This window comes from Aquila chrysaetos, chromosome 3 (genome assembly GCF_900496995.4).
Source record: "Aquila chrysaetos chrysaetos chromosome 3, bAquChr1.4, whole genome shotgun sequence".
In the NCBI taxonomy this organism is placed as follows: Eukaryota; Metazoa; Chordata; class Aves; order Accipitriformes; family Accipitridae; genus Aquila; species Aquila chrysaetos.
The window spans coordinates 55,279,136-55,522,928 of record NC_044006.1 but is presented as its reverse complement, the minus strand read 5'-3'; the positions used below and the strand labels follow the sequence as shown (position 1 = coordinate 55,522,928).

The following is a 243,793-nucleotide window of genomic DNA, read 5'->3' as shown; positions in this document are numbered from 1 at the left end:
TGTTTTATGATAAGCAGGAGTAAGATCAGATGATCTGTATTTGCTCATTTGGTCTCCTCTGTGAACTGAATAGCCTTTTTGTACCTACTTTTCTTATAGGACCGAGCTTTACAAATAAAGCCTCCAAATTCTCAGGACAAAAAGTTGCAGTGTCTATACCGTATTTATCAACTCTCAGAAAATGTATTTGAACAACTTAACGGTAAAACCAGAGTGAAATATATTGTAAACAATTGGAGTGTCTCTAAAAAGGAACAGGAAAATCAGTTTTAACACTTCTGGGGCACAGGAATTTCATAAAATTCATAAAAGCCTGTAGCTCATGGTATAGCTACTCTAGTCAACCACTGGACTGACAAAGTAAACAACTGTAGTGCTTTCTAAAAATAAATGTATAACGCATTGCATTTTTATGGCAGATTTCATTTAAAAATAGACGTTACAAATAAAACCTGAAGCTTTAAGACACTTCTGTGAGAGATTAAACTTGTAGGTATACAAACTTCAGTCTTACGGGCAAACGGAAGCATTGGCAGGGTTTGGGAGCAGATCGTGGGAAATCCACGAGCCGGCGGGGCAGAGGCTTTGCTTTGCACAGCTGTGTAAAGACTTGCCATAATAGCTGTCTGTAGCAGCAGTCCCTGCACTGGAGGAAACACGAGGAGTGCCTGTTTTTCCCCCCTACGAAGCATAATGCTCAGCAGAGCCCAGGAAGGGAGGAGTGAGTGCTATGGCCTTGTATTCTGTCTCCCCTGGCCTGCAGAAAAGTACACCGAGAGATGCTCTTACGGGTGGTGCAAAATAACACCGGTGAGAAAGCCCCCAGGGAGACTGTCCCTGCCCTTGCTGCCGTTTCCAGAGTGCTGCTTCTGCCGTGCCCTGGCCGGTGCAGCGGTGGGAGGCCGCCACGCCGCCACTGCCGCGTCCCCGGGGATCCTGCGAGCCCCTGGCAGAGCCCTGGCTCACCTCCACCTTCCATGCCACCGTTTCGACCCTGAAGTTTGCCTTGCTTGTGCAGTTTGCGGTAGCATTTTTTAAACAATTTTGTATAAAAGCCAGTAGATGGATGCATTTTCTGTTGTTCTTTGGTTGCCTTTTTTTTTTGTAATTTAAAAACCGCTTTAAATACACCACCACCAGCAGCAGCAGCAGCAGGGGAGCGGGCCGGGGGGCCGTGCGCGGCAGCGGCGGCTGGGCCGCGGGGGACCCTGTGACTCGACACGTCTCAGCCGTGCCATTATAAGCCACCACGTCCATCTTCCCCCTCGTCCCTCCCGCTGGGCTGCGGCTGAAGGCGAGCGAGCCGCCGCGGCGGGGGACAGACCGTACCACCGAGGAGGCCATTTTGCAGCCGGTGAGGGAGCGGGGGAGAGTAAGTGAGAGGGAGGGAGGCAGGCAGGCAGGGAGAGGGCGGCGGGCGCGGCCGGGCAGGACCCGGCCCCCCGCGGCAGGTAAGCGCAGCAGCACCTGGCGAAGGGGAAGGGGCGGGCTGCCCGCCCGCCGGGGCCACGCGGCTGCCCCCGGGCGGCAGCCGGTCTCGGTGGGCGACGCGGCTCGGCGGGGGCCCGGCAGGCCCCGCTGATCGCCGGGGAGCCGCAGCCCCTCGCCCCGCGGCGGGCCGGCAGGGCTGGGCTGGGCTCGGCTGGGCGGGGCGCGGCCGGCAGGGGGCGCTGTCCCGCCGGGCCCGCCGCGCGGGGCAGGGGGTTCCGCAAAGGGTTAAGGAGCGGGCGGCGGAGCCTGGCCGCCCCTGCCGGGAGACCGGGGCGGGGGTGGGGGGGGAATAAACGGGGGGGGGGGGGCTAAAAAATAAACGCAGGCAGGCAGCCGGGGCCGCGGAGCGCTCCCGCCTCTCCTTCCCCATCCCCCCCACCCCGCCTCCGCCGCCCGCCCGCGGGGACAGCGCGGGACGCGGAGGCCGGGGCGCAGCGGCGGGACGACAATGCAGCAGGCGGAGAAAGCAGGAGGGGCAGCGCACGGCAACATGGAGGGAGGCGCGGAGCGGGCCAGCCCCTGATGCGGCTCTTTCTCCTCCTCCTCCTCCTCCGGGCAGCGGCTCCGGCGGCGATTCCCTCCCTGGCGGCGGCTGGCGGCGGCGGGTGGAAATGAGCAGGTCGGCGGCGCTTCTCCTCTGCCTGCTGGGCTGCAACGTGTGGAAGGCGGTGACCAAAACCTTAGGGGCGCCCGAGGCGGCTCAAGGTCGGTGCGGGGAGGGTGGCGGGACCGGCCCGCTTTGTGCGGCGGCCCCCGGGGCGGCGGGGGGCTGCATTGTGCGGGCGGCGGCAAACTTGGGGGGCCGGGCCGGGGGCTTGGCGGGGGGGGGACGGGGACGGGCGGCGATACGAGACCTCTCCCGGCTCCCACAGCCCGCCGGCTGCGGGGCGCAGCGGGGGCGCCGCCTGCTGCAGACACCCCCCCCCCCCCCCCCCCCCCCCCCAAGGCCCGGGGTGGTGAAGGCAGCCCCGCGGCTGGGGAGCTTTTGTTAACGGAAGGGGCAGGGGCTGCCGCTGGCCTCATTGTGCTGCCCCCTCCCTCCCTCAGCGCCGCCGGAGCTGTTGCATTGCGTCCTTCTCGCCCGGTTCCCCCTCCTCCCTGCCGTGCCCGCTGCAGGGCCCGACGCGGCGGTGAGAGGCGGGCCGAGGGGCACCGGCGGCCGCGGGCCCTGCCCCCGGCCGTGCGGGGCCGCCCGCCTGCGGGTTCGCCCCCCGGGCTGGCGGCGCGGCTCGGCCCGCCGCCCCGGGACGTTTCCGGGCCTCGCCCGGGCCTTTTGTTCGGCGCGGTGGGCTGCCCGCCGGCCGGGCGGGGGCCTGTCACGGCGCCGGGCGGCCGCTGCGCCCCTCGGCAGCGGGGGAGAGACGCTTCGCCGGCGGAGCAGTGTCGCCCTCGCTCGGGCGGGAGCAAAAGCGGCAGCGAGGCAGTGCCCGAGCTCCCCCGGGAGGCCGCGGCGGCTCCCCCGGCACCTGGGGCAGCTCCTGGGCCGGGCCAGGGTCCGGCCGGGGGCTGCTCTGCCCTGAACTTCACAGGTGCCGTGGTGGGGCGTCCCCTCGGCGGCGAGGCACACCTGCCCTCCAGCCCTCGCCCCCTGTGGAAACTCGGCCGGGGGGAGACGCTCCCCCGTGCCCCGCTTGCCCTTGGCCTTGCGTGTGGTGGCGGGAGGGCAGCCCCTCCATCGGCCTCCTCCTGCCAGGCTCCGACAGGGATTCTGCGCCAGCGTTGCCCCTGCCGGGACCACGGCCGCGCTAGGAAGCGGAAAACTTGTCTACCTAAGGGTACGCAACGTGCTGGGAGGAAATGCGTCCTCCCTGATGGTCAGTGTTAGCCTCGCGGCATGGCATGTGTTGTCAAGTGGCTAAATGGACTCATCTGGGATGAGAGATCGTACGCCGGCTTAGCCTTCGTGGCCATGGGTTGGCAGCGTCCTTCCCGCTGCGGTGGGGTGGAAGTACACCACACGAAGAGTATACTTACGTCCCGTTTCCTCTAAGCTTTCCTGTCTCGCATGTCAGTAAGAATCAGTAAGCGATGCTTGCCACAGGAAGGAAAACGTTAAAAGTAACCTTTTTGAACTCTTTCTTTCATGGTTGTATTTGCAGTATACTAAGTAGGATCTAGGCGGGCCTGTGCTCTCATACGGAGTATTCAAAAGGTATTGGTATCTTGTAGCAAAACCTACCACGCTAGGCCATCTGACGTCAAATGTAATGTCAGATTCTGCCTTTTTTTAAGGACAAAACAGTAACAGTTCTGGAATAAGAAGTATTAAACTATAACTCAAAGGCCAGTAAACTCAGGACTATACTGAGTTTATTGATAAGCGCTCCAGAAAAATAGAACTGTCTTCATCCCTTGAAGCTAGCGCTTCAGATACCAAGGTAATATCAAAATCTATTGTAATTTCTGTATCATAAGGAAACTCTATTTCATACATGTGATCAAAGTGGTGAGGTATTGGCAAAATTAGTGCCTTTCAACTGCCCTGTCGATCTCATCTTCTATTGTCAAGCGCAAATCATGGTATGTGGAAAGACTTGTCTCTATAGCTACTACATCCACATCAAGCCTGATTATTTAAGTAATAGCAGCTATGTCAGTGAGGAAAGAATATTTCTATCTAAATAGAATGGTTTAATTTTATCTTCCGAGTAAGAACATCTGAGTTTTCATAGATAGCATCATTTTCCAAAGTCTAATTATGAGCCCAATCTTTACTCTTTGGACATGTACATTGGTAAGTGGATATGTAGAGCTAATCTCATATTGAAGTGTATTCTGCTCTCTAGTTACCAGCTACTTACCATGAGTGTTTTGAAAGTTTATGCGATGCCAGCTTGTAACCTTGACTAAGTTCCTAATCATCAGGTGTGAACATCTTCTGGGGAAAAGAGTTTTAGTACCAAGCATGTTCCTTGTTTGTATACTGAGCACAGTAAGTGCTAAATGGTTGTAAAACCTAAACCAACTGTTTTTCCCTCCTGCCCTTTTAGCACTGTGGTGATAGTTGTAGCTACAGGTGAAGGGCCATTGCAAAATTTCAGGGATGTTTGCAGATGACTGCCCTTGTGGCTGGGAAGAGACTAGTGAAAAACCAAGGGATTGGAATAAGGTGGCGGTGAGAAAGCTGGAGGATGCTATCGGGGACTAATTGCTTCAGCTGCAGTATTTACTATTGGACAGGTTACAAGAGACTAGGGCAGAGAGCCCTCCTCATGGTGGGACACATTAGAGGAGACTCAGTTAAGATTTGGGTTAACAGACCACATAGGTCTTGGGTTTGGAGCTATTTGAAGGTGGGTTTTGTAGTCAGTGTTCTGGTTAAGGAAAGGATGAGGAGCAATGCTTTGCATTGAGCATTTCTCTCTTTCACTGCTCCCAGCTGTATGTTCAGACAGTCCCAGCCTCAAATTCTGCTCGGCCAGACTGATTACATAATTTGTGAATATGGGAAGTACTGGTAATTAAGCTCTGCATTAGCACTCTATTTAGAAAATTGGATGACTTTGGCAGGCTGTTACCTTATTTGATCCATTACGCAGATCTGTTGTGGCCTCTGAAGGTCACAGAGGTACCCTCTAAGTTTCAGTAACTTATTTACTTTAATATGGTAAAATCCACACAGATGAGTTGTTCATTTTTGTCAGTGTTGATGCTTAGAGCCCCAGCAGTGAGGTTGTTAGAAGTCCATGAAGGTACACTTTAGGATTGGTAAGGCTTTACCTCTTTAACTTCTCTCAAATACTTAAAACTTGACAAGTGTTTCAGATGAGGACTTAAATGATGGATTTGAAGGTTTTTTGGTGGTTTTGTTTGTTTGGTTTTTAGTTATTCTATCAGGTATTCCAGAACTTAAATTGGTTTGAATGCTGAAATGAATGTGTAGAAATTTTAATTAAAACACAAAACCAAACCAACCCTTAAGCTGCATTCCTACTGGGGACTGGTGATTTGTCTGGGTACAGACAAAATACACAGTGAGTTTTCCTCATATAAGCATATCCCTTTTAAACTTAGGGAGCCTTGGCAAATAGGAACTTAAGAGTTATATGAAGAGGTAACACTAACCCAGGGAGAATGTAAGCAAGATCAGTGTAATTTGAGAAGGGGTTAAATTTCTTTGTCGCCTATAAACTTAGCTTCCCAGTAGATGAGAATGATTCGTTCATAGATGCTAGGGAGGCTCTTTTAAGAGAAATCCTAGAATATTGTGTTGTAGCGCGGAAGTCCAGTATGGCTTTTGTCTGCTGCAGTGGGTTTAATTCATGTCTTCATTGGTCTTCATATTTCATTAGTCATTCAAAACAAAGAAGTTATGAATAATAAAATAATGTGTCTTGAGACAGTGTTAATTGCTATATATTACCTAACACAAAGGTTAAAACAACCTTCTCCCCCCTCTCTTGTTGTTTTTTTTCTTTAAACCTCACACTGATACCTCTTACTGCTTGTGACTAGAATCTAGTTCATGAAATTTTTAGGGATGGCTGCTTTCTGTGCCAACTTCTGGCCAAGTGAATGGTTTCAAGTAGCAGTCCCCTCTCTACAGGAGAGGCTTCTGGTAGCAATGAAATGCAATTTTACCATATGTTTGTTAATGTAACAGAAGCCTGGGTATAGATATTTGTGTGCTGGGGAGGAAGAAGGATTGTGCTTTCAGGTTTGTTGGAAAACTTAAGAAATCTCCAATGGTTTTGGTGCATGGAGGAGCAGAAATGTCACTCTGCCTCCTGTTAGTACAAACTTCAAATTAGTTTTTTACTCTTGTCTTCTGTGGGCAATGACTAGCCACAGTCTTGGTGCATGAAGAAAACTGAGAGGAAAATGCATGGCAAGGAAACCCAATGCATAGGTCGTGTCAGTATAGGTATGTACAGTACCTGGCAGCTTGGTGGCAGCTTTAATGGCATTTCTTAACAACCCTGCTTGAAGTTTGGCTGTTAGCAATATGGTTGGGAATGATGCTTCTTTCCACCTATCTCAAATTACTTTAGTACAGTTGATCAATACAATTGTGTCGTGTACCTTGAGCTTATAATTTAAGGAGAGTGTTATTTTTCCAGTCAGCCAAAGACAAACTAAATAATCTCTCCAAAATACCTGCAACTTGAAATCAAAGTGTGCACTTTCAGTATTTCTGTTACCTTATACCCTCATTACCTTGTGCAAGCTGCATTTGTTTGAGGATTAATTTCCCTTTGCTCCAGTATATATCAGTTCTGCACTGTCAGTGTTCTGCCTCTCCCACAGGTCTCAGTGGTTTTACTACTTACCTGTCAGGGAGCACAAATAAGGGAGGCAAGAAGCCTGTATAAAGGGTTGTGTTTACTAGAACAAGTGACTTTAATAATACTAAATATAATACACACTAATAATATAAGCTAAAACATTTTGTTTTGGGAAATACCAAAGAGAACTGAGTGCTGCTTCTGTTTTAACTTCAGAAATTCCAGAAACATTCTCCTGTAAGCTGGTTTACATTAAGTTTTCAGTTAATGTAATATCTGGCTTGTTGCGCAAGGGTAATAAGCACTATACTCATCCTTTTTACAAACACCATCTTTAGTTTGATTGGAAAGTGGAAAGATATGTATATATTTGTTAATACAGAGTCATAAGAATGTGAACATACTGTATTTTCATATTGCTTTTAATAAGTGCATTGAATCTTTCACTTCAAAATATTAAGACAGAATCATGTTTGACATAATGGCGAGTCTGAGCCCTTGAAAGTAGTATTTAGGTATATTTCAACATAGAGCTACATTTTCATTTCATGTAAAATGCCAATGTTCTGGTTCAGATGTACCCATGTCACTTTTTTGCTAGCTTGAAGAACAACAGATATTGAGACGATCTGAAGGAAAAAATCATTTATGCACAGTAGAGCCTGTAAATTTGGCTCCCTCACTAGCTACTTGGGGGATTGGGTATATTTAAACATAACTGCTGTGGATATAAAGCATGTTTTGAATAGACGCAGTCTCTGCAGGCAGGGCACAAAAGTCCCTGGAAATCCAACACCGAAGCTACCTTTTAATTGTTCCTCCTCTTAGCTTTTTGCAGTTCTGTGAGCTGTCACTGCCTGTGCCATACTGTGGAGGCGTACTAGGGAGCGAAATGCTGTCTTTATCCATTATCTGTACACCTTGCACACCAGGAGGTGAAGCCTCCCTGTCACTGTGAGTAGGAACCTGCACCATGGAAAACTCTGCTATGCTGCTGTCATGGTTGTTTTTCTGGTGGGGAGGCAAGAGCACATGACAGTAGAGAGGACCCCACATAAGCCTTGCTGGACTTGTGGTGACCCTTGTAGGGGCCACCCTCAGCTTCTCTGCCTTGTGGGAGCCAGGCTTTGAGGAGACACAGCAGCAACTGCAGTTAGCAGGGAGGAAATGGGAGCGTGGGGGGCAAGCCAAGGGGAAGGAAGGAGCAGCATGCTTTTGGCTTGGGGACGACAAAGGAGCTGAATCCAATAAGGTGCAAAATGCTTCCAATTTTCTTGAGTTCTAGCTGCAGAAGTGCTGAGAACTACTGTGCTGTGTGGTAGGTGTGAGTAATACAATAGCAATGTTTAACAGTAAAGGGGAGCTTACCTTGACAGTCAGTAAATGCTAAGGTAAATAAGAGGCAGAGGCATAAGGTACTCCTGCTTTGTTAAACAGAGGCCTTTCTTTGTGCAGTAATTAACAGAGGTGATAGCAGTGTGGGAGCCCCCTCTTGTTTTATCCCACCTTTGTGATTGTCATTACTGAAAAAACGGTGTCTTTCATCCTTTATAAGCAAGGGTGTATACTAATACAAAAACAAGTATTTCTCAAATAAGTTGTGAGACTTGCTTGATAATAAAGCAACAACAAATTAAGGTAAATGCTGTATTTGGACTGCTGCTGGGAGGAAATTAATGTATCAGCAGTTTGTCCAGCCTTCTTGCTCTCCACCATACTGTGAACAGTTGTGCAAAGTGAAAGGTTAAGATCCAAACATCTCATCTCTCAGTCTGTACTTGATATGTGAATGTAAGACTTCTCATGCAAGGGATATGCAGCTGTCATCCAGGGTAGGAGGCATCTCACCTAACTCAGGTGTCTGCAGTCTGCAAGTATCTACATCTTAGCTAGTCATCCACGGTCCTTTTACAGAGATGAAGATCTAATCTTTTCAGCTAATGGAGCCAAGTGTCACTCCTGTCACTAGGAGTAAGCACATTTGGTCAGATGAATTGTGCTGTGTGGATCTCCACTGAATAGCACGGCAGCCTAGACAATGCTGTTGTACTCCCATTTAGTCAGATGAATCCTCCCTCAGATACTGTAGCTGGAAGTTTCATCAGCGTGGTATTGCCCTCTGGCTCAGCCTTAGAGCTACTGAACATATACCATGTAATAAGCGATGTGAAGGAACACACACTCTTGGATTACCTGGCTGGGTTATCTTGCATTTCTCAAGACTCAAACAAGAGTTATTGTCTATTTACATTTCTAAACCATTTGTCTTTGTAGCAGTATGCTTATGAGCCTAAGTGTTTTACTCCCAAGAGTAAATAAACAAAAAGAAAGGTTCAGAAACAAGTATGGAGGCTTGCAGAGTTGTTTGGGCTTGTCTAGGTGTTTTTGCCATGTTTTTAATTAGCTTTGTATTCCCAGGAGTTGATTTATTCTGGAATAAGCTGCATTGTTACTCTCACCTTTGTCTGTTTTCTCTTACTGGCATTTGTGTAGCAGTGTGGTAAACCAGACTGGGGAAGTTATGCAACTGAAAACTCCTGTATGCACCAGTTCAGTCTTCACCTGGATCACTTTCCCAGTTGGATTCATCAGGAATTACAGAAATGCTGTTGCTGGTGCAAAGGAAAGGGCTGAGAGGAGCTGATAAGGGAAAACAAGGACTTCATGGCAACGGTGTCAGTTGATGCAGGATTAAATTGTTTGTAGAACTATAAAATGAGATGTAGGGCACAATATTTAGCAAGTTAACTGTTTTAAAAGTTACTGCTCAAAGGACACAGCTATTGTCTGAAAATGTGATACCACCCCATTGCTCAAAGAAAAAGCATAAAGAATTTATTGAAAAATAATTTGCCTACAGTAGATGAAAAAACTGCATTAGAGCAGTGAATACTGGCAGACCTGGACCTAGGTACTGGCAGATGATTTGAGACACTTTCAGCTGTGACTGTCTCCATCAGGACAGGTTTATGTCCCTGCCTCAGATATTCCAGTTTGTACCCTGCATGGGAGTTTAAACAGGGCTTCATCCACAGTTTCAGCTCAAGCGAACTGTGAGATGTAGTGCATATGAGTTTCTCCCACTTGTAGGGTAATGGGTGGGTTAGTACCCAAGTCATCTTTTCTCTGCTCTCTGGATGTCCCAAATGGCTTGAGAGGAAATTATGGACTTTGGCCCGTTTAAACGCCAAAGAAATGTGGAGGGCAGTACTGGGCGCTTAGTGTAGCATTCTGGTAGAGTAACTTTTGTCAGCTAGCTGTGAACGTACGATTTGGCATGATTAGCGCATGACGCCTGATAGTGTCTGGTCATTCCTCTCTGAACTGTCTGTCAGCCAGAGCGATTCCCACTTTCTTCCAGATAATTGCCTTGCTTTCCTTAGTTACTGCCCTTCTGCACTGATGTCTTCTAGATTATGGTGTCTGCTGAGAGATAAGAAGTTTTCACTACTTATCCTACCCTTCCTCCTGTCCCTGTGTTCGCCCTCATGTATTTAAAGGCTTGGAGTGCTCTTGCTGCAGACCAGCAGGTAAGTCTGCTAGGGAGTGTTCATGGCTGTTTCTTGTTTCTGTTTGAGTTCAGCAAGCATTGCTAGGGAAATAAATAGGTCCAGGAGCTCTGGAGATAGGACTGATGGTCTGCAGGGGGTGAGGCAGACAAGGGCGGGAACAGGCTGCTGGGCAGCAGGGTGATAAACTTGTCCAGGCGCTGCATTGTGTTTGCAGAATGGGTGGCATCAGCTCAAGATGGGAGCAAGGGTTGCTCTCTGCTTCCCTCTGAATTGTGCTTCTGGCAAGTTCTGAAACCCACTGAGTAGCATGCTGACCTGGACAAATATTACAGTAGTTTAAGAAGCTACTTGTGGTAATAATGTTGACAGACACATTGAAGCACAGCAATATACTTGCTCTTTTAGCTTTACTGCTAGTACCCAGAGCATTCTTGCAACTCAGCTTATTTCAGCATGTGTGCTGTAGTTGAGGTCCTGGCAAATAACTTAAGTTTGAGCCAGTCTCTAGGTTCATGATGTATGATTTACAGGAGCCAGGAACACAGATGTTTGAAATGAGCTGTATTTTCGTTGTTTTGCAGAGTGCCTGTGTGTGGGGACTGTTACTTTTTTACCTACTATTAAAAATTTAATACAAGGAAGCTCCTTTTCTTCAAAAGTTAAAATTTCCTTTGTTCTTACAGGATAGTTATTTCATTCTTTAATATACTGCTAGTTAAAACTTTTTAGAGGGAACTATGGCATTAAACTTACTTGATGTAAATATTGTTAGCAGTTTACGTGAAAATTAAAAATACACTTTCTGCAAGCAGTCTGAAGCAGTAGGAGCAAGAGCTTCTAATGGGATGAATTTCAAGTTTACTTATTGCTGCAAGCTATTGAGTTATGACTGCAGCAGGCTTTGGAATATTAAACTAGTAAAAACACTTTAAAAATCAGTTGCTGAAGGAAGAGAACCTGATGTACTAAAATTCTTGTTGAAAACTATTAGTTTTTCCAGACATTTGATTAGATAAGGACTTCCTTCTTTATATCAGATATGAGTAGTTATCTGCTCTGTGAAACTTTACCTCAGCGAAAACTACTTGGCACTCTTTATCTATGTTCAAAATCTTGCTGTAGATCTTGTTTTATTTAGTAATTTTACCTGTGAGTATGTAGTTAGTCTTTCAGTAACATTCTCCCCCCCCCCCCTTTTTTTTTTTTAAAAGCATGGTTTACTATTGCTGCTGAAATAGCTGAGTGAGCCCTCTCAGCAGATGTTGTCATTAGAAAGGGGATCGAAGCAGTGTCATGTCACAAGCTAACTTTCTGCACAGAAAAACCCTTGGGTTTTGAGGGGTGAGGGACTAGGTAACAGACAGTAAAGCGGTTTCTGTGATGGTGTCATAGAAAGGTAATGGTTATTCCCATGTGCAAGTTAATGCATGCTTTTAAGTGAATGCTCCATACTTTCATAAATTCTTCTATGGTGAAGAAAAATCAAAAAAGAGTGTATTTAAGCTCTCAGGACCAAACTCTTATAAATGATAGACATGTAGATTTCTTCAGAGCAGTAGAGAATCTTTGTTTACCACAGATGATTGCACATAAACAAAGATGCTTTTTAATATCTGATGCATTCAAGTATTAAGTCTTGCATCAGTTAGGCACTCAGAATGATCAAATGTCATCTTCCCTTACCCCTAGCCTAATTGCATGGTAGGAAATATTAGAGCTCAAATTCTTGTGGCCAAACTCTCTCAGGTGTTTCTTCAGTCCAGGTATTATTTAATCTGCAAGCCCGTGCCTTACAAATCTGTGGTGATTTTAGCATTTCCAAGAAGGTATATATTGAATTGGAGGAAGAGCAAATGCACAGCAGTGTTTCCTGACCATGATGCTGACATGGGGCAGAAATTTCTTTGCCTCGCTGCTACTTCATGCCATTCTGTCTACTGCTATACAGATTAACGGCTAGTAAGGATATACTCTAAATAGTCCATCATGAAAGAGCTATGGTACATCTGGGGGCTGGCTATGAACAAATAGTATCTGACAGTATCGGGTTGCAGGACTGATCATTGCTTACATTCTGGTGTGTCTTTGCGGAGATAGTAAAGTGCAGCCTTCATTACTCCAAATCTTGTTAAAATTCAGAAGAGCTTTCAACAGTCCAAAGGCTTTGAAGGAAATGCATACGTTTGCCAAAAAGAATAGCGCAGAAGATAAGGTCAGGAGTAAAGAGAAAGTGCAGTGATCAAGATGGCACACTGTCTAGGCCAGGGCTGGGAAGGAAACCAAGGCCACACAAGAGCCTGGTCTTAATTCATGCCATTTTTACTTTAATGATTAGGGGGCTTTTAACAAATTTACTGATACTCAGTCATGGTGGTTTCTTCTTGGACCCTTGTGAAATAATTTTCAGATTTAGTCACCCTTTTCTTGCCATTTCATGCTTTTCTTTGTCACGCTTGCATGAGTGTAAAGGGTAAAGGCAGAGAGCTGCCTGGCAGTGGGCAGCACAGTGGTGTGTCAGCAGTCTGGGCTTGCTTTCGGCCTCCTGGGCAGGCAGACAGCCCCCACCTGCTACACTTATGTTCAGATTTGAGGATAATTTTTTGTAAGTAGATGCACAGCCACTTGTCCCCAAAATGGGTGGCAAGATTGGTTTCTGAATTTATATATGTGTAATGAAAGTACGGAGAGGGAAAAAAAAAAAAAACGGGGCGGGGGGGGGGGGAGAAAAAACATAAAGGTGATAGGATGGCATGTTAAAGTTCCTATATAGGAAATGAAGTTTGAATGGCTTCCAGCCACAAGTACTAAGAAGCTTCTTCCTTTTCCTTTTGTTCTTTCCCTCACCTTCCCTTCCTTATTGAGTTGAGCTTAATTTTTAACTTTATTTCAGTCTGTCAGAAGACAACGTAGGTTTTCAAAAGTAGTCATGTAAACAAATCTGTATTTCAAACATACTCGCAAGCTTGATGTTGCTAGTAACATCAGAATCTCATTTCATGTTCTTAAGCAGCAGGAGGATAAAACACCTCAAAGCCAAGGTGCTGTTAAAAAGTCAGTACTTGTCTGTAGTTACAATGCAGAAAATACCATAAGAAGCAATTATTTTAATTCAAAGAGCAAGGCAACACAGGTGAATGTTGATTTCAGAGAAGTTTGCTGATAACTAATTGAACTTGTAAATAATATTCTCTGTGCTCCTAGTATAATGTTTTGTTTAGCTTTTTTTTAAAATTTTAAACCCAGACTGATGAGCCATGATTTTGTGAGGTAGCCATGTATTGCATTCACTGGACCTTTTTGCCTGAGGGGGAAATAAAAATATTGTATGTCTTATACCATGTTAAACAGAATAGGGGAGAAGAAAAGAACTTAATAATATGTCCATTGATCTCTTTCCTTGATGTGAATTATTCAGATACTAGTGTGATGAGTTTTGTTAGGTTTTAGCAGGTTTTTTTTTCAAGCCTTGTAAAGAAAAGGGCAAATACACACAAAACTAGGTATTATTTTGATAGTAGGTATTTTCTTCACACCTTAATTTATCTCAGTTTGTGTTAATTACCAGGTTTCTGAGACAAAAATAGTGAGTATGATTAGCTTTCCTGTATGACTCTGAAAAACTATGAATTTAGTGTTTACTGGAATCTTCCTGTCTTCTTCTTACTTCTGCTAGAAGACTGGGATGGATACAATTGCGGGTTGGAGACCTCAGCTTTTGTGCACACGTGTGCAGACGTGCACACATGCTTGTCTTGTAAGGCCATATGGTATGAATCAAAGCTTACCTCACAGCAGTAAAACTGTAATGCATTTTCCACCATTTTCAGTTACGTGTTCATGGCATTGTATTCTGTACTTTGAACAACTTGCAGTGATTTTCCTTTGTCATTATTCTATGAAATTAATGTGTTATCCAGGATACTTGGCTTCAATTTTGTCCTTGGATTGCTGTGGCTGTTTCAATAACACCAGAAGTTGTGTCTTCTTTTCTGCTCACTTGCTTTGTTCAAAGCAGCTTTGGCTTGCAAATGTATACAGATGTGTTTGTTCTTTCTTGTTCATGGCAATAGATTTGAAGTAAACCCTTGCTAGCAGATAGAAGGCATGTGAATTAATTGAGTGTATGAGTATGTGTACTTCCTTGTTTAAGATTTTTAAACAATCTGTTGAGGCCTCTAATTAAGCGTCACAGGCTTCTGGTCTTTTTTCCTGCAGTTTTCATGGTATTTGCATACTATTATCAAGAGTTCTTATGAATTTCCAACTTTCTCAGGAAAAGTGGATTTTAATATTAGACTTTTAAATCTTTTACATAAACCTGTACCGCTTAGAAATTTTTTCTCTCATTCTAATAGCTCAAGACAATTCAGCCTTTAGTCTATGATAGTGCCTTCAATGCCATTAAAAGTTATCCTTTCTAAAACCACAAATATTCTTAGCATTAAAATGGAGAGCTGACCTACTTCATATCTTTTTATCTGTATTAAGATAAGTAGGGTTCCAGAGGTAGTTAAGACACCCTAAAATATGACCAGATGTTGACTCAGATGTATTTACCCAGAACTGGTGAATTCCATATATTTCTATTTCTTTTTCCCAACTCAGTGGTGCTTTGTGCTAGAGCTTGTGTGATTCTGTATTGATGCTTTGGGACCAAAGAAGACAAAATAATACCATACGTCCAAGATGATATTACCCTGATGTAAGGTAAGACATTCAATTAAAGTCACAATACCTTGTAACAAGAGAATGAGAACTTCATGGATATTTTTAATACAGGTAAAAGTGACAGAATAATGTCTTACTCTGCAAGTTATATTAGTGAAAATCAATACTAGTAGGTTCTTTTCTTTGGTACCAATAGTAGATTCTTAGTTTCTAACTACTCCTGTACTCTCAGTATACCTGTTTGGAACTGATATGTTGTCATGTATCAGAAATATAAAGTATCAAACAATATCATGCATATTGAATGTAATGTGTCTTCTACATTGATCTTTTTGTACAGTTTGTAAACATTCTGATCCTTCTCTTCTGAATATGTCTGGTGGCTGAACCTTCTGCCACACTTGTCATTTTTGACAAGAGGACTTCTGTTGCCAGCAGCTGTGGTATAGAAATTGGCCTTGGTGGAGTGGCCACTAACTTCACACAGTTGTGACCACCTTGACTTTCAGAGGAGGTGAACATCTGTCCTCCTCAGCGTGCTCCCACAGTTCTCTTAGAGCAAGGAGCATACTCAGGCCAGAGTATGAAGGAGATGAATAGTTCATCAGGGGAGTTGTGCTAAGACTTACTTAGTTGTTTCCCGATTCTTGTTTCTGGAGGCTGTCCATGCTCGTGGTGATTCTGGAGGCATTTTATGCTTTGTCAGATTCACTTGAACTTGCCTCTGACTGGTGTTTCCAACTGTGCCTTATAAAAGTTGCATTACCTGGGTGTTTACTCATGAGTTAGTTGTCCCTGACAACTTGGCAATGTTTCAACCTGTCCTTCCAGTTGCTTGAAATACAGCTGTGTTTCAGCTTCTGGAATACTTTCCTCCATGTGTCTTGTTCTTCTCCCAGATTCTTAATCCCTATCAGAAGAGATTGAGAAGGATTTGGTTGCTCAGTGGTTCCTGTAGTGAGAGATGCTGAATGTGTAGGCGGTATAAGGCATTTTGCTGGCCTTTACTAGCACACAGGGATGTGCATAGATGGGGCTGCAGCTAGAACAGTGTGTTTCTGCATGTGTTTTTCCTACTTGAGGGAAGCATGGTTAGCTTGACAGCCATGGCAGTATCTCATGGCTGCTAACTGTTGTGGTTTCGGCCAGTCCTTTTTATTCTTTTTAATACATTGCAGCCAGACTTAGAAAGGTCTGTCATGTTGGCTTTCTGCCAGCTGAGGATCCTAGACTGCAGCTTCTTCGGTGTGGGCTCATGTGGCAGAACATACAGCAGTGAGCAGGCTCTGCTGCTCTTCCTCACACTCATCCCAGCCCCACGGCTGCTTCTTTTTGAGGAGCTCTGTATCCAGGTTGTATGGATCTGTCCAATAATTAAAATAAAAGGATGATTCTTACGAACATTTTTTGAACTCATTGGGGGAAATGAAGAACAAAATCATCTTATTGGCTTCCATTCAGAAGAACAGTGGCTGCTGTGCAGTTGTTTTTGCCTTGCTGTGTGAGCTTGGAACAAATGTCTCATTGTTTTGCTCTTGGTGCTTGCAGGAGGCAGATGCTGGGCTTGTACTGCATACCACCACTGTAAATTCTTGCTTGGCTATTATATATCTGTAAATGGCAGTAGTGCATGAGGGCCTCAGCTTGTCGTTGGGGTTCTGCTGGGCTGTAACCTGTCAAGTTGTTGCTTTTTTCCTTTTTCTGTTGCCAGGAAGCTAAACAGCAGAAGTTCTAATGCTGTAAGCTGTGCAGTAGGAAAAGGCAAATAAGGTAGAAACAGAGGAAAAAAAGTTCATATGAAAACACAAGTAGTTGGAAGAGGTAAACAAAATAGAAGAGCATACATGAAAGGTACCCATCTGTGTCTTACTGGCTGTGGCTGCTTGCTCTAAACCGGTAAGAGAAGAATGTGTCCACCCTTACTTGCGAAAGGCTGACATGCTCAGGACTGCTTCAGAGCTACTATCCAGCAATACTGAGTAGGAGCCAGCGGGTAGTTTACTGTTCATTAGTTCTTGCTGACAGCTTGGGATTAATGAAAGTGGATGCTTTTAGAGGAAGTAAATTTAGTGCAAGGTTATGAAATGATGTTTATCTGTCTTTAAATGTTAGTTTCTCTATCTGCATTGGGTTTCTCTGCTTTAGGGAGGTTTGTATTGCCTAGATATAGGGGCTTGATGTAGCAATACGTGATATTTGTATGATGGAATAGCCTTTCTCCATAGGTGCAGAAAAGAGGAGCTTATCGTAAAAAGGGTATTTATTTGAAGAATTATAAACATAAGCATTTCTTTTTCTTACTCAATTGTGCAAAAGCTTCTGTCTTGGATATTCTCTTCAAAGACAGTCTCTGGTTGCTATGTGGCGCTTCCCCTTCAGATCTTGCAATGCTGACCTCATGTCTGATCTGATTTCACTGTGGCTGGGTTTTAGTGCTATACGTTGGTCTTTACTTTCTGACCACCTTCAACAAGAAACTGGTGTGTTGTGTGCTTGAATACCACCTCAAACTGCTCCTTTTTAATAAGAGTGCTCAAGGTTTTATGCTCTTGTTTGTCCCTTTCACTGTAGAGTGCCATTTGGCTCTGTCCTTGTCCCTCCTCTCTGCATATCTTCCCCCTATAAGAAATCATACTGCTCTCCTCGGCCTTACCCGTCACATCTATATAGGTCATATCTGATTCTACATACTCTTAATTTTGATTTCTCTGTCTGTTTGGTCTCAGTCAGCTCCTGGCTACACCGTAATTTATTACAAGTGACAGATTTGGAGAAGAAGGTCCTCTGCTGTATTGTATCTCTGATTATTGTACTGATGGCAGAAGATTGTGCTGTGACATTCCTCTGCATGGGTGTTTTAAAGTTCCAGGGTGGAGGAACTGACATGCTCTGCAAATTTTAAAACCCAAAGGAGTTTAAAGTAGCAGATGCCAAACAGCTTTAACTCTTAACTTTCTGTCTTGGTTTATATTATGAGTGAGGAATAAAGTGAATATTTTTTTATGGAAAAAAAAAAATCAGACTGCACTGTGAACTGATGAGAATCAGATGCTAACTTTTTATTGTGTGATTCTTTAAAGAGTTAAAACATGATAGCAAGGGTGTTAATCTAGGAAATGTCTTCTGTTCATGTTTTAAACCCAGCATGAACAGAGATGGATGTTTTTAATAAAAAGACAGATATTTAATTCCAAGAAATATACAGGTCTTATGCCAGAACAAATGCAATTTGTGATTTCTGGTTAATTTTTTATTATTATTATTTTAGAATTATTTCCTCAGGGGCCATCTGCAGTCTTTGGAGCACTCCGTAACTTTCGGTAATAGCCTCAAGATTTTGTGTATTACATAAACTTCAGATTTCCTTGCTAGTAATCTGTGTTTGTTTGACTTTCTGAAAGCCATTAGAGGCACCAGCAATAGCCTGTACTTGATTTTTGGATTACTGATTTTTTTTTAATTATTATTATTATTAAACTTTTTTCCCCCACTTCTTTGGTCTGATAGGTCTACCTTGTCTCCTTTGCTTTCAGCCTGGAGCAGGATGATTGTTAACTGCAGAACATGGAAAGTAAATATTTGCTAGCTAAAAGTAAAGGGAGGCTGTCTTATTTCTCCTTTTTGGTGTGCAAAATGATTGCATGTTGTTTTCGGAGTGAGTAGCTTGGTCTGCGTGGTTGAAGCTGGTGCTTGTATGCGGAACAGAAGTGGGGACTAGGTGAAATTCCTTAGTGTTATATTGCGGATCATACCAAATGACCCTTCTGCCATCCGATCTGTGAATGTATTACTGCAGAAATTACAGGTGGTATGCAAGATGTGACCACAACTCTCTCTGTAGATGGGGTGAGGTAATGAAGTGCAGCAATATGTTAACTTCTGTGTTTGACCTAAATATGTGTGGAACGCAGTTTTGAATATGAATCGTGAGCTCGATGAAAGTGTAGGTGTATGGGACTGGAGCAGACTGGATTGTTATCTCTATAGCAGGTGCCATGTGAGCTCTTCTTGAATCTGATTGACCTCATCTTAAAACTGAGTTCTGCTTGATTCCACCATTTGTGAATCAGAGGATGTTTCAAAGCATTTAACTGTTATTAGTAATTTTGTACTATCCAGTGCAAAATTTTCCAATACTTTTTATCTGCAACAGCAACTAAAATAGTTAAGTCATAGCTCATGAGTGAGCCAACAGCTTGATCCATCTGGCTGAGTTCAGTGAAAGTAGCAGTTGTACAAATGCCCTCATGTTTTAAAAAAAAAAAATAAAAATGCAAAAATAAAAAAAATTTACAAACTAAAAATTGGGCACATGGGGTCACTGCCAACAGAGATGCTGAAAACACTTTGCGGTACAGAGCCACAAGTGTTCAGAAAAAAAAAAGCAAATAATTCATATCCAGTTGGTATTCAGGAGAATTTAGGTAACTGAACTGTAGTGTTAAGCTAGTCTGAACCTGATAATCCCTTATACTTTCCTTCTCTAGTCTCATCCAAATGAATGTAGCTTGCACATGGTCCTGTTTCTTAGAACGGTAATCTTTCAGACCAGCTTGTGAAATAGAAAAACAGCAGACAAGCTTGTAGGCATAAAGGTTTTATCCATGTTTCAGACAAAGTTGGCTTTCCAACTTGTATGTACCTCAGTACAACTGCTCTGACTTTAATTTGGTTAAGTTAATATCGAGACGAGTTGAAGGGGGGGATATAAAGTACAATTAACATCCATCAAATTGGGGAAAGGGAGGCATTGAAATAGTGGAGGGCTAGGATCAGAGAATCACAATGATTGAGGTTGGCAGGAACCTCTGAAGGTCACCTGGTCCAACCCCCTGCTCAAGCAGGGCCACCTAAGGCCGGTGGCCCAGGATTGTCTCCAGATGGGTTTTGAGTATCTCCATGGATGCAGTCTCCACAACCTCTCTGGGCAATCTGTTCCAGTGCTTAGTCATTCTCACAGTGAAAAAGTGTTTCCTGATGTTTGGAGGAAACCTCCTGTGTTTTCCGTTTGTGCCCATTGTCTCTAGTCCTGTTACTGGGCACCACTGAGAAGAGCCTGGCTCCATCATCTTTACAATAAAGTACGAGGTGAGGAAAAACTGTGACACATGATATTAGCATAATTATGCCACATTTGAAGCTGTTTTTTCCAAGTTGAACTTGGCTGGAAGGTGCTGCTACTGATAAGACCAGAAAGGGTGGAAAAACTTTTGTGTTTGAAAAATTATCAAACTTTCACTAATTATTCATTCACTAGAAGATATCTGACTTGGAAATCAAGCCTTGCATGTTTCCTTAAAATTATTAATTCCATACTGGAGCCAAGAAGTTGCCAGTATGCCAGGTTATTTTGAGTGGAGTTGCTTTCATAGCATTTATTGTTAAAACATGAACAGTAAAGATACAAGGTGGACTGCTGGAAATTTTGGATGTTTAACAGTTGCCTGTGATCTAAAATGTCTCAAGGACAATGTTTTCACACTGCATCTGTCTATCCAGAGCTGTGGCTATGTAGAACGTAATATACAGGGAGTTGTGGTACTACCCTGCTTGTATGGTTTTTTTAGTGCCATATGTGTTGACATCTATATCTTACTTGATAAGCAATTTTATAACATACTCCTTATACTGTTTCCTCCTTACAGGTGAGATACGATCATATTATCCTTCCAGATCTAGCAGGATCAGCTAGTTAGTGAAAGAGTGCTATTCTACTGTTTGGATAACTTCAGTTGATTTTCACCAAAAACCTGTCAGTTGTGTTGGTGGATGGAGTCACTGCCAGGCTGCTTTTGCGTGGATATAGATGAGGTGTGCTCAAGTAATGCTCTGCAGTCCTTCAGCTGTAGAAGTAATAATGTGCAGGTGAGGGATGGTGCTAGGCAGCTTGGGTATGAGCATCTTCATCTGCTACTGATGTTTGTGATTATGCCATTTCATATACCTTTGGTATCCATGGTGAATAGTTGTTATAACAGTATTTGATCCCATTCAAAAGGCAGTCTTACTTTTGTGGCTAATCAGAAGTGAATGTTATTTACCTATACAGAAAAGGTTGCTGTTGCTAGCCTGAGCTCACAGCTTTGTGAAGCCATGTGGGGCTGTGTTTATTCTCTTGATGTCAGTTTGTGCCACCTGGCACAGCTCCATTGCATTCAATTTTTCCTCCTTTCCCAGAAAACAGGCGCTTCAGGCCCTGAATAATCATCTAAACATCAGTGTGTGATGACGGGAGATAATAAAAGAATTATTAAACTTTATTTCTTGTTTGTATAATGTTCATTGCTACCTAGCTTTTGAACTACAGATGAACTTGCTCAATCATGCTTTTTTTCCTCATGGCATAATTAACTTAGTTTTCCTCTAGTACATATTGCTCACATAAATCATTTTATATGATAGATTGTATCAGCATGTCAGAGTATATCATTGCATTCTTTTTTGACTTTCAGCTTTCTGTGACCTAATGCTGCATCCCACCCAGTACTTGCAAAACTCTTAGATGTCTGTACCTCAAAAAAAAAAAAAAAAAAAAAAAAGTTGGGGGTGTGTGTGTGGAGAAAATTGAGCTGGTTGTCTGAAGGCCAGACCCTGCCACCCTTTCCACTATTTTGGAAAAGATTTTGGATAATAGCAGATGCTTGAGTTCCTGAGCGCAGTAGGAATTATTGTTACTGCCTCCTTGCAAGAGTAGGACCTGTAGCTGGAAATTCCCATCTCAGGTGCTGAGCATGGAGCTGGGGACTTGTGCAGTTGGGGTCCTGGCTGCTGGATGGCCTGGCACAGAGGGCTTCTCTTAGGGTTACAGCCTGGCTTTGCAGTTCTTGAGAGTGGACCACCTTTTAAAAGCACTTTTCTTTTTGTTGTCAGTTGTAAATCCCTAAGATTCATGGAAACATCACAGTTCAACCTATTTACAGCATTTATTACTGTAATGCTGTACTTCCAGTTGTTAGAAATAGGAAGCTAATTCTCATATAAACTTTCCTAAACCTTTTTATCCCAAGATCTTTGTATTGTTTTGCTTACCTTACTGTCCTTCATGTTCTGTGGTCTTAGTTACACAGTTCTGCTTTTCTTATGGAGTTGAAATGCTCTTTTCAAAGTTGATTACCAGAAAAGTATGTGCTTGCTTTATGCTGTTTTTTTTAAGGGCAGTCACAAAATGAGCCTCATCATATTAATATTAAACAACATAAATACATCCAGTCATATCCCTATCCTCCACTTAGCATATACATTAATGGTCTTGCTTTCTCATGCTACCATTTATTTCATTATATTTATCAGGAGCACTTTTTAGCAATTTGAATCTTAAATTTTCACTTGTAATCTTCTATCTAATTTTTAACTTGATAAAAGCTTCAACATGTCTTCAGACTGCATTTGTATTTAGGCTTCCAGAACTGATGCCTTGGGTTCATGGTTTTGGTTTTTGGTTTTGGGTTTGTTTGGGTTTTTTTCGTTAGGGAAGTTGTCTGTCATTTTATACTACTTCTGCTCTTTTATTTGTAAGAGTCGGAAAATGGCTGTGACAAAGAACATTCATGACTGTTTTCCAGCTGTTTTCTACAAAGCTGAAACTTTGATAGATAGACTCTTGTAAAAGCTATTTTGGATCTTTCTCTCTAACATGTTAACATTGCACATAAGCTTCTATTAATAATTGAATGGGGCAATAGTGCTGTTCCTCTTCAGCTTATGGACCCCAAACCTTACCATACTTGCAGTAACAAAGCTGTTAGTAATGTTTCATGAGGATTTTGCCTTCCATTTGGCATTACAAAAGTATTCCTGTGTGACCAAACACACTAGCCTGTGAATAGATACTGAATATTTTTACTAGTGGGTTTTCATTCACACTTCTAATAACATTTATAAAGCTTTAATTTTATAACATTCTTTACAACATGAGGCAACTATATTACAGTATGAATTTGTGTATTTTGGGACCAATAACAAGAATTTTTAAGTTGGAGGCTCATCAGTTGTTAGTCACAGAGGAAGAAACAGGTGGAAGAGTATTGATCAATCACAGGGTGTTTTATGAGCCACCAAAGTGATTCTGCTATGGAAAAAGCAGATGTGATTGCAGAATGTGTTGGGTGAGTTCTCCTCAGCAGCAAGGGTGATATTAATGCTATTGTAAAGACATGGGGAGCACCTTCTCTGAAATTCTGGTTACCATTCTGTTTCTTATTTGGAAAACAGTTCAAACATTTGATAATACCTTTTAAGTTGAGAAAACAAAAGAGGATGCATCTCAATTAATGGAGAACAGAAAAAAAAGGGGACTTAGCAAAATGAAGAGTGACATGTGATTGCTCTCTGCAGATGTAGAAAGGACTTGTTTAAGGAAAGAATGACATTTGACAGTTTGGCCACAAGAAAAGTATGCAGATAAAAGATGTAGCCATTGAATGGGCTTCTGGCACAGCAGCCAAGTGTGTAGGGGTGTAAGATGTGTAATTACCTTTTTAAGATGGAACTTGAAAAGCTTGAGTTTTTTTTATTATGCATGTTTCTTGTGGTGACAGAGGCCTGGATTTGACTACCCGCAAGATTCCTTTATGTCCTTTATTCTAATTTAAAACATTCTTACTAAGAACAAGTGAAAAGAATAGAAACAGAAAAGATGTAATAGCACAATGAAGATCCAGCTAAAATATTTTTCCTTTGGTTTTCATTTTTGGTTTTCAGTGGAATACCAAAAAAAAAAATCCTTTTTTAAAACTGGCCTGAGGTGACTTAGTATTTAAATAAACTAAAACCAACACAGGAAGTTGAAGAAGTGACTCTCTAATTTCTTGAGATTTACACTTCCTTTTGTACTTGTATTGCAATTTATTAGGGATTGTATGTTAGTATTTCTTGATAATTTCTGTACGGATTACTTTATTTTTTTTTAAAGTGCGAGTCACTTTTGTCCCTTCTTACTGCAAGAGAGCTCATACTCTGTTGAAAATAATTACAGTTTTATTCTTGGTGCACATGGAAAATCATTAATGTGTGGATAAAGGACTGAAAGGAAAAATATTGTAACTGCATTTCAGTGCTGATTTGAATGACTATTGAATATGGAAGAATTTGCTTTCTTGTTTGTGGTGGGTTTGGTTTTTTTTTTTTAATCACAAATACAAAACCACCACTGGATAGCAAGAGGAATACCAAAAACTAACCAAACTTGTAAATGCAGCTCCTAATTTTGGGAAAAGTTAAATAGCTGTTAAACGCCTATTCTATGATCACACAAAGGTGTAACTACTGCAGATGTTATCTTAATGAGTTGGTGGAATGAAATTTATATAATGGTGGCTGTGTTCTTCAGCAAACCTGCTTGCAGAACATCAGTCTGGGTTTCTTTGTGTTCATTTGTAGTGTAAAAGACTTGGGTGATAAAGTGGCAAAGGCTGAAGCTTTAAATAGACTATCCAGGTATTCTCAACACTTGGATGAGAACAGAGAGCTACTCAAACTTAGAGAGCTAATTGATGCAGTATTTAGCTATAGTTTGATGTTATGACCACCAAAGAGGTAATTCAGAACTTTAGAAACATTAGATTTTTTTTGCAAAATGTCTGAAGTTTTAATAAAGCTTAGCTCATTTAGTATACAGATCAAATTGCTTTTGAGAGGAAGTGGTCTGATTTGTTTCAAGAAGCTTTCTATGGTAGTTTGTTCTTTGCCATTCATAGTGCCAAAGATGGGACCCTGGGACAAGTATTGGCTTGGGAACATTGTGTTGCTGATTTTCACAGGGGAGCAACAGAAGTCTCTAGTTTCTGTCTATGGAAAATCATAGAATCATAGAATGGTTTGGGTTGGAAGGGACCTTAAAGATCATCTAGTTCCAACCCCCCTGCCATGGGCAGAGACACCTTCCACTAGATCAGGTTGCTCAAAGCCCCATCCAACTGGCCTTGAACACTTCCAGGGATGGGGCATCCACAACCTCTCTGGGCAACCTGTTCCAGTGACTCACCACCCTCATAGTGAAGAATTTCTTCCTTATGTCTAATCTAAATCCACCCTCTTTCAGTTTAAAGCCATTACCCCTTGTCCTACTACATGCCCTTGTAAAAAAAGGGTATCACTACATGCCCTTGTAAAATGTCCCTCTCCAGCTTTTGTTGTAGGCCCCCCTTTAGATACTGGAAGGCCGAATAAGGTCTCCCTGGAGCCTTCTCTTCTCCATGCTGAACAAACCCAACTCTCTCAGCCTGTCTTCATAGGAGATGTGTTCCACCCTCTGATCATCTTCGTGGCCCTCCTCTGGACTTGCTCCAACAGGTCCATGTCCTTCTTATGCTGGGGACCCCAGAGCTGAATACACTACTCCAGGTGGGGTCTCACAAGAGCAGAGTAGAGGGGGAGAATCACCTCGACCTGCTGATCATGCTTCTTTTGATGCAGCCCATGGTCTCAGAAATAGCTAATGTTAGTCTTTCCCTCTGAAATGGTGTACTTTGTCCTGGGAAATTCAGTCTACTCAGTGTGCTCCTTTACCTTTATTTCACATCCACATTTAAAATTTAATAATATTTTATTTTAGCTCAACTTTTCTGCATGGTTCTTGGTGGGAATTGTACTTACGGTATTTTGCGAGAATGCCTTGGATTATGGAATATCCTTCTTCGCAAAGTTCCCTGCACAGCTAAGTCTGTCCAAGTTTACTGCAAATAACTATTTAACTATTTTCAATAATATTTAATGTTTTAACTATTTTTCAGCCAAAGAATGTTCTGTTTTTACATTTGGTTTGACAAATTGGTTGTTAGTTGAAAACCGATCCCAAGTGAAATTGCAATAAAAGCAGATACCAGGAACAAGTTCTTTTTCTGCTGTGTGGCCTTGTCTTGTGCCTTGCTTACTGCTCCAGTGTGGTACGTACAGTCCACTATGGCTTGCCTGCAAGTTGATCTTTTCCTGGACAATTCTTTCAAGCAGTTTCGTAGATTTTTTGGAGGGGGGGGGGTGGCTTGGGTTTTTTCTGGTTTCTGCTCTCTCTTTCCTTTGCTTCAGAATTTTGTTGGACTCAACAGACCATACAATGCCATTACATGGCCACTGTGTCTATTTACAAGAAGGTAGATTTTTAACGTAGATCAGTCTGAACTAAGCAGTTTTTTGCCTGGGAAAGATTTTTTTTTTTTTCCTTTTAATTCCAACATCCATTTTATTAGGATTAATTTCCTGATGATTTAAATAATTTCCTCATGGGGAGTTTCTTGATAACCATGAAACATCTTAAAGGATATATGTTGTCAGGAACTCTTTCCATCTCCCAAAATGTAAAACCGAGTAAGAAAAATGAGTACACTGGTATTCCTGCAAATGTGAAAATCAGGGTACACTCCACTGTTCTTGATCTCAATCACTCATCTGTCTTCTGTACCACCTTTTGGCTGTACTGGCACCACCACTACCCACTACACCCAGTCAATGACTTGATCTGGGTTAAAAACAAATCCTCCCCTTCTTAGTTAAGTTTTTTGACTAGGGTCTGTTAACCAGCCCATACATGTGGGGAAGTGGGAGGAATTGAAGGCCTATGGAGTTTTTCCCTACAAAACTCTTAAGTGCAACTGTACCCTGGTAAGTCCCTTCTGTAACCACATCTGAAGAAGGTTTCTTCTTGCACCTACTGGAAAGTTGTGGGTTTTGGTTTTTTTTTTTCCTCATCAGTTCTTTTAAAATTCCTTTATCAAATATAAGTGCTTGACAGATGGAGCCCCATCTGTCACAATACCATTATCTGTTGTATTTCTAAATTTTGCTCTTGCTTGTAGTGCTTGTGAGAATACTTTGGCATTGTTCTTAATTGTTCCTTGGACTGCTTGCAGAGTTATAACCTTGAACAGTGAATTAACTCTTGCGAAACTGCATAATTTATTACATGACTTTATGTAAGACAATACGCTTTCCCTTATCCTTTACTCTTTCACTTTTATATACATAAGTTATGCAACTTTTTTTTTTAATTATGCTGACTTTGTCACTTTCTTGCCAATCTGTGCTATTGAGCCAATGCCAAAGGCAAATACCATGTTAGATACAGTAGTGGCCTGATCTGGTGTGGCAAATCCTATTTCCATTCTTTAATGAATGTTTTTTTTTAAAATATATCTGTTAGCATAACGTCTGATTTACCTAAATCCAAACCACAGTGAAATATTGCTAATTACTTTGTAATACTTCTGTATCTTGAGGCTGATTGTAGATTAAGTTGTGTCTAAAAGTATAAAGGAATGTGTGGCCTTTGGGAGTGTCAATATAATGGTTTAATCAGGTGAATAAGTCAGGTTTAATTATTTCAGTAGTCACACTAATAAATTGCAGAACCCAACAAAAGATAACGCAGCTTATAGGCTCACTGGCTCAAGTTCAGCCCATATACGTCATTCAGGAGTCCCTGATCTGTAAAGTAGTATTTGCTGCTACCATAAAAAACCACCCAAACTTCCTGAAGGCACATTCTAGTGGTTCGGCCTCATTCCCCAGCTTTGATACTTGGTTTTAGTCACAACAGTGACTGAGTTCTGTCACAGAGCATCTATCAGGTGGACTGTACCTACCCTCTGGCTCTGGATAACCCTAAATTTGTATGGCTAAAACCCATCTCAAATACACAAACAGAAATCAATGGATTAGTCAATTTTCTGCCTTGCTTGTTGTCAGTTAAAGGACACTGTACCCTGTGTTGCAGTAGGGAAATAATTGGCAAATGTTTTTGTTGAGGACCATACAGTCCTATTTTTCAAAAAGTTAATGCAATAGTGGAGTTGGTTTACTTTTAATGTTTTGCATCATTTTTGTCAATATCTTGACAAATATAAAACAATTGGCCAGTTAAGAGGATATCTGGTTTTAAGTGCTTAGTGGAGGTTGATGATAATTCATGGTCCTCTGTAGATGTTGCTTTTGCTGTCAAGATATAACTTACCACGCTTTACAATGACTTGCATCGAACTTGACTTCATAGACTCCTAGGACTGCGTGGGGAATAGTTTTCTTATTAATAGTTTTCTTATCTTGAGAAAATGTCCTTTTCAAACATCTTATGGCTCAAGAGACTACAAGCTTCTTCCGGTTCAGTGACTGGAACTGGGATGTCCATTTGTCTCCTTACACCAGCAAATGTGTTCATTTTGTGCTCTTTCTAACCCGCTGAAGATATATTCACTGGCAAGATGATGAGGACATGTGGAATATGGAAAAGTTAATATTTAAAGTCACTAAAACAACTATCATGACTCATAACAGGGACATGAATCTATGTGAGGACTATTGATACACTTTTATCTGTGTAACTCAGCAAAGGTGCAGCCCATCAGGTACTCTTTCAGACTCTTCTCTTTCTGATAACCAGACAAAGATGCAAGTTCAAAGTTACTGAAGTTAATTGTAATGACTGTTCACCTGCCTGTCTTTGCAACTGTTCAGGTCTTTTGTAGCTCTGGTGGATACGCTGCAGATGTTGCAGTGATACTGAGCCCCATCTTGTCACTTGGTAATACATATGTGCCTAAGGTACAGAAATTGGACTTTCTTTGCGGAATCAGCACAGGGAAGCAGCAATTTGAGTAAAACCAACAAGAGCTTGACACTGCTGCTTTTTTATGTAAATGATATTGCTAAGAAGTAGAAAAAATAGCTTATAGTTGGACATAAGCAGAGAGAGGAAATAGATCTTTCTATCTGGAAAAAATGAAAGATCTTTAGACTGAATTGGAATCTCATCTGGAACCTCATGAAGGTCATCATGCATCAGTATTCATACAGGTTTCCCTCCTGCTTTCCCCCCCTACACACACTCACTCACTCTTTTTAGTAACAAGCCAAGGCTTGGAAAAAGTAATAACCGGCTTTCCTGAATGCGAGATGTAGAGGTCTCCTTGTAGCACTACTTCCTGTAAAGTAGGAGAATTGCCTCATAGGATCATGAGGCTACTAAAAGGATAAATGCCTTTACTTAAAATACCTATGAATATTAACATTCTTAATGGAGTTTTTCCTCCTCCTGTCCAGACTGTATAGCCGTATTCAGATAGTGTTGATAAAGTTACTGAGCAAGACAGGTGCTGAATGGACAGACTTACAGACCCTCCAGATCTTTCTAACCAAACTTCCTTTAGAGAAAAGGACTGCCTTAATGGTTCATTTCCTTGATGTTCATCCTTTCTGTGGTGTGTGTTGTCTGATCTGGAGTCCCAAACTGGATGGCATCTGTGCACTATTGCAGGAGCTCAGAATAGTTCTGATACAGCCAAATATGGGGTTCTGTCCATTGCAAGTTGACTTGCTTGAAATGCTAGTTGGGTTTGTACTTACCTGTCATCAATATCGTGGAGAAAAAATGTGGCCAGTTTAAAAAATGGTAAAGTCATTTAATTATACCTCAAAATCCTGTATGCTTTGCTTCCATGTGATTATTGCATCAATGCTGTTTTCCAGTGGTGCATGCCAAGAGGAGGCTTCTGTCCTCAGGAGAAGGAAACTGTGCACATTCTTTCCTTTTGTCCCTTTCCCCAACCCAACTGTCATGGTTTAACCCCAGCCAGCAACTAAACACCATGCAACCCCTCGCTCACTCCTCCCCTCTCTCAGTGGGATGGGGAGGAGAATAAAAAAAAAAGTAATAAAACTCATGGGTTGAGATATGAGCAGCTTAATAACTAAAGTAAAATAAAATATAGTAATAAAATGTAATAATTGTAATGAAAAGGAATTTAAAAAAAAAAAAGAGAGAAATAAAACACAAGGAAAGACAAGTGATGCACAGTGCAGTTGCTCATCACCTGCTGACCAATGCCTGAGCAGTGATGGGCCATGCCCAGCCAACTTCCCCATTTATATATACTGAGCGTGATGTTCTGTAGTATAGAATATTCCTTTGGCTAGTTCAGGTCAGCTGTCCTGGCCATGCTCCCTCCCAGCTTCTTGTACACCTGCTTGCTGGCACAGCATGGGAAATTGAAAAGTCCTTAACTTAGGATAAGTGCTGCTTAGCAACACCTAAAACATCAGTGTGTTATCAACGTTATTTTCACACTAAATCCAAAACACGCTGTACCAGCTACTAAGAAGAAAATTAGCTCTCTGCCAGCTGAAACCAGAACGCTAACACACGAAGGCAGATGAGGGATAAGGGGTTGAGAGCTGTAGTATTCTTGTATGTTGTATACCCAGGAGAAAACATCTCTTCAGTCAAATGTTCATGCAGATCATTGAAGACATTTTCTGAAGATCTGAATTTGCTCTTTCTTTACTCAGGTAGTGTTTCCCCCCCCCACTCCCCTTCCAAAAGTAGGTTGTCTGAAGTCACATGTATTGTGTAGCTCAAACGCAGGCTAATGTGGTTAGTGAGACTTTTCTACATTCAGCAAGAAAGTCTAATTGAAGGCATCCATTCAATAACTTTCCTAAATATTTACCAAAACTGTGGAAGTTTTGGTCATTGACCATAATGGTTAAGTCAGCTAACAGCCTTAAAAAAGAAACTTTTAAGAAAGCCCACAAAAAACAAGGTAGTGATCTAAGCCAATTTAAGTTGGCTAAATGTGAAAGATTATATGCAGTATTTCGTAAAAATACAATTAAGCAATGTGGGTTTGATTTATGTTATTCTTGGCAGGTAAGTGGTGTTGCTTTTGCATTACCATATTGCCTTTTCACTTGCTTGTATCGTGTTGACTTGTGAGCAACCATATTAACTTTACTTGAAAGTGAACATTTCATTGCACTTTAAGCCCTGTTTGTGCAAAACATGCCTTTAATGAGCATGCGCATTTAACTGTAACTGATTGAAAACAGGAGGACTCTGAGCAGAAAAATTTGTATTTTGAAAGCTTGCCCACTACTATCCTTTGTTTCCAACACTATGGTAAACTAATGCAGTGTTACAGCTCTGGCTTCTGCTTGTGGTTGGGCTTTTTTTGTTGTTGTTTTTTGGGGTGGGGGATTGGCTCTAATTAAGGCAATATATCCATTATATTCACGTATAGGAACAGTTAAGTAAGGTACTTTTACCTTCAACTAACATTTAATGTGTATGTTAACTCAAATGTCAAATGAAATTGAGGTGCAAATGCAGTCATTATTGAAAAGGTCTTGAGGAGGCATCAGGAATGAAAGCACCCCAAGGAGAAATGGAATCCAATTGATTTTAAAAAGTGGCTTGATGACGATAATGTTCTGTTTTAAGCATGGAGGAAAAAGAGATTGCTTTTTAAACCAGTTTCCAGGCTGCTTTAGTGTTATGTCTTTTCCATACTACTCTTTCACTGTATTTTCTCAAAGGACATCGTTCAGCAAGACCACTCTTTCAGGATGGTTTAGAATAAGATAATTTATTGCAGCGCAATTTGAGTGAGGAGCGTTTCTTGCTATATAAAATCACACAGTATCCACTTTGCTTTCTCTTTTAAACACAGTGGCCAGCAGGCAAAAAACATATGGTTGCAAGATATGGGACACCTCAACTAAAATCTCAACCCTATTCTTTTCTAGGTGTAACTAAAAGGGGAGGGGAGCCTATCAAATGCAGGAGGCCTAATTTTGTAGGCAGGCTTGTTTGTTATCAATGTGTTTGTGGATTGACTTAATGAAGACTCTAGGAAAGCTGGAATTGGACCATCTGAAAACTAGAATGTCACTTCATTTCATTGCCTCAGTGTATTCTCTTAATTAGGAGATGATTTTCCTGGAAAAATATGTGGGGTTATGCATTGCTTTCACCCTCATAGTGGTATCAGTATTGATAACAGGCTGATTAACTACATTTTTAGTGACTTTGCAGTGGTCAGAAAGCAAAGGGAGATAATACCACTAAGGGTTAAAGATTGCTTTGTGAAATTACTCTAAACTGACAAATAATGGTTTGCTGTCTTTGACATCTGTTAAATAAATGAATACAGCTGAATTTAAGTCAACTAGAGGGAATGCTGCTCCATTAATCAGTCTCCCTTTCCCCTTTGCTTACCAAGTACTTCTTGGAGAGACAGTTTGACTACAAACTTTTTTTTCCAATTGCCACATTATTTTTCTGCATAAATCTTCATGTAGGTACATGGAATGAATGTTTTTCCGTATCAATTTTAAGCTAGTGTGGGCTTTTAACTTGCTTGCAAATCGAAGTAGCAAAATAAGCATACTGTATTCTTTGCATTATCACTGGAGAAATGCTGACCTTCCGTGGAGGTGGTGGATTTGAATGCTTCTGGCAGCTTAAAACTTATGATATAAGACCCCCTCCTTAAGTCTCCACTGCAGATTTTTACACTGTTAGAGCTTTACCTGATAATTGCAACATTTTTGATCTGCAAAGAAAAGAAGTCAGAATAAGATAAAAGATCTGAAAGGCAAGTCAAATGTCAGGGAGTAGCAGTCCTGCATTGAACAGTCCTGTGGCATTCTTCTGGTGACGAAACCTCCAGAGCCCCTGAGGAGCTGTAGTCATGGGGAACAACCCTAGTAGAGCTGGAGAGTCACCGAAGACCATTGTGGTACACTCGTCCTGCTCATGGCACTGTCTTGTCAACCACACGTATGTGCTGTCTGGTTGACAAGGAGGAAAGGGGGATCATCACAGAGTTCTGCTTCTGGCTCTGTCACTGTAGGATTTTACATCGAGGTAATTTTTTTATCAGTGGGTATGCTGTGCAGGGATGGTGTCATTCAAGCAGCCACACCACATTGCTGGATCCATCCTGAGGTGTGACATATTTCAATTCTTAAATATATTGTGTTCATATGGTACTGCATAAATATTCCTGGTTTTGAGCTACAATATTGAGAACCTTCCAGTCCTCAAAATGTCAGATACAATAAGTTTTTGCTTGCCACTTAGCAATTAAATGACTGCCAGACTGAATGGTGCTGAACTGAAGTTTGCCTAAAATTGTAGTACGATTAAGGCCTTTCTGGTCAGGTTTCTTAGCTCTGTATTAATACCATATGATGAAGTGTTCTAGCCCTGAAACAAAGCCCACATGAAGTGGAAACTGTGGTTTCTTGATTTAACTGCAAGGAAGTTGGTCCTCTCTCTCCTTTATGCATCTGAGCCAATACTTCTATTAAAGATGTAATGCATAAGGAGTGTAATGCATAAACCCCACAAAGTTTTGTAGGAAGATAATCTCCGAATTAAGAGAATACACTGAGGCAGTGAAATTAAGTGATATTCTCATTTTCAGATGTTTCAATTCTACCTTGTCTAGGCTGAAGGAAATTATAAACTTCCCATTTAATTGTTTCCTTCTTAATAAATGACTCATCTTAAACATTCTTTCCTTGTCCTGCATGAAAATATAATTTTAAGATAGGTAGTGTGGTAGTATCACTAATAGCTGTAAGCTATGTGAGGGTGTATACTAACAAAATAGGTTGAATTCCTGTGGTGGCCAAGTTTTAGTCTGCCTCTGGCACAGAGCATAACAAAAGCACTTGGTGTGCAGCAGCAGGCTTTTAGTGCATGTCCTGCTGTGGTGAACTGTTGCATTCTCCTCCCTGTAACCACAGATGCAATAGTAACCTTCTCAGGAGGGAAACTGCTACTTTTAAAACACCACCCACAGATTCGGTTTTCTACATTGCAAAGTCTCAGCAACCTATTATCTCTTTTACTAGCTGTCAAGGTATTGACTGTGTAAGTTTATAATGTAAAATTAAAAACTCTGTATCCTTGTAGAGTTGTCAAAAAGCTGCAAATCTATTACAAGTAAAAAAAGCAAAGTACAATTAGATGTCTTAGTGATCTGCACCGCCTTTCTTTGCCCTCCACCAATTCTCTCTTTTCTTCCTTCTTTTTTTTTTTTGTAAAGTGAAAAGAGGTAACAGCATCTCTGTGTAAAGCTAGCCCAAATCGCAATAGCAGCCTTTATTTTCCGTTGAGGTGCTGTATAAGTTTATAGGTCTTCCAGTCAGCTTAAGGCCGTGCTGAGAAAGCAGAGATCTCCTCAAAGGAGAAGAAAAGTCAAGAGTATTTTTCTTGTCTAGTATGGCCTTGGTTTCAGGATGGCAGTTTCCTTTTGCCTGGCTCTGCAGGGTAACCTGGGGCTCCATGTGCTGCTGAGGCTTATTAATTGAGAAGATTTGCATAAAGAAATGTTTTGTTTCTGTTTATGATAAACCCAGAATAACTCCTTTATTATTCTTTTGATATCTTTGCTCAATTAAATTTAAAAAGAGATAGTCAGCAACTCATCCTTGCCCACAAATCAGACAATAACCACTGATCAAAATGAGCCCAGTCTAAAACATTGCCATGTAGAAATCAACTTAGATTTTTTTCATGTTGGTTGGGAGTGGGGGGGCAGGGGTGTGTGTGTTTGGGTTTTTTTAAGGCTGGGTAAGGGGAAGAGCCTCAAACCGTGTCTTTGGGACTTGAATGTGGTTGAGCCCACAAGATGGTAGAAGGGTGGTTCTTGGTTTCCCATCTGCTGTTGGGGTCTCTTGGTTTCAGTAATGCAAGGAAATCCGTTTTCAACACTCCCACATGATAGTTCCTGCGTTGCTGTGGCAGCAAAGCAGGGTGAGAGTTGGCTTCCGAAACAGGCACATGAGGGGTTCTGCAGTTTAAATTCAAGGCAGCGATTAGTGCGTCACCAGATTCCTGCTTGTTCTCGCAAAGAGGTTGTCATCCGCAGCCCACTCACCCCATTGTGAGCCCTCTTGAGCTAGCTTTGAATAAAAGAGACATTGTGAACGTACTTGCCTGGGAGGGAGTCTCCCCTTCAGCACAATGACGAAATACTTCCATGTGGTCACCACGCAGTTCACAAAATATCAAGCCTTGTTGATCTCTTTTATTAAAAACTAAAAAAATAAAGGACGTTAATAGAAACATCCATTCCCCCTGCAGTTACCTGGTCCCGTGTGTCATACTGTAGTATCTCTGTCACACTTCCCTGGAGGAGCAATGTGGGAAAGAGCACGTTGGCTAGATGTGCAATACAGCCAGGCTCCTTGGCATGAGGAGTGTTTAGAACTGAGAAACTTCTCCCATGTCTGCCCATGGTCTATTCCCCTCAAACCTCAGGAGTGCTTGTCATCCTTTCTTCATTATAAAACTTTAGCCAGTCACCTTCCTGCCTGACTGTCTCCAAGTCTGGGCAGAACCCAGGCTGGAAACTGGAGGGGTCTGGTCACTTGGTGAACTTCACAGCTGGTTTTCCTACATTAAAACTACTATTAAAGTGGTATTCTTAGAATTAAGTTTCATACACATCAGATGATTTAGGGGTTTTTTTAAATTTTTTTAAAGATCAAGTTCTGTGAAGAAAGGACTTTCTTTACTAGATGTGAATATAAGATTTTTTTCAGACCAGATATAAGTGAGAATAATTTTACATACCCTATTTTGTGGGGGTTTTTTGAAGCTCTTTTGTAAACTATGAATTTATTGTGTGTGTTCTATTTAAAAACACAGGTTGATTTAAATCTTCAGATTGTAGTGTATAAGGCTTGAATTATAACTGTTTATTAATAAGCTGTCCTCACTAATGATGCTTTTGAATCTCTCAAAAATCCCAGTATAGCCAAAATACTGCAAATGAAGCCTATGAGTCTGTAGAATGTAGGTATGATAGGCAATGCTACTCACACTTCTAATGCTGTTGACCTTGGTGGTGTTGTCCATGTGTTCACACCTTAAAAGCTTGCTTTTCTGGGTACTCATTTATGGTGGTCTGGCAGCTAGACGTGAGTGTAGAACCAAACAACTGCCTGGTAAACACTTTCTATATTCTGTATGGTCTCTGACACTTCAAAGTAGAATTGGATTAGTGTTAAGAACTAATTATTTTCTTCGTGTACTAACCTTTAAACACTTCAGAACTAGTTTGTTAGAAGTATACAGGCAGGGCATTCAAAAATACTTGCCTAACCTTACACTCCAAATGTTGCTTGACTTTTTCCCAAAGGTATGCTGGTGAAATAGGAGCATGAATCCTTACAGCCTCTGGCATTGTGGAGGTGTATACAGACTACTTGAAAAACTTCATTTTCCAGACTTGCTAAAGCTTGCGGTTTCTGAAGTAGCTTAACCTGGAAGTGAGAGAGTCCTACAGTTGTCCTTTGCAGCACCAGTGAGCATTTCAAATAAAACTCTAATGGAAAATTCCTGTGTAAAAGCTATCAAATGTTTTACTGGCTTTGAGGAACATAATTAAACTAATGAAAAAAAATATATATAATCATCATCTGTAGTCATTTAACATCCAAAAAACCACGAAGATTTTGTGAGTTAAGGCAGCTATGACATATTTTGCATTTAAGCATACTGTTTTTACTAGCTTTCACTTTAGGTATTGCTTCATATCTGATTGCTGATGTGTTTCAAAGATGTATAGATGTTTTTCACCACCATTCACCACTGTGAGTGACAAATCTATTCCGTTTAACTTTTTTTTTTCATAAAGCAATATGCAGATCATCTTCTAGCACTTACTTAGCTGCTTAACCTATGGGTTACTTAAGTGTTTGTGAGAGCCACGTTAGTGTTAGATGCCTTTCTCATTGCAACTTGCTCTGGTTTTATCTTGCAAACTGCAGCAAGCGTCCCAGATGCTGAGTGCCGTCACACAGGCTATGCCAAAGATTCAGAGGGAGAGGGCTCTATCATGTGCCTTGCAGTTCTGGCTGGGGTGGGACACAGATGGGACAAAATTTCATCTTGTGGAAAGCAAGCTGCAGAAGTCCTAGGTCTCCTCCCAGCATGGGACTGGGATCTGTTGAAGCAGTGCATACAGACCTGAGAGCCAAGAAATTTCCCTAGGTCCCATAGCAGAAGACTGGAGTTGGTGGTTTTGCACAACTCAGATGGTTTCAGGGCATGCTGTTTGATATACCTTCCCCTCACCCCCCATACCCTGCTGCTGGTTTTGACGCTTGCATGATGTGCAGTCAATGTTTGTATGAGTCACTCTGTGCCTCTGGAGGGAGGGAGGGATAGAAGGGTGTAATATTCCTGCAGTCCCTGAGCAGCATCAGAGCACAGTGTGTGGGTAGAAAAGTGTTTGTATCTCTTAGAGCCTGTCTTGACTGCTGCAAAGGGAGAAGGCAGAGCCTTGGATTATTTTTTCCTCCCCTCTCCACATCACTTCCTTACCCGCTAGCTGACAGCCCTGAGATGGTGGGGTGAGGGTGGTATCTGTGGGAGATAAGAGGCCAAAATGACCTGGTGGGCAGGAGAGTACACCGGCTGCTGAGCAGAGCTGCCCTGTTCTGCGACCCGGCTCCACGACAGCACGGCTGTGTACAGCCCTTGCACCGAAACATCTTGGGCCACAGCAGTAACGTAGTCCTGTGCAAATCAAAGGGAGCAGCCTGAAATACTCAACCTTTTTTTTTTTTTTTTTTTTTTTCCCCCCAATACTCCCACATCCAGTGGGAGATGATACTTTGCATATACAAACCCCACATGTGTAGGAGGATCTTAAACTTGAACAGCCAGCTGCTGTAATAAATAAAACATAGCAAATGATCCCAAAGAGAAAGGGGAAATGGGAGTCAAAAGGCCAAGGTGTTCTGGCCCAAAGCAGATGTTGGCAGTATCTGGGGTGGACGTGCTGGAAGAGGAGTGAATCTTGGATGATGTCAATGAAGTGCGTAGGTCCAACGATGGGGGATGGGGCAACCCCCCCAGCAGAGCACTAAGGAAGCCCAGCTGCTTTTTGCTATCTGTGGGGAACGTAGCTTTGCGCTGCCTCCGCTGCCTTACACCTCAGTCCTGAAGAACTTGGCAGGTAAGGAAAGGGGTGCAATGGGTGTATCGGAGAGCAGGGCCTGTGGCATGGTGTAGGTGTTATTCTCTCACTACTGCACCAAGGAAAAATTTTCTCTGCATATTCTCATGATGCTTTTGGATCAATTTTAAGGCAAGTCCAAGTAAGAGCAAATTGCAACAGTCAGTCTAGAGCTGATGGGAATTACTGGAATATGATAAGGACTTACAAAGGAAGGAGAGACCAGTATTCAGGGAGAAAAATGCTTATTTTTTTTAAATACTCCAGCAAGACAGAGGGACAGCATCTGCAGACCTGTGACTTTCCCATAAGCATCTCTTCTCATTCTTGTTTCCTTGTTGCAGTGGATGGAAACTGTCCACCTCTTCCCATGCCTTCCTGTCCCCTCCCATCCTACCCAGCTGACAGACATGGCAGGTAACCGGGTGGCCTCCCAGCTGTGTTAGTTGTCTGTGCCTGTGGTGTTAAAGTCCATTTACTACCCACCCCAGCTCAGCCCAAAGGCCTTTCCCTTCACAAGGATACATTCACTCATCTTTTTTATCTAATAGGAGGTGAAAGTCCCACTGAACATGAAACATTGTGTAGATCCTCTGCAAGCTAACAAATTGTTAGAAGAAATTTATTCATAGGCATTAATTTAACTCATGCAAAAGCTAGATGCTCCCCTATCTTCCCCTATCCCACTAACCTTCTGTTAGTGCACTATTTTTCTTTCTCCGAGTTTGGAGCTCCTTTTTCTAAATAGAGTCTGTGAGTATCTGTTTCTTAAGAACCCCAAACGAAGAAGCAACCCCACTGCTGTCTTAATAGACTTCCTTCATCATTCAGCAATAGTTTTTAGCCTTTTTGCTTTTATGGATCCTATTAAAAATATTAAAAAATCCGGTAACAGTAAAAAAGCCAGTGTAACACTGGTAGGCCTTATGCGTTAACTCTGGAGCCCCTGTACCAAGGGGTCTTCCTGCTGCTCTGAACTTCATGATCATACCATGTTCCAGATATTCAAAATATTGTGCTACGTGATTTTGTGAGCTTCTTTTAACTCTCGATTTAATTGATTTGGGAAAAAGGTTTGGTAACTTCAGAACTGAGCTGCTACACTTGCCTGAATCAGGGTGCCTACTGTCACTGTAGCAAGTGATCTGAAAAGGATACGCGTTTTCAAGAGGACTCTTTCTGGGAGCAAAGTAGCAAGGGTTGCAATGAAGCTGTTGAAAAATGAGCAGTCTTAATTTAAAAAGCAATTTCAAATTTCTGTGCACTTTGTAGGATGAACTTCTGAAACCTGTTTTTCTCTACAGATTGGTACAATCTTATGTGAAAATTGGGATGGGTTGTCCCAAATTTTTGCAGAGCACCAGAAGTAAAATATACGTGCTTTGTTGGGATTTTTTAACTGTGGCAGGTCTGCTATTTAAATGTATTTGCTATAATTTGCTATCACTGCTACTTAAATAAAATTAAGTTTAAACAAGACATATTGCTCTAGTGTAAATGCATTTATTTCAGGTTTTTAAACTTAATCACTTGACTGAATTTACCTCTAGCACAGCTTTCTATTTTTCTTTTTTAAAAAATGTGTATTACTAAGTGATGGAGTTTTGGAGTGGGATGACAGCAGGGCAAAGGTACCTAAATATGAAGCAAGATGTTTGATGAACAGCTCTGAAAATTCATGGCTGAGGTACTAAACAAGTCATGTCATCTCGTCCAAGTTATTTCAGCAGTAGCTCATTAGGCCAAAGAGGCAGTGGTTTTAAGCCAAATGAGAGTTCAGCACAAGAGTGGAAAATAACCTGGACCGGGATTCCTGGGTGACACCATCGGCTTTGAGCACCATCTTACGCTGCGCCAGGAGCCTAGGCCGGTGAAGATGCTCTGCGACTGCCCTGCCTGCCAGAGAGCCTTGCTGGCTTGGAGCACAGCTGCCTTTCGCAGACCCTTTCCCCATGCCCCCTGATGTAGCCTGGGCAGCAGAAACAAGAGAACTATCAAGGCCAAGGCCACATCTTCAGAGTCTAGGCCTTGTTATGGCTGATGTAGCAGGCAGTCCCCAGGGTATTTTGCGAGGAAACACCTCTAATTTGCGGAAAAGGATAAGCATGGCGCAAAAGTAGCGTATGGCCCACAAAGCCATCTGCTCCTACCACTGTCTGTGTTGACGGCAAGTTTAGCACTGCATCCCTAAGTGAATCATGAAATCTCACCCATTATGCTTCACAGGTACCTATTTGATTTTCTAAAAGTCCCTCCTACCAAGGTAACTGGAGCAGTGGCTCTAGAAAATGTTTGCTGAGGTTCCTAGTTGAAAAGAGATTTTAAGAAATTCCACCCACCTCACTGCAGTTTTAACATGGCAGTAACAAAAATGAATTTCAAAAGCAGCCTCCAAAGTAGGCAGCAATATTTTATATGTAAGCATACCAATTTAAAAGAATATGAAATGTGTTTTGCTTGGCTTTGGTACCGCAGGTAACATAAGAATCACCATGTTTTAAATGAGTTTCTATACACTATGAGTGTCTATGCTTAGCTGAGTGATTATCTTGCATGTTTTGTGCTATTTGTGATCCCAAGCATTTTGTGGTCCATGTGAATATAACCACAAAATAATTTCAGCCCAATTTTAGTACTCATTTAATGGCTAGAAAGATGAACTTAAAGTTCAAATATTAAAGGTTGTTTCATTCGCATTATCTATTAATGATTGTTACTTGCCATGCTTTTTCTTTATGTAACTACCCACTTAGATGGGAGTATCTGATTGAATGGTCCAAAGCCGAAATTAAAATCCTTCTTGCTCACATTGAACATCTTGGCTTTAGCATAAGTCAGTCATTTCTGGGTGAATCTTGTGTCTGCAGATATGCTGTTTTATGTTGCCACTTAAGGCAATTTGGTTTTTAATTATTTTGTCTCTCCTATACTGCATCCACGTGTATGTGGGTAGATGATGTCAATGTGCCTGTATAATTTTGTTGTAACTACATAGAATCAGAACTGTCACTGTTTTGCTGTGCTGTGTTGGCTGATACTGTACTAGAGCAGTGGACCTGGAGTCTTTTTCTCTTTGTAAACATCTAAGGCGACTCAGCTGATTGTCAGCATCCTTGGAGTAGACATCCAATTCCTACTGGATGAGTGCTGCCAGATTTCCTAACCTCTCTACTTTGTATGCTCTTTAAAATGATGCATATTGTGCTCTGCCAGCTGATGTCTAGAAGTCTCCATCATGCTAGTATGGTAGCACAAGGCTGCCTGGGAATTTGGGCGGGCTTTGAGCAATAATAGCAATCTCCTGTCCTTTTACTCTTCCCTTAAGTAATTTCGTAACCTCAAGAGAACAAGACCAGTTGTTGAAATAAATACATCAGCTTTCCTGTAAAACTGCTTGCTGCGGGTTGTGAGTGTGTGTATGCACACACACATCTATTGGTTTATGTGTTTAGTTTTTTTTCCCAGGGCCTAATGTGAAGAGGGAAAAAAAAGTGAAGAGCGATTTTGATTTAGAACATATGCTCAGCAAAGCAGGAAGAATATCTTATTTTTGTATTGCAGAATGTTAATTTCCCAAATCCCAGGACATGTTGAAATTATCTGAATTTTAAAATTAAGTGTATAATAGTTCAGAGAAGTGGTTGTCAAATAAAATAATATGTAGCATGAAATGATACTGAATGTATTGCTAAAAATTGGTATTTATAGATTTCCTAAAGCTGTTAAGTCTCAGAAGGAAAGATGAGGATTCTGTATTTCTATTTTACATATTTACAAGGTGGTTAGCACTCCTGTAGTACTCACTGGAATTGTATTTATGACTAAATATGGTAGAATAGGTTTTAAATTTATTTGGCTTGTTCCTTTAATATATTGGTTAACTGCTGTATACTGTTATTTTTCTTAACAGTTCATTTGTAAGTGTGAGAACAGAATTAACTGCAAACAAACAAAAAGGTTATACCACTGTGTGAAATACATATTTTCTTAACTTCAGGAAAGTGTCTGTAAACTTCTTAGAATGGGTTTCAGGGCAGTGATATGGACTGATAGTGTCGAGGAAACTTTTAAGTAAATGCTGTCATTTTTAGTGTGATTAGCTGTACCTTGTATTTTCAGTTTAATTTAGCTTACATACATGTGTGCATGTGTGCATAACATACATGAACCCTTCATCTGCTAACCTTATATTCATCTTAGGCACAACATAATAGAGTATATTTTACCCTTTCAGAAGTTGATTATTGGTCTTGTACTTTTTCATTTGCTTCCCAGCAAATTCCCCCAGCACATCCTGTTAATACAGCTTCTGTGTATAAGTTTAGTGTCTGTATGGTTTGGTTATTTAGAAACTCCTTCCTCCTGCTTCCCCTTTAAACATTGCTTGCACACAGTAGATCACTTTCCAAACATACAGCTGTTTGTTTAAACCAGTATAATACTTTAAAATGCTTGCTTAATGCATAGACTAAATGGCCGGCAAAATATTCGTGTTGCTGTCTGTGCCAAGGAAGCAGAGCGCACCACTGGAATGTTTTCAGTTCTATGTATCTGCTTGTTAATGGGGAAGTGGATGCATTTGTCAAACTAAAAATGCCAGCAGCCCTTCGTGATAGTGTTACTTTTAAACAGATGTGTGTTTTGCAGCACGAGTATAAGAAACAGAAGAGGTATAATGAAAGAATTTGAGGGATTCTGTGCTGTGGGAGAGAGCTTGAGCAGAGTGATGTTTACAGCTATATCTAAAATGGGTTTATGCCAGAGTGTAAGCAATAACTCCTTTCTTTTGGCAAATGGACAAACTAGTAAATAATACGAGCATTATGAGCATTTGTCAGAGTCCACTCTCTGACCAGACTCTTTTAGGTAGACCACATGTGGTGGGTATAATGTTTAATATCAAATGTACTTATCTGAAGATGTTTAATGTTACATGGGTTTTTTTATTTAGCACAGTGATACAAAATACACTGAAATCACAATACCAATGTAATTTGCACTTAGCAAATAGGAAACACAGCAATGGCAATAACAGTTCAATCACAACACCAATGTGTGATACCTGTTGCTGGTCTCTATAATTTGCTCACTGCCACGATGCTGGGCGTCACCAGCTACCGAGAAGGAATGTGTGGGTTGAAACCGGCTCAAGCCCATTTCTCTCTTCAAATTTATTTATTTCTGTTGTTAGTTGTTCTGTTTCTATACTCTATGCTGGGCTGAGCCATGTGTACACCCCCTCCCCATGCTGGTCTGGGAGACTTTCTCACTCTTAATGAACTCCAGGGAAAGATTTGCTCCACTCAACTGTGGTGTAGTCAGTTGATCCACTCAACCGACATAGCTGTTCATTTTACATGAACAAAGGCCGCCCTCGGGTCCCATTTGTGTTGAGATAAAGTCAGCTCTGTTTGTGGCAGCTGTGGTCAGTCACACCCTGCATTATTGCCTGAGCTTCAGGGCATGTCGCCCTTGCCCATCTCCTCTCAGCCTTCTTCCATCGTTTATTGGCCAGTCACAGCATTTTACATTGAGGTTTATCTCTGAAGAGAACATGTAATTCACCGATTTGTTTGATCAGCCATTTCTGCTGTGGTTCATTGGTTTTCAACATTTTGATTTGTGAACCGCAAGAGTCCTGCAGCAGAGTGCCACCCCCTTCAGGCCCCCCTTAGGTAGGCAATTATACAGCCTAAACGAACACGCTTCTCCAAGTCACTTTCACACCATTCCCAAAGCCTGGACCACGGACCTCCAGGTTAAAAACCTTTGTCTCTCAGCTACAGTGGTAGTCATGGGACTGTGATAAGCACCACTGGGAATCAGAGCTGTGAGGTGACCAAGAAATGCAAATGCATGCTCCAGTGCCCTTCCCAATCATGGAAAGCAATATAAGCTGGGTGAGCAGCGTATCAAAACCCTGGTTGTTGTCGCTTTGTGTTTTTTACATAAAATGAGTCTGTAGAAAGATGAATGTTGCAAGGGTAACTATAACTGTACTTTCCAATTATGATTGTGAATTTGTGGAAGAGCCAATAACTTCTGATTTACATAATCGACTTCCAGTGTAGGGGAATAGAAAGCAACTTTTTAAAATTCACAATTCTAGTCTGATTAGAAATTTTTTTTCTCATGAAATCTTAACAGCCCTAAAATTAATCTGCTGCCAAGAATTAAGATCACCATGGCTGCTATGATAATTTAAACTGAAGCAAGTTTTGGGTGCTGAGTCAGTTGTTATGCTCTGCGTATATATGCAGTCATCACTGGTGAAATACAGACAGTACAGCAGCCTGGTTCAAAAATATTCATTGAAAAATTAATTGACTTGGATGAGAAGGCTGCTTCTGCGTGACTGAGATTGGATGAAGGGGTAAACAAAGGGTAATGATAAATGACTGTGTGTCAAGCTGGGGATGCTTTACAGTGTTAGGATGAAGGCAACTGTAGTGGGTCCTGTTTTATTTAAAGTCTTTATGCATTATCTAGAAGAAGACCTAGATCACAGGGGGTTTTTTAGTTATTCCAAATGAGGAAATATAAACATTGTTTTGAACAGAAAAATCTCAAAAATTTGGAAATATAATAAATATTTCTGGAGGATAAGAAAGTTTCAATATAGGTAAGTTGGGGAGCGATTAATCCTGGTGCTATAGCGAGAAGAACAGAAGTCACAGCAACTGGCTTGTAGAGATGTTAATGAAAGCATGCTTTTTAGGGTCAGGAGGAACCAGCAGTAACCTCCTCCCTCCACCCAGACAGAAATGCCAACTGTAGCTGTAGAGGTTTTTCAAGAGCGGTTGTAAACCCTGCATAGTGCCTGTGCAAAGTCCTCACTGCTCCAAATCAAACCCTTCTCTGGCATTGTCACAAGCATCCTATCCTTATGGAGCCAGGAGATTTTACTGCTGCGGTGCCCATATGCAGTGGTAGACGTACCGTAGTCAGGAAGTTATTTGGGATTCAGTTTGGGATTTGGGACTAACACAGAATAAAGGTCTACTGCAACTGTTCTTGTCAAATACTGACCTAAAGCTTGTCTAAGTCAGGCAGCCTTCCAAAGTGACCGTAGGGGTGCGGTTCAGTGGTACAGCTGAGGTGACCTAATTGCCCCTGAACCAGCAGGAGTGGTCCTGATTCCCTTCTCCTTCTCCACCGGTGTTGCACTTGGCCAGAAGACTTCATGCCTCTTTGCTCCCACACCTGCCCATTCTGCTGATTTTGGCACTCGGGGCTGCATTGCTTCAGCAGTTCAACCTGATAACCTGGCAACAAGCTGCTTGTTTTGTTAGGCTGGTGCTGTGCTGGGTTGGTAAATGGAACCGACACGGTGACAGGTCCAAGGAGCAGCAGAGCAGCACAAGAGAAGGAGCAGAAGTCCACAGCTGAGCCATGGAGGTGGGAGGGGAAGGGATGCTCCTGATTTTGCCCTGGAGTAGCTGAGCAGCAGCGCTGAACTCCTCATCACCCTGCAGAACTCTCTGCTCGTGCTGGCTGGGCTGGAGGAATGAGGTGGTTACCACGTGTAGCTTCACCTATGCTTAGTTTTCCTGTGTGCCAGCTGGGGATAACCACTTCAAGGAATGAAGTGAATATAAATTGACTATTTAGTTATTTGGGAAAAAACTTGAGAGTGCCTAGATAAAATTTTAAGGCAAGAATTTGCCTCTGTACCTGTATTAGCTTACGTCAGTGGAGTACTGAGATGAAAGGGGAAGTCTGTGCTGCAGACTGCAATGGGAATGTAGAGAGTCACTTGAGTTGGATTTGTTTGAATTGTTACAGTGGTTTGTTTAAAAAAAGAAAGACAAACAATTCAAGTAAAAATACACTCTTCCAAAGTGATGTCTAGCTTTGCTTTCACAACAGGTTTTGGAAATAAGTAGAGATTAAACGTAAGATTGAAGCTACTTGGAAATAAGCAAAAGAAGGTGCTTGTCTCCTCCCTGCCCCACTGCACATACACTGGTTCACTTAAACATAGAATATATCTGCTTTAAATTGTTTTCATCAGACGCATACCGTTATTAATGGCATTAGGAATAAGTTGTTCCAAGAAAATGTAACACATCCATTCATGGCTAAGCAAATCCAAGCTTTCCCTTTCCACCCTCCCCCAAACTAGACTGGTGATACAGTAGGTATAAAGTTGGCTTAAAATCCCTGCGAGCTGTGCAGTGGCTGAGCTCAATGTGTTGTTATCCTCAGAGCTGATGTTGCAAAATCAGCTGTGGTCTTGTTTGAGTCAGTGGAGAACTCTAATGCTCAGCAACTGAAAAATATCGGTGCATTAACTTTTCATTCCATATTGATCTCCAAAACAGAGTTTCAAAGGACTCTATTAGGAAAAAAAGAGGGTTTTAAGCAGGGATTACTTTTTCATGTCTTGCAAAGAATGCATTATGTGTGTGGCAAGCTAAAGCTTTGAAACCCAACTTCCATCTGCGCTCCATGACAGTATCTTTATATAATTCCATGTCTAAAAGGCAAGGTTTGGAAATGAAATTAGTTTGTGTCATGCACAGTTCCTGTAGAGATCAAAGGCAGACCTGTTAATGCAACTATTGCTATTCATGAGTTTCATAGCCGTGTGAGTTTCAAGTTAATTATAAATGCTCGTTTAATCACTTAACAATAGGGTATCAGAGCCTCATCTGGGCATTATGCATATAGCTCTCACTTTTTTTAATTAAAGCAAGTTCCTACCTTTTTTTCCAATAAATTAATTTTGGTGGTAATGCTCTAGGCTCTAGCAGGTCAGGATATGCAAATCCCCTTTTAAATGCTGGACGGTTGTGTGATGAATGTCTTTATTTTATTATCCTTTAACTGCCCCTCCCTCCCCCTTGAGTACATGGTTGTGTAGTAGTCTGGTTGTCACTGGAGATGGCATAAATTGCTCTAGTTCTTATACTAGAGTTCCTTTTGTGACACATTATCTCCTAGTGATAATGCACACAAATTTTAATAAAATATTTTGAGATAAACTAATGTATTTATCATTTTAGTGTCCAAATGCTTTGTTCAATAGATTTTAAACTTGAAGAGGCAAATAGGGCACCTGCCTGACCTTCATATCACAGACCACTGTGCTTTATTTGAATATTGAGGATTGAGTCCAATTATTTTGGTTAAGATAAACCATTTCAGTCCCCTGGAAATTCAATCCTTGTGTACTAGAGAAACTAGCCACAGTGCCAGCAATGCCTGAGGCACTTGCAGTGGCAAGAAATGCAGAGATGAGAAATGCAGATGAACCAAACTGTGCTGCAGAGAAAGACAAACAACCCTCAAGTGCCACCCAAGAGCAGCCTCTTCCGCAGCCTCAGATCCTCCTTGCCCAGTGAGATGAGGTGAGCAAGATGCATTGGTCGGGCATTACAGAGGGGCTTCTCTGCGCCAGTTAAGAGACTGGACTATGCAGCTCCCATTGCATCAGATCTCTAGGAATAAAGGAAAAGCTCAGAAATCAGTCAGTTGTGCATTTGGGGAAAAACGTTCCTTCTTGACTTCTGAGGTGTGAGAGTTAATTATAGTCATCACACTACAAGTGCTCAGAGTGTGCAGAGGACCATGCTGATAGTCTTCCCCATGACCTGCAAAGCAGAAAAGTGTTTAGCAAATTCAGATTGCAGTGCTAAAAAGAAGCATCACAGACAACCATTTGGGCTGGCTTCGTAAATGTTCTAGAATCAAACATTATTTCTCTTAACTCCAGAATTAAACATTAATTGTAAGCCTTAGTTAAACACCTAGAACTATAGTTAAAGCTATTTAAAAAAAAAAAAAAAAAAAGAAATCTTCCCATAGTTTGTCAGCACGAGTGAATCTGCCATCTAGTAAGCTGTTCTCTTGTTGCTAAGAAATGACACCTGAATTTGCTTAAGTTCAGCATACAGCTGTTGGGTCATACTGCATCTCTGGTCAGCAAGACTAAAGGTCCTCAGCTGACTTGTTTTTTGCAGTTTCCCTGTTATGCACAGTGATCCAGCCTTCTCTTGCAATAACTGAAGAGGTCGGGTTCTTCAGATGGCCAGTCCTAAGGCTGCTTCCCTGTCCTCTGGATTTTTATGTGGCTCTTCTCTGAACCCCTCTACTTTCTAAATCCTTGAAGTCTGGGTCTGAGAACTAAGCCCTGTTGTGTGGTCCTTACTAAAGTTCTGACCAGTGCTATGGACAGAAGTAAGGAACTTCCTGCTTGATGGTAGGGATGGCAGCAGCCCTGGTATAATCTTAAGAATCGCTGAACAGCCAACAAGCAGAAGCAGAACTCTTGCATCCCACCCTCTGCGTGGTTGGGTTCCCTGGAAATCAGTGGCAGACGCTCACCCCAGTTGAAACCTTGGTCACCAGTGGTGAAGGGGAAGGCTGTGTAGCACCACTGGTGTTCCTGTAACGTGTTCTGAACAGAGGATGTCGTTGTCTTTGTTCTAAATCTTCTACAAACACACCTAGTTTGTCGTTTGAGGTGGTACTTGGGAACTTACTTTTCAGGTGACGACATCAATGAAGATCAGAGTCTGTGTGCTTCTGGAGGGATGTTACTTACGCATTTCCTGTTTCTTCATATGAATTTACTCTGCTACTATTTTGAAGCATGGTTGTCAGTAGAGCTTTCTTGATGCAGTACATCAGAAAGATATGATGATATGTAAATGCTTGAGTTGGCATCTGTGGCTAGAGGATGGGGAGCACTCATTTTTCTAGGAAAATGTTTTCCTTTAGATAAATGAAAATCCTGTTGTTTGGCTGAGGAGTGACCTTGCACATGGGCGAAAGGTTGAGAGGCAGAAAGGCTTATCCTTTTGGCATGTAGGATTCAAAACCAGGCATGTTGCCAGTAAGCTCAATCAGAGCAGAGGATACAATTTTAAATAAAGTTCATAATGGCATTTTTTAAATGAGCAGGAAGTTTTCTTTCTCTAATCAAACCCTAGATAATTTAAATATCTCTTTCTTTGGTAATATCCTGACATTGTCCATAGATAGGGGACCCCCAGAGGAAAAGATAAGTGATAACGGCTGCCTGTGTCAGCCGGTTCCCGAAAGAGATCATCTGTCCAGCAGACGCCAGTGGGAGTCTGCCTGACAGAGGGGTGTGTGCACAGAAACCAAATTGCAGGATTGGGATCTAAATAAGATTGTGATCTTTGACTTCCAATCTGTGTCATAACTTTTCTCTGTTTATTTCAGTATTTGAGATCTGACAGTGTGCCATCACTCAGATCGCTCAGGATTTTTCTTTCTATGTAACATTACTGGCTTATTAAGAAAAAAAAAACAAGCCCAAACCAGTGCTTTTCACTTTTCAGGAGTTTGGTTATAGAAGTTGGCGTTGATGATTACAGTTCTGAAGGAAACTGTTCCCAAACTGGGAGTTCACACCAATATAAAGAGCAGTTGTGAGTCTAAGAGGGGTTGCAACTGCAGAAATAGTTGTCTTAAGGTTTCTTGTATTTCAGAGGAGGCAGTGTGGTTCATAAAGCAGATGGCACAGGAAGGATTGCTCAGAGAAAGTTTAGGCTTAGTAAAATCTCAAAAATCAGATTAAGACGACAGATGGGATTCTGGATTGGAATGCTAACATGTAAGGGGTTTTTTTTGTCTTTTTTTATTTCACTTTCCCAAATTATAACCTTGGAGATGCTGGGGTTTTTTATATAGCTGACAATAAAATTAGTACTAGAAAGCTGGGAGGGAGTTACACTTAAGCTGCTGTTTTCACTCTAACTGGTAGTTTTGGTTTGTGCTTGTTTGAAAAACAAGTGAGATGTGACTGCTGAAAGAAGACAAAGGAATATAACTACAAGAAAAGAGATTTAGGCTAGACTTACTTGCTTGAGCATACACATAGCACAACCTTGATCTCTTTGTGGAATGTACCCCTGTATTTGCTGTTTTCCCACTAACGTCCTTTTCCCACTTTGCTTTGGGATTCTTGAAGCTGAGTTGCAGCGTTTCCCAGATGGCTTGCACTATTTAACATTTGCGAGTGGCCCATTCCTAGCTGCACTTTTAGACGGGGACACAGAGTCTTTTTGCTCATCCAGATATCCAGGATATCTTTCCCCGTGGTTTATCTCCTGGAAGTGAACAGTTATCATAAGTAGCTCTTGCTTTGGACATGAAGCATTCCTGTAGGACTATAATGGCAGGGCATGTGCTAGTGGTGCTGGCAAACTACTCCAGCTCTACCTGTGCCCACCTGTGTTGTGCTACAAGCCAACCGGGAGCCACGTGCCAGACAGCCCAGGTCTGAAAGAGTCACATTCACACCACGCTGGTCAGGAGCCAGGTATATTAGAGGGGGCTGTTGGCTCAGGCATGGCCTGTCCTGAATGTGACTGGCCTGTCTGGGGAGGTGGAGACATCACACCTGCCCTGGGTGAATTCATCGGTGCCGGGGTCTGTCACCTCAGCTGTCTCTGCTTGGCTCTGTGGTGAGGAAACATCAGCACTGTGCACCTTTGTGTCCCCTTCCTTCCTCCAGGGCCTCACTAGTAGCACAGAGCAAAGCTCTTTCTGAACTTAGGAATTGAATATTCCCGCTGTAGTAAATAACAGAAAGCACAACAGTCTCACAAATCTGTGGGAGAATGAAGCACATTTCTCTTTAGCAGTTCACAGTCTCGGAGTTCATCTACAGTGTGTTCGGTTCTCTGTCTCTGTCGTGTTGCCCACTTACTGCAGATGTCCTTCCTTCTCTGAGTCCCTGTGTCTTTAATTCTGTGTGAGCTCCTTGCTGTGGTAGGCTGTAAAACTCAGGAATACTGTATCTGCTTTATCCCCACTGTTTTGCTGAGAGTACTAACTAAAAAGTTTGCCAGATACTTTAAAGACTCTATTCCTTAGCTAATAATGAGTCTTCTAAGCAGCTTTTTCTGATTAAATACTTCTCTTAGTATACCTAATGCTTCGGTCTAAGACCTCACTATCAATTTGAGGTCAGACTGATCTTGGATCACTTGCTGTCCTTACTCTGCTCTCTTCTTTCCCTTCTTCAGTCCTCCTGTTCTTCTCAGTGCCTGAGTATCTCCTAACAATTCTGAAACTTACTGTATAGCTTTAAGTTTTCATAGTAGTCTCTCTTTATGGATTGTTCTCATCGCTCTCACTGTTTGAGCGGAGGTTTTCTTTAACAATTTCTCTCCAGTTTAAAGCTTGTAATCATTCTGTTGCTGTGGAAATTACTGTGATAATGCAGGTTTAGTGTTCATGACTTCACTGCTGCATTAGATAAGAAGAAAAAGGAGCTGTTGCGTGGGAGAAAGCCCTGAATTAAGCAAGTTGTGTATATTTCACACGTATGTCAGGGAAGATAACACATGAAAAGGAATTAGGGCTGTTCAGGCTGCTAGGATTTTCTCTATCTTCTCAGGAAAAAACAAGTCTAAATATTAAAAAGGAGGAGAAAAAAAAGCCCAGTGTCTAATCTAGGGACCGTGGTTTGGAACAGCAGTTCCAGTCTGTTGCCTTTCAGGATATCAGTCTTCCATCTTGGGTGATGGCCTTTGTTGTTTCTCTTTGGAAACAGGATTTTGGAAACCCTTATCCTTCCTTATCAGAAAGAGAGAAGGGTGCAGACAGAAGTCCTTATATAGCTATAGAGTGAAGGATAAAGGAATTTCCTACTGGAGATACCTATGGCTAGCTCTCTTGTTTGGGAAGAGACAGCTGGACTTGTGTATACAGGAAAATTTTTCTTTATCAGTCTTTGTCCCTTGATCAATTTTAGTAGTAGTCTCTACTCTAGAATTTTGGGTGTCTATAAGGAATTAAATAGATTTGATACTTCTGTTGTTTTCTTATCTTCTTCCTTGATTAGTATTTAATATTCCAGAGCTCCTTGGTTCCTCCTTATATGTGGTTGTTTTAGAAAAGGCTAAACTGTCATGGTACTGAAATTCCTAACCACAATGTTCAGCTTGTCATGTTTCCTTGCTTTTTCTTTAATGCATGACCCATTATTCTTAACCGCATCTGTTCTTCAGCATTCTTTGCTAGGCAATTCAAAGTAGGAAACATTAACAGCACAGCTATCTGGCTTTGGATCTAAGCGTATTGTTCCTGCACATTTTGAAAATAAAAACTTATATTGCTTTTTGCCCTCGCATTTGTAAATACATGTACAGTTTATAAATACATACATGTTCCTTTGATTAATGTGGCTGCCTTTCACATGCACAAGATTTCACAAGTTGCTTGGTGGTCAAGGCAAAGTTTCTAAGGAGGCATTCTGTACATATACACCAGAGCGTATGGACACTGTTTTTCAATATACGTTGTTTTCTTTGACTACTAAATGCAAAACTGGGAACAAGTCCAGAATCTTTAATAGCTAGAATGCATTTCATGCTGATCCCCTCTAAATTGGCATCCTCCGTTGCCAAGTTCTAAAGTGAGGGCTGTGATGATGATGAATTTCTCTAATGGGGTTTTTGTTCAGGGCTGCCTGATATTTATATTTTCTGTACTGTAGGATTCAGACAGAAGGTCTCCACTTATTACAAGGCCCAATATCTTTCTGGCTGAAATGCCCCTAGGACAGAGGTGCTGATATTTTTGTATTAGATCCTGACATCCTTTTAAAATTTTATATTGTTACAGTATGTTTCTCAGCATACTCTGTTGTGTCATTTCACTATTGAAAGTCACAACAGAGATTTCATTAAGTTCTTTGTTGTTCTTGGTGTTATGTCTTGCTGGCTCAGGGCTTACACCAAAATAAGTTCTTAAAATCCTAACGCACAGTAGTAATATAACAGAACTGTACCACCAATAGTGTTCTGTAGAAATCAATGTATTGTTTTTAAATATATGTGAAAAGGATGTCATGCTCTTTTTTCTGGGCAGCACATGAAAAAATGAGTTGCACGTGGAGTGTGAGCATCTTGCTTGTGGTGGCTGAATTCCACTGACACAAAAAGGGAGTTTGCAAAATACCATCTACTACCTTGGGGAATGGAGTAAGCTGAGGTAGGGGACTTCATGCAAGCACAACAAAATTTCCAAAGATGAGGGCGAGAACAAGAAAAAGGGGAGAGTGGGAGAGAAGAGAAAAGAGGGAGGTAGGTACTCATTTAGGAGAACAAGGTGACTGTAAATGAAAAAAATCCAAGGAGTGGCTTGGTGGAGGCATTGGACCGTTGCTGGGTCTTTTCAACCCAGCATTGCATTTAAGTCGTAGTTACTGAAGAAAGACAACAGCTGCTACTTTAGAGCATGCGGCAGAGGAACTATTGGAGGGGCAGAAAAATAATCATAGATATAGAGGAATGCCTTCCAGAGGGACTGTCTTGCACAAGCCATTCTGCTTTATGTAACAAAAGCCTGGTGACACAATGCATGGTTTAGTCGTAGGAGTGCCCTGGAGTGGACAAATATTGTCCATCTGGAAACATTTAAACAAGTAATTAGTTTCTGGAAAAATGGCAGATTACTCAGGGAAAATGTAGTCCATTGTGTTAGCTTCTGACAGCATGTCTACAAGATGTATGATTCTCCTGACTGCCTTAACTATCACTTCTTGGCTTTTCATACCCACCAGTTGTATGTGGGGACAGGTAATACAGTACTGTCAGGGCTGACAAGCAGGTATCACTAGGGGCTGTGACATTTTTGCCCCTTCAGAAAAAAGGCCAGGGAACCCGGAGGCGGGGGGGGAAGTGTTCCTCTCTTCCTCGCTGCTAGCACTCTGCATCCCACCTAGTCATCCCGTGCCTTGAGGACAAGGATCCGATGCTGTGGGATTTCACCATCTTGGTTAGACATCACCAGGGAAGTGCTGTGCCAGCTAGGGCAGTCTCTCTCACCAGGGTTCAAAATCTCCAACTGTAACACAGCCCGCTCCGTTGCCCACTTTCTTCCTGGGCTTCCGTCAAAGCAGATTTCCTCTGTTTCTCTGCTACACAAAGAGAGAAATGTTTTGGGGAAGGGATGAGGGAGCACAGCCCACTTCCAGCCCTTCCGTCTCCCCACTGCTAGTGGAGAAGGCTGGCTGGAGCAGAGGTACAGCAAAGCAGGGGCCTTACAGAGAGTTATGATGCCGTGCTATCTGTGACTAATACATGACGTTTGATAGCACACACATTTAGAATTATGCTACTGTGAGATTGACATGTTGCCCATCAAAGGGAATATTGCCTGCCCCTGGTGATGTGCTGCCCAGCTGCATGTGGGTCATAGGTAGAATATAGATGCCTCCACAGCTGGAGTTAGCTGTGGGGCAATAATTCAGGACCTGGTCTGGCTTGTGGCAGAATCTGCAGTGTCTCTAAAGAGTGACTGCCCAGAATGGAGAACCGCAGGCCAGGACAAGAGGTCGTACTTGGCACCGAAGTGTCAGAGGTTAGCACTGAGCCCTGTGTCTTTTTGGTCATTGGTGTGCTAGCATGTTCTAACTGCTGCCTCCTGCAGAAGCTTTTTGGACGATAATCGCTGTGGTTGTTTGTCATTACAGAAGTAACGCTGAAGGTCCATGTAAGCGATGCCAGCACACATCAGCCAGTAACTGAAGCCTTCATTGAGATTTTTACCAACCAGATCTCCATTGCATCTGGAACCTCAGGAGCAGATGGCACTGCCTTCCTCAAGTTTCAGTATAAGTTGGGCAATCAGCTGATAGTGACTGCTAGTAAACATGCATATGTGCCAAATTCTGCACCATGGAAACCTGTAAGATTGCCTGGTAAGAGATCTTTATTTTTGTTCTGAGGTAAGATTTTGCATCTAAAGGAAGTTACGTAGATTTGTATGATGTGTTTTAATGCTTGCGATCCTGGGTGGGAGGAAGAACGTCTGTGCGTTTCAAAAAAAGCGAGGTTTCTTCCTCAGTTAAACTGTGCCATCAGGGCTGTGCAGAGATTGGCTTTACTCCTGGTTGTCCTTGATACAGTGCTATGTCAGTTTTCAAACAACTGCTGGTGCTCTTACAGCTCCACAGAAAATACAAATCTATTCCAGATATTTTTCTTTATGGGAACTCTGTTTCCAAGTGCTTTGTTTCAGCAGCTGTGATGTACTCGTTCGTTTCTCTCCCAAGGTGCAGCAACAACTGTTGCACCGTAGGCTGTAGTGTACAAAAAAAGTCCTGGCCTTTCAGTTCTTGACCGTGTCCATAGGACAGTTTTAATCTGCAGTTATGTTATCCAGATGTAAGGATTTTTTCTAACTTAATTAGCATGGTTTGTGTCTTCCGCAGGCAAACAAATATAACAATAATACTTGCATGTTAGTTTTTATCAGAATGCCTCAAAATTTTATGGGAAGTAGGAGACTTACATTAGTTGTACAGGAGGGGAAACTGAGTCACAAAGACTATTTCTGTAATGCTAAATAGAACAGATTGAGGGTGGCTTTCAGACCTTGAGACATAACATCTAGATGAAGGTCACATCCCCAGTTTTCATTGTCTTTTCCTCTAATCCCCAGGCACAGTTAGGGCCCAAGTAGTGTGGGAATGGTCCCAGGCTTGTATTATACCCAAATCACACCTAAATATCAGATCTGATAATTAGCCCAGGACAAAGCCATGCCAGGTTTTAAGTGCACTAATAATTAAACAGTATAAATGATCACAGGGCAGTATTCAATCCCATGCCTTGGCTCCATTTTATTTATTAATGTCAGCATAGCCAGAGGGACTGTGTGACTTGTCGCAAGGTCAGGCAGCAAATGTATTTTCAAATGGGGAAAGGAACTTGAATCTCTTCAAACCCAGAATTATGCTTTAAGCATTTCAATATACTGTTTACTTATCTGCATTCATTTGCTTCAGATAACGTAGACTGACTTCTTCCACATTTCCTCTACTGTATTCTGCCATGTTTTCTAGCTACTTAATGGAGCTGTAGTGAAGACTAAGCCAAGCTCTTAGGTGCATAGTGAAAGAATAAGAAGTAACTGAAATGAGTTGGAGCAAGGAGAGTTTCAAATAAATAAAAGGGAACAATTCTTTACAGCAGCAGTAGTGAGAGACTGGAACAAGTTGCCCAGGAAGTTTGTGAAATCTCCATCTTTAAAAATATTCAAAACAACTGGATACCCCCCTGCTTGCTTGAAGCAGGTGACCTCCAGAGGTCCCTTCCAACCATATTTGTTCTGTGACTCTGTTTAGAAATTTCCTTGATGTTTTTTTCTGTTTAAATAAGATGAAGTCCAGCTTCCTCAGCATATTTCATGTACTTCCTTAAGACACAATCATATATGATTAAAGCATGCAATAACCTTTTCTTGCCTGAACTTTTTCTTGCCTTTTGTCTCATATCTTTCTGACTCATGGCGTAGATCTTTTCAATGCGACCTGCTCTTCCATGGCCTGGAGTTTGTTTGGTTAGGTTTTTTTGCTTGTTGCTTTTTCGTAAATATTGATTTTGAGGGAAGGGAATCAAACATGGCATTATTGTTTTGGTAAGTCATTGAAGTTTAAAGAGCAGTAATTGTATACAGTTTCCACAAAATCTTTCTTTCCATGGCTGAAATGTGAGCTTAACTCAGAAAATAGATTCCTTTCACCTCTGATCTTCCCCCATTGAAACTAGCAGATAGTTTGCCATTGATTTAATTGGGAGTAGAATCCTTTCTTTGCTTTCTGTACCTTGAACTTAATCCTTTCTTTGATTAAAGAAACAAGAAGTTACAACTTGATACGCCCCATGTAGATTTACTAGGGTTGTTCTTTGTATTGCTCCTTAAAAGGGACATGACATAAAAGTTCAGGCCCAGGATACTTAGGCTGTTATTTTTTGTATTGACTAAGAGGCCTATAGTCTTTAAAAAACTTTCCAAGAACTGTTTGTATTTAAATGCCGATCATGCTTGTAACCAACACAGTACTGAAGTTTTGAAAACCATGCAAGTTTTGTTGTTGTTGTTATTTTTAATCTGGGTTAAATGATGGGGAACAGGCAGCATATTTAAACCTTGATTCTGCAGTGTGCAGTCTGGGCATGCACGTACAGCGGACTCCTCATTTCCTGAAAATGCCTTTTAACAGTACTAGTAGTTGTCACCCCACGGAGCAGATACGCCATTCTGAGCTGCATTCCACCCACAGCAGTGGTTTAAGCTAATGTGCCATCCTATGTGCTGTGGTAAATGAACTATGGGCACATTTACTTCAAATGTGGAAATGAAAACCATGAGCAGGGAGTAGGTTTGAGAGCTATAGGGTGGTAATGTTTAAAGTGCAGTAACAGGACTTTGCAGAAGGATCAGGATTCTTCCATCACAGTCAATACGCATTAGTTATAATCTTATGCTGAAAAGCTGTGCAGCCACTGAACTCATGATACTATTGTAGTAGCTTTAAGGAGTAAGCATTGAGGGGCTTCTGTTCTTATAATTTGGCAGAAATGAACTTTTCTTATATTAACCAAAATAATTACTAGCTCTTTACCACTTAAGCAGGAGGATTATTTATTTACATAGTGATAAATGGTAGGAGGAAAAGATTAAGATCTCTTTTTCCATGAAACTATTTATCAGCAGAGCCATGGCTCCACTTATTATTAACAGTTCATTAATTTAACATCACTTGAGTTGTTGAAGTGTTCATGATGGAAGATGTGCTCATCTGTCTGCTCTTAGCTACGCATAGATTTTTCTTTGTAAATAATTTGGAAGAAAAAAATTTGTGACTGGTAGTCCATATTTAAAAGGACGGGTTTGGAGCAGTGTGTGCAATGAAGAGAGGGAAGTTGCTGAGGCAGCACAGTTCAGGCTAGCTGGTAGGGTCAGTCAAAGCAAACCATAGTATTCACTGTGGTGAAATGTAGTTCTAGGAGCAGAGGATGCTCGTGGTATTTCTGGGAGAGGAGAGCTCATCTCGAAAGCAGTGACTCTGCAGAAGACACGTGAGTCATGGTAGATGAACAGTTGAAAATAACCTCCCAATGCAGCACTGCAAGAAAGCGGAATAATCTGATCCTTAGCTGTAAAATAAGGTAAAGACTGAGAAGGCGGAGTATAGTATTTCAGAACTTGTCCTTGGTGCTGCCACTCAGGGAAATGTGTGTCCAGTTCTGGATCCACGCTTCAAGAAAAGTGTTTAAAACTGCAGGGTTATATCAGGAGTGATTAAAAGATGGGAAAATACAGCTTACAGGGAAAGACTTGGAAGTCCTTAATTTATTTTGTTCACCAGAGAGAAAGTTCATGGGGTAATTTGATCATAGTCCATCAGTACCCGCACAGAGAACAGAAACGGGTAAGAGAGAATTCTTCTGTCTAGTGGGCTTGTATAAAAAGAAGATCAAATGGCTGGAAGTCTAACCTCAATAAATTTTGATGAGTAAAAAGGCACATAGTTTAACTGCCCTCATATTTATTTACTAGAACATTGATGTTGCGGTGTGTGCTTCAGCACTGGACACCTTTAAAAGAAAATTGGATAGTTTTTCTACAACATGTTTTCTAGTTTAAGCACAGCTATTGGATCCAAACCAGTAACTAATTCAGGGAAGGCTGTAGTTATACAGGAGTAAGACTGGATCCTGACAGTCATCCTTCTGGCCTTAAAAACTATGACTTTCTGCCTTTGTCATGCTGAGCAAAGATTGTGCAGAAAAGCCCAAGGGAAGTTTAGAGCTTATATATGCATTATAGTCTGGCATATATGGAAGAACATGTTGGCATGGTTTATTGTATTGAGCTCCCCAGGGTGTCTAAATTATATTAGCTTTCTTCATACAAATTAAGTTATTGGAGTAAAGACAAACAAATTTTGTAATTGTGTGGCCTTAGTGCTACTTACACTAGGCTTTCTTACTTACGTTGCCTGATGTGTAGATCTGTTTCACATGTAGAGCATTGGAAAGAAAATTCTCAGCTGTACTTCCAATAACATGATTTTTTATTTTATTTTTTTTAATGTTCATATATGTTGTTTAGACTGTCTTTTAGGTGGGGGTTCTTACCAGCGTGTTTCTCCTAGTTTCTTCTACTTTCTCCTGTATTTCTCCCAAACACTAAAATTTCTGGTCTTTAAAAAGAAAATATATTTCTTAAACCAGAAATAGTGTACAGTCTCCCTTTTTATAGCTAGCATCTATATGGTCTCTTGGATTAAGTAATACATATTAATTTAGAGGAAATTTATGAAGCTCCAGAAAATCAGAAGAGCTTGCACTGTTCTTTTATTAATCGGTTCTGGAAATGTCTTCCTCAGCTTGTGGTCACTTCAGAATGGGATGAGTACTTTCCAGGTGCAAATGTGGGATGCTGCCCAGTTACCAAAAATTACTAGTCTGCATTAATCTCCTCCTCTCCTATCTTTGAAAGCCATGCATGGACTGCAGGCAGGTCTACTTCTTAATGTTTTCATGGGTGGGGGAGTCAGGTGTGCTCGGTGGCTAATTCCATACGTATTTCTGGTCTTCTGGGTCTGAAGAACTTAGCATGAAATTATATCATGTTCTTCACTCTCCAAAGATGTGTGTGCATACAGACACAGCCCCCTGTAAGGAATGTCAGTACCCAGTGGCAAAGGAGGTCCTTGCAGGTAGATTTCTTGCAGCAAATACCATTTATCTGTCCTCTTTTGCACCACTGGTAGAATGACAGAAGTTCTGCTATATATAGCACTTCTGTAGTGTAGGTGGTGACTCAGTAAGGACATGCTGTATTTTAAAGCAAATTATTCAGACTTATTCATCAGACTTTGCCTTTCTGTATGACTCTTTATGTAAGCATCTCAAAGTATTTAAAAGTTAGGTTTCATTAAAATCTTCCTGAGGTAAGAAGTATAGCCATTTCACAGAAAAATAATTCAGTCAGACTGAGTTAGTGTTTCACTCCTCTTTATGTAATGACAAGTCTTTCTGTGTAGCTGGGAATTATAACCCGAAACCCTGCTTTACACTGCACTTTTCTGTACTTTGAGCAACCACGCATGACTTGCAGGAGTCAAAGATAGAACATGTTGTTTAGTTCAATAATAATTACCCTGGCAATTTAATTATTTGGTTTAGAAAATGCACGTGGTTTCTGTCACATATACAATATGATTTTAAATAGTTTGGGTGGCCTGCTTTTGCAAAAATGTAGAAGAAAGTAAGTGCTGTTGTTGCTGGGTTATGTTTATAAGAATTCAAATATATCCCACCTAAATCACTTCTCTCCCACAGTGTTCTCTTCACTGAGTCTCGGCCTTCTTCCTGAACGCTCAGCTACTCTAATGGTCTATGACGATGTAGTCCAGATAGTCTCAGGATTTCAAGGTATGCTGGTTTTTGGAAGTCAGAATTGAAATTTGAGTGATGCTAAACAAAAAGCCTGACAGCCCAATACTTTCTGAACACTGTCCCGTGGGTGAGACTGGTATTTCATGGGGAGTTCTTCTGAGTTCCCTCAGGAATGCTCCTCTGTGGGATGGTTTTACCAAATTGATTAATAGCTAAATTCATCCCTAACTGCTGTGATTGGGGAATTTGGGTTTCTTGGTAATAAACAAGTTTGGACTTCAGTGTGCCATTTGAGAGCTAGAGATTAAATTTCTTTTGCTATCTGTTGGATATTTTTTCATCTAGCCTCATTTAACCATCCTTGCAGTAAATATTTTCTGATGTTCTTATTGTCTAAGAATTTTCTCTGGTTTTATTTTGTTTCTTGCTTCCTACTGTGAATGCCTTAGAAATTTAGGGCATAGAAGAATCAAAAATTTCTCATATCTGCATTGTTGTATACACCTATATAAACTTGCTTTTCTTAAGTACTTCCTGTGGACCCCTTATCAGACTGCCTGCAAACTCACATAGTACAGGATGAAACCCACTGTATTAGAATAATAAAGTTCAGATCGTGTTTTTGTAAGGCCAAACACAGAAGTTAAAGCAACTGTAGTATCAGTCAGATGAACACTGTGTTTTCTGAATTGCGCAGTGAAGAATAAAAAGTTCATCTGACCTAGGAATCTGACCTAACTTAGCCCAATTGATGTGATAGCTGAGGTAAGTCTGTTAACAAAAGAACAGAAGTTTTTAAAGATACCTTGATGAGCCAAAACAAGGGAACAACCTTCCTGTGAGCACTCGCGCTCGTATTGTGCATAAACTCTCTTATTCACATGTATTATGATTATCATCATTTTAAACTCTACCAGGTAGTTAATAAACAGCGCAATACTACCTTCAATGATATTCCGAGATAGTTGTGTTTTATATGAGGGAATATAATACAATTATGCCTTCCTGACATCTTTTTTTACGGTTAGAAACCATCCATACACAATAGGCTTTTCATTAATGATAGCACTAGATACGATAGTAGCTGAAAAAGCACTAAATAAATTAGGTAGCTGATGGAATGCTCAGAACGAGCTGGAGAACAGCACAGCTGCCGTACGTATATTCTGCAATTTGAGAGCTGACGTTGTCTAATGGGGTAAATTAGATGGATGGTGAACTGTGTTAAATCACAAGGGATTCCATTAGACAGAACATGAAACGTTGTTTACCAACAGTATTCTACTAGCATGATGTATTAAATACTCTTACTCTTATGCAAATGTGCTAATATTACACAATTAACTTAAAAAAGAACAATCTTTTCATGTTTACAGCTTCCTTTCTTAAAAAAAAGGGGGATATTAAAGGGCTAGTGGGACATTTATCAGCCAAGTGACACTCATAAATATTTTCCACATAACCTTGCTCCCTTTAGTGAATTGATCCAGGGTGTTCCCAATATATTTAAATTAGAATAATATAACTGCTTCTGCTAGTACAGCAAAGAAAGAGGTTAAAGGAAGAAAGTGGTACCTGCAATATTCTAAGCGTTGGGATTTGAACTCTCAGTCTTGCCCAGTGAAAACTATTTTATGGGACCAGCCCACACTCCTTTTCTTGGGAATTCTTTTGTGATGAAACCTAAATGAAAGACAGCCTAGACATTGTACCAGCATTTGAATGGAGCCTCTCTAGTCTTGATCCAAAATCCCTGTGACCTAGTTTTTCTCTGTTAATTCTCCAATTTATTTCCCAGTAACTTCACGCGGCTTCAAAAGAGCTGATCAGAAGTTACCTTAGTGCAAAAACGAGAGCAAAGCAGAACTCATTATACCAGGAACAGACTGGGAACACTGGTGTTTGAAGCACTAGTCAAAGGGAAAGAAAGGCCTGTCTAGTACAGTAAGTTACCAGTTGCTTTTGAATAATTAATCAAGCAAGCAACTTCCTACGCAGTTGAGAAGTTTGTCTGAGTTGATGCAGCCAGCTTCATTTTCATGATGGCATTACAGTCCGCTGCTGTGCTCTGTCAGTAATTGCGAGGGATGGAGCTTGCCAGCCACTGGGTCATTTAAGTTATTTAATACCAGCACAGTGATGAGCTGAACCTCAGCATTCAGTGACCGATAGATATATGGGTACCCTCTATCTGCCTCTGACATACAAGCAATCAGAGCATGAATTGATGATACTTGAGTGTTACTTCACATAGATTGAAGCTCAAATGCTGGTGTAGTGCCATGTGTCATGCATCCAGCATGACAAGAGGTGCCTTACAGGAACTCCTTGAGATGGTTACATCTTCAGGTGTGCCCTGGCAAACTGGACCTGACAGCATTTGGATCATGGCCGATGTGTTGACAAGAGGATGTTTAAAGAAGAGAAGATCGGTGCTCAGCACTCCTTTACCTCATGGCACTTACCAAATGGAGAGGGCTCACATGCTAATTTTATACTTGAATGTATTTGGGGTTTTTAAGTCAAAACTAGATATCTTCAGTAATAGAAGCAGCAATAATAATAATCCATTCCCAGTGATAAGTGTTGACTAGTTGAAAAATAAGAGTCTGGTCAGCACAAGTCTTTCTGTCTATTTTACCACTTCCAATTCCCTCAATAAGTCAATTCCCAAACATATGCCCCCAAATCTTCTATGACCTCTGCTAAAGGAGTACATTGGACTATCTTCCAGCAAGGTGGTGAGACAAGGTGGTGAGAAAGCCTTGGTAGCTGCTTCCCTCGCAAGCCTTTTGCTGGTAGCTCCCAGTCTTCTTCCTCTTTGAAGTCTCTTGCCGGTTTTGGGGAGATCCAACTGAGGAGCCAAGGGAAGAATCAGGGCGAGTGGCAGGTTTCAGGTGAATATCAGTATCAAGGAGCATGTTTGTTAATCTAGGGTGTGCATTAACTACTCTGCACTGATTTATTGTATGTATATGCACTGTCTACAGAGGAAGCTGTTTCTTCCACCTTAAAACTTGCATCCGAGTTGATTGCTGCACAGGTTTTCTGCCAGGTTTGGGGCTTAGCCATAGGAACGCTTTGCGTTGCTTGTTGGATTCAAGAAACTGAGGTTGGCTTTCTGAGTCTTCCCTATGTAGTTAAAATTTGGCAACTCATGGCTCTCCCAATGCTACAAAACAATCATTTCTTTTGTAGAAAACCCGAGAGACTCTGCGTAAACTACTGTGTTACAGACTCAACAACAGTTACTTTGTTTTTAATTCTTAATTAGTTCAGATCTTCAGAAATATAATACCAGTTCTTGGCAACTTGAATAATTCATCTTAACCAGAGATTCAGACAGCAGAAAATCCTACAATTTTACATTGAGCTGTTAGTGATAATCCTAATGGTGGTTTCTTTGTTGTGGGTTTTTTTCTGTTTTGTTACTGTGGATGCTTATCCCTATGGGCCGTAGCAGCCTGCTCAGCAGTGCAGTCAGAGGTTCCCGAGCGCTTGAGCAGATTTGTCCCCGAGGTACAGCAAACTACTACGGTATTGCAGAGCACTCAGGAGATAAGTCTTCCCCGATTTCATTGCAGTCAATGTATTTAGTCTTTTATGTTGTTTTCCATTTAAGCCTAAAAATTGGGTAAGGGAGATTTCTTCCTGTTTCACATGGCTGTTGTTTAATGACTATCTTAAACACTTAAGGATACTACCAGTCTCGAGAGCCTGCTGTAAATACTTAAATGTTTCAGAAATTAAAGAAGTGGTTTTATAGCTTTTTCTTGCAGAATTAGCAAATAAATGACAGCTAAACAATGATCAGCTCTTTGGAGATACTTGCCCATCTACATTGCAATTTTTGTTGTCCCATACAAAGTTTGTTCAGTGGAATTTTGTTTTCTCATAGCTAGAGCTCCTGCTAGAAAATAATGCAAGAAAAGATTCCAGTCTCCTGGTTTATGACATTGGCAGTTATAAAGCTTAGGAGTTGTGAGTCAAGCTCTTTAATCTTTCTTGCAGTGAAGTTACATGTAACCTAAAAACGCTGCCAGAGACTAATAGGGGAAAAGAAGCAAAATTGTTTTGAGTTGACATCCTTGAACTGCATAGTCAAATGTGAATTAAGAAAAAAACTGTTTGCCTCTTGATTTTGTGCTGTGTGGGGAGTGTTCTGTGAGTATTCAAAATGAGCTCTGGAGAATACAATAGCTTTTGATTTAAAAATTAATTTGCATGTTGCACACACAAACTTGCAGATGGAGTCTTGCTGTGTGTTGCTAAACAGTATGAATGGGGAGCATCCATTGAAAAATACTATTGACTGTAAAACTGGGATTTAAATGAGACATGAAATGCCATAGTACATGAAAGAGTCTTAAATCATGTTGCAGCAAAGACCCTTCAATTAACACCTGGTGATCTTGAAAAAAACATTAAAACTGTACAAGACAGAGGAAAAGAGAGAAATCTTATGTGCTAAGTAATCTGGTTCTGTTTAGAAGTGTTCTTTGCGTGGGAAAATATGGAAACTCTTTTCACCTAAACTTTGTCAAGTGAATCTTTTTATCCAGTGATTTAAATAAAACATGACTATTATCTCAGTACTAGAGATAGTTAACGTGGCCAAAGCTTTGTAAAACTTAAATACAGAAATTACACAAGTAAATTGGGAGTACAGGTAGAATGGTCTCTTAGAAAATAGCTTTAAAGAGTATGAATTACATTTATCTTGCTATTTCAGGAGAAACAAGATTTAAACAAATATGGTGAACTGGATGATTTTTTTAAGCTTTCATATGCCCTACCTCTGAACTCAGTTTTAGTTTCACTTATATTCATTAAAAGAAGCATGTAATGAAATTAGAGGTGATCTAGGGGAATAACATAGTCAGAAAAGCTTCTGATATTAGGTGCCTTCACAATTTTTCTCTGTAATACTTGTGGAAAAGTAATGGCAACTGCAAAATAAATGTAAAAATACTGTTTTTCCTCCTCTTTCATAATAGCCTTCTGATGTCTCTGTCCTTCTCAAGCCATTGCAATTTATAACGAAAAAAAGCTGTAAATGTGCTTCCATAAATATGAACACCTAAATATTCTGCCTGCCTTGGATATAAAGTCACTTTTAATTTTTTTAGGTGCACGGACTCAGCCACAAGTTCACTTTCAAAGAAGATCTGTGAAATTACCAGAGAACACTAGCTACAGTGATTTGACAGCATATCTGACTGCAGCCAGTTCACCCTGGGAAGTGGACAGTTTTCCTTATTTGCAGGGATTAGATGGAAATGGAACAGGTAACCCGCTACTTCGGTTTTGCTCTGATTTCATATTGGTCCAGGGATCAACTTTTGACCATACCATTGTTTCCATTCCCCATTCCAGCAAACATTCTTTAAAATTTGGGTGATGTGATAGGTTCACCTGCCCTACCAAAATGCTGTTCCAATAAGCAAGAGAGCAAGGGCCACTATCCCTTAAATGGGGCCACTGAATAGCAACAATGAAGACTCCTTGGCCTTGGGAGATCAGAAAAGTTTATTATGCTTGTAGTTTAGAGCTAAGTCTCCACATGTATCACACATACACATACAAGAATGGAGATTAACGTGAAGGGACAGAAGAGAATTTAACTTGAGGGTGCCATAGAATTCTCGTTCAATTTTTTTCTAAAAATAAATAAAATGCCTATATATCAAGGATTTAATACTCTGTTGTTTCAGCTAAGAGTTGTTTCGGTGGCTTTGTTAGTACTTTTGAATCTAGCTTCTGCCAAAAATGTGCAAATTCATCTAGCACCAAAGGTAAAACAGTGAAAATTCATAGTGGAAACACAACCGCTGTTAAATTCAAAGCTGTAATGCATTTTTATGACTGCAACTGCCTGTTACTCTTCTTCCACTTCTCATTTAGTCTTGATTGAAATAATTGGTGTTGTGCAGGCTAGAGAAAAACAGAAGAATTGGGCACAGAAGTCTTCAAATTCTTAAAACATTGGTGTGAAAAGGAGAATAATATTTTCTCTGTGTCTTATTGGGTTAGAAAGCAAGCAGTGGACTTGTAGTGCAGCAAGAGAGATTCAGACTAGTGATTAGGAAAACCTTGCTGTGGTGAGGATAGTTTAAGCTGTAGAATCAATTGCTTGAGGGTGTTGGACAGAGTTAGACAATCACCTGTGAGGATGGCATAGGCATAGCTGAGCCTGCTTTGAAGCAGGCTAAATAACCCCTTGAGGTCCCTCCCTGCTGTTTCTCAGGATGCATTTACTTGTGATGTGTTGATCTCGGTGACTTTGAATGCTAGGTTGTGTGCATAAATGGTATGTACTGATGTTGCTAGCTTTTCCCTGAAAAAAAAAGGCAAAATAAACTTCCTCTTCCCTTTGTACAAATCTGAATATCTCCTTTTCTATTACGATTAGAAATGTGTCTGCTACCTTACTCAATCCTTCTGTCTGCTCCAGTGAGTACATGTCATCCTATCTCATTCTATCTCTGTCATTTCCCTGTTCTCATCTTCAACCTTCAGTTTTCTCTGGCTCTTCATACTCAGACATGATCAAATATCTCTTTATCTTTTTGAAAATGAAGGAATGCACTTGATCTCACTCGTCTGTCTACTTCTTCATCTCCTTTCTTTTTATCTCTAAACCCACTGAACAAACTGTTGACAACGTGTGTGGCATTCCTCTCTCCCAGATTTTTCCTTAGTACTCTGCAACCCAACTTCCCACACTTGCATTTATTTAGTGAAAACAGGTCTTGCCAAGATTTTAGATGATCACCTCTCATGGGAACTACACAACCAGGACATCATCTTTCTCCTGTTTTGCCTCCTAGCCTCCTACAAAAGAGATGAATGCACCCTTGGTTTTTTAGTGTTCTGTATGCTTGCATGACGGGAACTTTTCTACTTGAGCGTGGGGTCCCTGGATTTGACTTTTATTAGCCTTCAGGTAAAAGTATATCACAAAAGACCAAAATGACTGGCAAAGAAATGGGGTTTAAGAGACTGAGAAGAGCCTTGTTTTCTGAATACTGTAGTATTCGATATGGTATAATTCAGACTACAAATACAATATATTTGTATATGCGCTATAATATAGGTGAAACGTCATCTGTTTTTAGTACAAGTTTCTCTTGCTGTGGAAACATGAAACTTTAAAATCCTAAACTTGGATTGACTTCCTTTTCTTCATCTCCAAGTGACTTGGTGAAAATTTCATCTGAAAAACTTTTGAAGGAATAAAAAATTAGATCACCACCTGCTGGGGATTTTTAAATATTTCTCTTCTCAAGAGAAAAAGAAAAATTTGTACGAATTCTAGAATTCTATAAAACTTAGCATTAATTTGCATGGGAAATTTTGGAGTCTTCCTGAACACTGCCCCTTCTCCCCTCTTTCCCCCATCTCCTCCCCCCCCAACTACTCCTCTGTTCTTTCACAGTTTATTTACATGTCTGTAGAGTTTTGGAGAGGTCCTCCAACTTCTTTCAATCAGCTCAGTTCTCTGGCTAGTATTTATCCAGAGTAACTTTACAGTTGTTTTAACTAAAACCTACTCTCTGTGAGTTCAACAGTTTTCACAGAATCCCAGCTGGCTGTTGAAGTAGTAATATGGAGCAGTGAAAATATCATTGCATGAATCAGCATGTTCCAAACAATAAAATTCAAAGAATTTAGCTGCAAATAGTGACAAACCTGTATAGTATTAGCTTATTGTTTGTATTAATCACCAATTGGAGAGCAGTAGGATGGTTTTACAAAATCTTGTCCTTTTAACCAAACTAAACAAAACTTTCCATCGTCTGCAGTAATGGACCAAGCTGGCTAATAACCATTACTCCTGCTGGTTTTGTAGGCTGTTTCTTTATGAAGAGTGAAGTCTAAGTCACAGTGGATTTTCCTCTGATTATTTTTAGAGCTCTTCACAGGTCACCAGATGTCAAAAATGACATGAAATAAATGAAAGCTGACATTTCTTGAAGTCCATTCCCATTTAATCTGTGCGTGTGCTTATCAGTTTTATAGCATGTGAGAATTTCATGAGCATTGATTTTAATTTACCTTCACAACAGAAAAGAGAAAAATTTATCTTTTTAATGAGCATTTACATACTGTGCAAGGTGGCAAACGAAGGATTATTTCTTCTTGCCAGAGGTCAGTGGATTTCAGAAATTTCTTCATCTTCTGACATAACTTGTTCAGCCCAGTACTGAGCAAAGTGTCAGTGCATCTTAAGTAAAAAAGATGCCAACAGTGTTTCACCATCAGAATGCTTTTTCTGGGGCTGAAAACTCATTTTTACAGATATTAGGCAGATATGCTTTATCAAGACAGTACTGAAAGAAAAATTCAAAACTTTCCATATCTAAAAATAGGTAAAATATAAACCATAATTTAATCTCAGATATTAATCTACATGTTTCTAGAATCTGAAGTTACACCTTTTGTCATTAGGAATTTGTATATGCCAGAATGTGGTCGGGTTACGATACTTAGCAAGAGGAATTTATTTCTCTGATACCAGCCTGAGAAACTTAGTGGCCCAAGTCCAGTGACCTGGGGACAAGCATCAATCTGACAGAAGTTACAGGTGCATGGCAGAGACACTGGATTGAACGATCAGGAATAAAGGAACAACCTTCTCCCCACAGATTCCCTCCTCTGTATCTCTAGTTTATATTCTAAGGCTGTAAGTGGATGATATTGTGCACATTGGAGTCTATAATATACAAGTGCTCGGGTAGGCTGGCAACCTTCCCCTATACCCTAGCTGAATTTCCAAACCTTATTTTTCTGTTTTTTTCTCTCAGTTAGCTCTGTGGCTGTCTTACATGGCCATCTTCAGAGTTCCTGTTTTCTCAGCACTTCACTCCCCCTGGAAGATATACTTCTGCCCTGCGTTCGCAGTAGATCAAAGCAGTGTGTATGCCCCTTGTGTGTCAGCTGTGCAACAGTGACGCTTGCCTTGAAATCTAGGGCAAATGTGCGTCAGAGTAGGTGCTATAGTAAATAAGCCACATGCAAAGTTACTTCTGGTTATTTTCCATGTCTTCAGTTTGGCACCTCTTGCAAAATCCAAAGAATTTAAAATTCTGAGAAGTTTTGTCTCTTTTTTCCTTCCCTTTGCCACTTCCTGCCACCCACCACCCACCCCCCTTTCCTGGTGATGTCTTAACTTTGGTGAGCTATTACTCAGGGACATTGAATTTAATAAAGGCCATTCCTTGAGACTTACTCACTGTTAAGAGAAATCATAAAGGTCTTAATGCTTTCCCACCATTCCCTCGAAGGTACTCATCCTAAGGAACACTGTCGCTGAGACACTGCATGTTCCTGCAGACCCCTTGTGCCTTGGTGTCGCAGGTGGCATACCGCTGTTTACAGGCAGTTTATGCTGATGTAAGGCACCAGGATTACAGGAGAGGCAGTACCCCGCTCCCTGCCAGCCAGGCACCCCTGTTCTTCTCTCAGAGTAGCCCCGCGGCGGGATGAGCGGCTGCAGGAGTGCAGGAGGCGGCAGGGCTGCAGCTCTTAACAGCAGTGTGGACCTGGGTGGCTCGAGCCCCTTGCAAAACTGGAAGCTCCATCTCTTCCAATTTAAGCTACTGTTGCTGTCACTTGGAGCTCCAGATCTCCTTGGTTTTAAACCTCAAGCATTTTTTTCCCCTGAATACATATATATATATCTGTGGTATTTTCCCCTGTCATTGATTCATTTGGTTAAACGGTTGAAGGGTTATAGTGCATTTTTAAATCGTGTTGTCATGAAGTAACGTCCATTTGCGTGCAGTTTAAACATAAAGAATAATTATTATCTTAGATAAGAAGATAACATTGTGTATCCTAATAATCCGCTTAGCTTGGTTTATTTCAGTGAAAGGCCAAAGGAAATACATCCTGGCATTCTTAAACATATGACTGATCATCCTTGCGGTGTCACTGCATGTTTGGGTGTTCGTTAGTTACAATATGGGCATGTGAGGCTATAATAAAGGCTTGTGAGATACTTTTTTTTGCTGCGATTATGGCTGTGACACTCGTACATATTTATTTAAGATGAATTAAGACGAGAAAATATATGCAGGAGATTTTTGCATTGTAGTTTTCTTGTCTTCAGAATTTTCCAAAATTAAGTGAAAAATACAGAAGCCTGTACGTCTGTCTTGTGAATTTTGTAAGGCAGGGAGGATAGCTACTACCATCCCTTGAGAAGTATGTTGGTACGGTACTGTGGTGTTGAACCACGTGGGTGTATCTTAAATTCTGGGAAATGCTGTAGTCACAATGTTCATTCGTTCTCTCGGTAGGAAACAGCACTAGGTATGACCTCACCCCTGTCACTGCAGTCAGTGTTCATCTCCTCAACAGCGATGGGACTCCAGTCCCCGTGAATGGCCCCATCTATGTAACAGTGCCTCTGCCAACAAACAGCAACTTGAAGCACAATGCACACGTTCCAGCATGGAGGTTTGACCAAAAATTTGGTAGGTAATGTCTCATTGTGATTCCCTAGATGGCTCCATTTGTCTGAAACTAATGTCTCACTGCATTTATTATGTTAATACAGTAAGGTCTTCACTCGAGTGTACAGAAATCTGTTTTCTGTCTAAAAGGAGAGAAGACTGAGTTTTATTGATCAAGTAATATATAGTATATATGCAAATATACTTCAGTAGCATTGTGTGCCACTTCTAGACAAAATTTTTTTTAAAGTACCATTTTGCAATTATTAAACATTTTATGTAAAAACTATCTTGAAAGAACTTGATTTCACCCACAGACAGAGAAGCAGAGAGACTTATTCACTATGGCATTGAATTGGAAGTCTGGAGAAATGGAAACTAGCCTTATCTTTGCCAGCAGCCAGCTATCTGACCTTTGGTCCGTCTCTTGTCTCTAGCTCAGTTTCCTGCCTGTCAGATAGGAACATAATACTGACTTCTTTTGTAAATCACTTTGAGATTGACTAACACTATCAAGAAGGAAAGTACATGGAAATGATTTTTTAGAAAAAAGCAAAATTCATGAAATATTTTGAAAGGGCAGAATGACTAATCGATATAAGCCGTAAAATGCACTCAGTTTTTTACATTGTGGGATAACGTTTGCTATTGTGAACAGGACTTTTTCCAGAAACATGTGGTTTAGGCTCCCTATTTTTGTTTTGGTTTGTTTTGTCATTGCTAGCTGGTATACCATGTTGGCCTTCTTTACACCTTCAAAGTGTAAAGGATTAAGGGGTGCATAAGTCTTGTCCTGGTGTTTCCCCTTCAGTTATTGCACTGTGCCTTCTGAATTATATACCAGAAGGTTGTTAAGAAAAAGAACTGAATAAAGAAGAATGGAAGGTGAGAAAGGTAGATGCTGTGGGGAAGAGAGGAAGAAAAAGGAGCCAGAAATGTGGATCTGTATAGACAATTGGTAGGGTTTTGTCCGTGCAAGGCAAGTGTTTTGAGCCAGTTTATGATCACATCCAGAAGTAGAGCAATGAGCACGAAACCAGCGTGTTGGAGGAAGGGGGGCGGGGACTGGTGGTGAAAGGGGAAATAACATTTTTGCTTCCTTCCTGCCTCTGTTTGCTGAAGAAGGTGATGTATTTTCAAACAGCATGCTGATAAATCTTTTGTCAGAAGTTGGCTGTATTAGAGAGTAAAGCAGTAGGACTTAATGAAGAATAAATTTGAATATGATATAAAATTGAATAGTAGAAAAAGAGTGCAATGAATGGATTCGGGGTTTCCCTTAACTGTGGAAATGGCACTTTTCTTGTGGTGCCCTAGCGGTAAGTGTCACTACATTCTTCCTGAAACTGATTTTGATCTGTGATTCTAGAAACTATTTTGTTTTCCTTTGTTCAGAAAAAGATGGGGAAGACTGACTCATGTTTACTTTCTCCACAAGAAGCAGTCCATCCTGAGTCCTTCCTGTCACCTGTGTTATAGCTGCAGCCTGCCTCATTGCCAGTTACTGCTAGTAAAATGATTCTGATTTTGATTATGGAGCTTTCTCATTTATGGCCAAATTTCCACACCCCTGTGGTGGGGACACAAAAGCTCTCTATTAGTATGGAATATGGTTTTTACTTTTGTATATGAAGAGCTAGTTACCCTATTGTGTGCAGTATATATTAGTACAGATCAATACAGATTAGTTAATTAGTGTTGCAGGCTTGAGGCTCCCAATCTTGAGACAAGTCCAACCTTGTTTGCTTCATGACAAACTGCTGGAGCACTTGTGTTATTGGGATGGGAAGGCATGAACACCACTAAACAAAATGTGTCTTTGTCAGGCCACTTAGCTTCACAAAGCCATGGAGAGGAAGGTATTGAAGGCATTATGCTTAGGCTCCAGCTAACACTTCAGCTGAAGTAAGCATCTTCCCGTGCAAGCAAAGATGTTGAACAAAGATGCATTTAAGCCCTGACTGCAGCATGCCAGTTCTAGCAGAATTTTGGCCTCATCCCAACCAATTTAAATTAGAGTAGCCTAATTTAATAAGTAGAGCAGCCACTCTATCTTGTGCAGGCTACATTAGCACCCTAAGGGCTGTCAAACTAGCAATATGCAGCGTGAACATGGTGGTACCCTGTCATTCCCCATCCCTATTGTGCTTGGACTGTGAAGGGAAGGAGGATGGATGATGACTAGGATGGCTCCATGCTGGAGAAATCCTTAACTGGCAAATAAGTTGTTGTAATTCATTTGCACTGCCAGATCTGTGCCTTGTCAGGATAGGACCTCTACCCTCATTATTCTGATTTTGTCTTTCATTTCAGGACCTGCTGTCTTCAGTGCTAGTTATGTTGCCATCTCTCCTTAATAGATTTTCAGTGGCTTAAATTTTCACACTTTTATCTGAAAATTGAGCAAATACCAGAGATGGAAAGCTATGACTGTATTACCAGGCAATAATGCAGTGCTTCTCTCTAGTGTATTAGCAGTACAGTGGGTGCTTGTTTGTGCAAGCCATTGCTTTTGTTTAGAATCCATGTGGTTGTCATCATTACTCCATGAAGTATCATTTCTGCTCTAAAAAGCAGAAATACTTTTCACTTTTAGAAGAGGGAGTGGAGAAAGGACAGAAATACTACAAATATGTTTTAATCCTTAGAATCTCATACATTTTGCTGAATTCATGACGTACTAATATAAACCCAGTGGCATCTGATTGGAAGTGCAGAGATTTTCATGGTTTCTACAGAAATTAGGCATATTTGCTTATTATGGCAGCCAAAAATAATTAATTGCTTTTTAGGATGTTTACCATAAACAATCTGTATTTTCATGACCACAGTTTCTGTCCTTGAGAGAGAACTGGGGAGAAAAGGGGGAGAAGCAGCATAGTCTACTTAAGGCTGAGGGTGGCTCCATTGACGCTGATGAAAGACACAGCCAGAAAAAGCAGGCTGACATCAAAATAAGACAATCTGCTACATCTATTTTATACTGTTCCAAATGAGATTTTTCATTACAAAACAAACTTACTGCCTTGCATGCACAGCAAGCAAATTAAAGCAGTAATACCTTTTTGCATAATTAATAAAATGGAGAACAACTATCTATGCCCTGGAGAAGTTTTAGGGTAAACGAATATGTCCAACCTTGTTCTTGTGTTGGAGGTGCACTCCAGCTCCTTTCTCTGCTGCATTTCTCTAGTGTTGGTAATAATAAGCACAGATGCATTGATGTTACGGAGACGTATACAGTAAAACACAACTTACTCATTCTGTGCTGTTGACATACCCATATCTCTTGTGTTTCACACTACTGTGGGAGAGTGGTTTTATTTCATAGTATACCTTAAAGGTTTGAACATAAAGACGTATGGATTCTCATTTTTATAATCAGGATTGCTTAGTAGGGTTTTATGGGTTGTTGGCTTCTTTTTTTTCCTAAGCACTGTCTTGTTTTTCTCAAAATCTGAAGGGGCTGAAGAACTTTTTTTCTTTATCTGTAAACAGATGGTTGGGATCATGACTTCCTCCCTGTATATTTGCCTTGATGTCAGTAGGATTTACAGCAATATAATTAATCTCTCTATTCTTGGACACCAAATTTATGTCCAAGATTTCTTTCTAGCCTTGTCCTCCTCAGTCAGAAACTACAGATCCCAGTAGAAATGAAACTTTGTACCTCCTGTATCATTTCCAGATCCCACCAGCTGGACTGAACAACCAGCACTTGCTCAGCTGTATTCTCCTCAGCCCCCATTTAAATGGTTTATGCTTTATATAAAGATGTCTGTTTTTCATTGGCATTTCATTGGCTCATTCAGTGAGCAAAACTGTAAGACCAGCATTCTCCATTTTAAGTCCTCAGTTTCATCCCATGTAGTATAGAGGCATTGTGTTGCACCTAGACCTCTAGATCCACATCTAGAGCTGTATGAAGGACTTTAAAGTACTACCAGATATTCCACAGTGTGTAATATGGAAATGGGATTTATTCTTTGCTGACAGTATCAATGCATTTGTTAGTTCATTAATCACACCAAATACCAGAAAAATATTTTCAACACTGTTTTCAACCTTGTGTGGCAAAGGACTCTGGAGTGAAGGGGTTAAACCCTCCACCCTTTTGCTCGTCCTCCTTAAAGTGTGTTATTTCTTGTGCACTGTGTGTAAATGAAGTTCAGAGTACTGTTTCTCTGTTCTTCTTTCTCCCCGAACACTTAGTGTACATCTTTGATGTGACCTTGTTGTCTTTAAATTACTAGCTTCTTCACAGAGGAGGATGTTTCCCCTGTGCCTGGTATCTCAACCATGTATTAATGTAAAGTGATGGCAGAATATGGAGAAGAGTATCTTGGGGAACTCTTTTTATAGCTTTATAAAGCACAATACTTTATGTACTCTGCTGTGCTTGGTCAGTGCTTTCTGACTGCATTTAATGCCATAATAGATTTCTAAATACACTTGAAAGTCTGGTATTTACTTTTTCTGGGTGACGTCCTGCCTTCAGTGGTAAAATTGCCATTGATTTTTGTAGAGTCAAAATCTCCTGATGTTCCTTCCTCAGCAAAATGAAGATAATGTTTTCTGTGCTCAAAAGAAGTAGTGAGGATATACTTATGTATAAACAGTATCAGTGCCTACTTAAACTTGACTGCAGTATGGTTTTGCTCTATTTCATGGAGGTGAAATGATGCTTGGTTTTTGTTCATAGTGTTTATAGGGAGAGAGTGACAGCTGCTGTCAGGCAGAAGATGTAAGCTGGTTACTGTACATCTCTACCCGTGAGTTCACTGCACATTATTTGTAAATAAGATGATTTGTAAAAGTCGCTGATTTAAGCTTCCCATGTGGTAGCAACGATAATCCACCTAGAGAAAAGATTGACTTACATTTTCGTAGTTTAAAAATAAAACATATTCCTCTCTGTTGTGAATTCGGTTAACTTCTGATTGCCACCACATTCATACACTCCATGACAGACAGAAAATAATCATTTAACAAAAACTTTTGCAGGCTGTTGCTTGATCTGACACTGGGTACGAGTACATGCCTCTGAACTTGGATAGATGGTCTGCATTTGGACTACATGCAGCTGTGCACATGGCCTGGGGCTTCAGGCACTTCTCCATGGGTTTTATTGGGTTTTCTACACGTGAAAAATTGACACGTTCAGGAAAACGCGTTCCCTGCCCCCAAAAGTTTGAATTTAATATAATCAGGTCCAGAACATTTGGTTCTAGATCAGATTCACTGGTAATACGAAGATTGATTTGCAAATTGCGAAGAGAAAACCAAGCCTCCACAAAGTTCATAGTTACACTATTTCTGTAGTTTACAAGTTCTTTGACAATTTGATTTTGACTTCCTTTTCTATCTCAGCTGTGAAGGTTAAATTATTCTTAAAGACTAAATATACTGAGGAATACAGATTGTTTAACTAACTGCTCTCAAAGAATTTCATATTTTATGTGTTGCCATAGAAATGGCAGCTACCAAACCCAGCTTTTTACCATGTACAATGTCTACATAATAGGTGCAGATATAATTGCAGAGTAGTAGACAAACCTCAGCATTGAAAGGAAAAGAAGCTCTTCCTCCGATGCTTCACAGTGTAGCTTACTGAGGTATGTTCTCACTATCATGATTCCTCTGAAGAGGTGTAGTGGATCACAGGAGGCAGTTGTGCTTGTTTCTCAATATGTATGTAGTTTTTTAAATGGATGTTGTGGCTTACACAGATGAAAGTAATGTGAATGGATCGTTTGATCCTCTCCCCACCTCATATACCATCTGAGTTGCATTTGTGGCAAAGCAGACGTGGTGTGATGGTGGAGCTTAAGAGGACATTGAAGGAATCAGGATGGTGCCAAAGTGTAGTGATATATGTAAATAATCTACTATTATGTAACTAAGGGACTAAACCTGGAAACAAATAGTATGTCTTCTGGGAACAGGTTTTAGTAACGGACTATATGTTGTATCATGTAGATGGCCCTGTAGCTCCACCTACAGAAGGCATGCAGTAGGAGGTGAGAAGAGGTGGACATCAAAATTTCAGAAGTGGAAAAATGACTATTGTGCTTGTGCAGCTGCTTGAGTTGGAGAGGACTTGGAGATTGGTGAAAATACAGGCAGGAGTGTGGGGCTGGAAGAGGCTGAGGAGGACCTGGGACAGCCTTCCTTTGCAGCACTGGGATGGTAGATCCAATCCCAGTGTGCATCTGCTTCCACTTCCAGCTTGAAAAATAGAAACTGAACATGAGCGTGATGTGAGGCTGGATGAAGGAAAAGGCATGCAGTGTTTTGAATTGCCTTGTGCTTTTATTTATTACTTGTTCTAATAATTTTGTCAATAACTGAATGTGATTAATAATGTGATAAAGTGAATATTAAGGCAGTATCTTTCACGTACACCAGTAACTAGGGCTGGTGGTCCAGCAAGCAGAACTAAACTTTCCCTTTTGAAATATAATTATTAAGCAGTAATTACGTATGGAAGTCATTTTCTCTAATAAGTCTCTTCTGTTCTGGCATTCTGGAAGGAAACGCTGAGGGGACAAAAGCAATGCAAGCAGTTCTCTGGACAATGTGCCCTGCCTTCTGCCCCAATGTAATTAAAATTATTAAATAATGAAAACTGGTGTATTCTTTTGTTAAACACTTGATAGGTGATTTAAGGGGAAAAATTAGTAGAGATGGCAAAAACTACAAAGCTTCTCAGACACTAGTAATAAATGGAACCATTAGACTTCCTTGCAAAAACCTTGAGGGTATGATGTTAAAAACGTTTCCCTTACAGTACACCAAGTAATGGTGGTGCTGCTAGAACAGTAGCGGGATTTAGCCCTGGAAGGCTTATGTAACAAATTCTGTAAGAGTGGAAGAATAATGAAGGTATGAGCTCAGAGCAGGGACGTTTATTTTTTGATGTTGCCTAGCAACTCCGAAAACAAAATTGTAATATTAACTTAAATACTATGAATTTTTAAACCCATGTGTATTGGGGGGAGGGAGAGGAGGAGAATAATCTCTACCAATATTCAAGAAGGAATTTTTCAACTTCCAATTTCAGTGGCTTTTAGCTTTTTAGAAAATGAACAAAAGTAAAACCAAAAAACCCATCCTTTTGTAGTAAAACTTCCCATGCTGATGCAGATTAGAGGTGATTTTTGTTTGGAAGAAGAAATCTGATAAGCAGCTTTCAGCTGGTAGAGTGAAAAGCTACAATTTATGTATGTCAGAACATGCTTTAGGAAGTTATTTTCACAAACTTGCCCTTGATTAACTCTCCATAATAACATTGCCTTTTGAAGTGTCTAAATCAATTACTTCTAGAAACACTGTTGGTATGTTTTGAATATCCTTTGCTGTCCCACACTGTCTGATAACAACCTGCCTCATTCCTTTTGACACGTATATCTCCATTTAACTGTGAATCTCTGCCTAAGCAGGGCAATCTTACAAGACATCGTAGACATCACAGAAGAGATCTGTGCTGAAAGAAAAGCACTTCTCATTAAGGAATATTTATTTAAAACCTCTATGCTATTAAGTAGTATAGTTAAATGTATCTTTCTTTTCTTTCCAAAACTCTTTTGTCCAGGGAAGATAATCTTGTGAATAAAAATAAATTCATATAATGGGATTATGCTTAATTTGCTCTCTGGCTAATTAAATCCTCTTATTTGTCAAACCTATTGGATGGAAATAATTCATGCTGTAAATAGCACAGTTTTGGTTCCCTGCTTGAGTGGGATTGGATGATCCTTTTGCCAGTTAAAAGAAACAAAAAAAAAAAAAAAAAAAGCAAACAGTATGTGATCAATGGAAGAGTTTCCTACCGAAAGCTCACATGTGAAAGTAATTTGAGGAAAAAAGGCACCATACCTACCATATATTTAAACACTAGCAATATTTAGACTTTATGACTGTCCTTAGGGGAAGCTGCTGGCTACAGCACGCTCCTCTGACAGTCATTTACCAGAACTGTTTTGATCAGTGATAGGAAGAATACACAATCAAAGTCAGCAGAAGTCCCTGCAGCCATAGCGATCTGGGAGGCTCTGAAATGGTCAGTTTGGGAAGGTAAACCTGAAGTAAGCAGTATTATACATCCTCCCAGAGAGCCGAGTTCTGTGCTGGGGTGCCAGCGTGCAAACTCCCCTCGAAGCCAGCACGCAAGAGGGGAATTTCTCTCCTTTCTTCTTGACTTTAATAGGAGTCACATGCGTCTCTCTAGTGTGGATGGCCTGGTGTGGCAGTCCTGCCTGAAGGAAGCGCGGTCCTACCCCACATAGGCCAGGAGGAATTTTGCCATTTGCTTGAGCTGGAGCAGCGCTGGATTGTCAGCACGCACGGTCACACACATGGGAGCCAGAGAGGTGTACGATTCCCTGGATCTCACTACAGATTAATTTAAAATAATAAGGTCTAGCTTTAAAATATGGAAGTAATGTCTTATTCAGAGGCATCGTGCGTCTAGACCACAAAAGCAGATCCATTCGTGCTGCCTGGATCCAGCAAGCTGTCACATTGAATAGTTAGTGTCTTTGAAGACAATAGGACGTCTCTTTTCTGGGCAGACTGGCCGCATGTGCAGTGACCTGATTGTGCAGGGAAATAGTCTAGAGTAGCTGTTCTCTAATGGCTTTTCTGCAATAGCTGCCTATCCAGACACTCTCCTTGCTGAAAGTGCCATTTTCCAATCTGATTTAGAAGTAAACTAAATTAAATTACAAAAAGCCATTTTTAGTGCAGAATGTGTGTTGAAACGGAGATTTAACTTGCAAAACTTTTACTGTTAAATTTACTCAGGATAACTGCCTCTTGCCCCCATTGGCAAGTCCTAAAAGCTGCCTGAGATAAATAAGTGTGTTCATCAGAATCAGTTACTGCAAAGTATTAAGATGCTGCTCTCTAGCAGAATTTATTTTTCCTGCTCTGCTGGATTCTTCAACTTGTCTCTGATATTTGGGAATTTTTGCAGCCAGATGGAGCTCAGCTTTATCTGATTGTTTTTTGATTTGTATTTCTTTTAAAGTGCTCTCATTTTTATATTCTTTGTAGTGTTAATGATGGTAGCTCTCTTACCTTGCTTTTAAGTTACATATACAAAGGAGTGCTGGGTAGCTGTTTTATAAGCTTTTTAAGAAGAAATTTATTAAATGACACCATTTATTCCAAAAAGTCAGTAACACTAAATATAATTTTGGTGAGGAAGGAGTTAAGAAACTTCTTGGTTCTCCCCCTGCCATCAGTTTGAGCCAGGAGACAGCTCCCCTGACTTGAATCCTGGATCAGCATGTTGGCTTCACGGAGCAGTAATAGAGGAAAAAGGAAGAGAAACGTAAAAATGATCTATAAGCAAGAATGTCTCTATATATAGAAGTTTTCCGTGAAGCACCAGACACTCTTTAAGAATTAATGGCAAATTGGCCCAAATCATGCGGTGCTTACAAACTATACTGGACTTGCTGTTTCTGCTCCAAAGATGCAATGACATGTTTTCTTTGGACCTACACAATCAGTCTTGAACAAAAATTATCAGTTCCGTTACATCCAGTTATTTGTACTGCTTTTTATTTATAATCCTGTGTTGCTTGTTACTTAACAATTATTGCACATCATGTATAAAACTTAATAAGCAGTGAAGCTAGTTGATTGTGCTGACTTGGGCGGGGGGAGGAAGTAGATGTTATAGGGTATTTGGAGAATAACAAATTAAATTATCATAATACTTAGCCATGCAGGGAGGTAAGACCTCTCTTCCCTCTTAAATGCTTCTGCTTAGTTCTCCTGCAGTTGTAATCCTGCCTGCACAGAAAAAAAATGAATGCTGCTTTCCCTTACTCCATTTGCAGGCTACTGGATAGGAAAGGACAGAAAAATGGAAGTTGTTCTTTCCTCACTGCCCCTCAGTTTTCTCCCTTGCTTACAAGAGCAAGAATGTGAGGACACAGAGGGTAATTAGCTGCATTTTTAGAACAGGAAAACGTCTTGTTTCCCGCTGCAAGGTAGAATCTGGGATGAGTTAGGGAATTCATTCTCGAGGCTGCACAGCAATGAACTCTTGCTTACTGAAGGCAGCTTGAAATGCTAGGAGCATAGCTAGTAAGTACAGTGCGATTGGGTTTTGCTCGGTAGAAGGTCCAACATTAGTCATTACAGCAAGGCATTGCATGTAGGGAGTTACAAGAACGCTGCTTGGTGTTTAATGGTAGTTGAAAAGCGACCAAGATATTAGAACCTATAAAGGATGAAATGTGAGAGAGACCTGGAAACGCCCTGATGGGTTTGCAGAATACTGAAGGCACATCAGTTCCTTCCAGTAATGCTATGTTGGCTTTCAGCTATTTGATCACATAAGAAACAATACAGGACTTTGTGTTTCAACTGTTTCTGCTCAAACCTGTTTTGCCACTGCTGTCATGAAGGATAGAGTTCTTCATTCTCTTCATCATGCAGGAGGATACTCGGTTTTATTAGTAGATTATTGGTAAGAGATGGTGGAAGTATAAGAGGCAAGTTTATCACAGATGTGTTGGACCAGGAAAGTATTAAAAAAGGCAGCTGATGAGACTCTGTACCCAAGGTTCCCAGGAACCCGCACTTGGTGTTGTCCTGATGAAGGAACTTGGGACAGTGCCATTTAAAAAGTAATTATTTTCTAGCTGTCATCACATACTAATGTGTAGGGTATGGTCAACAAAAGCTTCATCACTCTTATTTAAAGATGACCAATATCAGATATATCTGTTACACTTTTGAAATTCTTAACTGTCCATAACAGAGAGAGGGAGAATTACATTTTTCCCTAGTGTTATACAGACAGATAAATTTCCTTGAGTGTATCCAGTGGTTGGCAAAAACAGGTGACCTAAATGAGCAGAAGACAAGCATGAAACCTGACTGACCTTGTGGAGTAGACTATTATTTTCTTCCATTGCAAATATAGGGATTCCTTTTGTTGCTAAAATATGAGCAATCTGAGCTGCTGCTTGTTTGGCAGGATGGTAGCTGAGCTCTGCTCGCAGCGATAAGAGTGCAGCCTCTGTTAGCTTCTTGATTGCTGTATTATGCAAGCAGAGTATTACTGAGCAAAAGGTTTTTAAAGAGACATTAGGAGGACTGTGTTCATTAGAATGCAGTGTAACATGAATAAGGCAAGCTGAACACAAGTTCCCCCTAGTGAGGGAATCAATAATAGCTTCTGCTCAAGGAGGTAGCTATAAAAATAGACTATGAAGATAATGAACTTTGCTAAATTGCATACGTATGTGTTCTGCTTGTGTGTGAATTTAAAGGGCTTAGAGATGGTAAGAGAAGTATGGGAAGCATGATAAATTCATCACCAAGGTCCTTCCATTCTTTTTTTTTAATCAGCACTTCTATATCTCTTTTAGTCTTAAAGTTTTTTTTCACGTGGTTGCGTATTTGAATAGTTGATGCATATTCTCATTGTCAGAACCTTGCAGGAAAAAAATGACAAAGTTCAAGCTTACAGGAGTTTTCTTATCAAATGGCATTTTAGGCACAAGATAGAAGCAGTTTTTGACCCTATGGGCTATTTTTCACCTTGTGGTTCAGGGCTATTAGTATGACATCTTCCCCAAAAGCATGGGTAGAAAATCTGAAGGGATAATGGCCATCTTAGTGGAGAAAATGAATCTACTTTTCCTAGTTTTTCCAGAAACCTCACACATAACTGTGGACAATTAAATTCTATTCTTCCTGATAATGTTTCCCTGAAAGAGGTAAACTAATGGCTACATCAGGGTGTTCTGATATGACAGTTATGGATGCCATATGTGCAAATCTGTGTACACAGATTTTGGTCCTTTTGGTGCTGTGAATCAAAATTACTTGTCTTTTGTGACTTTCTTTATGAAATAACAGATTATTGCTACCCTATTACAGACTGGAAATGATACTTGGAAAACTGAAAATTACATCAGTAATTCCTTTCCCCTGTTGCCCACCAGTTCAGTTTGGTTGCAAATACAGAGTCACTATGTGGCAATAATAGTCACCTAAATCTAGAAATTCTCTCAAATGTTTATTTTTCTAAACCTTTCACTATATGCAGATGCGTTTATTATTAGCCAAAGATGGTGGACTTTAAGGGTGTACTTACATAGGAAAAATCAGTAGTAGAGAGGAAATAAATACTCAGAAGAGCCATTGTTGTGGTTTAACCCCAGCCAGCAACTAAGCACCACACAGCTGCTTGCTCACTTCCGCCCCACCCAGTGGGATGGGGGAGAGAATCAGAAGGAAAAAGGTAAAACTTGTGTGTTGAGATAAGAACAGTTTAATAGAACAGAAAGGAAGAAACTAATAATGATGATAATAATAAAATTACAATAGTAATAATAAAAAAAATTGGAATATACAAAACAAGTGATGCACAGTGCAATTGCTCACCACGTGCCAACCCATGCCCAGTTAGTTCCCGAGCAGGAATTCCCTCCCCCCAGGCCAACGCCCCACAGTTTATATACTGGGCATGACATCATATGGTATAATACCCCTTTGGCTAGTTTGGGTCAGGTGTCCTGGCTGTGTCCCGTCCCAACTTCTTGTGCCCCTCCAGCCTTCTTGCTGGCTGGGCATGAGAAGCTGAAAAATCCCTGATTTAGTCTAAACACTACTTAGCAACAACTGAAAACGTCAGTGTGTTATCAACATTCTTCTCATACTGAACCCAAAACATAACTCTATACCAGCTACTAGAAAGAAAATTATCCCAGCTGAAACCAGGACAGCCATTCTCACATGTACAGGGTTTGCACAGGTGGATAACCTAAGGAACACAGAGGAAATCAGCAGGATCTCAGTGGTATTAAAAAACCAAAACACCAGCAGCATCTCTTCTGTGTGTTCTGCTGTCACTGCTAAGTGTTCAGATGACTGTCATCCACAAATGCTCATGCTTAGTCCTGAGTGACGTCTGATGAAAAGCACCATTTGGGGAATTACATGCAGGAGGCTATTTAAAGGAAAGGGAATCACAAGTACAAGAAGCAGCTTGCCTTTAAAGTGAGCATTTGAAGCTGAGTAATGGAAATGCAGCATTCTGTCCTGCGCCCTTTGCACAGAAATACAGAGCTATGCTGCAGAAGTGCAGAGGGGTTTATCCCTTCTCTGTACACAGATCAGTCGTACTGGTAGTGGCCGCCAACGTGTGCGAAGAACCTCCTTAGTGAGTTCATGCCCTCTGTTTCGGCACCCATGGGAGATGCCAAGCCAGGATTGCAGCTTTGGGAACTGCTGCTTGGCACCAGGGGTGGCTTCCCAGCGACTGCTCTCACTGTCCAGGCCAGCAATTCTGTGTTTCTTTCAAAGAGAATAAATATGGGAGCAGTCTACAAGCCATACTGGCCATTTAATATATCAGAAACTAATTTTTCTCCTACAGCCCCAGAATCAGGGGGCTTATGAATTACAAAAAGGCATGCGGCTGATTCAGTTGTAAAGGTTTTTCATAGCCCAATTCTTGTAACAAAATTTATCTTCTGAAAGTAGAACAGCTCTCAACTAGTGCAGATTGTCAATCTGGACTACCTAAGAGTTATATGAACTTAAACACATGGCTTTAAAATTGTCAATCTTGTTTATTTTGAAATGATCGTTTGATAATTCTAAAAAATCTATTACATTTCCTTTGAGAAACATGTTTTAAAAACTCATCATCCATTACCAAACAGTATTCCTGGTTGTATACACATTCTGAATGACTAACATTGCTGAATCAAAGTGATGGTGCAACTTAATTCTACATTTATTGGCAGTAACATTCATAAGCTTGTTTTCTGTACAGGAAAACCAACATTTTGAGGAAGCATTCTCTTCAGTCTTCTAGAAGTTGACAGCCAGAGCTGACAGAATGGTGGTGTGCAGAACTCACATGTGGTCTGGGAGATGTGATATCTCTTGAAATACAGTTTTTAAGTGGGCTGTCTACATATAATCAGCTTCAGGAACATCCTTCAAAGAAGGGGAATCTAATATGACAATAATTATTTCCTTTAACCCTTTTTGAAGATTTATTAGTTTTATTTATTCTTAAATGTTTTTTGTGTACAAGGCTTCTGAGAAGGCCACGGGGATGACTACTTGCGGGAGCTCTCAAATGCCAGCAACAAAAAGGCACGATCCCCCACTTCCCAGCAATGCACACACAACCCCTACAGCACATTGATAGGTTTTGTTACTGCTTGCTTTTCCACTTGTTTGCAGAGGAAGGTGTGAATACATCTGTAATATCTTCCTACAACCTTTGCGTTTACAGGGACATGGCTGAAGAGTAGTTTTGGCCTTGTACAACAAGAAGGAAATCAGTTGACTTGGACTTATATTGCACCTCAGCTGGGCTACTGGGTTGCAGCTATGTCACCTACACTCCCAGGTAAGATGGAATTGAATTTTATTGATATTCGCAGCATTGAGTAACTATTTATTCATATATAATGTTTATATTTTTCAGAATGACCTCATCTGAGATGCCACAGCTTGATCAATAATGGATTATTAGAAAACAGAAATCTGAAAGTAAAGGGCTAAAATCTTTTGGGGATTGTGGGGGGCAACCCTTGGGCTCAAAACCTCTGAGTCTTTTCAATGGGAAACTTTTTGAAGTGTTCCTGCTTTGATGCATTTATGTCACCACTGCCTGGCAGAGCCATTGCTAGAAAATGAGGGGAGGTACAACATCAATGTGTTGGTGTTCCAGCAGGTAGAAAAATACATGCTGTCAAGTTTCTGTACAGAAACTCCCCAAAAAATGGATTTACCTAAGACCAACATCATCCTGGGTTAGACATCTACTAATGGATTGACTGTAAATTTTTTTTTTCTTTTTTTGCTGAAGATGCCCATTTTGCCCTGACTTACGCTTTGCATAGTCCTGTTGACTGTTTAATTTACACCACGAATAATTTAGCGTAGAAGTTCTAGGAAGTGTTTTAGCAGAGTGGCATTAGTAGATGAGCTGACAGGTTGCCATCTGCAAGCCTCTTGGCATAACTGTAGAAAATCACTTTGAACTAGGCATTATATATACTTCTGTGCCTGTGGAGATTATTAGTGTTGCAGCTTGCTCTTCCTTTTTTCTGTCTGTGGCTGCCTCAGATTTCTTAGTATTAGTTCTTCAGCCACCGATAATCAGAGATACCTCTGTGTATAGAAGAGCCAATCAATCAAACAAAAAACTCGTCCTCTTACAGATTTTCTTTATTACGTTTTCTGGATGAAAACCAAATACAGTAGAAATGAAAACATTCTTGCCTTGGCTGTGCAAGCTAAAGAAACTATATCTAACCAACAAAACAAACTCTAACATGAGGCCTGTTTTTAAAGTCTGCTTGTATATGCCATGAAGTTGTTTCATGATATGCAAGCTTTTTTTCTGAGGTTATATTAAATGAAACTGCTGGAATATTCAGCTGATTCACTGCTGAACAGAGTTTAGAGGCAGGTGCAGATCTGAATTTAATGGAATTTTACAAAAGAATTGTGCTTTAAGAAAAAGCAACTGCTCTGAGCCAAACATTTCCCGGTACAGCTCTGTGCCAGACTGCAAGGAAGTTACACTAGTCCTGAAAATTGTGCCTGTAACTCTAAGGTTAGAAGGCTTGTAACTCTAACAGGAGAAGGCTTATTTGTCCTTGCAGTTTAACTTTTATGGCAGAATTTCTACTTGTATTTTACTTTTCCTTCTTTCTGAAGGCTAGATCTGGGTTCCTAAAACTTTGTTGCAATGGGAACAACATTTCCATGAAAAGTTCAAGTGATTTATCTCTTCTTTTTCTTAATGTCCTGAAGCAATAGTATCAATCAATTATGTAAAGGTAATGGTGGGACAGAATGTGTAAATATTTAGATTTCCCAAATGCGATATACTTGATGTTATTTTTAATGAGCTTAATGTCTTTTTGCTTATTTTATCTCCTTATTGAATCTGTTTGATTTCCTATCTCAAAAAATAGACAAAAATGAGCTTTGTATTCCTAGCAGTGGCTCTACAGACCACTCAAGATCCACAGATGAGGTTTTACAGACCTCATGATCTAGAACTTTAATGTTGGCCAAGATTGCTGTCCTTCACAGTACATGCATGTTACTCTGTCAGCTGGTGCTGTACCTCCTTGCCTGCAGATGAAAATTTGGGCCTTTATTTCAAAATCATGATAAGGATTTTACAAACTGGCAGGACTACACATGCTGTCCACATGTGTGCATTCCTTTGTATGTTAGAACATTTACTAAGCATTACTGAAACCTGGACTTGTAACACTGTTTCACTAGTGGCCTGGTTTTTAAATCTACTGAAGATCTGCTTGGCTTGGCTTGATCTAGACTTCAGAGCACCAACACATCTTCCAGTGAATCCTGTACTGCACTGTATGTACTGTTGAGTACAAAGCACCGCAAATGTTATTAAAGAGAAGTTGTTGGCCACAGTGCTACTACATACACTACAGTGCTGGAAGATGCTGTGATGGCTTTTCTCCAGTGATGCAAGCTTTGGCGCACTGTGTCAGCATCAGGGCCTGGAAGGCAGCATTCACTGATGCATGCTCCTATTGAAACTAACTGCTTTTCAACAGAATGATCTATTTGGACTTGCAGTCATGAAAACCAGCACACGCTTTCTCCACAACTTGCTCCCTTCTCCAGAGATGGTCTGCTCAATAGGCACCAGGGCTATGAGTGGCAGTGTTGCTCACTTAGCACCCTGATAACAAGGGAAGATGTCCCTCTCTTTGTTTAAGTGTTGTTCCTCTTCCTGTTTGCGGGTTGTTACAGGTCTAAATTCTCTTTTCTGGCCTTCCAGGTCCCATCGTAACACACGACATTACCAGCTATCACACAATGTTTCTTTTGGCAATTTTAGGAGGGATGGCTCTCATACTTCTAGTCTTGCTGTGTCTGCTTTTGTATTATTGCAGGTAAGATTTACTGTCCTGGTTACTTAGTTCATGTTGGAAATACAAGGGGTTTTGTGCTCATGAAATTAAAAGCTTTTGTATTGAAACATTTTTACTTCAGGAGGGGGGAGGGAGAGTGGGGGGAAAGCAAGCAAGCATTTGAAGAGGAAAGAAACAGTGAGATAAACCTTCGTATCTTCCTGGTTATGTGCGGCATATACAATCCCTGCCTTTGGTAGGATGGTAGTTGAATGAATCACTCACACCTGTACCTGTGTTTTCCTTGTAAGATTTTTTCCTTCTAAAACCTCCTCTCAAACATGGGCATAGGTCCAAGATCTCTGTCATTGTATCTGCTACGCATTTGCAAGTGATCTTTCTATTAGTCTTATAGTAAAATAAATGTTAACCTTTTATTAGCAAGTGTATATTAATGAGTGATTTTGTATTTGCCTCCTCCAGACATTTGCTCAAATTTGTAATTGGTGCTTGAGATATTTCCCAATTGACATTATTCTTTAATTTTATCTTCACTGCTGGGATAAGCTTTTAATTGTTAGGTTATGTAATAAAAGCTCAGTTCCCCTAATACTAATCACTGCCTAAAAATCTCCCATTAAGGCACACTTGCTGCTCTTGTTTCTGTGTACAACAGTCACAAATGTGTAACTTCTTTTGTTACCGGCTTTTATAGAAGAAAATGTTTAAGACCACGTCAGCATCATAAGAAACTGCAACTTTCAACAGCACTGGACACTTCTAAGAAGGATCAAGCAACCTCAATGTCCCATATAAATTTAATATTTTCACGTCGCGAGTCAGAATTTCCTGGTGGGTTGTCTGTTGCTAGCAATGGACACGCTGAAAACTCAGGTGCAAAGGAATTAATCAGTGCTGTCCACATGGAGATGGTATCGCCTAGTGGAGAAGCAGATATGCATACACCTATGCTCAAACACTCATTCAGTACTTCCCAGGAGTTTAGTTCCCGAGAGGAACTGCTCTCTGACAAGGAGAAAGACAAGAGCAGAATTTCCTTGGATGACCTGACTCCCAGTGGGTCTCTAAGAAAAGACTACCACAAATCAGCAGATAGTTTTCCTTTAAAGACAAGAAAATCTACAGAAACGGCTGAAGGCTATGAGTCCCCTATCAAAGATGAGTATAGGAGAAGTTACAATGCTATGCTGTCTCAGCCTTTATTTGAAAAGCAAGAGAGAGAAATTCAAGTATCTATGAACCATATTGCTACTGGAAGTAAATACAATATTCAGGAACAAATATACCCCACACCTTCAGCCCCTGAAAAAGAGCTGCTGGACTGCAGACCTACTGATTGTATGATGTCTCGTTCAGTTGATCATCTTGAAAGACCTACATCTTTCCCTCGACCAGGTCAGTTAATCTGCTGCAATTCTGTTGACCAAGTCAATGACAGTGTTTACAGAAAAGTTTTGCCTGCATTGGTCATCCCAGGTCATTACATGAAATTGCCAGGAGAACATCCTTTTGTTAGCCAGCCACTGGTTGTCCCAGCTGACCAGCAGATTGATATAGAAAGACTTCAGGCTGAGCTTCCTAACCCTCATGCACGGCTTTTTCCACACCCCCCACAACAGCTGCAACCCCAACAGTTAGCATCCCAAGCAATATCTCAGCAGCATTTGCAAGATGCAGGTGCAGCTGAGTGGAGTCAACAAAATGCTTCCATGTCTGAATCTATTTCCATTCCTGCCTCACTTAATGATGCATCCCTGGCTCAAATGAATAGCGAAGTGCAGCTTCTTACAGAAAAGGCTTTGATGGAATTAGGAGGTGGAAAGCCATTGCCTCATCCTCGAGCATGGTTTGTTTCTCTAGATGGACGTTCAAATGCTCACGTTAGACATTCATACATCGATCTCCAAAGAGCTGGTAGGAACGGGAGTAACGATGCCAGTTTGGACTCCGGTGTTGACATGAATGAACCAAAATCTGCCCGAAAGGGAAGAGGAGATCATCTGTCTGCACCACAGGGTCACCCACCAGTGCAAGAGCACCAGCAGAGAGAGCGGAAGGTTTCAGATAGCACAGCTTACACACAACTTGTGTACTTGGATGATATGGACCAAAGTGGCAGCGAGTGTGGAACAGCAGTTTGTAGCCCTGAGGACAATGCTCTACGATGCCTACTAGAAGGCACTAGTAAGAGAAGCGGTGTGCAGCTGCCCAGCCTGCAGGAGGAAACAAGAACTGTGGATACCAAACCAGAGCCATTAACTAGTCCTGAACACGGAACATCGGTTCAAGAGGATGAGGAGGATGAGGAGGATGAGGAAGATGACCAAGGTGAAGATAAGAAGAGTCCTTGGCAGAAACGAGAGGAAAGACCACTAATGACTTTCAATCTGAAGTGAGCTATTATGAAAATCCACCATTCAGTGGAGTATAAAATTGCCAAATATTCTTTCTGTGGAAGTGCTTGATTTTTTTTTGTTTGTTTTTTTGTTTTGTTTTGGGGTTTTTTTTGTGGAGAGAAAAGAGAAAAACAAACTGTGGTGAGCAACATTTGAAAGAACTTAAATGCATTACTGTGTAAATGTTAGAAAAGAATTAAAATCATTCCTCTGATTTAACGGCTGCCTCCAGTGAGATAGCTGAACAAAGAGTGTGATTGTTATTCCATATACTTGATATTGGTCATCCAGGATGTTGAAAATACTGACAAGTTGTTTTGGTTGGTTTATGACCTCAATCTCCTTATGAATGGGAGCTGGTAAAGCTTTTGTTTTGTAGGCCAATTTTATGTTGATAATGCTACTGAAAGTATCTTAAAAACAAGAGTTTGACACATGGTGTCCAAAATTGTGCATTATCTCAATGAAAGGCTATGCATTGCTGCTTTTAGTAATATTTTGCTTATACTACGCTTTTCTTAATTTTACAAGTTGGTTGTAAACATTTTATGTCCTTTATTATGAACTACTCAGCAATTTATTTTAATGTGAAACTGCAGGAAACTTGAGTAGCATCCCTTAGCATTGAAGCCTTTTTATGAAACCAAACTGAACTTTGTGTCGACTAAGATTCCTTCAATTCTGGTCCCATTTACTCAAAGTGCCTTTTTTACAGTAACAATGAACAGTCCCTTCTTTTGGTAACTCCTTTTAATTGACCCCATTTGGGATTTTATAAACTTCTGAACTTCTACCTTTTATTTTAAGCTGCATGCCAAGAGTCCCATTTTGTGCTGAGCATTTCTCATTTCAATACAGTATATTCTGTAGCTATCATGTATATTGTGGATTCTGTTTAGCCAGGATAGACTTAGAAGACATTTTAAAGGGCCCAGAATAGCCAAGAATAGACTGTATATATTGTTAGCTTCCTCTGGAATCATATGAGCTAATCATGCTCATATAAAATGGACTATAGACCGAGCAAGTGGACTGAATGTGTCTAGAAAAATTTTGGAATGAAAAAAAAAAAAAAAAAAAATGTACTATCCAAAAGTGCCAGAATGACTCTTCTGTGCTTTCTCCATACAGAGCTGCTTGGTTATCCAAAAATTATAATTGAAAATAAACTGCAAAAAATATCTTTGTGGATTTTTTCCTCTGTTGGTGGTCATCACATATGTTATTTAATAAGAAAAATACTTTGGTTTCAGTTTTGCTCTGCATATTTATGCTTGTGTGACTTACTAACACACTTTCTTATGCAGTTCTCCTGAACTTCAGTCAATACTGAAATTTAGACCCCTTTTCAGAAAAGCATCCTCCCTCTCTTGATAAACATGTAACTATTCGCTTAAGTATCACTGAAGACTTTGGAAATAAAATCCTGGTATCACCAAAATTCTCTGTGGAGTAACGCTTCCTGTGGGACCAGTTTCCTTTCTGAGATTTCTGCGGATACTCACACTTATTGCACACTTCTCACTTCTTCATGAATTGGGTTCAAAGACGGGAAAGTATGTGACTTCCACTCTTGTGGAATCCTTTGTACACATTCAGTTTATCATGTTTCATCCAATTATTTTTATGCAGCATTAGCATCAGTCATGCTTAATAAAGTTAATTATTATGCAATCTGTAAAGTGATCAGAGAAAGTGTTATATAGTTCCTATTTGATCTTTAATAATAAGCCCTGGCGTGGATTCATTGCTCTTTTTTTCAGTATATTTCAAGGTTTTCTTAGGAGGCCAGTGTTGTGATTTCCGTCTTACTGAATGTCTTACCTGGGAGTCTGGGCGCAAGCCAGGAACTGAATCCTGATTTCCTAGTTCCCAGGCCAGTGCTCCTCTCCATCCACAAAGTCACATCACCTCTGTTTTGCTTTGATCCATGTTTGGAAGTGGTGTATGTTGTGAAAGAAATCTAAAATAATATTTGTGGTGTGCATTGAATATTGAAATCACCATATTAGCAGTAAGTTATGTTTTACTCATCACGTGTGTTCCAGGTCCTTTCCTGTTCTGTTTAGAAATTTTGCTACTGACCACATGTGAACTGGCTCTGGGATCTGGGTTACTTATTGTCAGTCTGTGCAAGATCACTGAACAGAAAAATGCTACTTTAAAGGAATAGTATTTATCAGATGGCATTAAGTGCTGGTAATACAGTGTCACTTATTAATCACAATGCTGCATCAAGTAAACATTCTGGTTAAAATTTCCACGTACTAGAATTATTGTGCTATTTAATTTTCAACTTTCTGTTGTCTTAAATCTGTCATTTTTAATAACATTCTTTTTCAGATTCCTTTGCAAAGTTTCCATCGTTATTATCTTGTAAAGTGAGATTGTTGCTATTAAATTGCAGTGGTTTGTTTCTTTAATCGTGTTGGTTTTATGTTCAAAACACATAGTTTGAAGGTTTGATTATTTGTGGTCCTAATACAGCAAATACACTTGAACAAACACAATGTGGGTATTTTGCAAATCTTCTTTAAAATAGCATTTTTTTTAATTGCGGTCATATCACCAGCCATATAATAGTTGGATTTTGCAGAATATATAGTGTGTGGAATATAATTCTCAGTATATCCAGCACATCTGAGCCACATGTTAAATGAAATTGGAACAGAGTAACACAGATCAGACAATGGATTGAGATTAGAGTGTGTCCATTGTACACACTTTGCCTAATCTTACAGTCCAGTGACAAGTTCTGTGTTTTAATTTTTGTAAACATACTGAGGAAGATACTTCAGTAAAATATGAAGAAATTTTGTTGCTTATATTTTGCAGTTGCACAGTGTAGCAAGTACCAATAAAGCTTAAAAAACATAGAGAACAAAGTATAACTTGGAAAGGTCTTGGCATCAGCAGCTCCAAGTGATCTTAGTCCCTGTAGAAGATAACCTAGAGAAGCAGTTGTTTTTGTATTTTTTGATGGCAAGTATTAATGGGGAAAAAATGCAAAAGATTGTAATGACAAAGCTTACAAAAGTAATGAAAATATGTTGGACTTAAAAAAATACTAGGAACAGGTCTTCAATTAATCTATCCGCAATCAGGATTTTCAAATGGATAATGACTGAAAGAGTAAAGATAATTTTTAAATCTTAGGTTATATTATCCAAAGTCCATTTATATCATAGGGCCTATGAAATGTTAGGACTGTTGGGAGTTAGTACACTCGTTAAGAGTCCATTCACTGAATGGTTGTCCCCCAGCTCCCACTTTGTTCCTGCTGAAATACTTGCTTCTCAAAGCTTATTAAAGTGTCTGTAAAGCACCTTGACTTACTGTGATAATGACCTTTTATTATTTGATTTAAGTGCTTTGTCAGGCTACCAGCATGCTAAACCCTCTACAAATACAGGGAAAAAATGGTTCCTGCCTCAGAGCATTTGCAATCTAACACGTTACACAAATATACAAAATCGTGGTGCTGAGCTTAGATGAACAGCTTACCAAGAAACCCCACCATTTGGAAATTGCTCATGATGCTTTTCTCCCTTACAGGAAGGACTGAGTAGCTTTAGTAAAGTGAATTAAGCTCTCTTGAAATACCTTAGCAGTATTTTCATTTTCTGCCCTTCATTCTATCCATGAATGCTCTGAAAGACCAATTTTATATCACGATCCTAAACAAACATGGTTGAAATTGGTAAGAAATTACATATCCCATGTAGGGTTTAGCCTATAGAATAGTACAGGTGTAAATGAGCAAGTATTGGATTAGATATTTACCCTTTCTCTAGGAAGGTCCCTAGTGAACCAAAAAAGGCATTATTTTTTTCTTAACCAACGAGAATTCATCTGAGGATTAAAATTTGTTGTAACGTAGTAGCTCTTAAACTATCAATAGGCTGTAACCTGGGGCATGGGGCATGGAATTGGGAATCCATCCAGTACAGCCTTGGACTTGGTCAAAAGAGAAGAAGAATGTCAGTTTGCTTTTCTAAAATGTATGGGAGACAGGTAAGGTTTTTTTGAATCAGTGCTGCTGTTTGGGTCCTTTTAGCATTCGAAATTCTTAAAGTCGGAGTATCTGCCACCTGGTGGTGAACTGTTTGAACTGTTTCTCCATACATACTGGGTATAAAACACAGTTTCTCATTTCAATATAAGCACAGTTTATAACTTCAGTAACACCAGTAGGCAGCTGGCACAAGATCATCAGTTGTTTCATGGGCCTGCTGTCAGTCCAAGTGCAGAGATCGCTGTCAGCTTGAGAGACCTTGCCCAGCCTCTTAGCTGGGGCAGTATTCAGCTCATAACATCTCCATTCAAATCAAAATGCGTCATCACTGATGGCAGTGTAGTGTGCTCAAGTGTAAATGTGCCTGTGTTCTCTCACCTCGTGAATAGCACCTTGGTTTTAGATAAAGTTAAAACAATTTTAACTACTAGTTGTTTCAAAAGTTGATAAAAATAAGAGCAACTCAATTATTATTCTTTTCCTGTTCTGCTTACAGACAAATGTAAGCTGGCAGGTTCAGTGCTAACCTTACTCATTTTTTTTTAATATATATATGTGTATGATATATGATTATTATATAATATGATATATCCTATATCATGATAGATGGATAGATAGATATACACACAATATTTTCATGATCTGTCTGATATTTTCATTTCTAGGCTGCAAACCATTTGGAGCTTTGGGTAGACAAATAGGCAGCAGCCAAGTGCCATTTTCAGACTAGAGGAGCATTTTTTTATGTTACTCGTGTAATTCCAAGTGGTAAACTGACACCATGTACTGTCTTCTACATGACAGTAATAACAGAAAGGGTATCTAGTTCTTTTTAGCTATAATCTTCTGGTATCCACAGCTTATTAGCTTGCAAAATGTGGCACCTGGTCTATTATCACTTAACTGAAGTACTTCTTGTTTTATTGATGTGCTTTTTTTCTAGGAATAAACAGTGCCAGTTAGATTGTTTGATCATTAAATATCTCTTCTGCCTTGGAAACTTACAGCCGCAGGGAAGGAAAATGTGATGACAACAGGGAGGTACAAATGAAATACTTGTTTACAGTTTATTTTTGTAATTCTGGAGAGAAGCACTTCGTGTTCACGTGGCTGGAAATATGCACTGCTGAATAAACCCAGCTGAGGAATGGTCCTGCCACTCCATTTTATATTATAAAAGTAGGAAATGGTAACTGAAATACTGCTGTGGAATGGGAAATCCCACTTTCAAAGGAATGGCTGGTCCTGCTGCAAGAGATGTTGGGTATGAAAGCTGGAAGAAGTTGTTTCAAAGGGCTCCTGTTACAAGCATTGTTTTTTAAAGGGTTTTGGTGATTTAGTGGTTGTGGGGAGTTTAAAAAAGCGTCAGGACTGTCTTCTCCCCTGTCCCCCCCGATTTTCACAAGCACACTCCCAGCAGTGTTGGCCCCTGAGCTTCTCCTCTCCCTGGGTAGAAACCCATTATTGTCCTACTCTTACGCTGGAGCTTACAGCTCTGGCTGTGGCATATGCGCCACAAGCTACTCCAGGTAGATTCTGTTCCCTACACATTTATTCTGGAAGTTTTCCATCTATAAAGGAAGAGGCTGGAACCACATCTCAAACCCAGGAAAGCCTGCATGAAAAGAAAGTAACACAGCAGGAGATGTGCCCACATACTACCCTTACCCAGATGCTTAGGGCAGAGCCTTTCTCCCAGTGTCCCCTGCCCCTGGAGATGAGAGAGGCTATGGGTCTTGGCTTCCCTCTCCCTGGTCTTCAGGGAATGCCCCTTCCATAAACCCAGCCCCCTGATCCCACCTTCAGTTTTGTGCCATGCTGTGAGGCCAGCATTGATGGGACGTGCAATGTGACACTCTAATGACATTTCAGTAAAGCTGCTTGTAGGTGTTGGTGAGAGTGAGCTTTCTCAAGTTGTCTGCCTCTTTGTGTCTATGCCACTAGCTGTACCTTGATTTTAACACCTCATAATCCTATATTAAATAACACAATAACAATGAGGAAAGCAGAACATGATAGCCAAGTTCCCCCGCGTGAGGAGTGTTTTTCTTTTGAGAGCTGGATTTGGTCTTTTATTCCTGGAAATCAGCAAAGTATACCTACATAAATATATGTGTATATGTGCATGCATGCATGTGTGCATGCATGCATGTGCACATGTATGTAAGTGCATTTAATATAAAAGCTGGCTTAAATGCTAGTTTCAGCATTTCAACATCAAGCAATGCCAAAGTAAAGGTCGCTCACCTAGGCTGACTGGAAGAACCGGCATAAGAGCTCATAAAGGCTTGTATTAATTAACTTAATTGTCCTTGTGGTCTGACACTGCAGGGCCAAAGACATGCTTGATGCTGTTTCTGCTGTGCCCCTGACTTCCATGAGATTTATTCACACTTGCCTACTAGCCTAGACCTGACGTCTAAATTTTGTGCTTAAAGCTTGTCTAATGTCTATATTTTAAGTACTTTACTCTGCAATTGTTGCAACATTTGACAGAGGCTTTTCTTTTGCAGAAAGTTGTAAAATTCTGAAGGGTAAAATCTTACTGTAAAAATCTCCAAAAATTTTGTATAGAAATGGAAGAGTTATAATAGAGTCTGGTTTCCCTTTTTCTTCATGGGGAAGACATTGTGTCCATGAGACACTTCTTAATTCAATGTAATTCTCCATGCAGTAGGTGTGCATCCCGAACAACACCGTTAATCTGCTTCTAACCAACCAGAAGGTATGCAGAACCTTTATTGGCATTATCCATTTATCTGATTTGTAAGTTAATGGGATACTTCTAGTTGGAGCAACCTACAGAACATTGGAGATGATCTTCTGTTGGCTATTATGGAAATGTTGGAAATACAGCATCTAACAACATACTGTCCCTGAGCAGGTTGTCACCACAAAGAGTATTCTGTTCGTTCTAAAATACTATTCTCATCCAAGGTCTGCTTGGCTTTAGACTGCAATCTCCGAAGCCTGGAAGAACACCTTTCCAAATAAAAGTGGTTTTTGCTAATGGGAATAGGTAATGAATACTAAAGTACTTGATAGACATACCATTTGTTTGGGGATAGCCAGACTTTTAGGTTTCCTTCTCTGGACCTGAACTTTGAGAACTATCCTCCTCGATATTCTCAAGGTTTCCAGGCTGTAGTCTCTATTTTAGGGTGTCTAACAGTGTTAAATACTTTAGGGCAAACAGGACATACAGGAGCACCCTAATAGTTCTAGTCTGTTACAAATGCTCTGAGAGTTGTAGTCAGGCTGTAGCCTCTTCACTCTAGCAGGAAAAAATGTACATCTATCACAGGAAAGAGCCCCTTTTTGGGGATAAAGAACTACCAGAAACAGACAAAAATAAACCTGAAAACTTTCATTTTGGAAAAATACTGAAATGGTCAAGAGATGAAGAATAATTCACATATCTATCGCTCCCTCCATCCAGAATCAGGGAAAGAAAGCATTTGGCTGTACCTGCAGCCTCCCTGCAAAGAGGAGGGAACAGCAGGTGCATTGATACAGGGGAACTGTAAAAGGCTGATGGGAGAACTGATTTAGGAGCTGACAGGAGTAAATTGGATTGATTTGGAGATTGGATGTGCAGAAGTAATTGCTGAGTATTGGTCAGAGCTCTTGCAGCACCAGTGTCAACACTGTCTTTGTCAATAAATTTGTCACCACTAATTCTCATTCACATATATAGTTTGAGAAGGGTCTGAAAGACAGAAAAAAAAAAATAGAAATGCAAAATATGTATATATTTGTAATAATCATTATTTAAAAGTCAGTTCTGATTATTAAGTATCTTTTAATGTAAAACGTGATTTATTTATTTTTTACCTTTTGGGGCTAGAGACCCTAGGAACAGAGGAATTGCAATGCTGGAACCAGTTTGAACCTGTGTTTGATCTAAGTCTTGTATCCTGCTTCCAACAATCATCAAAAACAGATGCATCAGAAAACTGGGGAAGAAATCTCTGCTAGTGATAATAACCCCACAGGATAAAAGTCTTCCTATCCTTATCACTTATACCCTTAAGCATGAGGGTTTGTATTTATCATACACATTTTTTAATGCTACGATAAGTTTTCAATATGCATGTAAATGTCTTAACGCTTTTTTAATGCTGTATAGCCCGCGGCCCTTGCCAATGCAGGCACCAGCATGGAGAAGTAGATGCTTCAGTGCAAAAGGTAAGATGTAAAATAGAAGAGGTATGGTATGAGCTGCATTTTAAAACAGAATTCAACAAAAATTTGAACATCAGAGTGCAGCAGAAAGAGCGGGCTGTTTTGAGAGTGCTTGTCCCCCACTTTGAATGCTGCAGCCAACACAGGCCAGCAGCAAGTGGGCTGCATGAGACAGGCAAGGCTGAAGCTCACCAAGTGTGGTATGCAGCAGGAGGCTAAAAAGATGTACAGCGGGTGAGACAAACCATAAAGATCAGAGACGTGATCTCACGTGGATACAAGTGTGCAACATATGGGATCACAAGCTCATTTCATTCCCTAACCATTTCTACCTATTCTGTTGTTAGCTGTGACATCTATATACATTTGTTTTGGTGCATTTGTTCAGTGTATTTTCAAACTGTATTGTCTCACCCTTGCATCTCATTCAGGATTAAAGGCGGCAGTATTTAAGTTCTCAGCATAGAGGGCCACCAATAAAAAAAAATCATTGAGAGATAGTACTAGTAGGTACTTGTGTAAGGCAAAGTCTAAACATATTTGTTTGCTCCATAACTTTTTTTTTTAAATATTTATTAGGAAAATAGAGAAAACACTAAACTATTAGCTAATTTTCAAGTTGGATCAGTTTTGCTTCCGATTTACAAGACTACAAAAAGTTCACACCAAGTTGTTTATTATTTACTTGCAATATTAAATCTATTTTAAATTATAAATGCCATGAATATTTCAATGTGGTGTATAAAGTTAGGAACAGTCCTATGACTGCATGAAAATTTCAGGTACTTCTGCAGTGTTTAATACTCAGAACACATAGACTAATCAAATGATGCCAATAGTCTGAATGATATATATCACTAGCTCACTGGGATGTAATTAATATGTATCACTAGGCAAGTAAACAAGTCTGGATTTTGCCTGGGTGCTTGAGGGAAACTGTATCAGTGACTGGCTGGCTTTATTCAAGTCGCAGAAGAGCAAACAGAAGGGTATGACCCTGACCACGTACTACACAGTCTCACTTGATGGTTCATCCAACAGGCAAGATTGGACAAAGCTGCGTACGGCCCTGGGAGTTAAGGCTTCCCAATCCTCAGTATTTCTCACCGCCAGCCTTAGACAGCTCCTCCTCAGTAGTCTAGGGTTCTTTTGAACTCATGGCAGCCACTGAAATGCCCCAAGTATTTGAGTGTTTGTAGGGTTTCATTTTGAGTCCTGGATTTTGCTGTGGGAGTCAACTAGGAAAAAGTTAAACATGGCAACACCAAAGTCCATTTGTGGATCTGGGCCTATACTCATATACTTACGTTCAAGGTGGCTCAAAGCCTCTCAGACTTGTAGGCACAGTTTAATTTTGTGTAGCCATGACAGACCCATGACTGCATCTGTTATGGAAAGCAGAGGAGAGACAGAACCTGGAAAGGGAAGTAGGATGGGGAAAGATCCAGAAAGCTGAGATTTATGGTGGTGTAGAGGGTCCCCTATACACTGGTCTGTTCGTTGCTGGCTGATAGTGGTGGGAGCACCTAGGCAGAGCTACATCTGTAATGCTTCACTGACCTTTCTCTCTTCTTTTCTTCCAATTTGTTGCCATAAGCAACTGGATATTTTGGCTACATCTAGCAGCAAACCCAGAGTCACTACTAAAGCTCTAAGGAGACCTATGAAAATAACCAACCAACCAATGAATAATTCATCAAATGCTGGAATTATTTTAATTGATTTCATGATAAGCTGTTTAGTATTAAGTGAAGTGTATATCCTGATTAGGAAGTCTATTTTCCTTTGTTATTCATTTTTTAGCTTTTGTGTAAAACAACTGTGCTTTCTTCTTTTTAATCTTCATAAAATAAAAGGCTCTTATGTTCCCTGTACATCTAGGAAGAAGTCGTCTTAACCAGTTAAAAACTAAATTCACATCTTCACAAACACAGGCTCTTTACCTGCTAGGTTTAAAATGAAACATTTCTGATAGCTTTTGATGGTCTGCTTAGACTGGTGCGAGTGCGTGGGTTATGTCTGCATCACTTGTATGCAGCAGTTTGGGGAGTTCCCGGACATACCCACCTGTGACAACAGAGGTCTTGGAAGTACAGATGCCCACAGACAGCCTGTTCGGGTACATCAGGTGCCATCCATGCTGCTTACTGTCCTAGTGGTACATACTCCATTAACTCACTGTGGTTCAACATGTGGGGTCCTGAAGTTCAGGGGTACATTTTTTCACCTTACTGCTCTATTTTGGGAAGACACCTATACATGTGATAGCTAACATTTATCAAGTAGTGCAACTGCTGAGCAGTGTCTGTAAAGTGAATTTAAACACTCTGGGAATCTGTCTGGTAATTTCAGAAATGCAAAACTACATCAGAATTCCTCAGTGCAGGACAGATGCATACCTCTCGCTTCTGGTCAACTTCTCTACTTGTGGTATAAGCAAAAGTAACATATTCATGAAATGCAGAGCACAATTCAGTGTTGTCAGTTGGCCTTGTAACAGTGGAATCTGGAGTATAATCTCAGTTGCGCCTCTCAGGAGATAAACTGTAATATCCATGAGGATATTCCTCATGCATGCTATGAACCCTAGAATAGCAGCCGTTCTGCAGCTATACTCTGCCTGATCCCCCTTCCAGGGAGACCTTCTAGCAGGGACAGCAAGTGATAGCTTGCTGGGAGAGATTCGTATTGCCTTTCTAATTGTCTCTGTGAACTGCACAAAGAGTCAGGATCCAGGCTTCCTATACTCCATTCAGCTCAATGAAGTGAGGAAAATTGTGGTAAAGGACAGAAGATGGATAAACCGACAGTTTCTCCAACACAGTGATTCAATATAGCTGTTTAGTCATTGACATACTGTTCTTCACTTTCTCCTACACATTATTATGAGGGAAAAAAAAAATCATTAGTAATCACTGGATTAACTTCACTCCAGGCTATGGCACCACTGTTCACAATTGTTTTTTGTTATTGAAAACTATTGGGTATTGTGCCTTTGTTTTGAGATTTTCTTTCTCTCCTACACATTACAACTGAGTGAAGGTTTAGTTCTAAAGGTCATTTCAAACTGTGGTAACACGGTAGGCACATTTCCCCTCTGACCTACAGTGATGGCTTGACATTGGGAGGTCATACATGGCCAAGTGTTAATTACAAGCCTCCCATCAGTTTTGCAACAGTTGAGGGTAGGCCACCTGTCTAGAATTTTTTTCTCTCTCCCTTCACTCATTTGTGGAAGATCAACACCACCTTAACAATTTAGCCATATTCAGGAACAACTGCTGTTTTTAAAGATACATGTGCTATGTTACAGTTTATTTTATTTGGAACGTGCTGGTTGAATATTTTCTAGCTTTATTGATTTAGTACCCTTGAATTTTCCAGTCACCACAGCTAGTACTTCAAAACTGTCAAGACAGAAAATACCGGTCAGATGATAGAAGTCCAGCATAGATAGCAGTCACTGAAGGTTTGAACCTAGTCCTGAGACATCAGAGTGTAACGTGATAGATCATACAGCTGATAAACCCATACTCCATTACCCATTCAGAATTGTCTTTCCTTCTGTCCTTTCACAACAAAGCAGGAAGGGCTTCCCCAAGTCTGCCTGTGGCAGGAAACAAAAATTCAGTAATTATTTGGCAGCACAAGGGCAGCACTTTCTGGATGATGCAACTGACTACTTGGTTAGGCCAAGAGAAGCTGGGAGGTAGTTTAGGAGAATTGTTACAAACGACGTACAGCTTGAAAGGGTGACCGGGGCATTGGATTTGTCATTATTACGTTGTCTGCCTTTGACTCTTCAAGAATCTTATGCGTTTGAATTACAAGTTCCTGTGGCAACTCGCATGTTGTAAAGGACCAAGCGCAGTGGGACACAGAGCGGCCCAGAGCTGGTGCTCAGTACGCATAGGTGCAGAGTTTGACTGCGAGGGCACAGCTGGAGGGACATCTAGCTGTCTTCTGCTTGGCCAGTGAGATCTTTTACTTGACATGTCACCCACAATATCTGATAGAGCAAAACATTACACCACCCTAAATCAAAAATAGGAAAAAGAAATCCAAATCACCACCTTAAATCAAAATGCAAGGAAGCAGCATCTTCCTCACATTAAATGACTTTCAAGAGGGCAGTGGGGGTAAGGAGAAAGTGATGTTTGGCAGCACTGCCAAACCAAGCACTCAGAAATTCTGAATCCCTGCCAGAAGTCTTGATATGACCCTGGAAATCACGAGAGTTCAAATAATTAATACGAGTTTCTCTTTCTTTGTTTTCCTGGGTTCAAACCATTACCACTTAACTCCAGTTTTTCTAGCATGGAGCTTGCAGAAATACCAAAGGCTTCGGGAAAACAACAAGGGCTGCGAGAGCCAGTGGCCACGGCTGTGAGGGGGATCGCCGCGGCGGCCTCGGCAGCGTCTACCAGTGGCACCTTTGGCGTCCAAGTACGTATGGCGCGAGAAGGAAACACAGGGAGCTGCCAAAACGCGCTCCGAGGCTCCTGAGGCCCGGCAGCTGCCGCCCCACCGAGCGGGCCCTCGCCTGCCTGCAGGCCCCGACCCCACGGCGCGGGGACGGGCACCGCCGGGCCTGCCCCTCGGGCCTCCCCCGGCGACGGGGGGGCAGCGCCCTGCCTGCGGGGACCCGAGGCCCGCGGAAGTCAGGGGCCGCGGGTCAGATGCCGGCTACGAGGGAGTCGGACGGGGGCCGGGCCCCGCCCGGCTGTGAGGGGCAGGGCGGGGCGGGGCAGGGCAGGGCGCCGAGCCCCCCGCGGCAAGGCCCGGCCCGGCCCGGCCCGGTCCGGTCCCGTCCCGTCCCGTCCCGTCCCGTCCCGTCCCGTCCCGTCCCGTCCCGTCCCCTGTGGGGCGCCGCGGAGCGGCCGGGCAGCCCCGGCGGCCTCCGCCTCCTCCGGCAGCACGGGGGAGGACAGCAGCTAGAGGGAGCTCCTCCGGACTGCATCTGCCCGTGCGCCCCGGTTCCTTTCAAAGGCTCCCCCGCCCCCTCCCCTCCCTCCTTCCCCCGTGATGGCGGAGGACAGCGAGTCTGCGGCCAGCCAGCAGAGCCTGGAGCTGGATGACCAGGATACCTGCGGCATAGACGGCGACAATGAGGAGGAGGCCGAGCACGCCAAGGGGTAGGGGCGCGCTGCGGGCCGGGCGGGCGGGCGGGCACGGCTCGGGGAGGCAGCCCCCGCGTCTGCCGCCGCGGCAGTGGTAGGGCTGGAGGTGCCGCCGCGGCCGCTGTTGCGGGCCGGGCCGGGCTCCCCTCGCCGCCCGGAGCGGGCCCCGAGTTGGGGCGGGCTGCGGAGCGGAGGGCGTGCGAGGCACGCTCCTGTCAGCCGGTGGGCGGCCTGCATGGCGCGGCCCGGCCCGGTGCTCCACCGCGGCGCCTGCGCGTGTGCCGCCCGCGGCCGAGGGGCTCCGCCGGCGGCACCCCGCGCCCTCCTCCCGGGCCGCCTTCCGCCGCAGTTGGCAGCGTGTGAGGACCCTGCCGCCCGGCTCGGCTCGGCTCGGCTCGCCTTGCCTTCCCCCCCCCCGGGGTGGCCTCCGCCGAAGGGAGAGGCGGGGTGCCGGGCCCCCGGCCTGAGGTGAGGGGAGCGGCGGGGCGGGCGCTTCCCCGCCGGACACCGGCCTTAAAAGCGGGCCCTAAAAGGCAGGCTAAATCCTGTTTTGTCGTCGGTGCTTTTTCAGGATTTGGGGGCTTTTCTTGGGGTTTTTTGGCCGTTAGGAAGCCCGCCGTAGCGGGTCACGGCGCTCTGGGGAAATGCCCCCTTGCTCCCTTACTTGTTCCGGTTGGTTCCAGCTCCCTCGGGGCGGGCGCCCTCAGAGCCCCCCACACCCCCCTCACACGCTCCCCTCCCCGGCCTGGGGACCTGTCCAGGCGTCGTCTGTGTCCGTCTGTCCTGCAGACAGTCCTCCTCAACATCACCTATTGTCCAGAAGGAAATATTACCTCTAAATGCACACGCCGTGGAGAGTGGAGCAGAGCGCGTGTTTTACCAAGGCGTTAGCCGGAGCAAACGCTGTTGTTCTGGTTGTAGTTCCTTCTCCGCTAATCTTGCGCCTTAAATCTTCCCACGCTGTGGATCAGGCGCTGTCTCCAGTTGCTTGGGGAGCTGACAGGAGAGGCAGCTGGCATAAATGCAGCCCCTTGCACCCGACCCAGGGTGTTGGGCTGTGAGCAGCCTGGCTCCGTCCAGGCATGAGGTGCCAAGGGTCTGGCTCGCTCTGCAGTTGGGGGCTTTTGGGGCAGGGAAATGGGAGGAACGTGTTTTAAAAATCGACTTCGTTTACGTTTACTTTTTTGCTTTTTTTTTGAGGGACTAGAAAACGTGATTGCAGAGAAAACGCTTTGTTGTCGCAACTAGGAGTGGCTGGAGTAACCTAAAAATAGGTTAATCTGTACACAGCTACACAAATATCTGCCTCATGAATTTCTGATTCATCTGGTTGAGAGCATTTCTGTAGGTGATTGATGATTGAGGATGTACGTTGTTTGTTGTCTCCTGCCCCCAGGATTTGCTTGGCAACGAGCAGCTCTGCATCTTAAATGTGGCAATAGGAATCTAAGAGACTTAGGAGGACTGACTTGTCTAAAAGGCAGGAAAGGGGAAAACTTCGATGCTCGCTGTTCTGTCAGTGAATTCGTGGCATGCATGCTAAAATAGTTGTGTCAAAAATAATTATAGTAATATAAATCTGGGATATTAAGAAGGGACAAAATAGTGTTTAATTATCTTGGTGCTTTTGTTACGTTTGTTTACGTAAATATGCCACAGTTGATGATTCCCAAATATGTAAAAGTAACACCGCTAAGAGCAGAGAATGATTATTTATTGCTCTTTGTAGGAGCCAACCTGATGTGCCAGGGGACATAGATTGATAGGCGGGTGATGCCTGTCTAGAATTCATTCGTACCTTATTCCTACTCCAGTTTCCTCTCTGTTTGTGTGTGTGACCGAGCTGTAGCTGCCCTCTGCAGTGTAGCTAGGCTTGCAGCTACGCGCTCAGGCTGCTGTGACAGCAAGTGCAGAAGCAGTGTGTAAGAAGCAGCCGGGGAACAAAGAATTGCACTTTGGTGTGTTCTGAATCGCAGCTTGCCGCTCTACTCCAGCTTGGGTCTCACTGAGCTTTGAGGGACAACTGCTGTGGCTGTGGGTTGTACGCCATTCTCCCCAAAACTTGTTGTTGTTGAATATCCCGAATGTATGTTAATGAGTATTTCAAAGAAGCTGCTTTATTCATCTTTAAATAAGAAAGTGAATGCTTCCAAGTAATGTGAAGTTTCATTAAATTAGTGGTAGATCTTTCCAGCAGAAAAAGCCTCTAAGTATTAGTATCAGTTTTCTATCATGGTTCTGATATATGAAGTCTAATACTGACTTTTGAATTACTTTATTTTCCTGTAATCTTTGAGAATCTAGTTTACTACTATTTTTCTGCAGGCTGAAGTATTCAAACAAATTCCATCAAATGAAAAGAAAAATCTTACACTACAGCAAACACAAAGATCTACTCTTGATCTGGGAGATTAACCCATGGTAATAGGAGCCTAATTATTCCCTGTTTTCTCCCTATCATAGTGTATTAATTTTTGAGGTAGCTTTAAAGTTTGCTTTGAGCTTTTAGATAAGGTTTTATATAGCTAAGCAATTTATGAGCATTCTTATTACTGGAGACTATGACTGTGTCAACTGACTTGCTAAATTTTGAATGGTCTCCATTGCTGCTGATCAGTGTTTAATCTCATGCTATTTTAACCCTCATTTTTTTAGAATGAGGTAGAGTTTGTATGTTACGTATCAGTCTCTAGTAGGATTGCTTTGCAAATGAAGTTACTTTCAAGCTATACTTGACATTAGAAAATAGGTCCTTATAATATTGACAACAAAAAAACATCGTTTGTACATGTATGTATGACTTCAAATTTTTTTTTTTTAATTTGTAGCTTTTTCATGTGCTTGAGCACTGAATGACTGCAGCAGAAAATACCATTTTATAGCTCTCAACTGTGCGAATGTCTTTGTCCTCCGTTTCTGCTCCTGTTTTTTAGATGCAGGGTTATGTATGTTGTGTGACTCATTGCTGTTCTATTCTGTGTCTGCAGCTTGCTCCTGCTAGATGCATTATGCTGTACTTGTTCTGTTTCATAATAAAATGTTGTTTACAAAATAGCTTTGTATGCTCTTACAAAATGCAAAAATGTATTTATTGCACCTGAATCCACCCTGCTGAGCCTAGCTTTGTAAGGTGTCTCAGTTCATTCTAAATAGCTCCTTATGCTCAATGTCAGGAAGGCTTTGGGCACAGAACATTTAGTAAACAGATGAGGAAAAAGTATGACCTTTAAACAACTCCCCCAACCCTCACAAATTATTTATTTTGAATGTTTTAGTAGTATACCCCTTTGATTATTGTTAAATGGCAACTTTATAATCAGCACTACTTTTAGGTTGTTTTTTTTTTTTTTTAATAAATATTTCTATGGTACTGGAGGCAGTGCTCAGTTTTAGCAGGCGAGATTTACATCTTGTCGTACAGCCTTACAGACTTGAAGGGGGAGGCAGAGGAAACATGCAGAGCTTTGAGGAGTATCTGTTGGGTTAGGTTTTAAGGCCTTGCTACTAGGTTTTCATGCTCAAAAAACTTGCATTTCCAAGAACTGAAATGTATGAAAGTTTCATTTGCATACAGAGAGGTTGTTAGTAATGGTAGTTTGTTAGTAAGTGGAATTTGAAGCACTTAAGCCCTTCTGGTCAGGACCTTCTTATTCTCTTGAAGTGGTGGTAGTCTAATACAGTAATGGGAAAGCCCTTTGCATCTAAGCCTCCATTTTCTTTATGAACCAAGGACAGCCCTAGTATAAATAATACTACTTGGAAATTTTTTGCAGTCTTGCCCATATACATGAGAGCTGATTTTTGTGATCAAAAAGTTCTATATAACATCTTCAGAAATGTAGTTTTGCAACCTCACTTATTCACAGAGAGAGGAAAAAATACTGTAGAGGCAAAAACCCCACACAGGCTTAGGCCTTTACAGCTTAAAAATAAACATCTGAAGTACATGTTTGGTTTTAAATTTGAGAAATTGCTAACTTAAAATTACTATTCCATGTAATTTAAAACAGATGTTGATATTACAAAACGCTGTTTCTGCTAAAGCAGATTTTGGTGTCAAGGCAATTAAAATAACACTGACAAATATTCAGTGGGAAAGATAATCTCAAATCAAAACCAAGGGAGCCAAAACAGTTTGACCATCTGAGTAGGGTAACTGTCGTGCTCCTCCTGATTATTTCACGTCAGCTTTTCATGGTTTTGCTCAAAGCTCCACAAAGTAAGTTATTCTGCCTTTGCCACACTCCTCCCCAAATGCAGTAAGTATCCCCATTTTTCAGTTAAAAACCCCAAAAATCAACAAAACCCCAGCACATGCTGGGAGAAGCAAAAGTCTTTTTTCACATTTATGCAAAACACCAGATGTGTGTACATAAGTGGAAAGGTGTGTGGGTGTGATCATGGGCTTGCATTTGTAACTTGCAGACAAAATCATAAAACTGTGGGCCTAAGTGACTGTCTCAGAGTCATATCCACAGCCTGTTTCTATGGCAAGGTTAAGTCTTTTTGGGGGCGGTTAAGTCTTTTTGGGGGCAAGGTTAAGTCTTTTTGGGGCAGAAAGAGGTGTTTTGACTCTTCTTTTGCCTCGGCTGAATTTTGATTTGCACGTCACTTTTGTGCTGGCCTTACTTCTTCCTTATTCATCAGACTGACAAAATTGTCATCATGGATGCAGTTAAAAATACCTTAGACCATGTCTGCACTTAGGTACACCTCCGCCTCAGTGTGTAGGCTCGCCGCCCTGTCAGTGAAGTGCTCCTGGTATAAGCATGTCTCCACTGGACTGACACGGTCAAAATCTTCCCCAAGTCTAATGTTGAATATTTTTCTTAGTATAACCAGCTGTGGTCTGTGTGGTGGGCTGGACTGGGGCAGATGTGTGGGTGTGATGCGTGAAAAGGTTATGTTTCCTGACCTGACAGCTAGACGTAGCATCAACCTGAGTTGCATATCCTTTTCCTGCTTCCCCTGTGGGACCTGCGATCCAAGTTGCGTCACTTTGGTGGTGACAGGGTAGTTCAGCAAAAGAGATTTCACGTTTAAAGATTAGCTTTCACAGAAGTGGGAAACTTTTTTTTTTTTCCTTCCCCAAACTTCTAAGAGTGAGATACCTATACGATGACACCATGAAATGTGTATCTGACCAGACAAAGGAGAACTCAGATCTTATTATACAAGAATATTTAATGAAGAGAAAAGCTTTTAATAGGAGTCTTTGCTTTTAATCTTGTTACCTTTGCATATCCTTTGTGCTGTCATGTCCAGTGTAATTACTACAAGTTGAGCAACAAAGTTCCTCCCTTCCCAGCCATTCTCACTCCCAGTTTTGGAGCCTTTTGGTTCTTTTCAAGGCAGAGTATGAGAAGGACAAAAAGTCCTGAGATGTTTTGGTTTTGCTTTTGCCCTAATTTGCTTGGTATCTCTGGTTGTAACTTGTGTTGGACAAACCTGTTTACTCAGTAGCAGTTTCTGTGTGCTGCCTGCTGCCAAATCTCTGGGTTGCAGGCGTGCCTAAATAGCTGAGGGACAAGTGGGTCTCACTTTAAACCCTCTTTTTACATTCTGTGGCCTGCAACAGTAAAAAAAGACTGACCCAAGCAGGGGACTGTGCATAAATAACTTCTCTGAATGGTCCCTGGGTAACTGTCAGACAAAGGTACGAGTATTTATTTTGCAAGAGGCAGTGTGAAAGCTCTAAACCTGAACATCATAAGCTGAGGACTGGGATTTTGGAAGATTTTTTTTAAAAGAGTAGTTTTAAATGCATGTATATTTTACAGCAATTTAGTCCTGTCTTCCCTCTTTCCTAGCTAAAAAATTATGCATGTCTATATGAAAAAGACCTTGAGCTGGTCAAAGAACCAACTAAGATTATACTGGTAAAAGTACAGTTTAACTGGGGATAACATTAGTAAAGCTTGGCAAAGCTGCTTTTTCTCCATAGCTGCCAAACTTTTTTTTGAGTAGTCGTTCATTATTTCACCAAACTAAATAAAACGTTGACCCTTAGGTAATCCCAGTGAGCAGAATTCCCCTGTGGTGTAACTGGGGCCGGCTCCTGCTGAAAGGCAAGAGGACAAGTGAGACGCACTGGTGTGACTTGGGGTTCGGTGCCTGCTGAGGGCATCTGTTCAGGAACGGCGTTTGCTGAAACTCCTAGTAGACTTATGTTCGACACAAAAGCTCTTGGGAGTCATCTCAAGGACACAGTGGCATCATTTGTTTGCTGTATGTGAGATGTTAGAGGAAAAGGCAGAAGTCTGTGGACAGTTCAAGAAGGTAGAAGGGTATGTCATTAAATGAACCTTAGCAAAGGTGAAATTGCTCTGCCTAGTATTTTTATCTCAGTTTTGCCAGAGGTGGTGAAGTCCTAGGTCTTGTACACATTTGGTTTTTTCACTCTCTTGTGTTTATAACCTCTTGCCAGGCCTCTGGGTCTGTTCTGTGTTTAAATTCTGTACAAAATGTCAGCTTGGTATACAGGCTTTCAAATAGATTTAAATTTGATTATTTTAAACTGAGAGTGTAGAAATTCTTAACAGAATCGTCTAGGTGATCAGGCAGTATCTTCATTCTACAACAGAAAATTTTCTCCCTGCCTCAGTTACACAACTCCATCTTTTGTTTCTGCAGACTTCTACTAAATACTACAGATTCTCTTCTCTCTCCTGTGTGAGTGTTTGGGCTGCTACACTGCTGTCCGTAGAGTAGCTCCTTGATCTGGTCCCAGAGGGTGCTGCGTTTGTAACTCTCTCCCCTCTTCCTGGGAGTATAACTTAACCCAGTGTAACTGTGAATGTTAAGGACTTCTTGGAGTTGATCTTTCACTACAGGCTGTTCTAGAGGACAGTAATGATCTCACAAAAATGAGTCTTTGTTTAGTTGCATGTTTGATTAATTGCAGGCTTTTGGCCTCCCAGTTGGACATTTGGGTGTTTTCTTGCCAACTTCAGCTCTGACAAGGTATAGATGCTAAGACCGGGCATCGTAATCGTAGAAGCGGGCATGTTAACAGTGAATAACGTGGCCCTTGCAAACATGTTGATCTTAACTTTAGTTAAGTTCTCAGTTCTCTTTCTTTTGGCTTGCAAGTATCATACCTGATATTTTGGGGTTTTTTTTGCCCTCCAGAATTAAAAACAATTGTTTGTTGCATTGACTTTTTTCTTTTCCAGTGAAAAACACCCAAGCCCCCAAAACCCTAGTATCTGTCTTGAGCTCCATTATATACATATGCTTTTGCTGGGAGGTTAACCTCTTGAAGAGGATTCAGTGTTAACTGACTCATTGCCTACTTATTTACCTCCTGTCTGAGAGCTGCCAACACCTCCCACACTTTGCAAATTCTAATCTAATCTTGATTCTATATCTTGATTATTTGTCAAATTAGAATCTTCTTAAAGAAAGGAGATGTATTATCAATAGTCAAAATGTGTCAGAATCTGCAAGTGCAATGTATACTTCGTTGTTGGGCTTTTTTAATTAAAGTTGACCCCATTGTACTTACTGTTTTAAAGCACAAATATTTGGTTAGTTTTGTGTTGTTTCTTACTGAGATTTCAGCAAGACTTTCATCACTACTTAAATTAGAAAGAAAATTCCCTGAAAACAGAATGTTTTTGTTTGGATTCTTCTCAAATTTAGGTATACCTGATGGTTGAGCAGGTAGGGGGAAAAGTATGGGGCCACTAATAGTTACTGAATTTCCAAGGAGGTTACTTTTCTCAGTTCCTGCACTTCCCTGAGTTACTCCAAACTCTGTTGAATTTGGTTGTTCCATGTTTGTGCTGGGTAATAGCCTGAAGAAGAGCACTGGCTGTTACATAGTGTCACAATTTGGTGCTAGTGTGTCAAAACACCTGGTTGTGCTGGGGTCTTGAGTATAAAACAAATCAGAAGGCACTTGAGGGGAGTTTTTCATCAATGCTCTCAGCTCCCCCCTTCCTTCCTTTCCCCTGCCTTTTCTTCAGATTCAAGCTGCTGTTAGATTTTTCATATTAAAATGCTGGCTTTTCCATATTTAACTTTTTTTAATTTTAAGCTTGGTGGTATTGATTTTTCTCATTGCACATTCTCTGAATCTCTGGCAGAAGTCCTGGAGGGGATTTGGGAGCGAAGAAGAAGAAAAAGAAGCAGAAGAGAAAAAAGGAGAAACCAAATTCTGGAGGCACCAAATCAGATTCTGCGTCTGACTCCCAGGAGATTAAAATTCAACAGCCTTCAAAAGTGAGAGCCTGGTTCTGTTTTAATTTGTGCTTTCTTTCTAATTTAATTTTAATTTGTGTGTTGCTTTTTGTAAAAGCAAGTTGGTAGTTCTGCCTTAACACGTCGGAATTAAGCAAATGGCTACTGTCCTGAACAGAGACAGAAGCGAGGTAAGACCTGGTGTTTGCAGACTGTATGAAGTTAGCTGGAGAGTCAGCGTCACCACCACGGTGGTGTACTCTGAGAAAAGCGGAGGAGGAGGTGTTTTGTCTTTCTTTTCCAGCAGCTAGAACTCAGGCTAGTGACAGCTTCGTCACAGGGAATCTTAATCTGCAGTGGTAATGCTTTTAAATAGATTTTGTGTTTGGGAATTGCCTTTAGTTTAGCCACCATCTAACTTGGCTTAGTGCCGTTTCAGTAACTTGTACAGTGTAATGCTATCTCATGGTGAGCATCAGCAGTAGGAGGGATGAAGGTGTACTTGCTGTGCTAACCAGAGTCTCATTTGGGCAAACAAGCAGCATGTCATCTTACATAAAATGCGGTAATCTCTAACATGGAGATACAGACTGAAGAAACTTTGCCATCTGAAAGGCCTCTGCTGTAAATAAGAATGCAAAATTATGTGAGGGATGTACAGTCTTTGTGGGCTTTGTGACAAAATAGCATTGTCTAGGTGCTTTTGACTCCCATGTGAACGCATGGTGAATAATATGATGTGGTGGCTTTTTAACGTACAGCTTTTCTCTCAAGAGAAATCTGAACCTGAGAACTGAAGTTTATAACTTGATGATATGAAAGTTTATGGACAATTGAGCCTGTTGAAGTAGTTTTATTTGCTTTATCAGATTAATGTGGAGAAAGTTACACTGTTGTACCAGTAGTACTATTCATTCTATAAGATTTATCAAGTACATTGGGGCTACCAACTAATTTTAGGGAAAAAAGTTGTGTTCTGGCTCACTAACATACTGATAGATTTTGTGTTGTCCCTTTAGATATTCTCTCTGTCACCCCCATTCCTTTGAACGGGCACATTTGGCACAGGGGACACTTAAAATATGTAGAGGCATCTTAAGTACTTCTGATTTCACCACATGTTTTGATACTGTGTTTCTATAAAGCAGGTGGCATGAATTGCTAATACAAGAGGACTGTTTGCAAGTGATGACCAAGTAACCTCAAACTCTTTCACAATTGGAGTGAAGTCAGTTTTAATGTTAACATAAAGACATCGTTCATTGCTGTGGTGTCCTGGGAGTTCCTTGGTTCCCTGCTGACCAAGCTTACTGTTCCATATGTTGCCTCTAATTGCATTAAAAGGAAGCTGCTTCACTTTTTTTGTTTTCATGTGCGAGATTTTAGTCCTGAGCACCTTGCAGTCTTGCACACCATTTCTCTAGCATGATGTGTTTTGCAAATGTGGAAGCCTATCCTTGTTCTAAGTTGTGTACTTAGGATGGCACTCTTTGTGATTATTTTACTGTCACAAGAAGTTTAGCCAGTTTGTTAGCAATGTTACAAAACCTTCTCTTTTATTGGCATAAAATAAAAGGTCTTATTTAAGTCTTTCTCTCAAGCTCTAGCCAGCTAAACCATTTTACTGTTCTGATATGGCTTCCACTTTTCTCTAGTTGCAAGTGCATCAGTGTTGGCTGGCGGCGGGGGGGGTTGCCTTCTCTGCTGTGTTCCAGGTGTACACACTGATAAGTAGATGAGTTTCTCTGTCTTGGACAACTTTCCTGTTTCAGATTTTTTGACAGCATCTTAGACTGCTGATCTGGATCAGTGTGGAGAAGTATATTTATTTTCTCTGCTACTCAAGTGATATTTAAATTCTGTATTCCTTGTGCTATGTGAAATATATTATAGAAAAAAAGGCTCTTAACATTTGCTTGCTCTTTGTTGAAAAGAAGTTTACAAAATATTTCAGAGGAAACTGACATTGTACACCTTACTAAGAGAATATTTGCAGGATCATCAGGTAATACTCAGTGGGGCTTCTGAACTCATTGAAAATTATTTTGAAAAAAGACTTTGAGGTCAGGTGAGTTCGTAAACAGGTGTACCAGTCTGGAGGAAAACAGAACAGCAAGTCATCTTGGCTTCTCCCTCTCTTATTTGTGATAGCGGACTTTTTGAACACTGGCATGAGTGTAACCACAGCAATAAATGCTTGTTAGCACGTTATGCTTATGATGACCTTTAGGACACTTCACTGCCCATCTCACAAGACTTTAATCTCTCCCCATTACAAGTCCCAGTGATGTAGACTGTCCAGACTGACATAAATGAAGCTTGCCAGATCTGCAATATTGTCAGTCATTACTGTAGTCACTAGTGGCCTACACAACATAGTCACAGAATAACTTAGGTTGGAAGAGACCTCTGGAGATCTTTCGACCAACCTCCTGCTTAGAGCAGATCCAACTAGATCAGGCTGCTCAGGTTGTTTGTTCTCCAAGGATGAAGACTTCACAACCTCGGTGGGCAACCTATTCCAGTGTTTGACTACACTTGTGGTTAAAAAAAATAGTAATTCCTTATATCTAAATGGATTTTGCTAGTTGGCAACTTTTGTCCATTGTTTCTCATCCTATCGTGCTCTGAAAAGACATGGCTCAGTTTTCTTTACATCCTCCCATTAGGCAGCAATGAGATTTCTCGTACTCCCTTAACCTTCTCTTCTTAAGGCTGAACAAACCAAGGTCTCTCATCTTCTCCTTGTACGTCATGTGCATCAGCACCCTGATCATCTTGGTGGCCCTCTGTTGAACTCGCTCCACTATGTCAATGTTTTCTTTCTAATGGGGAACCCAAAACTGTGAGATGCAATCTCAGGGGTGCCAGATAAAGGGTAAGACTTGCTGGACAGTCTTACTGGTACAACCCAGTATGCAGCTGTCCTTTGCTGGGCAGCAAACTGCTGACTCATGTTCAGCTCTCTGCCCACCAGGACCTCCAAGTTCTTTTCTGCAGAGCTACTTCCTAGCCAGTCGGTGTTGGCCTCTGCCATTATGTGGGCTTTTTCTGTCCCAGATGCAGGACTTTGTATTTGCCTTTGTCAAACTTCATGAAGTTTCTGTTTCCAGCCTGTCAAAGTAGCTTTGAATAGCAGCTCTGCTGTCCAGCATATCAACCATTCTTCCCAACTAGGTATCATTTATGCACTTGCAGAGAAAGCACTCTTTGTCACATCCAGATCGTTAAACAGTATTGACCTCTGAGTTCTCAAAATCCTCTTCCCCCTTGCCTTCTTGAAGATGGGTGTGACATTTCCCTTTTTCCATTCATAAGAAACCTCCACCAATTGCTCTAACCTTTTAAACTTGATAGGTGCTTGTTGCAGTAACATCAGCCAGCACCCTCGGCACCCTCAGATGCATCCGGTCAGTTCTTATGGACCTGTCCATGATTAGTTTGCTAAGTGATCCCTAACTTTCTCTCCTGCTGTGGTTAATGGGAGTCTCACAGACTGTGCTACAAAGCTGAGGGTCATCAAAGGTCTGAGGTCAGAACTTGTCACCAAAACAGAGGCAAAGAAAGCATTCCATACCTCAGCCTTGTTGCACAACAGTGCCGTCTTGTGCTGTGAAGAGATATTTCCCCTAAACTGAAATTAAACAAAATCACTCTTCTTTCTAATTGATGTGAAGTTCTGTATAGGTTTTTCTGGCTTTCCATTAAAGGAAAACAGAAAGGGTTGCAAGTAAACTTCTTAGCAAGGCTGATCTCTGAACATTTTGAAAGGAAAGGAGATTCCTTCTGATGTCCCTAGCCATGTTGTATTTGGTACCAGAACATGAACTTTTAACTTTACATATGCTAGTAAGATCTTTTTAGAACCTAATATTTTTTTTTTAGATTTTCTGTTTTCTTCTTCATAATGTAGAAAAAACATTAGAGACTTACTGTAATTTACTTTGTATGTTTATTTTATGTCAATATTTATGTATGATTTCAGAATTTATCTAGTGGCATTAGAAGTATTTGTATCAGGCCAGTTTGTAATAGACAAATTGATAGTTGAGAAAAGTAATTTATGTCACTGTAATCTGGATCTAGAAATAGGGTAGGTTTTTTATGCTGCAATTTTGTTGCTCTAAAGAGTATAAATATGTTAATTCATAACTACTCAGATGACAGGTGTTTAAAGCATGCTCACAGGTAAAATTTCACAATACTTAAATTAATGAAAGAAATTGCATAATATTTAGAGAGTACAAGTTTTTATTATAAGTAAAAATGATGGCCTGCGTGAGCTACAGGCAGGGAGTTTTACTCCTTTTGTGGCTGAGGATATTAGAGGCAGATGCCCATCCAAATGAAGCTTTACATCATTATTACATGTAATTTTTGGTGGTTTTTCAACACATAATTCCTAGAAAGATGAAATATGGAAATAGTGATCCATTGATACTCAGTAAAAAAAAAAAAAAAACAAAACCCACATCTAGCTTGATGCAGAATTGCTTGAAATTTTCCAATGCATTTGAGACTATTCCTTCAGATGTATTTTTTGCACTGGAGTCTGGGAAAACTGGAACACAAGCATGCTGTTAGTATGTCTCAGAATAGGACTTGCCGTTTGGGGGATAACGAAACAAAACAAGTAAATAGATTAAAAAAGAGAGAGAGGAAGATCCCTTTAGATTTAGAAGTCTGTTACTATTATTCCTCTGTACTTTCCTATGCAGGTAAAATTCTCGTTCCAGTTACACTTATTCAGAGTGATCAAAAGTGAGGGTGTAAGAGCTCAGTTTAGAAATGCTTAGCCTTAGGTTTTATGCTTTTCAAATAACTTTATAGAACAGATTTTTCAACTTTTAAGTGGAAAATTGGTTTATTTTGTCAGTCTGCTTCTATCAGTTAACATTATCTTCAGTTGTGAGTGTTGGCACAGTTGGCATTAGTGGCAAGATGGTCAACTACATACGATACAATGCAGAAGGGTACTTACTATAATAATTGCAAGCTAATAGAAGGCAGATATAATATGACTAAGGTTAAAAAGTGGATATTTGTAGCAGTACAGTGTATCTGAAATACTGAACCATACTGAATTTAAATATTATTTTATATTGTATGTGTAAAGTACAACTTCAAACATCTCTGCGTACCAGTGGTATCTTTAGATTGTTAGATGTCTAAGCTGATGTGCTTTTTGCTGTTTTATTGTATTTCACGGGGCAGGGAGGGGCAGGGAATATAAGAAGCTTTTTATTGTGATACTGGTATCCTGCCTTAATGCTGCAGTATTTGTGTTAAATGTGTTAACACTGAAGTTTCATGGTTAAATGCAAGCGCTACTCAAAACCATTAAGTATCTTGTGAAGTTGCTTGTCTGTTGCCCACCTAACTTTCCACCCTCCTGCCTCCAAAGGTTATACCTAAACTAACCATGATGAGAAGAAAGAACACGTAACAGTAAAATAAATGAGCATGTTGGTACAACTTGTTCAAAGTAAATGTACTCAATAAGCTTCCTCTTCTGTTTGTGTCCAGAATCCAGCCATTCCAATGCAGAAGCTTCAAGACATCCAGAGAGCGATGGAGCTGCTCTCTGCATGCCAAGGCCCAGCAAAGAATATTGATGAGGCTACCAAACGTAAATACCAGTTTTGGGATACGCAACCTGTACCTAAACTTAGTAAGTATAACTGGACCTGGGCATAAGATCTGTCTTACTGACCACTAAAAGAATGTGTGCCAGCTGTGTGGCATGTTCTCCAAAACAGCTGTGAGTTGGACTGTCTGCAGTAGAGATCCTTAATCTTTTCTGTAGTTTATGTGGAATTCTTGATGTTCTCTAGGAAAGTGCTTGCCCCCCCACTCCCCAATGATAAGCAACAAAATACGGTGTTAATAAATCTCATTCTGATGCTCTCTATAAAAATGGGAAATGCTATTGAAATAGCATTCCTTTGTATATTTTAGGTCTGAACTCTTGAACAACATAACGTAGAAGTCCTTTCCACTTCAGGGAGAATAAGAACCTAAGTGGTGACAAAGAGTAAACTTCAATTTTATTTATTTATTTATTTTCCCTTAATGTTTTTTTTTAAATAAATAGATTTGCTATCACAGAGAGAATGACTCTCCTGCTGTAGGTTACACTGTTTTCATGGAGCTTTAAGTGGATAATGGCACTTCTGTCGTGTGTGAACACTTCTACTGCTGTGTGTTCACGTGCTTCCTCCACAATGTATACTGTCTTGAAGACATGCTTTCACAGAGTCTGTTCTTGGTATCAAGTGAGATGGTGAGGTGACCTCTCATTGCCTTTAATTTTGTAAGGAATTTGGCAGATTACTTTTTATACTGATCTGATCCCTGATAACACAGTTGGTAAATCTTAGTCTTTGTTGGAGAAGGTAGTTGCTGACTGTCTTGCTTTTTCTGAATTGCTTTCTGAACTTTCTTCTTCCCACTTCATTATCTTCCCACTTCATTATCTTCAAGTTAACCAGTTGTAGCTCATCAGTGCCAACAAAACTTGGGGACCCCACAAGTAAAGCAGTCTCAGTGCAATAGCTGTCATTGTTCCGTTCTGCAGATGTCTCTCCATGGCATTGGAGACTGGTGTAGAATAAGCAGAAATAAGGGAGAGTCTAAAGCACAGGAGCACTCTGCTCGCTCTCTCTCTCCACAGGGCAGCATTTCATATTAATCCATTTCTATAGTTTAATCCACAGTGATCTCATTTCTTCCTGACTTCCTTGCATAGAGAAGTCCAGAGCAGAGTCCCTGGATGCAGTATTTTCCACTGGATTGAACTGACCTGCCCTGGCTCTTCTCCATACAAACTCTATCCGGATACCTCTCTAAACTAATGGTAATAATTGTCACAGTAATCCTGCCTAGGTGAAGGAAGAGCCTAGCTGAATTAAGTTGATGTGTAAATCAAAAAATACTCTGGCCATAACAAAGCTTTTTCAGACCTAGTTCAGGTGTCTGCACAGCAGTTCCAGGAGTTCAGTTCAGGTTAGTCAATGTATCTTACAGCACTTCTAGATGAGAGTCTGTCACTTGCGAGCCTAAAAGGACCAATACATTTGCTCTAAAAATGATTTGTTAGTGTTGTTCAGTAGAAATATGTTTTGTTGAATTTGGCCAGCAGAGGTTTTGTTCAACAGTATTTATGAATTGCTTCTTGATCCCATTGGAATTGTGCCCCCCCCCCCCCCCCCCCCCCCCTCCTTCTTGTAGTTTTTCCTTTATCTGCTGAATTAACATATTGGGAAGTCTTCACTATTTGATATGCTGGATATGTTTAGGTAGAAAAAAATCACCTGTTGATTCAAGAAATAGCTCTAGGGATCTTTGCAATAAATTAACTTCAGAATCCTTCTGCCTTCTAGTTAAGGTTGTTAGCAGTAGGTTCTTCAGTTAGGCAAGTCTGCCATGTAGTGGCAGTAATGTTTAGGCTGTTGGTACTTTCCAGAGTTTGCATAAAAGTGCTGGTAATGATGACCTTCCAAACTGGACATCAGGCCATAACTATTTGTGAGGATTGCACATCATTTGGGGAAAGTTCATACTACAAAGGAACACTTGACTGTCTAGACCTTGGTGATGGTGACAATAGGGTTGAGTGTGTATGGCTAAGAATCAGGGGGAAGGCCAACAAGGCAGATATTGTGGTGGGAGTCTGTTACAGACCACCCAAACAGGATCAAGAGGCAGGTGAAATATTCTGTAAGCAGCTGCGAGAAGTCTCACAATTGCTAGCCCTTGTTCTCATGGGGGACTTCAGCTTACCAGATGTGAGCTGGAAATACAATACAGCGGAGAGGAAACAGTCTAGGAGGTTCCTGGAGTGCATGGAAGATAACTTCCTGACACAGTTGGTGAGTGAGCCAACTAGCGAAGGTGCCCCACTGGACCTGTTGTTGGCAAACAGAGACGAACTCGTGGGTGATGTGATGGTTGGAGGCCGTCTTGGGCACAACAATCAGGAAATGACAGAGTTTTAAATTCTTGGAGAAGGAGGGAGTTAGCAGAACTGCCTCCTTGGACTTTTGTTGGCCCCTTGGATCTTTGTTGGTGACATGGACAGAGGGATTGAGTGCACCCTCAACAAGTTTGCTGATGACACCAAGCTGTGTGGTGCAGTCGACATGCTGCAGGGAAGGGATGCCATCCAGAGGGACCTTGACAGACTTGAGAGGTGGGCCCGTGTGAACCTCATGAGGTTCAACAAGGCCAAGTGTAAGGTCCTGCACGTAAGTTTGGGCAATCCCAAGCACAAATACAGGCTGGGCAATGAGTGGACTGAGAGCAGCCCTGTGGAGAAGGACTTGGGGGTAATAGTGGATGAAAAAGTGAATATGAGCTAACAATGTGTGCTCACAGCCCAGAAAGCCAACCGTATCCTGTGCTGCATCAAAGGAAGTGTGGCTAGCAGGTTGAGGGACATGATTCTCCCCCTCTACTCCATTCTTGTGAGACCCCACCCAGAGTACTGTGTTCAGTCCTGGGGCCCCCAACATAAGAAAGACGTGGACCTGTTGGAATGAGTCCAGAGGAGGGCCATGAAGATGATCAGAGGGCTGGAGCACCTCCCCTATGAGGATAGGCTGAGAGCTGGGGTTGTTCAGCCTGCAGAAGAGAAGGCTCTGGGGAGACCTTATAGCACCCTTCTCGTACTTAAAGGGGGCCTACAGGAAAGATGGGGAGGGACTCTTTACCAGGGAGTGTAGTGATAGAATGAGGGGTAACGGTTTTAAACTGAAAGAGGGTAGATTTAGATTAGATATTAGGAAGAAATTTTTGACTGTGAGGGTGGTGAGATGCTGGAACAGGTTGCCCAGAGAAGTTGTGTATGCCTCCTCCCTGGAAGTGTTCAAGGCCAGGTTGGATGAGGCTTTGAGCAACCTGATCTAGTGGGAGATATCCTTGCCTATGGTAGGGTGGTTGGAACTAGATGATCTTTAAGGTACTTTCGAACCCAAACCGTTCTGTCATTCATTCTGTGATTCTATGACTCCCAGAAGGCAGACTTTGGCCTGTTTAGGAGCCTGGTTGACAGAGTCCCTTGGGAGGCAGTCCTGAAGGGCAAAGGAGTCCAGGAAGGCTGGACATTCCTGAAGAACGAAATCTTAAAGGCATAGGAGTAGGCCATCCCCATGTGCCAAAAGACTAGCTGGCAGGGAAGAAGACCAGCCTGGCTGAACGAAGAGCTTTGGCTGGAACTCAGGAGAAAAAAAAAGAGAGTTTATGGCCTTTGGAAGAAGGGGCACACAACTCAGGAGGACTACAAGGATGAGGTTATGCAGGGAGAAAATTAGAAGGGCCAAAGCCCAACTAGAACTTAATCTGGCTAGTGCCATAAAAGACAATTAAAAATGTTTCGATAAATACATTATCAGCAAAAGGAGGGCTAAAGAGAATCTCTATCCTTTGTGGGATGTGGGGGGAAACATAGTGACAAAGGATGAGGAAAAGGCTGAGGTACTTAATGCCTTCTTTGCCTCAGTCTTTAATAGTAAGACCAGTTATTCTCGGGGTATCCAGCCCACTGAGCTGGAAGACAGGGAGCAGAATAAACCCCCCATAATCCAAAGGGAAATGGTTAGCGACCTGCTACACCACTTAGACACACACAGGTCTATGGGGCTGGATGGGGTCCAGCCAAGGGTACTGAGGGAGCTGGCAGAAGTGCTCACCGAGACACTTTCCATCATTTATCAGCAGTCCTGGCTAAGCGGGGAGGTCCCAGTTGACTGGAGGTTAGCAAATGTGACACTCATCTACAAGAAGGGCAGGAAGGAGGATCTGGGGAACTACAGGCCTGTCAGTCTGACCTCGGTACCAGGGAAGGTTATGGAGCAGATCATCCTGAGTGCCGTCACACAGCACGTACAGGACAACCAGGTGATCAGGCCCAGTCAGCATGGGTTTATGAAAGGCAGGTCCTGCTTGACCAACCTGATCTCCTTCTATGACAAGGTTATCTGCTTAGTGGATGAGGGAAAGGCTGTGGATGTTATCTACCTGGACTTTAGTGAAGCCTTTGACACCGTTTCCCAAAGCATTCTCCTGGAAAAACTGGCTGCTTATGGCTTGGACAGGCATACTCTTGGCTGGGTAAAAAACTGGCTGGATGGCCAAGCCCAAAAGAGTTGTGGTGAATGGAGTTAAATCCAGTTGGTGGCCAGTCACAAGTGGTGTTCCCCAGGGCTCAGTATTGGAGCCAGTTCTATTTAATATGAGTTCTGTTTATCAATGATCTGGACGAGGGGATCAAGTGCACCCTCAGTAAGTTTGCAGATGACACCAAGTTGGGCAGGAGCGTTGATCTGCTTGAGGGTAGAAAGGCTCTACAGAGGGATCTGGACAGGCTGGATCGATGGGCCGAGGCCAGTTGTATGAGGTTCAACAAGGCCAAGTGCCAGGTCCTGCACTTGGGTCACAACAACCCTGTGCAATGCTACAGGCTTGGGGAAGAGTGGCTGGAAAGCTGCGTGGGGGAAAAGGACCTGGGGGTGTTGCTTGACACCTGGCTGAATGTGGGCCAGCAGTGTGCCCAGGTGGCCAAGAAGGCCAATAGTATCCTGGCTTGTATCAGAAATAGTGTGGCCAGCAGGAGCAGGGAGGTGATTGTTCCCCTGTACTCGGCACTGGTGAGGCTGCACCTCGAGTACTGTGTTCAGTTTTGGGCCCCTCACCACAGGAAAGTCATTGAGGTGCTGGAGCGTGTCCAGAGAAGGGCAACGAAGCTGGTGAGGGGCCTGGAGCACAAGTCTTATGAGGAGCGGCTGAGGGAACTGGGGTTGTTCAGCCTGGAGAAAAGGAGGCTGAGGGCAGACCTTGTCGCTCTCTACAACTACCTGAAAGGAGGTTGTAGCGAGGTGGGGGTCGGTCTCTTCTCCCAAGCAACAAGCGATAGGACAAGAGGAAATGGCCTCAAGTTGTGGCAGGGGAGGTTTAGATTGGATATTAGGAAAAATTTCTTCACCAAAAGGGTTGTCAGGCATTGGAACAGGCTGCCCAGGGAAGTGATTGAGTCACTGTACCTGGAGGTATCTAAAAGATGTGTAGATACGGCACTTAGGGACATGGTTTAGTGGTAGACCTGGCAGCGTTAGGTGTACAGTTGGACTTGATGATCTTAAAGGTCTTTTCCAACCTAAATGATTCTATGATTCTGTTATTTGGCAGGTGCTGCTCCATAGAAGAGGAACAGCTTCTGTTTATAGCTATATGCTGAGGGACCAGAGTTGTAAAGTAAGGGAAGAGATGAAAGCATGCTTTCATGTAGGATTTTAGGAACAAATTTCACATTTCACCAGCATCCCTTAAATGCCCTGGCTTTGCCATGCCACTGCTCCTGAGTAATCCTGTTGAGTTCAGGTCTGTTCAAGTCAGTGGTGAACAGGATCCGAGCCATAGCTTGTTAGCTGTGAGTACATCTTTCTCATGATGAGACTGTGGATCTTGTGGCTGGCTAAATGCTGTGCATGTGCTGATAAATTGCTGTCTGCTGTCCTGTGTTACAAAATACTGGGTCTCAGTTGAGGTAGAGCTGTTCTGTGTGTATCTATAGATATTCTGATGAGATGGTCATTAGTCTGAATGCAATCTGTGAAAATGAGTAGTATAAGCTAATAATATAAATTTTTTTCAAAAATTTTGAAAAGCTTCATGTTCCTATCACGTAATTATGAGAAGATACATGTTGTAAGTTAAATGCAGTTTTGAGAACTATCAGGAAAGCTAGCAATGTAACTGTTCTTTTGATTTATGTTTTTTTATTTTTTTCCTCCTCCTCCCTCAAAAGATGAAGTTATAACTTCACACGGTGCAATCGAACCAGATAAGGACAATGTCCGCCTAGAGCCATATTCTTTGCCACAAGGTTTTATGTGGGACACGTTGGATCTTAGCAATGCTGAAGTTGTAAGTAAAACAATTTTTATATGTATCTAAAATTATTGAAGTTTATTCTGATTGATGTGTGTGGATAAATCTTTGGATTTTTTTGTGTGTGTTTTCAGCTGAAGGAGTTATACACACTGTTAAATGAGAATTACGTAGAAGATGATGATAATATGTTTAGGTTTGATTATTCACCTGAATTTCTTCTGTGGTGAGTAGCAAGTTCTACATTCTGCTCTGGCTGGAGTGCAAAGAAGGGTGTTTTTATTACATCTTCTTAGGCAGTAATTTGTAATTATTTCTGTAATCAATTCTAGGGCGCTACGTCCTCCAGGCTGGTTACCCCAATGGCACTGTGGGGTTAGAGTGTCTTCAAACAAAAAACTGGTAGGATTCATAAGTGCCATCCCTGCAAATATTCGTATTTATGACAGGTAAAATGCACCATTACTTTTGTACTTGTAAAAGGATAACACCATGAAACAGATCTTACACTGGTATCCATTGCCACAGAGAACTTAAAAAGAGAGAAGGAGGCTCACTGACCATAAAGAGTCAGACGAATCCTGTGTATGTAGCAGAGACTTTTTTTTACTCTTCTTCACCCTTCCCCCCAGAAAAGCTTGTGGGCTCCTTACAATGAAAACCGATAATACATATGTAAGGAATTTGCTTATTGATGGATGATACAGATAATGACAAAGAATTTTCTGATCCTACTAGAAAGTATTTAAAGGACAGTCAGTCAGCTGGACTTCCTTGGCCAGCTCTTCATACACTGACAGTCATAAAGTATTAATGATACCACGTAGCATGTGCTTGGATGCCATTCTGCATCTTAAAGTAAGGCAATTGATTAAGCCTCGATAGAGCTCTGGAAAAGGAGTGTTGCAAACAGCTTAGACACAGCTTGCATATTGCACAATTTGCCAATGCAGTCACTGTATCATAGGTTAGTATTTGTTGCAGATGTACTTTGTCACAGGCCAATTTATTTTTACCTCAAATTCTTCTGTCACAACATGGAAAACTACAATTATGGAAATGAAAATACGCAATGTGCAACTCTTTGTAACTTTTCCACTATTTAATGTCCTTTTAGTGTGAAGAAAATGGTAGAAATCAATTTTCTGTGTGTCCATAAGAAACTGAGATCTAAACGGGTAGCACCTGTACTGATTCGGGAAATAACCAGAAGAGTAAACCTGGAAGGAATTTTTCAGGCTGTTTACACTGCTGGAGTGGTACTCCCCAAGCCTGTGGCCACTTGCAGGTAACCTAGGTGATGTTCATAATAATATCGGTTCCTATAGCAGTCATTTTAAAGAATATTTTATGTAGTTGGCTAGAAACAATAAAAACATAAAATTCAAAGAAACTAAATGTTGTGGCCTTGTCTAACCTGAAGGCCTGAGTGTTTTTTCAGGGTTGTTTTCTTTTGTCACTTTCCCTCTCGCTCCTTCCTGTGCTTCTCCCTGCTTCTCTCCCCTTCTCCCCCTGTGCCTTGGATAAAACAGCTTCTCAGACTAAAATCTAATTTTGGTTTGTTTATTGTACCTTAAATAGATGTTTCTGTTGACCTTCTGGTGGAAGCCATGCTAGCAATGACAACATTGTATACCTGTGTTTTTCAAGTGGCCTTTTTCCCTGCTGGGATGCTTCCCTGTTGACCAGGTTGCTTGCCAAAGATGGCAGAGCATTTCTGGGAATTGTATGATTTGCTTTTTTGAAATATTTTCATCTTTCCTGGAGAAGGGAGGATTTAATTGGCATTTGATAAAGATTGGAAAACTATCACGTGAGAAGATATGTATGTAATGAAGTGTAATTTTGTTTGCTTGGAATGCATTTTATTTCTAATGGGAAAAGTTCAGTTCCAGCAGTATTAGTTCAGCTGTCTATCCTTCTGGAGGACAGGATACTTTTTCATTTAAAGTTGTGTTTGTACCTATGGACACCAAAGGTCCTGTAAGTTTCTGTAAGGAAGGATGGGAAAAAAAAACCACCAGCCATGCTGTGTTAGAGTAACCATGGATGTTCTGTTGCACAATGATCTAGGAAGAGGAGATCTCCTTCAACAAGCTACTTAGACATGAGCAGAGGGTCCTGTCTGTACAAGAAAATAAATGTTACCATGTTAAGTATGGTGAGATTGGTAGGGCTATGGCAAGTACTAAAATGTTTAGCCCTGTGATTACTGATTCTGTAATAAAAAGCATTTGCTTAGATTCAAAGTATGGTGATAGCAGGCCTGTTTAAAAGCTATTGCTTGGATATAGCTTTTCCTTATCTTTTGTTGCTCAAGCTTCTTACAGACATAGTACAGGCTTGCTTAGAAACAAATTTGGAGAGGAGAAGGAGCAAAGCGAGAAATGGATGCAAGTAAAGCTGACACTTAAAATACTATTTAATCTCATTATTAATTTTATTTCCAGGTATTGGCATCGATCACTGAATCCCAGAAAATTGGTGGAGGTGAAATTTTCACATTTGAGTAGAAACATGACTCTACAAAGAACAATGAAGCTCTACAGACTTCCTGATGTAAGCAGTATGACTTCTAGAGAATCCCCACAGTTACTGTGAGGCCCAAAATAACCTTCCATCTGTCTCTGACAGCACAGGCTTTTCTGTGGAAAGGCAGTGTGTGCAGGACATTAAAAAAAAATTTTAAAAAAAATCTCTGGTTGATGAAAAAGACCTTAAGGGCTATACTAAACAGAAGAGAGTATTGCCAGAAATGTAGATCTGTATATGGAGAAAATACAAATTTTGAACTAAAAGGCTTAAACAAACAAAGAAAAAAACCAGAAGCCTTGACTTCATAAACATGTGGGATTGAATTGAAGATGCATAAAACTATTCTTGGTATGGTTAATCTGATAAAAGATTATTGGAACAGAAAATTAATAGTTCATGTCTTAAAATTCTCTGAAAAGTCCATCAGAAAGTTGGCTCAGTGCAGTGGGATTGTTGATTACACTCTAATTCACAGCTTTTTCTGTTCTGTCAGAGAATGTTAATCTTCTGCAATAAAGAGGCTCAGCAAAAGCCTCTTCAGTGCATTGTGTACCATTTATTTGCGTGGTCTAGTAAAAAAAAAAAAAAAGTGCTCTGGCATAGCTAGATTAGTTAAAAATAATTTTTCTCATGTTTGCAGCTAATAGTTAGGCTGGCAAACAGCCTTAGGATGCATTTCCATGACAGGGCAAGTCACTGTAAGTAGTCTGAAATGTACTATTAAAAAAAAAATAAAAAATCTCATTGCTGTAATGAATAGCCTATAGAAGCTAGTTTAAGCTTTATGATTGAAAACAATTTCTTTGCTTGTAAAAGCTACCTTTCTACTTGGAGGGATTGCAGAATATCCTTTACCTGTACCATATCAGTAAACCTTTTTTATTTAAACAAACCCTTCCTTTTGGTTAAAAAAAATACTTTTTTCCTCACTCATAGTACTTTGTAATGATTTATCTGACTTTGGAAAATTGTGTCTGTTGGTTATATTTAGCTTGATGCTGCAGGTTCTCTACTACTTACATATTTGAGTAATACACTAAGCACTCCTTGCTATGAACTACGTGCCATGGCTTGATCTGAACTCCTGCTGCTGTCAGAGAGACTAGTTTCCTGTGCTGCCTGCATGCTACCTGTGCCTGCACATGCAGGTTCTCCCTTGTGTGCAGGGCAGCAGTTTTCAGAGCTTAAGAATTAATAACCAAATTAATTAGGTTTTAATCTTGGAGAGCTAAATTTAGCTTCCATCAAATCTTGAAGACATTTTTAATAGTCTAAAAAAGTGCAGTAGACAATTTCAAATATAGGTTTTGGTGGCAACTCTAGTACTGTTTCTCATGGAAACAATACAGGAAAAGAATAGCTTAAAGATTAAGGATCTTACAGTACAAAAAGCGTAACTACAGAGAATAATTAGAAACAACAGCAGCTGTACCCTGATCATCTTCCTTTATCATAAAACTCAGATTTCAACAGAAAAATAAGTTATGGAAAACAAAGAAAACATCGTATCTCATTCATAAAATATAGCTAAGGCAAACATACTGTACAGAGAAGTGCAAATAGAAAAGAGGTGCTTTGAAAATCAACTTTTAAAACTAAGTGATGTAGAAGTCCATATGCCTCAGCTGTTTGTTTATTTTTAGATTGGACTTGGGAGCTTCTCCCATGGAAAACAAAGATTTAATCTTTGTGCTAATGTTTTCTCTTTAGGTCCTGTGCTTTAGTTTTTTTGGAGTTTTTTTTCTGAAGAAAGGGTTTAAGTGCTATTGAGGCTCCTTATCCTCAGTTTCAGGCTGTTATCATAAACAGTACTGTCACACAAATTTGTTCATTCAGGCCACACTATCCTGTCCCTCAGCCCCAAACACTGTTTCTTGCATTTTAACCTCTTTTCTTAGCGTCCTTGGAATATCATTGCCACTGGGAGCTCATCTCCCTTTAAGAGGAATTAATCATTCCTAATCACTTGAGCAGTCAGAATTAAAAAAAGTTTTCAGAAATAATAAATACTGTAATTAATAAATACCACCCTCACTGAAGGCTGTGTTTATACATGTACCTGTAGGTATTAAAAAAAAGGGGGGGTTTTCTAAGTATTTGATCTCCTGAGCAAGGAGTTTTCTGAAAGAGGTAAATTCTGGCTGTGTTTAGAATAAGGACAGGAGCATGTTTGTCTCTGTATGTCTTTTCTTGACTGATGGAGATCCTGAGCCAGGATACTTGCATGAATATATGCCTGGTGCAGCTTGATATGTGAAGCAGAGAAACAAATTTTAGCCCAGTTCTGTACACTTTCTCTCACTTCTGGGGCTGCAAATAATCATTTACTGATGGGCATTCTGAGCATTGCTGAGCCATAAACGTGTTCCAGCCCAGCCACTTCTCCTCCCATCCTGTTCCAGTGTATGGCTTTAGAAGAGATACAAAGGCTTGGAGGGAGCTGAAATTAACCTTTCATATTGTAGTTCATAAGGAGGTTATGAATGAAATGTGGCATAGGAAGTGTCATGTTGATGAGTCAGGTGAATACCCTTATGGATTCAGGGCATTTAAAAATCTAGGTGATGTGCTCTTGTGGAGGCAAACCATAGTCGCAGGCTGCTCAGGAAAGCAGGAAGACTAAAATGTAATACCCAGGCTAGAGCTGTGGCAAAACGTGCCTTGATTTTTCATCTGGCTGCTGACTCCCAGGGTATGTGAATAAATACCTCCCCCAGAATAATGCCTTTTGAGCAGAGTGTAATCAGCTACACTAATTTCAGGTTTCCAGTAATCAAGTCTCTACCTAGCTGCTCTTGCAATTGACTTTGCTATGATTAATGTGATACGTGCCCAGGTATGTAGCTCAGACAGATGAAGGAGGATAAATGAGCTCTGAGGAGAACAAGACTTAGCCTCCCTAAAAGGAAATATTCAGAAAAGCTGACAAAAGCTAGGGAGAAAACTTTAATCACCTTTGCTTGTTTAAACATTAATTGCATAGTACTGGAATGCAATCTTTTCCTCTTCTGATGTTTAAAGTCAAATAAATAACTTTATTTGTTAAAATACTGTAGGTTTTTAATTTCAGGCAGCTTCAGGGAGGAAGCCTTCTTTGTTAACAGAACAGCAGTTGTGCCTGTATAGGAAGTTGAGTAAGCAAGGGAGTTTGCAAGTGTTAAGGATAGGTGGAATTTTTTTGTTAAATAATTTCCAGTTAAACTTTATCCGCTGACTTTGGTTTATAGCTTGACTGTAATTTTCATAAGTTTGAATGGCAAGTGTTCTTGTCTTCAGATTAACTTCAGATATGCAGGTTGCTTTATGTTTTGTTTCTGTGTCTGGGCCCTAGGTAGTTTAGAAGAAGATAAGAAATAAAGACTGACCTAAAAAAAAAAACCAAACACAAAAAAAAACCAAACAAAAAACCAAAATGCGTAAAGTCTAGGTTGTTGGCAATGGTATCTCTTTCTCTGGAGAAATGAAGTTGTTTCAATAATGAAATATAAAGATTGAAGTGCCCCAGACTCTCAATAATTAGAAGAGAGGGAATTCTGATTGAAAGCCGTTTGTAAAATAGCATAATGAATTAGGTGGCTGGGGTAAAGTAGGCTAATAATGAATGCATTATAGCAAGCAGAGTGACTCTGCAACCTACTTTCAGCCTTTGCTGTGTATGCAGTTTTCCTTTCAACATCTCAATGTTTATTTTTCTTTTGTTACAATAAGGCCACAAAGACTTCAGGTTTGAGACCAATGGAACAAAAAGATACTAAAGCAGTACAAGAATTAATCAACACTTACTTGAAACAGTTTAATCTTGCTCCTGTGATGGATGAAGAAGAGGTAGCCCATTGGTTCCTGCCTCGGGATCATATTATTGACACTTACGTAGTAGAGGTAAAACATGCCCTAACTACTTCATGAATGTGTATGTGAATGCCACTTACAAAAGTTCATATCAGCATCAAGTTTTTGAAATGTGGACAGTATGAAAAAATTTGTGGTATAGCTAGAATTTGATATCATGATTCCAAGCTTTGTTCTTTGTATTGCATTCTGTTAATGAGAAAATGTTTGGTTGTGATAAACTGCAGTGCTCTTATAACAGAATATTTTAAAGAAGAATTTTGAAATCTCAAAATATCACTGTCTTGGAAATACTACAGCAAAGAACCTTATATAATTTAAAAACAACCCTTCCAATTGCATTCCTCCATTTTTTTCCATAGAGAGATGACATGATAATAAGCAGTGGTCTTCAAATCTCCTTTTCTAGGAAAAAGGAAAAATGATACAATGACTGAGATAAGGATTTGGTTTGAACTCAGTATCATTCTCTGAGGTGTCTAAGTTTCTGCCATACACCAGTTCAAAATTCTTTATTTTTAAAACCAATTTTAGGGTTACCTCCTGGGGGAATTATGTTTTTTGATGGTCTGCTTCTGTAAATATATTTTTTCCAGTAAAAGAGTGTGTGTGTATATACACATGTATTTGAATGAGTAATAGAGAAGTAAAGTTAACATCCCTTGGTGCGGTCATGAGTTGCTGTCAGCTAGTTCAATTATCTTGAAAATTATAATCTTTGTCCACTAACAAGATGGAGAGCGTCATCCGTTCCTACCACTTACTCTTCCCTCCCCTTCCCACCCTACCACCCCCACCCTCCAACCTGTTGGTCACAACGCTTCTTGCAAAATAAGCAGTGCAGGAATAGATTAGCATTTGGGTTGGAAATCTCCGAGGCATGGTTGGAATAGCTGAGTTAAAGCTAGTGGAGAAAGATACACTCTTCCCTTTGATTCTGTGCTAAATCAGTTGTAGACATCGTATTTAGATAGTGTATTACTTTGTTTAAAGTGATAAGGTTATTTGAAAGTGATCAGCACTAACATCCTTAAACCTACCAGCTCCTCACAGAAGCTGCAGGTTGTGAAGCTCACAACCTGAAGTTCCCACACTGCAACTTGAATTTCTGCAGGAGTCACAGCTGAATGGAGATGAGAGGTCCTGCTCATTGGTTGTCATTGTCCAAGCTTAGTTTTCTGCCTGTTTTGTAGTAGGTCTAGTGCTCATTGGACTCTTCCATGGTCCAGTTTAATTTATTGTCCTGCCTTCTTTTGCCACCCCTTCCTCCTGCTCCCCCCCCCCCATCTCTCCGCACCCGGGGTTGTTTTTTGGCTTTGTTGGCGAGTTGAAGCCTACAGAAGAGTCCACAAGCACCGGGATCAGCATGAGCATGCCGTTGTCAGTGTGATTTTAACTGAACAGTGCAGTCTTCGCTTGCTTGTTTTACACTGTCTCTTGAACTAGTTTTTCACTATACAAAATGTAGGTTTGTTAGTGCTTAAAATCTTTGTAAGACCTGTGTGAGTTGGAGAAGTTGGTGTCAGATTTTTCAGTCATCTTTGTAATGTGCAGAGGTAAAACCTTAAAATACTCTGTATAATTCCTGAATTAATATCTTCAGCATCCTTACTGAATTTAGTGAGTGACTTAATAATTTTTCTGTTATTTGTTGTTAGTTTATCTCTACTACAGAATAATAACTTTTCTGTTATTTGTTGTTACTTTATCTCTACTACAGAATCTGTACCTGTTCTAAGACAATAGCTTTTTTGCACGTGATGGGTTCAACTCTTTTACTTTTTACTGTAGAAGTACTATCAACTTAAGGATCCATGTGAGGTCCTTCATTGAGCTCAAAACAGTGGGCACCAGTCATTCAAAAATAAAGCAAACAAGCAAGAACAAGCATTTTTGTGTCTCCTTTGCCTTATCTTCTTGGATATATCAGGAGACCCAATCAGAATAGGAGGAGTGAAAATCTGGGTAGTTTTTTTGTGCTTAGCATGTCGGTCATAACCCATGTAATAATTATTTCCCATTTCCTACTAATCTACACTCTTGAAGATGGTTAAACTTCATTAAGTGTGTGAAACGTTAAGAAAGTTTATGTAGGATACTTTAGATTTCTGTATAAGTACCTTTTTTGATGACTATTGGTCTTACTAGAATTTCAGTGTGATTTAGCACTGCTGTCTAGCAAATGGATTGTGCTTGTTGATTGAGAAGGGCAACCAAGCTGGTGAAGGGCCTGGAGCACAAGTCTTATGAGTAGCAGCTGAGGGAACTCAGGTGGTTTAGCCTGGAGAAAAGGAGGCTGAGGGGAGACCTTATCGCTCTCTACAACTACCTGAAAGGAGGCTGTAGTGAGGTGGGTGCTGGTCTCTTCTGTCAGGTGGCTGGAGATAGGACAAGAGGAAATGGCCTCAAGTTGTGGCAGGGGAGGTTTAGATTGGATATTAGGAAAAATTTCTTTACTGAAACTGTTGTCAGGTATTGGAACAGGCTGCCCAGGGAAGTGGTTGAATCACCATCCCTGGAGGTATTCAAAAAGCATGTAGACAAGGCACTTCAGGACATGGTTTAGTGGGCATGGTTGATGGTTGGACTGAATGATCTTAAAGGTCTTTTCCAACCTAAATGATTCTGTGATTAATAATCACTACAGCTGATTTATATATGCTTTGTATACCAGCATAATATATTTTTTTCTTTTTCTTTAGAAAGTTAAGAAAATTAGTCCTCAATGTGAACTTCATCAGATTTTAAAAATAAGTTAAATTGGGGAAAAAATGTCTATACCTTTTTTCAGAAGTGTGCTTTGTTAGCTTTGTTTATAGCAGGCTAAGCTTGGGAAACAAATTGAAATGCTTTGGCAATTGGTTGTCAAAATGTTACTGGTGTAATAGACTAGAAGAATCTAAATGTTTGTTTCCTTTTCTGAAGTGACCTTTTCAGGCTTCAGTCTTGCTTTGATGCATAGATACATCCTTGGCAAGAATTCAATTTCTTAGCCAGGATTACCTGTTATACCATAATACTTACGGTGTGCAAAACTGTGCTGCATTTATTACTTATTTTCTGTACAACTGCAATGTCAGCCTAACCAATAACTAAGCGGTTATTTCTTATTAATTGACTTGGGTTTTTTTTAGGGCTCAAGTGGTATTTTAACAGACTTCCTGAGTTTCTACACATTACCTTCAACGGTGATGCACCATCCTGTTCATAAAAGCCTCAAAGCTGCCTATTCCTTTTACAATATTCATACAGAGACCCCTCTCTTGGACTTAATGAATGATGCACTCATTATAGCTAAATTGGTAAGTTGGCGGCGGGGGGGTGTTCTGCTTCTGCTTCTTTCACAAAAGTATTCTTAGGAGTGGTGGCAAGGTGAGAACTGACAGCAATTTATCCATGCCATTGATTCTGTTTTCTTCTACTGTCTGTAGCACAGAATGCAGTTGATGAGCATATACAGTATATATATTAAAATATAAAACACTGTGCTTTTTTTTCCTTTTTACTTTGGGTGATGCTAGGGAATGACAAGTGCATGAAGATCAAGTGTTTGCAATAGCTTGAACTGTGTAAACATCCAGGAGCACACTGATGACCATATTCACTAAGTACCAGAAGAACGGAAAGTATCACTAAAATAGTCTCCCTTGGAGATGAGCTAATAAGCTCTATTAAATACCTTTTATTTGTTTGTTTAAACTATTTTTTATTTCTACAAAATGTAAAAGTTTATTTGTGCAAGCTTTATCATTTTATCTTGTTAATAATTGCTGCTTGTAAAGCTGTGTAGATGATGTCACGTTGTAGCTTTTAAGCACACCTTCATGCATGGCGTTACACTGATAGATGGTTTAGTTGAATGGAAGGGAAGAGACTATAAATGAAGTTTTTAAACATAAGAATTGTAAGAGTTTATCAGTGCTGCCTGATGAAAAACTAACACTCGGCCCTTAATCATTAGGGTGTCATGGGAGTGCAGTGCAAACACCGATGGCAAAGTAGTCTGTGGTATGGAGCTGTGCAAGTGATGCACATCCCAGCACTCTGAATTGTTAGACACCTGTTTAGCCCTGGCAATTCACAGCACTGCACAGGCTTCATCCAGTCCATCGTATCCATTCTAGCAACCATTCCCAACATGCTGCAGAGCATGGGCGTGTTTTCTGCTCCTCAGGCTTGAAGCTTGCCCCTCCTAGCTGAACTGTTGCTGTTGCACTGCTTGTGGTATTACACCTACCAGATGAGTGCTCAATGCAAGGAGATGCTAGCTGTGCTCCAGCTGACCATGTTCAGGGCCATCTGCACTGCACTGCATGTGGCACAGGATTTCTGTGTTGATCCTGTATGAAGCCAGTGATGGTCTGTCAAGGGCTGTATCTGTTCAGACTTCAGGCTGCATGAAAGCAGTCACATAGTCTTCAACTTGTCTGTCTCAGCCATGTTCGTGCAGCACTGCAGCTGAACTGATATCTATGATGTGAACTGCTTGCTGAGGCTTGCTGACCTATAAGCAGTATTCAGTTGAATAACTATTTTTGGCAAGGAAAACTCCTGGATAGTCATGGGGAATATAGAACCTTGTTACTCAGGCTCCAGAATAATACCAAAGGAAGTTCAGAGAGGGACTTTGAAAGGTGTTAAGATACATGAAGATGTAGGAAGGTGGCTAGCATAATTTTCAGAAGTGGCTAAAAATGCTAGTACTACTTATTCTTAAAAGTCAAAGTGGAAAAAGGAATAAACGTTGGTCTCCATTTGAAGTGTGGCATAAAGAGCTGAGTGGCTGGCCATTCACTAGGCCACAGATGGAATGGGCAAGGAAGCAGTTACGTGGTCTAACCGCAAGGCTTTGCACCTTCCCCTGTCTACATTTCTCTCTGAATGTGACATGTGATTCTTTTCTTTTAAATGGACCATCATAAAGTAAGAATACCAGTATTTAGACACCTGTGGATTTCCAGAGTACGTGCTGGGCCTGTCTGTATCATTAGATGCCTAATTACATTTGCAGGTCTGCCACTTGGACTTTTAGGTGAGGAGAGGTGAGGCAAGGGAAGAGAAATGATAAATGCAGTCCTATTCACAGTTTTTTGTTTACAAAAGTACTGGGTCTGGCTGGAATGGAGTAAACTTTCTTCCTAGCAGCCCACGTGGTGCTGCTGTTTGCATTTGTGACTAAAACAGGGCTGATAACACAGCAGTGTTTTGACTGTTGCTGAACAGTGCTTGCACAGCCTCAGAGCTTTCTCTCTCTCACCCCCAGCAAGTAGGCTGAGGGTGGGCAAGAAGTTGGGAGGGGACACAGCTGGGACAGCTGACCCCAACTGACCAAAGGGATATTCCACACTATATGATGTGCTCCGCAATAAAGGCTGAAGGAAAGGAGGAGGAACGGGGGATTCTGCTGGTTATGGCGTTTATCTTGCCAAACAACCATTATGCATGCTGAGACCTTGCTTTCCAGGAAGTGGCTTGACACGTGCCTACTGATGGGAAGTAGTGAATGAATTCCTCTTTTTGCTTTGCTTGTGCGTGCAGCTTTTGCTTTCTCTATTAAACTGTCATTATTTTGATTCATAAGTCATCTTGCCTTCCTTCTGTTTTCTCCCCATCCTGTGGGAGAGGAGCGAGTGAAAGGCTGGGTGGGTGTTCAGCTTTTGGCTGGGGACAACCCACCACAGTCCTTTCTGTACTCTTACTCCCAAAGAATGCATTTTGGAGGTACAAATTCAACTCAGCAGATTGCTTTCAGGGTTTGCATGTCAGTTTAATGTTGATTTTTATCTTCATATTACACTATATAAAATTAGCTTAGAACTAAGTCTAGTAAAATCTTGGCAATTAAAGGACAAAATGCCTGACCTCCAAAGAAAAACCCAAAACTTGGAGTTATGCACTTAGTTTCCATGTATTCTGCATGGAGAGAGTGGGATTTTGCAGCAGGATAATCCTCCCAAAACCCTGCATATTTTATTGTCAAAGCTGACACTAAGTTTCTAGATCTAGAACAGGAGAGAGCTTATAAGCAGGGAAGTTCACTTCTGAGTCTGCCCTAATGGTCTGGCAGAGCTGTGGAGCAACTATCTTTGAACAGGAACTTTTTTATACCTCTCAGATACTAACCTGAACCTAACCTGCTCATGTTTAGATACTGAATTAAAACTACATCTGTAGACATTATTATTTATTTGAATTTTGAGTGCTTAATTGTAGAGCTTCATTAGTGTGTCTGTACCGACAAAGTCTCTATTGCCCCTGCTTCCCTTCCTGCCTTCTGAGATTTCTGTTACTGTCTATTACTAACTTGGACTATTTCAAAATTTACTTCTTTAGATGCAAAGTGTCAAATCCTTGCCACCTTATTTGTCTTGTTTCTGTGTGTTTTTCACAGTATATTTAACTTAGCATAGCTTCATCTGCACGCAGAATGATCTTTGTGTAAGGTAGTGGGAAACCTTACTAAACTCACTGTCTGTGCTTTGTGACTTTCTTTTAAATAGTCCTAAACTGATGGAGAGCTTAAAATGTTCTTTTTCTTCAACGCCCTTTTTTCCTAATGTTGGGTGCTTATTTGAAAGAAAAAAAAAAATACATCTAGTTTTTATACTGAGTAAAGAATGTTCCTTACTATCTTCTTGTGCTTAAGGAACTGAGCATTATTGTTTTGTAACTTATTTTTATCTCAGAGTATAGAAGGTCCTGCTGGTGCACTGCCTTTGTGCTGTTAAGACTCCAAGATCTTAGGTCCGACTCCCTTGCAGTTCATTGCAAATAAATGGACTCCTATATCCAGACCCCCAAGCAAATTCAGCTATTTAGACATGATGATTGTCACTGCGATGGCTTAACTGACCTTGTTTTTATGTTGCTTGTTAAGAGTTCACAGTGAGTTGGGATTTGAGTGCATTTGTGTTGCCACACAAAACCCTGAGACTAATTCGGCTATGTGGCTGTTCTAAGAGCAAAATGGCTCTTTGAGCGGTGAATTTGGGAGGTTGATGAAAAGACGAGTTAGTAGAGGGTGTGCAGGAGTAGAGGAGGGAGAGTAACATGTCAAAGATTGGAGTTCTAAAGACAATGGCATTTCAGAAAAGGACCAAATCACAAAAATATAATGTTTGTCATTAACAGAGTGATAAAGGCTGAAAAACATCGTAAGCTGTATTTATGCAGCTTTAGCTGAAATAGGCCATGTGTGTCAAAAGACTGTATGTGACTAAAAAATGCGTGTCTATAAGGATAATGCTTTACGGACCCTTCAGACCTTTAACCCTGAAAGTGGTTTTAAAATTCCTACCCTTTTGGAGATAATCTTCAAGCAAAGTTGTGCCTTATACTTCACTTTTTATTGGGAGAATTTCTTTGTGTGTGTACCTAATTAAAAGGCAAGATTTATTCCCTTGTCTTTTTTTCCACTTAATTAGCCTAGTCTCTTGGATGTTGTATGCTGCTGTGTAAAGTATCATTTGTGCATCATTTGAAACTTTAAAAAATAAAATTTTAAAAATGTTTTGCTGTTGCCAGAAAGGATTTGATGTGTTCAATGCACTAGACTTAATGGAAAACAAAACATTCCTGGAAAAACTCAAGTTTGGGATTGGAGATGGAAATTTGCAGTATTATTTGTACAACTGGAGGTGTCCTGGCATGGAATCTGAAAAGGTAAGGGAGAAAAAAAGAGCTTCTGAATTCTGTTAGGTATAATGGTGCATTAATCTACACTGGGCAAAATGGGCAGAAGTCTTAAAATAACTTGTTTAATTGGTCATATTTAAGATCCATAATTGAGGTGCAGAAGACTGGTGATGTTTAGATTTATTCCCATGCTTGAACTAAAATCCTGTATTTTTCTTCTTCCTTTTAGGTTGGTCTTGTATTACAATGAGGACATTTATGTTTCTAGAACTCTGAGGTCATCGTTTGAGTTAATTTGATCTCCATAACTCTTGGAACGGTATTGTTCAAGAGGAGTAAAAGCACAACGTCAGTGATACTGAAATAGTCCATTAAACCTGAACAATGAAGACATCCATATGTGACCAAATTTATGCATTTTCAGATAGATCAGAAGGTCCATGAAACTCTTTTATTGTCCATGAAAAGAATAAAAGCACATTCATTTAAGTTTTAAAGCTTAGCTTGCACCTTGATGAGAAGAAGGTATTTTTTTTCCACTCTGTAGAAAAGACTGTTTTGTACAAACTGAACTTCAGTGGTGGATTAGGGTACAAAAATATTTGCTATTATGTGGATGAACTGCTGCATTTCTATTTATTAAGTGGTGGTGTATGTTTGTCAGTGTAACAGAATGAAGGATACAAACTTGAGTATCTTTGCTTATTTACTTCACATGGATATCATCATTTGGGGGAAAATCATGAAGTACGATACGTTTGTAGCTCTATGAAAGTCCTGGATGTTTTTGTAACTGGAGCAGTATGACAATGTACTGGTTTAACTAGTGCATTTGTTTCTCCATAAGCAACGCTGCCAAATCAATAAAAATACAGATTTGTACTTTGATCTTCAATAGATCAGTGGATTGATTTAACAGTATCGCACTGTTCAGTGCAGGTGTTACCTATGTTGCCGGAATGATAATACATTACTGTACTTAATTTACAGTTGTGGCACAAAACCTTAGTTTTGACTCAGTAGAATAACATCGGCCTGCGTGTAAAACTAAGAATTTTAGTAGTGCTATCAGGATATTTATAGTTTGAATGTTTTCAACGCTTCTGCGAAATTGCACATATTCCTTTGTCTACTTTGATTTCCTATGAAGTCTGTAATTCTAATGAAAAGTATCTTGTGTAAATACGTATTCATAAATTGTTCCTGGTAGTGTTTTTATCCTGACTTTGGAACAAGAAGTTTTGCTATGTATGTGGCTAGTAAGCAGAAGAGAAATGCTCTACCCTCAGTCCTTGGAAGTCTCTGTACTGCGCTTCCTGAAACGTAGGAGGGCTGATCTTTGTTGTTGGGGGGAGCTGTTTTAATTCCCTCATGAATGCTCAGCAACCAGAGCGGCTTCTGAAGCACTTTATATGCATTCCAGTGTAGCATCATAGCTAGATATAACAGCAGTTCTTTCAGCTCATGGATGCTGCAGTAACGTGAGCACTGAGAAAATCTGCAGTAAGAAACTGTTCTAGCTGAAAGTGCCAAATTGTGGTAGTGAAGCCTCTGTGCTATGAGCATCTTTTGAATGTGACTTGAATATCTCATGAAATGCAAATGTCTAAACTTTCCTTTTAAACATGCCTGTAATTCTGACAGCAGATTTTGCTGGAAGTTGAATTCTGTACCTGAAAACATTAATTTAGATGAAGATAAATTTGTCTGTTCTTCATAACTTCTAGCCTTACCCACCTCCTTATAGCAGTGGGGTTTTACTTTCTTTCCGCTCCTTTTCCAGTGTGTGAAGGGTTTGTGGTTTGGTTTCTTTTTCTTGTTGAATTGTGGTGAGAGGATTCTGCCCTAGGGACAGCGATAAATACTTTCCCTTATTGCGTTATAGCTCTGTGATTAAAGCATTCAGCCTCCTTCAAACAAAGGAAGGGATTGAACGTGGTTTGTCTGACCCCTGGGTGTGCACCAGCTTGGGACCTCATGAATTTAAAAGGGCTTCAAAGGAGATCTTTCAGACATCTAATGGTGCAGTTGAGCTTTACAACTTCGGCCACTCTGATACCCGTCTGCCGTAACAGATGGTGTAGAGGGAGCTTGGACTCCCTCTGTGAGGCCTGAGCAGAATTAAGTGCCTGAAAATGTAATCGATGGTAGTAATATCTGAGGTAACAAGAAGGATTTAATCTCAACTCCATCAAAGACTTAAGTTCTTAATTCCCAAAAGGCAGGAAGGTGCCTTCCTGGCTGGGCATTTGCAGTGGAGCCTGCTGGGATGAGGAGGTGGTTCACCAAGGGGCTCGGTGCGTTCTGCTTTGGCAGTCCTCACTGAGTTGCTGCCTAACGTGAAGTGGGACAGCAGGGCATAGCTCTGTCCTCGTGGCTAAGCTACTTCCTTGCTAAGAAATGATCACGGCCTAGCTCTCCCTAATCCGGAGGGGTGGTCTTGAATGCCAGGTGAAAGATATGCACATGTTCTCTGCCCTCTCTCCCCACAAAAAAATGCAAGTGGAAGAAATGGTAGGCAGACATTTTCTTTTCTCCTCTCCTCTCTTCTCTGAAATCGGAAGGCAAATCCTCCCCAGTACTATTGTTTGGAAAAGCATTGAGGCCATGATGGGACCAAATACATCCAGATAGAAGACAAGACTTGAACCTGGGTTTCCTGCAGCCTGGCTTTCTGCCCTAATCTTGGGGTAATTGCACATGAAGGAGTGTGGCCACTCTTGTCCTGTCTTCTGGGAAAGCAGTGCCACTTACGTCTAAATCTGAGCGGTAAACTTCTCTGTCTCATTTTCTGGCTCATGCTGCATGTTAACTGAGGGGAGGTCAGGCAGAGTCATGCTCCTGTAGAAGCTGTGCAGGACTGTAGCTGAGAGAGAAAACTTAACAGGCCAGAGAGCATGAGGGAAGCGGGCATCTGAGCCTGAGTGTTGGGGCAGTTCCTGGAGAATTCTGTTCATGAACCTGTGTGTTGCCCAACAGCTGTGTAATCCAGCATGGTCTTTTCTGTCCCTGTTTAGTGCTCAAACCTTTTGGCTAGCCATGCTCTTCAGCCCAAGGGCTTTGCTGAAGCATCACAGCATCAAGAGGATGTGAATCTTGAAGGTGTGTCCCAGCCTGCACCCACGCAGTGAGACAGTTACTCAGGAGGTGGAAATTGTGGCAACTCACTCTCGCTTCCTAAGCAGGTACTTAAGGAAAGGTTATTATCTGTGTGGGTGCCACTGTCAGCAGCTCAATACGAGAGGGTCTTCTGTTGTTTCCAAAGTCGAACCTGTCTGTGCATTAGACTTGCTCCTCAAAACCTAAGAGATGGTTTCACAAGGATTGGCAAGCCACCTTTCACACCAGTCTTTTGAAACATCTAGAATTTCTTTCCCAGAGTAACTTTGTATCACCTGCAGAGGTGACACAAATCCCTGAAGAGAGTTCTAGACCTGGGCAGGCAACGAAGTGGTGCGCTTATGTTCTTTACCAAAGCTAATCCTCATGCTCTGTTTAAAGGCTCAGATTTAAATGTTAGTTAGCCAGCATGAGAATTAAATACACAAGTGCTAGCATGCCTTCAAAGTTTTATCCATCCAAAAACCCAGAACAAAGGACATGTATGAAAGACTACAAAGCAGGGCAAAAACCCCCTCACCTTTTCTTGCCACCCTCAGCCAGGGAGGGCAAAAATTTTGGCATTAAATGTCTTACTCTTGTTTAAACTTCAGGGAGCATCATGACTAAAGAATCATTGCTACTGCCTCTCTGTAGTTGCTATCATGAACTGAAGTCACATCTAAATAAATCCAAAATACAGATTAGCAACTCTCTGAAAACTACAAGGAGTAAATTCCATCATCTTTAAGGAACAACAAAGTAATTCAATTAAGGTACTTTATGCTTTCTTCTACAGTACCATACTGACTTTTGCTTAAAATACAGAGTGCCAAGTAAATTCCTAAGCTGTTGATTTTGGTTGTCTGAATTGCAGCACTATTCTCTTTCCTTGCTACAACACAACTGTCATTAGGAAACTGTTCATAGTCCCCAGTAAAACTAAAGGAAACTCAAAAGTTATGTGGTATGTTTTCAATCTTGTAGCAGTTATAGCTGTCATCTACTTTATATACAACAGTATATGGCTTATCTCAATTTCCTGGGAAATAATTTTAGACTCCGTTTAGAAATCAAATTGAGTTTAGGTTAGTTTACATTTTCTCACAGGATGTGTGTTCATAGTTTGCATACAGAAGTCTTTTTTTCAAAATGCAGTGGTAATTTGGTTGTGTTCTGTATTTGAAAATAAAGCTTTTCCTTCAGCATATTGGACACCAGGTACTACATGGAACCCAAGTCTGCACACATTCTTGACCAAAACAAGTTTATTGTTCAGCAGAGCAAACTATGAAAGTTCAAAAGGGAAGTCTGCCTGTGCTTTTACAGCTGTTTACTTGAAACAAGCATTGAACCAGCTTTAAAAGTTACACTGGTATGGACCTTTGTTTAAATAAACTTTCACTTTTGGTATTGATTTGTTTGAATAATACTTGACCCAAAGCTGTTTTGCTTGAAGCACATTCATCTGTGTAAATGTGTTTAATGCCTTGCATTAATTCCAAAGATGTACTTATTATGTCTTAAATTACTTCGGCATATTCGTTACCAATTTTAACTCTGTAAAATGAAGACTCTGCAAATGAAATATTTACCCCCAGATAAAGACTCGTACCCAAGTTTGAGCAATATTCTTTATTAAAGCAGAAAGTACCTCAACTGAATGCAACATAAAGTTCGCCTTGGATTCAAGTGCTTTACAATGTAAAGCCTAACAAATAGCTCAGTTAGAGCTGTACTCCATACTGCATTAAAAAAATCAGTTTATTATGAAGAACTAAACTAAAATCAGTTATGCTGAAAAATTTTTTTCTTTTTGCGGGGTGGTTTCTTTATCTTATTTGGATTTGGAACAAGTTTTTTGATTTTCAAAGGCTGCAAAATTACATTTGAAAGATCGAGCTGATTGCTTTCTGTACGCTTCCGTTTCTGGCTTGTGAGCTCATCCCCCAGCGCCTCTGCAAGCTGCTCAGGTTCCTGATTTTCTGAAGAATCTGTATGTGCATAAGCCACCGATTCTTCAGTTTTGTACTGAAACCACGGCACTTCCAAAGCTGGTATCTTTGGAATTATTGCTTCTATTGCATCAGTAAATTTATCAGACTGCTTTTTAAAGCCTAGTGCTAAAATGGATGTTAAGCCAAGAAGTGGTGCAACTGTTTCACTGAGACGGGGAACCTGGCCTGCTGGTGTGGCTCGACTTGCACTCAGCTGAATCAGGTGCGATGTGATCATGGCAGGTTTTGCAGACTTGCACACCAGCAAGAGAAGTAGTTCATTTTTTTCCAATGCTTTTGTAACTTCGTTAACTCCAATAGCAAGCTGTCTTCTGACACTTATGTCAGTCCATCCTGGTTTTTGTAGATGGCCTTCTGTTTCCTCCTCTTTAGGGAGTTCATTGGTGCTAGTATCACACTTTCTTTCCATTTGTTTTTTTGTAAGGGAACGTTTTTTCTTTCTTGGAGTCTCAATCTTTTTAAGTCCAATATGTTTAATCCTTTCTTCTAAAGTCTGCAGTATAAAATGCATATCTTCTCCATCTATGGTTTTCCACTGAAAAACAAAGGGGTTATCTAGACATGTTTTTACAGTGATCTTCTTTGCTTTACGAAGTGTTGCCGTCCCTCGCTGAATTACAGACATGCTGAGGTTCTTTTGTGTTTTGCCACCCTAGCTGTGAAGGGAAGAAAGAGGTAAACACTAGTTCAAATACTGTACTGTTTGCTGTGGACATCATTACCAGAAGTTTCTCTTGGGAATGGAGAAGAGAAACATCACATATCAAACTGATCCTGGCAACTATCACCCTCCTCACATTAGCAGCTCAGTGCTAATCCTTAACAAATCTTCCACAAGGCACATGCTGTGCTGCTTTTTTTTTTTTTTTTTTAAATAAATAAAAAAACCCAGCAGACTGGACAGCAAGGCAACACCAGTGACAAGAGACCCTTCTGAAGCTGAAAGAAAGCAGGTGGAGGTATTACAGGTTTTAAAAACCAAAAACCCTCCAGAACCACAAGCTGAAGGACCACTCAGTTTTCACTGTTGTGCAGCTGCATTGTAGCAGTATTATAACATGAAAGAAAAAAAGAGCAGAATCACAACATGAAACAACCTCCAAGTTCCTGAATTTATTAAGGATTTTTAAAACTTTAATTTGCCTTTTCCTTCTTTAATCTGTGTCTTGTGTTTGTCTGCATTTAGACGGTATGATAGAAATCTGCAGGCTCTACTATTATGCTTTCAGTGAAGGAAGGCAATCCTCTACAGGCCCCCAGAAAGTTCAGAAGGGGTCTTTTACTCGTGTCACCTAGACCACACCTTTAGGGATGAGAAAAATGAAATGGGAGCAGAGAAAGTATAATTGTTCTAGCTCTGATTGATCTAGTCCAGAGTAACAGTGAAGACACGCAGGCAGGCCTGATTACAGGCCCTGGTAGCTCAGTAAGTCCCCATACTCCTGTTTGGGTTACTACTCACCATCTCCTTGCTAAACTAGTAGTATCTTCATTGTTGCACAGCCAAGCTTACAGAGTAAGAGCAGCTCAGGTTTCAAATCAGGAGAAAAAGGACATGACTCTCTCCTAGGTTTCCTAGTTACCAAAGTAGGCATAGGGATAGCATCTACATACACCTCTTGAATGGCAGCCTTTAGATATTCACAAAATACCATTCTGCTAGTCGTATCAGTTCACTGTGTACTGGTAGTAAGCTACCTTGATATAAAAAAACCAAAAAACCAAAAAAACTAAACCCCATCCTCACTGAAATTCCCCCAGCAGTGTGTACTGCCATAAGGCAACATCCAGCTGGAGGGATTTTCCTTCAGTTAAACCCTCATCTGGAAGCCAGGAGGGGAAATGCATTCAACAGAGTTGTATCAATGCAATGTGAACTGTGAAGCTGTTACCCACAATGAGAGTCAAAAACACATAAGTAGTTTTCAGAGAACAGTAAAACTGAGTAAGTATTTCAAAATACAACAAAGCACTGTGTCCCTCTCTTGGTACTCTCAGAAGAGCCTATGAAATGCCCTGCAGGGCGACCCAGGCAACGGGCAACCCAGCCCCGTTGTCTGCCTCCAACACTGGGAACTGGAGAAGCTGTCTGGGGAGGGCAGGGCTGCAATTCCCCTCTGCTCCCAAGCACCCACAATGGTTGCATCAGGGATGCAAGATGGAAGATCTGCTGACTTGTTTTATTAGACCTTTATGGAGATATTGTCCATGCAGTTATCTGATCCCTTTTGCTTACCATCACAGTGGCAACAACTAAAAAGTGGAAACACCTAAAGAATGGAAATGACCACTAGAAATCTTATGTGTGACTGAGCAAGAAATGAAAGCTTATGATAGGGTTTTTTTTTAAAAAAAAGAGTTCTGGGTTATCGTTTTTAAAAGCTTACAATTAGAGATGCTCTGATGACCTTTTACAGGGGGTATCCAGCAGAGTCAAGCAACAGACTTGTATATGAGAAAGCAGCACAACATGAGAGATTTCACAGTTGAAAGATTACATTTTTCTTTTCAAAACAGGCACTACTGAGGAAAACATGCACGCAGGAATAGGAAATAAAGCAACGAGGAAAAAAAAAAGCCAGAAACACGAAGCTCCTCACCTCGCACCAGAGTCACGACCCCCTCGCTTCCTGCGGAAGGGAGAAACGGCGGAACAGCGCCCACGTTTACCTCCGCCGGCAACCCCTCTCCAGAGGCTCGCTCTCCAAAACGCTCCGTGAACGCCTTCGGCCAGCTCCTGGCAACAAGAAGGGTAGGCGGGTCACAACGCGGCCGCGGCACAGCGCGCCGCGAACGCACCGGCGGGCCCCTGAGCGAGAGGCTTCCACCCGCCCCCCCCGGCCCCGCGCCACCTCACCGCCTGGCCCGCGGGAGCCGCCACCCCGCGGGCCGTGCCCAGACTGCCACTGCCGCCGCCGCGGGAGCGGGCCGGCTTCCCCGGCCCGACAGCAGTGCCCGGGCCGCAACCGCCCCGCTCCCGCCGGCGGCGAGCGAGCCCCACCTCCGCCGCGGCCTCCGCTGGCCGCCCCGGGCCCACGCCGCCGGTCGCAGCACGCCGGCGCTCAGCGCGGCCCCGCTCCGCCCCTCAGCTCGGCCCGCCTCTCCCCGCCGCCGCCGCCACCGCCCCCCTCCGGCCGCCCTCAGCCGCCGCCGCCCGGCGGGGCGCGGCGAGCCCTCCCGCCCTGGGGACCGCGTCCGGGGCGGGCTGAGGCGCGGGAGCGGGGCCGGGGGCGGGAGCGCCGGGCTCGGAGCGGAGCCCCCGGCGCCCGGCTGGGGTGGCTGGGCGGGCCGAGAGGAGCGCTGAGGAGCGGAGGGAGGCGGGCCAGGCTCCCCGGCACGCCGCCGGCTGCTGGGCTGCTGCGGGCGGTGCCGTGTGGAGAAACGGCGCGTTGCCGCCTGACTCAAGGGGGCATTAAAATGCTGATGCTAGAAGCCTGCACTTGGCGAGTCTCACCGCAGGTTTAGCGCTGGCGTTTCCTCATGTTGAGTGCTACCGTAAATTCCTTTATAGGTGATAGTAGGTCTGCTCTGTCGCACGTCATCGAATGAAATCATGGCCAAGTCAGCAGGTGCTTCACAGGGACCGTACAGCAACAGGGGCGGCTCTCGCAGCCCTTTACTGTGTGACACATTGAGCGCATACATCGTGTTCTGTGGGTAGCGATGGCAGGTAAGAACTGGTTACCTTCAGGGTTTCCCACAATCTGCCGTGAGCCGTTAACAAATCTTTACAAACACATTCAGTTTCTGTATTCACTTCAGCGCACAACATGGTTGGGCGCAGCCTCTCGCACCTGAAAGAGCAGCGCTTCCCCAGCAAAAGTAACGGCATCGTCGCTTCATGGTGTTGGAGACGAGACTTGATGGAGTTGTTTCAAAATTTTTTTTATATCCTTTTATATTCTGAAATTTACTTCATTTGTTTTTTCATTAAGTCCTGGCTTAATTTAACTTGGACTTAAGTTGAGGGGAAACCTTCTTTTTGTGTGGGTTTATGGAAGTCAGTGGATTTAAAAATGCTGAAGCGTAGTATTGTGAGTAAACCGTGCTCAGGGAATGATGAATATAAATGTATAGAGGTGCGAATATAAATAATTTATGAACTGATCTGGATAAGATCTAGATAAGCAGGGATGGATTTTTTTTCTTTAATGGTTACAGTTGTAGGCTAGTTTATCAGTTCATGTAATATTCATTTTTTTATTCTGTATTTAGGAGAGCAAAGAAAAAAACAGCATCCTCAATGTATCTTGTGTGTGTACCTAACTGCTCATGTGTGCTATCTCTGGGATGACCCGCATGTTTTTCAGAGTTGCACCTGGAGGATGCGAGGTCCCAGGCAGGGCTGGGCGTGGGCACAGGCAGGGGCTGTGGCAGAGGGAACAGCAGCAATAACTGGGCTGGCTGCAGTTCAGATCACTCAAGAAATTCCTTTTTCAAACAAATGGCTTGGAAATCTTGCTGCATCTCTGCTCTCAGGCTGGTGGCCTAATCCTCGGAGGTATGGAGATGAGCTCAGTTGTCCCCGCAGTGCCAGGAGTTGTCCCCGCAGGTCCCGAGAGGCGAGGCCCCATGTCCTGCCCTGGCGGGGCTTTGCTGCGGCCGGCGAGCTGAGGTCACTTGTACCCAGCCCAACGCCCTCCGTGGAGCACGGCCCCCACTGCCACGCTCGCGCCACAGGAGCCGAGAGGCAGAAGCGCCGCGTCCCCGGCGGAGAAGGAGCGAGGCCATTCCTTGGGCATCCTCACAGCATCATGACTCTCCAGGTAAGCAGTTCTGCATCTGGTGAGACAGAGATGCAAGGAGAGGAGAGGGAGGGGTGCACTGTCCATCTGTGCAATGCTGTGTCAGAGACAGCAGTATTTCTTCAGCATAAGGATTATTACTGCAAAATGAAGGTTACCTTGCAGCATGTGAAATTCGCCTAAGCCTTTGGAGGTGAAATAATACATTACTTTTCGCAAGTGGAGGGTGAGAGACGTGCTGCTTATTTTGAACTATTCATGGGTCATGTAATTTTTTGAAGCCTTACCTGTTTAGAGCATGCATGAATTATTTTTCTTTACAAGTGCATCTGAGTTTGCTAGGACTGGATAATGCATTGAAAGGTAGGTACATACTTTTTTTTTTAGGATCTAGCTAGCTACTTGGAGCTATAAAAGGAGGAGGGAGACTTCTAACACTGAAGCAGTGGTATGTGTGCATTTGGGATGCAGGAATAATTTTTAAGGGAGTTGTGCGTATTTTTTTAGGTCGTGTGCATCTTTGGAGTGGTACATTTTGATGGGCTTGTGTTTTGGCAGGGAAGCTTCTACTTTCTACCTTCTGGCTGGAGAGAGCTTCCTACTACCTTCTTTCTGACTATAGATCTAAATAGTTCTTCAGGAAATTATCTTCATTGCTGGCTTTTAGCCTCCTGCCTTTGTAGCAAACTATGAATACTTCCCTTGTCTTGCCCATGCCCTGATGGATTAGGCTGTTTTTCTTCATTAGGCTTTCTATTATCCCTTTCACTTAAAGATCTGCAAGCCCTTTTATCCCGGTCTCATTATAATGTCTGTCTCAGCTTGGTTAGTGTGCGTGTTTTGCAAAGAGCGAGCAACATAATGCTCTGACCTAGATGCAGGCAGTGTATTGCCAGCAGCTCAGCAATTTTCTTCTGAGCTGCAATTATGTCGAATGGCACAGAGGTTTCGTTGTGGTGGTTTACAGCTAAGAGGAAGAATCCTATTTCTTCAGTGGGTCAGAATTGCCAAATCCCAAACATAACACCACCTTTGTTTAAATAGTGATCACTGAAATTATAGTTTGTTTTAGTCTGCCTTGAATTCACTCTAGAAAATACATTTATTAGCCTGATGATTAAGCAATGAGCCATAAATCACTATTAGAAAGAGCTGAGTGCAGTATGATATGCCATTCCATTGCTGTATACAGTTACACTTTCACATAAAAATCAGTAGTTGAAATATTATGATATCCTACACATTCCGCATTAGACATTATAGAGGTTTTCTATCCACTGTCACTTTGGTTGACAGCTACCATCCATATCCATAAAAATTCATTAAATCGAGCTGTATGGGAATGAGGACAAAATGAATAATATTTTCATCAGGGGGACTGTAAAAGATTTATAAGTTTTGCAAACTGGTAAAATACTCTGCTGTAAATGAAGAATTCATTCAAGCTTTTTTCTTTGCAAAAAGGGAGTATGTGATAATAGTCTGATGATTTGTGCATTTATCTTTAATGCGCGTGTGTGTGTTTATGTCTGTATACATACTTATGCTTTTAATTTGAGGAGTTAAAGGGAATTTTATCGGCACATGATTAAAAGGAAATTATATTTTTATAGGCTGCTCCTAAGCATGTTGTGTAAGCAAGCAAATCCTAAGCAACAGTCTGTGCACAACGATTAGCTAGAGAGAGATGAAGAAAGAAATGTTTAGTATTTAATTTTCATTTCTGCGTATTTCTTGCTGTGTAAGATATGCATTTGCATATTTTTAAAACTGTCTTGTGGTACTTCCCTATAGATCCGAATAGAATAAAAGTATATGAAGATAGGGAGCTTTTTAACTTAATGGTTTCCTTTCTTAATTTATTTGAGTTATCTTTTGTCTTGTACAAGTCTAACAATGCTTCTGTTCATTCTTACTGTGAAGTTTAGATCAGAAAACAATTCAAGGCATGTGGAATATTTCCAGTGACTTGAATGGTCCTTGTACGTCAATGCTGACAGAGGCTCCCATGCAGTAGTGTCCACAGTATAAAGACGAACATAAAACTTAAACTTTAATCAGTTGTGGCAACTCAGTTATGTTTTATTATTGATATCACTTCTTAATCTTACTGTTAACAGAGCATGAATGCTGCTTTTGTTTGTACATGTATGGATAATATTAAGAGTTGTCTGTGATGTAGGAGTCAGTGATAGGTGTAGTCAAGAATGTCACATTACTGGTGTTTGGATTAAGAATGAAATATTTATTTTAATAAAATTTTACCTATAAAAAAAATCTTAAGACTGGTGGGCCATCACATTTATTTTTGTAAGCAAATGTACATTCCTTTTATATATCTATACCAACAGTGTGAGTGTAAATGCTTTGCTTTTAGGAGTGTCAAAGATGTACAGTTCCAGGTTCTTTTGGACGCTATCTTTAATTCAGTGATAAGTTAGTTGCGTTGCTGATTTTTGTTTCCCCTCATTGAGCTCTTCTCCATAATAAATGCTATACATCTGTTAAAAATACTGTTGCTAGTACATATGTGGACATGTGTTTTTGTGTAATTAGACTACAGTTTTGGTACCTGAGTACAAAACTGCTTTGTATCCTAATGCTGCGGTGTCTGAAACGCTGCACAGCAGCAGCGTGGCATGTCTGGAGTGACTGGAGTAAGCCGGAATGTAAATTCAGAGCATGTGAGTTCCTCTGCAGTAGGTGCCCGTGTCCTTGCTCCTGCCCTGAGGTAAGCACAAAGTGGACCAGACCTATTTTCACAGAGGGATAAGCTACCTATCTGTCAAGGTATATAGTGAGGTAAAAAGTGGTACGAACAGTCTCACAAGTACCGTGAGTTCAGACTTCTGTTTACCTTATAGCGACGTGTCCATCTGCCCCCATGCTCCCAGACCGAAGGCGCCCATGCTGTGACTAAGGCACAGGGCGCTGCGCTTGTGCCCCAAAGCCCTGAATTCTCTCCCTGAGCTGCTGGTGACTTGCTGGCCTCAAGCGTGTGTGTTCACCTCGCTGGTTTTGCTTCTGAAATGAAGGGTAGTGATATTTACTTACTTTCTATGGCCCTTGGCAATTTTTGGTGAAAAATTAAAAATTAGTTTAACATCTGAACTTGCTGAAGCATTTCAGGTGGTTGTAGGAAATTCAGGTACAGTTCCCCTACAGAAGGAGAACAAGAGAAAATACCGCACCAGAAGAAAAATAAAGATTGCGAGGCTTTCATGAAAGCAAATATTAATATTACAAATATTAGGAATTCCTCACAGGGAGGACTTTATTATATTGCTTACGAGAAGCACACATGAACTATAACTAAAGCACTGGGTTTTTTCTGTTATAGCCAAAGATACTTCTTATTTGAACATCTAGGATAAACCAAGGATTGAATGATGCATGATTCAAAATGGTTTTGTTTGCACCTAAGCTAGAAGCTATCAAAGCTTTAATTTCTGGAGGAAGAATCAATCTCTTTAATCAGATTTGAGATTATGGTGTTCTTGTTTGTACGGATTTTTCTTCTATGGCATCAATAACAAGTAGATGTAGAGAATATACAGTTTTCACATTAGCCTAACAACCGATCCTAAGGGAAATACTATTGCAACTTGTGCTCTAAACTTCATAAAGTCCAGTGAAATTCTAATGCCAAAGCTTACAGAGTAAATAGTGGGAGTTTCTTTGTACCATTCTTTACTTAATTGCTGTTTAGCAGATTCAGTATTTAAAGAAGAAATTAAATTATCTGAAATACCTGTCTGTACCCACAGCTATTGCAACCATGGCAGTCCAGCCATGGTTACAAAGATTTTGCAGCAGGAATTCTTTAGGGATCAGATCATATTACTGTGTGCATCATGGAAACTTGGCCAGCTGACAGAAGATTTCTAAAGGTTTTATCATTTACTGATTTGACCTGAAATATAAAGATTTTCATGCTTGTATAATTACGTTCATAAAATGTTTCTATATTTAACTATTTCCTTTTAACATCTGCAATTTAAAGGGGTTTTAGAAGAACAAAAATTAATTGACTTGCAATTTGTGGCAAATACTAAAACTGTGTCTCCTGACCTATACATTGAGATATTTCACCACCAGCAAGACACCAAAACCATCCATTCGTGAATATACGTATCTGAAGTTCTTCTAAATAAGTACTGAATCTACATCAACTTTAATGTCACTATTGCTAACTTAAAACATTAAATCAAACTGAAATTATTTTGTTTAGCTAATTTGTCAGAAATATTTGTTGTCAGAAGATACAACTCCTGCTCCACACAGCTTATTACTTTAGGATAATTACAAAATGTTTGTTTTATGGCAGTGAGGAGATACACCCTTGCTTTCAGACTACAAAATGCCACCCTATACAGGTTCAAAAAGGCCTCTCAATACTAACATAACTCTACAAAAAGGTCACTACATATTGTGAAGGTTGAGGACTCTATGCATGCTGTTGTATACCTCCTAACCCTCATACAATCCTGAAAAGTGTTTGCTATTAAGTATCGTGTTCTCCTCTTGAGTTTCTTTCCTGTAGTAGGGGTCCCTCCCATTAATACGCAAAAGATGATCAGAGGTAAGGTACAGTTATGGAAAGAACAGAGGAAATCCTTAGGCTTAGTTAGTTGGTAACAACTAGATGCTTTAATGATGCTTGAAGTGGTGTTGGGGAAATGTTTGTTTTTATTATTATTTAATTTAAATTATTGAGCTGCTAACATGGCTACTTTTAAAATGGGACCCTCCATAGACTTTCCACGATTTATTTACTTTTACCAGTGTGACTATTTGTAGGGTTCCACCTGTGGAATTTGTACTTTGTCAGGCTTCTAAGGGGAACATCGGGCAACTATTACTGTCTGTATCATTAAAGTATTTGAGAGACCTAGTCAAGAGTGCTCAAGTTCTGCAATCAGAGAGGAGAAAGTTGGTATTGACTCCAAGAGCTTGCAGCTGTCAGAAAAGCTGAATTTAACTTCAATGCAAAGAACAGGTTCTGTTCATATTGCATGTATATAATTTGTGCAGTAATTGTGTGTTACTGCAACTTCTGCCTGAAAGTTCAAGGACTTATTATCATGTAGAACACTTTTTTTTTTTTCCCCCCAAACTTGGTTTAGCTGCAACTCAGAGTGAAGACAGATTGTGTTTAAAACAGAGCCAAACAAGCTCCTCAAATGTTACTTAAACTCTTTGATAAACTGGGACAGAAGACGTTTTATGAAATGTTTAACAATTTACTCTTTCAACTGAGGTGAGAAAGCTTGTACTCCAGTTCTCTAGCCTTTCAGGAAAACAAATAATCAGGTTTCATATTTTGGACATTAAACTTTGTAGAGGAAAATATTTACATTTTCTTTATCCAGAACAAAGAAGCAAAAGAGCTGTTGTTGTCCATATAATCCATTTTTAATTCTGATCCAAGCTGACTAAATCCAGTTACTCCAATTAAAATAGTTTTCATGATCAGTTTAATTCCTGCTAGAATGCTGATTTTTTTTTTTTTTTTTTTTTTTTAAGTAAAAAATAGAGAACATGGAAACAAAAAAAATGCTGAGAGATGCTGTAAGGTCATTTCAACATTATTGATTCAGCTTTTATATGTAGTCTGGAGAACAGGATTTTGGTTTATCTAAATTTTGTATAACATTCTGGGCATTTTGGTTTTTAGTTCTAGAAATATCGTGTATTTGTCTTGCAGCACTCCCAAATATTTGGTTGGTTAAAAAAAAAAAAAAAATCCACAGTGTTTAGTTGTTCTTAAAAGTTATTAAAAGTTCTTAAAAGAAATCAGACACAAAAAGATGGACTTAAAACTTCATGTTTTTCTATGATTCTATGGTATTGTTGCATTTTATTAATATTGAGAATTATTTTTATTAAAACAGGAACAAACTGCATAAGCATAGTTACATGTTTTCAGTCTATAAAGTTATAGATTTAAGAATGTAGTTTGGAAGTCACTTGATTTAGAATTTAATGTGGTATCTCTGCCAAATGGTGTACTTTATTGAATGACCAAGTTTCAAAGCTTTAAGTGGACAAAGGGCACTTGGAATCTGGCTAATTCTTAGTATTGTACTGAGTAAAGAATGAAGGGTCATTATATTCAAAATATCACCACGTAACAGCAGCATTTCTCAAACTTAAAACTGATAAAGACTGTTTTAACACCCTAGCTGTATTCTGTATTCCTGCATCCACTATGGGGCACTTGGTTCTGGGAGGCCTTGCTGGGAATCTCCTGGAAACTTCTGCTTGTCAGTTATGCAAACACTGCGGTTCTTGCTGAGTTGGAAGATTATTTGTTAATAAGCATCTGCAGTACTGCAGGCTTTGTGTTTGAAGAGCTTTCCTTCCATTGCATTTTTAAGGGTGCTATAAACTGACAGAACTAGAGACATGGATTATCATCATGAACCCTTCTAGAACATGTAATGTTCTGTGAAATTGTAACTGCAGTTAAAAGAAGATTCAAGATTTATTTTGAATTGCTGTCTTGCAGGGAGCCTTCCTTTGCTAGAACACCCTTTTAATCACGCATCATGATTTTTTTTAAAACATCCCTTTTAAATACACCTGTCTGCCTGCTGCTCCTTGTTTCAACTCTGGTGTTACAGATGTACATCCTCCTGTGGTGAGCACTTCTAGAAGACTTGTGCTTTCTCTTTGTGGGTTTCAAATAGCAGTTGAAAATTTTGCAAAAAGTTAGAAATTCCTCAGAAGTCTGTATCTGGGAACTTTACTCACTAGCCAAACTAAATTTCCAGGCCAAAAAAAAAAAAGTTAATTCCATTGCAGGAGGCAGAGGTGACTCATTTGGTGGGAGAGTGGCCAGGTTTTTGTGCAGGATGTATCTTTACATCAGTGAATGTGTAGTTTTGTGATTCCATGAAGGGGCCTTTCTTTGAAGAAAGATACTTGAGCATCAGTCTCTAATTAAACTCTTTTTCATTTCTCCTTCTTAAATTTAAATACAGAAATAACCTTTCTCTTGTACTTTATCTCTGTTTAAATACAGAATGCTATAGTGAACCCAGCTCTCATGAGTACTTGCTTATTTCTATCACCTAGTCCACCCAGCACAGTCACTTGAGAAAGGCATCAATTAAGGACACAAATGTGCATTAGGTGTTCGTATTTAAAATAAAAAAAAATTAAAAAATCTTTCCTGTAACTAGAGAAAGGAAAAAGTGGTCTAAAGAAGTTAGTACAGACTGCTGAGGTAATGCCAGGGTCTCACTTATTTAAACAGAGCCACACCACTCATGCTGAAACCATTGCTGAATACGTCGCTGATTTTAGCACAAAGTTATAGGCTGGTTTTGTACATATTAAATATATGTGTAATAGCACATCGTGCAGGATATACTGTGCTTCTGCAAATGCAGATCCAACTCAAAAGCTAAAATAATTATTGAAACCAGCATATAGCGTATTAAAGTGCCTGTATCTGTTTTGCATTGTAGTAGTGCAGTGAGCTGGTGGGTCTGTGGTCACTGTACAAAATCTAGCTCTCTCCAAAATGTCCTGGGCATGAAACAGGACTCCAAACTCTATGCTGAAGTCTAGCCTGAGACCTAGTCTATAGAATAACGGCTGTAGCCTTGGGTTGATGTGAATGTGGGATGCATGATGATGAAAAGAGTAGATTTATACTTGTGCTCTGCTGTGTTTGAGTTGGGTGTTGAAGGTAGTCCTGGCAGTAGCACTGCTCATCTCTGAGAGGTATGTCTCTGCCAACTCTTGGTCACCTACTGCACTGCCAGCAGAGAAGCAGAGATGAAGTGGAGGTGGGCAGTACCCCTCAGAGGGTATTCAAGCTCCGCTGCTTGAATCAACACTATGCAGTCAAGGCCAAAAGGATTTAAAGATTACTGCTGGGGTGTAAAGTTCAATGAACGCCTTCATACCCATAGTGTGAATGTGAAACACATATACACTACATTCATTGTATAGGCTGCTTGCATATACATATCTGTAGATGTCCTGACACTACACAGTCTGTAATGGTTCCAAGGGTTTAGATGTAAAACTGTTGGAAAAAAAGCGGTTTAATTATTTTAGCAGTGCTGATCCTATCAGCTAAGTAGGCCTAGTTCCCTTTCTAATAACTTACAGTTTTTTTAAGCTTCTTTCATGGGAAAATGCCTAGACTTCCCACTAAACCCAAATGAGTAATTGAGAGTATCTAATGATACTACCGTGTGTGCTATACTTAATGCTTTAAAGCACACCCCTTCAGAGGAAAACTAACACTTTTTCTTTCATCAGGATGACTTTGATGGTGCTGCAGAAGATGTAAAAAAACTGAAAACAAGACCAACTGATGATGAACTGAAGGAACTGTATGGATTCTACAAACAGGCTACTGTTGGAGATATTAATATTGGTATTCCTACATATACTTCACATTTACTCCCATATCTTGATGAAATCAAGTAAATGTTATGTAAATCTGCATGATAATCAAAGATATGCATTTATTTTGGCAGAATGTCCAGGAATGCTAGATTTGAAAGGCAAAGCCAAATGGGAGGCATGGAACCTGAAAAAAGGTGTTACACCAATTAAATTTACATCATGTAGTCATGTTTATAGGATGACAAATGAGGAAAGATAATGACTCCTACTTTCCTTTGCAGGTCTATCAAAGGAGGATGCCATGAATGCCTATATCTCTAAAGCAAAAGCAATGGTAGAAAAATACGGGATCTAGAATACTCAAAATAATTCCCACTAATAACTAACTCTTCAGTAGCTAATGAACTAACTCTGTTGAGAAAAATGCAATACTAACTCCTTATTGTATAGTCTGACAGTGAAATCTTTTAAACATAAGCTGACTGTAAAGGGTATTTACATACAAATCTATTTTTAGATTGTATCTTATTCTAAATAAATTTGAACCTAATAAATTATGGTTTCTGTAAGAATTGTGGATTTTTGTGGGTATTAAATTGTATTTAGCGTTTTTATGGGAGCACACAAACAGAGAAGTTCTAAAAGTAAAATAACATAGCTGTCATTTTTTGCAAACGAGGTTATGGAGTGAAGTGAAGGGTTTGTGCACATGCAAGATGAGAAAAGATGAAAACTTTTATTTTTAAGACCCAAAGCCAATGTTTATTTTCAAAAAATCAGACAAAATCCCCCTCTTAAAGAATTACAGAGGAGGAACAGAACAACTTAGGCATAACTCATGCAACTGTACAGAAAGAATGACTTCTTATGAAGTGCTGTGGACTTATCTTACACCCTCTGCCATTAAAATAGACAAATACTCATAGACCAGCATTTTCTATACATCTTGTTATATGTTTTGTCAAGAAAATTTCATTAGAGGGTTCCAGCAGATAAAAGTGATCTCCGGGAAGCCTGTAAAAGGAAATAGCTCCACTTGTTAGATCATGCCAGGCTGAAAAAGATATTTAAAGTCAGAGAAGTGTCAACTATTGTGGTCATTTTACATAAATATTTCAAAGTTATTATTTAATAATTATTTTAAATCCCATATCAGCTGTTTTGGTTCACACATTGAGACTGGTGTGTTGATTTGTTTCTTTTAAGAAGGAGACAAAAGACTCCAGAAACTGATTCGATAAAACAGGAAAATGTGGAAGTATAAGAGGAAAACCATTTAAGCAAAGTACCTTTTAAATCAGTGGTTTGTCTTCAGACCCATTAAAGCAGGTAATAACAGAAGAGAAAGGGATGTTCCTTTCTGCTTTCTCAAAACTCTGAAGAGAAGAAGTAGTAATAAAACTTTCCATAAGATACCTATATTTGGGGTTTGCTTCCACATACAAAATAGCTTTTCCTTTCACCTCCAAAACATAACAAACTTCAGGAATTAGATTGTGCAGAACATCAGGAGAAGGAATTACTGTTATCTGTAAGATTCTCAGCTCCTTACCCTAATGCTATTAGGTCTAAAATTTTAAAGAAAGAATGACCCAATAGTTAGGAAGAAAAGACCCTCAACCTGCAATAAAAATTCTCACCTACAATAAATGATTATGTTGTCTGCTTATATTCAAGTTCTAATGTTTCAGGGCCTTAGCAGCATCAGGCATTCCTATGGCCAAAATGGGTCCCGCGTCCAAGAGTGTCCATGTCTTTGCCAGGGTAAGAAACCTTAACTTTGCTCAGCTACATGAGCTGTTGTGTAACATCCAGCAGGGACAGCAGTTAGGACAGAAGCAGCCAGCTGCTCTCTAGATGCCTAGAACACAGGGATTCTTTGCTTCTGGTTAACCTAGGGGGCCTTGGATCAGGAGGCAGAATGCAGTGATCCTGAACAATGATCAGTTGAGCTTCTTGGCCTCAGAAAACAATAAAACATGCGAGAATATTCCTTTTAGTGGCTACTAACTTCAGATCCTAAGTAGGATTGTAATTCTACCATGATATGTTCACTACTGTAATAACAGTAGTGGTTGCTACAGTAAGCAGTGTTTTCATCTAGGGCTTAAATATTAGAATATAAACGGAAAAGCACACACAGGAGAAAACTATGTTTACTGTTTCATATTCTTTTTACAACAGAAGCGAGAACAAATTACAGAGAAAGAAAAAAGAAAACCTGAAATGATCAGACAGAAGTAGAACTGTAAAATACAAACATAAATGTAATACAAAATTGTAAAACTTACAGAAAAGTCTGAAGAACTCTAAGGTCTTCTGAAAGTATGTATCAGAGGTTTCCTAATGTCTTCATTTGGCAGAAGCTCAGGAAGAGTTCCTCCTAAAATTTGTATAAATGTAAGAACATCTTCATCTTCTGTATCACATATGGATATGCTTTTGATGGGAAGAAATGCTTCAGACTGCCAGCACCAGACAAAACAGATCAGCTGTTGTATATAATGTGTTTTAAATAATATTTTCATTAAGAGTTGTTTTAGTAAAAAAGTACAATGATTCTCTTGTCTCCAAAATACAATGGCTGATTAATTAAACATCCACAGAGAATACTTATTGGAAAGGGTTAGTAGATTGTGTTTGCTGAAAATACAGATTACGAGTAAGCCAAGTTACCCTCAAGGTCTGAAACTTCCACAGACAAATAACCATTAAATTTTGACCAAAGTTTGACTCTCACTGTTGAAATACAATTAATAAAATAATCTCTTTAAGAGAAAGAAAAGCCTAGCAGTGGACACAAATCTGACTAATGTAGGACTGGAGAGAACAACTGATTATGGAAATTTGCAGGAATAATAATTGTTTCCATGAAGTAGAGCTCATACTCAGGATTGCTAAGAAGCCCCAGAAACAGAAGATTGGAAATAGCAAATGCTGACTGAGGACAGGAGGACTGGGAAAAAGCCACTTCGCTGTTGTTTTCCTGAGAAAGACTAGCACAACCACCAGAACCTCAGAAGAAACTGAGGATAGATTAAAAAGCCAACGAAGAATGAGGAGGGAAGGAAAGAAAGAAATGGGCAAATGTACTGAGGGCTGGTGCATGAGGATTATGAAAGACTACGTTAAGACAGTTGTTTCACATGTTGCAGAATAGGGAGTGGCACTTTAGATTTTGCTTTGATTAATTTTTAGTATTAAGCTAAAGGCCATAGTAAATAATACAGTATTCAAAAAAGGTAGCATTAGCTTAAGGAGACTGTTCTCCGTAGGCTAAGGTTAGCAGCAGTCAATATTCTGTAACGTGAAATTCTCCGTCTGCCTCAGAATTAATTTCCCCTAAGAAAACAGAACCTTTTTCTGCATACATTCAGAAGCAATGCTTGTTTTGTATTAAAGCCACTCTGCCTACCATGCTGTAAAATGTTATTTTTACTCTTGGTAGCTAATATACTGTTTTGTTTCATACTATTAATGATTCTGTAACTTACATTTGGGGCATGTGCCTCTGATACAAAAAGATGGATTGGCTCTAGCCCATACTTATCTTTCAAGTGTAGCTGTCATGGTTTAACCCCAGCCAGCAACTAAGCACCACACAGCTGCTCACTCACTTCCCCCACACCCAGTGGGATGGGGGAGAGAATTGGGGGAAAAAAAGTAAAACTCATGGGTTGAGATAAGAACAGTTTAATAGAACAGAAAGGAAGAAACTAATAATGATAATGATAGCAATAGTAAAATGACAATAATAATAATAATGATAAAAGCACTGGAATATACAAGTGATGCAGAATGCAATTGCTTACCACTCGCCGACCAACACCCAGGTAGTTCCCGAGCAGCAATTCCCCCCAGCCCCATTCCCCCCAGTTTATAAACTGGGCATGACATCACATGGTATGGAATATCCCTTTGGCCAGTTTGGGTCAGCTGCCCTGGCTGTGTCCCCTCCCAACTTCTTCTGCCCCTCCAGCCTTCTCACTGGCTGGGCATGAGCAGCTGAAAAATCCTTGACTTAGTCTAAACACTACTTAGCAACAACTGAAAACATCAATGTGTTATCAACATTCTTCTCATACTGAATCCAAAACATAACAACACTATACTAGCTACTAGAAAGAAGACTAACTCTATCCCAACCAAAACCAGGACACCAACACAGATCACTCACACAAGTAGAAATATGCTAATAAGGATGGAAACAAATACAAGATTCCTGTCAAAAATCAGTAATGGGGCAAGATTTGTTGGTCACAGGATGACCAACAGTAATATTTGATGACAATAGTAGTATAACAGTATTCAAAATCAATGTTGTCTTTGCTGCAAAGTTCTCATCAAAATGTTTAATGCCTTTGTATGAATAAAGGCAAGGAAGCCTGTATTGCATCCTAGAGAGCTGATACAACTTTCTTTTGCTGAACAGAGGATAATTTACAGAAAAAAGAACTGGAGAGGGTATCAAGGCTCAGCTGTCCAGAGGGACTTCCCGTTGGGAATCATCACAGTGGTTAGGATGCTTATGAAGTCCAAAGCTAGTAGAAGTAGTAAGGCAGCTACTGCTGCAATAGTGGTCACAACTCAAATCTAACTTTGTTGCAAAATCTGTGGGGAAGGCAAGTATGAGGAGCAGATTAACTGTGCAGTTCAGAGACAAACCTAACCTAAGACAAAGCTGTAACTGAGCTGCAGATTTGTTGTCAGCTTTGTTTGATCTTCCCGATGATGAAAGAGACAGTCCTGCCCTGCCAAGGTTCTCGGAGCATAAATTTCTACCCTAGTCTTCTTGTCAACACTAGCAACTACATAGCTATGTAGTAAGAGCACATTGTTTATCAAGCTGAAAACTAATACTTACCCTGTAGGTTAGTTTTCGTTTACATCAGTCAGCTGACCCCATACAGTCTCACCATCCTCCTGTTGATGAGAAAAGCATCCTTTTATGACTTCTTTGCAAGCTCTGACCCACTTAAACCAGTGAGAAAGGTGCATGCTGAGATTACATCCAAGGTCTGGATGTAAAAGACACATTTGCGCTAACCTAATGGAGTAATTTGCCCTTAAGAATTATTTTACAATTCTTACTGAAACAAAAAACCTGCAGAGTCTGTCTTACTGGTTTGAAAGACACATTCAGCCGATCTAGTTTTCATTCAGAAAAAAAATATCTAAGCCACACACAAGAAAGAATTATTGCAGGAATAAATAATCTTCTTTGGAATACATTCAGCTGAATCTGGATTTATTTGAAATCTAACCATATCTGGTTAAGGAAATGTCTTTTTTTTTTGGCCTTTTTTTTTCTTTTTTACAAGAGAGCAGTTAAAAAAAAAAAAAAAAGAAAAGATTATTTCTAGATTGTCTTTATCTTTCCACTACTTCCATCTATTAGCCTTATACCTAAGACCTGACTTAGACCCTATTACAATGAAGAAAGGATACATAAGAATTCCTCTGCATTATCAAGATTTTCCTGGATTGTAAAGTTTTCAAGAGAAACAAGCTTTCATTTTATTACCTATACATTTTAAGTTAGATATGTGATCTGATGAATTAATGGCAGACAAAATCTGCTTGAGAGTGTCCACAGTCAAAAAGAATGTTTCTTTGTTGAACTATTGGCAAAGAAATGGCTTAGTGTAAGAAAAAAAAAACACCACTGAATTTTGTTTTAAGAAAGTATTCCCTGGGGAATTCTCTTCACATTTAGAATAAGCTGAAAACAAAATTCTAGTTCTATAAAGAGCTATATAAAAGATTAAAAGAGCAATCAGATAAATCACAGAATAATTTACGTTGAAAGGGTCCTCTAGAGATCATGTAGTCCAAGCCCTGCCTCGCTGAGTATCTCCAAGGATGGAGACTCCACAACCTCCCTTGTTCCAGTGTTCGATCATGCTCATGATGAGGCTATTTTTCTATGTAATCCCTTGTTGCACCTTTCATCTGCAAGTCTTTTGTCTTTTTGCTGAGTACATCCAAGAAGAATCTGGCTCTGTCCATCCTCTTCATACCCTTCCATTAGGTAGGTGGAGACATTAATAAAACCCTCATTTAGCACTCTCCTCTTAAGACAAAACCATTTCTCTCAGCCTCTCCTTGTACACCACCCACTCCAGTCACAATCACAGGGGCTGCTGCCACACTTACTCCAGTATTTCAACATCCTTCTAGTACAGGAGAATCAAAACGGACACAGATGTGGTATACTAAAGAAAATTCGGATTATTTTTTAATCACGCTTTTGAGACATAGGTTTTCAGGGCATGATGAGCTTTTACATTTGCTTTATTCATTGTCATGGCACCACCTTTTAATAGGTGGGCAAATATTGATTGAAAAGTACAATTGAAAACACAAGCAACAACAAAACTGCTTTTGTACTGACCTGCCACTAGGACAAACATAGCAGCACACCCAACAGCCCCACCCTGCAGAGAACATACAGCCAAAGGTAAAGAAACAGTGACTGCTTGCAGCACAGCGCTGTTTTGGTATTTCCCAAATGAAAACATATTCTATACCACACAGTCTAGAAATCTATGGAATGAGTCTTTGTGAACTGCAGGAGCGTGGCATTTGCCAGTTGGGCAGTCCAGGACCAGAGAGGCTTCTCAGATATCTAGGGACTTGTAAATCTTACATACCAGACACATCCCCTTCACACATACATGGGTTAACTGCTTGCCTGGAAGCCAGGCAAAAAGCAAAGCTATCCCAAGAGGGCTGCCTACTCACTGAATTTAGATTTAAGGTAGTCCATTTACTAGCCCACCAAAAAGTGCAGAAGCGGACTAGGGAGCCGAGGAGTCAAACGATCCACTTTACTGGTAGGTACGGAGTCTGCTATTAAAGCTGCTGGGTTCCTTACAGCCAGACAGGCATCTGAGACACCTGACTGGGAACATGGAAGTCTTAACAAGTCAGGGCATCGGCAACTTGGTATCTGCAAACCTGCAATAACAGAGCTGGCAGGCTGTAGGACAGCTAGGCCATGTCATTCTCTGCTGATTTTATTGCCACAACAGAAACGCGGTTTGTGCAGCCTATGAATACCAGCATGTCTGTCCTAAACATTGTGATCCAGTTGGAATGTCTTATTTCTGCAGCTGTATCAGTACCTTACACATTACTACATCACACACATGCTTGTTCACATTCATCATTCACATCATCATTAATAAAAGTAAAAAAATATCTATTTTCCAAGGTAGGAACTTGGGCTTTTTTGAAAATAACGGCGACATGAAAAGAAGTGTCCAGTTAGAGAGAAAGCACATCTGTAACATGCATCGTAATATTCATTACAGGTTTTTTAGGATTATGGACTCATGTCCCTTAAAGTTTTCCTACTCAGGGAAAAACAATGGTGTGATCTTGCATTTAGGAGACAGCAAAATGAATAAACCACAGGCAAAAACTCTGTAGGAAACCATGACTCAGTAGCTCCTGAGTTCAGGAAACTACTGGTCTTTGCTTCTTGAAAAATAAACACGAAGGTAATCTTTCATCATTATACCTAGACACTATAAAGTAATGGAGAAAAGTATGGAGTATCTTTTTTCTCAACTTTTTTCTCCATTGGTCATATTTTTCCCAGCAATGTATCACTCATGGCTACATTTTTAGCAGATTATACTCCAGATAGGTTAATATCATTGCTAACATCTAAAAGCTGCTGCTGGGGAAAAAAAAAAAAAAAAAAAAAGTCTGCCAACTGAAATTCTGTTCTCCAGAAAGCTGTCTACCCATCCCTTTACTTAGACTTGGAAAAAATGTAGGAAATTATAAACTTCTTCATGGAAGACTTGCAGCTGATGTGCTCACAGCATCACTAATGCAAAATTACTGAAATAAATATTAAAGCCACACAACACACATTCCCAGTTTTACTACCAGGACCTTCCAGGGGGTTGAAACTGCAGAAGTAAAGGCCATGTGGATGCTTCAAAGGTGAACATGAAAAGGAGCAACATAACCTCCCCTCCTTTCCTACTGTTTCTGCTGCCAGCCTAGTTCTGCTATGGCACAGCTGCATAACCTTTGCTCATATTTTTGAGGAAATTGTTAAATTGAGAGAAAGAGCTATGAGGAACTCCATAGAGTCGAGCCGTGAAATGTAAGACAGGTAAAATTGCAGATAAAGGTAAAAACTGCGGAGATGGGGCCAGGTAGCAGCTCAAGCATCAAGAAGGAGGACATCAATGTGGAAAGATAATAACCTCAAGGGAAAAAATGAGGTTGAAGATTGCAACATCAAGCACCTGCCACAGAGAGCAGTGAAAGCTGACCCTTTTCCATCTGACTAGCAAAGACTCTATAGGTGGTTGACATACTAATTTAGTAGTTCATTAATCCTGGCTATCTTTTGTGTGTATTAACCACAAAGTAACTGCTTTACATACAACTGCACATAGCAGTGCAAAAAGTGACTGAACAAAGTGGCCCAGGGAAAGAAAGATACTGAGGTAGGTAGTGGGAAGCCATTTTGGCAGCAAAGGCATGTAGCAACAGGGAAGCAACCAGAAGGTGCCACTGCTGCAGATGGAAAGAGGAAAGAAGTCAAGGAACAAAGCCCTGTTCACATAAGCTGGGAGTGATAATGCAGTACACCAATGCTGACATTTTGTTCTGAGCATGGCAAGTTATCTCACAGAAAATATTTTAAAATTGATGCCAAGGCCATGAAGAAAGTGAAGAAAGGAGATGAGGTGATCCCTATTATGCCACCTTCTGTCCTTAATCTTTCTGCTCTAAAAATGTACAGATTTAGATAATAATCTTTCTTTTTAGGAACAGCAGAAGAGTACAATTAAGTAGCAATTCAGCAGGTGAACAGTTTACCTTATCTACTTTGCTTTCACAGTACCTATGCTAGGTATGCTCCTATGCAAGTACAATAGTGAAGAACGAAAAAAAAAAAAAACCCTTCCTACTTCCATCTCTACAGTCTGAACACAGTATTAGAATGTCTTGGTGTTATCTAAAAGGTGTGGATGGAAAATTTTTGGCTAGGGCCCAACTTAGATAACATCATACCAATTCCCATAGCTACAACAGACGATTCGCCATTTGTGATACAGAATATGAAATAGTAGTGTTTCTTATTTCCCAATTACCAATGCTTCAGTGGCAAGAATAATCGAGAGATTGTAAGATTGCAAGTTTGATAGTGTTTTCTATCACATGCTGACTTTGCTACACTCAAAGCTAGACTTACCACTGTGAACTGAAACCTGAACTAAACTTTAAATCCAATAGCAACTATTACTACAACCCCCTGTTAAACTGCCTTTTTTTTTTTTTTGAAGGATTGTATTATACCTTTGATCTTTTGCACAGGCTACTAATTAGATTTTTAGATGAAGATGTGATTGCCCTTGATTTTAATCTCTTAGCTGCCTTTGGACCTACCTGCAAATAAGCGAGAAGGATCAAGCAAATGTTTAGCACTAAAAAAGAATGGGTGACGGGAACCTTTGATGAAAGGGAGGGCCATGGGGCTCTGAAGTCTACAGTCCCCACAAGAGAAGAAGGAGCCATAGGAGGCTGCAGTCCTCCTATGGCCTATAGTAGCAGAGACATCTGGAGCCTCATAGGGATGGAAATGAGTAATACGGTCTGCGATCTGGTCAGGGTTATACAGGGTTTCTGTAGGTCCCGAGTCTCTGCCTGGAGGCAGTGATGGCAGGCATCAGGCTACATCCTTAAGCCTGGTCCAAACCTTCTACCTCACATAGAGACTCTTGCATGATGCAGATAGCCTGACACGCACCTCCCTCTCCTGCCCTGATGGCTATGTCACATCAAACTGCTTCTATTACTACTTCAAGACCTACTCGAGCTGCCAGTCCTTCGTCAGGAACTCCTCAGGGCTTGGGAGCTCTTCAGAGCAGCCACGTCGCCCAGCAACAGTGGGAGAGGGGGAAATCTCTGGGCTGAGCCATAGCTCTCCGTCACACATCACCCACGTACACATGCAGGTGGCAGAGACCCCTTCAGTGTACCAAAGGGCAGTACTGGCAGGCGTCTCTGAAAGCAGAGACCTCATTAACGATGGCAAGCGGGACTCGGCAGACCTTATGTGCCTTTCTTGGTACAAGCAGTGCTTCACCATGTGGTGCGGCGTTTGCTCCGGGATGTGAGGACCGCTCCAATTCCCACTCAGTCTCACTGCTGGTGGTCTGTGCGTACCCCCACTCCTGTGGAGCTGCAAGTCACACCCCACAAGCCCCTCTCCCACACACCACTGCAACAGGCGGCACAGGAACCCACCGGTCTGGCCCAGACCTGCGCCACAGAAACGTCCCGGCAGACTCCTGAGCTCTTCCCCACCCAAAAAGCAGGAGGGCCACGAGCCCCCCAGGGCCAGCCGGGGCCCGCAGCTGGGCTCAGGCCCGCTGGGGACGCCACCGGGGTTACAAGCACAGCCCGCGGAGGACATCAGCTGGGGAGGGCCCTCGCCCTCACCCGGTCCGAGGACACACACCGAGAGCAGCCGTCGGCGCGGCCCTGGCTTCGCTTTACTCCCTTTGTCCTTTCACTCCCGCCCCCGCCCCGCGGCCCGCCCGGAGCCCGGGGGCCTGCGAGGCCTCTTTCTGCCCCGCGGCTCCGCCTCCCCACGGCCGCCCCGCCCGGCTTCCGGGCCCGCGTGGAAGTGGGGTAGAGGTGAAGGCAGGCGGTAAGGCGGGCGGCGAGCCGGGCGGGCGGGCGGGCAGGCAGGAGGGCGAGGAGCCGGCTGAGGCGGCGGCGGCGGGCCCGTCCAGGCTAAGGTAAGCGGCGCGAGGCGAGCGATGATCTCTGCCGGCCTCTTTCCTTGGGGGGTGCGCGGTGGCGGGGCAGAGGGTCGTACCGACGGTATCGGCTCCGCTGCCTCCTTACCCCCAGGCCCCGGCCCCCGCCCCGTCCACCCTCTGGGGGCCTCTCTGGGGCAGCTCCGCGGCGCGGGCCCTGAGCTGCTCTAAGCACCGCTGCGGTGGTGCGCAGGCGGCCCCCGGCCCAGCTCGGCCCTGTCCGTCCCCCCCCCCCGCCTCAGGCCGCCGTTCCGCCGGGCGGGGAGCGCTGGGGTAGGCGGGGTACGGCCGGGGACAGCACCCCTCTGTCGTAACTACGGCGGTGGGGTCCTTGGTGAAGGTCTGCGGGGGGCGGCGAGCCGCGGGATGGCGGCCGCCAGACGGGCCGGGCCGGGCGGGGGTCGCCGTGCCAGTGATTTCCCCCTTCCCCAGTTAGCCTCTGGTCTCAGTTGGTGGGTGTCCTAGGGCTGGCTGGCTTCTCCTCGGGAAAGAAAGCAACAGGCATCGAGTTGGTTAATCGCGACATACCCGGAGAAAGCATCGATAGCCGGCTGGTCATAGTTTCTCCCTGTTGTGTGTATGCTTCTTGTGGCTTCAAGCCAACGAGAAATCCTAGGTCCTGGCTTTGTCAGGGGACGCTTCCCTGATAGGTGTCTTTTAGCCTGTAAATGGTTGGGGGCGGGGAGAAAACTGTGGGGAAATACATCATCTAACTTAGGTTTTGTTAATAGTCTCTCGGTGTCGTGCTGCAGATCAGCATCATGGAAAAGCAAGTGCTTGAATCCTCTGAGGAGCGAACGTTTCAGTACCAAGATTCTCTGCCTTCCCTGCCAGTACCTCCTCTTGATGAATCTTTAAGCAAATACCTTGATGCAGGTAATGACTTAACATTGTAATAGTAGCATGGTTTGTGCTGTTGTAACCAGGCTAATTTGAAGATGTTTGCAAAGTGATTTTTAGAGACGTCTTGTATCAACTGATGTAATTGGGTTGGGGGATCCAGACCAGTTTAGAGTGCAAAAGGTCTTTTTCAGGTTCAAAATGGGAAACTAAATGCCAAGAGCAACATGAGTAAAAGTTCCCATTTTATCCCTATTTACCTTTCTTCAGGGGAATGGGGCATATGGTAAGGTTAACTTTTTGGTTTGAGGTTCCCTCCCCACCTTAAGGTTTTGGATTTTGTGGGGTTTTTTGGTTCTTGGTTGTCGTTGGTTTTGGTTGGATGGGTTTTGTTTTGTTTTGTTTTCCCCTAGATATATCAGCTGGTCTAATAAGAGATATTTCTTCATCTACAAAATTTGTTTTGCATAATAACTACTTTGCTTGTTTATGACTGTTTGTCCAGGCTCTTTGTAAAAAAAAAAAAAAAGTAAGTTATTTCAAACCTTTTCATACTTAATAGTATTGGTGAGAAAGAATAGCAAGAAGAGGCAGTGATGGGCATTTTTTGGATAATTGGATAATTTCTGCCTTGAAATGTTGGCTGTCTAAAGAAGATCGCATAAGAGAAAAGTTTTGAAAACAACATCAATGCACATGTGTCTAGCTTTTTTTATAAAGCAGAGATGACTGGTTAGTTCTTTATTATCATAGCAGGCTTTGATATATTAGGGCTGACAGATACATTACCTAGTATCTTGAGATTACTTTCCTATGTTTCTTTAATAATTTTCAGAACTCGGAGACTGAGTTTTTTTCTGCAAAACCTGCTTTGTGTCTTACCAACCTACCTGTAATACAGGAATGCTAACCGAGTAAGACCTGGAGTTCTCTCCTTAGCAAAAGCATATTACACCAAAATTTCCCTTTCCCAAAATAGAAATCCTGAAGTTCACTGAGTTCCCTTTTATTCTGAGTGTAGTGGAAATGGCCCAGTAGATGGTAATAGGTTTTCTTTGGTGTTCCTTATGTCATCGCTTTTTGATGCAGAATGTTGAAATGGTGTTTTTTCAGAAAAAATGGGTGTGTATGCGTGTCAAAAAAAGTTTTCTTTTTGTTGTAATGCAGACTAACTAAAGTTGCGCTACAGTAGTAGTGAACCTGCAATAACACAGTTGCCCTTTAGAACTTAGTTTTGTAAACCCAGCTGGGTCTCCAAGTTAATAAATAACTCTCATGGAGTGATAAAATCTGGCAGTGAATTTGTTTGCTCTTGTTTTCTGGTTCTGGTCTGTGTTTTCATAAATACCTTATCACATGTGCCCCCTTTTTTTTTTTATGCTGAAGTTAGTTCCTACTTACTGTTCCTTGTACATAAGTCATTCTATAACTTTGATCATCACTGTTGATCTGTGTTAGTCTCACTGGAGGTTGCAGGAAAGTTAGTCTAGTATTTGTTTTTCTGCCACAGTCTTTCCTTGTACAAATCACTTAAAGCCAGAATGTGCAGTGCACAATTCTAGACACTAGCTCAGTGATTCTCATTGCTTAAGTTTGTCATTTGTTTAGTCTGTGAAGGTGAGTGAAGGAAACGAGGTACTTCTGAAGAACAATTCAGAACCTCCAAATGACACTTCATAGATGCTGTGAATCATTCCTTGGAAACTCCTTTCTTTCATTGGCTGGAGGAGGACCCCAGGCACTTAACATTAGTCAGTGCACCTGTTGGTAAAGCACTTCTCTGTTTAAAGCTAGTCAACTGGGAAAGCTGGACAGAGTATGTCTCGGAAGGTGCCTTATTTAAGGCTTTACAGTAGCTATCTATGCTTTGGATTCAGAATGACTAATCTTGTTTTGAAGGTAGGCCTTGAGCAGAGAAGGTTGCCATAGCCGTGTTATTTAGCCTTTCAGCTCACCCCAGAGGTTGAGACTCAGAAGCTTGGACTCAACCTGAGAGTATGAAAACCCAAAGTTCCAGCTTTCCAGAGAGTTCCTTAACTATTGCAACTGAAGGTGTCTTTCATGGGATACTTCTTGTTCATGGACAGAGCTGATCTTCTATGCAGAAAGGAAGACAAGATCTGTGGGCCTGGAGAAAGTGGCAAGACAGAAGTTTCACTGAACTCTAGTGAGGAAGGGTCTGGGTTCTGCTCCTTCTTCATAGTGGTGCTTCTACATCTGATCAAATAGTTTTTAAATGGAAAGAGGCCCTGTAGTCACAGAATCATGTAGGTTGGGAAGGGTTCATCTAGACCAGTTCCCTGCTCAAAGCTGGTCCAACTACAGCAGGTTGCTCAGCCTTGCTTAGCTGGGTTTTGTATATCTGCAAGGATGGAGATTCCACAGCCTCCCTAGGCAACCTGTTCTGGTGTTTGATCACCCTCACGATTGTGGGAGGGGGAACAAAAACCAAACCAGCAACGATGACAAAAAACCCCTTCACATTTTCCTTGTCAGAAGTTTCCTGTGTTCTAACCTGAGTCCATTTTCTCTTGTCCTGTTTCTCTGCATCTCTGAGAGGAGCCGTACATTATCTTCACTATGCCTTTCCATTCAGTTGTTATAGAGTGCAGCAACGTCTTCCCTTTGCATTAGTTAAGCTGAACAAACTCAATTCTCAGTCTAATCTCATCATGTGTTCCAGTCCCCTAGCAATCTTAGTCACCCCCTAGCAATCTTAGTCACCCCCTAGCAATCTTAGTCACCCCTTTAACAGTTGGACTTGATGATCTTAAAGGTCTTTTCCAACCTAAATGATTCTATGAATAGAGACCAGAACCCAGTAATTTTGCTTATTTTTTTTCTTGTCTGTGTGCATATTGCTCTGTAATGACTTTGTAACTTGAATAAAAGAGGATAATCACTCTCTCTTACACTATTGTATGGTAATAAGGTCACCCTCTGGGACACCTGAGTGTTGGACTACGGTGAGTCTGGGGAGGCTTTCAACTCGGTGGATGGCTCTGTCGCTATTTACTTTTTTTTTTCCATCTGTGTTCACAACTGGTGGTGGTGCAATTGAAGCTGCATCTAGATAAGGCCTAGATATGAAAGGCACTGCCTGAATATTCATAGCTGATCATATGTGGTGAAGGTGTAGGTGGAACACTGGTACCTTTCCAGTTGTGATGGTGGTGCAGTAGAATTTAATGGAGGTCCCAATGCAATTTAAACACAAGCACTGCATGATAATGCTTGAAAGTGGATGTTCTGTCTTGCTGCCTGAGGTTGTAAGCAGGCTTTTAAAAACACATTTGTAGGTAGTATTTGGCCCTTACTCTCCATGTTTGTCGTATGAAATAGGAAAAAATATCACTAGAACTTGCATTGTACTGTTGTGGAGTAGCACATGGAGCTGAAAACTGATCTTTATCTTTCACTTTAAGACAGGTAGTGCAAAATATAGAAATTCCTTTTATGATTAGGAAAAAAATGTAATTATCTTAAGAAGGAGCGAGGAGAACTTACCCTTGGTGGAAGAGGATCAGCATAGGGAACACTTGAACAGATTGAACATGAAAAACTCCATGGGACATGCTGGGATGTGCCCATGAGTGCTGAGGGAGCTGGCCTTTGTCTTTGGAGGCCACTTCTGATAACCTTTGAAAGGTCACGGTGATTGGGGGAGGTTCCTGAGGACTGGAAGAAAGCAAATGTCACCGGTCCCTTCAGGAAGGGCAAGAAGGAAGATTTGGGGAACTACAGGCTCCTTGGTATCCCTCACAAATAATCGTCAAAACCATTTCCAAGCATATGAAGCACAAGAAGGTTGCTAGGAGTAGGCAGAATAGGTTTGTGAAGGGGAAATCATTCTTGACCAACCTGATAGCCTTTTATGATGAGGTGACTGCCTCAGTGAATGAAGGGAGAGCAATGGATATTGTTTATATTGACTTTAGCAAGGCTTTTTGGCACATCAAAAGCTTTTTTTTAAATTCCTCATAGATGAACTGATAAAGTACAGACTAGGTAGTGGACAGTCAGGTGGACTGAAAACTGTCTCAGCTGCTGGGCTTAAAGGTTTGTAATCAGCAGCATGTATTCCAGATGTAGGCCAGTCTCTGGTGGTGTACCCCAGGGGTCCAGTATTGTTTAACATCTTCATTAATGACCTGGATGATGGGAAAGAGTGCACTCTGAGTTTGCAAATGATGCAGAGCTGGAAGGAGTGGCTGATATGCCAGATGGTTGTACTGCCATCAGAGGGAGCTTGACAGCCTGGAGGAATGGGCTGACAGGAGCCTCATGAAGTTCAACAAACAAAGGGAAATGCCAAGTCATGCACTCAGGGAGGAATAACTCCCCACACCAGCACAAGCTGGGGCCGACTGGCTGGAAAGCAGCTTTGCAAAAAAGCCGTTGGGATCTTGGTGGACGTGAAGTTGACATGAGCCAGCAATATACCCTTGCAGCAAGGCAGGCCAGCAGCCTTCAGGGCCTCATTAGAAGGAGCATTGCCAGCAGGTATTGGGAGGTGATCCTTCTCCTCTGTTCAGCACTGGGGTGGCCACATCTGGAGTGCTGTGTCCATTTCTGGGCTCCCCAGTACAAGCAAGACATCAACATACTGAAGTGGGCCCAGCGAAAGGCCACGAGGGTGATGAAGGGCTTGTATTATTATCTGACATATGAGAAGAGACTGAGAGAGCTGGGACCGTTCAGCCTGGGGAAGAAAAGGCTCTAGGGGGGGATCTACACAACACGTGTAAATACTTGGTGGGGAGGACTAAAGAAGGTGGAACCAGACATCACCATGGTATCCAGTGACAGAACAAGAGGTGATGGGCACAAATCAAAATACAAGAAATTCCTTTTTGAAAGTAAGAAAACTCTTTTTACTGTGAGGGTGGTCAAGCACTGGAACAAGTTGCTACCAGGGAGGTTGTCGAGTCTTCATCCTTGGAGATATTAAAAACCCAGCACAGTCCTGAGCAACCTGCTGTAGCTGACCCTGCTGCGATGGTGTTGGACTAGATGATCTCTAGATCTGTGAAGAAGAAAAAAGTAGTGGTTGCAGGCAAGCAGTCATAATTGCAGCAAGGCACAGTTGTGAGGAAGTAAGATTTTTAATTCTACAAGGATAGATAATTATTTGAGATCTTGCTCAGCTGAAACTGTTGTGACTTGCAAAAGATAGATTAGAGATGATACAGATACATGATTACTGAAAATTAAACAAGCATCCTTCCCCATTTCTTAACAGCTGTAAATAGATCACAGGGTTATCACTAGCAAGGCAGCCAAGAAATTAACTGACAATAGTGTCCAGCAGCCTCAAAAATGAATCAGACCTCATTATATAGGCACTGAATCAGCAGAAACACACCACACCCCCCACACCCCCTGTTCTGTTTGCCACTGATTTCACAATCTAAGTATAAAGATAACAGAAGATACATTATACACAAGGTGAGTATAAGAAGACAATGAGATGTGCCTGTATGGAAACTGACATCAGCAGTGCCTGTTACTGACCATAGATTTCATGGTAAAAAGGCTTTAAGGAGGGTTTTAGATTAAAATAATGTCTGTTTTTGCAAATGTTTACAGAGAACTTTGGCCTGTATGGCACATGACCTGAGAGAAAACCAAAAGTATTTTAAAATATAAAAATTGGGTAGTAGTAACTGCCATTGGTGGTGTTGAAAGGTAGGCATAACATGGGGACAGTGAATGAGAACTGATGGGCAAGGTGCTTGTAGGCCATGAATGGACTTTTGAGAATAAAGCTAAATAGCTTATGGTTGGTGCAGTAGGGTGGCAGACATATATGGCTCAATATATTAATTTACAAACAAAGTTCCTGTAAATTTACTTATTCAAAGTTCCTGTAAATTTACTTATTCAGTGAGTTCTGTGGCAGCTGATGGAGTTGCAGAACTCCATAGTATTTCCAGCTACAGTTTTAAATATATTGGATTTAGTTATCTGTTAGGTATTTCAGGTTTTCAGCAATTGCTTTCATCTGCTGACATCTGTATTTATTTGAAAGTATGTATTTGTTTGATTAGAACACACTGATTTATTTACAGATTTTTAAAAGGTGTTTTCCCTTTGAATACTTGTTTTAGATAAATAAATTTTGAGTATTTTCATCCACTCCCTTGCCTGTGGATATCTGAATCCTGGAATAAATCTCGGTATACAGTTGTCTTTAAAATAAAAACATTTCCTTTTTACAGTGAAGCCATTTCTAAATCAAGAAGAATATCAAAGAACTGAGGATATAGTTAAAAAATTTGAAAGTGGGATTGGGAAAGAGTTGCATCAGAAATTACTGGAAAGAGCTAAAACGAGAAGGAATTGGGTATGTATTTAGATATGTAAGAAATCATAATTCAACTTACGGAAAGCTGGTTGTTCAGGATATAATTTAGAGAGTCATTTAGCTTTTTTTAAATTTTAGGATCTTCCTTATATCTGCCACTTGGCCTATGGATATGAACACATTCACTTATGTATATGTGATTTGTTTGGGGTTTTTTTTTTTTCAAAGTTGAGTGGTTAAGAGAGCTCACTAACTGAAATGTTGAGTTACCTACCAGCTTTTGAATGCTTATCTGTCAGTCTCTTCTTCTATTATCTCTGTCCCCCCTCTCTCCATCCTGAAAAAAAAGAAGAAGAAAAAAAAAAAGTGGAATTTAGAGTTTGGTCTCCTATCTCTTTCTTTCCTGAAGAAAGCTATGTTGTAGCATTTTAAAGTTGTCTTCAACAGAGAAAGGGATACAAGGGGGTTGTTACCAAGTGGAATTCATGAGAACTTTGTAAATCTTAACATGACACACTCTGGAGTGGGTATTTTTAGGTGATGATAGAAAAAATACATTATGAACTGTCCATCCCAGATCCATTCTCAACACAAATCTCCTTTCCTTCCATTCTTCATAGAGGAATCTGTCTGATATTCGCAGCAGCCGCAGCTGACAACTGCAAGAGTTTAAGGTGATGAATAGCGGGGAAGAACTCTTCATCATAATTTACAGTTTAATAGTCTTAAGCAGTATTGACTTTTATTTCAAGCTTGAAAATAGAAGAGCTAGATGTGTCATTACCCTCAGCAGTTAGTTTTGAACCACTGTCCTGCCTTCTGTTACATAGGAACTACTACTCAAAATACTAAAAAAAAAAAAAAAAAAAAAAAAAAGGTAGGCAGTTGAACAATCAGGTGATTATTAAAGAATTAATGACTAAAACTTAATTCTGATGCTAAACATTTTTCATTTTCAGCTGGAGGACTGGTGGCTGAATGTTGCTTATCTTGATCTTCGCATATCAACGCAAATACACTGTAATATTGGAGGCCCCGGTCCCTATATTGAACACTGCTGGCCACCAAAAGAGGGCACTCAGATAGAAAGAGCATGTGTAAATATATGGCACACCCTGAAATACTGGGATCTATTACGAGCGTAAGACTTTAAGAAAAAATAATTGATTCTAAAATATTAATGATCTATGTGTACTTTTGTTGCAAAAGTATGTTTATGTTCATTGGCATGTGTTCTTTGCAGTAAAAGGTGGGTTTGTCTTACCTTGATTTACTTGCATAATTATAATCTCTCTTGTTTTAATTTTGGTGTATTTGTTTATTACAGAGAGAAGGTGGCTGTAGAGAGATCTGGGAATGCTGTTCTGGACATGAGCCAATTTCGAATGCTCTTCTGCACTTGTAAAATTCCTGGAGTTACCAGAGACTCAATCGGCAGTTATTTTAAAACTGGTAAACAAATGCAAATTGGAGGTTAATACAGGCAAATTATTTTGTATTAATGGGCTAATGGAGTGGTCATTTTAACCATAAAATACTTGCTTCCTCAAGCACTAAATCAGATACTGGTTGTTGAGTGCTTACATAAGGAAGCAAAGAAGATATCTTATCTACAAATGCCCTTTTTGGTCCAATATTCAGTCCTTACTAAATAAGATTAAAAGAAAACTCTGCTTCAAATTGCCTGTTAACAGCCTGATGCCTATAAGTGTGCCAGCATTAAGAATTGAAAAAAGACAAATTCCATATGTTATAAATGTGGGTGGATTGCACGTATTATACAGCCAGAATTTCAGCATCATTACTAGTTGCATCTTTTTCCACGGAATGCGTTTCTTGAGTGTGCTCCCATACATTCTGTTTGGATAATTCTTACTTATTTTCTATCATTGTGCTGTTTCTTGGCTTGGTCAGCTGCTTCTATTTTCAGTCTTGAAAGTACTCCATAGTGCTTTTTGAAGCCATTCTCTTAAATTCCTAACAGTTTTCTGGGGTGCAGGATTAAGAGCTAAAGTGTAATGTTCTTATTCAGCCTCCACTAACAAATACTGTAGTATTAGTAATCAACTAACTGAAATCGTAACACCCCTCCCACACACATTCTGATGTGTCCAGAGTTGTTCAGCAGTGTAACTGTAGATAAATGTGGGAGATGTGAATTCCTATAAGACTTGGGAATTCAAGAAGAAGGAGGTATTGCCTTGATCTGTAGAAAATATATCAGGAAATGTCCATACCACAGGATGTGATGAGAAGATGCAAAGTTGAAGGCCAGTTGCAAGGATTTTATCTTAGCATTACAGTTGAAGAGTCAGTTTAAATACCAAAACATAGAAGAAATATTCAAATGGTGGAAGTTCAATGTTCTGTTATGATCACACTTAATAAACAAAGCTATTATACTGTGGAGATGCAATTTTATGTCATTCATGTGCCTTTTCTGCCTTAAAATATTGTAAGAACTTTATTAAACAATCCTGCTTATATAATTTTTCATGTCATACATGGCAGGTGATATCCATTTCCATGTAGATTGTCTGCCTCCAGATGAAATATTTTGTCCAGCTAGTTGTCTTGTTTCTCTGTGATTCATGGAGAAATATGAATACCTGCAGAGGAGGATTTGGGCTGTTAAAATACACAGGTTTCTAAAGTAAGCAGAAGGAATTGCCATGTGGAGAGGGATCTGTTTTTCTCCTTTGGCTATAGAGGGAACTGACATGGTTGAAACAGTTGAAGTAGCATTCAGATTGCAGAGTAGGGCACCTAAAATTTGACAGGTAATGTCAGCTTCGAGTCAAAGACCACACTAAAAGCCAAGAGAGACTGATCAGTGGAACCTGGAGAGCTATTTGGTTCAGCCTGCAGCAGATAGCTTAATGAGAACAGGTGAAGAGCGCATTAGATGTTATTAAGTGTATTGGGTAGATCTCTACCAACTATAGTGAGATCTCAGACACTTAATTCTAGGTATATTAACTTCCAAACTTAATTCTACGCCTTGCTTTAGACAGCTAAGGTTAGGATGCTACCTAAAGTAACTGAATTTGATGTCATCCCTTCTGATTTTTGTTACATTAGAAATTAATTTCATGATCTGTGAAGATGAGATTTACATGAAATGACAAATTCCTCACTCTAGAATGTCTTTAATCAGGCATGTATTGAATTGTATTATCTGATTTAGAAAGTAGGACCATAGATAGATGTAAAAGCCTTATAGGTAAGATTAAGACTTCTGTGGATGCCCATTCAGTTACATACTTGTGGGTAAAGTAGCATACATTTCTTCTTTTTCCCAGAGTGGAGTAATGGACTAGAAGAGATGTATCACAGTGGCTCAGTTTGAGAAAAACGTAGCCACATTTCTTGGGGTTTTAACATCTTTTTTTGTCAGAATCTTTTCCAATTTTATTTAGTCTTATTTCCAGATAGATGAATTCAATAAGGCAAATATACCTGGCCTAGTGTGGGCCACTGCCATCTACGTTTCTGTATAGTGGCCAAACTGGTGTGTTAGTGCTCCCTTTTTATGGATTTGCATGTGCCAGTCAGGTCTGATTGACATGGTAGTGCATCTCAGATCTTGAGCTGCATAACTGAAACTGGTCACATAAACACTCTGACAACGGAAGGACTCAATCATTTGCAAAGTGTCTTAGCAGTAGGCTTGCTGCATTATATTCATCCCTTTTAACAAACAAACAAACAAAACTCATGCAAGAGAGAAATGTTGCTAGATCAGCTTTTAGCAAGCAACACTCATTTTGGCAGAGGGTGTTCCTGCCTTCAAGATACACAAATGGCATTTGCTACTATGTAATGACAATGACTTGAAGTAGTTAATAACAGTGAACATTATGTGCTTCTGTATATTTTCTCTGATGGTTTTAAAAATGTCTTCAAATTTGCAGTAAGATCATGCAGTTGGACTTCAAAAGCTATTCTTTTTTTCTTTCCTGTTTTTAACTGTATGAAGTCTGCCTCATTTTGAACAAAAAATGGGTCTGTAGGACTTGCTGAGTGTTTTTCCTGTATCTGTCACTCACTTTATCCCCACCGTTGGACTTTCATGTTTTGTTTTTTGTTTCATTTCAGAGACTGAAGGTGAATGCCCATCTCACTTAATTGTCCTGTGTCGAGGTCGAGTGTTTGCATTTGATGCTATACACGAAGGCAGTATGGTGACTCCTCCAGAGATTTTCAGGTTTTCAAATTACCTTGTTTCAAATGAGCTGTCCTGTATAAGCTACATACCAAAGAGAGTCTTTTTCTATTCCCTTCATGCCAAAGAATTAGGTGTGAGAGAGGCTACAGCTTATCCTCTAGCTGAGGGTTCAGATTTTGAGTAAATTCTTGTTTAGTGGATGGCAACTTCTTGCCATAAAGCATGATGATCATGTACTGTTGTAATACACCCACAGAATGTCACACAAAAGGGCTGAATGAAGGTGTTTCAGTAGGAAACATCATTTATGTGTGAAGTTGCTTGACATGGAATTATTAGGATTACAAGTAACATTATTCCTTTCAGGACCAATCCACATTGATAATTCTTATTGCTACTTAATCATTATAAAAGATGAAGCACCACTATCATGTTGATTCAAATGTAATACACTTGTGGTCAATTTTCTCAAGAATAGAGGGGATGGAATTCCTGTTGGTGAGTGCAGCAGAGTCCAAAATCATAGTATACACTGATTGACTTCCGGCTAGCTACAGAGCAGTACAGCAGCATTTCACTTGCATTTCTTGTCTTTGAATCATAGAATCATTTAGGTTGGAAAAGACCTTCAAGATCATCGAGTCCAACCATCATCCATGCCCACTAGACCATGTTCTGGAGTACCTTGTCTACGCACTTTTTGAATACCTCCAGGGATGGTGACTCAACCACTTCCCTGGGCAGCCTGTTCCAATACCTGACAACAGTTTCAGTAAAGAAATTTTTCCTAATATCCAATCTAAACCTCCCCTGCCACAACTTGAGGCCATTTCCTCTTGTCCTATCTCCAGCCACCTGACAGAAGAGACCAGCACCCACCTCACTACAGCCTCCTTTCAGGTAGTTGTAGAGAGCGATAAGGTCTCCCCTCAGCCTCCTTTTCTCCAGGCTAAACCACCTGAGTTCCCTCAGCTGCTACTCATAAGACTTGTGCTCCAGTCCCCTCACCAGCTTCGTTGCCCTTCTCTGGACACGCTCCAGCACCTCAATGTCTTTCCTGTAGTGAGGGGCCCAAAACTGAACACAGTACTTGGGGATGCAGCCTCACCAGTTCCGAGTACAGGGGAACAATCACCTCCTTGCTCCTGCTGGCCACACTGTTTCTGATACAAGCCAGGATACTATTGGCCACCTGGGCACACTGCCGGCTCATATTCAGCCGGCTGTCGACCAACACCCCCAGGTCCTTTTCCACCGGGCAGCTTTCCAGCCACTCTTCCCCAAGCCTGTAGCGCTGCATGGGGTTGTTGTGACCCAAGTGCAGGACCCAGCAACTTGGCCTTGTTGAACTTCATACAGTTGGCCTCGGCCCATCGATCCAGACCGGTGCACCAGAGCTGTGACGACCAGCCATGTTTGTCGTTCTTTGCATATTCCTGAGCTGCTGCAAAGGAACAGAGAAAAAGAATTTGGTTCTTTAAATATTAAATTTCAGTACTAGTGCAACTGGCAATGTTGAAAGCTTTTCCATGCTGCATCTCCTATCTCCCAGTAGCATGCGGAGGTGCTGGCTTTTCAAATTGTCAATACAGTTGTGGCTACAAGGTTTCCTACTCTGTTGGTCAAACTCTGATGTTAAATACATAGATAGGTTCAGCATAAGTCTCCTGTGATCGATTTGGGATCTATATGCATCTGCTTACTAAAGAGGGGTTGTGCATTTCATCTAGGAATAACTTACTGCATTTGTCAAAGTGCTGCTTATAGAGCACAACAGAAGAGATGTGATTAAAATTGGCAAAAGGTGGATGGCCAAATTCCTCAGGCAAGACAAAAACTAGTTAGAGAAGCTCAAAAATAACTTTTTTTTGAAAGTCTGGTACTTTAATACTTAAGATATTTCAACATACGTATTTCTAATTTCTGTAGTTGTACCTGTTAGATCAAGCAAGTAACAAAGAAATGAATACCTGGAATACAGACAAAAAACCCTAAAGCTTTCTATTGTTCATAGAAAGGGTGGGTTGGTTTTGTTTTGGTGGTTTGGTTTTGTTTTGGTTTTTTTTTTTTATAACCTCATCATGGGTGTCTTAAATTTTTGACAACTGTGTAACTAATGATCAGTAGTGGAGTTTAATGGGCAAAAATGCAAGAACAAAGGACGAGCCAGATTAAACGCCTGTGATTTGTGGAGTTTCTTTAACACCTAGAACAGCACGTGAAAAACTGAATTTGCAAACTAAAAACTATATCTCTGTTAATAGCTCTTCAAAGGGAAAATGCAAGGAAAAGGTAGGAAGAGAAGTATTCTTGCATAGTTCAGGCTCTGCATTTAGGATGTACTGTAGCTACTGTTCTGCTTTAAATTTCAGGGTTTATCTTGAGTGGAAGTTTTGCCCTTGTATCTGATTAGTTGCTATAAAAACTGCAAAGCTGCAGTATTGCAGATGTCTGCTGATCAGAAAAGTCTGATCTGCACTGCTGAAGTCTTAAGTCCAGTTTTAAATTAAGTGCATAATAACTCTTTAGGACCATGATTGTTTACATGTAAGTTTGTACTGGGCTGGCAGCTGCAATTTGAATTAAGCATTAGTGACAGAAAACAGGGCAGGTCTTCAACTGCCCTTAGAGTCTGAGGGAGCTGAGTTGTGCTTCCTGAAAATTCACATTAGCTTGTAAATGCGGAACAAAAATTCCAGCTTGGCAAAAAAAAGAGAGGTAAAAAGGGTGACTTTTATCTTCTCTCCATATGTTCTTTGTTAACTTCAGTTTTTGAAATCTTCTTAAAGGCAACTTGCATATATACAGAAAAGATGTCATAGTGAACCAGATGGACCAGGACTGGCAGCCCTAACAAGCAGTGAAAGGACAAAATGGGCAGAGGTGGGAATACTTCAACAGTTGATTCCTGAGAAGAGCATCATGATCACTGGAAGAGACATCATTTCACTTAGCTTTGTCTTTTATGCTTTGTAGTTACGTGAATATTTGATTGATCTTGATCCAAAGAACTTAACTCTTCTGGAAAAAATTCAGAGAAGTTTGTTTGTGGTCTGCCTTGATGATTCTAGTCCCCATGCAACTCCTGAGGACTACACTGAGGTAGCTAAGGATTTTTGATAATTAATATCTGGTTGTCTTTATATAAAAATTTCTTCTGCATATATGCGGAAGTAGCACTTCTTGCTCTTTCAGAACAGAGAAAATGAAGCAGATAAATATGCAAATAGTGCTTCTTGTTGATCCATAGGAACACCTAAAGAGGTTGACTTGTTAGGACATTGGAAGTGGGAATGGCTGTAATCTACCTTCATAATCTTCTAGTCCTCTATCCTGCAGGATCCTCAAAATTATAGTCATCAACTTCTTATCACTCTTTAAAAACTTAGGCTTATATTCATGTTTCATCTCCAACTGGATGAAAATGTCTTCTCTCTCGGGGAGGTGTCGCCATCTTAATGTAGGTTTGGTTTAGCTGACAGAGGTTGGCAGCGTACTCAATGTTTTTCAAAACCCACAGTGTCTAACTTTTGCTTTAGGTTGCAAGGCTGGGGCTAACAGGTGATCCGACTGTACGCTGGGGAGATAAATCCTACAATAGCATATTCTTTTCCAATGGAACCTGTAGCGCATTCTGTGATGTAAGTTGAAAATTTCCCCCCCCCCTTATAAACCTTTCAGATATTTATTTACTAAGTTTTCCCTTTCAGGGTATTAAGTGCTTAATGTGTTCCTCTTTAGTCTAGCCTTGTTTACCAGGCATCTTGTCTGGCAAGTTTTCAAAAGCAGTCTGCTTTCACAGTGTTTGATATTATACCGTACTTGAATTAAGAACATGAGATCTGAAATCATAATCTTATTTCTAAAAGTGTTTAATGAGGGAGTTCCAAAGACAAAAAATACATTGCACAAGAAGGCTTAAAATTAACTCTTTGTATGATGTAGCTATTTGAACAGCTGTGTTTTTTAAACTCAGATTTTTTTTAAACTCATTATTGAATGGCCAGAAGGGCTTACATCTTGCCTGAAATCTGCTTTTCCACAGCAGTGGTATATTATGCCTCCCTATCTGGCTGCAGAGCAGTCAAAACAGTGGGTGGGCTTACAGTAGTTCTATATGTGTTGTAGAACTAGAAAAACAAGTCCAACACTGTACAGTAAAGCTGTTGGTCTGCAGGAGAAAGAGTGGGGTAGGGAAAAAAGCAGTTTGATCGTCTTGCAGTTATGCAAATAATGTGATATCTTGTCTTATATAATTCTAGCATTCTCCTTTAGATGCCATGGCTTTAATTACCATGTTTTCTTATGCTGAAAAGAAGATTATTGAAAATGAGGGAAAATGGAAGGTATCTATCCTTTAAACTTCCAAGTTTATTAGTTAATGTGTTTTTTCTTACGGATAACATTTTCTGTTTTCTCTTCTTTCTGTCTGTCTGCATCCTCCTAGGGATCAGATAAAGTGAGGGATATTCCATGGCCAGAAGAACTTGTATTCACAGTGGATCAAAAAATTATAAATGAAATTGGACATGCTAAAGAGCTGTATTACAAAAAGGTAGACTTTCTTGCTGCTTCTCTTAATTGTCACTGGTTTGGTTTTTTTCATTCTATTTACATGTTTTTAGCTGGCCTTTCTCCATGGTGGAGAACAGGGATGAATATGTTATTGATAAATTGATGAAGCACGGGACTTAACACTATGGTTAAATTTGTTACATCGTTGGTTTACGTTGAGTGTGTTTTATTTGAAGTGGACCAAGTTGTGATATTTCTTGATTTCTGTTGCTTTTCCTCCTCTGGTGTGACAGGTATCTGACTTGCAGCTAGTGAGTTATGCCTTTACATCCTTTGGCAAAGCATTGGTGAAAAAGAAGAAACTTCATCCCGATACATTTGTGCAGCTTGCCCTTCAGCTTGCTTATTACAAATGCCATGGACGGTAAGAAAATATCATTACCCAGATTAGGAATAAAAAACTAGTTTCTTGAGTAAAGGGATGGATCTGGAGATATAATGCAGTGGCCTTGCAATGCCAGTGTGTAATTTGCTATGGTGATATAAGAACGGAGAAGCAAGGGTTTTTAAATTAACAGTTGCATAGGGCCTTATTTTGTGCCATTGAAACCCTCAGGGCTTGTGCTCTTGACTTCAGAAGAATTCTGCCCTTGTGCCCATTGGGATTGTATATGTACATGTTGTGGGATGGAGGGCAGAAGACAGTCCATGAAAATGTGGATTTGGGCTGTACAAAGTAAATATTTGGGCAAATGCCAAATGTGCAGTGGGTCAGGATTCTTTAATGTCAAATAGTTGCTCAGATGGAGAAGAAAGCTTTATCTGCAGCAAGTGACAGCCATCAGTTAAATGGTTAGTCTTCCAAGCCTGTAAAAAGCCTCACAAATCTCAGTGTCTCACTTTCTTTAGCAACGTTAGATGTAGAGGTTTGGGCAGAATATTAGAGATATAGATAGTGACCCTCCAGATACCTGGCTCTACATTTTTGGGTGTGTCATTTTATTTTGTATTATTGTTAAAAGGCAGCATTCTTCCTGGTATTGGTGTTCCCAAATTTCTGTTTGCTAACTAGCACTGATTATGGCTTGTGTAAGTCATTACTGACCTGGCGAGTATTGCTTGCTTTAGAAAAAGGAGGGTTTCGTCATATGAGCATGATGCTTAGTCACTGGAGATGCATCTCATCATAAGAAAGATTGGTAGACCTCAGTTTGCTGAACATTGGAATAAATTAATTGTCTGACTAACATAGCCTATTAGGTCTGTTCTAAACACACAAGTATGTTACATGTAAGTTGTATATAAAGTGGTAGACTGTCATAGGGCTGGGGATGCTCCAGCTAAAAGTTGGATGGGTGTCAGTATGCAACAAAGAAGGATTTGAGCCTTTTCCTTATAAATGCGTTGGGACACACTGCTTATTTCGAGCGTGTCTCTTAATTTTTGAGTTTTTAGACAATGTAGATGGTTTCTTTAATGGAAATACATAGTGAAACTGAAGCTTGCATAATTTCAGCTTATTTATACTAGAGGCTGGTAGATCTGTAGTCTGCAGAAAATAGCCATGACAACCCTGTCTTTTCATGGTATGATTATAGCACTGGCACTTTTTCAGTCATCTGTCTCATAAAAGCTTGTAGAGTTCCTTTGTGGCTCTTTTTCAGACACACAATTTAAAGAAAATTAGTGGCTTACTGATACGTGTAACTGAGCGAGATGTGTAATATACTTGGCAGAACTTCTTTACTCCTTGAGAGAGCAAATAGTTTTGTTAAGTTAATGAGATACTCTTCCCTAATTTTTCTTCTTAGACCGGGCTGCTGTTATGAAACTGCCATGACCAGGCGTTTCTATCATGGCCGTACAGAGACTATAAGACCATGTACTGTGGAAGCACTGGAATGGTGCAAGTCCATGCTGGATCCTTCTGAAAGTGTAAATACTGAAATCCTACTTTAATCGTCATGTATTTAGAAGACCTGTCATCTGAACTGCTTAAAACTCCTTTTTCTATTGTCTCATTAATGGGACTTGGCCTGTTTCCAGTGAGACAGATTTCAAATGTTGGGTTGCTTGAAGTCTGGCTCTGGTCATTGTGACTGAGGTGAGCTGTCATGTGTGGGCTTGCTTGGTTTTCTATCCTATTTACCTTTTGGTTTCAAGAATGTAAGTGTCTTGAGTTACATTCACACTGATTTTTTTTTTTTTCCACACCTCAAAAAGTAACTGAGTCGGAACCAATGTATTCTGCTGTGGCGTGGTTCTGTTGTTGTTTTAATTTTTAAGTGAAATTAGGAAACGTTAGTCTCATCGTTGAGTCTGAGAGCGAGACTGAAAACTGTTTGTGTCCTAGTGGCAACAGGGATGCATTCCAGAATTTGTCTCTGAATAGCTGAACTGGTGACCTTTTCTTTTCCCAGCAGCTACCCTCTGGTGCTTGGCTGGCAAAGCATGTCATGCCTTTCTTGCCAAATGAGAGCTGTGCTAAAGCTCTTTCTGTTGTCCTCACTGCACATTTCTCAGAGCCTGAGAAATGAAGCAAGGAGAAGATTTTTGAGACAAAGGGCTGCGCATTTTTAGGAAATTCAAAGGTTCTATGTTATTAATGCATCTGAAAAACATACAGGAATATGGCTATCACAGGAAGTATGTGTGATGGATAATTATAGTCTTCAAGAGCATATTTTCCTGGTCTTCACTGATTTCTTTTGGCATGTGGTGCAGCTTTAACATTCAGTTTTCTGGCCGTTGTTCAAATCTGCTTTCCTATTTCAAATACGGATTCCTGTTATTTCCCTGCTCTTCGGTTATTTTCTAACCAGTTATCAGGCTTCTATGGGTAATACACATAGAGGTTTGTTACTTCCAACACTAGCTGTAGCACTTTCTTTTTCTCTTTGTAATTTTAAATAGCATCTCCAAATATCTTCCTATTGGTTTTTTTTTTTTATGATGAGCTCTTGGGGCTTAAAAAAAAGCATTGAACCTGTTCAATAGTATTGAAATTAAGATGCTTAAAGGTCTACTTTTAAGGTACTAGAAAATACCTAAAGTTAGGTACTTTGGAAAAAATCCTTTTGTCTCAACTTTTCTTTTGCCCCTTGTGAGCTTAGTAGTTTGATTTTTATCCAAATTGAGTTGCTACTGCCCTTGTTTCACATTCTCTGCTGCAGCCTCTTGTGTAGTGAATAAAAAGATAAAGGGTGCTTCTTAAGTAGTTGAAGAGATAGTAAGATCTAAGATCTTAGAAGTCAAGATCTTGGGTGTCTAGAGATGTTTCTCTAGGCCTCCTTTACTAAAACAGGTATCTGTATTCTGTTCTCTCTGGTTTTAATATGTAAGTTTCGAAACCAAATTGAAAAAAAACATAATATTGGGCAGAACTACTGTCATGGAAGTAATATTTCAATCAGCAGAGAAAATTTGGGAATGCGGTTGGCATCTGTGTATATTTTAATTAGGGTCTTTTTTTGTTTTGTTTTCTGCTTTTGTTTCACAGATTTTTTTTTTTTTTTTTGGTGATGAAAAATGGTAGAATAGAGGTCCAGAGGAGGGCCACAATGACGATCGGGGGCTGGAGCACCTCCCCTATGAAGACAGGCTGAGGCAGTTGGGGTTGTTCAGCCTGCAGAAGAGAAGGCTCCGGGGAGACCTTATAGCAGCCTTCTCGTACTTAAAGGGGGCCTACAGGAAAGATGGGGAGGGACTCTTTACCAGGGAGTGTAGTGATGGGACGATGGGTAATGGTTTTAAATTGAAAGAGGGTAGATTTAGATTAGATATTAGGAAGAAATTTTTGACTGTGAGGGTGGTGAGACACTGGAACAGGTTGCCCAGAGAAGCTGCAGATGCCCCCTCCCTGGAAGTGTTCAAGGCCAGGTTGGATGGGGCTTTGAGCAACCTGGTCTAGTAGAAGGTGTCCCTGCCCATGGCAGGGGGTTGGAACTAGATGATCTTTAAGGTCCCTTCCAACCCAAACCATTCTGTGATTCTATGAATAGAATATCTCAGTTGGAAGAGACCTGCAATGATCATCTAATCCAACTGCCTGACCAGTTCAGGGCATGGTGATCATGCAAATGCAACTACACCTGCTAAAAGCTAGCATGCTTCTAAGTAAGTGGTATTGTAGGAAGTTTTTGGCTTTGATTACTTTAGTTCACTGTGGCTACTTTCCATTGTTTCAGCTTGCTTGAGAAAGAGCATGAGGTTTAGAATATTTTTCAGTGCAAAAGTGGTCCAAGCAACAGAACAGAGATACAGGAAACAAATGAGCGGCTTCTCCTGAAGAAAGAATTTGGATTTGGGAGAAAGAGTTTGAGAGAGGTTCTAACGTACCTTTCAAGTTCCTCCATTTTCTTCTGTCTAAAATTGCTAGAAACTGTGAAAGTGAGAAACTTGCTGATCTGTGATTCCTGATATGTTACTCATCTGGATTGTTTTTTTGTTGTTTTTTTTTTTTTTTTTTAATCCTGTCTCCCCTACTTTACACAGGCTTACCAACGACTACAGCTGATGCAGAAGGCATTTGCAAAGCACAATAAAATGAGGAAAGAATGTGAGAATGGAAAAGGTACTCTGGGATCAAAAGGGGTTTTTTGTTTTTTCTTATGGGTGAAAAGGGAGTATTTCTGTATGCTAATGCATTTTCTCTGTCTCTTTGTTTTCAACCTGACTAAAAACTACCCCTTAACATTTTATACTTTAATTTTGGGGAGAAGAACTAAAACCTAGTCGTTGCACCCTTCCTTGTGCCTCAAAGACACGTTCACTTTGAATATTAATTCACTTTTCCTGCCCAGCTAAACATTATTTCAGAATACCTTCTAATCAAATATATGCTTGGCTGGTGTCACGACCCGGGCTGGACAGACCAGGGAGGGGTCGTGTTGAGTTCAGAATTCCCTCGGGCTAAATTAAGGTGAAATGACACCAAATGATCAGTTAAACATTTTATGCATGACAGAAGGCGTTAACAGTAGATGGCGGGGTTTCTCTCAACAGGAATTGGCATGGAACTACCTCAGTAAACCTTGTAACCCATGGTAACCATATACATCATTTCAGGGAAGAAAATAAGGAGAGCCCTCCTGTTGAGTCACGAGGTTCAGAGCAGACCCCCTTGCTCTCTAGACTCCTTCTCAGAGAAGGGCCCAGAGGCATCTGGATCCACTCCTAGTCCCAGACTTAGTCAACAGTTTTGTGTCTAAAGGGATGAGGTGTAGGGATTATGAAAAAGGAAAGAGAAAGATTTCACTGGTCCTGGGTCCAGCATTGGCCCAGTCAGTCTAAAAGTCCAGTTCCGGTGGGCGCATGCGCGTGGAACTTCAATTCGTGCCCTTTTATAATCTGCTTGCCCCTCCTTTGGGTGGGCACTCAAACTCATTAGGCTAATTAGGTGTCATAAGCAGTTTGTGCTTTCAGAACCTTTGGGAAATGGGTCAGGTCAGTAGGCTTGAGGGTCATTTGGGGAGTAACTTCCCCTTCCCTGCAGGTGTGACCATTGTTTGATCTTTGGCCATGCAGGGTTTGCTGCCCTGCTCAGCACATCAGAAAAGCATATCAGAACAGGGAGCTATGCACCCCCTGGCATGCCCTCCTCATCTTGTTGCTGATGTCCTGTGCTGATCAGCTGCTTTTCACCTGTGGTTCCTAGCTACGCAGGGTTCGTTGTTGCGCAGAGTTGTTATGCAGAGTTCATCATTAAGCAGAACTTGGCCCACCACAATGTTTGAGACATTAGCTCTTTCAGTCTCTCACAGCTGGAAAGTGGGCAATACGGTCTTTTAAGGCAGAGGAGAGATTTGGGTGAAATTCTAACCCACCTGTGTAGCGTGGTAAGCTATTCTATGAACAAGAGTGAGCAGCTAGGAAATAATCACCTGATGAACCTTCACACTCTCTCCATCCTACTTGGTGAGTTATCTGGGCAGTTGTGGCCCTGAAAGCCTTTTCACCGTGTCCATGTAATTGCCAGTGGGCCAGTTTCACTGTGTGGAACTCCTCCTCCTTGGCTGAAGTGGAAGTTTTCTTGGGTTTTGTCTTCCACAGGAACTGTGCTGGGTTTATATTACCTAGTTCATTTGCGTTTGGGCTCAGTGTTGCAAGCTGAAAGTGATGACGGCCTCTTAGATCAAATAAGGAAATGGTTTGGGAAATGGTTTTGTATGCTACAATATGAATCTTGTTTTTTACTAGACTCTGTCATTTGTCTGTCCTTCAGCTGCTATTTGAGCTTCCAGCTATCCAGACCAGAAGAAGCAGAAAAATGGGAAATGCTGCTATTAATGATGCAGTATTTGCATTTATTTGACAGGCTTTGATCGTCATCTTCTGGGTCTCCTACTCATAGCACAGGAGCAAGGACTGCCGGTGCCAGAACTTTACGTGGATCATGCCTTCACAGCTAGGTAATTGGTGTTCTTGTCCTGCGGGGAGGTTGTATCCCTTGATACCGAGGACTTTGTTATATTGGCCTTATGTGTGCTGATTTCTTGATCTCTAGGACAGAGTAACTTTTTTGTAAAACTCACCTTGTTTTAAATTATCTTTAAAAGTGCTGCTTTTGTTTTGTGGTGTTTTACAGTGGAGGAGGTGGGAATTTTGTTCTTTCAACTAGTCTGACTGGCTACACTAGGTTTTGTGGATCTGCACTCCCTATGGTAGATCATGGCTATGGCTTTTTTTATTCAATCAGAGATGACAGGTAAGGATATAATTTCATTGCGGGCATGGTTCTGTCTCTGTCACAAAGGGAAAGGCGGCTAACAACTAGAATGAGGAAAGGAAAAGACAGAAGAAATATGGCTGAACGTGTCAGAAAAAGTTGAGAAGTGAGGTACATGAGAATGGAGGTATTAACATTCTGGGAAAGCACGTGTGGGAGGAAGGACGAATGGTGGAGGTGAAGTGAGCACCAAGATACTGACAATAAGCAGAAAGAAAAGAGTGGGGAAGGTGAAAGAAGGGAGGAACAAAAGAAGTTAACTTACTTTAAAATAAGCTTTCATTTTAGAGATGGTTAAATGTAACATGCAAAGGTGTTTTTTTAAAAAAGTATCAATTGACTGAGATAGACCAGTCCATCATTCTTGGCAGTGACACACACATCTCTTTGAGTAACAAGGAGAAGTTAAAACGTTTGGCTTCACTTCTCATAAAATGGTAGGATTTGAAAAGATCCAACTTCGGCTTATTAGTCTTATGGACAAAAATTGTTTCCTTATCAAATCTAATAAACTACTTTGATTATAATGTGTTGAGATAAGTTGCAATTTTGTGATTTAGGTGGAATTCAAGTGACTTCTTTCTAAAGCTAAATATGGATTGTGTGCAGATTTGATTCAGTTTGAGAATACAAACCACTTATACTTTGATCTATGGCTCTTTTAAGATAAATAGAACTAGATAAAGATTTAGCTTTTATTAGGTAAAAAGAAAAAAAAGTACTTTATACCTTAAACTAGTTGCAGAGATGAAATATAATTCACAGTATTTTCAAATATAAGTGGAAAAGTTATGTCACTGTATATGTAGAAATGGGTATTTAAATCAAAGTATCTAGTTTCGAGATCTGTCAACATTATTGCCTACTGAAGGCACTAGGGATCTGAGTCCTTTTGAATGTTGAGACAGTATGTTTATGTGACAAGTTTTGCTTCAGAATTTATGTCAGTAATTTCACTTTTCAGGGCAATTTCTGTGACTTTTATCCTAGACCATGACAATTAAGAGTGGTAACTTCATTGTTTTCTATATTGATAGGATTGTTATCAACTGTTCTTCTTGGAAATCATGTCCAGAGACTGATGCAGAAATGCTTGCTAGAACGGTGTTCCAGTGTTTTCAGGACATGCTACAATTAACAGTTGCAGCTCAGCTGTAAGGTTGATAATGATGTAAAAGCCTTTTCAAGCTCACGAGTTAAATGCAGTACTTAAATGAAATACTACTCAAGAGTACTGTTACGTTCAAGTTAAAAAATTTAATGATCCATGTAAAGTCTACCTATTTTTATGGGATTTACTGTGGTAACAGTAGCCATTGAAGAGTAATGTAGCCATTTGCAACAACAATGCAAGCAGTAGTACCTTATCTATGTAGAACTATGCAATATTAAAATAAGCCTCAACAATGCAAACATACTTGAGAGATGGGATGCTGGAAGTGAAGAATTTATGGGAGATTTGTATTTATGATCTTAGTAGTAACACATAGAGTACTTTGTAGTTTACTGATACTTTTTATGCCAGTGGAGCACTTAACTGGGTACTTAAGAGTAACCACACTATCCTCTTAGGTGATTATGCTTCCTTTTCATAGTGGTTCATGAAATAGAAGGGCTGCCTCCATCAGGCTATATGTTATTTCATAAGTTATCTTTCATTTTTGCTATCAGGATTATACCAAATAAATGTTGTATCCGTGAATGGGGATGTTCCCACTACATTTGTAGTATGAGAGCACTACAGTCTGAAGTATTTTGAAAAAGGAGCTCACAATAATAAAGACAGAAAGCAGCATATGAGTTCCAAATTCCTCGGAGTTTTCAACTTCTAGTGAACTGTGAATGTTTGCTGCTTTACACTAATAATACACAATAAAAGTAAGCACTGAATGCGGTTTGGTACGTTTCTCAGGATTTTAAGACTTGGTTCCTCTGTTTGAGCAGCTTTGTATTTTCCTGTCACAGAAATAAAATTCTTCTAAAAATTGGCTTTGTATTGGTTGATTTATGGGTGGACTGTTTAATGTGTAGCAACTAAACTTTGTGAAAGAGAGATGATTTTGGGGACAGATGAACTTGAAATAGAGATTCTGAAGTACCTATTATTTTCTCTTTTCTCTAGTTTTTGGAGTTTTGAGAGAGATCAGAGATTATTATTTGTTTTACAGAAACAACTGCATCCTCAGCTAACACTGAACCAGTCTCTTTGCCCTCTGGAAGCTCTGTTGCATACTTTTTTCCACAGTAGCAAGAACAGTTTCCCTTTTTATATCCTTCCTCAAGGCCTGACACTTCTCTGAATAACAGGCCAGAGTGGGTTAACTTGTGTCTTGTTGCCGCAGAAAACAGTCTCATTATTTCAGCCTTTGTCTTCCCTGCCTTTATTGGACTACTTCTATGTCCTGTCTCAATTAAATCTGACAACTATTCATTGTTTAATGGTTGATGTCTTCTGAAACTCATAAAGAGTAAGAATCCATTGCTGTTCTGGAGTGCTTATAACGCACTCTCTTTCTCGGAGGTAAATGACTTTCTGAAATCTCTCAGTTAGTAAAGCATGTGTCTTTATGATGCTGTGATTTCTGTGAGATAGATTAAGATTTTGGATCAAGCTATGCCTGATGGTTTTTATTCTAAGTTCTGTCTGACAGTTACAACCTTTCACCCCTCAGTTGGGTTAGTAAACCTGGTTGCAACAGTGACAAGTACAGTTAGCTTTGAACACTCATTTAAAACAGCCTGAAATCTGATGAAGGGTGTAATTTTATATATATTTGCATTTATTTTCCACACACCTACCCCTCTCTTGGGATTTCTGGGAGTGTAGAAATCTTGGCAGAAGTATGGAAAAAGGAAGACTATTTCAGCAAGTTTATTATTGAGAAAACATCATTCCATCACTGGCGTAAGCAGAATTTCCTGTTCAGCTGGGACAGTCTGTGCCCTGCCTAGAGGAACTGAAGACAGAAGCGTATCCAGAAAGAACAAAATTAAATTCTCTGAGTTGTTCGAGCTATTTGTTAGGTGATGTGGATGCATGAATTCATGAGCGTGGTGTTAATTTCCTTGTAAGGAGTAAAGCATTTTTGATTCATAGTTGTTCTATGAAGTTTATGCTCTATGTTAAGCATACAGTGTTAAACAGTTTGTTTGGGGGGGGGGGTTTGGTTTGTTTTTTGTCTGTGTGGATTTGGGAAAACATGTAATCAATGCAGAAGGAGCATAATGCAGGAGGGGCTCTGATTTCAGGTCAGGATGGTTAAGCTGTGCAGTCCTGTTGTCATAGGACAGGCACCATTTGCTCTGAAGCCACTGAGACTAAAGCAGGGGGTTGCAGAAATTGGCTGCACCTGTTAGTGCATTGGCAAGCCAAGAATAGGAGCCAGGTTTCTGCATTGGTGGGACTGAGCCAGTTGCCAATCCCAACAGGCTTCCTTTTTCCCCTGCACCAGCTTGCGTGTACATTTATTTAGAAACTGTCATACCTGGAATGGTGCTTTGGGCCCATCTGTATTGAGGAACATGTTGCTCGCTACCTTCCTTCTGCCTGTGAGTGCTGGCATCTTTGTGCATAAGCAATAGCTGCTCTTTCTTTCCAGAGACTGCTTTTCTGAAAACTTTTTTGGTGTCTTGCTGGCATACATCTTGCTGCCATAATCTTCCTTGCTCACTGGAGTTAGAGAGAATGCAAAGTTAGAACATGTAGTTACAATCAACCTGTGAAAACACAACCCCCGCAACCTGAAAGGATGAACGAGTTCTCATCCCTTTTTCACTAGCGACCTACATAACAGCTTGCTGCTGTCCCTAGGCTGGACACTGCTTTTCCCTACCTCTGAAAGACCAGCCTGTTCCATCTCCAGTGTGTCTGCCCTCAAACCCTCTCCCTGTTTTTGTACACACATCCCTTCACTGTGAGCACCTATACTAGGTGCTGCAGAGATGATGATCTTGGCGCCTGGAGCACGGAAGGGGCCCTCCACACCCAGAGTCTTTCCTTCGCTTTGCAGTTTGGCAAGTCAGTGGGGCTTTTTCATGACTGCTGTGTAATCTTTAATTTGAGCAACTCTGAATTTTTGTGGACGTGGAAGAGGGTTGGGTTCTTAGGTGCATTTGCTTTGTTATTTATTAGTTATGGGGTTTAAGGAAACTACAGAATTTTACCAAAACCAGAAGTAGTGAAACATCCATAATAGTCTTATACAAAAGCCGGAACCAGCTGTACAGCTGCACTTCAGCCACAGGTACTGCCCACTATCACACATTGCGTGGCCCACTTTGAACATTGACCAGAGAATAGTAGATGCCTTTTTCAGCCAGGAGCTGCTGATGGGTCCCTTGCTCTATGACCTTGCCATTCTGGACCACGGCAATTGTGTCAGCATTTTGGATGGTGGACAGGCGGTGAGCTATCACGATGCAGGTGCGACCTTCTCTGGCTTTATCCAGTGCTTCCTGAACAATCTGCACAATAAACAAACCAAAAGGTGAATTAAAAACAAATACAGCAGCTGTTTCCACCTGTGATGCCCCTTATCATCTGTTAAGTTATCTGTGATAGAGTAATGACAGAGGTGATGTTTCTATGGCCTCGGAGGTGAAAAACTTACCCCTGATGACTGGTACAGATCCCTGTTTGTACATCTGGGATGGGGGACAGGGGACAGACAGTGGTTGCTGGTGTGCACGTCTTCATATTTTCGCTTGCACCAGAAGCCGGGTCAAGCAAACTTCTCCAGGGTTGCAGCCTGGCCCTTCCTTACTACTGCAGGCAGGTCTTAGTAGGTCAGTTTTAGAAATTGTCCCCAACAAATTGGTCTGGCTCCTTTGACAAGCCATGTGCTGTCTCACTCACTTTCAGCAACATGGAAAACTGCTCCAAATTTCAGTCCCACTCATTAAATAATTACAACTTAATCCCCCAAATAGTTCCATTATAAAATCATGGTATAATCAAATAACATGCTGAATAATTTTGTATTCTAGTTTCTAAGCATTAAGTATGGTATACTTGGTACACACACTTTTACTCCCCCCCCCTTTTTTTTTTTTAATACTCTGAAGGTTATGAATTCTTTAATGTCACCTGATGATCTGGGCTCTGTGGCCACAAAGATGCCAAATGTTGCAATAAAATTATTTCAAAAATTGATAATACTGCATTGTTTTGGGGATGGGGGGTTGGGTAAGTTTGTTTGTTTGTTTGTTTTTTACAAAAGAAGAGCCTCCTGTTGGCATGATCAGCCAACTTGCAAATCCCCATTCCTGTTTGCAAAGCCAAGATACTTTTTCATTTTCTGTAATCCGGTGCAGAGCTTCATGTAACAGCAGGATTTGGGGCTGCCATACAAGAGCTCAGGCAATAGCAATGCATTGTTTGTCCACCAGGGTGCTGGGTTCCTTTGTCTCCCACACGTGTACTGTATTTCTAGATACAGAAAGTAAGTATGAGTGTAAACCTGGATTTGGATCTAATCCCGTGGAATGTGACATTTGAGCTGCATTTCCACTGAGTGATGAGTCTGGGGCAGCCCCTTTCCCAGCCACCAGGGCAAGTGTGGGTGAGGAGCCTACATACAGTAGCCAAGCTGAGAAACACACTTCTGAGTCTCTTTAACTGCAGAGCAAACCCCGTGATGCTGAGCAAGAGCAGTGTCATTTGTTTTGGGGTAGGGGACCAAGGTGCAGAGAAGCTGAGTGCAGGGTGCGAGAGGAAGGTTGCGACATTGTTGGGAGCAAACCCAAGACTCAGCTTAGCACCAAGCAGCCTGAGCAGTCAGCTCTTCTTTCGCTGCCCCAGTTCTCTGTAAGAAGAAAACTCAGCCTGAAAGACACTGAGAGTGATTTAGGATGAATAAGAAGCCAGTCAAAATCAAAATCTCATCTGCCTCCCACCCTGTTTTAAAGCTGACACAAATCTACTCACAAAATTTGATTCCAGCTCTGTGCTTCCCCCATTTGTTACTGCTGTGTGAACAAATGTACATCTCTCATCTAAGGGATGAGGCTTTGCAGGGGAAACCCACCAACCTCCTAAGTCTGTGGGAATTTATTGATGTGAGAAATATTTGTTCTAGCCTGTATTTTCCACAAGAGCGAGCTGACAAGCAGGTGTTAGCTTCAGCGGATCAGTTCAGAGAGCAGGTAGGAAATGCCTTTGCCTACATTCAGCTGCCAGCAGCTGCTCAGTGGGACATGAGCAGATGAACTTCAGGGATTTTTTTTTTTTTCCTAGCGTAATTATTCACAACCAATGGAGAAAACCTGAGACTGCTTTTCCCTCCAAGGTGCTATTTATTTTGCAGCAAAAAGATCCACTCTACTGGAGACTCAGCTTGTCACATCAGATGCAACCAGGAGGTTATATACAGGTATAAATAAGGAAAGGGAGAGAAGGAAGCAGGAACAAGATGGTGGGTTTCTGCCTGGTTTTCTAAGCCAACTCTGTGTGTGACTTTACATACCTGGCTAATGAGATGTTGCAAGAAAGGAGGGCGAAACCAGCACTCCTTAGGCTCCCTTAGCACTTTCCTATTGCTTTCACTTAACTAAAGGGAAGTAACCAGCCTCTTTTTCAGTACTTTCTACATGTCCCTTGCTCCCTAGAATGACTTGCCTGAGTACCAGTATCATCCAGCTTATTTTATTAACAGATGCTTCTCCTGCAGAGACGAAGACTTCCCCCCATTCAGGTATCTGCAGCAGTGGGACTGAGCAAATGCCTGCAGCCGCTGTCACCTCCTAGCTCTCTGTCCTTCAGGTCTTCTGGGGGGGAACCCCCCTAAATTTCAATGTCTAATTCAGTAAGTCATGGAAATATAAATGCTTTTAACCCATATTTACTTAGGAAAGCATGAATAGGCACTATGGGTTTTTTTCCCCCAGTTCCAAGTTGGAAATGAGGGCCTAATTATCTTTGGTAGTGATTGAATGAAGGAATGAATATTGGCTTCTTTTGCTGCATTGACAATCTCCTCACGTGACACCTCCCAACTGGTAGCCCCACATGCAATGTTTTTAGCAATAGTGCAGTCAACCAGCATTGGTTCTTGTGAGATGATACCAGTCTGAGCTCTCAGCCACTAGCTATTTAGTGTCTTTGCATTTTGGCCATCCAGGAGCTAAAAAGTCAAGAAAAAAAAGAATTTTAATCATAGTACTTTACAAATGGCTGGGTTTTGTTTGTGTGTTTTTTTGTTTGTTTGTTTGTTTTTTAATTTAGCGCCATTAAGGCCTTTAGCAGACAGGGCACTCAGGCCATTTCATGCTGTGAGTCTGTTAACTTAGGCACTTACGCATGGCAGCAGAGATGGGAGATGACTGTTAAAGCCTAGTTATGTTGCAATCAATACAAAAACGTCAGATGTCTATGAATCTTGGAAAAACTTCAGCTGTATGAAGCCACTGTATCGTAACCCATTTGTTTATCACCCTAACTAAAAGAGCCAATACAGATCTACTCTCTCTGCCATCTTGCTATCAGTACTAGAGACATTGGTACTATGCTGGTGACAGAAAGATCCAGTTCAGAAACAAGTAGATGATGTATACCATAAAGTGTTTCCACAGCCACTTCCTTTATTAGCAGCTTTATCCCATCTCCATTATGCTGATCTGGGAGTCAGATGTCCTCATCTCTCAAATGACAGTAATGGGGAACAGTAATGGACAGTAGTCCCTAATCCCATAACTGAATATCATCCTTGTACATCAGTGAGAAAAATTCATTTACCATCACTCGCTCATGTAAGATGAGATACATGTGTAAAACTCTATATATCAGCACTTGAACTCCTCCTCTTCTCCCACTGTACCTTATCTGGACATTAGCATCCACAATTATAAGTTTAACTGTCTCCATTATGCAGAGATTTATTTTGTCTAAAATAAAACATCAGCATTTATCCTCATGACTTCTATCTAAAGCAGAACTAATGAGCTGTGGACTAAATCACCATCCTGTGCCTGCGGGTACACTGGGACATTGGACCCTTGAAGCCCAGATCATCCTTTTATTCTGTTTATACAGTGCCTGGCATTGAAGAGAGCCCTAACCCAGAGCTCGGATTCCTCAGTACAATGATCAACTAAAAAATAATAGGCTAAATGTTTCTATCTTTACAAGAAAAATTGTATTTGTGTGCACATGAGAATAGGGACTCCTTTGTAAGGAATAACTTGACTTGTGCTGGAGTTAAGCCACAACAACTTGCCAGCTGTTTTCTGTGTGGGTTGATGAGAGGAATCTGTCTTCTTACTCCCTCAGAATGTAATAGAAGCAGTTAAATGATTAAGCACTGAATAAGTAAGTATTTTTTCCAGTCTTAGAAAAAGATTTCTCACAGTTCAAGGCCATTCTCTCATTGACAAGCATCAGGAACTAAATACAAACTCCAGGGAGAAGAAGCCAAAAGGTCATTCCAGCACCTCCATCTGTCAAAGAGGCTATCTGTGCTTCAGGCTGCAGTTCAGTTTGAGCTACAGATGACAGTTTTGCCTTTCACAGAGAGTCAGGACTATGGTGGGAGGTAGATATCTGGGTTTGGAAAGTCTGGTGGTCATGTTTTTCTCTGACTTTTAGAGGAAGGATCAAAATCCTCTGAACTGAAGCCCTGACCATGGATGAAATACAGATGTAAGTGAAGAAACAGATTAAATATGACGTCACTTTATTTGGCAAGTACAAAACCATCCTAGGAACGCACAGACATCTATCTGCAGCCTCCAGATGCTTCAAGATCCAAGAGGAGCTTTTCAGGTTTTTTTCTCTTCCCTTTACTTAGTTTTTACATGCTAGGCGATGACACAATGAAGTTCAGTGGCTACCCTAAGCAGTGCTGCTGTTAAATTCCCAACAATTCATCCTTACTCTAATTAAACTAAACCTCAGTGATACCAGTAGGCTCTGGTCAGGCCAATGTAGCAACTTTTCTCCATTGGATCTTGTTCTAATAACTTGAAATGGCATGGGAAATTTAGAAATTTTACTTTCCTTCTACTTGCCCCATGATTCCATAGAGAATATTGAAAATCCATGTGTTCCTGCCCTTAATTTTCAAAAATATTACAAAAAAAATATATTAGAAACATTGACAAAAGTGAGTAGTTATACTAGGAAACATGTAATGAGATTAGTTAAGAGGGGAAAAAAAAGCAAATAAATTATATTAATAAAATAGAGTAAGCATGTTTCATGTACCTGCAACTTACACTTTGATGTGGAACACTTACCATTTCTCCACTGAGTAGATCATAAAATCTCTCAAGCAGCTGAACAACAGTGCTCTTTCCACAGCCACTGCTACCAACAAGAGCCAGAGTTTGTCCCTTTTCTACTTTCAGATTCAAACCTTGGACCACTTCAGCCTCTGGTCAGGTTGGGTAGTTAAATGCCACATTGTTGAATGTTACGTTTCCACCAAATATTTTCTGATTGAAACAGTAGAGTTAGGTCAATTTTTTTAGGCTAACATAACAGATCATAAAGGACTATGAAGAACGTTCATAAAAGAGATCACTGGGAGTTTTTCCAAAGGATCAGACTTCTTTTTTTTCCCAGGAATTAGTATGTAGTGAGAAGCTATTGTGAAAATATGACTTCTCTCCTAAATATTCTACTCTGCAGGCATATTTTAATTAAAAATCTGTTCCCTAAACACAAATTCTGACAGCTTCTCTTACACCATCTGTTAAACAAATTACATTTTCAAAAGTAACAATAACTCTAGGTGGCTGGCTTCTGTCTGCTTTGCAAGGACCTCATTCAGATTCTTGGCATGTTCTTTGCTGTTTTTTTTTTTATTTTGTCCTTAAAGGTACTGAAAATAATCTACTATTTTTGATCTGTGCACAGAGTCAATCCTTCTACTTAAAGAACTTTTCTAATTAATTTACTATAAAATGTAATGTGATATATGTAATATGGATATATGCCTACACAAGAAGAAATATAGTTCATACCAATGAGTATATATAAAATGTAAATATAGACCTATGCAAATGAGCAATCCACATAACAGCTCAAATGTATGATACTTCATAAGACCTCACAGCTATTTTCCTTTATTATGTATGTATGCATATATATGCATATATAGACATATATATACATAATAAACACAGGTTTATAATATATATGTGATAGTTTTCTGGAACGTTCTGTCCTCTTTGTTATATGACAGGCCACATGCAACCATAAGTTCATATACATTGTCGGTCACTAAAGTATGTGACAATCTATTATGGACAACTTGCAAAGAAGTTATCCCTCAAAAATTTTTGGTTAAATATTAGAGGCCTAGTTATATGTTCAAGGTCCATGCTCAGGTACCTTCATGCAAGAAAGTATTGAAAAATTACCTCTGCTGCATTAATCCTATTGCCATTGGCTCTTAAATATATTTCACCAAGAGACAGGTGAGGTTTTGGCAGGAGAAGACACAAAGCAAAGCTTAACCCCATTTTGGTCAGATGAGTCAGATGCGGATGGGTTCACACAGTACTTGTTCTCAGTAGCTATGATGTGGGTGGGAGAAAAAAAAGAAAAACAGGCTTGAAATAAATTAGAAGAATATGCTATGCTGTGCATAACACTGTGCTTACTTACAGGCTTCTCTCTTTCCTTGCTGTAGCTATCTATGGAGGGTACTCTTTCAAAGAGCATGAGCAAGTGGGCAGCTGACATCTTGGCTTTGGCATAGTCTGGAGTGCAAGAAGTGCTTTGTCTTAATGCCTTTGCACTAAATACAATAGCTGAAAACACTCTGTAAAGATAAAAGGGAGAAAAATATATTGACATTGGTGTGGCAAAGGCAAGAAAAGCTTTTATGGGCAGATTAGGGGCTTCAGATAAATACACATTAATAAGGCTGAGGTAGGGTAAGAGCTGTCTACTGCAAAATCTGTGACTTTTTTGCTTACTGAGAAAATCCATAATTTGTTTGTAGGGAGGAGAGTAGCACTCTAAGCTTCCCTTCCTTGCCCACTCGTCTGGATTTATTAGAAATGGATGTGTTGATTTCTGTTCTTAATGCATGAGATGTGGTAGGATGTATAGTTCCTTGCAGCTCAGTTTCTTCATCTATAAAAATGAAGGTATTAGTTGTGGAGAAGTCTGAGGATTATGGAGAAGTTTGCCATTCCATATTTCCTTTGACGGGTCCAGTCTTCCAGGCACAACCAAATCCTTGACTTCAGGAGAAAAAGGCAGAAAGAAAACAGGAGATGAGAAAGAAGCATGAAATCTGGGATGAGCAAAGGGCATTAGGAGAGGAGATACACGAGGAGAAGGGATTCACTTGAATGCTTAGGGGAAGAGAGGGTAATCCTGGTATTTGAGAAGGGGTTGGTGGAATCAGGGTAAGAAGCTTCTTTAGCTTCTGCAACATATTTTGCCAGGCAAGTGTGGCAAGGCTGAAAGCAAGCATGGAATGTGCACAGGAGACAAGGTGGCTATTGACAAATACAGACAGGGATTTCAGCTGCAGGGAGAAAAGCAAAAGACTTGAGTAGGTGCTAGAGATAGGGACAGAGGAAAGAGAAGGTTGGGAAGGTGCCAGTCAACGGGAAAAACTCACCAGAAACACTCAAAGAAGCTTTTTCAGCTGTGGCTGGACATTTTCCAGATTGGGTGTTTGCCGAACATTTCTCCTGCTCTCCACTGCTCCTGCCCTCCATCCCAGGGCTCATAATTTCCTCACCTCAGTTTCACTCCTTGCTTGCTCCACTTACCTTTTAATCTTGCCTACCCACACTCCCTACAGCTAAGCCATATGATTCTGTTGTTAAAGAAACCTTGTTGACCATGAAAACAAGGCCTGTCTTCATGTTGTCTTCCTTTTACCTTAGGCAACCTGATTACAAGGGAAATCATATGTAGGTAGCTAAACACAGTCTAAAAGCATCACTTATTTTGGATTTGTGATAGGGTAAGAAAGAAAGGGGAATGTAAGGGTGAAGAATGGAAAACAGAAGTATATACCGATTTTTTTCACTTCTGTACTCCATAATTTCATGATACCTATAGAAAAATCAAATATATTCTCCATATGGACAAAAAAAGAACCTAACAAAGAGATACTTACAAAAGCACACCTTTAAACTGCATATGTCCATTTCTCACTGGAAAAGCACCAAACCCAAAACACCCAACGTAAGTAAAGTACATAATAGCTTGTGTAAAGGCAAAAGTAAATCCAAAGATATGCGCCTTCTTTACAGAATCTCTGTGACAGAAAAAAAATCATGATCATATTGTACATTTGCTTGTAACATTCAAGAATCTGAAGAGTATCCTATAATTCAAAGGAATCCACAAGTCCTTAGTATTTTAAAGTAAAATAATCTCTAGCACTTTGTAATATCCTAACCTAGTCATCATCATTCACATATGCTTCCGTTTCCTCTCTGTCTACAAAAACCAATGAGACTATTGGGATAGAAGAAGAAATTGCTCTAACTCTAAATAGTTAGAGCATGTACAATTTGTATTGTCTTCACCTCATACATTCATTAAAATTATTTTCAGAATTATAATACAGTTGAAATTCAAAGTTTCAACTAACTGACACATGAGGAAAATCATTGAGAACTTTAGAATTTCTACAAAGCAGAAATGACTTCACTAGAACAAATCTTTGTGCTTTATCTTACATTGAACTAAAGCAAGTGACAATTCATGAGGTTTCATATGTTCTGCAATAGTACTTCGATAAAATAGCAGAGTAAACAAGTACAGAAGCTGCTATGCAGGTCCACCCCTCTGGTTCCTTCCTTGGGAAAATCCCCCTGTTTTTTATAGGAATCTTACCTAAACATACAGGTAAAAACTGACTTTTTGTTTGTTAAACAGCAGATTCCCTCAGAAGAAAGGGCTCATGATTATAAGAATTAATAAAGGCTTCCATTTCTAGAATTACAGCAGCCAATAACAACATCATGGAGACTTTGAAAAAAAAAAAAAAGTCATTTAGAATGTTACCTTTAGAACATTAGCTAAAATGTCAAGAACATTAGCTTGAAGGGAAGGATAATCTATATTTTTCATGTCAAAGCTGAGTTTGGAATGAAAGATTTTATGATGCACTGACAGAGATAAATTGAGATTCAGTTTATTGTTGATAATTTATGCTAATTTTAAAAAGGAATATTTCAATAACTTTTGTTTAAGAAGCATTCCTTTACCTATGTGATACTTGCAAACTTCGTCCATACATAAGCCCAAATTTTCTTTCGTGAGTCCAAGTAACAACAGTTCAAATATTTTCTATGGTCTCTGAAGCCATCTGTATTGGAGAGCAGATATTCATCAGCAGAAAAACAAGATTATATGGAAATTTTTAAACATAATTGGATAGATAGAATAACTGCAATAGAAGTATGTCTACAATACTGTAGAAAGCATGGTTGCAACATTTGTAGATATGCTGCTGTTAAATATATCCAATTAGCGTGGATTATAGCAGTGAATTTGAGCCAGCGTATATTTTAGCACAGGCCAGCAATAGGATTTTATTTTCCAGTGGGCTTGTGTAATCTGTCACAGCGATGATGCCATGCAACTGTCATTGCTGCAGGAGCCCAGTCAGGATACACTGAACAAGCCTACATCACCTGCAAATGCATTTGGAACTGCAGGGTAAACATATGTCCACATTTTCAAAAGCAGCTGGTGATTTTGAGCTCACCCATAAAGAAATTCTTTTTCCCACAGTGCATTCTCAGCATTTTTGGAAAATCAGGAATCTTTCAAAACTCCTAAAGGAGAAACTCAAAACCAAACCACTAGCCATTCTGAAAAATGTAGAGACAGATTTTCCTGGCCCATATGGCAGCTTGGCATCTAATTCCTATTAATTTTATATCTTTGAAAATTTTCCTGGTTTTCCACAGAAGAAAAAACAGTAGAAGTTTTCCAAAATGATTAATGATGCTAGGTACCCAATCTTGATTGAAAACTAGTGGAAGCTCATGCCTTAATTTTCTTAATGGTCCCCAAATATTAAGGGGATTTACTTGTAGTTAATTAATATCATCAGCAAATTTTTTAATAACAACAGTTGACTTAGCCTTGGTCAAATCCAGCAAATCAAACCTCAAAATGTAAAGCATCTTGGAAAGTGATTTTGTAAGGTATATTCATGGAGCACTATACTCATTCCAGCTCATAATTTAGTTCCAACGCACTCATTTTATGGGAAAAGAAAATTAAAAATTATCCACTGTCTAGAAAGTCACCTAGGACCTGGGACTCAAGCTCAATTCTTTCTCACATATTGTCACCCATGTAAGATTTGTACACTGTGGAATCCCACTACCTTCACAAAAGCCCCTTGTATTGTCTGTACCACTCCAAAACATGTGCTCGTGGATTGTACCAGGAGCTAACTGACTCCATTAGATGTGTACGATGAATTCTGCTGCTCATAAGGAAGGCATAAATTACGTTTACTCTCTTTTAGCTATGTTGCTTCTGCACTACCTTTCAATGAGAGTAGTTTATCTCCCATGTGAAGATGGCATTTCTCCACAGGCAGTTTTCCGGGAAGAACCCCTCTTTCAAAGAGAAGAGTAGATTTTTACCTAGAGCTAAAAATAGATGCCTGGGACTTGTTTTCCTTCAGGTTTGCTTGATATGTTGAGAGTGAAACGTTTTGCTGAATTGCTATGGAAATACATATGTTTTAAATGTTGCCAGAAACTGGGGATCTGGAAAAAAATTGTTTTGATTAATATAGTCTGCCAAAACCAGATATTCAGGCATTGCCTAACAATCATGTAACTGTTCTTACAAATAGTCTCCAAGGAAGTTGGCATGAGATAATGATAATCAGCTCTAAACAACTTGACTATGAGATAACTAAAATATTTCAGTGCATAAAAATGCACTCAACAGGTTACTTGTTTGGCAAAACTTCATGAATAATTAGTAACAGTATTTTGAATTTTTTCTTCAACACATATATTCTTTTAAAAATAAATCTCTTTAAACGTCTTATTTTAATGTGTAACAAAACACCTCTAGGCTTGTGAATCATCAGCCTTTACTGTAAGTGTAGAAAACAGCTTGGAAGCAAACACGACTCAGCCTTCAACTCAGTAGGAAAAAGGAAAAGCCTAGCAGATCTAAACACAAGAGCTAACCTCCAAAACCTTAACTATATACATGCATTTGGCAGACCCTTCTTTCTACATCATTACTTCTACATAATAAGTAGAATAAATGTTTAGACAATCTACAGATAAGAAACACAACAAAGTAACATGAGGGATAAGATATTGAAATAATTAAATAACATGGAAAAACTAACGTAACGGCATGTAAATATTATCTGGCTCCCCTACAAAGACAAACGTCATGTTTTTTTTATGTCTCTTACTGATAAGAATAGTTTTACAGACAGGTAAAGTGAAAATTTTTTCTGCACAGCCAATTTAAATATGCTTTGAGGCTGAGAAGCTTTACAGTTGTCTCACTAACAACCTTTAACAAATTTGCTCTTCTAAGAAGAAAAATTGTTTTGGACTGTTTCTAACAGCCAACCTGTGAGCTTACAGAGGTTTCCAAGTTTCACTTCTGGTCCTTGCATTACCCTCTCTTGCCTCTCTTGGTCCCAAACACTGTCATCAGCCAAGGCTAAGTTGCCAGTGCAATCATTGTATAATCTGGAAGGAGACATAGAAAATAGATAACAATTTTAGCCAGATCATACAATGATTGCACTGGATACTTATTTCAGAAAAGTTTTGTGAGACTTTTTTAAATTCAAGTTGCATGGTAAGTCTCAGCTGAAAACTGTTGTAGAAATCACAATAAATAAAAGATGAGTTAATTCCCTTGCATTCTCCTGACTATTTTTTAAATTTTTACTGGGAAAAAATATTATGAGAGAATACTCATTTACATGTGTCAGGAGACAACATTCTGTGGATGCCTTGTGATTTGACCTTACAATGAATCATTGCTATGTAGATTTATACCAAAATGCCTGGCAGGCAAAGCCAAGAGGAATCTCCTTCTTTTTATTTCAGTGTGAAAAGGGCTAGGAGTAAACACCCAAGAATATTTTCTAATCAGCCTGGAGTCACAGAAGCACCTCTGAGAAACTTTCCTAATATAGACCATGGAAAGAAAGAATAAGATTTGCTGTGCCCAGACTCCTCCGCACAACTGACCACGGTGTAAGGGGAGGGAGGGAAAGAGCAGAAGAGGAGATCACACGCGTGCTGTGCTCCTTGGGGTGTGTGCTCACAAAGCATGTCCTGAGACAGCACATCTTGGGAAGTGAGAAAACAGTTCTCCTCAAAGTTATGAAATGAAGTAACACCCTCCCTCTTTGCTGCCACACTCACATTTTTCTTTGAAGCAGATTCTCAGGCTCCTGCTTCCCTTCCCAGCTGAGAGGGGAAGGAATGAAAATCAGAGCAAGGGATTGCAGGGCACAGTCAGCTACACTGTCACCATGATGTTTTCATGCATCCTTGTTACTGATGGTTTCTATACTTCGCCTTTTTATACTAAGTCCACAGACAACTGCAAGGTGAGAGAAAGAGAAGATGTGTGACAGGTAGAAGAGAGGGGCTCTGAAAAGAAACAAGCTGGAAAGACATGAAGAGAGGGAAAAAAAGCAGAGTGCTGGGAAAGAATAGGGAACATGAATGCAAACTCGGGACAGGCTTGAGGGACCCATGACTTTTAAAATGCTTGGTACAGCCTGAATGCTACAAAATACTTTGGCACATAAATTAATAACTCACATTTTCAATTTTCAGCTTCATATTTGCTATCGCCATTTTGTCAGAACAATACAACAATGCAGATTTTTACTTCTTTGAGGAGTATATTCTTGATCCATCACCAATGTCCCTATTAAGCAACACTGTGCAGTACAACATAAAAACAAATTAAAATGTCACCGAACCCACCTTTCCTGTGATTTCCAGTGCCTTCTTATCTTTTTTTGCATGTCCAGCAAGCATCTTCATTTGAATCATTCCTGTTACAGCAATAATTGGCACAATGGCTAAAAGCAGAAGAGTAAGCTGCCAGCCATGGATCAGTGACAAAACAATCCCAGTCCCAAGATTAGCTACATTTTTGGCAATTAGTGCCAGTCTGGAACCTGTAGCCTGGAAAAGAATGAAACCATTGTAGCTTACACTTTTTTATTTGAAAACTAGACAGGAAATATTTGTTACCTAGACAATTGAGGTTTAATCACCAGAGGATATGTGAAAGTGCTTAATTTGGCCTAAATATTTTGCAGAACGGGATGCTTTATCTTTTGAAAAACGATTCTATTGTACAGATCATTCCCTCAAGTCTTCTGTAACTTATCTAGTCTTCCTCCTCTGTTTCCATTTATTCGCTCAGACTTAGAGTCCTTGTTTTCATGTTTTGCCAAAGCAAATACAATGACATTTCATAAATCTCATATTTTTAGATGTAGAACCATGTCTTCAAACTTGCTAGGTCTCCTGAAACATGACATTTCCTAACTTGGAGTCCAAGATGACCATTTTTTCTCTCTGAACAGTTTTAACTTTAAGCATGTGAACAAACATATTGCTGTAATGAGAGCAATCCTCATTTTGAGGCATACACTTAAGCATTTTAATATTTGTAACATTTAGCAGGGAAATATAATGCTGCCTAGATATCTAAGCAGGTTGGACAAATAACTTTAAATAAACGGACTACTTGGATGACTCATTTATACTAGAGATAACAGGACTGAACATTAATATGAACTAAAAGAAAAGATATATATCTATAAAAAAATACATATCTTGCCTACTATTATGATATTAAATTTTTGTGTGACACCAAAATAAATATTATTTAATAAATAATTATTTAATAAATAATATTATATTATTTAATAAATAATAACAGCTTCCAGATGACTGTGAGTACAGGATTTCTACCTATAGAATCCAATCTGTAACTTACTCCATGCTAAACCAGATATGAAAAATGCCAGTGCTTGCTATTTACTACTTTCACTTGTGAGACATCATTAACAAGTCTTGTAATTAGTGCTCCAGTGCTATTTTGGGGATCATCAAACCAGCTGATCTCCTACAACATGAAGTAGAGTATTATCATCTTAAAAACTTTAGTCTGCACATCACCTAATTAAGCTGCATAAGAGAACTTAATCACTTCGGATTACAATGGAATGACACACATATGACAACACAATATGGTGTTCTTTACATGTAACCATAAATACAATAGACCTAAAAGTTTAATAAAGATACAGGAACACAAACCTCAAACCTAAGTTATGTTAACAATCTGTATATCCTTTTTGCAATAGCACAAACACTACCACATTATTTCATATTAAATGTAGCTTTACAAGAAATTTTTGCCTGTGAATTTATCATGGTTTTGATGATCAGATGCTCACTAAATAGCAATACAAAGGAATCTGCCATTTAGGGACAATTACTTGGATGTATAACATGCATCTGCAAAGACTACTAACTAAACAATATACTTTCTCCTGATATAAAGCTAAAAATACTTCTTAATTCTCTGTCAGTTACAAGTACGGTGAAATCTGTATGCCTGCTGTGAAGCGTTACGGAAGTCTGAGTGTTGCTGCAAAATTGCTGTGGTGTCTGCGAAGACATATGTAAAATGATATGCAGTACTGGGAGGTTACTCAACACTACTTCTTCCTCATCTGGAAGACACTATTTTCAGGGGAAAAAATCTTGTTGATCTTTTGTATCTCATTAGCAATTCAGATTAATTGGTCAGAGGGATCAGTGACTCTAGAGCACTTATTTGAAAATTAAAATGTCTGAATTAAATGCAAAACATTTGTCTTATTTAAACCTAGGAAGCAAAAATAAAGCATTCACTCTATCTTTCCTCCAGATTTGCCAAATATCAAAACCAAAAGTTTATTATCATGAAACAATCTAAGTATTTGTATTACGTTATGCATACATAGTTCGTAGCAACGATATGGAGTTTTTGTGTAATAACTGTTCATAAGGTTGCTGTAAGAGCTTTTATATTTCCTACCATTAGTGTATAAATGCATAACATTTAGACATCAAAAAACATGCTGCATTTTGAATTCTTGGGGTTTTATTGAGGGTGAGGGATTATTTTTAAGTGCAGTAAAGTACTGTATTCTTAAATACAGTAAGAAAAAAAGATGTAAACCAGTTTCAGTCTGGCTGTAGGCTCACCTAGCCAGACGGTAGCTTTGGTGTTATATGATATGGAGAATGCACCACATGTGTTGCTGCTAATACACAAAACCCTCTCAGGTCCCACTGCTGTAGTCCTTGATACTTGAACATGATGCCAGGTGGACACTATTTTCACACCAGGGTGAGAAAAGTGAATATAATGACATATACTTGACAGACCATGAAAACCTCTCTGTTACCCTTAGGGTCTTTCAAGCCCCTCCTCCAGGGATCTGTTGGGATTCAGCATGGTCTTAGAGACCTCACTTTACTCCTGGGCTAGTCAAAAAAAGTCTCATGGGACTTAATTTCCAAGGAGGTGACCTATAATCCCTTCCCATACAAACCAGAAAGAAGGGGGCATCTGGGCCTCCACTGAAAGGGGTTAACAAAAGGGAAGATGATGCGGCTCAGGTTGGCTCTGGGAACTTCTCAAGGAGGGAACAACCCTCTGTGGAGTCCAGGAAAACTTCACTCAGCTGTATGGACTGAAGAAGTGGTGGAGTTGTGCCTGTTTAGAAACCTCCTTTTTGGTCCCGGACTTGCTGATACATCAGAACAGCGTGGTTGGGATAAACCACTGTCTGTAGTGAGTGAAAGGCAAGGGAGTGATGTGTCTAGTCTCACGTTGCTCTGCTTTCTACTACCTCAGGGATCACATGCACGCCTACAGCTGTGTCAGCTGGGAGTAAAATTTAATAGAAATTCAGGGAAGGAATGAATTTATGCAGTGGATTGATAATAAGATACTGAATACCAACGTTTCCTTGAAATACTTGATCAATTAAAAAAAAATACTCGGTAGGAAATCAACTGGTAAGGGTAGGAGTGGCAGTAAAAGAGGGGTAAAAATACCTGAGTTAGCTCTAGCTGTGCTGAAATACGAACTGGAAATGCTGGCAAGCCTTCAGGGCAGGTACCAGTGCAGACTGTACCTCCCAGGCAGGGCTTACCAGTTTGCACTGGTACATTACCCACACTGCAGCAGGGTAGGGATGCTGAGCACCAGCACCAGGAAGCAGCTCATGCCAACCATCAAACGATGGTAACAAGGCTGGTTACGCAGGCAGTTAGGATCCTTGCCATCCTCCTCACTGCTTAGCAACTAGAGGCTGCTGTGCTTGGATTTCAGGCTGATTATTTTAAGAAGTTTGCACTCCACTGCTGAATGTACTTCTACTGACAGCAGAGCCCTGTTTCTACCCTTGACCCCTACTGTGGCTCTCTCTGACTCTGTCCTTGCTACACAGGAGCAGCCACCAGTTTAGTGAGTGCAGCTAGTCAGATATCCTGGTCCTATAACCTTCACTAGTAATTATTTGTGGATCCTAGCCTATACATGGAGTTAACTGACCATGAACGCTGATCTGAATTTCAGATTTAGTCTCAGAATACAGCCTAAATTCTCTGGCCCTCAGTCCAAAGGTGCTTTGATTTTATTAAATATCCTAAATAAACACTACCATTACCTTTGAGCTTTCTTACACTTGACCTATGGTTATATCAATAAAAAGGTTTTAAAACCATTTAAAATATCTACCTGGACCTGTTATGAAGATTTAGTCCAGTCAGTTTCTAAACTGAGCTAAAGAAATCAGTGTGGTATCTTTATGGATATGATAGCAGCATGGCTACTTAACTGAACATAAAGACAATTTATGGCATGTAAACAAACAAGCATTTCTAAAGATCCAGAAAGCTAAATATATAATGCTTTTACCTGTCTCAGAATTGCTCTAAACGCTATGGATCAAAGCCTCATTGTAAGGATTTCTCCAGCTTTGCCGAATGTGACACCCAGTTTGAGAAAAAAAAACCCAAACCAGCTTTTTTATTACCTAATCACAGTTTTTGTCTTTTTCAGATAAATAGTTAAGTGACTATCTGCATATAATATTAAAAAGAATATTACTAACTAAAAAATATTCTAGCTGTAACTGAGGTAATCAAAGTTTTTAAAAGCTAAATTTAGCACCTATAAGGGTAGAGCAAAGAATGAGACATTGTTTTTTTGAGAAACAAGTGTATACCATGTAATAGTCTTCAGGCCCCACCAAACTGTTTTAATTGCAGGAATATTTTTATCACACCTGATCTCAAACAGAAACTGCTCACTTCAAAGTAACAGGCTTGGTGCTATCACACGTAAGACCCTATACTCATTTTAGTCACTGTACAAATACGAGGGATTTCCCTCTCTCTCTCAAAGTGCTTCCAATCAAAAAACTGTAGTGCTACTCGTTATTTTCTAGAGGAAGCATCTGAACCTGCACAGACACTCACTGACTACAACACAACTCAGTGTGCACAAAGATGTACTGGTGAATCTGTCCCTCTTGGGCCAGGGCCATGCAGGATCAGACTACGCAGGAATGAGATGAGGGAGACAGGGAGACACATTTGGGTGGAGAAATATCCATAAGAGCTATACCACCAACTTCTTTTCTTTTCCAAGGGCATCACAGAAGTAGGAATTTTGAGGTTGGTTCTGCCTGAAGAGAGGCAAGGGCTGGACATCATTTCAGAAAAGGCACCCTGTTGCCTCAGGGGCATGAGGCAAAAGGTTGCAAGGTGTTGTTCAGAAGTCTACAGATGATTGGGCAAGGCCAACACAAGTAGCTGAGCAATAACTAAAGGGATTTGTGCATGTAAATGAGATGCGCATCAAGTCACATAACAAGTGAACTGATTTATATATGAACTTGGCAGTTTTCCCACAACATACGTAATACCACGCATTGGCAAATACACATGACCACGTGAACAATTATGTGTGCGTAGAAATTTAGACTCTGTTTCACAAAATACGGTCAAAACTTTTTGACCCTGTACAAACAGAAGGATGCATCCCATAGACTGAAGAGGTGATCTGAAATATTAATTAACTTTCATGGTATGGAGCTGTGAGTAATCTTAAGTTAAGCATATGATGTGGTCTTTCTCAGTTACTTTTGGTAAGTTTTCTTAGAAATCCAAGGGGTTGAGTTCATGTACATGCAGAGCAGTTTCAGTGCAACCAGATCAGATGCTGACAGGAGTGTTGCACAGAGCTCAGAGCAGCTGTTGAGGCAACCATTTACTCAAGACAGAAGATTCAAAACCTGATCTAAACCTGTGCTGCCAAAGTTACTATCAGTACTGTCAGAGTTGTTGGTATTGGGTTTCCTAGACAGGCTGTGGTGTAGTGTGGGCCTTACATGCAAACTTTACTTTGCTGAGGAAAAAGAGGTCAGCTTATAGCACAGAGAACATTTGAAACCTCTTACTATATTTTGAACCTATCTGATAGTGAAAGTTCATCATCGTTTTTCTTGTGTACTGCTTAACACCAAGGTGCTGAGAACTTAGCACAGTTGAGATAGAGTGCCTCAAATACCATGAACTACTGCAGTAACAAAAACTTACCTGAAGAAAAAAAGTGACAAAAGAAATTAGTCCAAAACCTAAGAACATCAGTAGATATATACTATTTGTCTCCCTGACGGCAGCCTCTCCTTTTTCTACAAACATCTATAAGAGAAAATTTTGAAAATTAATTTACTTAAGTTACAGTGCAATAATTTCCCATTATTGTTACATACACGCTATATGCATTACATACACTTAAAGCGATAAGTCCATTTCTTGTTGAACTAAGATTTTTTTTTCCTTTCAAGTTACAGATCTGAAGCAATTTTACATGTCTTGTGAATGAAGGCTTCATTGGTATTTTGGCAAGATAAAATCAGTAACACATGTCAGTGAACAACCTACATCAGTAAATTATTATTGCAATTTACACCTGTAAAATGCTGAGTCATGTCTTAAGACTTTAGAATAGCATTTCTGGAGGCACTGGCTGAGGATTATTGCATGTTAAACAATGACTAGTTAGTGAGAGAGAAATAGGGAAATTGTTCTTAATATGCTGTGTTATATTTTACAGACCCATTATTTTTTTAGGCTAAGGCTCAGCGATAAACAGATTTCTATTGTTTGTTTTCTGTATGTTAACAACACTCCCCCACCCGATATACGTTGTATAGAGACTTTGCTTTGTTGTGGAAATAATTTTCCATTTGAAGCTTCCATGCACTTATTTATCTCAACTGTGGATAAATGAATATTAAAGATGTAGCATCCACAAACCATCATCATACTTTTATAAATGGTAAAAAAAAATCATAGTTCATGAAGCAAGAAGATCATATAGTTTTGGTTTCACCAAGTTTGTAGAGCAATAAAGATAATGCTTTTAATTTTGGATGACACAAATATGTTTTATAAGGTTTGAGGTCTTCAAGGTCTCTAAGTCTTTTAAATAGATCTTTCAGGATGTTGTATATTCTTTGTTGTTGCATTGTGTTTGCATATTTTGGATGCTGTGTTTTTAAATTTTTAAATGAAATTTAATTTGCCTTAGTAAAAATTTATCTATTGTTCGCTCAGAGTGACTCCAGTTTACCTTGTTTTATACCTTGGTCCATAGCAATAAAATTTACAATGCAATTATATAAATTTTCTAATATAGATTTGTTATAAATCCTTTCACACCTGAAAATATTTGTAAAAGTTTTTAGAGTAAATTAATGTTTTATAAAGGAAGGAACTTAATTCTGTTTTTTCCAAATATATATCTTCTGCCCTCTGTCAGATTATTTTCCATGTTGGAATCATTTGGGGACAGCTGTTGAAAGACTGCAACTGCATAGCGTGCTCCCCTTCCCTCAGGGATGTTTCTTGTTACATTTTACATTAAAAGCTGAAGTATAACAGCAATATAATGCTCTTTTCCCAAACAGTTCTTTGGAAGGTAACATCTCATGTATGAGTACAAAAAAATTAAGATAGGCTATTTCAGTATCTTTCATGTTATATACTACAGCAAGCTGTAGTATAACATATAACAGTATAGCTGTAAAAAAATACTCCAGTAAATGCAGATGTTGTTGTGCTTTCATTTTTTCCTTTTTCTTGTTTTATGGTGAAACTGTGAAAAATATGAGAAAACAAGACTGAGAGTCTCATCCCAAAACAGTCAAAACATGAATCTGAGATTCACTTCCAGGGCTGTATTTGTTTCTAAACTGATTCAGATTCCTGTAGCAGACAGGTAAGGTAATCTTTGTCTTCTGCAACTCATGCAAGTAACATGGCCATATATTGTTTCTCGGTATGGCATGAATGCCATATGGGTACATAAGCGCCCATAAACACATATGCTTGTACTCTCACACTCAGTTTGTCTCTCTCCTGCACTGTCAAAACCGTAATAATACCCTGCACTGTATCAATACTAATACCTTTCCAACAAAACAATGTGTTCTGACAGAAAATGTTAGTACAAAATATTGCTAGCTTGAGAATGTAACTTCATTTTCTAACACCATAAATTCAGGTTTACAGAAATTGTCTCTATAATGAAAAGTCTATTCAGAAGCGTTACCTCACATCCCTTTCAACTTGTTGCATTTGCACTGCTTTGTGTCACATCATATCTTCTGCAAGGCTCTGGCTGAGTGCATGTGGGCCTGCACTGCTCATGCTGACATACTGCCTTCTCTAAAGGGGCAAGGGTGAAGCAGATTTGGAGACGTCACAGGAGAACGCCTCCTCACGCAGCGTGGGTGAGCTGATCTGCTTGAGGATGTGCAATTTGCCTCGCTGCTCTGTGAGACATTGAGCTGACATTTTGCATTCTCCATAGCAAGGACCTTTGCCCATTCCTCACCTTTGCAGTACAAATTGAAAAAAAATGTATCATTTTATTGGTTTATCATAAAGGTAGTCAGGAAATAATGACAAAAGGTAAAGCATACAATGAAGATTTTTACTTCTTTGTTTTATACTCACCCCTATAATGCCTGAAATGATGACTGAAAATATGAGTTGCAAGGCCTCACTGATAATGGTGTGTAAAGTTCCAATAACAAAGTATGGCCATTCAGTTTTATTCAACTCCATAATTTTAAAAAATGAAACTGGAGGTATGCTTTTATCCTAAAATAAAAGGATTCCATCTGCATAAATATTAAACATTAATGGAGGGAAATGAGGGACATGTATATTCTTTGTAATATGCTCCTTATCCAATATTTCATGTTGGGAAAATCCAAACTAACTGATCTTTAAAAACTGTATTAATTAACTGCAGAAATTCTTACTGTTACTCAGTACCCAATAATAATAACATAAAAGAAGGAAAAGACCAATGAATGCTCTATAAGCTCTCATTTCTTCCAACAATAACAATCTGAGCCTTTACCTGAAAGGATTAGTCACAAATCCCACTTACCCTTCATGAGACTGTCCAGAAACAGAAATTGTGAATTTAAACCACTTTTCACATTTGATGGTATTGAATGTTAAAAGAATTACTCCTTACTCGTGGCTGAATATGACCTTCTGAAGTTTTAGGTCATTAGCCAGCTCAATAATTACATCTTAATTTTCAGTAATTTATTTGCTAACACAGACATTTTAGACAATAGAGAGCAAAACATTTGGATAAAAATAGTAATTATTTCCTATTCAGGGTGTGTTATTTGAGTGGTATGACTAACTACCTGGTTTTGTTTTTGTTCTATAATTAAATGAATTATCTTGCTACTTAGGCTATTCCCATACTCAAGTAATTTTTTTTCATAATATTCCTCAAATAAACTATTTCAAGTTTCACAACAAAAAATTAATTTTAGCTTCAGGGGAAAAGACTGTTTCCATAGAACTCTTGTGTGATTTTGTCAATTTATGAGTGTTTAACCAGACACATAGGTTGCCTTTGCATATTTTGTTAAAAAGTTACTCTCTCGAGTGGGATCACGTTTCTTTCTTATCCCATTAGTTATGGAAAACACATGCAGGTAAGAAAAGAGAGACACTCACAAGCTGAACAGCTTTTACGTCAGGTTCATCATTCTGTATTCTGAACCTTTTTATGCTTTTCTGAGCGGATTGTCTTTTCTGTCCAGCCAGTATTGATCCCTTCTGTGCCTCCTCTGAGATAGCTGGTGCATTACCTTCTTCCTGTAACTGATCCTCAGTTCCTGATGCCTGAAATGAAACAGTATCATGCTAAAAATTGTTTATGGCCATATTATCCTGTATTTTCAACTGATGATCAATTCTAAATAACAACAACTTCTGTGAAGTAAATGGAAGATTGATAAGAACTGAACAATGTTACAAAGCCCAAGCAAGTATTGAAGTTTCATAAATTCCTCTCTATACTCAGTGAAAAACTTGCCAATGCACTAACACTTACAAAGGGGGCCAGGGGTGGGGGAGTGGAATTTTGGCCACAGAGAATTTTTTTTTCTCATTTTTTGTCAAGTTAAACTCTTCTGAAAACATACAGGAGAGTTAACTAAGTTAATTGAACAAACCCACTGGAAAACTTCTTTAAAATGCAAAAATTATATGAAAGAGCCTTAAAGTAAAAGAGAATCAGAAAGTCAAGAAGAGGGACTTTCAACATGAGGAGGGAACCATGAAGAACAGGAGCAAGACTTCCAGCTGTTTCAAAGTTAAGGCCTGAGGGAAACTGTTAGAGAAGTTCAGGAGACGGCTTGAGAGATAATAAAAATATTCAAGATAGATGTCCTGGTTTTGGCTGGGATAGAGTTAATTTTCTTTCTAGTAGCTGATATAGAGTTATGTTTTGGGTTCAGTATGAGAATAATGTTGATAACACACTGACGTTTTCAGTTGTTGCTAAGTAGTGTTTAGACTAAGTCAAGGATTTTTCAGCTTCTCATGCCCAGCCAGCAAGAAGGCTGGAGGGGCACAAGAAGTTGGGAGGGGACACAGCCAGGGCAGCTGACCCAAACTGGCCAAATGGGTATTCCATGCCATGTGACGTCATGTCCAGTATATAAACTGAGGGGAATGGGGCTGGGGGGAATCACTGCTCAGGAACTAACTGGGCATGGGTTGGTCAGTGGTGAGCAATTGCACTGTGCATCACTTTTGTATATTCCAATTCTTTTATTATTGTTATTGTCATTTTATAATTGTTCTTATTATCATCTTTAGTTTCTTCTTTTCAGTTCTATTAAACTGTTCTTATCTCAACCCATGAATTTTACCTTTCCTTCTGATTCTCTCCCCCACCCCACTGGGTGTGGGGGAAGTGAGTGAGCAGCTGCGTGGTGCTTAGTTGCTGGCTGGGGTTAAACCATGACAATAGACCATGTCTACATGACAAAACTTCAGGAGCCTGAGTCACTAAGACGCTGGTGATTTGCAAAAGTACTTGCGTAAAAGAGTTTGAGTTTTCACAATGAGGGTGGGAGGCACTGGAGGAGGTGACTTGAGGAGGGTGTGGAGTCTCCATCCTTGGAGGTACCCCAAACTCAACAGGACATGGCCCTGAGCATCCCGGTCTGACCTCAGAGTCTGCCGTGCATTCAGCGGGGATTGGACTAGATAAGCCACCAAGGTCCCCTCCAACCTGAGCTTTTTTATAATTTTATGACTTGGAAAAGTAGTCTGAGAATCGATCAGCTCTAGAACTTTATTTCTACCACAAGCTTAATTTTTACTGTCTCACATACTTTATTTTTAATGTCATACTTTTAAAGAAACTTTTTTTGCTTAGAATTCCTGTAATTCACAACTTTGAATTAAACTTGCACATTTGATTAATATGAAGTTTAGCACTCTTCAGGGAAGTCTTTTTCCCCCTAGAGTTTTTCTGCTGAGAAAACACCGCAAAGCTGGGGGTACATTTGGGAGCAATTAAATTTGCTTAACTCAATAGCACACAATATGATAAAAGCTAGGAAAAAAAGTTTGCAAAAAAGCTACCTGAATGTTAACAAGCTTGTAGTAAATTCCTTTCTGTTCTATTAATTCATTATGAGTTCCTTGTTCTGTGATGACACCATTTTCAAATGCAGCTAGAAGATCCGCATTTTGAACTGTTGACAAATGATGAATGATAACAAGCGTAGTGCTTCCTTTCCTGACCTGGAAAGAGCATAACGATGGCCCCACATTAGCATTGTCAGGTATATATGATATTTACCCTCTTCATATTAGAGTTGAACACAATATTTTAACTGAAAAATTTTCCTTGAAATGGTGCTCTAGTAAAGATCAAAATTGTCAACTGAGAAATGTTGAATTTCACAACATTTTTCAGTTCCTCAAAAGTAAACTAAAGAAAAAATGTAACTTAAATCAAATACTACAAAACATATTTCATTTGAAAATATGAATTAAGGTACTCTGGTTTTTTTCATGTCGGACTATTACTTTCTAAACACAAATATCTAAATTTTTTTTTTAAACTGCCCCTTCAATATCCTCCCAGGTTATATATCCAATTTTCACTGAAAAAAGACTATCTACCATTAAGCAAGTCAATGACAATTCTATTTTAGGGCATTTCACAAATATTAAAAATTAATCACTTAGCACTTTTACTCACTCTAAATTACTTGGGTGACTTAGCTGGAAATATTTATCTAAAATTGTACTTAAAAATCATATTTCTATCACTCGTGTTGTTTTTCCATCTTTTTCATTACTCACAAATAATAAAATAAATCCTGTAAGTATGTAGTTTGACACAACAAAGATATTTTTTACAGGCACATTGTGACAGTGTGTGCTGGCATAAATTGGTGTTAAAGTCTAATGACTCAACAAGTGAATCCAAACATATAATTCAGTTTAAAAATCTTCACTTAACACTTGAACTGTTAGAATAATGGTTTACTAATTGTTTTACAATTAGGAAATAGAAGAGAAAAGTATAATGTGTGGAATATTCTCAATTAATTTTCCGCTAAACCTGATATCTTAATATTTTCACATGATTTTAAGAACTGGAAATGACAGCTATTCAAACCATTCTATAAGAAATAGTAGGCATTTTCTTGGTAGTCTGAAAGCTTCACTATGTCTGAGATGATCTTAAAAAGTGAAAATCACATCAAGATGTAGAAGAAAATCAAGTTAATGTCCTCAATTATAAAAAGCAGAAGACCCCTTCCACATAAACAGTAAACAGAGATTCAGCAGAGGTTTCATAGAATCATCGAATCGTTTAGGTTGGAAAAGACCTTTATGATCATCAAGTTGCACCATCAACGCAACACCACCATGCCCACTAAACCATGTCCTGAAGTGCCACATCTACGTGGTTTTTGAATACCTCCAGGGATTGTGACTCCACCACTTCCCTGGGCAGCCTGTTCCAATACCTGACAACAGTTTCAGTAAAGAAATTTTTCCTAATATCCAATCTAAACCTCCCCTGCCACAACTTGAGGCCATTTCTTCTTGTCCTATCACTTGTTACTTGGGAGAAGAGACCGACCTCCACCTCGCTACAACCTCCTTTCAGGTAGTTGTGGAGAGTGACAAGGTCTCCCGTCAGCCTCCTTTTCTCTAGGCTAAACAACCCCAGTTCCTTCAGCTGCTTCTCGAAAGACTTGTGCTCTGGACTCTTCACCAGCTTGGTTGCCCTTCTCTAGACACGCTCCAGCACCTCAATGACTTTCCTGTAGTGAGAGGCCCAAAACTCAACGCAGTACTCGAGGTGCGGCCTCACCAGTGCCGAGTACAGGGGAACGCTCACCTCCCTGCTCCTGCTGGCCACACTATTTCTGATACAGGCCAGGATGCCGTTGGCCTTCTTGGCCACCTGGGCACACTGCTGGCTCATATTCAGCCGGCTGTCGACCAACACCCCCAGGTCCTTTTCCACCGGGCAGCTTTCCAGCCACTCTTCCCCAAGCCTGTAGTGCTGCATGGGGTTGCTGTGACCAAAGTGCAGGACCCGGCACTTCACCAGGTTTGTTGAAGCCTGCAGGGAAAAGTGGTCTACTCTAGAGCAGATGTGAACCTTCTATAGAGGTAAATGCTCAGCGTGGTGAGGAAGGGAAAAAGTGGGCAAGAGGAGGACAAATGAATGCTTGGCACACAACAGCTTAGCTTCGTCTTGCTTAACATCAGCTATCTCAGGGCTAGTCTAGTCTGAGCAAGTCTTTCTGGCATGCTTTGCCAGAAACATCAACACCGAGATTCATCTCACCATACGACATATTTTAAAGATAGGTGGGGGAAGTGAGAGGCTAAGTAACTTGTTTAAACTAGCTGTATAAGTTTTATATTGCAGCAGTTAGTTGAGATCCCACCCAATACGTCTCAAACAGTGGTTCTCTGCCCTTCTGTCTCTGGGATTCACTTTATAGGGCATGAGCTGGGAGAAAGATCCCTGAGTGTGCCAGCTAGTGTAGTTTCACAGAGTAGTGTGAATTATCAGTAATTAAGACTAGTGGACAGAGAGTCTAACTCTTGCTGAAATTAGTGGCAATTAGGCATCCAAGTAAACATTAGGGACTAAAATCTCTTTGAAGATGAGAACATGGATTCTCTTGTCTGATTCTTCCAGACACAACGCTGTACAGTGGGTAATGTAAGGTACTTCTCCTGAGGCAGAATAGCATATGGAGGCAAACTGCTTTCCAAAGATATTGCCCATAGATAAACTATGATCATTGCTGAAAGTGTTTAGGGTGGGAATTTGTGTTTGCCCAGAGCATAAGCATAGATGCATAGTAAGACAGAGAAACAGAGGGAGGGAAAATACCAACGAATATGACTGATTTAGTCTGAGGAATAGGTGGAACTATTTTGTAAACAGTTCATACACTTGCTTTGAGAAGACAACAAGAAATACAGGATTGGCTATTGTTTTCAGTTGTCTAGGTGGCTTAGAAGTTATGTCTAGATGGCAGTCAACATGTAGCAGCTGCTCTCAAAGACATCCCTGAGTTGGCTTTGAATTTCTTTGCTGGTGTTAATAAGAACATAGCCCATATGGATCCACAAACCTTCTTGAGAATATTTAGCCCTTAGCCTGTGTTGAGCTCTCCATTGCTCCAAAGACTAAAGCTTGTCTGGGAAAGTTTGTTGCAATTCAGTCCTACCCATAACATCATTAACCAAATTCCACAGGCACTTACAAAACACTTCACCACTGGGCAGTCTGCCTGACCTGATAGAGCTAGTGCTGGCAAATTTCAAAACAGGTTTTTTATGTATTTATTTTTTAAAGCATCTTACTATTCATCCCCATTTAGAGTTCCCAATCTTTGTATGTGACCCTGGCTGGATGCCAGGTGCCCACCAAAGCTGCTCTGTCACTCCCCCTCCTCAACTGGACAGGGGAGAGAAAATATAATGAAAGGCTCATGAGTCAAGTTAAGGACAGGGAGAGATCACTCACCAGTTACCATCATGGGCAAAAAAGACTTGACCCAGGGAAAATTAACTTAATTTATTACCAATCAAACCAGTGTAGGGTAATAAGAAATAAAATCAAATCTTAAAACACCTTCCCTCCACCCCTCACTTCTTCCTGGGCACAGCTTCACTCCTGAATTCTCTACCTCCTCCCCTCGAGCAGCACAGGGGGACGGGGAATAGGGGTTGCGGTCAGTTCATCACATGTTGTCTCTGCTGCTCCTTCCTCCTCAGGGGTAGGACTCCTCACTCTTCCCCAACTCCAGCGTGGGGTTCCTCCCACAGGAGACAGTCCTCCATGAACTTCTCCAATGTGGGCTGCAGTCCTTCAGGAGCACACTGCTCCTGTGTGAGTTCCTGTGGGGTCACAAGTCCTGCCAGAAAACCTGCTCCAGTGTGGGTTCCTCCCTCCACGGGGCCACAGGTCCTGCCAGGAGCCTGCTCCAGCATGGGCTTCCCATGGGGTCACAGCCTCCTTCAGGCATCCACCTGCTCTGGCGTGGGGTCCTCCATGGGCTGCAGGTGGATATCTGCTCCACCATGGACCTCCCTGGGCTGCAGGGGGACAGCCTGCCTCACCGTGGTCTTCACCACGGGCTGCAGGGGAATCTGTGCTCCGGCACCTGGAGCACCTCCTCCCTCTCCTTCACTGACCTTTGGGTCTGCAGGGCTGTTTCTCCTACATGTTCTCACTCCTCTCTCAAGCTGCAGTTTCTGTGCTGCAGCAACTTTTTTTCCCTTCTTAAATATGTTATCCCAGAGGAGGCACTACCACTGTCACTGACGGGCTCAGCCTTGGCCAGCGGCGGGTCCGTCTTGGGGCCGGCTGGCATTGGCTCTGTCTGATATAGGGGAAGCTTCCAGCAGGTTCTCACAGAAGCCACCTGTGTAGCCCCCTGCTACCTAAACCTGGCCATGCAAGCCCTCTACAGTATGAACAGAGAGTATTTGTCAAATTCAAGCTTACCTTAGACTTTTTAGGGGTGTCTCTTTCTTGCAGCTCTTTAAAAAAATGAGCAATACTGACCTTGTCCAGTGCTGCCTGCACAACTGATTCACTCTCAGTATCCAAAGCTGACGTTGCCTCATCAAGCAGAAGAATTTTAGGATTGCGAACCAGTGCTCGGGCGATTGCTATTCTTTGCTTCTGACCTCCACTCAGCTGTGCCCCTCTTTCTCCAACCACGGTTTCAAACTTCTACAAGACAACCACACACATTTCCAAAACACTCAGTGGCACAGTCCTTTCACCAAAGAAAGGCAGTGTAAAGAAAAGGCACGTCGGTATCAGTAGCCCCAGCAGCAGCACCTCCTTCCTCTAAAACTCTACAGGATAAACAGCCACTTAGATATACCTGCCTAATTGGTTTTGTCCCTGGAATTCTAATAGTTCTCCAAATGCCCACCAATTCGTGACCTAAAGATTTAAAATTAACATTACTCTCAAAAGTTATGAGGAAGGTCTGCATAGCTCTGCTTATTCACAGCTCCAGGGATAGCTTCCTCTGCTTACAAGAATTGCTTTTAAGGAACTCTTTGGCACAAGAAGGTTTAGGAGAATTTATTTCAGCAGGACGGACGGTTTGCTTACATTGGGTAGCTTCATGATGAAGTCATAAGCATTTGCTTCCTTGGTAGCTTTTTCAATCTCTTCCATGGTGACGTCCTCATGGCCATAACGAATGTTTTCTGCAATGCTAGTAGCGAATAGCACGGGCTCCTGATTCACCACACCAATAATCTCCCGCAGATATCTTACATTTAAGGTCTTAATATCCTGCCCGTCAATGGTAACCTAAGTGAAAGGAGGCGGACAAAAACTGTTTACTAAGAGTTTTGGTCAAGAAACCTCTCTCCCCAGGCTGGCACTTGCCTCTTTCGGGGAGACTTTATCGTGCCATTGGAACAAGGGCTGTGAGGCCAGAACCAGACTTCCAACAACTGTGACACACAGAGCAGTCATCTTACTTGAGGTATCTTACCGTGCCTTCCTTGGGATCATAAAATCTCTGGATGAGCTGAACGGTTGTACTTTTCCCACAGCCACTGCCACCAACCAGGGCCACTGTCTGGCCACAGCTAACCTTGAGGTTCAAGCCCTTCAGTATCTGTGCATATAAGAAGGGTAACCAAAAACATAACTGTATGTAAAAACGTCAGTGTAAATTTGAAGAAACTCTAATGACTACAATAAGATTTTGCAAGAGAGCTTTAGCTAGTAAGGGGAAGAACTACATGTGAAATTGTGGAAAGGCTGATGTGGAGTTTCTGGAGTTTTACTGCACTATGAAGAGATTCTTCCTTCTGCTCATCCCTTCAAAATGTGACATTTCACACCTACTGCAAAAGTGAAGGTATGCTTTCCATGCAAACTTACTTACTCCTCCCTCGATCGCTGAGTTTCAGGTAGGTGGCGAAGATGCCACAAAGCAATCACTGCAGCTGTAGGGGAAAAGAACTTTTCTTTCCCTCTTACACTGCTGTTGACCTATGGGGGCTTTTCTCCGTAGGTTTCTCTAAAACTTCAAGCAAAGACATATTTGTAAATCTCTGTGTAATAAGATGAAAGGGAACCTTTTCTTGGATATTTCTTCTTCAGTTACCAAGGAGGAACAATTTATAGTTTTATTTTTGCATATTTATATAAAACATCATATTATTTCATTACAAGTAAGCTGGTAGGAAGCCATCATGAGGAAGTTCTTAGCTTAAAAGAAGTGGGAGAGCTGATATTCCATTAAACATTTGCCAGGACTATTCTTATTTCAGAACAATAGTATAAAACAAACACTTTTTCATTTCAGTAATACTAAAACCTCTGAATTTTGCCATTTTAATTAAGAATATTTTAAATTGTGAGATTCAGGTGATGTCAAAATGAGCAAGTATGAACTGAGGCCACCTATTTTAAACCCTCGAGCTACCTTAGAACTCAATCGAAAGTCTTTGTTCTGCAAGTCTTTACATGGAAATATACTTATTACATTGTTAGACATTTACATGGAAGCTAGCTAATATAAATGCCAAATGTTTAAATTGATCTCTTTAGAAACTGGTGAGCTGGAATATTTTCTTTTTTTATTTATTTAAAAGTTGACTAAGAAAGCCCCCTTCTTCTCTGTCTTCATGTTCTAACTGAACAAAATGGAAACAGATCCCCTTTTATAGATTAGTGAAAGTGAACTTCCTTCACATTGGAAAAGATGCTTTTCCAAGACATTCTTAATAAATGTATTTTCAGAAATCATTCAGACTTCTTCCCCAGTTAATTGCATCAAGGCTTACCTTAGTGAGAGCTCTCAAACAAAACAATAATTTCCTTCAAAAGGGCAGGTTTTGCATTGTAAATGTAATAAATTACGTGTTGGATCTGCTGCCAGTTTCTCAGAGAAATACTTTTACCAGACATATAGTGTGGACAATTTGGCAGATCAGTATACTGTTATACCATTTTAACTGGGTTAAAACAAGTATTACTACAATTAGTGTTTTTCATTATATTTGTGACTTATAAGGCTCTCCAACCTTTTAGTTTTTAGTGGAAATTTCATGTAGTTACATTTTATTTTAAAAGGTTGGCTTTTAATTTAGTTAACCAACCAGTTCTGGCTAAAATGTGTTATCAGTTCTAGATAAAAGCAAAGGTTTCTATTATTTCTAGGACTTTTTTTTTTTTTTTAATTATAGCAATTGTTTCTCTCTAAGGCAATCAAGCTATCTAAATGGAATCTTTATCACCTCCATGCGTAATACCTTAGTATCTGGCCCAGCAGGGTAATTGAAGTAAACATTTTGGAATTCCGACGTCCCCTTAACATGCTTCAGTTTATAGGTAGCATTGGATGAACTGTCAATTTGAGGTTCCTGTGCAGAATAACATGTCAAGAAAAGGGAAGAAACATTGTCTAGATTCCTAATGGCATTTTAGCATGATACAGGGCTGTGACATCTTAGAAGTTAATGTTACCAGATAATGAGCCATAGCAGGCCTCATTGCAAAGTAGCTGCAACTACTCATGGATGCATGAAGCTGCCAGTCCAGGTCACTGGAAGATCTGCTGTCAGGGGTGAATAACCAAGGCAAATGCTCAGGGCCTTAAGTCTTCACTGGTGTAAATTAAGAATAGAGGAAATAATCTAAAACATCAATGAAAGGGAGGAGTAACCTACACATTCACATCCAGCCATTGCATACTAACAGTAACTTGTGTTCATGATTACAATCCTTCCTTTAATATACTGTAGGAGACAGCAGCTGTGCCATATTAATGCAGACAAAGGACTAGGTTTTAATGCACTTGTTTTCATTCCCACCGAGAACAGTCTTGAACCAGGAATAGTGCTCTAATATCCAAAGGCAGAAATACAGCTTGTGTAGACAACCCAAGATTAGTTTTAAAATAGCATTGTAGTCACTATGACACTATAGCAGCAAGGTTCAGCCCCTGCCAGCCATCCAGTAGGTACCAGTTTACAGCCTCAGCTAGCCAGTATGTACCATAAGTCTGGTAAGTAAATATTATAGCTCAAACCAATCCTTGTCAGGCATGGTGCTTCTGTTACTGGTATCTCAGCTAGTTACTTGAGTTAGCATGGGAATAATTACAACAGCTGCACCCACATCTCTGCACTACAAGGTAGATGTGACCTCAGAGGTAAAAATATAAGCAGACACTTCAGCTTTGTTTCATAACCATTATCTGATGCAGCAAAAATTGGAAACACGACCCTACGTTTAGTTATATTTTATACATAGTATTTAGAAAAGTCATATAATGTTATAAACTATACAAATATTTTAATATTTTTTGATATAGGACTTGAAAGTAGAAGTTACATTGCCAAATCACTACAGATGTAGTCACTATAAAGGCAGTCCTTTAAATTATTGATAGCTGAAAAGAAATATTATCAATAACTTGGGCATAGTTACAGAAGATCTAGAATTGTCTCTCAGTTGTTGGGTTGGGCTTTTTTTTAAGAATGAAGATTGAAGTATATTTATTCAGGGAAGCTTTGCAATAATTTCTTTTTCTTCTTTAACCTGGTTTTCTGAACTACCAGATAAAACAACTACTGGTAGGAATTTGCATCTTCCTCAGTTATTGGCTCACATTCCAGTATGTCGTGGTTTAACCCCACCCAGCAACTAAGCACCACGCAGCCGCTCGCTCACTCCCCCCCCACCCAGTGGGATGGGGGAGAAAATCGGGAAAAGAAGCAAATCCACGGGTTGAGATAAGAACAGTTTAATAGAACAGAAAAGAAGAAACGAATAATGATAATGATAACACTAATAAAATGACAACAGCAATAATGAAAGGATTGGAATGTACAAATGATACACAGTGTAATTGCTCACCACCCACCGACCGGCACCCAGCTAGTCCCCGAGCGGCGATTCCCCGCCCCCACTTCCCAGTTCCTATACTGGATGGGACGTCACATGGTATGGAATACCCTGTTGGCCAGTTTGGGTCAGGTGCCCTGGCTGTGTCCTGTGCCAACTTCTTGTGCCCCTCCAGCTTTCTCGCTGGCTGGGCATGAGAAGCTGAAAAATCCTTGACATTAGTCTAAACACTACTAGCAGCAACTGAAAACATCGGTGTTATCAACATTCTTCACATACTGAACTCAAAACATAGCACCGTACCAGCTACTAGGAAGACAGTTAACTCTATTCCAGCTGAAACTAGGACACAGTATTTAGATGCTTGTCCCGTATCCAAATTTGTGTTAGGTAGAATTTTTAAATGTTATGATATTGTACACACAATTGCTACTTTTAGTTCAGAAAAGAAGTCAGATGTTCAACACTTTTGGATGACAGACATGGCAAAAGACCTAAAGAGAAAATAAAACCCACCACATAATACATAGCTAGGAATTTATAACTCTAATTAGGTAGTTTCATTTATCTCAGAATATTAACTCTTATTGCTTCAAGTAGTTTCATGCATGCTGTGCAATATGAGGAAGTCTAGAATCAAAGCAGCAATTAAACAGGTGGCAATCATTTATCAAAAGGTAAACATCAGTAGGAAAAAAGGGAATCAAATTTCCTTCTTCTACAACTGGACGATAAGAAGGATATTGTGAGGTGCTGATGACTGGGATTCTTCTTTAGTGACAATCGAGAACAGAAGGATGTTTCTAATTCCACCTGAAAAAAAAATTAGCCACCAGTTAGTTTTGTGGTTAAACATAGAAAAAAATTGCTTGCTTTCTTCATATAACATAAAACCAAGGGTACTTCAACCCAAAAGGTAAAGGCACAGTAATCTACTCCACTGTAGTACTGAGAAGAACAGAACCAAATGTTTGAGGAAACCGGAAACTTCTTTGCGTGAAACTGAAATCGTTTGTCACACCAAAAGCAGACTCTAATTTCTAATCTATTTTTTTCAGTCTTGGATCTGACTTTTTACTGTTTGGGTGTTTTTTCTGAACACATGCAACTCTGCCACCCATTTCTGATGTTGGCAATAAACGCTTATTTGCGTTTTATTCTAATTATATCTAAGTATCTAAGCATATACCAAGCTTACATTATAGTCTAAATTGTTAGTGGCCCAGAGGAGGTGACAGTGAGTATGGCCTTCTGCAAGGACCAGTAATAACCCCCACCTTGCAGTCGTGCTGCTTGCCAGATAAGGCAGAAGCCTGGCTGCAGGTGCTCCTGCTTTCCCTGCTCCACCAGCTGCTTTCACTGAGGACATGAGAACAAAGCTTCTTCCCAGCTGGTTTCTGCAGGGTGTTGGTAGTACAAACTCACCTGCCTGGCTTTGTCCTGGAGTGGACAAAATCGAATCATTTAGGTTGGAAAAAACCCCTTAAGATCATTGAGTCCAACTGTAAACCTAGCACTGCCAAGTCCACCACTAAACCATATCCCTAAACACCATGTCTACACTACCTCCAGGGATGGTGACTCAACCGCTTCCCTGGGCAGCCTGTTCCAATGCCTGACAACCCTTTTGGTAAAGAAATTTTTCCTAATATCCAACCTAAATCTCCCTTGCCTCAACTTGAGGCCATTTCCTCTCGTCCTGCCTCCAACCACCTGACAGAAGAGACCAGCACCCACCTCACTACAACCTCCTTTCAGGTAGTTGTAAAGAGCGACAAGGTCTCCCCTCAGCCTCCTTTTCTCCAGGCTAAACAACCCCAGTTCCCTCAGCCACTCCTCAGAGGACTTGTTCTCTAGACCCTTCACCAACTTGGTTGCCCTTCTCTGGACACGCTCCAGCACCTCAATGTCTTTCCTGTAGTGAGGGGCCCAAAACTGAACACAGTACTCAAGGTGCATCCTCACCAGTGCCGAGTACAGGGGAACAATCACCTCCCTGCTCCTGCTGGCAACAAAATGAACCTACCCACCCGGTCACAAGTGGGAACAATTAAATGAGCTGCTCCTCAAAGACTCTTGGGTCTAGCTAGTGACCCTGGTGCCTGAGCACAATGGAGAGAACGGCTTCAAAAGCTGCTGACTATCACAGATATAAACTCCTTAGCAGGCAGGCTGTGACTGGGATCAAACCTTCAACCACACTGTCATACCCCAAGCCCTCCAACAAAAGGCCCGACCTGATACCAGCATAGATAAAGACTGTAGGTAAATGAACTGTGCCTAAGACAGGAGCTAACATGTTACAAAGGGAATGCTGCCTGATGCCTGGTCTTTCTCTCCTGAATGCAACCACCCGGCATAAATCATGATACCTAGAATTTATACCTCAGTACTTCAGCAAAGATCTGGTGTGACTGAATAAAAAATTAACAGCTAATTATTATTGATCCAAACTGGCTTTTTCACAAGGGACTTCGAATTAGGTGATTTTTATGTTGCTACCCAACTTAGAGAAGTATCAGTGGTATGCAGAACAACTGTACTGTTTGCTTTTATTAGCAGGGGTGAAAAAGTGAAAAATGTAGTTTGAAAAGCTAACTTCGACCTCACTTAAAATTTAAAGTCACATATTCCAAAAAGATTATACAAGATCAGTTCAGTATTTCTCATAAACATTGTTCAGCTACTGGTGAATACATACTGTAAAGACTTTTCCAATTGTATAATCATTGGAGAGTATCAAAGTGGTTCCATACCAGAAGGCCAAGGCATATGATGCATATATCAAAAAGAAAGCAATACCCATAGAAATATTGGCTGACATAGCCTTTTTGATACCAATGTGTTTGGCATCTTCTAATTTTTTTTGTTTGTTTGTTTCTGAAAAAAAAACCCCAAAACCAGAACATACAGGAAATTGCTCTTTCTTACATTGTGTATATTCATAAATTTCCCATAAAATAAATCAAACATATATAAAATATTTTTGTAAACAGTAATCCAGTTCTGAGAAAGATGTTGCTAAGAGTAGATGAAAATGTATTGACTGTCTTTCATGTTGTAACAGACTGAGCTGATCAATTTTGTTTGGAACAAGTCCTGGAGGAGTGGAAGGCGGCTGTGGCAAGCTGTTAAACAGCTCTCATCTTGTGATTTTAGGTGGAATCTTCCAACTGTGAGTGAATATTACTGATGCTATGAAGAAAGGTAAGCAGTGCCTTGAATTGTGGATAGAGCCACAGGACCAAAGTATTACAAAAGAAACAGTAACCTGAGAAATTACAAGTTTGTAGCCTGACAAAAACAGCACATAAAGCTTGCAAACAAATCCTGAAGAAAATAATAAAATCAGAAATAAATTGAAATAAAATAAAATCATATGAAATTACAAGAAATGAAATGTGTTATGGGTTATGAAAGCAAAGGATTAACCCATTTACTTTTCTTTAATACTGTCTTTTCTAGAGAGGTGAGACACAGTAAAACTAGTCCTTTGGGACTTCATTAATGCCATCTAATGCCAATTTATCCTAAAGCCATAGGATAAATTATTAATTGAACAGTAGTTGTGAAGTAATAAAAGAACAGTACAGTTTGAAGCAAGACTGTGGTGTTCAGCAGGGAGCTATAATACCCAAGGGAGTTGACAACATGAATTCTTCAGTCAGTCTTGGGATTTATTGTTTTTACTTATTTTAGTGACTTGGGCATGCAAACAATACTCAGAATAATGAAATTTCCTGATGGTACAAAACCAAGAGAATCAGTACAGAGGACCAGTGAGAGGACCAGGAAAAAGAATACCAGAATGTATTACAGAATTAGAGACTTGATGTTGGAGGGTAGCAATAAGAGAAGCAGATGAACCATAATTATGTAAAATAAAAGATGACCAGTGAAATGGCAAACCTATACTGTATGAGAAAACTATAAGAACTTAATTTGATTGTCCTAGCAAAATGCCACCTGAGAGAGTCTATGATATATTTATATAAACAGCACAGGAAAATAAACCCATGGGAGGGAACTACTAAAGCAAATGTTCAGTGCTGATACAGTAACAAATTAATGTATAGGAACTATGCATACACTTTGTTGGAAAGAGATGTCCCGTCTTCAGACAGTCAAGCAGTAGAATAGCCTCCCACCAGCAGTAGAGTTAAAAAGCCTACCTGGTTTTAGAATGGAGTTTTTATGCTTATTAACAAGGGAATTAGATGACACATTTGCTTACTACCTGCTCCTGGTAACACAGGAGGTCCTTCCCACTTCTGGGTCATGAGGAAAGACCTACATCACATTTAGCGCACCCACGGCAGGAACTGGCTGGCAAACAGTGCTCTAAGGATGAGTAGGAAAAAGAGGTGGTGAGAGGTATGAGGGTGATGAACAGCACTGGGTAACTAAAGAAAGATGCTGGGGTGAACTGGGAAGTGAGGGCCAGATACCCAAAGGACTTCTTTCAGCTGCCTGAGCCGGCAGCAGTGGCGGCTGGAGCATAAAGGGAGAAGCAGGTCAGGGGATGGTGTGTGTTTTCTGTGGATAACAATTGTTATTGAACCTTGAGTTTGAAAAACTCCTGGCAGTATTTGTGGTCATGCTGGTTATCTTCAGATAAAAGATCAAAAAGATGGCAAGAATGATGTTCCATAGTATAATAGAAATATATACATATGCATAACCTTGGTTTGTGACCTTAGTGTTATACTTGTCTTTTTTTGCCACGTGCCTGTCTTTTTTGCTTACAACTCTCACTGGGTTTATGAGGCCTGTAAGACCATATTCTCTTTGGGAAAGGAGCTGCATCTCTGCATGTTTTATGATGCTTTTTGAAGCTAATAAAAAAGTAGAGACAAGAAGAAAGTCAGCAGCAAAGATATAAAAAAATTCAAAATCTCTTTAGTCACTATTATAAAAACAATGAACATATGGAAACTTTATTCTCACCTTTCAATTTCTTTTCTTTGTCCTCCAAATGCTACCACAGTTCGAACTGCTGCCAGAACTTCCTCTGCAACAGCTCCTGCTCTTGTATATGCAGCTAGCTCTTTGTTAGTGAATGTGGAAATTATCTGTGCAGAAGAAAAATATTTTAACTCCCCCACTCAAACAAAACCAGAACGAACTCAAGTGTTGTTCTGATGTCTAAGAATTCTTAATTTATTGTACCAAATTTCCTATCTGCTTTATTTTATTATAAAGATTTATAAAAGAATCCACATTTGACTTCCAAGGCAGAAATTTAATGAAGGGCATCATGAAAATCTTTGCATTGCATAAAATATATTGACTAGAAAAATGCATGTTATCTGTCACCAAAAAATGAGGTTGGATTTTCAGTTCTATACTTTCATCATTTTGGACAGCCAGAGGAGCTAAGATCCCTTACACTTAGAAACAGTTGCACCAGCACGGTCAGGCAGTTCTGGTTTGTGTCAGGACAATTAGTTGCCCGACAACCATGGGAACATTCATGCTCCAAACACATAGTAGGCTGCAGATGAAGTTATAGCAGAGTACTCATGTGCTATGGAGTATTAGGGACCGCACATGTTAAATAGGGTTGGGATTTTCATCTTAGCTGAAAGGGCAAGGCTGGCCAGTGTCGCTGAAACTCAGTAGCCAGTTGGTACTCGACATCCTGATGCCCCTTTGAAAGTCCTAGCCAAAGGCAATTTTATTTCTATGGGTGAAGTCTGTTTCTCTCTCCAAGTGGTCTGCATCCACTTCTGGCGTGCTGTTTTCAGTAAGTGATTGGGAGCTGAGCAAATGGCAAAGGCATGGTCTGGAGCAGAGTTAACGGTGTGCCGGCTGCCCGGCTGTCTCTGCCCGTGTCCTCGTGCTGTCCCTGGGGGTAAAGCCCTCCTTGCCTGGGGGCCAGAGCCCACAGAAGGGCCTTGTCATAGGAAACCTGATTCACTCCAGGTTCATGCCAGAACTTACTGTCAGTTACCTGCGATGACTGCAGCTGTGCCATTTGACTTAATCTCTATATTTATTTGTTTTTACTGACAGTACTTGGTTATTTTGCTGTAGTTGTCATGGGGTCCAATGAAGAAGGCAAAGGTACTGCTTATTTACCCTTTCATGTTTATACTTACATAAACTTTGCAGCAGTATAGCTGAGTCCATGGTGGACGCACTGCACTTCTTCAGCTGTACCAGTGTCATCGTGCACCTATTCACACCTTTCTGCATGTGGGCAAGGTCTAAATCACTAAAAGCCAGATTGCATTTTTAAATCTTACAGATACCAAATGGGATTATAGAAGATATAGTTTAGCAGTTTATTGAAAACTCACACTTTTTGCCTACCTTTGCCCAGAGAGCTGATATGAACCCTAGAACAGGACTGAGTGCCAGGATCACAAGTGTTATTTTCCAGCTTTTTGTAAAACCAACTATAAATCCAGTGAAAAAGGTAGCCACTGCCTGAAAGAACATTGCCATTTTTCCCCTATTCCTTCATTAATCTTGGAGATGTCACTGAAAAAAACAAATTATATCCAAACAAATAAGAATGTATGGAAAAGACAGAAGTAAACTCTTTGGATGCAATACACTTTGTCAGTGCTCCATCATGTTTCTAACACCTGCAATTCAACACAGCTACAAGTCTGCAGCCACAGAGGGCATGGAGCAGCATTCTCCAACACCTCTGTTCCTCAGGTTCCATTTAAATGATCCATACACATCTCAGGATCCATATAAATAATAGCATAGCTTACGGAGGAGTTTAATAAGATAAAATAACATTGCTCTGAGGGAAGTATTACAACTGATTTTCAATAATTAGAATTAGTACTCAGTTGGCAATTAACTGATATTTAATACTTACTCTAGAAGTCTACTGTTAAATTCGCCTACATCATTTACATCAAACCATCTAATCTCCTGTGTCATCACAGCATGAAAAAATTCTTGTCTGATTCTTTTTATTTGCCAGCCAGCAGCCAGCATCCAAAATGAAACTTGAATGTAGTGCAGCAAAAAGAACACCAGCTCTTATACCAGGATAATAATATGCATATCTGAAAGGAAACAAAAAGATTGGAAAAGGAATTAATTCTACTCCAAACAGGACTAGCTGCTATTCCTCTTTCTTCACTATAATGAATATTTTTAATTTCTTTCAGAATCAAATTTCAGTTGTTATCTTTTGCTAACTTATTATACAACTTCCACAAAGTGAAAAAAATTTCTAAAAGTATTGTCCTAAAATCCATGAAGACATAGATTAAAAAAACAAGCTTAGAATGACATATTGACTCTTAGAAATACTTCCCACAATCAATGAAAATTGAGACAGGGATTTTAAAAATGCTTAAGTGATATAAAAGCAAAAGTAAGTTAAGTTTCAAGATATCCACTTTCATTTAACGAAGTAAAGATATAGATATTGAATTTTAATTGTTTGCATGGTATCATCATTTAACTGTTTTGTTTAGTCATCTTTGAGAAATGTTAGTTTTCTAAAAATTGTGTAAAAATTTTCTAAGGAAAAAGAAATAAATTAGTGTCTAGGTACTGTTCATGTAAATACCACAAAATAAGGCTCCACGCATTCAAAAAAGAAAAAGCAATAACGAAAGCTATTCTAAGTACTTTTGTTACAAATAAATGCCAAAGATGTTTTATTCATGATTGCAATTAAACAAAATATTTCATATTTAAATAGAAAAATATTAGTACATTAATGAATAAATTAAAATTAAATGAACAGCTGAATGTTGTTCTTAATCATTGCCAGCATAATAAAAAAGCTACAAAAAGCAGCAAAACTAGGGAAAAAACAGAATTTATACATTTGTTCTAACATTTAGTTTATGCTAAAACACAATGGAATTAATTTAATTTTGGTTCAAAATCCCTATTAATTGTGGTTATTTTATAATATCATTAGTAACAATTAATTAGAAAATAAAAGTATATGACATTGTGAATTATTTGTTCAATGACATTTGTTAAGAAACACATAGCTCTGCTTTTGCCAGCTTTTTTGCATGACAAATAAACTGAATGTTTATGTTTAGATTCCAGTTCCAGAATTGAGCCAGGTAATTTTTGTTTGAATAATTCCTAATTCTTATCGTACACAGTGGGGTTTGTACAACAAGAGTAGAATTTGCCATCTGTGATTTCATACTCCCTTCAAGGAGCAGACCATCCTGGCTTACTTACAAAACAAATACCCTTCTCTGAGGTTGAACAAAAAGACTAGGGTTTTCTTTCCATTTCAGAAAGGGGGCATGAAGAAAGAGGAGCTAGGCCTTAAAAGAAGTGGGAACAGAAGGAAAACCTGGAAAGGGCAAAGCATGACAAAAGAAGAGATAGGGTATAGGTAGACAGAGAGAGAAAAAGGAACAACCCCCCCTCCAACCATAAACCTGGAAATTGCTCAGACAATGGCACCTGTGATGTGTCCTCACAGCCTGTCTCTGAAAATAACTGGTGCTTAACACCTTAGAAGACTGTGAATAAATATTGTTAGACTAACATGAAATAGCTTCTCAGTGAGATAGTTTAATCGGACCAACTGTTGCATCTCAGTCCCTATTACAATTTTATCCAATTAGAAATGTTAAAAATATATAAGTTCTTGGCCTAATTTATATTTTTTGGTTATAAACTCTGCAGATTTGTTGGGCATTATATAAAAAGCATTTCTTTTATCAGTTTTAAATTTGGTGTCTCTCAACTTCACTGTCTGTTCTTTGTCCTTCTAGAAGAAAAGGGTACCAAAGAGTACTTGATTTACCGTCCCAATGGCAATCATTATTATTATGTGGGTGACCATTAGGTGGATATTACTCTGTGTTTGTAGTGGCAAAAACTAAATGAAAACGGAAAAACTGGAAATTTAATGGAAACTCCATCATGCATGATTTCATAACTGTCTCATTTTGGTTTATTTCTGGTAGAGTACAAGGTGTTAGTCTTTAAGGAATGTTTTTCAGAATTTCACTTATTATCAACAAATTTTAAATGTGTGATCCTGTGCAGTAAGAACACGGAGAGAATAAATGGCTTGCCTAAGAAGTTATCATGAGCTTCTGACATTGAAGGGATGCATGGGGGAGGAAGAAAGGGAGTAGTTTCTCTGAGTTACAAGAAGCTTTGTTTCACTTTCTTTCATAAAACTGGATCCAAACTTCACTAGCTGATGGAGTTATGTGAAAAGAGTATCTACAGTTTTCATACAGCTACTAGGGTCTCCTAGGTACTGTCCTTTAAAAAGTTCATAAACTAATAGAAAATACGTGGTTTAGAGATGTATGAAATTAGTTGACTTTGCTGACTGATATGGTGTCATTTAATTACGGATTAAAAAAAGTAATTTTGGGGTTTTGCATGTGATCAGTTCCAACATTTTAGGGCATTTGTTAGGCATCAGCCAAAACATTTGTGGCTTTGACAAAAACGAGAAAGCCGAAGAGCAGGAAATGGGGAATCTCCATAGAAGCTCTTGCAGAGCTGGCACAGAGCTCCTTCAGCCGTGACAGGTCCTGATCCCAGGACCTCCCTCAGAACCAGGTGGGTGGCAGCCATTTGTGCATTGGACTGTGCCTTACTCTCTTGTGGTGGTTACCTACTGAGAGAGGAAGGAAAGCAAAGGAGAGAAGGAAAAAGGATTGTCGTGGTTTAACCCCAGCCAGCAACTAAGCACCACGCAGCCGCTCACTCACTTCCCCCCCCCCCCCCCCCCCCAGTGCGATGGGGGAGAGAATCAGAAGGGAAAAGGAAAACTCCTGGGTTGAGATAAGAACAGTTTAATAGAACAGAAAGGAAGAAAATAATAATGATAATAATAACAACAATAAAATGTCAATAATAATAATGAAAGGATTGGAATATACAAAACAAGTGATGCACAGTGTAATTGCTCACCACTCGCCAACCCATGTCCAGTCAGTTCCTGAGCAGTGATTCCTCCCAGGCCCACTCCCCCCCAGTTTATATACTGGGCATGACATCACATGGCATGGAATACCCATTTGGCCAGTTTGGGTCAGCTGCCCTGGCTGTGTCCCCTCCCAACTTCTTGTGCCCCTCCAGCCTTCTTGCTGGCTGGGCATGAGAAGCTGAAAAATCCTTGACTTACTTAGTCTAAACACTACTTAGCAACAACTGAAAACGTCAGTGTGTTATCAACATTATTCTCATACTGAACCCAAAACATAACTCTATACCAGCTACTAGAAAGAAAATTATCCCAGCCAAAACCAGGACAGGATGAACAGGAAAGTTGTGGCAGGAAGAAGAGAAGCCAGCTTGCCAGGCAGGCAGGGCTGGTGGCAAAATGGGAGCTGGAGAAGAGCACAAGGGGAGGACAAGGAGTAGAAGGATGTGGGCAAGGTGGAAGAGCAAGAATAGGAGCACGCATTGAGGGAAAGGCATGAGAACTGGCATGGGAGGACAACAAGGTATCCTGACACACAAGAAAGGGAGGAATAACTGTCCCTCTGAGTGAGCTTCTGGCGTAAAGGTTGTAGGTTTGCAGGAGCCATATGGCACAAGCTGGGATTAACGTGAGAAAATCCAAGGTGCCCCCGACTCATACAATGATGACATAACAAAACCTGAATTCCTTCCTTTCCATGAGATATTTATCATGAGATTAATCTTGAGCTAAATATTAGAATAATATTTACAGGACAATTGCTTGAGATCTCTATTACAAGAAAAGAATAGCCATGAAGTGAATGAAAACTTTCCTAATTTCTTCCTCCAACTTTCCCATGAGAGCACAAGAAAAAATTTATATAGAAAAATTCACTGACATATGGTTCAATAAAGAAAAATTTGCTAGAGAGCAAATTAGAGAAAAGCTAGTTTATTTTTATTTAATCACATGATAATAATTTCCTTCTGTAAGCTCCTATCCCAACAATGCCGAATGGAGATTAAAAGCAGTCAGCTACCTAGCACCTTACCTAGCCCCTGACCATGTTTAAGGGAACTGGAGCTAAGAAACACATTACAAAGCATTTTCTGAAGCCAGAAGTGAACATTCTTCCTGTAAGATAAAAAACAGTTAAAAAACTAGTTAAATTCAGGTACTCTACAATCACTAGCCTGAATTCCACATTTCAAGTACAATATTTTATCTGGAATGTGTGCTGGTTTTATGAATATTTATAAAACAATACACAGGAGCTATAAAACCCACCTTATTTAATAGTGCTCTGGAGTACTTCACAAATGTAAGTTCATAAATAAGTAAAGTTCAGAAAATTAATGAATATGGTATTAGGCGCTTCCTTCCAATTGTCCAGGGGACACGTTTTTATTTAATGAATTCTTGTTGCCAGAGGTTAAAGGTGTAATTAAATTGTATAAGGATTCATCTACATGTAAAGCTAATCAGGAATGAGCAATTCTGGAACGTGCATTTGGCACTTTAATTTCAGAATAAATATGCCTTGTTCTGGTTTGGCTCTGCAATAAGAAGTGATCGTAACAACTTTTCAGAATTAGATACTGCACTTTATATTTACACTTGATTTAAACCTAGACTGATTTTCCAGTGCAAATACTGCACAGTAGAAATCAAATGATGAAGCAGAGGTGACAACACTTAATAGTTTGACTCTTTTGGGGATGCTTTGAGGAATATCATTATACCTCTGTGCACCAGTAACAGTCATTCTTGTCCAAATATTCAAAGGGAGTGGTTAACTTCTTTTGAAATCAATGTTTGACAGGTAAGTTAGGTGATTTAAATAAGCATAATGCTCTTTAATGAAGAGCATTGGGCTGAACCATGCAACTATATGAATATAGTGTTCAGCTCTTTGCCCTCTGTACCTTATCTACTTCTCTATCAAGGAACAAAGTGGTGTTGGAGAAGTGGGAAATAACATGGAGGTCTTTGGAGAAGTTTAGGAAATTCCAATTCACGTAACATGAGCAAGGCTCCCACTGGTTTAGAAGAAAAGGACAAAGTTGATGATGTTTGGACAAAAGGGACTCTCAGGTGCATCTCTTATATGCTCAAACTTAGCAGCAGAAAAGCAATTTTTTCTGATAATCTCATCCTTATAACAGTCTGAAAGTCTTTTTTTGTTGTTGTTCAAATAAGCGGACCTATAATCATAGTCTTTGGGACACTTTTAATATCCTTCTAAAATTGTTACAGAGGCACGCACAATCAAATCCAACAGGTGTTAAAGCTCAGATTTATTCTTCAGTAAAAAGTTAGAACTCTGGTAACATTTTGTAAACCACAGCCTCAATGATGTAAAGGGAATTAATACTACACAGCTGACTTAAAAATTCTTAAGATTTAAAATGATGGCTCTAAAATGCGCGTATCACTCACCTAAAAGCTGAGGGCTCTCTCCCTTGAGGAGTTACCTCGGGCCGTGCCCCGACCCAAGGGGGAGTCCCCAACTGCAGACCCACTGCTCCCAGGAGGACTGATTCCCACATGTCCTCCGGCGGGAACCCGTTTATACCCTTGTCGAATCTGATCTGTGGTCGTTTAATCCCTATTGGCCAAGAGGGTCACCTCAGTGTACCTGGCACATCTCCATTGGTCAGTTCAAATTTCAACCTGCAGCCTCTAGGGTTTGGGTTTTTTTGTCTTCTCCCTGCCTGGAGAAGTTTCATTTCCTGCTGGGGGGAGTGTACTGCCACACAATCCACCCCATGACCACAGTCACGATTCAACTGGTTTCCTTGGAGTGGTGGTACAGTCACCTTTTGCCTCCAAAGTTAAAAGGGAGTGCAGTCTGTTGAATCTGATGCTCATTGTTGGTCATCATTCCGTTCTGGTCTAGAATTAAAGTGGAATATCTGACACAGGAATATCCAGTGCACGAACAGGTTTTAAAGGAGTATACTTAACCGTTAGTACAGACTTCACTACCAAGTGTTTGACAGAACTTATTGCAATACAGATTACAGTAATCATAACTACAAGCATTATTAAAGATTAGAGAAGGCTGGTCATCCACCCTGTGAAAGAAAATCCAAATATATCAAAACCTTTCCCAGCCAGTTAGTCCCTGGTGCAGAAGCAATTGCCTCTGAGTCTCTTGCCACTTTCTTTTGTTGATTTGATCTTGAAGCTACATTGACACATTTGGAGTGAACACAGCAGTTGTCCATCGACAGGTTCAAAAACTTCACATACACCCTTCTCTTTCAGTAACTTTGAATCCAATACAGATCAATTTTGGATAGTCATTTTACCAGTATGTTATAACTGATTCTTCAAGAGTCCCCAAACTGTCACGTGTAGTGTTGGCTGAAGTTGATAGTTGTAAACTCAGTTCTAGAATGCTCTATTGCTGTTCCCTTGGGTACCATACACAGTCCCCCCCACAGAATTTCAGGGCATAGAGTAGTACCATTCCAACTCCATCCCGTGATCCCATGGGTTAGTTGGAGGATATAGTGACATTTGTTGTTGCATACTGAACTAGCATTTACTGCACCTGGTGACCAACTATAAACAACATGAGTATAACCTCCTCCCCCATCCAATCTGAACCTCCAACTATAACTGTTACATTGCTCCCATGTGAGGTCAAGGGCTCGTGACATATTGATGTCCATCATTTTCACCACGACATTATCATCCAGATCTTCACCATCCATGCCTGCCACCATCATCACTGCCAGTAGAAGCACTGGAAGGGCTCGTTTCTTCATTGTCCTGTAAGAAAGCACAAACTAGGCCTCGGTCTTAAACCGGGTCACAGCATTAGAAGTCCAGGATTATCCACCGGGCACTGATGTGGTGAGTCTTTCCATTCCCATCTAAGGCTTCCCAGTCACACAAGCCTTTGGGTTTTGCTAAGGTCACAGGAACAATACCAGTGGAAGGCAGTTTCACCATGGCAGGTTGACCCACATATGTCTCCAGTGGGAACTGGTGTCTCTGATCATCTGGTATAGAGTCATTGCCCCTTAATGGTCCCATAGGACAAAATGTTCGAATTTTTGGACTTCCATAATTTCCCCATCGGTTATTAACAGTAAAAACTGCCTGTGGTAATGGTGTGTCCCAGTTATGGCATGAGACAACAGCATGTTTTTTGATCAAGCCATTGGTTTGCCCAACTATACCATTAGCTTGGGGGTAATATGGGGTGTGAAACACCCATTTGATGCCTTCCCCTTGTGCCCAGTCTTGTACCACTGTGGCTGTGAAATACGACCCATTATCACTTTGAATACATTCAGGAATAGGTAGAATACCAAACCATTCTCACAAAACCTGGACTGTCTGGTCTCCAGTAGCTGTGCCAAGAGCCGTTGCCATAGACAATCCTGATACTACCTCCACTCCCACCAAAATATATTTCCTTCCATGGGATGGTCTCAGAGGACCAATGTAATCAACCTGCCACGTGCTCCAAAGAGCCTTGCCTTGTCTGATATGCTGGGCTGGAGCTTGATTTGGGTGATTAGCCTTAAGCCTTATTTGGCATTGCAGGCAAGCTGTAAGAATTGCTTCACAGATTTTCATAGATACTGGCCAACCCCAAGATCGGCATTCATAATAGAGATCTGCTTTCCCTGAGTGGCCTCGCTTGATGTGCAACCATTCTGCTAGTCTATCTCAGTCTTCCTTCTCACTCGTGACCATCTTTATTTGGGCCAGGTGGTCCACCTGTTGATTCCATTTCGCAGCTGGGGTTCTATCCCAAGCATGTCCCTTCACCCATCCCAACTTTAAAGGTTGGGATCTCCTATTGCCAGGAGACGTTGCCAATCCTCTGTCCTCCATGTTTTCGCATGACCTACTCCCACTTACTAGATTCCCACTGACATATCCACTCTGTAGCTCCCTTAAAGGTTGTGTAAGAATCAGCATAGATGATGGTAGCACCAAAATTACACAGCTGTTAGTAAATATTGAAATATCTAATAACATTTGTGCTGGGTTATGTATTTATTACACCCACTTTTTTTCTGATAACTGGGGCTTTATTACATATTTTGGTTTAAATATTTAGTTTTGCATAAGAACTGCTGCTGATTTCAACGCATAGCACAACAGGTTTTCTTTCTCAGTTTCTTTTACCATTTCCCATTAATCCATTTATTGAATTCCTTAACCCAAACTGTAATATTTTAAAGTGTTTCCTTTAAACCTGACATAGCAGTTAATAAGTGAACTGTTTGTAACAGCACAGTAGACTAGTTGGAAGAAATACAGAACTAATCAAAATTAAAGCCCTGTCACTTCTCACAGTAGTGACTGGGCCAGTGACACATCTGGCCCACAGCATAGGAGCAAACTGGGAATCAATAGCTTGAGGTGCACTGCTACACTACCCTTTATTTTGTCTAACTACAACTCTTTTTTTTTTGCATAAAAGCCATATTTCAATGACACCAACTAGAAGTTATAACAGTTCCTACCTGGATAAGTAATATTTTCTCAAGTATATAAGCTATCTGTCATGTCACCAAAGACGATCATCGTAAGGGGGAGACCTGCTCTGTGGAGTATTGCCATGGTAGTGCCTAGCACCATGAGGAGTTTATCCTGCCAGTTGGAGTATTGAAACTAAAAGCAGAAACAGAACTGTGCTGAAAACTTCCCTAATTGCAGCAAATGCATTTGAGTGACAACACAGTGTTAACAGTGCAGGAGGCAGTAAAAAGTAAAATAAGAAAATTTTAATAGATAAAAAGGTAAAATTGTAACATAACACTAACTTCTTAATAATCATTTTAAGAACGAAATAATGGATTTCATAAAATATGAATAATAATAAAATATTAAAAACTTATGTTTAAACAAATTTTGCATTCAATTTAACTATGTCCAATTGGAATTTGAATTGATGACTCTAACTGAAATTAAAAAAAAAATCTTATAATATATCTGTAATAATTTCTTTACTTTTATAATATCTTAGGTCTACATTTTGGGCTGGTGGGTCTTTACTACTGTAAGCAGTTTCAAGTCCAATATATTTAAAGCTGTATAAAAGTGATGTCTCCTGTTTCTGTTGTAACATTACTAATACTTCCCATGAAGCAATGGTCATAAAAAAACTAAATATGACTGTGTCATGACCCAGACTGGACAGACCAGGGAGTCATGTTTAATTCGAAATTCCCTTGGGCTAAATTAAGGTGAAATGACACCAAATGATCAGTTAAAGATTTTATTCATGACAGAAGCAAACTGAACTGGGGAGGCGTGATAGTAGGTGGCGGAGTTTCTCACAACAGGAGTTGGCATAAGACTACTTCTGTAAACCGTGTAACCCAGGGTAACCATATACATCAATTCAGGGAATAAGGAGATCCCTCCCGTCGAGTCACGAGGTTCAGAGCAGACCCCCTTGCTTTCTAGACTCCTCCTCAGAGAAGGGCCCAGGGGCAGCTGGATCCACTCTTAGTCCCAGACTTGGTCAACGGTTTTATGTCTTAAAGGGATGAGGTGTAGGGATTGTGGAAAAGGAAAAGGAAAGAGAGAAGAAGACAGAGAGAGAAAAAGGGAGAGAGAAAGATTTCACCGCTCCTGGGTCCAGCGTTGGTCCAGTCAGCCGAGGGGTCCAGTTCCAGTGGGCTTGTGCAACTGGGGCTTCAGTTTGTGTCCTTTCATCATCCTTGCCCCTCCTTCGGGCAGGCACCCGAACTCCAGATTAATGAGCAGTTTGTGAGCCTTTGGGCTTGGGGGTCGTTTGGGGAGTAACTCCTCCTTCCCTGCAGACACGGCCATTGTTTGATCTTTGTATCAGAACAGCTTATCAGAACAGGGAGCTGCGCACCCTCCAGCACGCCCTCCCCCTCCTGTTGCTGATGTCTGAGCTGATGGGCTTTTCACCTTGGTTCCTTGCTGTGCAGGGTTTGTCTTTAAGCAGAACTTGCCCCACCACAATGTTTGAGACATTAACTCTTTCAGTTTCTCACAAACTGTGTACGAGGGAGAGTAAGAATTTCATCATGCATTTTATTGTACAGAAGTATACAAGTGTGTCATGGTTTCAGCCCAGCTGGCAACAAAGCACCATGAGGCCACTTGCTCACTCCTCCCCACCGGTAGGATGATGAGGAGAAAACATAAAGAAAAGCTTACAGGTCGAGACAAGGACAGGGAGGGATCACTCACCAATTACTGTCACAGGCAAAAACCAGACTCAACTGGGAGAAAAAACAAAAGCAATTTCATTTACTACCAATCAAATCAAAACAAGGATAATGGGAAGTAAAACCAAATCTTAAAACACCTTCCCCCCCACCCCTCACTTCTTCCCAGGCATAGCTTCACTCCTGAATTCTCTACCCAACCCCCCCAGCGGCAGAGGGGAATGAGGAATGGGAGTTACGATCAGTTCATCACACGTTGTCTCTGCCGCTCCTTCCTCCTCAGGGAGAGGACGCCTCACTCTTCCCCTGCTCCAGCATGGGGTCCCTCCCACGGGAGACAGTCCTCCATGGACTTCCCCAGTGTGAGTCCTTCCCACAGGCTGCAGTTCTTCATGAACTGCTCCAGCATGGGTCCTTTCCATGGGCTGCAGTCCTTCAGGAACAGATTGTTCCACTGTGAGCTTTCCCATGCAGTCATGGCCATCTTGGAGGGCATCCTCCTGCTCCAGTGTGGGGTCCTCCATGGGCTGCAGGTGGGCATCTGCTCCACCATTCACCTCCATGGGCTGCAGGGGCATCACCTCCTCCCCCTCCTTTTCACTGACCTCTCTGTCTGTATATGTGTTTCTCTCACATTCCACTCCCCTCTCGGCTGCAGGTTTTCCAGCAGGTAGGGTTGTTTTTTTTTCTCCCTTCTTAAATACATTCTCCCAGAGGCCCTACCACCATCACTGATGGGCTTGGCCTGGGCCAGAGGTGGGTCCAACTTGGAGCCAGGGAAGCTTCCAGCAGCTTCTCACAGGAACAACCCTTGTAGCCCCTCCCCTGCTACCAAAACCCCACCACACAAACCCAAAACAAAGTGGAAAATAATAACTCTGGGTTTTAGTCAGCTTGCTGCTGAAGCCAAAAAAAATCTTAAATCCAGTTACTGGATCTGCATGGAGGCAGGAGCCATGGGATATCATGTTGCCACAGGGACCTCTAAACAGGCTCTCAGGTAATTGCTAGATACCTTATTCTCCTTGTAGGATAGATGGTAAATCACCTCTCACGCCCTGGAAGGGCAGTGCCTAGGAATGGTTAGGTCAGAGCAGGTTGTTCCTGTCCCCATACTCCAAATGAGGAAGAAGAGAAAAAGGAGTAAAAATGTCTGTCTTATTGCATAATAATGAGCATGAGTCCTTGAGTAAAAATGTATCTGTGGATGAGTAACAGAGTGGATGTGTTCAGCATCCCATGGCTCTTAGGAGGCACCCACGTCAGTGCGCCAGCCCGGGGTACTCCTGGGAGATGCCGGTTTGTGCATGACATACATGTCTGACCCCGCTGCCAGAAA

The 243,793-nt window shown here is 40.6% G+C and overlaps 7 protein-coding genes and 1 pseudogene across 19 annotated transcripts; 4 read left to right on the top strand and 4 right to left on the bottom strand.

Annotated features, from left to right (window-relative positions):
* Nucleotides 1–1,213: 1,213 nt before the first annotated feature.
* On the top strand, nt 1,214–90,778 carry FAM171A1 (family with sequence similarity 171 member A1). 4 transcript variants are annotated; one of them, XM_030009461.2, is made up of 9 exons: nt 1,214–1,354; nt 2,051–2,196; nt 54,101–54,328; nt 59,766–59,858; nt 64,952–65,110; nt 70,127–70,303; nt 84,564–84,680; nt 87,108–87,222; nt 87,896–90,778. In XM_030009461.2, exons 2-9 carry the CDS (start codon nt 2,103–2,105, stop codon nt 89,595–89,597), a joined length of 2,685 nt encoding a protein of 894 aa, XP_029865321.1. In that variant the 5' UTR covers nt 1,214–1,354; nt 2,051–2,102; the 3' UTR covers nt 89,598–90,778. The 4 variants fall into 4 exon arrangements, with proteins under 4 accessions (XP_029865321.1, XP_029865322.1, XP_040978558.1 ...); XM_041122624.1 differs by lacking the exon at nt 1,214–1,354 and having other exon boundaries at nt 1,772–2,196; XM_030009462.2 differs by lacking the exons at nt 1,214–1,354; nt 54,101–54,328 and having other exon boundaries at nt 1,771–2,196.
* Nucleotides 90,779–102,643: 11,865 nt separating this feature from the next.
* On the top strand, nt 102,644–141,522 carry NMT2 (N-myristoyltransferase 2). Its single transcript, XM_030009418.2, has 12 exons — nt 102,644–102,932; nt 111,008–111,143; nt 116,628–116,772; nt 122,905–123,023; nt 123,122–123,213; nt 123,320–123,436; nt 124,105–124,275; nt 125,438–125,546; nt 129,231–129,401; nt 132,506–132,673; nt 136,896–137,033; nt 137,236–141,522. Exons 1-12 carry the CDS (start codon nt 102,823–102,825, stop codon nt 137,254–137,256), a joined length of 1,497 nt encoding a protein of 498 aa, XP_029865278.1. The 5' UTR covers nt 102,644–102,822; the 3' UTR covers nt 137,257–141,522.
* Nucleotides 141,523–141,725: 203 nt separating this feature from the next.
* On the bottom strand, nt 141,726–145,243 carry RPP38 (ribonuclease P/MRP subunit p38). Of its 4 annotated transcripts, none has more exons than XM_030009419.2 (3): nt 145,125–145,243; nt 144,724–144,860; nt 141,726–142,779 (listed from the first exon to the last, which is right to left on the bottom strand). In XM_030009419.2, the coding sequence occupies exon 3, from the start codon at nt 142,746–142,748 to the stop codon at nt 141,894–141,896; it is 855 nt and encodes a 284-aa protein (XP_029865279.1). In that variant the 5' UTR covers nt 142,749–142,779; nt 144,724–144,860; nt 145,125–145,243; the 3' UTR covers nt 141,726–141,893. The 4 variants fall into 4 exon arrangements, with proteins under 4 accessions (XP_029865279.1, XP_029865281.1, XP_029865280.1 ...); XM_030009421.2 differs by having other exon boundaries at nt 144,794–144,860; XM_030009420.2 differs by lacking the exon at nt 145,125–145,243 and adding an exon at nt 144,976–145,102.
* A 528-nt stretch (nt 145,244–145,771) lies between these two features.
* On the top strand, nt 145,772–155,795 carry ACBD7 (acyl-CoA binding domain containing 7). Of its 4 annotated transcripts, XM_030009428.2 has the most exons (6): nt 145,772–145,793; nt 146,603–146,624; nt 146,676–146,889; nt 155,149–155,266; nt 155,370–155,432; nt 155,520–155,795. In XM_030009428.2, exons 1-6 carry the CDS (start codon nt 145,787–145,789, stop codon nt 155,591–155,593), a joined length of 498 nt encoding a protein of 165 aa, XP_029865288.1. In that variant the 5' UTR covers nt 145,772–145,786; the 3' UTR covers nt 155,594–155,795. The 4 variants fall into 4 exon arrangements, with proteins under 4 accessions (XP_029865288.1, XP_029865287.1, XP_029865286.2 ...); XM_030009427.2 differs by having other exon boundaries at nt 146,603–146,889; XM_030009426.2 differs by lacking the exon at nt 145,772–145,793 and adding an exon at nt 146,178–146,202 and having other exon boundaries at nt 146,339–146,889.
* A 177-nt stretch (nt 155,796–155,972) lies between these two features.
* Nucleotides 155,973–159,634, bottom strand: OLAH (oleoyl-ACP hydrolase). The gene is made up of 5 exons (XM_041122454.1): nt 159,512–159,634; nt 158,733–158,801; nt 157,554–157,703; nt 156,533–156,791; nt 155,973–156,298 (listed from the first exon to the last, which is right to left on the bottom strand). Exons 1-5 carry the CDS (start codon nt 159,632–159,634, stop codon nt 156,159–156,161), a joined length of 741 nt encoding a protein of 246 aa, XP_040978388.1. The 3' UTR covers nt 155,973–156,158.
* On the bottom strand, nt 159,330–165,795 carry LOC115339418. Of its 2 annotated transcripts, XM_041122284.1 has the most exons (3): nt 165,084–165,795; nt 160,103–160,161; nt 159,330–159,849 (listed from the first exon to the last, which is right to left on the bottom strand). In XM_041122284.1, the coding sequence occupies exons 1-2, from the start codon at nt 165,686–165,688 to the stop codon at nt 160,131–160,133; spliced, it is 636 nt and encodes a 211-aa protein (XP_040978218.1). In that variant the 5' UTR covers nt 165,689–165,795; the 3' UTR covers nt 159,330–159,849; nt 160,103–160,130. The 2 variants fall into 2 exon arrangements, with proteins under 2 accessions (XP_040978218.1, XP_029865289.1); XM_030009429.1 differs by having other exon boundaries at nt 159,330–160,161.
* Nucleotides 165,796–165,896: 101 nt separating this feature from the next.
* CROT (carnitine O-octanoyltransferase) lies at nt 165,897–191,699 on the top strand. Of its 3 annotated transcripts, none has more exons than XM_041122276.1 (17): nt 165,897–166,016; nt 166,790–166,913; nt 173,099–173,223; nt 174,144–174,325; nt 174,512–174,636; nt 177,283–177,391; nt 180,142–180,235; nt 180,329–180,454; nt 180,892–180,993; nt 181,615–181,698; nt 181,800–181,907; nt 182,161–182,291; nt 183,679–183,802; nt 186,362–186,440; nt 188,184–188,277; nt 188,454–188,573; nt 190,717–191,699. In XM_041122276.1, the coding sequence occupies exons 2-17, from the start codon at nt 166,799–166,801 to the stop codon at nt 190,892–190,894; spliced, it is 1,896 nt and encodes a 631-aa protein (XP_040978210.1). In that variant the 5' UTR covers nt 165,897–166,016; nt 166,790–166,798; the 3' UTR covers nt 190,895–191,699. The 3 variants fall into 3 exon arrangements, with proteins under 3 accessions (XP_040978210.1, XP_029865276.1, XP_040978211.1); XM_030009416.2 differs by lacking the exon at nt 190,717–191,699 and adding an exon at nt 189,632–190,582 and having other exon boundaries at nt 165,899–166,016; XM_041122277.1 differs by having other exon boundaries at nt 165,962–166,016; nt 166,769–166,913.
* A 62-nt stretch (nt 191,700–191,761) lies between these two features.
* Nucleotides 191,762–237,041, bottom strand: LOC115339271 (annotated as a pseudogene).
* Between the last annotated feature and the right edge of the window lie 6,752 nt (nt 237,042–243,793).

Excerpts from the sequence above, each read along its gene's own strand:
- FAM171A1 (XM_030009461.2), top strand. The coding sequence starts at position 2,103 with ATGAGCAGGTCGGCGGCGCTTCTCCTCTGCCTGCTGGGCTGCAACGTG. Across the intron at positions 70,304-84,563 it reads GAGGTTTGACCAAAAATTTG|GGACATGGCTGAAGAGTAGT; the intron begins GTAGGTAATGTC and ends TTGCGTTTACAG. Across the intron at positions 84,681-87,107 it reads TATGTCACCTACACTCCCAG|GTCCCATCGTAACACACGAC; the intron begins GTAAGATGGAAT and ends CTGGCCTTCCAG.
- NMT2 (XM_030009418.2), top strand. The coding sequence starts at position 102,823 with ATGGCGGAGGACAGCGAGTCTGCGGCCAGCCAGCAGAGCCTGGAGCTG. Across the intron at positions 102,933-111,007 it reads GAGGCCGAGCACGCCAAGGG|AAGTCCTGGAGGGGATTTGG; the intron begins GTAGGGGCGCGC and ends AATCTCTGGCAG. Across the intron at positions 124,276-125,437 it reads AAGCCTGTGGCCACTTGCAG|GTATTGGCATCGATCACTGA; the intron begins GTAACCTAGGTG and ends TTTTATTTCCAG.
- RPP38 (XM_030009419.2), bottom strand. The coding sequence starts at position 142,748 with ATGTCTGTAATTCAGCGAGGGACGGCAACACTTCGTAAAGCAAAGAAG.
- ACBD7 (XM_030009426.2), top strand. Across the intron at positions 146,890-155,148 it reads ACAGCATCATGACTCTCCAG|GATGACTTTGATGGTGCTGC; the intron begins GTAAGCAGTTCT and ends TTCTTTCATCAG. Across the intron at positions 155,267-155,369 it reads TGTTGGAGATATTAATATTG|AATGTCCAGGAATGCTAGAT; the intron begins GTATTCCTACAT and ends TTATTTTGGCAG.
- OLAH (XM_041122454.1), bottom strand. The coding sequence starts at position 159,634 with ATGCAATACAGGCTTCCTTGCCTTTATTCATACAAAGGCATTAAACAT. Across the intron at positions 158,802-159,511 it reads TATTGTCATCAAATATTACT|CTACACTTGAAAGATAAGTA; the intron begins GTTGGTCATCCT and ends AAACCATGACAG. Across the intron at positions 156,299-156,532 it reads TGAAGACAAACCACTGATTT|TTTCAGCCTGGCATGATCTA; the intron begins AAAAGGTACTTT and ends TTTAAATATCTT.
- LOC115339418 (XM_030009429.1), bottom strand. The coding sequence starts at position 165,688 with ATGTCCTCCGCGGGCTGTGCTTGTAACCCCGGTGGCGTCCCCAGCGGG. Across the intron at positions 160,162-165,083 it reads ACGAAGGACTGGCAGCTCGA|GAGGATGGTGAGACTGTATG; the intron begins GTAGGTCTTGAA and ends TCTCATCAACAG.
- CROT (XM_041122276.1), top strand. The coding sequence starts at position 166,799 with ATGGAAAAGCAAGTGCTTGAATCCTCTGAGGAGCGAACGTTTCAGTAC. Across the intron at positions 180,994-181,614 it reads CCTGTAGCGCATTCTGTGAT|CATTCTCCTTTAGATGCCAT; the intron begins GTAAGTTGAAAA and ends ATATAATTCTAG. Across the intron at positions 188,574-190,716 it reads TATTCAATCAGAGATGACAG|TTTTTGGAGTTTTGAGAGAG; the intron begins GTAAGGATATAA and ends TCTTTTCTCTAG.